The sequence below is a fragment of the Tursiops truncatus genome, chromosome X, assembly GCF_011762595.2.
Source record: "Tursiops truncatus isolate mTurTru1 chromosome X, mTurTru1.mat.Y, whole genome shotgun sequence".
NCBI lineage: Eukaryota > Metazoa > Chordata > Mammalia > Artiodactyla > Delphinidae > Tursiops > Tursiops truncatus.
The window spans coordinates 122,730,581-123,018,938 of record NC_047055.1 but is presented as its reverse complement, the minus strand read 5'-3'; the positions used below and the strand labels follow the sequence as shown (position 1 = coordinate 123,018,938).

Sequence of the window (288,358 nt, the reverse complement as noted above, 5' to 3'; positions counted from 1 at the left end):
GGGAGGGGTTGCGCCCCAGCGGCGCTGGGATGGAGACGTGAGAACGTGGAGAATCAGCACACCCACTCCGGGCGTTCCCAGCCTTGGCACTACTGACCTTTGGGGCCAGATGGTTCTTCATCGTGGGGTGCCCTGTGCCCTGCGGGATGCTTAGTGGCACCCCTGGGCTCCACGCACCAGACGCCAGTACCGCTCCCCGCCCCTTGCCTGTGACGATCAAAACTGTCTCCAGAAACATCTGCAGACATCCCGCCGGCCAGGGCCCTGGGGAGCTGGGGGGCAGTCAGTAGGGTTGAGAACCACTGATGTGGAGTTCAAGTTTAGTTCGTGAGCGAGAAAAGACTCGAGTGGATAAAAAGAAAGGAAGGAGATATTTGTATCTATTTCTACTTTGTAAAAATCTCAAACTCCATCCACCAGCATTAATACACTTCAGAACGCCACCCCCGTGGTATCTGCTGGATGAATTTTGTAGACAGGAAATGTGTGCCTTGTGTGTGTCCTTTCAACCAAGCTAAAGTTTCACAAGGACTCATTCTCTCTCAAAGTGGAAGAATTATTCTATTTTTGCAGGCCCACATCCCAGGCTGAGTTGGGCCACACACAGAGCCACAAGTGCCCGGGAAGATGTATTTATTATGCATGGGAGGTGGCACTGTTTGCCGAAGGGTGCAGCTGTTTATAACAGATGCTAGAGGAACAGAATCACGGTGGCAGCAGTGGTCTTACAGCCAACAGAGCAAGGAGGCATTTTCCAAAGTAATCATCGCCCACCTGCTGGTCTGTTTCTTCATTTATTTGCCCAGTAGCTCAGTTCTCACCGGTCTTGTTGGAAACGTGTGACATCCCGTGATCCAGATGCAGCCGAGAATGCTGTGCTCGACAAGACATTGTGAGCAGAGGCATTATGAAAACCAGAGTTTCCAGAAGCGTCACAGACTCTTTGAGAACCAGGCGTTCCCTGTTAGTACACGATGGCTTCAAGGGTCTTCGCACCGTACCCTTATCGTGCGCCCCGTGTGCCGTGGTGAGAAGGGCGCTTCCCCTCTGTGTATTCGTCCCCCAAACCCCTAACCCCACGGTCATGCTGACAGAAGCGTCTGGCAAACCCAGATGGAGGGCCATTCCACAGGTACCTGAGCAGTACCCTTCAGTGTTGTCAAGGTCATGAAAAACAAGGAAAGACAGAAACCTGCCACACATCAGAGGAGGCTGATGAGACACGGTGACGGAATGGAACCTGGAACGAGAAGAGGACATTAGTGGAGCAACTAGGAAATCCACATACAGTCTGGAGTGTAGCAAATAGTAGGTAAGTTCTTAGCTGTGACGGACGTCCCATGGTCACGTGAGATAACGTGAGGGAAACTGGCTGAGGGATACAGGAGAACTCACTCTATGACTAGAACCTCCCCAACTTTTCTGTATATCCAGGAATCCTCCCACCAATGCAGGATTGGTACAAAAGCATAGGACACAGGAGAGGAAACTGAGCAGGGTCAAGGGAGCTTCCAGCGTGCTCCCAAGGTAGAGGCAGCGAGATCACGTGGGCAGGTGTGAAACGGGCAGTGCAGGGAGCAGGGGCCGAGTGAAAGCGCGGACTGTGGCGGATAAGGAGCGGCGGGTGGCGGGGGGAGTGCAGAGACACAGACCCTGGATAAGCAGCACCGGGGCTGAAGCATGAACTGGAGGAGCGCAGGCTCTGTGAGCATAGGACTCGCCACACACAAGCTGTGCTGCGAGGGCTAGAACATTTGCACCCCTAATCTCATGTTCCTCTTGGGTACGACAGGTGTAAGGATGCGATTTCGGACCAGTTGGGGATTTAATAAAATAGTGTCATGTGTGTAGCGTATAGGATGCGTTTAGATGTAAGTTTCTTTCCCCTCCGAGGAGCCCCTGCTGCACCGGGAGTATTTGAATCCCTGAGTCATGCTCCGTAGGAATTGGGATGTGCGTGGAGAAAACGCGTGGACCTGGAGGCTGCACCCCCGTCCCTGCAGAAAGAAACTGATGGTGCATCATGCCCTGGGCAGTTCATTTCAACTCGGTCATTCCACCGTGGTGACTGTGGACGAACTTGGACTCCAGAGGGACGTGGGTGACGCACATGTGCGTGATGTCCCCAGTATAAAGTAACTGCTATGGTTTCAGCTTTGAAAAGTAGCAAAACCGTTTTGAAACATTTTCAGTGCCCGACCTCTTTCCCCACCTCCCTGGATTGCTTGGTTCTGATGTAAGAAGGAGTCTGACAGCTACAAAGTGACATTTCCAACAGAGAACAGAAAGCAAGGCAAGGTTTTTGTAAATTATTTAAACAGTGCAGTCGAGTCCAAGAGAAAAGTTGCTTTTTATGGCAAAGACTGATCCTTTCTAAACCTATTAGTAAGCTGAGTCTGCTTTGAGAGACTTTTCCTTGGAAATAGCCAGGATTGTGGCACTTATTAGGCTAAAAGGTATCCTGAGTTCACACTTCATCATGCTTGGGTGTTAGGGTCTGGAAGCAATCACGAATTGACCAGATTCCAACCCTGAGCTTGAAGTGTTCCGTTCTGCAGTGAAATTAGATCCGATTCTATGCATTTTTCTCTACGGATGAATAAACCATATTGTAAACACAGTAGGGTTTAAAAGTGTGTGTGTTTTCACCTTTGTTAAGCTTACTGTGTTAATAACAAGTAGGAAAAGTGGTAAAGGGAAGACAGTTTAGGAAGGAAGAGTTACACAACTTTGGTGTTAACACCTGGGTACATACGGTAGTTCTGCTTTCTGGTTGGTTATGTTTTTAGTAGTGTTTATTATAAATGCTTTCTGATAATAAAATGTTTTTTAACACACAGAAGAGTATAAAGAATGTTATAATGAATGGTTTTGCACTTAGTTCTAGTATTTTGCCTCGTTGGCTGTAGAAAGTATTATACAGACAGAATCATTGACCACATCCATTGCTTCCTATCCCCTTTCTCTCCTTCCCTTCCCACACGTAACTACTAACCCTTACTTGGTTTTTATGATCGTCGTGTGAGCTATTATACTTTGATCGTACGTGTGCATCTGTAAACAATACCTAGTACGGTTCAATGTGCTTAAGTTATGGAAATGGCATCCTAGTGTCTCTATTCTTTTGTACTTGCTTTTTTCACAAAATTGTGTGTGTGAGTTTCGGTCATGCTGTTAGATGAGGATATAAATTCATTAATTTTCAGTGCAGGATAGATTTTATTATGTGTATACTATAATATACGTAGGCATTATCCTATCAGCGAACATCTAAGTCGCTCGCAGTTTTTTCCCCTATTGCACACGACGCCGTAGTTTGCTTGTACAGTGTATGGAGTCCAAATCCGAGATTTTTGGATTGCAATCTGGGTGTCAAGATTTTCAAGAGTTCCCCAGGAGAACATACTGGGTAGCCGAGGTTCCTTGACCAGACCTCTCCTGGCCGACATGATCAGATTCAGTGGGTGAAGGATGACCAGGTTTTGCTCTTTGGGAAGAACGCTTTGGGAGAGTCTAACAGGCACCTGGGACTGACATAAACTCTTCCTCCAGAGAAACGCTTGTATTTGATGGGCAAGGAATGGGGCCCAAGCATGTTTGGTATAGCACGTTGTAGAGCAGTGATTCTGGCCTGCAGACAGGGTTGGGAGCTTGTGCTCCAGCGTATACACGTGGAGGTGGATTTCCCAGGCGGTCCAGGTGGTAGGATCCAGCGCATGACTGACTTGGCTCAGTGTTGCCAATTGCCCACCCAAGGAATTACATCAACACTGATGTTCCCCTGAACACACAGTAATATTCCACTCATGTGGGATGGACGTGCATGCCTTCGTGGGATTTTGTAGTTCTCTGACTCACAGTGAGGTCAAGCTCTTTCGGACATTGTCCATTTGGGTTTGCTCTTCAAAAACTGCATTCCGTATAATTTGCCCACTTTTAAATGTCTTGAGGATTTTTTAAATTACGCGTTTGTTGCTTTAAAAAATACATATCCAGATACAGTCCGTGTCAGTAAACTGAAGTTGCGTAAGCTGTGTTCTTGTCTGTGTCTTGATTTTTACCTCATTTGTGGTGTCTTTCCCTGTGCAAAATAAAAGGAAATAATGTCAAATTTTCAATATCTTTATGAGGTTTTAAAAAATGATTTACATAGTGCTGGTCTGAGGAATAGTGTAAAGCACACCTGTGCAAAACACACCCCTGTCGAGACACACAACCCCAGAAAGCCCCCTCGTGCACCTGCCCAGGTGGTCTCTTCCCAGTCCACCCAACCCTCCCCCCGAGCCTACCGTTCTCAATTCTTTCACGGTGGATGAGCTTCACCTGTTCTAAAACGTCCTGTAAACGTAATTTCACAGTGTTCTCATTGGCGTTCGGCTTCCTTCACTCGAGGGTAGTGTTCTCGAGATGCGTGCATGGTAGGGTGTGTATAGATAGCTCATTCCTTGTACTGCTGAGGGCGTTCCTTGCATAAATAGACAGTTCGTTGGTCTCTCCTCCTGTGGATGGACCTTAGATGCTCTCCAGCGTTGGGCTCTGAAGAATAAAGCTTGCGTGAGCAAGTCTTTGCGTGGACATACATTTTTATTTCTCTCGGGTGAGTACTCGGGAATGGAATTGCCGGATCATGGTGTATGTCTAACTATGAGAAACTGTTTTTGCGAGTATAGCACACCCTACACACCCCGTCAACGGTGTGAGAGTTCCGGTCGCTCCACAGTCTCGGCCGCATTGGGGCATTCCAGTCATTCCGGGGAGTGTTGAGTGGTCTCTCTCTGGGGTTTAAACTTGCCCTTCTCTGGTGAATAAGGATGGTAAGTACTTACTCTTGGCCTTGTCGGTATCTTTCTCTGTGGAGTGTCTGACCAAGCCCTTCATTCCTTTCCTTTTTCTTAAGATAAATGGATATTTTTAGATAGTATTGTAAGGCAAGGATTGACCACATGTCTGTATTGCGATTATTTTCTATTTGGTGTCTTCATTTTTCCTTTTCTTAAAGGTATCTTCTGATGAATAGAAGTTTGTTTTTTTAAATTTTGAAAAGCCTAACTTATTACCTTTTCCTTTATGATGAATGCATTCTGTGTCCTGTCTGAGAAGTCTTTGGCCACCTAGTATCACACAACATGCTTTTGTTTTATTCCAGAAGTATTTTATAACATCAGATTTTAGGTTTTGGTGTCTGATGCGTTCAGATTTACTGGTTTTCCATGTAGACGTCCAGTTGTTTCATAACCAGTTTGGGGAATTTATTATTGTTTTTAATTGGCCTACAATTGGTTCAGTTCAAACCCTGCCTCGTCTCCCACTTTCTGTGGGTGGCAGTCCCAACTCAGATCAAGTTTCAGAGCCTGTGCCGGGCACTTTGAGTCTGCCTGACGCATGCGTCCCTTAGAGGGTCGTCTGGGTTTCCAGAAGGGATTGATATCCTGGTTAAGGTCCCAGAGCCTTTGCTCTGGTTGGGTCTGCTCCGTGCATGCACAGTTCAGGAGTAAGATAAGACCGAGACTTCAGATGGCTCATACACAGAACAGGAGATGTCTTTCCCAGCTCTCCTCTCTGTGGAATTAGCCCCATATTGGGTCACCAGGGAAAATACAGGATGCCCAGTTCAGATACACAGTGAATAATGTTTTAGTATAGAACATGCACCATACTTATATCAAAGACGTATTGCTTATCCCAAATTTTATCTTTACTAGGAATCCTGTATTTTCATTTCGTTAAGTCTGCCAAGCATACCGCACGCTCTGTGGCTCCCAGACACCCCTGTACCTGATTCCTCTGGCCAGAAACAAAGACAGGTTTTTATCAGAGTTTTAGCCTCCCTGCCCCGCCAGCCCGTTAGGTGTGGTTCTGTGTGACTTGGGGCCGCCTTTGGAGTAAAACACAGAGAAATAAAAGAGAGGAAGTGGTAACCGGGGTTCGTCAACACTCCACAGGCCACAGGGGTTTCTTTTCCTTCTTTCTCTGGAGAAAAGAGATGGGCTGGGTCTCCCTTTGGGAGGGATCTGAGCTGTCTGCCCCGGGAGCTGCCGCCACAGCAGTGCAGCTGTCCGATGTGGGTCAGGCAGGAGAGAGAGGGGAAAATGCAGAGCGCAGAGGAGCGTGTGTCCCCTCCTTCCTCACTCTCGGCACACGGGAGCCCCTTCCTCTGGGTCTCCGGCTGGACACACGGGCTCCGTCCTGCAGTTACGGAGCTCACTGCTCGGTTCCGGACCCGTCAGCCTTCTGGTCTAAGGCAGAAAACCAAGAAGGAAAAAATGGGAAACTCAGTCCTGTTATGGGAACTTATTCAAGCTTTTATTTTAGTCCCTCATGTGTCTGTTTTTCACTTCTTAGCTCAAGTCATAGTTTGGGGGATTTTGTCCAGAGACGTCAGCTGTATTCAGTGGAAGGAGGAGGCTGTGATTAGCTGACTCCATCTTGGACTCCATTATTGTATTTTGAAAAATCTCTCCCTTCCTCCATAAAATTACTGATACTTTGGCCTGGTTTCCTTTCACAATGTGTACAGTGTGTGTGCGTCTCTTTCCAAACACCCACTTTTATTCCCTTGATCCATTTGTGTGTCCTTTTCCTACCGCCATGCAGACCTGGTCTCAGTCTTGACTACTCTGGCTTCAGAATAACTCTCGAAAGCAAGTAATGTGGGTCGTCCAGATTTGTTTCTCAAAGTTATTTTGGCTATTCTGGGTCCTTTGCAACTTTTTTGTAAATTTTGAGAATGGCTTGTCAGCAAAGCTTGCTGGAAATATAATTAGAACTGCCTTCCATCTATAGGTAATCTGGAGAGAATTGAGATGTTAACGATGTGGAGTCTTCTAATCCGTGAGCATGATTTATCTTTTCATTTATCTAAATCCGCTTTAATTCCCTCTCAGCAACGGTTTGTTATTTTCGGGTAGAGGCTTGGCTCCCCTTTTGAGTGTATCCCTATTATTCTATGTTTTAGGATGTTATCATGGATGGCATTTTGGTACTTACAATTCCATTTGTTACTATTGTATAAAAATAGAACTAACCTTTGTATATCGACCTTTGATTGTGTACCCACACTAAATTCACTAATTAGGATGAATAACTTTTATATACTTTAGCATTTTCTACATACAAAACCGTGTTTCTGCAGTGATAGAAGCTTACCTCTACCCTCTTAATATTCTTACCTTAAATAATACAGTTTATTGTATTACTGTACTCACTATGATCTCTAATATAATATCAAATAAAAATGAGAGTGAATATTTTTTCTTTTTTGATCCTTATCTTAGTGCACAGTTTTAGTGGAAAGTATTTGGTCTTTCACCATCAGACTCCCATAATCACATCTAGGTCTCGAACTTATCCAAAGCCATCTACTCAAGTTACCTTATTTTCTCTTTTAAATTATTAATACAACAGGCTGCGTTGGTTAGTTTTTAAAAATATTTATCTTATTTCTTTTAGGCTGCGTCAGGTCTTAGTTGCAGCATGTGGGATCTTCGATGAGGCATGTGGGATCTTTCATTGTGGCACGGGCTTCTCTCTAGCTGTGGCGTGCAGGTTTTCTCTCTCTAGTTGTGGTGCGCAGGCTCCAGGGCGCGTGGGCTCTGTAGTTTGCGGCATGCAGGCTCTCTCGTTGAGGCGCACGGGCTCAGTAGTTGTGGCGCAGGGCTTAGTTGCCCCCGAGGCATGTGGGATCTTAGTTCCCTGACCGCGGGTTGAACCTGCGTCCCATGCATTGGAAGGTGGATTCTTTACCATCGGACCACCAGGGAAGTCCCAACGTTGGTTGGTTTTTGTAAGGCTAATCCAGCCTTGCATTTATGGAAGATCTCACTTGGCCATAATATATTATCTTCTCTTCCTGATTATTGCTGGATTTGATTTTGCTAAGGACTGTTGTGTGTGTGTGTGTGTTTTTTTTTTTGTACACTATTCTTACCTGGTTTTGGTATTGGGCTTATTCTGGCTTTATTAAATTATATGTTTAGTGTCTTCTGTTCTTCCATTTTCTGAAGGAGTTTGTAAGTTTCATATTGTTCCTTCCTTTCATGTTTCTTAGAATTCATCAATAGATCTGTTTGGTATCAAATTTTGTTTGGAGGGAGGTTTTCTTTACAAATTCAATTTCAGGGCTGTTCTGATTTTGTTTCTGTTATGTCTCTTTCTGGCAAATTTTTTTAATGTTGATTTTATCGAGGTGTTTAAATTTATTGCCCTGAATTTTTTCACAGCATCTCCTTAACGTCATGTAATAAGTTCAGTGATGTCCCTTATTAATACTGGCGGTTGCTCCCTCTGTCCACCCCATTCTCCCTCCTTCACGTCTGCCCTACTCCCCATGCCACCCCCCATGTTGGATCAGGTTTGTGCATTCTATTCATCTTTTTCAATGTGCCACATTTTAGTTTCGTTAGTATTTGCTCTTATTTATTTTCTATTTCAGTGGTTCCAATGTTATCTTTGATTTTTTCTTCATTTTAACTTAATTTGGGTTTAATTTGCTATCCTTTTTCTAGCTTAAGTAGAAGGTCAGTTTGTTGATTTTATTTATTTATTTTTTAAATTTATTTATTTTATTTATTTTTGGCTTCATTGGGTCTTCGTTGCTGCACACGGGCCTTCTCTAGTTGCGGAGAGTTCGCGGTGTGCGGGCTTCTCATTGCGGTAGCTTGTCCTTGCAGAGCACGGGCTCGAGGCGTGCGGGCTTCAGTAGTTGTGGCACGTGGGCTCAGTAGTTGTGGCTCGCGGGCTCTAGAGCGCAGGCTCAGTAGTTGTGGCGCACGGGCTTAGTGGGATCTTCCTGGACCAGGGCTCGAGCCCTTGTCCCCTGCATTGGCAGGCGGATTCTCAACCACTGTGCTGCTAGGGAAGCCCAGATTGTTGATTTTAAACCTTTCTTCTTGTGTGAGTGTTTAGATCTATAAATTTTCCTACCAGCATGCTTTAGCTGCATCCCACAAAGTTTGACGTGCCGAGTTCTCTTTCTCGTTCAGTTTTCGATGTTTTCTAATTGCTGGTGTCATTGCTTTTTTTGTCCCATGGGCTCTTAGGAGCATGTTGCTGAATTTCCAAACATATTGGAATTTCTTAGACACTCTTGCTATTGATTTTTTTTTTTAACATCTTTCTTGGAGTATAATTGCTTTACAATGGTGTGTTAATTTCTGCTGTATAACAAAATGAATCAGCTGTATGTATACATATATCCCCATATCTCCTCCCTCTGGCATCTCCCTCCCACCCTCCATATCCCACGCCTCTAGGTGGTCACAAAGCACTGAGCTGATCTCCCTGTGCTATGAGCCTGCTTCCCGCTAGCTATCTGTTTTACGTTTGGTAGTGTATATATGTCCATGCCACTGTCTCACTTTGTCCCAGCTTACCCTTCCCCCTCTACGTGTCCTCAGGTCCATTCTCTATGTCTGCGTCTTTATTCCTGTCCTGCCCCTACGTTCTTCAGAACCTTTTTTTTTTTTCTTTTTTTAGATTCATATATATGTGTTAGCATACGGTATTTGTTTTTCTCTTTCTGACTTACTTCACTCTGTATGACAGACTCTAGGGCCATCCACCTCACTACAAATAACTCAATTTTGTTTCTTTTTATGGCTGAGTAATATTCCATTCTATATATGTGCCACATCTTCTTTACCCATTCATCTGTGGATGGGCACTTAGGTTGCTTCCATGTCCTGGCTATTGTAAATAGTGCTGCAATGAACATTGTGGTACATGACTCTTTTTGAATTATGGTTTTCACAGGGTATACGCCCAGTAGTGGGATTGCTGGGTCGTATGGTAGTTCTATTTTTAGTTTTTTAAGGAACCTCCATAGTGGCTGTATCAATTTACATTCCCACCAACAGTGCAAGAGGGTTCCCTTTTCTCCACACCCTCTCCAGCATTTATTACTTGTAGATTTTTTGATGATGGCCATTCTGACCAGTGTGAGGTGTTACCTCATTGTACTTTTGATTTGCATTTCTCTAATGATTAATGATGTTGAGCATCCTTTCATGTGTTTGTTGGCAATCTATATATCTTCTTTGGAGCAATGTCTATTTAGGTCTTCTGCCTATTTTTGGATTGGGTTGTTTGTTTTCTTGATATTGAGCTACATGAGCTGCTTGTATATTTTGGAGATTAACCCTTGGTCAGTTGCTTCATTTGCAAATATTTTCTCCCATTCTGAGGGTTGTCTTTTCATCTTGTTTATGGTTTCCTCTGGAGGAGTCAGGCTCCCTGACTTCAGACTATATTACAAAGCTTCAGTCATCAAGACAGTATAGTGCTGGCACAAAAACAGACATAGAGATCAATGGAACAGGATAGAAAGCCCAGAGATAAACCCACACACCTATGGTCACTTTATCTTTGATAAAGGCGGCAAGAATATACAATGGAGAAAAGACAGCCTCTTCCATAAGTGGTGCTGGGAAAATGGACAGACACATGTACAAGAATGAAATTAGAACAGTCCCTGACACCATCCACAAAAATACACTCAAAATGGATTAGAGACCTAAGTGGAAGGCCAGACACGATCAAACTCTTAGAGGAAAACATAGGCAGAACACTCTATGACATACATCACAGCAAGATCCTTTTTGACCCCCTCCTAGAGAAATGGAAAGAAAACCAAAAATCGACACATGGGACCTAATGACACTTTTGCTATTGATTTTTTATTTTTTTATCAATAAACATACTGTGTACATTTTCAGTCCCTTTAACTTTATGGAAACACTTTTATCATGACCCCCCACACACATCACCGGTCTCGATAAATGTTCCGCTTGTCCCTTGAGAAGAATGTGTATTCTGCTGCTGTCGGGTGGAGGGTTCCATAAATGTCAGTTAGGTTACGATGCCAAGAGTGCTGTTAAACTCTTCTGTGTCCGTAATGATTTCTTGTTTTTGTTTTTTTTTCCTGCTTACTTTTTCTAACAATTCCTGAGAGGAGATTTTTGACAGTTGTATATTTTCCCTTATATTACCTTCTGGCACAGTTTTTATAAACTAGAAATGATAAATTTGTAAATGAGAAATCTGCTGGCACGGCAACTCATTTCAGGTCAGCGGTGCCTCTCTTTGGTTCATTCTGTCAGTTTATATGCATCCTTGAAATGGTGCAGTTTCACTGTGATTGCCAAGGACTTGTGGTTTCTGTTGATCCTGCTTGGTATTTGATTGCACTTGTGATTGGAATACTGTTTCCTAATTTCTGTGAAGTTACCAGCTATTACTTTTTTTTTTTTTTTTTTTTTTTTTGGCTGTGTTGGGTCTTCGTTTCTGTGCGAGGGCTTTCTCTAGTTGTGGCGAGCGGGGGCCACTCTTCATCGCGGTGCGCGGGCCTCTCACTATCGCGGCCTCTCTTGTTGCGGAGCACAGGCTCCAGAAACGCAGGCTCAGTAGTTGTGGCTCACAGGCCCAGTTGCTCCGCGGCATGTGGGATCTTCCCAGACCAGGGCTCGAACTCGTGTCCCCTGCATCGGCAGGCAGACTCTCAACCGCTGCGCCACCAGGGAAGCCCCAGCTATTACTTTTTAAAATGTTTATATTCTTCTGGAACTTTAATTCCATATGTGTAGCAGCTTTTCAGCTTATTCCCCATATTGCTTAACTCCTTTTTCATATTTTTCTTCTGTCTCTGTGCTGACTCTGAGTAAATTTGTACACACCGCTTTCCTCATTACAAATTCTCTGTTTGGATTTGTCCAGTCTAGTATTTATCCTATTCCTTTAGTGTTTTTTTTTTCTTTTAAAATTTTCAAGAATGTCATTTTCATCTTCAATATTTCCAATTATCTCTTTCTTTTCATAAGTCCACCTTTATTCCATATCTTGCTTTTTTTTCCGATTTGTTTTTTTTTATAAGATTCACCTTCCATGTATCCTTTTGGGCATCCAGAATAGTTATTTTTAAATCATCACGTTTCTGTTTTTTACTGTCAAGTGGATTAAACTTATCTTACTACCTTTGGTTTCATTGGCTGTTTTCCGTAGTCTCATAATTCTCTGAATGTTTGTGAACTTGTATTTGCAAGTTTATTTAGAGAAGGAGTCTTTAGTCCAGGGGTCCATCGTGGTTGTTAATCTCTGTGCACAGTGACCCTGGGAACATGGCTGATCCTTGTATTGCTGAGTGAGGCAGTCACTCTGTCTCCTGGTTGGAAGTGTGTCCACTTCATCTGAGTACTGAAGCCATAGCTATCAGGCAGTGTAAGACAGCCACCACTTTGATCAGCTTCCTTTCCTGAGTCCTTAGTTTCATGCAGGTAAGCCTAGCTCCGGTGCCCCTCCTAGGTAAGGAAAATGCAAGTCTTGCTGTTTCAGTGGAGACCAACTCATGGGAAATCATGAGCCCCGTTGGCAGACCTCTGGCTTTATCCTACCGGTATTTAAATCTTCTCTTTTACTTTTTATTCGCATTGCTGCGTGTAATGCAGAGGAGTTTCAGGGCCCTGAGCTATCTGGATTGGAAATCAACTTTCTGTTTTGTTTTTAATCCGGTTAAAGGGCTTTCACGTGTCACTAGAAGGTATCACAGAGCAGCTCCAGCCCTTAGAAATCGTTTGCCTGCTCTTGAGATGAAGATGTCCTTAGCTCCATCACATTACTGCCCCCTCCCTGTAGGAAAGTGTGTCATGCTTCTGTCCCTTTCATCCCTGGTCCTGCTGAGTGGCTCTCCCCCAAGGACAAAGTGGCCTCGTGCATGGCAAGTACAAGCTGAAGTTTGCATTCCTGCTACCTTTGGGGAGAAGGGCGTGGCTAGACTAGCTGAACTATAAGCCCCCTCCAGCTGTAGGGGTCTATGACTCCGTTGACAGTCAATCTCCCCTCCATGGTGGTCGGACCCAGAAGGCGCAGGGGCTTCTTTGCATCGTTACCTTGAGCCTAACCTTTGCAGCCCTTCCGCTGAAAAGCATTCTTTGGTCTGGCCTGGCCACAGGAGTGGACTGAACGGCATTTCTCAAAAAGCCGTAACACGAGCACAGTTGCTCTTCACGTGAGAATAGGAACAGAAAGACGAGGTGTTGTGGAGAAAGCAACTTGGAGTTCTTACTGTGTGCTCTGTGGACAGATGTAAACAAAAAAAAGGATTCCCTGCCCTTAATTATTATGTCATGGTTAGTTGCTTACAGCCATAGCCACGAAGCTTGTTAGTTACATGAAATTGGACAGAGTAGTATATTTCTCTAAGGCCTCCGTGTCCTTTTCTGGGCAAATAATAATAATTAGCATCCACTGAGCTTCTCCTAAGTACTAGCCCCACATGAAGCATCACATTTAATCCTCACAGTTTCCCGGTAAGGCAGGCATGGTTGGTAATCCCTTTTACTAACTGCCCAGCACCACACAACAGGTAATGCAGTCCTGACATTTACAGAGCGTCTGCTCATTGCGTGTTGCTGGGCCGCCTTCTGTGCATAAATCAGGGGTAGTTGTTTCTCCCTTGGCTCAGAGGAGTGAGTGAGACTTGTGAAGGGTCTGGCCCGGAGCACACACTCAAAGATATTAGCCCGTCAGCACTGTGGAGACGACATCTCATAGGGTAATACCGGTTAAGAGACGTCCATCACTAGAGACTGTCGTACTGAGTGAAGTAAGTCAGACAGAGAAAGACGAATACCATATGATATCGCTCATATGTGGAATCTAAAGAAATGGTACAAAGGAACCTATTTACAAAACAGAGATCGAGTCACAGATGTAGAAAACAAACGTATGGTTACCAGGGGCGCAAGGGGAGGGATAAATCGGGAGATGGGGATTGGCATATACACACTGCTATATATAAAATAGGCAACTGAAAGGACCTACTGTATGTAAGCACAGGGAACTCTACTCAGTACTCTGTAATGACCTGTATGGGAATAGAATCTGAAAAAGAGTGGACACATGTACATGTATAACTGATTCACTTTGCTGTACACCTGAAACTAACACAACACTGTAAATCACCTGTACTCCAATAAAAATTAATTTCAAATTAAAAAAAGGATGTCCACTCAATTTTCCTGGGGTTTCTTTCTTCTTGTCATGCCCTGCTGTCCGTACACCATCTCTGTCCTCGATACAGCTCCGTGTGTCCTGTTTTCTTCCTCGTTTGTGGACATTTTGTCACACTAGCTAGTTGCTGACTGAAGGGCTGAGCTTAAAACCTTGAACTCTTCAGAGGAAATGTTTTCTGTGCACATCGGATGTTATGGTTTGCATCAAGGGCCATGATATGGCCCAGGCAGGGTTGAGACAATCTTCCGGCTCATGTCAGTGCAGGTCGGGACACCGCCTTACGAATGGGGAGGAAATGTATGACTCGTGTCTCACTGAGAACATGATGCTTGGGACACAGACTGGGGACACAGGGGAAGGGACCGTCATCGTGCTCCGTGCACACAGTGAGTAGCAGAGGTTGCTGTCATCACAGTGAGGTTGCTATCAAGCCATGCGTACTTGTGGGAGAGAAGCTATATGGCCAGAGCAAAGTCTCCAGCACCCTTTCCCCAAACTCAGTCACTGAGTTCCAGTGTCAGGAAGTCTGCCACATCCTCATAGCCCAGTACTGCTGTTTAATAATGTTTTCCTTTAAAATAACTCTTCCTGAAGTTTAAGTAACTGTATCTGAAAGATAGACTTTATATCACGACTCTAACATTAAGCCCATTATTATTTGTCATAAACAGAAGGTTTCATTTTAACAACTTGTCTGCAACCCACACTCACGTCAGGGACCAGACGTGTTTCCTTGGGAAACAGAAAGGAAAGAACCTTCCACGCCTGCTGACATCACTGCTTCCTTTACCTGACCAGAGGAAATCTGTCTCATCCCGGTGGTCCACTCAGAGCCACGTAAAAGAGGAAAGATGTGGAAAGAAAATCTGTAACCTGCACTTCTATGTAAGTCTGGAGATCTTTAGAATAATTACAGATGAGACCCAAAGATATTTTCAACAAGGAGGGACAGCTTGAACCGCAAAGCGAGAAAACCCTGATAAACCTCAGGGTCTTTTTAACACGAAACTACTTTTCTACTTTAGTAGGAAATGTTCAGAATAGAGTCTTCCCTGTGTACTTGAGCACAGTCTTTTCTCCCAATGTCATTGGTAGAAAATAACTGAAGCCATGAAGCACGTCCATGGAAACATCCCAAGGGGGTGTGAATGGATGAAAACAACCCAGTTTCCTTCCCTTGGACCCTAAAACCTTTCCCCTATTTTATTCCCTTCCTCTTTTTCCCTTTTCCCTCTTTTTGCTAACTTGCCCTCCTCTGAACCTTGAGAACCTGCAAGACTCACACGAACAGTTCTCAAGAGAACTGTTCTCACAGTTGCCTGGATGGGATTCCATCACAGACCCCTAGCATGGGGCATGAAAAACAGGCACATCTCCACACCTTCCGGCTGCATGGGTGGGGCCCCATGCTGGGATTAGTGCCCGAAGAAGCAGGGACACCAGCGACCTTGCTCTTTTTCCCCCAAGAGCATACACAAATAGGCCATGTGAGCACACAGCAAGATGGCGGCCACTACAAACCAAGAGAAGAGGCATCGCAGTGAGACTTACCTTGCTGGCACCTTGGTCTCCAACTTCCCAATCTCTACGACTCTGAGAAAATACAATTCTGTTGTTTTAGCCACCCAGTCTCTGGTGTTTTGTTATAGTAGCCCTAGCTGACTAATACATACTTTATTACAGTTTATAATCCCCACAGCAGGAAGTGGTAACCACGTCTCTGAATTTACTATCTTACTGCTGTTGTCATAACCTGCGTCCAAATATAATCAGACATGTGTATGGGTTTTTTACCCTTATAGATAAACTATTTAAGGGCAGGGACCATATCTTATGTCTAAGCATCTATCATTACGTCTTATTTAGGGTAGGTTGTCTATAAAGTATTTTTAGTTGCTGAAATTTACAACTAGCAATGATTTATTTTGGGGTGAAGTTTTCCCCACTTACTAAAATATTTTCATTCCTGACTGTATCCACTTGTAATCCAGGGGAGAAACAAAGTGAGGTAAAAGGCATCTCAGTGCAGATGTGAGGGAGAAAGAATGAAGAAGGGATGCATTTTCAAAAATCTGTGACTGAAGTAATAGAGTCATTCAGATATGCTTCTCTGTTCCAAAAGGCCAGCCTTCTCCCTCTCTTCAAAATACACTCTACGTGTACTTACCTCTACACTCTTGCCCACGTTATTTCCAGAGTTACGTTCTCTCTTCTACTCATTTTCCATTCAATTTCGTCATTTTAAGCCCAACTGAAGACCCAATTCCTGGGAGAAAATTTCTGAGCTCATTCTTTAGGCGATGGAGATTGTATTTTTTTTCTCTTTGAAACTGGAGTAGGCCATAGTAAACGAGGCTTAAATATGTCCTGAGATCCTTGTAGTGTTTCTCATGCTTAATAAGTTTTGTCTCTTCCACGAGTGCGTTGTTCAACTAAGAGCAGCACTTATGTCTTTCTCTGTCCTTGGACTCCCCATCAAACTAGGCAGCAAGCGTTGTATACAGTTTAGGGTCAATGTTTCACTGTCGCTATTTCATTCATTAATTTAAACTTGGGATAATTTGGCTCCTGGTTTTTAATCATATGTACCTTCCAAAGTTTTTATTAAATTATTTTGAAGTATTCTTGTTGTGGATTGGACGCCAGAAGTAACAGAAGATCTATTTTCCATTCTCTTAAATATTAACGCATGGCTCATGTCATATACAAGTCTTCGTTTGGCTCATGGATGGATTAATTGGGGCCTTGGATCTGGTTTTCTGCGATTTTCCTGGTTTTTCCTACTTTCCTCTCCTCATTCTGGCCTATTTCATGCCCCTTCCAGTTAACACCACTGAAAATCAGGAATTTCCAGCATAAGGCCGGACTCTGGTGTTGATGGGTCATCTCTGAATCAGTTGATAGCCAGGGAAGAAGATGGCTTTGGTCTCCAAGGTCTGGGGTACCTCAGGCAGTCACTGAGGGAGAGAGAGCAGGATTTGCCTGATTGGTGGTTGCTCTGGAAATCAAGACCCGCCCGCCCATGCTGGGGGGGATGCCATGGTGGGTAGGGTTGGGGGACTGGGGAGACTCACATAGTGCTGACCCAGCCCTGCAGCTACTTAGGGCATGAAGCATGATATTAGATCTGCCACATCTAAGAAGTCAGTCAGCAAACATAAAAAGCAACAACTCATCCATTTTAAACTCTTCAGTGCAGTCAGCGTGCACCTTTAATCTGCATAGAAATCTTAGGAAGACCTTGACATTCATCTGGTTTGGGCCTCTTATTATTTGTATTAAAATTACAAGTAGTATTTAAGAGAAATAAAGGTAAAAGTTTTTGTACAAAATAAAAATTCATTTTGTAGGATCTCGTTGGTCTCCGCCATTGGATTATTAGATATACTTCTTTTTAATTTTTTAATAAACTTATCGTAGTGCTTACTCTAGCGTTTATAATGCATCTTTAACACCTTCAAATAATAATCTACCCCTTTCCTTACTATGTAAGAAGCTCACAACAGTATACTGCCCACCCTGTCTTCTGTGCAATTTTTGTCACACATTTTCCTTCAACATATATATTCAACCCGTAATTTATTATTAAATTTTACTCTGAACTGTTAATTATCTTTAAAGAAATTTTAAAACAAGTAAGTGAAAGTCTGTTATATTTGCCCACAGGTTTAACATTCTGTCACGCTTTGTATAAATTCCATTTTCCGTCTGGTATCATTTCTGTTGCGCCTGAGGAATTTTGTTTACTGTGTCTTAAAATGCAGGTCTGCTGCAGACGCTGAGAAATTTTCACTGGGTGTAGAATTATAGACTGACGGGTGGTTGGCTGTTTTTGGTTTTTCCTTTTCAGCACTTTCTGGATGCCATTTCATTGTCTTCTGGTTAGTACAGCTTCCATGGGGGTAAGCGTGTATGTCTTAATTTACAGACAGAGAGAAAGACGACAGAGCAGTTAACACATTGACCCAAATTAATTTGTAAACCCTCACAATTGGAATCTCGGGCCCGCTAACTCCTGCACAACTTCCCATCAGTGAGAGAGCTCTGTGTTATTCTCCTGGGAGTTTGCACTCTGGATGTATTTTGGGGGGTCGCTGATGGTCGCTATGTACCTAAAGTGAACTTGACCAGCTTTGAAGAAGGAGAATGGTTAGGTACTTAACTGGCTAATTCATCACAGTAACCAAAGGGTTTCCCAAGTATAGGTGACCGTAAAGACGTCACTGCCTCCTTAAATTAGCTCTGTGTGCCCTTGGCGTTGGTCTGCCGGTAAGCACTGTCTGGGTCACACTGTTTCGATGGCCCTGGAAACCACAACTGTTTCTGGACATTTCTCCAGAACCCACTAGTCAAGAGTTTGACTCACTAATTTATTCTGTAGGAACACCTATCAGTTGGTGGAGGGATTGCCTAAGAATTCTTTTCCTTCATTTAACTGGGCAAACAACTAATTGGGCTAGAATGAGCTGATTTTTTTTTTCCACATCCTATGTACGCACTCTTAAAAACAACATTACATAGAATAGGTGTTATTTGTGTTGCCAAAATTGCAGTAAAGAGTTTCACATTTTAATGGCAGTTTTAACTTCTGGGCATCATGTTTAACGGGGGTGATCAGAGGCACTCATCAGAGGCTTTGTTTTGTGTCCACTAAGCATCAGGGAACTGGAGGAGGGGTGCTGACCTGTGTCGTTGTGCCCGTGAGGAGATATGCACGTGTTCTGGTGGTTTGGTTTAGTTTTTTAAAAGTAAAATGGTGCTGGCATTTAGGTTTATGTTTAAATTTTTATGCAATTTTTAAAGATTACTTTCCATTGACAGTGATTACAAGGTATTGGCTCTCTTGCCCGTGTTCTACTATACATCCTTGTAGCCTGTCTTATGCCCAATAGTGTACCACCCACTCCGTCACCCCAAACTACCCCTCCCGCACTCTCCCCACTGGTCACCACTAGTTTGTTCTCTGTATCTGTGAGTCTGCCTCTTTTTTGTTTTATTCACTAGTTTCTTGTATTTTTTTAGATTCCACATTTAAGTGATATACAGTATTTCTTTCTCTGTCTGACTTATTTCACTTAGCATAATGCCTTCCAAGTCCATCCATGTTGCCACAAATGGCAAAATTTCATTCTTTTTTTATGGCTGAGTAGTAGTCCCTTGTGAATATATACCACATCTTCTTTATCCGTTCATCGTCGATGGACATTTAGGTTGCTTCCATATCTTGGCAGTTGTAAATAATGCTATTTTACAGTGAACACTGACATTTTAGGTAAAATTTATTTGAACTCTCACAAATGAATTCCAGATTAAACAGAAAATTATTGTCTTGGTTTTACTGCTGTCGTCCTTGCCATGTTAAAAGCTTCCAAATTACCAAGGGTGAAAAACTATTAAAAAAAAAAATTAAACCCCAAAAGACATGGGATGGAAGAAAAACATAAAAAGTAGAAGCTGGTTGGTGCTGAAGCAATGACAGCATCCTTAGAAAACAGAAATGATGTATTTCTTCCAGGAAGAAAAAATGAGTTTGAAAACACCATTACTGCTTACAGTACCACTTACAATGCCAACTGCCCAGAAATGTATTACCTTGAAGGCAGAATGGAACACGGTTTGTTCCAAATAGACTTTGCGGTGAACTAAAAGGGCAGGTTACAAGGAAACTGCTGGTTAGTAACTGGTTGTAAACGGTCTGGGCTGCAGCCAGTACTGCAGCCCTGGGGGTGGGCAGGGACTTCAGATCTTCAGCTCTGGGCAGCCTCCCTGACAGTACAAAGTGAACACACAGCACAGTAGCTCTCTCCTCTCCCATAGCTTATAACCACCACCAACCTCTCAGCCAGTAGATATCACAGGCGTTAGAATTGCCGAAAGATAGCGCAGTATTCATTATTGTACTGAACTGATTTCAGAAAACAATGCATAAAATAATAAAAATGAAAGCAAAGCCTGGCAGGCTGAATTTACATGGAAAACTGTGTCTTAAAGCACCTGATAGGAAGTGACCGATTGCAGGCCGTTACTAAAAATAGCACAAAGACAGAAACGCACATACAGTTTGCTGCAATCATTCATTATTAATTTGATAACATTGGCGAGCATCCTCTCTGTGCCAGGCAATGATTAAGGCATGGATACATAAAGATAAAGAAGACACATTCCCTGCCTGGTGAGAGAACAAGACCATGCATGCAATGGTGCTCGTACAATATGGTCATTGATGTGGGTTCTCTAAGCATTATCTTCCAAGCATCTTAGCAGGTGATGTGTTAGAATAATCACCAGTAGGGAGATCAGGTTGACTATAACAGAATCAGTGACTCTCATTAGATAAGTTAAAAGAAAAATCTATGGGCTTCCCTGGTGGCACAGTGGTTGAGAGTCCGCCTGCCGATGCACGGGACATGGGTTCGTGCCCCGGTCCGGGAAGATCCCACATGCCGCGGAGCGGCTGGGCCCGTGAGCCATGGCCGCTGAGCCTGCGCGTCCGGAGCCTGTGCTCTGCAAGGGAGAGGCCACAACAGTGAGAGGCCCACGTACCGCAAAAATAAAATAAAATAAAATAAAAAATTATATCTTGGATGCTGGAATTATTTATTTGCAAACTATTTTAATTATCCTACGCTGGAAGCTGTGCCTGTAGTTTTGCAGGAAAGATTATAACTCATTAGTGTCCAGACTTGGAGACAAAGGGACATCTACAGTACATAAATATGTGAAAAAGTGACACCACAGAAAAGAGCACAGGTATTTTATTTTCAGAACAGTGGCCTTAATTTTACCAGTTTCTGGAAGCAGTGTCATAATTTCAAGCAAAAAAGAACACTTATGGAGTCCACATTTCACTTTTACACGATACTAACACAACGTTTCACAAGAGTTCATTTACTCATTTCTCTATCTCAAAATATGTTCATCTATGCCACTGTATATTACTATATAATTGATCTATTCATGTTATATTACATAAAAATAAGCTTTATTAAAAGATACTACTCAGAATTATTTCTCCTGCTTTTTTTTTAAACTTTTTATTTTATATTGGAGTATAGTTGATTAACAATGTGATAGTTTCAGGTGTACAGCAAAGTGATTCAGTTGTACATATACATGTATCTATTTTTCAAATTCTTTTCCCATCTAGCTTGTTACATAATATGGAGCAGAGTTCCCTGTGCTGTGTAATGCAAATGGTAGAATTTTAACACGGAGAATGGTCTTGGCCAGCAGTTCTCAAACTTCATTGTGTGTAAAGCTTCAGGGGTTGTGTTAAAATACAGATGCTGATTCAGCAGGACTGGGTTGGGGCCTGAGGTTCCGCATTTCTCAGTATCTCCCAGGAGATGTTGATATGCCGGTCCATGGGCCACACTTGGAGCAAGTGATCCAGAACACTAGGTCTGATCCATTTTGTTTAAACCATCTCTGCTGTTGGTCCTGGTGACTTGGAATATTCAGTCATATTTGCAACACACTTAGATAAGATCAGTGTCATGAGATCCACAGAATTACACGGGCTCTCATCCCAATTCCCATTTCCTTACACCAGTTTGTCTTGAAGGGATTTCTTTTTTTTTTTAATTATTTTTTGTTAAAAGAGTACTTTATTATTTATTTTTTGGCCGCGTCGGGTCTTAGTTGCGGTGCCCGGGATCTTCATTGTGGTGCGTGGGCTTCTCTTTAGTTGTGGCGTGTGGGTTTTCTCTCTCTAGTTGTGGCGAGCAGGCTTCGGGGCGCATGGGCTCCGTAGTTTGCAGCACGCGGGCTCTCTCATTGAGGCGCGTGAGCTCAGTAATTGTGGCCGGCGGGCTTAGTTGCCCCGTGGCATGTGGGATCTTAGTTCCCTGACCAGGGATCGAACCTGTGTCCCCTGCATTGGAAGGTGGAGTCTTTACCATTGGACCACCAGGGAAGTCCCTTGAAGGGATTTCTTAATTTGAGGGATCATTGGCAACTTGGAGTGGTTTCGCATGGTCTGTCATGATCTTTACGGCTGCCCTTACAAAGTGATCTCTCTAAATTAACCTTATTCCTGGAGACGGATTGGAACATTTTGTTATGTGTTCTCTTTTAGTGTAATAACGGTTGTAGGCTAATGGGGAAAGATGATGAGCACAGATTACCCTCATGGAGTCAAATTCAGACACAGTGATCATAGTGAATAACCTACCTCAGAGGCTTCTTTTTTCTAACAACGATAATGATAGCAATTATCATATTAACTGTAAGTTACTGAACGCTTTCTGTGTCTTATTTGATGTGTAATTACGTCAAATTCTAGCTTTGCTGTGATGATACTAAGTTCTGAGAGGTTAATTGGTCTGTTCTTCGTATCATTTATAGCAAGTTAAAGTGAAATCGGAGATTCAAGTGCCTACAGAGTGTTCCTTTTTTCTCTGTTTCGGGCTGCAGCTCAGCTCTCAAACCTCCGCTTTGCCCGTCTGAAGGCTGTCACTTCCTGGAAGTGATTATGCCGGTGTATTTTCTGTCTTCTCCTCTCCTTTCTCTCGGGGAAGTCTCAGTTTCCAGGAGCTTACCTGTTTTTCGTTTCCACTGAATTGTGAGTTCATCTGGGCCCTGGTACCTGCCCCCCCCCCCACAGTACCTCTCCTGTTCTGAAGCTCCCACTGTGTCACTGGGGTCCCCAGAGAATCACAAAACTCGTCTCCATCCCTCTTTCTTACCACCATCTCCTATGTATAATGTGTTTCCTTTTGCAGGAAGAGACTGCTTCCTGTCAGAGTTTCAGGTGAGGCGAGGATGCCTAAATGCATGTTGATGTCTCCTCTGCTTCCTGGTAAAGACGCACGCTGCCCTACCCCCAGGACAGTTACTGCAGATCTGGTTCTGCATCGTTTCCTCTCTGTTGGATTCCCATCTCCCTTGGCCTGGGGAGCTGCTTAGCTCTGTGTGCATTTCTCTCACTCCAGGGTTAAAGTGTTTTGAGTTCTCTGGTATTCACCTCTTGATATTGAAATGCACAATTTGGAATTACAAAAATAATTTCTCAAGCACCAATTTCTTGGAAGAAATGCTTTGCTTTCAAGACCCATATTTCTGCTACAAAGTAAAAGAGAATTCTACCTAGCTCTTCAAAGCCAGGAATTTAACTCTGATCTTTGTTTGTGCCCATCCTCTCCGGTGGCAATAACCTTCAGGCCAAAGGCTGGTTTTAATGGTGAAGATCTGCAGAAAATAAAAAAGCACCAAGAAGAAAACACGTACCTGATATCATTTCCAAAACATTCAAGCAGGGTACATTCATATGTTTGGAAATTACAGTACAAATCTGAACAAGGTGCTTTTGGAAAGTGATCATCCAGAAAATAATTAGGAAGCGGACACGTTTCTTTTTCACGTACACTTACACGAAGGAGGTTGAAACGAGAAGCTTCACTTCATGGAAACATTTAGATTTTTATAACTTTATCTGAAGCCAAAAAGAGAAGGGAGTTATCTGAGACGAAATGTCAGCAAAGTTTTACAGAAGTCCTGAATGAGGCCCCTGAAACACTTTGAAGGTGTTGATATGACAAATCAGAATTTTGTTTTCTGTTTGTTTTGTTTTTCTTTTCCATTCCCTTTCACTAAGATTTTCTTAATCTGGATATAACCTCCCAAATCTAGGATGAATCTCTCTTTTTTTCCCCTGTCTTTTTGAGTTGCTGCTGAAGGAAAGTTTCAATTTTCAAACACTAGAAAGTGTTTTCTAGATGTTCTTAAAATCCCCAAGCTAGGTAAACTGATGTAATTTATATTAACAGCATAAACATTGGCAATTAATGGTTTTTTTCCTCAAAGACTTTTTTTTTTAACCAAAGTTCTGAGTGATAGAGAACAGAGGGATTTTGCTAAAACGGAAAGGAAAATTATATGCCTGCTTGAATTCGTGCTGACCAGTTTGCAGCCTGTTTCACGTGAGGCCGGAGGGGCCAGGAGGAGCACTGGTGTGTCACCGAGTTGTTGTGGAGGAAGTGGGTGCCGTGTGACTTGTAACACCCCTAGAACATCTTGGTGAGCTATTGCCCACAGACGTCTGATAGAGCAGAGGGACCACGGGAACGCCCGCCTCTCATGAAACCTCTACACACGCATTTTTAACTTGCTCAAGATTTATGACTCCTGAATCCGAAGTCAGGAACACAAATCTTATTAGTCCTGTTACTTACGTAAGACGACACCAAACACTCCGCGTTGTAGGCAGGCAGCGAAGGCGGGGGCTTTGAGTGTTTAAAGTGCTTACCGTTGCGTTTGGGGGAGGTGTGGAAAATCACTTAGCAGCTCCCATTCTCCACTCCTCTCTGCTAGGAATGCTTCCTACGGAATCATGGGCAAAACGGAACCACAGATGAAACTTGCAGGCTTAGGGATACAATATCTCCACTTGGAATTCTCCAGTTCTTTACACGTCAAGGGATGTATACTTCTCATTAGAGGACTCACATTTCTGGTGTTACACAATGATGTATGTCTCCTCGTGGATTATTATCTTAAGAATAAAACACTCTCTGCTCTTCTCCCAAAATATATATGACTCAGTGAAGACTTCAGTATGCAGTTCTCCATTTCTCCGTCTCAGCATTATTCGTTTTTTTGTTTTTTTTTTTTAACATCTTTATTGGGGTATAATTGCTTTACAATGGTGTGTTAGTTTCTGCTTTATAACAAAGTGAATCAGTTATACATATACATATGTTCCCATGTGTCTTCCCTCTTGCGTCTCCCTCCCTCCCACCCTCCCTATCCCACCCCTCCAGGCTGTCACAAAGCACCGAGCCGATATCCCTGTGCCATGCGGCTGCTTCCCACTAGCTATCTACCTTACGTTTGTTAGTGTATATATGTCCACGCCTCTCTCTCGCCCTGTCACAGCTCACCCTTCCCCCTCCCCATAACCTCAAGTCCGTTCTCTAGTAGGTCTGCGTCTTTATTCCTGCCTTACCCCTAGGTTCTTCATGACATTTTTTTTTCTTAAATTCCATATATATGTGTTAGCATACAGTATTTGTCTTTTTCTTTCTGACTTACTTCACTCTGTATGACAGACTCTAGGTCTATCGTTATTCGTTTTTGAGATGAGAAAGTTTATGGTAATTTGGAGAGAGCCAGGATGCAAAGAGCATCATAGATGGTGCCTCAAGTTTTCAGAGAACATAATACACACTAGGTTAGCGGTGTCACTGTGGGACTTCATGGGAAACATAGTGCCTGCTAAATCCGTCTCCAGTGGGAATTCAGTATCTATGTGAAAGGTGCTTCTGACGTTCATGTCAATGGCGTAGCTTTCTGGGATAACAGATTTATTTGGAGAGCACATCACACGAATGAGGTACAGCCTCCGTGGGCAAATCAGGTTCACAACTAAAAAAAATCATGCCAAGACCTGTTACTTTTCAACATTTGGCCCTAATTCACAGAAAGGAGCAAGAATTTGGGGCAGGGATCTGGGAAGTAGGGCCAGGTGGGGAGATGACTTGTTTAGAAAGTAGAGTAGATGCATGGGCGGCTGGAGGGCTCAGAAGGGATGGGGCAGGGGACAGTGGGGTTGAGTCTCGTGTTGCAGCGACCATTCACGCCATCTTCATGTGAATAGCACACACTTCAGTGAGAGACATGTTTTATTTTCTAGGAACAAGCTTTTAGTTTTTTGTTGTTTTTTTTTTTTGTTTTTGTGGTACGCGGGCCTCTCACTGTCGTGGCCTCTCCCATTGCGGAGCACAGGATCCGGACGCGCAGGCTCAGCGGCCATGGCTCACGGGCCCAGCCGCTCCGCGGCACGTGGGATCCTCCTGGACCGGGGCACGAACCTGCGTCCCCTGCATCGGCAGGCAGACTCACAACCACCGCGCCACCAGGGAAGCCCCAAGCCTTTAGTTTTAGCCTGATGTTATTTGGGTACCAGAGACCACCAGTAACTTGCTAGTTGCAGGAAGAGTCATTTCCAACAGCATAGCAACTTTGACCACGTGGTGAATAGTTCCCCCCCCCTACACCAAGCGTCTTTCTGGAGGCTGCTCTTCTGTGAGAGCCACCGTCACGGAGGGCCCTTCCACGATGCTATTTTCAGTCTCGCGAAGGCTCAACAGTGCTGGGATTTCAAAAGCCCGAGATGCATAAGGCCATAGTGCTTTTAGCTTGAGCCCCTTGGCCCAATGCTTTCTGCTCACTTAGCATCTAAGGCTCAGGCGTCAGTGTAGAAAAGACCCTACGCGCCTTCCAGGGCACAGGGAGAAGAAACCATTCGAGACCAAGTCTCAGGGAGCAGGGCCATTGGTCAGTATCTAGTATTTTCATTGAGAACTACTTACAATATTCTTAAAACCCATTCAAAATAGAAATAAGACCCTCCCTGATCATTTCTTTTATTCAAACCTATTTTCTGCCCCTCATCCTTCTGCTGCCCCTGTGCCTTCCCCTCGCGGACAAGGGGACTGAGAGATGCATTTTCCCATATGGAGAAACACGATGGGCACCAAGGATTTCGGGCCTAAGTTCCTCACATACATGTCATGTGGATACACTTCTGAAAATCAGTAATGACATTGAACTCCATAAATGGTGTGAGCAAATTGTATACATTTAATTTAACTTGGATTCTGCCTCTGGAAGCTAAGTTTGAATTAAAATATAAATAACTGTACCTCTCTGGGAAGCCAGTAAGCTGTTTTTGAGGTAATTCTGACTGAATTTTGTGAGGAACTGACTCTGGAGAGAGATCTTGCTTTCTGGTCAATTTGCACTGTCGTATTAGGCTGATATGCAAAAGTCAGGTTCTGGGGAAGCGGAAAGGAAGCGTAAGGACTCATAGGAAACATTTAAGAGGAAGAGAGCAGAACACCTTGTAACATGAAGGGCAGTGGGACTTACCTTAACCGGAAACGTGCCTAATAATATTTAGGTTTCCAAGCTGTGTGGGATTATCCCATTGTCCCTGTGTAACGTCTGGGATGCCTGAATGTCTCAGGAGCAAGTGCAGAATCTCTGCAAAGGCCAATGCCAAATGTAAAAGCTGGAAACTGCCACGCTCTTCTAAATTCAGACTTCAATCATACACATTTTTTAATGTGCTTATTTATATATGGTGAGTTCTAATATATTGTGGTATATGCTTCCTTCTCCGGTTACTCCAAATTTTGCAGAAAATGTTCACGGAAGTAGCATTATCAAATTTATTTTTCATTTATCTCCATTTTCATCCCTATTTCTCTTTTATTTTAGTCACTTTTAATTTTGACATATTTTCAAGCATACAGAAAATGTCTAATTATAGAAAAATTGATAGTAAGCATTTACCCAGATTCAGGACACGTTAAAACTTTGCCACATTTACTTTGCTCTGTTCTCTCCCATAGAGTTACAAATTTTCCCTTGGCAACTCATAAGAAGTTTATGGTATTGATAAGAAATCCGTGAGATATTTTGAGACTACCTGTGTATCTTGTTGATCAAACTCACTTTGACGTCTTGCTGGCATTCATGCCAGTGTGATGACCGCAAAATGGTGATTTGCTAACTGCATTTTTTCAGCACTTATTAGTGGCGAAAGAAGGGCTCTCCTTTGTCCTCTGTGGTTTTATTCACCGTCAGTATGGACTTGTGGATAACACAGATGCAGCTGTTTTTAAGTGAGTCCTTTCAAACCGGCGTCTGTGCACTTTTGAGATGTTCACAGCATTTTGTGAGCACCTCCTTACGTAATATTATCACAGTTTCTTAAATGTCAAAATGGAGGTAAAAATAAATATAGAGTGACCGTCTCCACCTACTAATGTATTAAGAGAATTCATTGGCTTCCGTGATGATAAATACTTCTGTGTCCGGTTAATGCTTCCAAGTGTTGGTCGCGCCCAAAAGTGGTGCAGATAAAATCAAAGAATACGTAGGATCTACTTCAAGTTTTTACCCAAAGAGCTTTCAACAGGAGAGGTGTCCACAGTCTACTATGAATACAGAGATCATGCCTGCAACCAAACTCAGTAATTATGCTGTGCCAAAATATTTGGACTTAATGAGAGCTAATCTGGTGTAGATGGTGACAAAATAATTATTTTCATGAAAACCTAAGAGTGTTTTAATGTCATAATCTAGCCTTGGGTTGTTAATTTGAGCGACAGTCTTGTTTACTGTTACCAAACTCCTCTTGAGCACTGACCCCTCAGCTGCTTTTTTTTTTTTTTTGCGGTACGCGGGCCTCTCACCGCTGTGGCCTCTCCCGTTGCGGAGCACAGGCTCCGGACGCGCAGGCTCAGCGGCCATGGCTCACGGGCCCAGCCGCTCGGCGGCATGTGGGATCCTCCCGGACCGGGACACGAACCTGTGTCCCCTGCATCGGCAGGCGGACTCTCAACCACTGCGCCACCAGGGAAGCCCCCTCAGCTGCTTTTGAGTAGTTGCAGTGATGGAGGGCACCGTCTACATTTTAAGAGTGGTGGTTTGGCCAGTTTTACTAAGTGGCATTTCCTTCTAGTTATGAGCGAGGATCCTCCCTGGAATTCTCTCCCAGTTCTTCGTTTCCGTTTGAAGAGGCGTAACACACACAGTCCGTCTCCTTCCTCTTGAGGCAGCACCTCTTTAAATGTCTGAAGAGCACCCAGGCTCTTTAGGATCTTGGCTAAACATTCCCAGGTCCCTCCCATTTTCATTTTCAAAGGCCCGAGTTCACTCTTGATTTGCTCTGCTCTGCGTAGTCTGAACAGTCTATATCCCAAAAGGTACCAGTGCTGATGAATGATGGTGACTACCTGCGCTACAGTGGTTCGGTCTCTTTCAGAGGGAGTGTGGCTGTTGATTACTCCTGTCTGCCAGGATCACAGGGAGAGTGTGGTGTTCGTGTCCCACCCTGTATTGTGAATAGAGGCAACGGTTTGGAAACAGGAGATGTGCTCTAACCAGGCTAGCATACTTGACACTGAAATTAAATTACTCTTCTGCTGTACTGATGTTTCAAACCATTTAGATTTTATCACATTGCTAGCTTAGAACAAATTTGTAGTCAGCTGACACGTCAGGGCTTTTGTTTCCCTGTTGTGTGCTTTCTGGATTATGGTCTATTATATAATCTCATTATTGCCGGAAGGCTTAGGAAGTGTCCTGATTGGACAAACTGAAAATAGATATAATGAGGTGAAATTAAAGGAATTAATATCAGCTTTTTATTTAGCTTTAAAAAATTAGCATGCCAAACTTCAGAAGAGGTAAGAATTTACTTTACTTTTGTGTATATGAAAATTGTCTTGAGTGTGTCAGAACACGAGAAAAGTATGTCAAGATTTTCAAGGGAAAAGCTCTATTTACATGTTTAATCTTTACCGGCTGCTTACCTAGCTGAAAACATGAAACAATTCTACTACGCTAACATTTTTCATAAAGTCTCACTATCCTGGAACACATACATATTTATTTTTTGTTTCATGGGCTTCTCCATCCTATATTGTGAATGAAAATTTTTAGGGGAGAAATAATAAACTATGACAGTAAACATTCAACCTAATAGAAAAGATTGCTCAGGGGCTTATTCTTTGATTGAATAAATGCTTGCTTCAGATGTGATAGGTGTTAGAAAGCCTTTTAAAATTTTTCAGAAGGTACAGTAAGCTATATCCCTAGCCCTGTAGTCTAAAATGATAACTTTAGAAAACTGCAAAGCTGCCGAAAACTACATGGTAAAGGTAGATGTTACTGAAGGAAGAAAGCAAAAAAGCTTTGGTTTCTACCTGTGAAAACAGTTTCTCATTTCAACACATTGAGTCACTCGTGTTCTGTAAGGCACTCACTCAAGAGAACCCCACGGTAATAGTCCCAAGAATACCGTCTTCCTAAAGATAACTGTGTTAGGAAGTGCATACTTTTGACAGTTGGTCACTTTGATTTTTAATTTAAAATGTTCATCATGGTTTTAAAAACTGTAAAAATTCCGGTATTCTTTATAGGAAAGGCTCTAGAAGATAGTTTGTCCAGGTTGTGTTCGTTCTCTTTGATGAAGCAGCAGAAATGGGAATTCTACCCAAAAAGAAGGAACAGAGGCCCTGTCTCAGTGTCCCCCTGTCAACACGGAGGAGAACCTGATGACGAGGAACTCTCCCTCACAACTCCATACAATTCTGACAGAGGTAATCAGACCGTGCTACACAACAAGAACAAGAACAGTAATAAGAATAATGAGAGCTTCCGTTTGCATGGAGTTTTCCATTCGTGTAACAGACGAGAACACCGGCGTGAAGCTTTCTTACTCTGGGGCATTCATGCTGCGTCCAGACTAGACTGAGGGATGAGAAAACAGACTCAGTGTCTGGGAGACCTTAGAATTCTTCCTGACACCTGAGGAGGTGGTTGCCACCTCCCTTTTCCATCTGAAGAGTCAAGAAAGAGCCTGAGGGGCTTCCCTGGTGGCGCAGTGGTTAAGAATCCGCCTGCCAGTGCAGGGGACACAGGTTCGATCCCTGGTCCGGGAAGATCCCACATGCCGCGGACCAACTAAGCCCGTGCGCCACAACTACTGAGCCTGCGCTCTAGAGCCCGTGAGCCACAACTACTGAGCCCACGTGCCACAACTACTGAAGCCTGCGTGCCTAGAGCCCATGCTCCGCAGCAAGAGAAGCCACCGCAATGAGAAGCCCGCGCACCGCAACGAAGAGTAGCCCCCGCTCGCCGCAACTAGAGAAAGCCCGCACGCAGCAACGAAGACCCAACACAGACCCAAATAAATAAATAAATAAATAAATTATTTTTAAAAGGAGACTGAGGCTTAGCTATTCTCTTGCAAAAAACTCCTAGAGTTTGATTCCCCTCAGTGCTTTGAAGCAACATGAGGTTTATTTAAGACAGTGCAGTGCAGCAGCGAGACAAAAAAAGAAAAACAAACATAAGCTTTCTCACTAAATACTTGTCATGTGTTCAGCTGACGACGTAAATATCTATAGATATGTACAAATTTGGGGGACCACCATAGCCCTATACGTTTTTCATTTTACTCTCTTCAGAGTCAACCAACTAGAGATGTTCTCAATATTTGAAAGGAGGAATGATTGCTCTAAGCCTGTATTCCCATTGTACAGTGAATCTACCTCTATTAAAACACATACTCTATTTTCCCAGAATCATTTCTGCCTTCCTTATTAAATTAAGAGCTCTTTGGTGACTGGGAACATAAAAATAATATTTGTGGTGGGTTAAGATCCTTCTAAATGTCAGATCCTCCACACATATTATTTTAGTCTTACAAAAAATGCTCCATGATAAGTTTTATGATTTCAATTTGGTTAATGAGACAGCAGCCTCAAAAAGACCAGGTTATCTGATCAAGATCTTACCACAAATCCGTGGTCAGTTTTGGACTTGAAACCAGTCCTGCCAAAAATCACCACTGGAGACATTGCAAGAACCACCATAGATTACGTGTATTGATCGTAGTATTCCTAGGAACTGGCCTGTGCTTGATCTATAATTAAGGTAATTCCAACCAATATCTAGTAAATATCCACTTAGGTTTTTCCACATACCAAGAGATAGGACACAGGGCTTTCTATGTATTTACTTATAAATGATCTAGTCCGTGGGAAAGTACTGCTTTCAGAGATGCTGTTAGTGAACGCATTAGTTATCTATAGCTTGTAACAAGTTATCCCAAACTGTAATGGATAAAAAGAGAAAAATTTATTGCCTCACCCTTTCTGTGAGTCAGGAATTGTGTGGCTTACCTGGGTCCTCTGGCTTAGGGTTCCTGATGAGGTTGCAGTCACCTGGGACCTGAGACATCTCAAACCTAGACGCATCTTCTTTCAAGCTCACTCCTGTGTTTATGGGAAGGATGGCTGGATTCAGCCCCTTGTGTGCTTCTGGATAGAAATTCTCAGTTCCTTGGCATATGGGGTTCTCCAAAAGGCAGCTCACAAATCACTTCATGAAAACAAACAGGAGAGGTCCTTCCTTCAGAATAGAAGTCACAGTCGTTTGTGACTTAATCTCAAAAGTGTTATCCTAATACATGGCAGTATTCTGTTCCTTAGAAGCAAGGCACCACATTCAATGGGAGGGGGTTACCCAGGGCACGGAGGTAAGGAGGACAGGGATCATTGGGGGTCATCTCAGAAGGCTGCCTACACCAATGAACACAAAAAGGAAGGCTTGGAACATTCTGTCTAGAGCAGGACACTTACAATTCCCCATATAGGAAAGAGTGGGGTGAATTTTTTGAGATTGTAATTCCACCTGACACCCAATTGGCAATGTTAAAAGTTGTCTTTTAACCAGAATCATATCAATACCTTTAAATAATATTCAAGCATAATCATTGCAAGACCTTTCTTTTTAGACATTTACTATAAATGTAAATGTATATATATAATATATATATAATATATATATTTACTCTTGAGAGCCATGGGCATTTTGCAAATTAAGTAAGCACTATGATGTTTGCCTGTCACTACTGAGTTGTCAAACAGTGAAAGAGCTGGAGTTACCTCTTAACCTTCAACTCTGAAAGCGTTTTAAAAATGTGAGAAAAAGTGTGTGTGTGTGTGTGTGTGTGTGTGTGTGTGTGTGTGTGTGTGTATAGAATATAATATGAGAAAATGAGCTACCTAGTTTTATTTTTTAACAATGTAACACATTACAGACCTTATCTGCAACTATGTGAAGTCAACTTTTTATTTTGTTTTAAGTTTATTTTATTGAAGTGTAGTTGATTTGCAATGTTGTTAATTTCTGCTGTACAGCAAAGTGATTCAGTTATACATATGCAATATATAAATTCTTTTTCATATTCTTTTCCATTATGGTTTATAACAGGATATTGAATGTAGCTCGCTGTGCTATAGAGGAGGACTTTGTTGTTTATCCATTTTATATATAGTAGTTTGCATCTGCTAATCCCAAACTCCCAATCCAACCCTCCCCCTTACCCCTCCCCTTTGGCAGCCACAAGTCTGTGAAGAAGTCACTTTTCATGAGTGACAAAGCATATTAGACTAGAAAGTTTTAAAATATGTTCCCCTGAGGTTTGCAATAAGATCAGCCTGGAAACTGCACACTAATGAATGACAGAATCAAGGCTTGTAAAATCCATTTTAGAATATTCTGATTTTTAGTCATGTTACAAAGACAAGAACCTCATTATTTTTTATCGTTTATACTTCTGAACCACTAGTGTATACATTACTTTACTATACATTATTAAATTTCACTTTAAGTGGAAAATGTTAATATTTTAACTCAATAGTTCAAATGCTATTAATACTAATATATTTCTAAGGGAAAGCTTTTCAAGTTCAATTAGAATCTTCTTAACTTTTATTTCTGCCGTGTTTGGAAAGAATACTCTAGTGAGATAGATTATCCTAAAACTAAGATAATGAAAAACTAATTTATGTCTAACTTGAATACATTTTGGGATTTATTTGAATATGCATCTTTAATATGTGAGGAACTCGTGACAATTAAAACACAAATGTGAAATACAGCCATGTAGACTGGACTTGACCTGACCAGATTTTTCAGCCTTCTGGTCTACCCTTCTCAGCAAACCTCTCTGTACTTCACCCTTCTTTTTTTTTTTTTGGATGTTTCTTTTTTGAAAACTTTTTAAATATCATTGCTGTACAATATTATATGTTACAGGTGTACAATATAGTGATTCACCATTTTTAAAGATTATACTCCATTCATATTCATTATAGAATATTGATTATACTCCCTGTGTTGTACAATATATCCCTGTAGCTTATTTTATACATAATAGTTTGTACCTTGTAATCCCCTACCCATGTATTGCCCTTCTAACCTTCCCTGTCCCCACTGGCAACCACTAGTTCTCTCTGTATTTGTGAGTCCGCTTCTTTTTTTGTTATATTCACTAGTTTGTTGTATTTTTTAGATTCCACTTCTCAATGAGATCAGACAATATTTGTCTATCTCTGTCAGACTTGTTTCACCTAGAGTAATGCCCTCCAAGTCATCCATGTTGCTGCAAATGGCATTATTTCATTCGTTTTTATGACTGATATTCCATTCTATATGTGTACCACATCTTTATCCATTCCCCTGTCAATGGACATTTAGGTTGCTTCCATGTTCTGGTTATAGTAAATAGTGCTTCAGTGAATATTGGGGTACATGTATCTTTTCGAATTATGGTTTTCTCCAGATATATGCCCAGGAGTGGGATTGCTGGGTCATATGGTAGCTCTATTTTTAGTTTTTTAAGGAACCTCCACACTGTTTTCCATAGTGGCTGCACCACTTTACATTCCCACCAACAGTGTAGGAGGGCTCCCTTTTCCCCACACCCTCTCCAGCATTTGTTATTTGTGGTCTTTTTGATGATAGCCATTCTGATAGGTGTGAGGTGATATCTCATTGTGGTTCTTATTTGCATTTCCCTGATGATTAGTGACGTGGAGCATCGTCTTTTCATGTGCCTGTTGGCCATTTGCATTTACTCTTTGGAAAAATGTGTGTTCAGTTCTTATGCACATTGTTTAATCAGGTTGTTTGTGGTTTTTTTTTTTTTTTTTTGGATGTTGAGTTTTTTTGGATGTTGAGCTGTTTATATATGTTGGATATTAATCCCTTATCAATCATAGCATTTGCAAATATTTTCTCCCATTCATTAGGATATCTTTTCGTTTTCTTGCTGATTTCCTTTGCTATGCAAAAGCTTTTAAGTTTAATTAAGTCCCTTTTGTTATTTTTGCTTTTATTTCCTTTACTTCAAGAGAAGGATCCAAAAAAATATTGCTGTGATTTATGTCAAAGAGTGTTCTGCCTGTTTTCCTCTAAGAGTTTTATAATATCTGGTATTACATTTGGGTCTTTAATCCATTTTGATGGTTTTTTGTTTGTTTTGTTTTTTGTATATGGTATTGGAGAATGTTCTAATTTCATTCTTTTACATGTAGCTACCCAGTTTTCCCAGCACCACTTATTGAAGGGTCTGTCTTTTCTCCATTGTATATTCTTGCCTCCTTTGTTGTAGATTAATTGACCATAAGTCCTTGGGTTTATTTCTGGGCTCTCTATCCTGTTTTATTGATCTACGTGTCTGTTTTTGTGCCAATACCATACTGTTTTGATTACTTTTGATTACTGTAGCTTTGTAGTATAGTCTGAAGTTAGGGAGCATAATTCCTCCAGCTCTGTTCTTCTTTCTCAAGGTTGTTTTGGCTTTTTGGGGTCTTATGTGTTTCCATACAAAGTTTAAAATTATTTGTTCTAGTTCTATGAAAAATGTCATTGGTATTATGATAGGGACTGCACTGAATCTGTAGATTGCATTGGGTGGTATAGTCATGCTGGTACTAAAACCAAAGATATCACAAAAAAACAAAATGACAGGCCAGTATCACTGATGAACGTAGACACAAAAATCCTCAGCAAAATACTAGCAAGCCAAATCCAACAATATATTAAAAAGATCGTACACCATGATCAAGTGGGATTTATCCCAGGGATGCAAGGATTTTTCATTATCCACAAATCAACCAATGTGATACATCACATTAACAAATTGAAGAATAAAAACCGTATGATCATCTCAAAAGATGCAGAAAAAGCTTTATGATAAAATTCAACACGCTTTTATGATAAAAACTCTCTAGAAAGTGGGCATAGAGGGAACATACCTCAACATTATAAAGGCCATATATGACAATGAAACAGCCAACATCATACCCAATGGTGAAAATCTGTTTGCTTTAAGGTCAGGAACAAGTCAAGGATATCCATTCTTGCCACTTTTGTTCAACGTAGTTTTGGAAGTCCTAGCCACAGCAATCAGAGAAGAAAAAGAAATAAAAGGAATCCAAATTGGAAAGGAAGAAGTAAAATTGTCACTGTTTGCACATGACGTGGAAAATCCTAAAGACGCCACCAGAAAACTACTAGAGCTCATTAATGAATTTGGTAAAGTTGCAGGATACAAAATTAATATACAGAAATCTGTTGCATTTCTATACTCTAAGAACGAACTATCAGTAAGAGACAATAAAGAAACAATCTCATTTACTATGGCATCAAAAAGAACAAAATACCTAGGAATAAGCTTACCTAAGGAGGCAAAAGACCTGTACTTGGAAAACTATAAAACACTGATGAAGGAAACTGAACAGGACACAAACAGATGGAAAGATATACTGTGTTCTTGGATGGGAAGAATCAGTATTGTTAAAATGTCCCTACTCTTCCCTTCTTTGTTAGATTTCATCACCTCTGAAATGGTTACAAGGGTCTATGGCAGGAGGAATGCATTGGGCTCCTTCTATGTATTTTGTACTTCTCGATGTTCGCTTTCAGAAGGCAGGTATAAATGCACTAGCGTGTATGTGGAAACTTGAGTACTCTTTTTTCTTTAATTCATAAAGAGGAGTTGCCAACCAGTTATTTAAAATTCCATGAAGCTGTTGCTCTGTCTCTCCCCTACAGTTCGTTAACATCCAGTATAAACTAGCATTTAATACACATCATTGAAACTATCTTTGTGTATGTCTACACGTCCAACTGGATTCCTGGGAGAAGTAATTCAGCATCTTTGTGCCCCAGCACGTAATATAACGCCTGGCACTGACCAGATGCTCAAATGTCAGAAAACCATCACAAAACATGACAGCAACAGTTTCGAACTTGCAATATAGATATTTTCTGGTATTAGTATTAGTTTAGGGAGAGCCATCAGCAACTTAATATAGAAGCCTCGTCTTGACAAGCACGTTAATTAGATTTTGCCAGCTTTAAAAAGACAGAAAATACCACCATTTACCTCAAACGGCGAGGATACATATGAAAATAAGGAACCTGCAGAATCTCCAGGAGGGGGCCACCATGCTGAATAGGTATTCCACTGAGATCACCCGTAGCGGTCTCACTGAAGAACAGCGACCCAAAGAGAGCCAGAATTGTGGAGAAAATTAAGAGTTAAAGGCAGTTTCGACCAACCATTTCTTTGTTGCTTTCCTGACCTCAGAAGTTAATAGTTTTCACTACTTTTGCTTTCTCTTCTCTCTATTACATGTTCCGTATCTCCAACACAGTGGCTCTCTCCTTTTTGCCCAAGATTTCCAAACTACAGGTCAGGAGCTTAGGTGTGAGAAACGACCTAGGTGTGTGCGCTCAGTCGGGAGCTGTGGGTGACGGAGCATTCCTCACAGTGGTGTGTGTCGTGTGCAGGCACCAAGGGCTTGGGCCAGGTGATTATTCTGTTTGAACTGTTAACGATTTTAGCCAACTCGCTTTCAGGCAAGTTGTGACAACATGGCCGAACCATGGTTATGTCATCTGTGGTGGAGCCATTCCCATAATCATGCTGAGCGAAAACAATATCCGGACCCCCAGCGAAGAGCAGCAGACGTTTGAAAGCTCATGGTTGTGTAGGTGAGCTGGGCCGCTCTGCTTCAAGCAGGGGCTGCTGTTCCACTTAGGTGCCATGCGCCAACCGATTCCTTTCATCAGTGACTGCTTGGGACGTGATCTCCCAAAGGCAGATCACAGGAGCGCAGGCAACATGTAATGCTTCTTGAGGCTTCAACCCCAAGCTGGACCACTGTCATATCACTCACTTCCCGTTGGCCCATGTAAGTCCTCTCTCCAAACCCAGCATCAATGGGGCAGATGCTGGAGCTCACACTCCCGTGGAAAGGTGCGTAATTTTAGGACCAGGAGAGCTGGAAGAATGGAAACAGTGATTCAGTCTTCCCCTCGTGATTACTTAGCATCTTTCTCCATAAGCCTCTGGAGGTCCTGCGATGTATTCATCCATTGCTTTAGTCTCCCCAGCTGTAGTAAGAGCATATATTAAAAACAAAAACACTAACAGCAAGTTTGAGTTAAACTAGATTACGCTAGAGAAAAATCAAACATCGTTCTCTGGCTTTATTGAGAGTTTTTGTTACAAATAACGTAATGGTAGTTATAATAATTGCTTGTATCCACATAGACCCAGTGTGTGTGCGCTGAGAAACTTTACGTAACAAAGAATGTAACATTATCTGGACTGTTTAAAGACCAAGTGGTTTATTTCATCAACATAACCACAAACTGAGTAGGGAACTGTTCAGTGGAAGAGCAAAATGCTTTAACTATTGAAACATCATGTCCACGTGACCCCAAAGAGGAAGGCTAATTAATAATTCTGACTAGTTTTTCATGGAATGAGGTGAATCAGATGAATAACTTGGTCACAGTGCACACTTTGACATGCAGGTGAACTCATGGCCTCTGCAATCATGGTGATGAAGAACTCCAGAAAAATCTCCTGTACACCGGGTGACTGGATAAGCCTAAAAGAGGCTTCAGTGATTGAAAGTAGAAGTGCTCTTGGTATTGTTTTAAATACCCCTTGAGAAAGACCAGATAGTAGAATGGGGCTTTCATCTCAATTTGTATCCATTTCCTTTCTAAGCATTTAATCTCTGGTAGCAATTCATGCATTACAGGACTTAGGATCTGCACAAGGAGGTTATGCGGAGGAGACAGAGGGAAGGGAAGTTTGCCCGTCCTCTGTGAAACCGCCTCTGGCGCGTTACTGCCTGAGCCCCAAACCATTCAATAAAACTTTAAAAGGCTTACATTCCAGGAATCCCTCAATTTGTCAAGTTGTATCAGTTTGGATGCTACAGAGATAGGAAACATTGATGGACTTTTCCCAACTTCAGCTGCATCTAGTTTGAAATGATTACTGACGTGTAATTCAGCAGAAGGTATTAGATTTACTGGATTTTTTTTTTTCTTTTTTGGTTGGTTGGGTTGTCGGGGTTTTTTTCCTCAATCAAGCAGATGTGCATTGACCTAGGCTAAGTCGTACTGCACATCACGGTGTGTGCCAAACTTTTAATGCTATTTTTTTCCCCTCAAAGCCTCAAGTACTGATTTAGATTGTCCCAACTTGGATTTCCATTAAAAGAAGGTACTGAACTGAGATCACATCAGCTTCTAGCCAGGTCGAAATAATGCCCCAGTGGAAGGTGGGGGTAACTAACCCCGTCAGCCATTGCTTTGCGAAGCATTATCAGACCAAGAGGGACGCCACACGCAGCTGCTTACGTAACAGACGGAGAAAGTCCTTCTGCGCAGTGTGCCGCGCTTGATGTCATGGGACTTTATTCAAGAGAATAGGTTGTGATGTGACTTAGAGTACAAATGTGAACTTCTGTACTGTATGTATTACTCACCAAAGAGTGTGAGTAGATCATTCCAGATCTTTCTATTCTGGTCAAATTAAGTAATGGAATTACCTGTCCTTATTAGTATAGTGGGAGACAAAACGGTGCTTTATTTTCCAGTATGTGGGGTGTGTGTGTGTGTGTGTATGTATGTATGTGTGTGTGTGTGTCAGGAACAGATGTTGAGACAGTGATTTTGAATGTCAGAAATTTATTTAGGGTGTGGTGTTAAGAAAGATCAGTGAGAGAAGAGGGAAGTAAGGAAAGGAAGGAAGGTAAGAAAAGGTGGATTTTCCAGCAAGTTTCTAGTGTGGGCATCTGGAGCTTAATTCCCTTGAGGGCCTCTGGGGGGCGGTACAGAACACAAACCTCAGAGTTCTCACTCCCAAGGGAAGAGGGAGCTGAACGCTTAGGCAGCAACTCCCATCAGCCATTGGCTGGGGCCAGTGTAGGAGGCCTTAAGCCCTGGCGCTTCCGGCGTGCTGTGTGCTTTGCAGAGCAGGCTCCAGTGGCGACAGGCGACACAGGTGCTGGAAGACTGGTAGACGGACCAGAGCAGTGTTCATGAAAATCATAAGAGCTAAGGAACTAGGGGCAGGATATCTGCGTCTGTATCTGAATCTACATCTATAATTGCATCTATAGCTATACATTTATATCTGTGCATACAGGTATGTCTGCCTATGTTTATCCACATTCTGATTATGACTTGGTAAAAAAAAAATCCTAATAAAATATAAAATGTCCAGATTTTACAAAACACTTTCATACACAAAGCTAGATAGCAGTACAAATTGCACACACACACACACACACACACACCCGCAAACCTAGTCATTTGTAAATTGATTCATGTGTAAATTGGGGAAAAAAATGGGGGGGAGGTGTTGTATGAAACAACACCCAGATCAAAGGGAAAATCCTAACAGAACTGTCAATTATCTAGCAAGTAATGAAAAGGTTAATCCATCTGGCAAAGCCTGTGACAGACCCATTTATATCCACCTAAGCTTTCATTATTAAAATGAAAAAGATGCAATAGAAATGAACTACATCTTCAGTATAAGAAACTAGAAGACATAATTGGAAAAGCAAAATAAGACGTCTGGTTTCTGGTTCCTCAAGAAAGGAGGAAAATCAACAGCTCTTCTTAAATGCATGACAGAGAGGAGAACACGAACAAACCACTGCCCCCAAGATTGATGGATTGCTGGAGGCTCACGTGCACAGGTCTGAGAGTAAAAAGTCCAGGCGTGGGGGATTTCTGTGAGGTTACCACAAGGAGCTCGACTAGGTGCTTTATAGTAGATATCGGAGAATAACGGCCTCATGATTCCAGGAGGAGGAAGGGGAAAGGAACTCAGATACCAGGAATCAAGTGTGTATAACTGACATCTGTAGGCTGCTTTATGCAGCAGCAGAGTACACGTTCTTCTCAAGTTCACGTGCAACATAGACCCTATTCTGTTCCTAAGCACAAATTTACAAATTTAAAAGAGTAGAAATCATAGAATATCTGCTCTCAGGCCACAATAGAATTAAACTAGAAATCAGTAACAGAAAGATAACAGGAAAACAATCAAATATAAGGAGATTAAACAACACACTGCTAAATAATACATAGGTCAAAGAAGAAGTCTCAAGAACAGTTTTAAAATATTTTGGACTCAATGAAAATGAAAACCCAACTTGGCAAAATTTGTGGGAGGAAATGAAAGCAGTGCTTAGAGGGGGAAGTACAGCATTGAATGTATAACATTAGGAGAGAAGAAAGACCTAAACTCAATAATCTAACTTTTTTACCTTAGGAAACTAGAAAAAGAGGAACACATTAAGTCCAAAGTAAGCTGAAGAAAAGAAATAATAAGAATCAGAACAGAAATCAATGAAACTGAAAATAAAAAATCAATAGAGAAAATCAGTGAACTCAAACTGGGGTGTTTTTTTTTTTTTTGTAATATATCAGTAAAAGCAATCTAGCCAGGCTAAGACAGAGAGAGAGAAGATACAAATTAACACCAGAAATGAAAGAGAGACATCATATAGAGCCCATGGAAATTAAAAGGATAATAAAGGAATTCTATGAATGACTCTGCCCACACATTTGATAACCTAGATGAAATGGACCAGTTCCTTGAGAGACACAATCTTCCAAAATTCACACAAGAAGAAAGAGACGATCTGAACAGGCCTATCTCTTTTATATAAATTGAATCAATAATTAATAATCTTCCAAAACAGAAAGCACCAGGCCCACACAGGTTCACTGGTGAATTCTACCAAACACTGAAGGGAAAAATTCTACTAATTCTCTACAGTCTCCTTCAGAGGATAGCAGCAGAGAGAATACTTCCTCATTCATTCTATGAGAACCAAAGACATTTCAAGAAAACTGTAGACAGATCTCTCTCCCACGAACATAGATGCAAAATCATTAAGACAATGTTAGCAAATCAAATCTAAAAAAGTATACGAAGAATTATACACCACGACCAAGTGGGATTTATCCTGCATTGAATCCAATGCTGGTGCAACATTTAAAAATCAATTAATGTAATCCACGATATCAACAGGCTAAAAAGAAAAACCACGTAGTTATATCCATGGACGCACAAAAACCATTTAACAAAATCCAACACCTATTCATGATAAAAGCTCTCGGTAAACTAGCAATAGAGGTGAACTTCCTCAACTTGATTAAAAATATCCATAATAAAAGCAAAGTAAAAGAATAAAGATAAAACTGTGAATTACTAAAGTAGTATAAATCGTAGCGATCATAAACATGGCGTAAATACGTTGGATGCCATTTCTTTGAACTTAAATATTTTTTTTTTCAGAAAGTTAGATTAGGGAAAATTAGATGAAGCAAAAAATGAATGAGATTATGAATAAAAACAACGATGTAATCACATATCAAAGAGATGGGAAGAATTCTAAGGGCATATTGTGTATACCTCTATTGATATATACATGAGACTTCTGAAGAGAATGGTTGATTTCCTGAAGAAATATCCAAACTTTCTTCCCAAAGAGGCAGAAAACTGAATCCACAAATAATCAAGGAAGGTGCTGAAAACGTAATTGAAAGAGATGCAAGTTTCAAAAAATAATATACATCAGGCCCAGATGGTATCACAGCTGAAGTCTATTTGAGCTGTAAGGTAGAGATCACTTGTATGTAATGTAAACTTTTCTAGGCTATAGAAGAAAACTGGGAAACTGTCCAGTTCCATGATATTGGCATAATTTTAATGCTAAAACTTGCTAGGGTACAAAATAATTGGAAAAATTATAGAATGTATATGATTATCGTTTATGACCAGATGCAAAAATTATAGATTCTTACTCAGTAGAGTCTAAGGTATTCAAGAAGATGACTGTTATTTTCAGTCCAGGATGCAGTGATGGTTGAAGATCTTTTGTCCTAACAAACTAAAGGAGAAAACCATCTGTTCCTATTCATGGTGGGCCGTGATGAAAGGCATGTGATGAATTCAGCAGCTACTCCTAAGAAAAGTCTAAGATAGGACCAGAGGAAAGCAACCTAACCATGAAGAAGGCTGCTTACCACCAATGATCCTAAGAAAGAAAGAAGCAATGAGCTATTTCTTATTAAAATCAAGAAAAAAACCAAGGATGCATACCATCATTGCTCTCAGTCAGCAATTTTTGTCTACGTGATTATTTCTAAGGAAAGGTATAATGCATCTGCTAATCGTTTGGCATTGGACATGAGATAGTGTTTTGCTAAAACTTGATAATAAATATTTCCCTTTGGAGTTTCATGCTTTGTCCTCTCCATCCTGAACTGCAGAGTTTCTCTCAAATGTTAGCATTGTGGTACGTTTCAAGGAGGTGAATTTTTTTTTAAAACATCTTTATTAGAGTATAATTGCTTTACAATGGTGTGTCAGTTTCTGCTTTATAACAAAGTGAATCAGTTATACATATACATATGTCCCCATATCTCTTCCCTCTTGCGTCTCCCTCCCTCCCACCCTCCCTATCCCACCCCTCTAGGTGGTCACAAAGCACCGAGCTGATCTCCCTGTGCTATGCGGCTGCTTCCCACTAGCTATCTATTTTACATTTGGTAGCGTATATATTGTCCATGCCACTCTCTCACTTTGCCCCAGCTTACCCTTCCCCTGCCCGTGTCCTCAAGTCCATTCTCTAGTAGGTCTGCATCTTTATTCCCGTCTTGCCCCTAGGTTCTTCTGACCATTTTGTTGTTGTTGTTGTTTTTCTTTTAGATTCCATATATATGTGTTAGCATACGGTATTTGTTTTTCTCTTTCTGAGTTACTTCACTCTATATGACAGTCTCTAGGTCCATCCACCTCACTACAAATAACTCAGTTTCTTTTCTTCTTATGGCTGAGTAATATTCCATTGTATATATGTGCCACATCTTCTTTATCCATTCATCCGATGATGGACACTTAGGTTGCTTCCATCTCCAGGCTATTGTAAATAGAGCTGCAATGAACATTTTGGTACATGACTCTTTTTGAATTATGGTTTTCTCAGGGTATATGCCCAGTAGTGGGATTGCTTTGTCCTATGGTAGTTCTATTTGTAGTTTTTTAAGGAACCTCCCTAGTGTTCTCCATAGTGGCTGTGCCAATTCACATTCCCACCAGCAGTGCAAGAGTGTTCCCTTTTCTCCACACCCTCTCCAGCATTTATTGTTTCTAGATTTTTTGATGATGGCCATTCTGACTGATGATATCTCTTGTAGTTTTTATTTGCATTTATCTAATGATTAATGATGTCGAGCATCCTTTCATGTGTTTGTTGTAATCAAGGAGGTGAATATTATTCTCTTTTTCCTGGAAACTCCTTCATTGTGAATCCTTGATTTATTCCATTTCTTTCCGTGCACAAAAGGGTTTTCTTAAAATATCATTCTGGATTTTGTATACTAGAAAAGCCAGATGTTTCCAGCCCATTGTTGTACATATATAAAGAATACACACACAAACATTGAAGTTGTGATCAGGTATTTTAATAGCTTTAACTTGAACTAATATGCAATGAACAGATTAAAAAAAAATTTCAAACCACTGTTTTTACAAATAGACAATCATTCCTTCTGCCTGAAGTATTCCCTAGACATGATGTAACCCTAGGAAGCCCAGCTAGGTATACTGTCTGTATACCTAGCCACTGTATATATTCTGTGGCTGCAGAGAATGTCACAGTACTTGATGGTTTCACATGAAGAAGATTAGATTTGTAATGATGAAACGATCATGGTTCTATGCCAGACACTTAAGTACCACCTGCAGTGCTTGCTGAAAAAAAATTTTTTTTGGATTGCGTCGGTTCTTAGTTGCGGCACGCAGCATCTTTCCTTGCAGTGCACGGGCTTCTATCTAGTTGTGGTGGCAGGCTCCAGGGCACGGGGGCTCTGTAATTTGCAGCACGCGGGCTCTCTCGTTGAGGCACGCAGGCTTAGTTTCTCCCCAGCATGTGGGATCTTAGTTCCCCGACCAGGGATCGAACCGGCGTCCCCTGCATTGCAAGGCAGATTCTTTAGCACTGGACCACCAGGGAAGTCCCTGGAAATATAATTTTTAATGCAGTGTTTTAAAGGTGCATAGATGAAGCCTAAAAAGACTGCAAATACGACAAAGGCTGCAGAGCAAATACCAGTTCTCTGATAGATTTCAAGTGACACCTACGGAAATATGAATCAAAGCTTTATTAACGTTCGGCTGTCTTGGTAATGAGATTGTTGCTTAGGAAGGGAAGCTGACCGATTCTACCTTCAATCTTCCCCATCGTTGTTTCTCAAACAACTACTAAAATAGGGTAGAAATTTTAGACATCTTTTGGTAACTCAGTATATTTGTTTTCTCTAAAATTTACCCCATAATATTCCATATGCATATCGTGATTTCATTTATATGCTTTAAAGTAGATAATTAGCACAGTTTGAAAAGAAAAAGAATACAAATGTGAATTCAAACTCCTCAGTGACGCACAATGCTAAAATGCCTTTGTATGAAAAACAAGATGTGCACATGATTTCAGATATATAATCTATACACTTCGCACATAGAATGACACTTATAATTCTGTTTCTTAAAAAAAATTTTTTTAATGACCACCATTACAATATACGTTGAAACTTTACACACAAATGTGGCAAATCTTCACTTGATTAATTCTTTTGCCATGTTGTTATTTAGGATAGAAACCACACGATCTGTGTAACAGACATGTTCTTAGAGTCCAAGAATGCTTGGGGCATGCCAGCCAGTTTCTGCTGACATCTAGCATAGGCTCATGTCAACTTGCTAAACATCAGGATATTTTATAAGGCTCTGTTGCCTCAGAGCTCATATGCATTAACTAGTTTTATGTTCTAAATGTGAAAAATAAATGTGTTCAAGACACAGCAGACCTGAAAGTTATGCCTGCCAAAATTAGGATTTGAAAGACCCTCAAGGAAGATGTCTCACTCTGCCAGCAAGTGGCTAGAGGCTGCCTTTGACCTTTCCAGTTTCATTTACTTGGTGGATGTGAATTACTGGTCCACCAAGGATTTTAAGGCAAGATGAAATTTACTAAAGTGATCAAGGATGTCAGTGAGCCTGTATCCACAGAGCGCTGGGATGGCGATCGCGATCTTTGGGTGTTGCATAGCCCCATTGATAGAGGTTAAGTAAGATCGGTTGAATTGACGAGGACTGCTTAAATGGAACCACTGAAATAGCAGACGTCTTTCCAAGGCAGGGCTTACAGTCCGTCTCACATGACAGCCTCTCGGGTACGTCTCCCGGCAGGAGTTGTTTCCACGCCCCGGCCGTCACTGTGCCGTCTGATGCTGCCAGCTAACTGCAGAGCTCTATAGATGTTGTCCTATTGCAGAAGCTCCTGAGACCTGAGGGGCGAAATGAATGTGGGTTCTGTCTCCTGGCATCGGCAGGGATGCTGTTGTGAGAAATTCAACTGAATTTTGCGGGAGCCTAGAGTCAGTGGTCAGCATTCTTCTTTCACAAAAGCCAGGGGAAGAGCAATATTGTTTGAGGGGCCTTTTTAGCGCTATAAATTCACTTGGCACATAATTCCAGTCTTTGTGCTTCATTGGACAGTTTGCATCCGTCTCTATCATTGCCTAAAGAATAAAACAAATATAGTTAAATGGTAAAGCACTTTCAGGGAAAAGGTAACTAGAATTTATTCCCACTTAAGACAAATTGTTCTGCATATAACAACCATGTCCAAAGAAGTTATAAAACTGTCCTTGGGTTTACAATGTTTAAATGAAAAACATTGAGTCCTTCAATCAAACCAGATATCAACACTGTTTCTTGTTGTTGCTTTTCATGCTAAACAGTGGATGCAAGATAACTTACTGGGATATACAGATAACACTTGATGGAGAAAGGGCACATTTTTCCAAGAACCAGTATTTCCCCTCCCTCCTTTCTTATCCATTGTTGATCAAAACAGTCCACATCTAATTTTTTTAAAAACATACACTCTAGTTCTGCTACTCAGGGGAGTCGGTCTTTGTTGTTCAAAATCACCTCCCATTCGTTCTCCCTGTAGTGTGTGTCTCTTGATCTTTAGCTCAGAGACATCCTGTGTCCCCCTCCGAATGAGCAGGACTTTTGTTCTTGGCCTGTTCCTGGGTCACAGTGAGAATCGGAGTTCCCCCAACTGTTGCTTGACACACATGGTACCAATTCCACACTGAAGAGGGATTTGGAACACAGGGAGGAGAGGGCAGTGTTGGCTCCCCTTCTTACTTCTTTATTGGGTTTCCATAAATCATCACTAGGAAGTATTTATCTTTAGCAAGGACTCCATAGTAGTTCAGAATAGAAGTTTTAAAAAAAAGACGGAGGAGGAAACAGAGCTTTCGGAACGTACCAGTGCTTTTTACTACCATTAAGTGCGTTTGACTGTCGGATCGAGGACACACATACATGCCCACTAGCACCAACATAAGCACGAACCAGCTTGCATTCCCTGGGGCAGGTGCTGGTGGCCTCCATCTTGAAGGTTGGGATGCCCCGTAAGGATTATGTAAGAATTCAGGAGAAACTTTGTATCTCCCTGTGAGTCATTGATGTGTTTGACATTTATTCATTTATTCATTCATTACACAGACATTTCTTAAATGCTGATTTCCTTGGAGAAATGTCTGGAGGATTGTGTAACCAGAACATGGGCAGCCCTAGATAACTCTCACATCCTTATTGCAGAGTTGGTATAATCTGTGGAAATGGAAATGCCACTTTAAGGCATTTCCTTTCTTGGTACCCCAAGAAGTGTCTTTCCCCCCACAGGCCTGACCCATCTACAAAATAAACTGAAAAATACTAAAGAACTTTTTTTTGTTAATTCCCCCAGAGGTAATTCCACAGACAGTCCCACTATGGCTGTACTTCAGTGGTGGTTGTCTAATCTGGTGGTCCCAACATAGGGTGAAGTTTATAAGACAACTAGTTTGGATGTAGAAAGAAAGTACTATAACTTCCATTTATATTTATTTCTAGTTAAATAATTAAGAGGGTGATTAAGATGTATTGATTGCTTTTTTTTTTTGGTTCCACATATAAACGATATCATATGATGTCTGTCTTTCTCTCTCTGGCTTACTTCACTGAGTACGATCATCTGTAGGTCCATCCATGTTGCTGCGAATGGCATTATTTCATTCTTTTTTACGGATGAGTAGTATTCCATTGTGTGTGTGTGTGTGGGTGTGTGTGTGTGAGACATCTTCTTTATCCATCTGTCAGCCTGACAAAGGCTGCTTCCATGTCTTGGCTTTTGTAAATAGTGCTGCTATGAACATTAGGATGCATGTATCTTTTCAAATTATAGTTTTCTCTGGAAAACTAGAGTTTGCCCAGGAGTAGGATTGCAAGATCGGGATACAAGTGACCTTATTTACAAAATGTAAAGACTCACAGATATAGACAACAAACTTATAGTTACCAAAGGGAAAAATTGGGGTGGGGGGAGGGGAGAGGGATAACTTAGGAGGTTAAAATTAACATAGACACACTGCTTTATATAAAATAGATAAGCAACAAGGACCTACTGTATAGCACAGGGAACTCTATTTGATATTTTGTAATCACCTATAAGGGAAAAGAATCCGAAAAAGAACATAAATCTATCTGAATTACTGTGCTGTATACCTGAAACTAATGTGGTATTGCAAATCAACTAGACTTCAATTTAAAATATATATATATATATATATATCTCATGTATACAAATGTGTGGTATATATATTATATATATAAAGATGTATTGATTCATAACCGTCAGCTTGACATTGAGTCCTCACGTGGTTCCATGACAGATGGGATATGTCCTGTTCTGGGAGTGCGAGATGTCCTGAGGACAAATTGGGAGTTTGTGCAGCTTGTGGGAGCCCAGAGCTGGGCTTTTACTTAATCCCCAACTTATAGTGTCCTGTGCCTTATGTACGGTTAAGTAGATTTGTAGGTTATTTCATCCAGGTCTAACTAATCTAACCCCTACAAAATGGACTTGTAGCTTAACATTTTCCCATAAAAGAACTGTGGATTGAAAATACTTACCCATATCTCGAGTCCAAGAGAAGAAGGTAAGAGCACAGTTGACTCTTGTCCTGTTTAATCCTAGAAGAAGCTTTTCACTAGCCCCATAATGAGGTCAACACAACGAACATTGAATGAGATCAGACAAGCAGTAACTTGCCACATCTGAAGTAATCAAGAGCATCATTTAAGATGTGAATTTACAGGGGACTTCTCTGGTAACGCAGTGGTTAAGAATCCGCCTGCCAGTGCAGGGGACGTGGGTTTGAGCCCTGGTCCGGGAAGATCCCACATGCCGCGGAGCAACTAAGCCCGTGAGCCATGACTACTGAGCCTGCGCTCTAGAGCCTGCGAGCCACAACTACTGAGCCCACGTGCCAGAACTACTGAAGCCCACATGCCTAGAGCCCGTGCTCCGCAACAAAGAGAAGCCACCACAGTGAGAAGCCCGCGCACCACAACGAAGAGTAGCCCCTGCTCGCTGTAACTAGAGAAAGCCTTCGTGCGGCAATGAAGACCCAACACAGCCAAAAATAAATAAATAAAATAAATCTATTTTTTAAAAAAAGATGTGAATTTACATACACTGTTGATAGCTGTGAACTTCCCTGGAGTATGTATTATATCTGGATATCATTGCTAATTATATTATTAAGCCATTATAATTAGCAAAATAATTAAAAGTCAACCATCCTGGACGTTATTTATTTATTTTTTTTAAATGTTGAGCCTTCTTTTAATTAATTTATTTTTTTATTTTTGGCTGTGTTGGGTCTTCGTTTCCGTGCGAGGGCTTTCTCTAGTTGTGGCAAGCAGGGGCCACTCTTCATCGCGGTGCGCGGGCCTCTCACTGTTGCGGCCTCCGTCGTTGCGGAGCACAGGCTCCAGACGCGCAGGCTCAGTAGTTGCGGCTCACGGGCCCAGTTGCTCCACGGCATGTGGGATCCTCCCAGACCAGGGCTCGAACCCGTGTCCCCTGCACTAGCAGGCAGACTCCCAACCACTGCGCCACCAGGGAAGCCTGCCTGGACGTTATTAAAGCTAATGTATCTTTTCAAATTATAGTTTTTTATGATAATAAAAGTGAATATGCATTATTTATACATAAAATACATGGAAAAATATTTTTGCTTTATAATTTTATGTTTATACCATCCTTTTTATAATTCTGCTTTACAATGTAAATATTATATGAACACAATAATGCATGCATATTATTTGCAAAATAATAAGTACGAACAAATTGAAGATGAATGCTTAAAAACATTTACTAGTAGGTGTCAGCGAACAAAAAAGTGTTTGGAGCCCATGGCTGTGCTTGGGGAGAGGGAGTCTGGGAGAGTGAAGCCCCTCCTCCTTCCCTCCCCTCCCCCCCCGCCCCATGTTTTAGGCACCTTGGACTCTGTCGGTCCCTATTTGTGATGCTACTATAGTATGGTTCAGAAGAGGCCTCCTTGTGTTCTCTGAAAAATGCACTTGGTAAAAGAGAAGAAAAAATTTCCTATGGATGACTGAAAACAATTCTTAACATCCTGCTCCAAGATTTTCCAGAATCCCCCAAAGAATTTCCTCTAAAAATGCCCTATTTCAAAAGATGCAGACATAGAGAATGGACCTGAGGACACGGGGAGGGGGAAGGGTAAGCTGCGATGAAGTGAGAGAGTGGCATGGACATAGATACACTACCAAATGTAAGGTAGATAGCTAGCGGGAAGCAGCTGCATAGCACAGGGAGATCAGCTCGGTGCTTTGTGACCTCCTGGAAGGGTGGGATAGGGAGGGTGGGAGGGAGACGCAAGAGGGAGGGGATATGGGAATATATGTATACGTATAGCTGATTCACTTTGTTATACAGCAGAAACTAACACAACAGTGTAAAGCAATTATACTCCAGTAGAGATGTTAAAAAAAAATCAAGAAGTAAAATAAATAAATTTTAAAAAATAAATAAATAAATAAAAATGCCCTATTTCAGACTCTAGGCTTCTCCATGTCCGACAGGGAAACTATCTAAAGAGAGTTGCATTCACTTGTTAAATAAGTAGGGCTTAGCTGTTTAAGAATTTCACTCTCATCCATCCTGCCCCACCTGGGCAGTGACTGGAGTTTTCTGGAGGCTTGTTCACTCATGTGTCTGGTGGTTGAGGCAGGCTGGTCATGAAGACCACAGCAGATGGGCCTGTTCACGAAGCTGGGGCTTCCTCATGGCATGGCCGCTGGGTCCCAGGAGCAATACGAGAGACACAGAGAGAGAGAGAGAGAGAGAGAGAGAGAGAGAGAGAGAGAGAGAGTGTTACCTCCTACGACCTAGATTTAAAAGTCATGCAGCGTCACTTTCACCCCTATTGTGTTCATAAAAAATGCGTCACTAATGCTAGCCAGTCTTCAAGGGAAGAATTTTGATTCTTCAAATTCCATCCCTTGAAAAATGATTACGTAATTCGTGGCATTCAAATCTAGGAATTCTGATTAGAAGAAGATAGATTTATATGCCTTGGCATGGACAGTTCAACAAGATGCATTAATGGATGAGAAAGGCAAGTTGAAGAACAATGCATATAGTTGGAATTTATGTAAAAAGATTTTGCTCTGTAAAATCATAGGGGAAGGGGTGCAAGGATACACATGAAAATGTTAGCAATGTGTACCTCTGGGTCGCTGAGAACGTAGGGAGTAAGAAACAGGAACTCTCCGTATTTAATAGAGATGTGTGTGTCTCCCACCTGAATGTTTTAGTCTGAGAACGTATCCAGGTCCTGTGGAAGGTAGATTAATGCTGCCCCACAAGGGTCCACACTCTATTCCCTGGAATCTGTGATATATTACCGTATGGGGCAAGGGGGAGTTAAAGTTCCACATGGAATTAAGGTTGCTAACCAGCTGAGAACAGGGCAAGCTTCCTGGCTCATTTGGATGGATCCACAAGGATCCGTAAAGGTGGACGAGGAAGGCGGAAGAACACAGCGTGAGAAGGACTCCACCCACCGCGGCCGGCTTTGGAGGTGGGGCAAGGGGCCTCAGGCCGAGGAGCAAGGTGGCCCCTGGAAGATGGACGAGGCAAGAAAACAGGTCCCCAGGGCTGGCCTCACATCCTCAGGTTTTCTGGATCTGTCCAGTCAAGGACCTTGGCTGCATTTGAATAGAGTTTATGGCACGTCAAGCACCAAATGTTCTGCTGCAGCTAAAACACAGAGGGAAAGAGAGAGCAAATTAAAGTTTTCTTCTGCAATGCCGTTGTGCAGAAAAATCTGCAAGGTCACGCAGTGGTTGAGAGCACCGATGTTTAAGCAAGTTAATAAGGAGTGGCATACAAATTTCAAATGCAGTGACCAAGTGTAGACACTCACGGGGAGTCATAGACTCTGGCTTGCTTGACAAAGGGTGGCTTGGAGAGTTACTGGATCGGACTCCAAGCTCCATTTTCAGAGCTTCCCTGGTGGCCAGGAGCATTGCCGCTGTGGCATTGGCATGCGGCCCGTTGTCTGCATTGGCTCCCCAGTGGGCTGGAGCTTGTGACTGATTTCCTGATCAGATGTCCCACTTCCATTTCCCACCTCCCACCCACCATCAGCAGTTCATCACTGAGCAGGGCAGTCCGCTGTACGGGCCTCTCTGGGTCGACAAAGCTGTGCTTGTGGACGCGAATATGCTCTCCCCCTTTAAGCCAGCATTGACTGGAAGGCCCCCTCCTACCCCCAAAGCCCAGCCTTTGTTTCTGGGACTAAAGCTTCCTTGCCTTTTGATTCTGGACAGACATCAAGAAAACAGGCTCCAGCCAAGCCCTACATGCTCTGTAGGGGGGTGATGAGGATGGATCAAAAACTCCACAGCAAAAAGCAACCGTCAAAAATGACTTCTGAAGGCGGTAAAAAAAAAAAAAAAAAAAAAAAAAAAAAAATCATGCCCAAGGTTCATCTCTTGAAGACTTTTGGAGACTCCACAGAGCTCGCCGTGCATCTCCTTAAGAGGCAGGTTTCAGGCCCTCAGCCGTGCTGTCTGCTGTACAATGCGTGTTGATTTAAGCTGATCTCATGTAACGCAGCGGGGCTGCGGTTGGCCAGCTTGCGATGCCAAGCCCGTGGGCGGGATGGAGATGCTGCGCCCTGTGTGACTCCCGCCCCCTTCCCTCGGTGTTTTCTTTTGCTTTTTACAGGTGCTGGCTCGTCAGCAACTGGATAAATGCTGATGTTTGGGCTTCAGGGGTTCCTTGAGGAAGCTGGCACGTGGCCAAACGAGAGTCCGGCACCTGTAAGCTCACAGGGGTGAAGATGCCCAGGGGTTTTGTGCACGCCGTGTGGAGCGTTCGCGCCAGCACTTGGACCACAGCTGCAGGGCCAGCCTGTGCCTTTCCTGCCACGTGAAAAGAACTGGGCCTGAGCTCCGGTCTGGAACACCTCTGGGAGCCTCTGGGAGATCCCAAGGGACAGTCTTATAGATGGGGTTGGGGGCAGGCGGGTGACAATGCGTCAGCCTTGAACCAGAGTCAGACCCTGATGTTTTGGAGAAAGGAAGTGTGAGTGAATCTGATGATAAGGAAAGCACGGCAATGCTTTGCATCACTGTTCCTGCAAATATTGGGGCGTCTTTCAGCAACTCTTCCCTCTTGCATGACCACCTCTGGGAACGGAGGACTAGTAAATCCTTTCACTGTTAAATCTTAAACCATTGCATGCAATTATTTTGGAGGAAATTGTAATTATCCTCACATAGACAAACAGTGATACTGGGTCTTCCATCTACTGCTTAGTCAGTAAACGTGTTTTAAGGAAAATAATTACCCCATGATATATGTGTTTAACCTTTGATAGAGTTCATCCTATAATCACTTATTTATATACAAATATAGTAAAAAAAAAAAAAAAAAAAGTACTGGGAAACACCTGCTCCTGTAAATGCATCTTCAACTTGCAGTCTAAGGACTGGGCAGATATCGAGAGCTCAGAAACGTGGCATGAGCCAAGAGTACAGACCTCACCACCTGTTCTACATTCCAGACCATCCGGAACATTCAGTCACATGAAAGCTTCTTTTTCATTCTTTTCTTAAAGCCTCTAGGCAGACTTCCAAATTTACCATCTGACTGGCAAATCATTTGCCAACCCCAGGGTGAGTCATTGCAAACAAAACTGATGACTGTATAAATGCAGCACTGTGATTCAGATGGTCAACCAAGTCCTTAAAAGTATGTCTCCTTGGTTTCCCAAATTTACTCAGAAACAAACATGTAAGGACGATTTTCTGTGTAAAATAATAAAACAGTTGTGATTTCTCCCCTGCTATCTGGGTAAGGGAAGGAGAAGAGAAAAAAAGAAAAGATTTTGTAAAAGAACTTCACGGTTACCCACATTTATTAGTCTGCGTTCCAGTCGCCAAACCCAAGCCATACTGCAAGAAAATGACGCTGTGGGCACATCGGAAAAGACTTCAGTTCTGTCTGAGAGTTTGGACAACCCCGTAAGGCAGTGGTTCTCTGTCTGGATGCATGTTACAATCAATCCAGAAGCCCTAGGGACGTTCCACCATCAAGATTCGTGGGGAATCCGTGAGGGTAACTCCAAAACCAAAAACAAAACAGGATAAACAAACAAGCAAAAGCCCTCCTACCTAGCAAGTCACATATATACATAAAAAGATATATTTAGTATCATTTACATTTCATATATATCTACATATGTTACACATATATACATAGTATTTCATAAGCATCTATTTACACACACATAAGATCGCGTGCTTACTTATAAAGGATACACGGTATCTTTTGTAACTGGAGCTGATGGAAGACAGGCTGGCAGGCAGAGTTCAGTGGTTAACGGCTAGGATGCTGGCCTGACGTTTGTGGCCTGGGTTCGTCCTCACACTCTGGAACTCACCAGCTACCTGATCTGAGCAATTGACTTAAACAATTTATGTCTCATCCTTCTGAGCCTTCAGATGCTGTCTGCCTCCTGGATGGTAGAAATGAATGAGTTACTGCAAATGGCACCTTTAGCCAAGTGCTTTACAGTTCGTCCTCTCAGTGTTTGCTCTGGGGTTGATTGTATTAGCCGTTTCTCTCGTAAAATACAAAGGGTGTCTTACAATCAAACGATCAACCCAGTGCAATACCAGGCGTGTCCAATCAACAAAGGAATGAGGGATGGTTTCCATTATTGGTGATGAACCCAACTGCATGTGATGGGCTGTTGTTTGAGATGAGGCGAGAGATACCTGGGGTGAAAAGGTCATTCAGAGTCAGGTTTGGATCGCACACGACCTGGGGCTGTAAGTACACCGCCTGCTCCATTCTAATTGGCTCCCCAAGACTGCATTTAAACCACTTAAGCTGCCTCTGTGAAAGGTCTTCCACAGCAGCCGGGGAAGAAATGTAATTTCTACTAACACACACACTAGAATATCCAAAACTATATTTGACTACCCTGTGTTTCATCAATGTGTCCCACAATAAATTCTCCATTACAACCAAAAGACTGAATGGGAGACGTCTGTGTATAGGAATACCTACGTCCGTCTACACCTGTGTATATCTGCATGCATCCTCAGATCTGCAGCTCCATCTTTAGGTGTCATTTACTCAAGCATAAACTAGGGGAGGAAAACTTCGGTTCGCTCTGGTGTAATCAGAATGTGATGCTTTGGTATGATTTTGACTTCTTCAGCTCCACAAGCAGGATGTTTATGACATGTACTATTCAGCACTTCCTCAGGGTCAGGAGGACTTCTCACCATGGGCACATCTTAGTATTACCAAGGGACCCTTTAAAACAGCCCTGATGCCCACGCTTCAGTCCAGACCTGAAAGTGCCGGAGCACCCTGGTTAAAACTCCCCTGGGATCTAACAGGCAACTCGTTTTGAAAGCATCTGAGCCGGGGTGGGACTCGTGCTCACAACTGGAGGTGTTCGTTCAAAACTTACCTTGAGGTGTGATGTTCATCTGAAACCCAAATCTATTTCCGACTTTAGGCAAGGTCTGACTTTCTAAACGGGAATGAATTTCACTGTTCCTTTTTTTTTCCTCCCTAAAACCCACTTCTAGATCATAAATGTGCACCTACATTCCTCTCAATCCATGAAATGAGTTTTCATATCCGTGGATTTTACTTATACATAAATTTAGTTTCATTGGACAAGACAGATCTTTATAGATAGAACTGGTATGCATGCAGCTTTAGGAAAACAATTCGTTGCCTGAAATTCAAGACAGCATCAAACGCATATTGAGTTGATCATTTCGATAGCATTAAAGTTAAAATCACCCATGAAGCGAATAGCATTCAACCTGAGGGAAACTGCAAAAATATACAATACTTCTTTAAAATGAATTCCTTAAGTTATGGTATTTTCGATGTTCTTTTGCTTAAAAAACAATGGCAGGTACACATATAATAAAATCACATAGAACTAAATAAACACACACACGTGTGCATGTAACTCCAGCGACAGCTGAGTAAGTTCTCTGGACGGTGTTGGTGGCAGTCTCCCGGTTATGATACTGTACTGCAGTACAGTTTTGGAAGATCTTAACCATTGGGGGAAACCGGATGAAATTCTAGGGTCATCATTTCCCTTTACTTCTTTTTTGTTGTTGTTGAAGTGTAGTTGATTTGCAATATTGTGTTAGTTTCAGGTGTACATCAACATGCGTCAGTTATATATTTATATATAGCTTTTCAGGTTAATTTTCATTGCAGTTATTACAGGAAATTAAATACACTTCCCTGTGCTGTACAGTAATCCTTGCTGCTTATCTATTTTATGTACAGTAGTGTGTATCTGTTAATCCCATACTCCTCATTTATCCCCCTGTTCCCTTCCCCCTTTAGTAACCATAAGTTTATTTTCTGTGTCTGTGAGTCTGTTTCTGTTTTGTATATAGATTCATTTGTATTACTTTTTGGATTTCACATGTAAATGATATGATATAACATGTGTCTTTCTCTGTCTGACTGACTTCACTTAGTATGATCATCTCTAGGTCCATCCATGTTGCTGTAAGTGGCAATATTTCATTCTTGTTTACAGCTGAGTAATATTCCTCTGTGTGCATGTGTGCCCGCGTGCTCGTGTGTGTATGACACATTTTCTTAAATCTGTTGTCTGCTGATGGGCACTTGGGTTTTTCCGTGTCTTGGCTGTTGTAAATAGTGCTGCTATGAACATTGGGGTACATGTATCTTTTTGCACTTGATCTTAGCCAAAAGGCCGAGAAGCGATACATGTATCTTTTTGAAGTAGAGATTTTATTTTTTCCAGATAAATGCCCAGGAGTGGGATTGCTGGATCATATGGTAGCTCTATTTTTAGTTTTTTAAGGAACTCGATACTTTTCTCCATAGTGGCAGCACCAATTTACATTGCCACCAGCAGTGTAGAAGGGTTCCCTTTTTTCTACAACCTCTCCAGCGATTATTAACTGTAGACCTTTTGATGATGGCCATTCTGACCTGTATGAGGTGATACCTCATTGTAGCTTTTATTTGCATTTCTCTAATAATTAACGATGCTGAGTGTCTTTTCTTGTGCCTGTTGATTATCTGTATGTCTTCTTTGGAGGAATGTCTATTTAGGTCCTCTGCCCATTTTTTTTTAATTATAAATAATTTTATGCCGTCTTCCTTTTTTAACTGAAATTTAAGAGGTAGATGTTAACAACAAGCTTGATATTTTGGATTTCTAGGTTTTTTGTATTTTAATTAGTTAAAAAATTTTTCACTGTGTTGGGTCTTCGTTTCTTTGCAAGGGCATTCTCTAGTTGGCGGCAAGCGGGGCCACTCTTCATCGCAGTGCACGGGCCTCTCACTGTCGCAGCCTCTATTGCTGTTGAGCACAAGCTCCAGACACGCAGGCTCAGTAGTTGTGGCACACGGGCCTAGTTGCTCTGTGGCATGTGGGATCTTCCCAGACCAGGGCTTGAACCCGTGTCCCCTGCCTTGGCAGGCAGATTCTCAACCACTGCGCCACCAGGGAAGCCCCCTCTGCCCATTTTTTGATTGGGTTTTTTGGTTTTTTTGTCGTTGAGTTGTATAAGCTGTTTGTATATTTTGGCTATTAATCCCTTGTCAGTCACGTTATTTGCAAATATTTTCTCCCATTCATTAGGTTGTCTTCATTTTGTTGATAGTTTCCTTTGCTGTGTAAAAGCTTTTAAGTTTGATTAGGTCCCATTTGTTTATTTTTCTTTTATTTGTTTTGCCTTGGGAGACTGATCTAAGAAAATATTGCTATGATTTATGTCTGAGAATGTTTTGCCTATGTTGTCTTCTAGGAGTTTTATGGTGTCGTGTCTTACATTTAGGTTTTTAAGCCATTTTGAGTTTATTTTCGTGCATGGTGTGAGGGAGTATTCTAACTTCATTGATTTACATGCTGCTCTCCAACTTTCCCAATGCCACTCGCTCAAGAGATTGTCTTTTCTCCATTATATATTCTTGCCTCCTTTGTCGTAGGTTAATTTACTATAGGTGTGTGGTTTAATTTCTGGGCTCTCTATTCCGTTCCATTGATCTATATGTCTGGGGTTTTTTTTTGTTTTTTGCTAGTACCATACTGTTTTGATTATTGTAGCTTTGTAGGATAGTCTGAAGTCTGCAAGGGTTATGCCTCCAGCTTTGTTCTTTTTCCTCAGGATTGCTTTGGCAATTCTGGGTCTTTGGTGGGTCCATACAAATTTTAGGATTATTCTAGTTCTTTGAAAAAAATATGGGTATTTTAATAGGGATCACATTAAATCTATAGATTCCTTCGAGTAGTATGGCCATTTTTAAAATATTAATTCTTCCAATCCAAGAGCATGGGATATCTTTCCATTTCTTTGAATCATCTTCATTTTCCTTTATCAGTGTTTTATAGTTTTCAGCATATAGGTCTTTCACCTCTTTGATTAACTTTATTCCTAGGTATTTTTTTAATGAAATTTTAGACAGGATTGGCTTGTTGATTTTTTTTTTTTTTGAATTTCATTGTTAGTGTAAGATATACAACAGATTTCTATATGTTGATTTTCTATCTTACTATCTTGCTGACTTCATTTATTAGTTCTAATAGTTTTTGTATGGAGTCTTTGGGGTTCTCTATATAGATTATCATGTCATCTGCAAATAGTGACCATTTTACCTTTTTCTTTCCAATTTGGATACCTTTTATTTCTTTTTCTTGTCTAACTGCTGTGACTAGGATTTCCAATACTGTGTTCAGTAGAAGTGGCAAGAGTGGGTACCCTTGTCTTGTTCCTGAATTTAGTGGGACGCCTTTCAGCTTTTCATTGTTGAGAATTATGTTGGCTGTGGGTTTATCATAAATAGCTTTTATTATATTAAGATATGTTCCCTCTATACCCACTTTGATGAGAGTTTTTTTTTTAATCATGAACAATGAATTTTATCAAATGATTTTCTGTTGAAATGATCATGTGGTTTTTGTCTTTTCTTTTGTTAATGTGGTGTATCACATTGATTGATATGTGTATATTGAACCATTCTTGTGAACCTGGAATTCATCCAACTTGATCATGGTGTATGGTCCTTTTGATGTATTGTTGGATTTGGTTTGCTAATATTTTGTTAAGGATTTTTGTATCTATATTTATCAAAGATATTGGCCTGTACTTTTACTTTCTTGTAGTGTCTTTGTCTGGTTTTAGTATCAGGGTGATGGTGGCTTCATAGAAAGAATTTGGGTGTGTTCCCTCCTCTTCAATCTTTTGGAATAGTTTGAGAACAATAGGTATAAGTTTTTCTTTGTATGTTTGGTATAATTACCCAGTGAAGATGTCTAGTCCTGCACTTTTGTTTGCTGGGAGGTTTCTTTGTTTGTTTTGTTTTTGTTTTATAGATTCTATTTCACTTCTTGCGATCAGTCTATTACAGTTATGTATTTCTTTTTGACTCAGTTTTGGCAGGCTGTGTGTTTCCAGAAACTTGCCCATTTCTTCTAGGCTGTCCAGTTTGTTGGCATGTAACTATTGGCATGTAACTAACTACAGAAAACTATAGTTTTCTCTTATGATTTTTTGTATTTCTGCAGTACCAGTTGTTATTTCTCCTCTTTCATTTCTTATTTTGTTTATTTGGGTCCTCTCTCCTTTATTCGTCATGAGCCTGTCTAGAGTTTTGTCAGTTTTGTTTATCTTTTCAAAAAACCAGCTCTTGGTTTTATTGATCTTTTTGGTTTTGTGATCTCTGTTTATTTCCTGTCTGATTTTTATTATTTCCTTCCTTCTTCTGACTTTGGGTTTTGTTTGTTCTTTTTCTAATTCTTTGAAGTGGTAGGTTAGGTTGTTTGAGATTTTTCTTGTTTCTTGAGGAAGGCAGGTATTGCTAAGAACTTCCCTCTTAAAACTGCTTTTGCTGCATCCCATAAATTTTTGTAAAGTTGTATTTTCATTGTCATTTGTCTCAAGGTATTTTCTGATTTCCTCTTAAATTTGATCATTGACCCTTTTTTTCAGGTTGCAGGAAAATATCTTTATTTTTTAACTGACGATCTTTATTTTTAAATATTTTATTGTTAATTAAAAATTTTATATAATTTTTAAAGATTACACTCCATTTTCTGTCATTACAAAATATTGGCTATATTCTCCATGTTGTACAATACATCCTTGTCTTACACCCAATAATTTGTATATCCCAGTCTCCAACCCCTATATTGTCCTTCCACACACCCACTGGTAACCAGTAGTTTGTTCTCTATATCTATGAGTCTGCTTCTTTTTTGTTATATTCACTGGGTTGTCTTATTTTTTAGATTCCACACATAAGTTTTGCCATACAGTATTTGTCTTTCTCTGTCGGACTTATTTCACTTAGTATAATGCCCTCCAAGTCATCCATGTTGCTGCAAATGGCATGATTTCATTTTTTATGGCTGAGTAGTATTCCTCTGTGTGTATGTGTGTGTGTGTGTGTGTGTGTGTGTGTGTGTGTGTGTACACACATCTTCTTTATCCATTCCTCTGTTGATGGACACTTAGGTTGCTTCCATATATTGGCAGTTGTAAATAATGCTGCTGTGAACATTGGGGTGCATATATCTTTTTGAATTCGTGTTTTTTTTTTTTTTTTTTCTGGATATATACACAGGAGTGGAATTGCTGGGTCATATGGTAGTTCTATTTTTAGTTTTTTTGAGAAACCTCCATATGGTTTTCCACAGTGGCTGCACCAATTTACATTCCCACCAACAGTGCACAGGGGTTCCCTTTTCTCCACATCCTCACCAACATTTGTTATTTGTGTTCTTTTTGATGATAGCCATTCTGATAGGTATTCCATCCCCTCACTTTCAGTCTGTATATGTCTTTCACCCTAAAGTGTGTCTCTTGTAGGCAGCATATTGTAGGTTCTTGTTTTATTATCCAGTCTTCCACTCTGTGTCCTTTGATTGGAGCATTTTGTCCATTGATATTTAGAGTAGTTATTGATAGGTGTGTCCTTATTGCCATTTTAAACTTGGTTTCGCAGTTTGTTTTGTAGTTCTTCTCTGTTCATTTCTTCTTTTTTGTTTTTCCTTTTGTGATGTGATTTTTTTTTTTTTTTTTATAATGTGCTTGAGTTTCTTTCTTTTTGGCTTTGTGAATCTCTTCTATGTTTTTGATTTGTGGTTACCCTGGGTATGTTAACCCATAACTACACCTACTTGCTTTTGACTGATAGTAATATAAGTGCAAACACATTCTAAAAGATCTACATTTTTTTACTTCCCTCTCCTACATTTTGTGATTTTAATGTCCTATTTTACATCTTAATGTTGTTTATCCTTTTGCTGTTAATTGTAGTTATAATCACTTATACAGAATTGTTTTGATTCTTTTTTAATCTGTGTACCGGCTTACTTAGATGGTCTTCAATCCTTTCACGTATGTGCTTTTCCTATTGTGATTTTCCCTTTCCTATAGATCCTTGCTTCTTTTCTATGTAGAGAAAGCCTTTCCATTTGTCTTTTAGGATAGATTTAGTATTGCTGTATTCTTTCAGTTTTTGCTTCACTGAGAAATTCTTTCTCTCCTTCTGTTCTAAATGATAATCTTGCTGGCTGCAGTATCCTAGGTTGCAGGTTTTTCCCTTTCAGGACTTTGACTATATCTTGCCACTGCATTCTGGCCTGCAATGTTTCTGCAGAGAAATCAGCTGGTAGCCTTGTCGGGGTTCACTTGTAATTGACTATTTTTCTCGTGCTGCTTTTAGAATCCTCTCATTAAGTTTTGCCATTTTAATTATGGTATGTCTTGGTGTGGGTCTGTTTGGTTCATCTTGTTTGGGACCCTCTGTGCTTCCTGTACCTGGATATGTTTCCTTCTTTAGGTTTGGGATGTTTTCAGCCATAATTTCTTGACATACATTTTCGATCCTGTTTTCTCCCTCTGAGATCCCTGTTACGTGTAGGTTGGCATGCTTTATATTATCCAATAGATCTCGTTATGTTGCCTTCACTTTTTTCATTTGTCTTCTGTCTGCTCTTCTGATTGGGTGATTTCTCTTGTTCTGTCTTCCAGATCCCTTATTCATTCTTCTGCACTACTTAGTCCTCTCTTCATTGCTTCTAGGTCGCTTGTTATCTTGGCAATTGAGTTGTCTAACTTTGACTGGTTCTTCTTTATACTTTCTACTCCCTTGTCACAGTACTCTGCATTTCTGTGATCTTTCTTAATTCCTTTAGCATTTTTATGACCTCCTTTTTGAGCTCAGGGTCTAGTAGACTGGTGAGGTCTGTTTCGTTATGTGTTCTTTCAGGGGGTTTCTCTTGTTCTTTTAATTGGGTGTGTTTGTCTGCTTTTTCATTTTACTTTCTTCGTCTCTGTGAATTTAGGAGGAACAGTTATCTCCTGTGGTCCGAAGGGGTGTTTGTATGTGGGAGTGTTTCCATTTAAACTGTGAGTCCAGTATTTTTGGTGTGAGGACTTTTTTTGGTCTGGATGCCAGCCACATCTTTCTTCGGTGTGCTGGCCGTTATCCCCTTGACAGGGGGTGCAGTGGGCATTGTGACCAGAGCCTGCACTGGATGTTGGGCGGGGCCTCCTCTTTGCTCCACGGCTGTCACAGCCCTATCGGGGGAGGGTCTGCTCCCTAGGCGTTGGAGTAGAAGCCTTGAAGGTCAGGTTTGCTAAGGCTCCATTGCCCTTAAGTGTGTGCTCCGGCCCCAAGGACGTAAGGGGTGGGGCAATGAGGCCCGCGTAGTCACAGCACCCTACCCACTGTCTGTGCAGGCATCCGCGGTCCTGCCCCGAGGCAGGCCAAGGTCACGTCCCCTTGTCCGTTGTGTTTGTTGCAGACCTAGTGCGTGGCTGCAGTGTGGAGTTGGCTGGCGCTGGGGCGCAGTGGCTGCAGTTGAATTGTTGGTGCTGTCGCCCGGAGCCTGGGTCTCCCGGGAGCTGTCGGCCCCCGATCTGGCTGCAAACTGCAGTGGTGGGGGGGGGGTGTAGAACGGGACCATCACACTCCATGTGTCACAGCACAAGAGGGGGCCCAGTTCCTCCCTGTCACCGACAGCTACCTCGCTGAGCATGACATTTTCCGTAAGCGGCTGTTGTATGCAGACATGTTCTCCAATTTATATTGTTGTATGTAGACATGTTCTCCAATTTATAACAAAGTCACGTTCCTGAGACACACCTGCCTCAGACCCCGCCTTGGACAAGGGCAGCATCCCAGATGGGAGGACACTGGGGGGCCGGGGCCGGTGGGACCTCGGTGCTGAAGCCTCGGTGGTGACGGGGGCTCAGCCAGCTGGCACTGGGGCTCAGCGGCAGGAGGGGCACCACCTCCGACAGGATGCCCGGGAGGAGTGGGACTGAAACCCAGACACTCCCTAGTCAAGATCAAGACCAGGAACGTTCCGTCTGTGGCGTCACTTCTGCTTGCTTTTCATTTGAAAATCAGAGGGATAAGTTATCCTGCAAATAGGTTTCACTTACTACTAAAACTGAATATGATATATGCATGTGTTTGTGTTCGGAAATTAGGTGGTATTGCCGGTATTTGTTTCTATTGAAGTTAAGACTCGCATGACATAAACTGGGCCAGTTTAAGTGTATAATTCAGTGGCCTTTAGTTCACGTTCAAAGTGCGCAGCCATCCCCTCTATCCAGTTCCAAAGCAGTCTCACTAAGTCCAAAAGCAAATCCCGTCCCCCATGAAGTAGTCACTTCCCATCCCGTCCCCCCAGCCCCAGGCAACCGCCCATCTGTTTTCTGCCTCCATGGACTTTCCTGTTCTAGAAAGTTCATAAAAATGCAGTCACGCAATAGGGGACCGTTTGTGTCCAGATTCTTAGGTGTTGCTAATACTGTTTACAAAGTATCTATCACCATTGTTCGTTCTGGTGAGCGCCCAGTAATTTTCAGTCTCTGTGCATGTAACGGCTTCTGATTACAAAGAAAGAAAACAAACGATGACGTGATTTTTGTCAGGCAAATCCCATCACTTTGAAGTAGCGACTAGGAAAGACCAAAGGAAGGACAAGCGACTCGGAAGACCCTCAGCAGTGACCCCAGACGCACAGCTGAGAGGCTCACGCCCCAGGGCCGTGCCCCCGTCTCAGTGTGGGTCCCCCCCCCCGCCCGGCTTCTTCCCATCCCTCGGGGCTTAGCTGAACTGTGAACCCACAGTGCGTCCTGCCTGAAACTCCATCCTCAGCGCCCCACGGCTGCTCCCTAACCCGGCGCTGCGCGTCCTTTCCTCTCCCTGGGTGTTCACACGTACGACGTCCTTACTTATCGCCAGTCTCTTTCTCCTAGAGGAAGACCCCTGAAAACCTGGCACCTGCCATGCTTAGTCAGTATCCCACCTGGAGGGCAGGACCAGGCAACGGCAGAGACTAAGGACATTTCTGCTGAGTGAGTGTCTAATAAATAAACGAATAGGTGATTTTATGGAGAGAAAAATAATCCCGGCTTCCCGACGTTAACACCTTCCTAGTCGTGTCTTATGGGACAGCGTTCTTCTGAGTCCCCCGTGGAGATGCTGTGGGCACAGCGCCTGCCAGCGTGGCGGCCCCAGGAACCTCTCTAGACGCTGCATGGGGAGTGGAGACCGCAGCCGTCAGTGGCCTTTGGTGTTGAAAACAGCGGGGTGTGGGTGAAAGCTTATCTGCACTACACATACCTAGCCTTTCATGGGTGCATCCTGGGGGCGGGGAGCGATGTAAACTTGTAGACTAGTGATAGGAAGTATCACCAATCCATCAGGAGTCAGGGTTGTAAATGCGGTGAAAGAACTCTGAAGCCTGACCGTCCAAGGCCAGGACGCCTTCTTCAGGATGACGTGCTGCCCTGTTGCGCTTACCGGACCTCCAATTCCCTCCATGCTGACAGGAGAGTGAGGCTTTTTGAATCCCTCTGGGGTCGTAGGAAACTTGTTAATTTTTCTTTCTAAACGGAAAGAGAATGTGTGTGCGTGTGCGTGTGTGTTCAGGAAAGGAGTCTAGTCCACTGCGCGGGTTTAAAGATCCTTTATTATGGAATCAGTATGTACAAACTCTAACATGAAAATCATGAGTCACGGGGTATCAGCCTATTTACAGTGCTTTTTTGTTTTTTACAAGTTTTTTTACAAGATTACTTCTCCCTAAATAACATAATAGACACACACAGAAATCAAACATTTTTTATTACATACATAAATAAATATTGACTTTAAATGACCTCTCTAAGGGACATGATTTCTACCGGCCATTTGGATGAGAAGGTAGCCGTTGTATTATCTGCACACTATAATTAAGTCGAGAAAAAGTCGTAACAGCTTTACATACAGACCTCTGTTGATCACCCTGTGAATGGTATAACTTGCTAAAATGTTCAGTAGAGGTAAGAAGCTCAGTCTGGCCATGCAAAACCGTAGATAAGAGTCGCCATCTTTATGCATTTATATTTTAAATGAATCTTAAAGTACATGCAACAGATGTTTAGCCTTTGTGTTCTGGTCATGACGTCGAAGTTTGCCTAACAAGATTGAGATATTTGCAATCGTAGGAATGAGTAAACTTGAGGAACTCCACAGCACACGGTGTAAGAAAGGGCATTAAGTAGATAAGCCGTTATCACAAATGACACTGACCGATTCGATTCGTAGGACAAAATGAATATTTGTACTCACGTGATACAGACACAAGTCCAAATTCAGCCTTTTAATCGGATTTTTCAGTGTTGATAAAAGATACAATCAAGGGCTTTGAAGTCCAGTGTAATCACTTCCCAGCGGTTCCTACCCCTGCGAATTACTGGGTTCCTCATACAGGGCAAATTCTCATCTGTTCAGTAAACATTACGAAGCAGTGATTCTCAGCTGGGGGTGACCTTACCCCCCAGAGGGCGCGGGCCGTGACTAGAGAGCTTGTGGCTGTCACCCCCTGGGGGAGGTGCTCGTGACAACTGCTGGGTGGAGACCTGCGTTGAGCGCCCAGGGGTCGGGCCCCTCGAACAGGGAAACGTGCAGCCCCAAAACTCAACAGCGCTGCGGTGGAGAAACCCTGCTCTATAGATGGGGTATAGGTTCTTTCAGCTTTCTAGGACATAGATCTGTTTTTCAACTTTGAATTTTGTTTAGTAAACATTTAAGAAAATTACCTGTCATAAATACATCATATTAAAACACGAGATGACGTGAAGGGCACACATTCGTTTATAAAAATTGCTCCATAGAGGCCACTTAGAATAAGGGGTAGCACAGATAAATCCATCACTGAGGAGTGAATGTTCTAAGTAGAAAGAGCGCGTGTAGCCTCGATATACATGGAATTAGCCACCTGTCTTTGATGACGTCATGTTTGACGAGCTCAGTTTTTTAAAGAGTAAATACTATCAGTTAATATACTTTTTCTCACGTGAGAGAAATGCATCTAATTTCCATAAAACGTATCAGAGAGTCAGCCACTAAAACTGTGTTTTAAAATAAGAAACAGATCTTTTTAGCCCTTTATTAGGGCACTCAAATGTTAAAAATTCAAAAAGTAGTAATTATATTTTTGTTCATTTGACTATTATTGAAGATTACTGAAATTCGTAAAAGAAACTCAGGTTTCTCTCATTGCCTAATTAATAGAATTTTCTTCCAATAACACTAACAAAATTTAAATTATTGAATATTATAGCAGGATGAAATGCTCGTAAGAGCTGCTTCAGATTTTTTTAAGGAAGGTGTACGCTACAGAACCTTTATCTGAACTGAAAATATATTTGCTCAATGTCTCTTACCCAGACAAAAGAAACATAATTAAATTTTATAAAATTAAGCTTATTTAATAATTTAATAATATCGTGTATCTATGTATATACGCCTGCATTTTAAACTATACAACAGTACAGAAACTTGCTGGCACGAATACTTGGTGGATTTCTTCATGACAAATTAAGGTAAAAGATAACCTCGTAGCCAATCACGTGAAGTTTTCATTTTTGAAGTTTTAAGAATTTGAAATTCAGAGGCTGGGAATGGCACTAGAATAGCTCATAGTTTCGGAGAAGGTCTCTGTGTTTGCTCAAGCTCAAGGGCGTTTGAAATGAAGGCTGTTCCTGTTCTCTCCATTCAAAATTTGGAACTCTTGGAACCAGGTGATTTCAGGACAGCCTGTGCTAAAGTCCATCCCAGGCCACGTTAGGAGCCGCAGAAAAACAGCCGGAAGCGCCGTGAACTTCCGTTCTGAGATTTCCCACGGAGCCGCGTGTCCAAAGCTGCAGAACACTGCCTTATCGACTTTTAAACAATTTTAACGCACGGGAAGCAGTTTTCAGTATCCTCTTTCAGGGATCCATGCCTACAGACTGTGTTCCCTAAGGCTAGGCATCGATTTGGTAACAGACAGAGTCTGTCTGCGTTCTGCGTGGCTTCTGCTCTTAGAGTGGGAAACCTCACAAAAGCCAACACGTTCTCTCTCCTCTTCACCCCACCAGGTGCAGTCAGGGCGCCCGCAGGCTTTCAGGAAACGTAACAAAACGAGCAGTTCCAAGTCCCACCGTGAAAACCCAAGGAAAGTGTACTGAAAATTTCCTCGTTTTACTTGTGTAGGTCATGAAACGAGGAAGCCTATCCTTTAAAATGTTCAATTTTTTAAGTTGCTCTTTTCTCATAGTGTCAATACTGACGGGGAAAATAGATGACCCTAATGATCTGTAGGAGAACTGTGTCTTTATCCACCATTGCTGAGCTGGGAAAACAGTTTCTTCAGAGATGCGTCCTCAAGGTGTACGTGTGTGTACGTGTGAGTCTATGAGTGTGTGTATGTACGTGTGTTTGTGCCTGTGTGTATACGTATACACACGGAAGCACGCAGACGCACATACATACGTGCCTGTTTCAAAACATACATATGGGTATTCCCTCGAGGAAAAAACTATATTAAACTAAACATTTCTGGTTTAAGGCTGCCGCGACATACCCTGCAATACTGTGTACTGACAACGTGTTTGACTTGCGTTCGTGCTCTGAGGGCTTAGCGTGGAACCTGGGAAATTTTTCAAATAAGGTATAATAATACATCTGTAGGAGTAAAGGAAGGTTAGTCAAAGGCAAGTAGCTGTCCTTCTCCACCAACCAAAGCCCTTCCGCCTTTTCTACATCACGGACAGTATTCTACCACGTCAAGAGCTTGCTTTCGTTAAGAAAAGGCAAATCTCAGTGAAGATTTGAAAATATTCAATCGTTGGGATTCCTTCATTTCAAGCAAGAGGTTTTGCAAACTTTTAGATACATGAAAGCTGCAAAACAAAGCATGTCAGCAGCCGTTCCCCACATTAAGGAAAAGCATAAATAGCGTATCAGGGAAATCTCTCACAGTACAGGACGAAATGTTAAAGAGCATCCCCAGAAAAGACGTTTAGTTTCTCCAAGGCAGACTCTGGATAGCAGCGTAAGGCACTGACTCCTTTCTGCTGTGGATGTCTTCCCTAAACCCTCATTGACAGGCTGCGCTCTTCTTTGCCTTTGTAGAAAATGAAGCTTAGGTGCTGGAAGTGGGAACATTTTAAGTCTAAATTAATTGGCATATTTCAGGTCACAAGTTTTCAGCTAAAAAATCACGTGATAAAAAATCATCTTAAGAAGTATTTGAATAAATAGGGCCAAAAAACCGTATAGTCTTCAGTCGATTTTGCAAACCAAACCAATAATTTAATTTTAAAATGTTTATTGAGTAACGTGACGCTTACTAGGTGTGCGCTTAGCATGCTTATTACGTGTATGAACTGTGTATTTGTTACGCCGGTGTCTCTTGAGAATTCGCCGCTCTGAATTCAGGGAAGTCTCAGGTCTGCAGTAATTCACTTGAGATCATAGCTAAACCATGTATGGAAACAGATTTTGCAGTGAAACAGGCCTGGCCTTCGTGTTCTCTCCATTCTCACAGGAAACTGTGTCCACGTCCACCGTCTCACCACTTGTCCCTGGTGTCCAGGCGCGTCCGAGACAGACAGAAGCGTTTAGTGCAGTAAAGTTAGATGGGGCGGGAGGTCCTATGGGAAAGGCCTGGTGCCCCCGTAAGCGGGCGCGGCCGGTCCTCGAAGGTCTGCGAGCTTACACGCTCGCTCGGGGTTCAGACATCTCCGGGAACAGGTCAGTATCTTTCTGGAGGCTTGTAATGGTGTGAATGACGGTGTTTCAGGTGGGGTCCTAGGGAGACAGAACAGACACATCAGTCGGTCGTGGCGCTTTCCCCGGCTGGCTGAACGAACAGTAGGAACGCGCTGACTGCGGTGAACGCCTTGGCCCCAGGCCCGCGCTCCCTCCCGTCCAGGTCCCTCCTCTCCCGGCTCTGAACGTGCAGAGAGACAGACACTCACTCTCCCTCTCTTCTCTCTGCCTTCCCCCCGCGTTTTGGTTCCCTCCCTAACGCCAAAAAATCACAAGAGAAAGAAGACAAGCCCCTTTCTTTAGGCTCACAATTATATAAGCCAAAATCCTGTGCATTTCCTCAAGAAAGTTTAAAACTTAACCCATGCTCTCATTACACAGAATTTCAGTGGAGGCACATGGGGACTGCATTCACCCTTATAAGCGTAAGGGGCCATCGAGCTCTTCCACGTGATGGTTTTTTCCTTTAAATTCGAAGTGCAGAAAGCTATTGGGGGCAAATTTGATCCATCATTTTTTAAAAAACAAGTAAAACTAGAACGACTTCTCAGTTTTCTTAACACATAAACTTAAAAAGCCATGTCAAAGGTTTAAGCTAGAAAAGCAAAGTGCATAATTTAAAAACCAACAAGCGGCTCACTGTTTTGAAACAACACGTGACAGTTATTTTTAACGTAGCAGTAAGTCAAGTAGATTGATTTGGGTCATGTTATGAAGAAAATTCATGTAATAGATTATAGTAACAACATATGTAATAAGAAAGTAAGCTCCGTAGCCAAATACTATTTGCTATTTGGTCATATTTGAACATCTTAATTTAAAAAACAAAAATTCAGATTGATATGAGATGATAGACTTTTTTCCCTCCCATGTGTATCTGTGGTTAAAAGACAAGGAGAAAGCATGCATCATGTAGGGAAAAAAATGGAAGTATGGAAAAGGAAGTAACAGAAAGGAAGGCAGGGAGGGAGGGGGGAGGGAGGAGGGAGCAGGGCCAGGAAGCGTGTAAGGTGGGCTGCGGGCAGCAGGCGTGGCCGCCAGGAAAAGCACATACAAAGGCCTGGAAGAAGTTCAGGTTCAGAGAATTCCCTATCCGTAGGAATCTGCAGTGATCTGTTGATTTTCGTTTTTTCAGCAAGACTTTCTCTGTGTCCCCAAAGCTGGCGGGGGCCCCCGGCACTCACTGTGCACAGCCGAGGGTGGGAGGTCGGGGGTCCGGAAGGTCCTGATGGTGGCGGGTCCCTCCCCGCCCGCGGTCAGCACCTGCACCTCCAGACGGTAGAGGGTGGCCGGCCGCAGACCTGGCACCGTGAGCACGGAGCGATCCTGAGGGGGGACAGGAGAGGACGCGCCCGTTAGGCACCTCTTGACCACAAAGCCACACGACGGACTCTCTCATTCTCTGCCCATTTCCTCCCACCTGCACGCCCGCGATCACCGTGTAAACGCAGGTGCGGTTGCTTTGACACCCCAGCGTGGTCGGTCGAACGTCTGTCCCTGTTTGCTAGAGTCCTGCCCTGCCGGGCAGCCTCGGCGGTGAGAGCCCAGCTCTTGGCAGCCGGGGCCAGTCTCAGGGCTCACCCTGCGACCGCATTTTGTATTCCTCAACCCAAGACTTTCCCATGGTTTAAAGTTTTCATCTGCTCATCTTGTGGTGTGAATTCTTCATGATCCACATTTCCGTAAGCGAGCCAACTGTGTTCCTTAAGATGCAGTATCTATCTATCTATCTGTCAATGCCCATAGCCAACAGTGTTGATTTTTATGCCAACACATTTTTCTCAAAACTCAATAAAGCCTAATATATACACACATAGAAAAATTACTTTCCAATTCCATGGAATTTTTCCTTCCAGGATTTAAGGGGTTTTTTTGTTTGCTTTTTCTTCTTCTTTTTGGAGCAGGAGTTGGATATTCTAAGGGCATTTTTAGAGCTGGTAGAAGCCTGTACATGGGTTTTTTTTTCAAGCCAAGGAATTAGTGGCCTGGAAGACACGCCAGCTCATTACGGGCTCTGGCCAGATTTGAAGCGGGGAAACGGAGAGAAAGAAGAAGGTTCTCTTAGCTGTTTTTCCCCAAATTTAACCCTTCCAACAGGGCCTGTCCACTTGGGCCAGAGGGACACAGGCTTCACAAAGGAGAATAAAGTGGTTACACCGCGTGCATCCCGTGTCGACAGGAGACGTGGGTTGAAGAGGGGCTCTAGTAATCACAGTTCATCTAGACGACTGTTCACGGCAACACTTGTGTGGTGTCTTTCAGTACCTGCGAAATAATACGCTCGGGAGAAGACAACGCACACACGCGGCTCAACAACTGGCCCCAGCGTGATGGGACGTGGGCGCCGACAGTGAGTAACCCCCCTGCGGTGCGGGTACCGGCCCAAGGGCCCGGGAGGGAGGGGCACCCACCGCCGGGAGGATCTGGGACTGCAGGATGAGGCTGTTGGGAAGGCCGTTCTGCCTGCTCTCGGTCGTGACCTCGGCCCACGTCACGTGGAAGCCAGTCACAGGCCGCTGGACGGTGGCCTTGCTCAGCTGCCAGGAGAAGCGCCCCGTGACGTTCGTGTCCTGGACCACAAAGGAGGCCGACAGGTTCTCGGGTTTGGCTTGCACTTTGGAATGAACGGGACCTGGAGCAGCGGGAAGAAGAAGGCCGGGTCAGGGGATGCAGAGCGCGAGAGGGGCCCTAGGCGGCAGGTACGTCCCGTGGGGTTCGGCCGGCCGCCTCGGGAGCGCGGGGTCAGACAGTCGCCCCGGCGAGCTGTGCAGAGGCAGCCTCAGCCCTGCCCCTTCGTGCCACGTGCTTCTGCTCCCTTGGGCACTACGTGGAGAGTCCTGCTTTGGGGGTGGAAGACAGAGGAAGAATTTTGGAATCTGGCGGGACCTGGCCACTTAGAGAACAGGAGCGACTGCAGTGAGACGGGTGAATATTCAAGGTACTACAAGAGTCGTCGGAAGTTACTAGAAGGCGCCCAGGGGTCTGCATCTGAAAATAGCTGCCCCTGTTCTAGGAGAGGCTTGGGAAGGTAAAGACGGGGCGTTCGGAAAGCGTGTCGAGGTGACGCCCATGGCAGAGGGCCGGGATAAAAGTGAAATCATTTACATAAAGTGCGCCAAAGGACAAGCAGTACACAGACCCTCGGCTTCATTTCTAAAGGGCTGACATGCCAGCAAAGGCTGTCCACCAGAGCTGCTGCAATGAGGATGTAATGCGTGCCTTCATACGTATGTTACCTCCCAACTGGGCCGTCACGCTGCCGTTTAGAAAGGGGGATACTTTGGGTTTGTAGGCTCTTGTGAAATGCGGTCTGGAAATGTGTACAGAGTTGCCGACATCACAGCCGCAACCTTGGAAGTTTGCGTGAAACGTACCTGCGTCCCCGGGGCAGCTGACGTGCTTGTGGCTTTTGCCCTTCAGAGCAGAGCACGGTGGGGTCGTAAAGAAAACGGTTTCTGCTTTCAAGCGGCCCTTTGGCCGTGTGGGTTGGACGGTCACCTTGTATTTGCAGGAAAATGCCAGATCTTGAAGAATCATGTAATTTTCCTAGAGAGAGAGAGAGAGAATACACTAACAGTAAATCTCACGAGGGTACGAAATTGGCAGGAGAGGAAATCCTACCTCCACCAAGGCTGTCTCCCTATATATGGGACGTGTGCAACACGGCTTTCATAAAAAGTGCAAAGGAGACAGGGGCCCTGCTTTCATTTATTACAACTGTGAGAGGCTCCCATGGGGTGGGACACAGGCTCCAGAACCCGACAGGACGGCAGCGCTAGGTGGGAGGCAGCGCGGTGGGTGATGCTGTAGACAGACACCTAAGTTGTTAATACAAAAAAAGCTAACTCGGGCTTCTCTGAGACACAGGCGTGCTTTAGCTGTGAGTGTTTCCTTAAGGAAAGGAAGACATTCTTGCGCTGTGTATTGCCTCCCCTGCTGGGAGGGCTGTGATTGCCGCCGGCCGGAACTTTGCGATGAAACAGGATTACGAAAACCAGACTCAACTGCGGGCGGAGTGAGAGGCTGAGGGTATAACCTTACGCTAACGGGAGAGCTGACACTGACGGGCCTAACGAGCTTGTGCGAGGATTCTTCGCCTTTGGGTGTGGGGTGTGCGTGCCCGTTCTAGGGTGTAGTTGTCAGGGCTTCGTGTACATGTACGAGAGCTGCAGCAGGAGCATCTCTGGGACCCTTAAAGGCAGAACATCACAGGACGGGCCGTATCTTTCATTACCTGGACGAGTTGGTGGAAGTTAGGGATGCTGCAAAGGAGATGCTGAATGATAGTGTCGTATAGAAATTCCCTGGGGGAAATGAGGCCTTTTAGGTCATTGTGCCGAGTCAAAAATCCAGAAAACAATTCAGAGCTTTCGTGCAATTAAGATGAGACACCCAGAGGCTGGCAGCGTTTCCCCTGTGTCCTGGGAGCTCCCTGCAAGCTGTGTCCTGAATGTCTGCATCTCAGGGCCCGCCCTGTGCTGACCGATGACGTGTGAGGTGGTGAAGGGCCGAGAGATGAGTGAACAGGTGACCCTGTGTCTCCCGCTCCCACCTGGTCATGGGTCCCTTAGGGAGCCCCGTGAGGATGAGTTACCCACTGGACACACGGCCTGCACCTCTCTCTGTCCAGCTTTGTCCCCCGATCAGGTGAGTCTAGAAGCCGTTCAGAATCCGGCATTTCGGCCACCTCCTCACCTGGGTCACGCCCGAGGATGCCTCCACCCCGGCGGATTCGTTGTGGGCACAGACTTCCGGAAACCACTGCACATGATACCGACTGACACCGGGATCTGTAAGGTCAACACCCATCAGCAAAAGAGAACAGTCTGCAAGTCACAGTGCACGCAGCCCCAAGTCCTGAAAGCACGACAGACCAGGAAGGAAGGACAGAGTCCTGCAGGTGATCCAGAATTGCGTACACCAGCCAGAGGAGGTGGTCTCCCAAAATTCTGACTAGAGTCAGGGGGAAAAAGCAATAAGCCATCAAAGGAAAAGCGAATTGCAATACGAGAACCACACAGAAAAAAATAATTAGAAAAGTCATAGCAAAATGACTCCACAGAGGTCTTGAGAATAACCTCGCCATGGTGTCCACAGTCATAAATCCCCCAACGAAGGGTAGCACTCAGCAGCCGTTCTCCTATTTCCTAGGCTCTAACAGAGACTCATCTCAAGTCTCTGGATCCTACATTTTTCTGACGAGGCTGATGGAGAGGCTGTCAAGCCCAGGCAGGAACAAAAGCCTTTCCCTCAACTTGAAGACCTGGCCCTTCAGATGTGCTCCATCTCCAGCCTTGCTGTGACAGGGCCCCCTCATCAGAGGATACAGGGTGAACAGCCTCCCGGTGCCTTAACAGTAAGTGCATCCTTGCAGTGAGTGTGTGCGATCGCTACGGAAACGAGGCCTGCTCTCAAAGCCAGCCCAGCATACGGGCTCCTTAATCGTTTCCACTTCCAGCTGGAGCAGCGCGTTTTCTGCACGTGTCTTTACTTTGGCCGACCGAGTGGAAAAAAAGACAGCGTGATGAGAAGCCGGTCACTGAGTGTGGGAAAGGAGGTCTGGGCCATCCTGGGCTTAATAATCACCCCAGTGTGTCCCCGGGTGTGAAAGGCATCGCTTCCCTGGGTGATTAGCATCTCGTCCGAATGCTCACGCCAAGTGTTTGATGGAGGTTTTCCGAGGGGAAAACGCTTGGATGAAATCGGGTGGTTCTGGTGGGAACTTGCTCTGAGCACTTTGGAACGAGAAAAGAACTTTCAATCTGAGAAAATAAACAGCAAGTGGGCACCAATGGTGTTTAGCTAAAAGGGGAACCCTCTGACTAGAGGTTTTTAACTCTTTACATGGCAGACATCAAGGGCTTTTTTTTAAGAAAAGAATTGCACGTTATACATTAAGGCTGAAGTCAGTCATTGAGTGAATTCAAATCCTTTCTTTCAACAAGTGGTGCTGCTCTAGGCATCGTAGTGAAATAAATAACATCCCAGGAGCAGCTGCTCTCACACCTCTTAAATCCTAAGGGGGCTGGACAAGTAATAAGGTGCATAAGTCAGGTCTCAGGTCGGAGGGAGATGAGCCTGCAGCTGACCACGGAGGGCGAGAGAGGTACGGCGTCCCGACAGAGGGTTGCGACTGTCACTAAAACGCTGGCGCAGCTCACAGAGGAGCTGACCTCGCAGGGGAACCTGGAAGGAGGTTGGCACTGGGCCTGGTCGGTGTGGATAATGGGGGGCAGGGCACCGTCCCACACAACTGTCTGCCACGACGAAAGCTGCTGTATGTGGTGACCCCTCGTCACCACATTGCTGCTGCAGCTGAGGAATCAAATTCTTAAAGCACTGAAATCAATTTAAAATTCAGAGGCTCCACGGGGCTCGTGGCTCCCATATCGGACAGAGTAGCAAGTTCCAAAGTCGGGCACACGGCAGGGCTGACATTCCCTGGTCCGGAGCAGCCGGGGCTGGACTCCAGTTTGCTGCACTCCAGTGCTAGGACGTGTGATTGATACCCGTGGCTCCAGGTCTCCTAAGAACCCCACACACAGCTGACAGCATAACTGTGTTTCCCTAAGAGGACGCACCGAGCGACACGTCGGAGCCCTCAGCTCCGCCCTGCCCGAGTCCACGCCTACTCTGGATCTGCCACCTCCGGGAAGAATTTCACCCAAGCCCAAGGCTTTCCAAGACGGCTCTGCGTTTCTACCTTCAGCTGAGCTGTTCCCTGGAGGAGCTGGTGTTCCCAGCTTCCTGTCCCATGTAGATGCTTTTCAAACTCAGCGCTTCTAAAACCACACCCTTGATTCCTGCCCTCAATTGCCCTTGCGTTCAGCTTGCCTCTTATTTAATCACGCCTTTTTGTTTTCTGTATCTGTGACATCTTGCAGCCTTGCAGACCCTGCCGGGACCGCCCTCGCAGGGTGGCCGCTGCCCCGTGCAGACCAGCTGACCCAGAGCCCCTCCCCAGCACCTCCTCTGTGGGGCCCTCACACTCTGGGCCACCACCCTCGTCACCCCAGGGCCAGGTAGGTGGGGACAGCCCCTGAGCCAGAGCCAATCCTGACTAGCCAATCCTGAGACCATCTTGCCTTTCCTACTCGCCAGAGAAAAGGCTTCTGAGCACAGTTTCCTGCTTCCTGACCGACCCTGGTGCCTCCCCACATGGCCCGAGTGGTGTGAGGCTCCACCTCCTGGGAGCCGTGAGTAACAAACTACCTTCTCAGTGGCCGTTGTCTCCGTTGCCTTCACCAGACCCGAATAAAACCCACTCCTTTAAGACATGATTAAAATGAACAGGCTGCCTTTTAAGCAGTCCTTCATGGCACTTTTTCAGACACATACACAGCAGTCCGCACTCTTCCAAGCTTAATCAAAAACTGGCATGCGTTTCTCATGCAGGTCTACACAATCGGTTCTCGTTATTCACACAAGTGAGGGTTTAGAAAATCACCGTGAATGCAGAATTAGCAAATCCGGGATGGCTGTTTCTTGGAGAAATACAGTGTTAGTTTCCCCGTGAGCTTCTGGTCACCACATTTTTGCCAGCCAGTCAATACATAATCTTATTTAATGTGTGTTTTTCTTTTTTAAAAACTTATTTAATAAAGTCATAATTAACTGTAATATTTCTTTACTTAAAAAACTCTAGTTGAAATTATTTTCATGATCCTGGGTAGCAGGACAGTAAACTTCTTTTGCTTTCAGCCTCACAATAACGCCTCCACTGTACCTTTTTTTTAATCCATCACCATCTCAAAACCGACAAATTTAGACACTTTTTTTTACCTTTTCGGAACTTCATCACACACTACCAATGTGACTCGCACCTCCCAGGCAGCCTCATGTATCCATCAGCAAAGGCAGCACTCCACCACTATGCTCGGGGCCACTTCAACCAGGACAAATCTCCAACAAAAAGCAAGGAAATGCAACACAACAGACCAGAAACCCACGGCGCTAAACAGACCGGGCAAAGGATGTCGCCAGCGTGAGAGTGGAAACGAGAGGGCGGCGTCCCCTCAGCTTCAGGTGGGAACGTGTACGTGGGGCGACTCAAGTCCATCGCCACTCCCCGCACGAGCACCCCCACAAAGGACCACACAAGCGCCCCCCAGGACTGGTTAGGGGTTACAAATAAACCTTAGTGACTACACGAGTCTTCAAATACACACTCTGTGAGCATCCACTGTGTCTCCTTTCATTTTAAAATCAGTAGCATAAGGTAGCTTTTTTTTTTTTCTTTCGGTACGTGGGCCTCTCACTGTTGTGGCCTCTCCCATTGCGGAGCACAGGCTCAGCGGCCACGGCTCATGGGCCCAGCCGCTCCGCAGCATGTGGGATCCTCCCGGACTAGGGCACGAACCCGTGTCCCCTGCATCGGCAGGCGGACTCTCAACCACTGCACCACCAGGGAAGCCCCCTCCCTCTTCTTAAACCCCTTGCCCGCCTCGGCTTCTGTCTCAAATCTCCCCGTGTTCTCCAGCTCCTCTGGGCACTCACTTGCACCGTCCTCTGCTGCATCGCCCCTCTTTGTGCTGAAACTGGAGTTCCTTCACGCCCGGTCCTGGTCCCTCTTCTCTCTAGCGGATCCCACCCTTATTAAAGAACTTATTCTTAAAGTCTCTGTTATTCTGGTCCAAGTGCTACTTTACAACTGTACAGTGTTTTACCTACAATAGTTGCTTACAGACACCTGTTTGCAGTGACTTTGCTTAGTTGTAAATAATACTGTTAGCTTGTTTCCATAGAAATATTCCGGTGAATTACTAGTAAATAAGCAAGCCAGGGAGAAAAGTGCTTCTGACTAATCCTTATTTTGAATAAACAGTGACTAAAAAAATAATAGAAAAGATCAAAGAAACTAAAAAGCTGGTTCTTTGAAAAGATAAACAAAGTTGATAAACCTTTAGCCAGAGTCATCAAGAAGAAAAAGGGAGAAGGCTCAAATCAATAAAATTAGAAATGAAGAAGGAGAAGTTATAACCAACACCAGAGAAATAGAATCCTAAGAGACTACTACAAGCAACTGTATGCCAATAAAACAGACAACCTAGAAGAAATGGACAAACTCTTAGAGAGGTACAGTCTCCCAAGACTGAACCAGGAAGAAATAGGAAGTATGAACAGACCAATTACCAGTACTGAAATTGAAACTGTGATTAAAAAACTCCCAACGACCAGAGTCCAGGACCAGATGGCTTCACAGGCAAATTCTGTCAAACATTTAGAGAGGAGTTAATACCTGTGCTTCTGAAACCGTTCCAAAAAACTGCAGAGGAAGGAACACATCCGAATTAATTCTGTGAGGCCACCATCACCCTGATACCAAAACCGGCCAAAGATACCACAAAAAAAGAAAATTATAGGCCAGTACCTTTGATGAACATAGATGCAAAAATCCTCAACAAAATAGTAGCGAACCGAATCCAACAGTATATTAAATGGATCATACACCATGATCAAGTGGGATTTATCCCAGGGATGCAAGGATTTTTCAATATCCTCAAATCAATCAGTGTGATACACCATATTAACAAACTGAAGAGTAAAAACCATATGATCATCTCAATAGATGCAGAAAAAGCTTTTGATAAAATTCAACATCAATTTCTGATGAAAACTCTCCAGAAAGTGGGCACAGAGGGAACCTACCTCAACATAATGAAGACCATATATGACAAAACCACAGCTAACATCATACTCAACGGTGAAAAGCTGAAAGCATTTCCTGCAAGGTCAGGAACAAGACAAGGATGCCCACTCTTGCCACTTTTACTTAACATAGTTTTGGAAGTCCTAGCAACGGCAATCAGAGAAGAAAGGGAATCCAGATTGGAAAGGAAGATGTAAAACTGTCACTGCTTGCATATGACATGATACCATACATTAAGAAAGCCCTTAAGATACTACCAGAATACTACTAGAGCTCATCGGTGAATTCAGTAAAGTTGCAGGATACAAACTTAATATACAGAAATCTGTTGCATTTCTACACACTACAACAAACTATCAGAAAGAGAAATTAAGGAAACAATCCCATTTACCATTGCATCAAAAAGAATAAAATACCATTCATACTCTGGTTTCTCTTCAGATCATATAAATCTTTTGCCTTTTACTAAAGATTTCCATGGAGAGGGGGAAAGAAAAATAAGAATAAGATACCTAGGAATAAACCTACCTGAAGAGGCAAAAGACCTGTACTCCAAAAGCTATAGGATGCTGATGAAAGAAACTGAAGCTGACAGAGATGGACAGTTATACCATATTGTTGGACTGGAAGAATCAATATTGTTATAATAACCATACTACCCAAGGCAATCTACAGATTCAATGCAATCCCTATCAAATTACCAATGGCATTTTTCAAAGAACTAGACCAAAACATTTAAAAATGTCTGTGAAACACAAAAGACCTCAACATAGCCACAACAATCTTGAGAAAGAAGAACAGAGCTGGAGAAATCACAGCTCCCTGACTTCAGACTATACTACAAAGCTACAGTAAATACTAAGGTACTGGCAGAAAAACAGAAATATAGATCAATGGAACAGGATAGAAAGTCCAGAAATAAACCCACACACTTATGGTCAATTAATCTATGACAAAGGAGGCAAGAATATACACTGGAGAGAAGACAGTCTCTTCAATAAGTGGTGCTGGGAAAACTGACCAGCTACATGTAAAAGAAGGAGATTAGAACATTCTCTAACATGATACACAAAAATAAACTCAAAATGGCTTAAAGACTAAAATATAAGTCATGACACCATAAAACTCCTAGGATAGAGTATTGGCAAAATATTCCCTTACATAAATCATACAAACGTTTTCTTACGTCAGTCTCCCAAGGCAATAGAAATAAAAGCAAAAATAAACAAATGGGACCTATTCAAAATTACAAGCTTTTGCACAGAAAGGAAACCATAAACAAAATAAAAAGATACCCTATGCAATGGGAGAAAATATTTGCAAATGATGCAATCAACAAGGGTTTAATTTCCAAAATATACAAACAGCTCGTAGAGTTTAATAACAAGAAAACAATCCAATCCAAAAATGGGCAGAAGACCTAAATAGACATTTCTCCAAAGAAGACATACAGATGGTCAATAGGCACATGAAAAGATGCTCATTATCGCTAATTATTAGAGAGACGCAAATCAAAACTACAGTGAGGTACCACCTCACACCAGTCAGAATGGCGATCATTAAAAAGTCTACAAATAATAAATGCTGGAGAGGATGTGGAGAAAAGTGAATCCTCCTACACTGTTGGTGGGAATGTAAACTGGTGCAGCCACTATGGAGAACAGTATGGAGTTTCCTCAAAAAACTAAAAATAGCACTACCATAAGATCCAGCAATCCCAGTCCTGGGCATATATCCAGACAAAACTATAATTTAAAAAGATACATGCACCCCTGTGTTTGTAGCAGCACTACTTACACTAGCCAAGACATGGAAGCAACCTAAGTGTCCATCAACAGATGAATGGATAAAGAAGATGTGGTACAAATATACAATGGAATATTACTCAGCCATAAAAAGAACAAAATCATGCCATTTGCAGCAACATGGATGGACCTAGAGATGGTCATACTAAGTGAAGTAGGTCAGACAGAGAAAGACAAATATCATGATGTCACTTATATGTGAATGTAAAAAAAATTATAAAAATAAAATTACTTACAAAAAGAAACAGACTCACAGACTTAGAAAAGAAATTTATGATTACCAGAGGGCAAAGGGGGTGGGGGAGGGATAAATTAGGAGTTTGGGATTAGCAGATACAAATGACTGTATATAAAGTAGATAAACAACAACATCCTACTTTATAGCACAGGGAACTATATTCAATATATTCTAATAACCTATAATGGAAAAGGATGTGAAAAAGAATAGACATACATATATGTAATACTGAATCACTTTACTGTATACCTGAAACTAACACAACATTGTAAATCAACTAATACTTCAATAAAAAGTTCTTTGTTTTGGGGGAAGAAAGAGGGAAAGAAAAATGAAAGGACATTGATGCCCTACACTAGCTGCTTACAACAATAACCAAATCTGGGTAAAAGGTAGAGAAAGATGAAACAGTATAACTCCTAGGAGATAAGGAGAGTATCTTTGTGACCCTGGCATAAGCAAAGATTTCTTAAACAAAGAGCGGTAAGCCTCAAGGAAACAAAATGATGAACTGATAATCTCTAAAAGTAAGAACTATTAAGAATGTGAAAAAAATGAAAGTAGAAAATACTAAGATGAAACCAGCAGATGACTCATATACTCCACATATAAAGGACTCTTGCAGGACAGGCTGGCTAAACAGTTGAAAAGTGCTTTGAAAAACAGGAGCTCCATTGCCAGTAAACTTATGAAAAGGTGTTCAACGCCTGGATGACCAGAAGAATGCACATTCAAACGGCACTGAGCCATCACGTCACACGTACCAGAAAGGCTGGCTCAACTGAGAAAGACAGAACATGCCTCATGGGGGAAAGCATGTGGGGCAGTGGGGACCATCTTACCCTCCTGGTGGGAATGTGCATTGGTCCAGCCACTTTGGAAATTCTCAGCATCTTCTAAATGTCATCATCCTTATGACCTAAGAATCCCACCCTCTGTGGGGGAATAGGTACACATGTACATCAACAGACATGTATTCATAGGCTCTTCACAGCAGGGCCATTCTGAATAGCCCATCCCTGGAACAAACCAAATCTCCATCAACTGCTGTACCAGGGACAACTATGCAGTGATATAAATGGATGAATCACGGCTTCCTGCAACAGGATGGACGGGTTTCCCACATGCAGTGTTCACTGTGAGAAGACTGATGCAAACTGTATGATTCCATCTGTATACATTCAAATACACGTAAAACAAATCTTCAATTTTAGAAGCCAGGAAATGGTGGTCACTATTCTGTGCTTAAGATGTTTGCACCTCCCGTGTGTGTACATTTTCATTTCCTTACATGAGATGTGTACATTTTCAGTATTACATTAATATGTTGTTTTATTAATATGTCATATTGACATACAATTCTAATTTGAAATTGATAAATACAGTCATCCTTTGGTACCCACTGGAGAGTGGGGATTGGATCCACACCCTGGATACCAAATTCCAGGCTGCTCGAGTCCCACAGTTAGCCCTTCGTATCTGGGGGTTCTGCACGCTCGGATTCAACCAACTGCCAATCTTAAACATTGCACAAAATCCACAGTTGGTTGGATTCACAGATACAGAACCCACTGATGTGGAGGGCGTGACTGTACAACAGATCAAATAACCCACTGATGTGGAGGGCTTGACTGTACAATAGATCAAATAAATTTTATAATTTAATATTAACTTAAAACTATCATTAAATGTCATAATATGGATATATTAACATATAATTTTATAATTAATATTCAATAAATAAAATTTAAATTAACATATGATAGTATCGTAATAAAACATTAACATGATTGGTAATGTTATTTTAGCTAGAGAATGAATTTCAGCAGCTTGGAAGAAAATTCTGGAACAAGAAGAGCTCCAACACCAATATCCCCAATGGCTCGTGAGCCGATACTCTGAGTAAAATAGCATTTCAGAAAAATAAGAATTTTAAAAACTGAATTCTTGAAACAATCTATTGTTTTTTGCTTAAAATAGAGTTTATGTCTTAAAATGCACAGAAGTGATAAATATAAAAACGTATGTCAAGTAACTCTAAAAATACTATTCTAAGAGTACAGAAAACAAGGAAACAAAAGGAATTTATCCCAAAGATAAAGAGAAAAAAGAATCTATTCTAAGGGTGACTGTTCATTGCGGTATTGACTATAAGATGGAAATTCTGAAGGCAGCTAAATGTGTGACTATAGTGGAATCATTATGGCATAATATCTATCAAGGCAGCCATTTTAAAATGTTATTAAAAATACCAACAATACAGAATGCAAATTAGTATTTTATGAAAATGTGCTTTACAAACACACACATATACATATAAAACAACTGAGTGAGAAACAGGTACAGGAGATCGTCTGAAAGAAAATCCAGTAAAATGCTATTTCTATGAAATGATACTGAGAAGAGAATCGGCTCTTTTATTCTGTTTTCCAAATTATTTGCATTATACGTCTTCTAATTTAGAACAAGAATTTACAGTGCAAGATAATGACTGTCTCAAGTGTTTGGGACACAAGATCAACCTTCTTAGGAAAGACATGAAGACAGGTTAATATCCCTGAAATGATCAAATGTAAGCAGCAGATTTCAGTATGGGATACAGATTCCTGGGAATCAGAGGCAACCCGTTCAGACTTCAGAAGAGCAAGGCATTTAATAATAATTTTTTAAAAAGCATGTGTTTTGTTCAGCTACCGTTTCCTTAATATCAATAGTGTGGCTCGACGGTGACGTTTGCACAAGCACCCTTACATCACAGCGCTCTTCAATGCAAACAACAAATATAAAACTCTTAGAGGAAAACATAGGTAGAACACTCTCTGACATAAATCCCAGCAAAATCATTTTGATCCACCTCCTAGATTAATGAAAATAAAAACAAAAATAAACAAATGGGACCTAATTAAACTTAAATGCTTTTGCACAGTAAAGGAAACCATAAACAAAATGAAAAGACAACCTACGGAATGGAAGAAAATATTTGCAAACGATGTGACTGACGAGGCATTAATCTCTAAAATATACAGACAATTCACACAGCTCAATATCATGAAAACAAACAACCCAGTGAAAAAAATGGGCAGAAAACCTAAATAGACAGTTCTCCAAAGACATACAGATGGCCAAGAGGCACATGAAAAGATGCTCAACATTGCTAATTATCAGAGAAATGCAAATCAAAACTACAATGAGGTATCACCGCACCCCAGTCAGAATGGCCATCATCAAAAAGTCTACAAACAATAAATGCTGGAGAGGGTGTGGAGAAAAGGGAACACTCCTGCACTGCTGGTGGGAATGTAAATTGATACAGCCACTATGGAGAACAGTGTGGAGGTTCCTTAAAAAACTACAAATAGAACTACCATACGACCCAGCAATCCCACTCCTGGGCATATATCCTGAGAAAACCGTAATTCAAAAAGAGTCATGTACCACAATGTTCACTGCAGCTCTATTTACAATAGCCAGGACATGGAAGCAACCTAACTGTCCACCAACAGATGAATGGCTATAGAAGATGTGGTACATATATACAATGGAATATTACTCAGTGATAAAAAAGAATGAAATAATGCCATTTGCAGCAACGTGAATGGACCTGGAGATGATCATACTAAGTGAAGTCAGACAGAGAAAGACAAATATCATATGACATCACTTATGTGCAGAATCTTACAAAAAATGACACAAATGAACTTATTTACAAGGCAAAAACAGACTCACAGACTCAGAAAACAAACTTATGGTTACCAAAGGGGAAGGGTGGCCGGGAGGGATAAATTGGGAGATTGGGATTGACATATACACACTACTGTAAATAAAATCGATAACTAATAACGACCTACTGTGTAGCACAGGGAACTCTGCTCAGTATTCTGTAATAACCTAAATGGGAAAAGAATTTGAAAAAGAATACACGAGTGTATGTGTAAAACTGAATCACTTTGCTGTACACCTGAAACTAACAGAACACTGTTAATCAACTCGACTCCAATAGAAACTAAAACTTAGCAAGAACAACAACAAGTAAACAGAAGCATCTGCCCACCTTCGGTCTTCTTCCAGTACACCTTCACTTGCAGCTGGCTGTCTTGATAGAGCGGAGCTCCGATTTCCAGGAGGCGAGTGGGCCGTCGTCTTTGAAACCGAGGCTGTATTTGCATCACACTTTTTCTAGTTTTCCCAAGTTGTTCTTCTGCAACAAAGCCCAACATTCTGATTTACTTGTTAAAAATAAGTCTGTAACCTGATAGTAATCCCAGTGTATTTAATTTCACTCTGCTATTCATCCATATTTACTGCCTGATTTTTAAAGTAAAATGTAACGTGACTACACGTTCCTTCCAGCTCAAGTTGACGACACCTCCCCCTTCATCACACGCTGGAATGCATACCTAAAAGGAGACTGTATACATTACACGGGATCCCCCGAACTTAAAGTGGGAATCAACATACATTCACCAGCCCGGAAAGATGCTCTGATTTCAGTAACAGGTGGAAGTAGTATTTCTCACAATAGATAGACTTTTGTGCGGTTATGAAGTAAATGAAGTCGTATTAAAATACCATTTCATGAAAACAGTATAGGTAGCTTTTCACAGATACCAGCATGTTATGTTCCTCCATCTTTAGAGAGCCAGGTGAGAATTTATACGGCTTAGCAGGACGTGTACCCCAAATCCCTGCCCTCAGATCTCTCCTTTACCAGTTCACTTATTTTACAAGTTGTACGTTTAGAAATTCCGTCCTTGGAGACAAGACTTTTCTGCTTTCAGAATTCCAAGTAGCCCTTTGAGAGATAAAACAGCTTAAGCTGTATTGATTATAAAGCAGTCAGAAATGTGTTATCAAAACTTTTCCAATAGAGCTGTGAGGTCTGCATTCTTGAGAAGGTGGGAGGAAGAGGGAGAGATGAGGATGAATGCAGAGAAATGCTGACCTGCGGTGAATCAGGAGAAGGAAAGGAAAACTGAGGACCCAGAAGAAAAAGTACATCGACCGTGTACTTCTCCTTACCGGGTTGTGCCTGGCAAACCATCCATGCAATGGAGCTGATTAAAAGGAATGGGATAGTTACATTAGTTGGTACTTACATTTTAGTTTAAATAATTCAAATGAATGTTTGGATAACTCTGACATTTATTAGGTTAAGGATTCTGCACCCAATAGCACTGTGTGTATGAGGGGTTCCCCATACCACCGATTCTCAGACCCCAGCGGGGTGTCCTACAGTTCAACTCAGTTGTGACAGTTTCTACCTGCAGACAGCATCAGATCCCACAGGGTAAGGGCTCAGTGCTGCAAGACTGCGCCCCCCGCCCGCTTCAGATGCGAGTCACGAGTCCAGGTTGGCAGCAGTGCTTCTGATGACCTGCTGTAGATGGGGGGGTTCCAGAGACCCCTTCCTCAGATTCAAATAACTTGCAAGAGCAATTCACAGAACTCAGAGAAAAATTTTACTTGATAGATTACCCGTTTATAATAAAAGGATATAACTCAGCAACCTAAGTGTCCATCGACAGAGGAATGGATAAAGATGCAGTACATATATACAGTGGAATACTACTCAGCCATCAAAAAGAATGAAATAATGCCATTTACAGCCACATGGATGCCCCTAGAGATGATCATACTGAGTGAAGTAAGTCAGACGGAGAAAGATAAATATCATATGGTATCACTTAGATGTGGCATCTAAAATACGACAGAAATGAACTTATCTACAAAACAGAAACATACTCACAGACATAGAGAACAAACTTATGGTTACCACAGGGGAAAGGGGGGAAGCAGAAGGATAAATTAGGAGTTTGAGATTAACATATACACACTACTCTATATAGAAGAGATAACCAACAAGCACCTGCTGTATAGCAGAGGGAAATATACTCAATATTTTGTAATAACCTATAATGGAAAATAATCTGAACAAGAATAGGTGCATGTGTATAACTGAATCACTGTGCTGTATACCTGAAACTAACACAACACTGTAAATCAACTATACTTCAATTTAAAAAAAGAAACAACACAAAACCACAGACAACAGTAACAAAAAAGACTGTTCTAGGGATGAGGATCTATAACGTAGAAAAACTTGTATAGAAATGTTCACATCAGTATTGCTTGTCATGTAAGCCCATATTTAGCTCACGTAAACAAGAACATCTGTCTTCAAAGTTTATCACGCCTAAGCATAAAATTTGATTTGGATATATGAAAAGTGAGTGGGAAAAGAAGGATCTAAGTCAGGAAGAGGCAGATGGAAGCGATGCACACAGCAGGGTGTGGGGAAAGGGGGCGGAGCTTCCACGTCTGAGGGTCTAAGGGAGCCCCTCCCCCAGCACGCGTTCACCACCGCGGAAGCTCTCTGAACCCCGTCTTTCTGGATTTTTACAGAGGCGTCATCACACGGGCGTGCTGATTAAATTACTAGCCGCTGATGGCAAACCTCCGTCCTCAGCTCGCAGGTGGAGGTGGGCGTTCTGGGGGCCAGGAATGTGCCGAGACCGGACAGCAGGAGGCGCTGCTTCCCAGCCTGCAGACGCCAGCGCAGCGAGCCTGGAGCCCAGAGGAGGGCCTGGGACGCGGAGCCCTCAGAAGGCTCCGCCCCCAAACGCATCCCTTTCTTGACACCACCCGCGGTTAAAGACTCCTGCTGCTTACACCTAAAGCATGTTTCTTTTAAAGAATTAAAGGCTTCAGATTTTCACAAGCCCGTTTATGCTTCTAATTCCTTGAAGAACCTGTGATGGGAAGAAGTCGCCAGCAGACTACCAAGACAGTTCAGAAAACCGTGTTTAATCTCTCTGTAAATTGTCTTCCTGCTGTCTTTTATATGCCATGGAAACATTCATTTCTCATTACAGATGTAAGGACGTGTGAATATATATATATATACACACACACACATATATGTATATATCTCAAGATTGAATCTTTCCTGCTTTATTGAATATTTCCAGCACAGACACGCATGGACATGCCCCATCCCCCATGTAGGGACAGACGTGACAGTTCAGTCCTGGGAGGACGTCCTTGACTCGGAGTGTGTCCTCCACTTTCAGCAGGAAACAAAAATGGAATAAAATTCATTCCTTCACATTCTGAAGAGGTATGAGGTCTGATTTATTTATACTCTTTAATACTCCTGAAAGTTAAAAGAATTGAGTGACTGTGCTATTTCTCCAGATGTCAAAACTCTGATTACCTTTTCAGATTGAGAGATTCAGAGTATTTTCTCTCCACTCCATTTTTATTTTGGAGAGCTGGAAGCATATTCCAGTTGCATGAGGCAACTAGAAAAAACATTTGGAATCTGTCCACCCTGGAAATACTCCTCCTACCTCCAAAACAGCAAGTTACATTTCCATTAAAGATAGTATTATGTCTTTCCTCCTTCAAGGGACCCTTTTATAAAACTATGAACATTCAGGCTTTGCTTGCATCGAAATATTTATCATTAATACACCTGGCACCCCGCAGACCTGGAAAAATATAATTCAAAAAAGAATTTATATGCTGACATTTACTACACTCATTCCTATAAAATATAATTTCCCTTGTTTATACTATAAAGTTGTAGTTATTCCTTACTTCTAGTTGCTTCATGATGAAATATAGTGTTCTTGTAAAAGTCATATACTAGTGTTTACGAGATTATAGATCAACACTGGGTTATAAAGAACATCCTGACATGTATTCAGCTATATCCTGCCTCATCCTTTGTAAAACAGTCTCTTGTGTCGGCTACGCTGACACCCAAATAACATGTATTATGACAGGTACTTTGCACTATCGCTTCTTATTTTATTTTTCTGAATCCACAGGACAGGCATCAGTTAATCCTAGCATAAAGTGGCCTTTGGTAGGTTAACTGTCACGTCTCTTTATTGGTCAGGTAAAACGTTACCTCATTGTACAAGATGATTAGAAAGTGACCGTAACACTCGGCACCAGCGTCTTGCGGGAACAGGAGTTGGTTGCGTGCGCAGGTAAGAGCGGGAACAACTGACTGGTTTGCTTTCACAGGAGTTCCTGAAGCAGTGCTCCAGGCCACGCCTAGGCTTCTGGAGCACTTGGGCTCTGACGGCTGCCGTGGGCACACAGGCGGACAGTCCCTGTTCTCTGACCTAGATGAGACCTTAGTTGAGCGGATGTACTTTCCAAGGGATAGGTCTAGACCCCACAGACTGGAATCTGTCGTGTGCAAAAGGAAGGACGCTTCCACCGGAGATTCCAGAGGACAGGGGAAGACACTCAGGGGTGAAGGACAGATGTGTTTGTATCTGGGGGGATCTGAGTGGCTCACTGAGAGGGAAGAATTCAGTCTATGTGATGCCTAATGGCTTAAAGTGAGAGAGAAGGGTTTGTAATCATACCCGAGAGGAAGGGAGAGGGAGCTAATTAAAGAGGATCTCACCAGGTGTGTGTGGGGAGATGCCCCAGGAAGAAGGAGAAAGCCCTAGATGTGCTCTGGAGACCCAGAGTCTGTAACAGTTGTGTCTGTGGGCTGGACCATGAAGAGATTCTCGATGACATGACTTCAACAATGGCAAGCCAAGGCTGGGTTTTCCTCTCCTTGTTCTTGGTTGTGGGCAGAAACACATATTAAATTATGGGAGTTTGCAATCCCATACCAGTCTCCAATGGGGAAGGAATGTTGTTTACTGGAAAAGCCAGGAGACTAAAAGGCAAACTTATTTTACACAGTAGAGGAAATCCCCACCACCAATAGAAAAAAAAAAAAGTGGGTCTTAGGAGAAGCAGAGGTTTAAAGGGTTTTGGTTTGAGAAGACATTTGGGGAGGAAAACATGGGAAAGCAATAAAGGATGAGATCTGTGGAGACTTGCAAAGAGAAGATGTAGGTGACAGTCTTGAGAGTGGAACTCAGGAGAGTAACCTGTGATATGGTTAATATTTTCTAAAGAATATTTTGCCAGCTGTCTACAAAATGGATATTTAAGAAAGAGTGGAGACAAATATTAATTAGGAGATTACTTTATAAGAAAGGTGACAATGGGCTGAACAAGGGCAAGACTTGGACAGATCCCACACAGAATCTGAAATTAGAGTCAAAAGGACTTTCTAATGAACTGGATTTCTGAAGAGAAAGCAAAGCGAAGCATGACGAATGACCTCTATGGATGGCTTGAACAAAAGGGGGAACGGTGGGAACTTTGGGGGCAGGAGAGCCTGGGAGAGGAATGGGTGTGAGAGGGAAGTGAAGAGCTTGGTTTGGGGGTGTTGCATTCGAAGTACCTGTTGGCCATCCCAGGGGAGGTGCTGAGCACATACCTCTGCTTTCAGGGAGCATCAGCTGGGAGACACAGGGTGGCCTTCGCACGTGGACGGTTATGACACCCACGGGAGTCACTGACGTCTCCCAGGGAGGGAACTGACCCCCCCTCCACTCCCCACCCCCAAGCTGATTCTCTGCACAAATGATGCTCTCTTCCAACTCTGCGCTTGTGTGGGGTGACACGCTGTGTCCCACGGAGCACCCATTCTTCAGGACCCAGGAGGAGCACTGTGCTCTTGGTTCCCACCGCCATGTCTGTCCGTCTGCGCCATGCTTCCCTGCAGCTCTGTGTGCAACAGACTGGTCTCTGTGTAATCATGTTGACATGTTTCTCTCCCAAATTCAACAGTAGGCGCTTTGAAGGCAGAGATGGAAATGTGTCCAGTGCTGCAGTAATGTGTGTATGAGTGTGTCTGCACATGTATATGTACGCATGTGCGTATATACAGAACATATATACACATATAAATACATGGTACACATATACTATATAACGTACAGTCTATATAGTATATATCCTACAGTGTACGTATCTTTATACTATAATACAGTGTACAGTGGTATAAGGTAGTAATTATTCCCATCATTAGACACAGTTTGCTGAATGAATGGAGGACTGCATTAAAGAAATCAATGAATGGTGCAAATGTAAGTTGCAGCCACTATGGAAAACAGTATGGAGGTTCCTCGGAAAACTAAAACTAGAGTTGCCATGTTATCCAGCAATCCCACTCCTGGGCATATATCCAGACAGAACTATAATTCAAAAAGATACCTGCACCCCTATATTCACAGCAGCACTATTTACAATAGATAAGACATGGAAGCAACCTAAGTGTCCATCCACAGATGAATGGATAAAGAAGATGTGGTGCATATATACAGTGGAATACTACTCAGCCATAAAAAGGAATGAAATAATGCTACTTGCAGCAACATGGAGGGACCTAGAGATTATCATACTAAGTGAAGTCAGAAAGAGAAATACCAAGTGATATCACCTGTATGCAGAATCTAAAATATGACTCACATGAACCTATCTAGGAAACAAAAACAGACTCGCAGACATAGAGAATAGACTTGCGGTGGCCAAGGGGGAGCAGAGGTGGGGGAGGGGTGGATTGGGAGTTTGGGATTAGCAGATGCAACCTATTATATATAGGATGGATAGAAAACAAGGTCCTACCCTATAGTACAGGGAACTATATTCAGTATCCTGTGATAAACCATAATGGGAAAGGACATGAAAAAATAGATATGTATAACTGAGTCACTCTGCTGTGCACCAGAAATGAAACACAATATTGTAAACCAACTATACTTCAGTAGAATTAAAAAAGAAAGAAAAGAAAAGAAAAAGAAATTGAGAGGCATCTTCCCCCAACCCTCCCACCTCCCACCACCATTGAATTATAATCTCTGGGCATGGTGCCCTACCACTAGCATTTTTACAGACAACTCTCTAGTTGACCATAATGTGCAGCCAGGCTAAAGAAAAAATGACTTCGAGCAACTAAGCTATTGAGACCCTACACGTGTGGTATACATTGTCCAACGAACATAAGGATTTTCTGGCCCTGTTTCGTCACACCTGTGACACTAGTATTGACTTACGCCTCATTCTTCCTCTCAGCTGGAAGCTGTCTCTAACGCATGACATCTTGCCTTTAACATGCCACGTGCTCCATAAGTGCTGTCACAGATATTACTAAATCTGACTCTAAAATTACTCTTGAAACTGATTCATAATCATATAACGGACATATTGGGCCTATTTACAAAGTGTAAGATTGGACCTCCCTAAGAACAGTCAGGCTGAAATTAGGCACACAAATTAATGCTGTTAAAACTGAATTGTGTAACGCTGGTTTTAACCAACAAGGACCTACTGTATAGTGCAGGGAACTCTGCTCAGTAGTCTGTAATAACCTAAATGGGAAAAGAATTTGAAAAAGAATAGATACGGGTATATATATATATATATAACTGAATCACTTTGCTGTACACCTGAAACTAACACAACATTGTTAATCAACTATACTCCAATATAAAATAAAAATTTTAAAGATCAAAAAAAGGGCTTCCCTGGTGGCGCAGTGGTTGAGAGTCCACCTCCCAATGCAGGGGACACGGGTTCGTGCCCCGGTCCGGGAAGATCCCACATGCCACGGAGCGGCTGGGCCCGTGAGCCATGGCCGCTGAGCCTGCACGTCCGGAGCCTGTGCTCTGCAACGGGAGAGGCCACGACAGTGAGAGGCCCGCGTACCGCAAAAAAAAAAAAAAAAAAAGATCCAAAAAAGATACATGCGCCCCTATGTTCATAGCAGCACAGTCACAGCACAGCACAGCCAAGACATGGAAACAACCTAAATGCCCATCGACGGAGGAATGGATAAAAAGAAGACGTGGTACATATGTACAATGGAATGCTACTCAGCCATCAAAAAGAATGAAATCATGCCGTTTGCAGCAACATGGATGGACCTAGAGAGGATCATACTAAGCGAAGTCAGTCAGAAAGAGAAAGACAAATATCTTATGATATCACTTACATGTGGAACCTAAAATATGACACAGATGAACCTATCTATGAAACAGAAACAGACTCACGGACATAGAGAACACAGTTGTGGTTGCCAAGGGGGAGGGCATTGGGGGAGGGATGGAGTGGGAGTCTGGGGTTAGTAGATGCAAACTATTACATAGAGAATGGATAAACAACAAGGTCCTCCTGCAGAGCACAGGGCACTATATTCAATCTCCTGGGATAAACCATAATGGAAAAGAATATATATATATATATATGTGTGTGTGTGTGTGTATATGTGTGTGTGCATAACTGAGTCACTTTGCTGTACAGCAGAAATTAACACTAAATCAACTCTGCTTCAATAAAAAATATTGATAAAAAAATCAGTGAAGTTACTAAACACATAGAAATGTTTCCATGAGAATTTTTATGTAAAAGTTGTACTGTATGCAAACTTATACATAGAAACAGTAGACTTTTCAAATCCATTTCATCTCCAAGAGGACTACTTCTCAAATAGGTAGGAAGCTCTGTTTCTAGAACTATTTTGAAAGCATCATTTCAAATGGACCTGCTCGTTTGGATCCTATTGTTTCCCAGGTGGTAGAAGATAATTATGGGCAATCCCTGCGTCTGACAGTGCAGAGCCAGCCTTGCCTTTCCTAAATTCAACAAGCTTGTCACACCTTCCGTGTCTGACCAGGCCCCGTCCCGGGATGAAAGGCAGATCCCACGGGACCCTGCGAGCCTGGGGAAGCAGGACCCGCGGAGACCCCTGGCGGCCTCTCTTGGGCTCGCCTTCTATCTGCCTGTCCCCAGATCCCTGGCCAGGAGCTTCCCCACAGCTCTTCTCACCAGTCCCCACCTCTGAGCAAAGCCGGAAACTCCACGTAAGGCATTTTCCAGCTCAGAGGTGAGTGTCTCATAAGACTCTCCCCTTGCTTTGCTCAGTTCATGGCAAACGGACTAGTTTAGAACCACTGGCAACAAGGAAGCGGGTATGGGAATGATTTAGTCACTGCCCCCAGTGGAGAAGTAGGTAGCCTTTTGCAGTAATTGTGACCACTGTGTAAAACCAGGAGAAAAGAAAAAAGGGCATGTCGCATTTTTAGGAGGGAAGCAACAGTTTCTAACAGTTAACTGTGCAGACCCTCCTTAAAAACAAGTACACATACGCACAAGGACCCCAAATCATGGAAGTATAAACATTTGTTCGAGTGAGACACCCTTTCTTCTTAAACTTGCATTATAACGCCAAAATACTGCACCTAAAACTTAGGATAAAAATCCTAAGAAAAACTCAAAGGTAAAATTTGTACACATCCTAGTTCAAAGGACATATTTACGTGTAAGAAGACTCTCATGTAAAGACTGCAAATAGGAAAAAGGAACTCGAAGCACTTACTGCTGTGGACGGCGTGTGCGGACGTGAACTGGAGGGAGACCTTGGCGCTCTTGAGGCGCGTCTGGCCCCAGTAGGTGACAGCCTGCAGCTCTACTGTGTAGTCGCAGTCGGGCTGCAGTGGCTCCAGGGTCACAGAATTCTGAGACTGCAGGTGGAGGGAACACACACAGATTCTGTTACAAGCCGCCCTGCCTCTGAGCTTCCCTGCACAGCTGCTGTGTCCTTGTGAAGCACGCCAGCTCCTCTCTGATGTCTGCCCGGACTATCTAAGATCACAAATCCTTCTACATCTTTAGCATATGAAAATCCGCTTTTACCGTGGATCAAAATCAATGTCATACAAAAAGCACAAACACGTTGTTTTTGAAATTGTATTCCTAATCCCATTATTGGATGCTTTCCGGTAGCAGGAAAATGAATAATTCTGTCCCCTCACTCCTTACTAGATACCACCTTACAGAGAGAAGAAAGCTATAAAGATGAAGAATTCGCATTCCCTGTATTTCTCTGATTTTATCCTAAATCTTCTATGAGTAAATTTCCACCAAAAGTTGTAACGAAAAATCAACCTGACAAAATGCTTAAAGCACTTTTTTATGGCTTGCAGGTATAATAATAAAGCCCCTACAAGTGCTCGGAATTAAGAGAAATAAGGTTGTTGTCTTAGAATTCAAACATTCATCAAAATATAGTACATGTGATATCACATGGCCCTAAATGGTCTAACTGGTGGTATTAGCATCTATGAAGGGAAAAATGTGTCCATCACTAATGCGACACCAGACATCAGGCAGTCAGTAAGTAGCACGTGCCTTCCCACAAAGAGTAGGCCAGTTGCATGCGTGCATCGTGCTACAGGAAGGTATCCTCATCGGAAATTGTCAAATACGGAATCACATAAGCCCGTCCCTTGTTTAAATACCTCGATGACCTGTCGGAATTCTCCGCGCCATTTTGGGTCACGTGAGATCTCTTTTCAGGGAGAGAACGTGATTTCCATGGGCGTTTCAGAACTGTGAGCACAACGCTCCCTGTAAATTAGTAGTTTGGCACCTTTACATGATTCAGGCTTCTGAGGGATCAGTTATCAGAACGCGGCCACCTTCCAGCAGGGCGGCTCTGGACGGCTGAAAGGACTGCGCTTCCAGAAGTGGGGGCCGAGAGGCAGGCTCTGGGCCACGGTCCCTGTTCCCAGGTGAGGCTGGGCCGCCTCTCAGCCACACCCACCGTGGTACTAACCGTGCCTCTTCGTGCCCTTTCTGCCTTTTACCTACAGTATGTCTATGAACTACCAATTCCCAATTCTTTTTAGTTAGGGTTTCTTGTTATGTTCTGTGTCACTCTTCCTAAACTATTATCTTCAAACAAGGAAAATAGAATTCACTTTTGAAAGAGCATTTCCTTGAAAATCCCCACTCCTCTTAGTTTTCACGGATATCAGGATGGACTCTTAGGAAATGAAAAGACATTGATCCCCAAGAAGAAAATTTCACAATTTCTCGTGTTTTTCAACATGTTTCCAGTTCCTGATCGTAATTCTCAGTTGGTCAAATTTTAATACTGAGAACTTTAATGAGTCCCATGACCTACAGCTTGCCTCTCGTGGATCCAGAAAAACACGTCACTCGTAAGATAGTGACCTATGATTAAGGCTACTCTAGGCCTGTTAACAATTATAATTAAATTCACAGTTCTTTTTTTTTTTTTTTTTGCGGTGTGCGGGCTTTTCACTGTTGTGGCCTCTCCCGTTGCGGAGCACAGGCTCCGGACGCACAGGCTCAGCAGCCATGGCTCATGGGCCCAGCCGCTCCGCGGCATGTGGGATCTTCCCGGACCGGGGCACGAACCCGCGTCCCCTGCATCGGCAGGCGGACTCTCAACCACTGCGCCACCAGGGAAGCCCACGATGGAGACATTTTTGTTCCTCTGATTTCTGGTGTGGTACCAGCCATTTGGATCTGAGTAAGTCAACAGACTGAACTTAACTGTTGTCACCTAAAGTGTGCACGGCTGAACGGCTGGCCTGGTCCTCTGTTTTCTGAACTTCCTCGTTCAAAGGGGAGGGATGGGAACCTGTCCCTCATCCGTCCCTCTTGTGGCTCAGCAGAAGCCACTCTCAGACCAGGTGCCTGAGTTCAAACACCACTGCGAGGAGATGGGCCTCTTCCCCCTGGTTCTCACTCACCCCACCCGTGGTCTTTCTCCTCTTCTTCTTCGTTGGCACAAGTGACTTGCCGCTGACCGTCCAGCTCCAGAAGACTTTGTAGTGATGCACTGGGATGTCTGGTTCCTCGGGGAGATCCCAAACGATCGTCACAGTCACGCTTCCGTCACTGTTGATGGTGGAGTTTGCAAGCCGGAGGTTGGCTGGGGCCGGTGGTGCAGATGGATCTGAAATCCCAGGAGAAAGACACAAGGGCCCAGGATGACCACAAAAGCATCGCCTCTGTACATGTAATGACTACAGGGTCGATGCAGGAAGACTGCCCTTGATGTGGAGAATAGCTGAAGATAAGCACTAAGGTAGATCCCCTTCTTAAGCCTCAAACTGAAAAACAACCTATAGAACAGTAAGAGCAATGTGTTTGGGCCATATTTGTAATCTAGGCATTTCCATACCGCTACAACACAGCCAAATTTTCACTGTACCGAAATGGATAACGTTCTGTAAAACATGGTCAAATTCCATGTAGGTTGGTTGGCATTAAATAGGTCAGCAAGGTTGAAATGCCTTTGAAAATTCTGAAAAGAAAAGGCAGAAATCTAGGACCAGCTCATTCGAATAACTGTTTTCACCCGAGCGGTCCTGGAGCTTTAGATCCTTCAATCAAAAGTTAAGGGTGACGTGAAAACATCAGCAAAAACAAACCATTCGTTTTTTCGCCACATTACAAAGTGGATGACAGACGGGTAACATTTTTATAATTTCACCATTTCTAGTTTGTCGCATAAGCCAAAACCGTCTCAGCTGTCAGGAGAGAGATTAGGTTCTGGAATGATTTCTCTACAAACCTCCATTTGAAATCTATATACGAAGATGACTAAGTACGTGTAAAGCTGAGGGTCTTTCCTTCATTTTTTCGTCACAAATTGAGCCAGCCGCTCACCACAAATGATTTACAGATGGTTTTGTTTTAAGACGCCTGCCCGGAAAAATGCTGTCAATAATTCTAATTCTAATACCATCTGCATCAGAGGGGCAAAGAAGCTCTATCTAACTCCATATAAACAAAGACGACTGGCGGAAAATAGCCATGGTTTTACCCTTGGGATGGTTTGTGTTTCGGGGATGATGGAAGCATGAATTATTTTTTAGAAATCTGTTGCTTTTCTGTAAGGTAAGTTTTGGAGGTGTGGTGGGCTGTGTCATTTTTAAAAGCTCTGTAGTTGCTTTCCTAGGCTAATGGCTCATCCAATGCACATTACCTGACATGCCTGACCAAGGTGGTTCTCAAACGGTCACCGTGAGGAACCCTCTGGGAGCGCCCAAGACTTATACTGAGGTATGCTGATTCAGCGAGTGCAGGTGTGGCCCATGGATATATCCACGTTCAATATATGTTCACGTTTTATGTAAAATACACACTTGTATGTAACGCACACACGCGATTCTGAAGTAGATCAGAAGCTGGACAGTCCTGCACCTGGTGGCGGCCAGGCAAAGGTGTAAACAGCCCCTGGCTCCCGCGAGGAGGGAAGTGCTGGGTCCTGTTATCACGGGCTCAGGAAGCACGGCCCTCCTCGCTCTGCTGGTTCTGCGGAGCCCCTGGGAGCCCCACTCTGGTCATCCCCACAGGGGCGCGACACGCCTCACTGCTTTCACCCTGCATCGTGGTCTCCGCCTGCCTCCGCTCCCCACTGGCTGTCCCTCTGGTCCCTTGACCCTCCTCAGCCTCCCCCCTCCTGGCCTCCCCATCCCACCGCCGCTAAGCGGGGGAGCATCTGGCCTCTGAACTCGGGGGCCTCTTGGCATCTATACCCAATCTCTAGAGATCTCACCAGTCACAGCTTTAAAACCCCTGAACTTCGATTCAAGTACTCAAGGGTCTTTGCATCAGCTACACCTGGAGGTCTCAGAGGCAGCGTGAAAGGAATGTGCCCAAGACCGAAGTCCCCGCCCCTCCCAGCCCCTGCTGCCCCCCCCAGACGCCCCATCTCAGGAAACACAAATTCCTCCTTCCCGCTGCTCCTGCGCCAAACCTCGAGGTCGTACACCTCTTCTGCTTTCATTCCTTGGGCTAGCAGTACCTTCAGAAATCTATCTGGAATCTTACTGTTTCCACCAGCATAACACCGTGTGCCAAGCCTTTGTCTTTGCTCCCTGATGACGGCGAAGGCCTCCGAGCCTTTCCCAGTGCGGCAGCTGGTGGTTTTTACGACACAAGCTGAGGCTCTTCAGCTTGGAAGCTCTCGATGGCCTCCGGTCTCACTTAGAGTCAACGTGCTGGCAGCCTCCCCAAAGTCCTGTGCATTCTCACCACACATAACCTCCCAAACCTCCTTTCCTGTCCCCACCTGAGCCTGCTGCTCTGACCACACTGGTTCCCATCTGATTACGTGGAGATGAAAACCAAGAGCTACTGAAGCTTTTCCACCGGTTTAGCCTAAATGCCTCCCTCCCTCCCTCCCTGCCCCCGCCACCGAGAGTCTGTACCTACTGTAGGTTGACCAGATGTCACCCTACTCAAAACAGTTACATGTGCTTTCCTCCGCGCACCAGCAGAATTTCACCGTGATTTTCTCCTACTTTGGTATTCTCCAAGGCCCTTAAGATCAACCTCTGCAGCATGAGTCAGTCCTTAACCTACGACAGGTTACTGCAGACCTTTCTTACAGAAAGCTGGCTGGCAAGCTCAGCATGACTTCAGAGCAAGAGAAAAATGACAACGTGTAAAGGTGATTACAGCCATTCACGTTTTCAGTGATGCACCTGGATGTCTATATGCTGGAAATAAGTAGTTATGTGAATCTTCCAGAGAGTCTAGGTTCGCAGGACAAGCTCAAAGTCACCTCCTTTTCTAAAGAAATTCCAGGTTTAAGGAAGGCAACTGGTATTCAGTATTTCATCATTTCCCTAATCTACTTCATTCATGATATCATTTCTTACTGCCTTGGAAAAATTCCTCATACCTTAGATGTGATCATAATTCAGAAAAACATCATCTAGTTTATGAAACATGATAAAATATGAAACAACGTAATTTATGACAATGGCATGAGGAAGTAGTACTTTCAAATAAATGAATTAGTAATATTTGCTTCACATTTTCTTAAAAGTAAGGCCCATTTGAGTACTCACAATACCCAGGTGGCGTACTTCCATTACCAACGTGAGACACCCCCAATCTCTTTCTCCCCCCAAATAACTACTTCTTAAAATTTTAAAGCCAAAGGGGAATAGCAGAGGTTATTGCCCCAATTATCCTCTGTAAACGAGCTACTCATTTATCTGTCTAGTCACTGAAGACTTCAGATGAGAGAGTCTGTCCTGTTTGTCTAATCTGAAGGATTTCATTCAGTCCCAACAAATTCCCAGATTGCTGTCATTCACTGCCTTGTGAAATGGTTCCCTGCAGTGTGAAATCAAGTATATTCACTTTGTTGAAATATACAGAATCTTTTCTTTCAGTTTACATAATGTTTTAATTCTGTTAAAACATTGAAATGCAGTTGGAAGCTTGTGGTAAAAATTATATGCATATAGAAACTCCACATTATGATAAAGCTCTAAGGGATTTTATAATTTATTTATGAACTTTAAAAAAAAAAAAAAACTGGTAAGGATCTTAAGGGTTGGATAGGTAGAGTGACCTGCCCGAGGTCATTCACATAACTGGTGGCAGAGCCAGGTGTGAGAATGACAATGAGGGGAGAAAGAGGGGTTTCAGGCCACATCTCTACATCTGTTATCAACATCAACATCATCATCATCATCATCATCACGATGGGCCACTGTCTCTACAGAAAGTCAACATGTGAAGCCCTTTGCTGGGGAAAGTGCCCATTACAGTCTGGCACAGGGATTGAAAGCCTTTTTCTGTAAAGGGGCAGACAGTGAATATCAAGGCTTTGCAGACCAGACAGTCTCTGTTGCAACTAATCCACTCTGCTGTCGTAGCTTGAAAGGAGCTGCAGATAATATGGAAACAAATGAGCACGGCTCTGTGCTAGTGAAACGCTATCTGTAGAAACAGGCGGCAGGCCAAATATGGACCACAGGCCATGGACTGTCAACCCCGGAGCTAGAGTCTTTCCAAAGCAATGACACCATTTAGTCTCTTGGAACTGGACATAAGCACAGCTTATTTCCAATTTTATATGCATATGGTTGTGCTTTGTTTTTTTAATGTTGGCCTTTTGTTCTCATTTTGCAGATGAGGAAACTGAGGATCAGAGAGTTTAATTCACTAGTTCAAGAGTGTAGGGGGAGAAGGTCAGAGGCACATCACAAGACCAGAGCTCCCCTGACCCCTCCCTCTGAAGCTTAAGTGAGAGCATTTCTCTCCCATCTCACTTCTCTTTCTGCTTCATCCACTCCCTCTTTGCAACCTTCCCAATTATCTGCAGAAACACAACTCACAAAGCAGGCAGCAAGTACACTTTCAAAGATAAATGTAATAGGAAGCCCGTATTAGCTCCTTTTACAGTTTGCATGATTTCCAGGGCAAAGGTATCTTCGATGTTTAGCAGGAATAACCAACTTCAGCCTTGGAGAAAAAATAGTTCCTTTTATTAACGATCCTATGTAGTGCTTTTGGCAAAAGAAGATGGAAGCTTTGGGTTTCAGCGGATAGATTTACGGTTGCATCTCTGACCCTTCTGTGACAAAGTAACACGCACGGTGGAACAGCTTTACGCCCTACGATGGGTAAAGCGCCAAATGAAATCACTTGTCACCCCTGCAGAAAGGCAGGCTATTATCACACTGATGTGAACTCTCATGGGAAAGGAGCCCTTCCTGCCGTCCCAGGAGAAAGCCCATCACTTATTGTGAGGCAGATGCGCCTCCACGTGTCCAGACGATCCTGTTGGTTAAACACGGAGACCCAGCCGCGCGTTAGTGCAACAGCAGAGTGGGGTGCAAACGGCAGTAAAGAGAGAGACCTTTACATGGTCGTACTCAGTGAAGGAAGTCAGACAGAGGAAGGCAAGCATCATAGGATACCACTTGCACGTGGAATCGAAAATGTGGCACAAATGAGTCCATCGACAAAACAGAGACAGACTCACAGACAGAAAACAAACTTACGGGTACCAAAGGGGAAAGGCAGGGAGGGGTCAATCAGGAGTTTGGGACTAGCAGGGACACATACTATATATAAAATAAACAGCAGGACCTACTGTGCAGCACGGGGAGCTAAACTCAGTATCTTGTAATGACCTACAAGAGACAATAATCTGAAAACATATATACTTATACCTGAATCACTTTGCTGTACCCCTGAAACTAACACAATATTGTAAATCAACTCTACTTCCGTAAAAAGAGACCTTTATAAATACACAATCATGAAGAAATGTATATATACATAGACACAGAGAGAGGAACGAGATATGCTTTGAGAGCATGAATGTTAATTTTATTACTTATTTGAGTTCCTCAAACGATGTCCAGGGAACAGACTTCCCATTTGAAATGCATCAGAGCACTGCCTCTTAGGTGTGGGGCGGTGATCAAGGGCAGTTAGAGTTTTAAAGCAATGATATAACCAGTCACACGTTCTCCAGCTAATTCGTAGGTTAGTTCTGATGTTTAAACTGGTTTTTCTTTCCAGACACAGCGGCTGGAATAATTTTACTTCCCTCATTAACAAAAAAAAAGAAAAAGAAAAGAAAGACAGAAAAAAAGAAAAGAAAGACAGAAAAAAAAAGAAAAAGAAAAGAAAGACAGAAAGACAGGAAAGAAAGGAAGGAAGAAAGAAAGAGAAGGGAAGGGAAGGGAAGGGAAGGGAAGCAGGAAGCGAAGGGAAGGGAAAGGAAGGGAAAGGAAGGTAAGGGGGGGAAGTGAGGTGAGGGGAGGGGTAGGGGATGGGAAGGAGGAAGGGAAGGTAAGGGAAGGGAAAGGAATGGAAGGGAAAGGAAGGGAAAGGAAGGGAAAGGAAGGGAAGGGGGGGAAGGGAAGGGAGGGGGAGGGGAGGGGAAGGGAAAGGGAAAGGGGAAGGGAAGAGGAGGGAAGGGAAGGGAAGGGAAGGAGAAGAAAGAAATCCCCCTGCAGTATCTAGACACACAACAACTTAGGGGAGCTGCAGAAGCTGCACGGCAGGCAAATTTCCAGCTATTACATAGTTTCAGGACATGTGCTCAGCACAGTGTCGTCCAGTGGAAATGGCACACAGAGCAGCTGCATAGAAAGTCATGGGTCCCCGTGGAGCGACAGGGAACTTTATGACCACAGTGGAGTCTGTTCCCGCTTTCCTAACACTCCGTAATGTATGCGTGGAATAACATCCCGTGTGATGCTCGTGTGCTGTGAAAACAACGTCTGCTTTTCTTCTGCTTTTTAATGTATCCTGTACACATGGGGAAATAAGGGGGGAAAGATGGATGGAAAACTCTGAACTTGGAAGGAAGTGAATATAATAACTGTATTATGTACATTAGAAGACGTATTAGGTTAATGACAACGGAAGGTGGATTTTTTAATTTGTCTTTATAAGATCTCCTAAAAGCACATTAATTCAGCGTTAAATGGATACGGACTAACCTCAAACATCCAGACCAATGTCTGCGTGCTTTTGGCAACACGCAAGAAAATGAAGCTGGGCTTTGCTTAACATAATGCACAAAACCGTCCGTCTTCCTGCTTCCACTGCTGATGTCGACACACAGAAGTCTCTGTAGCCCTTTATTTCCCCAATCCAGTCAACTTGTAAGCAGTCACTTGCAACAGGAAGTGATACTAGTAACGTATATTTCCAATACCAAGCATGCAGTGTGTGCACATTTTTTGCCCTGTCCATAAATATCAACATGATCGAGAGAATGTTCAAGACCAGTGTATACCAAAGTATGTTATCTGCTGGCAAGAGCGTCACTCTAAATTGATGCCCGCCACTTTGGGGCGCTCTGTGGGTCAGCAGTCAGGGGCTGCTTCGTCAAAGAAGCGGACGACAGTGTGAAACGGATCTGATGTTGGGAAGGGCGATGGCAGATTTGGGAGGGAAGAAAGCAAGCCTGGAAAGGCCTGTCTGTCTCCACTTACTATTACATCTGTCCCACATTCGGGAACACGGGGGCTCCTTTCATGATCTCGCCAAATTGCGTCCATCAAACTATTCATATCTTTGTTTTAAACCATAATTCAAAACACATTAGACACGTCTGTAATGGGAATCTTGTAGATATTGAGTAAACCAAGAGGTAGACAGCAGACGCTCTCGGGGTGCCACCCCTGTCCCCTGTCCTGTGCTATTTCAGGGCACATCCGCTCAGCTTGTAAACGACCACACCTCTGTCTGCACCCAGAGCAGGCTCTGTGCGTGTGCAGGACACAGAGGCCCAGAAGCAGCCCGCCTGCAACGCCCCAGTTCCCCAGAGGGCGAAGGGCTGCCCACAGTGGCAACTAGCGTGAGAACGCGCCTTTGTGTTCCGCCTTCCCTTCCCAGTCACCTTCCCCTCTCACCCCCGCCCCTGCCCACCCGGTGTCCTGGATCCTTGCCTCTGTAAACTGCTTCCATGTGGAGCCTTAACTTGCATGGGCGTCTGGGGATCACGTCCCTGGCAGGTCATCTCCCGCATCAGGAGTCCCACGTGCAAACGCCCCTGTGATTCCACACATATCTACACCTGTCTCCCATTGCTTCCTAGGGTTCACTCCCCACGCCACGGGATGGAAAAGTTTCCAAGACCCTAGGGTCTGGCAGGCTTGGTGCCCAGAAAAGCGAGCGCTTCATCCTAGGAGTAGCCTAGGAAGGCAATTCACCATGTGGAAGGGTTACCATTTCCATTTTCTCCATTAAGAGACAAAAAGTAGAAAGGGACATTATACATTAGTCTATTAAATTATCTGTAATTTTAGTTTTTAAGGTTGTAGCCAACTTTCCTTCTCAAGTACCAGGGAGAAAGACAGTATAGAGCATTTAAATAAGTAAATACAGAAAAATCACCTCAACCTTGGGGAGGGGCGTTGGCAGGGGTTAGCAATAAAAATATCCAGAAACGGTATTCACCTGGAAAGAAAAAGCCTGAAACTGACTTACCAATTTATGAACAACTCAGAATTTTCTTATAGAAAATAGGTATTCTAAGGGGTTAGGATTAAGTTATAGGGAGATATAAGAGTTAAAGGGAGGGCTTCCCTGGTGGCGCAGTGGTTGAGAGTCCGCCTGCCGATGCAGGGGACACGGGTTCATGACCCGGTCCAGGAAGGTCCCACATGCCGCGGAGCGGCTGGGCCCGTGAGCCATGGCCGCCGAGCCTGCGCGTCCGGAGCCTGTGCTCCGCAACGGGAGAGGCCACAGTGGTGAGAGGCCCGCGTACCACCAAAAAAATAAAAAAAAAAAAAAGAGTTACAGGGAAATTAACTGAGTAACCAATCTATTCGGGCAAACCACAGACTAGTAATTTTGTATTTGAAAGTAACCCTAAAGAAGAGAAAGACAGGAATTTTGACTTTTCTGTGAGAATCAGGATGAATACCAGGCAGCAGGCCTAACTAAACTAAATGACGCCCACTTTACCAAGTTTTTTTATCGTCCTATTTAATTTTGCTTTTATTTTCAGAGGTGTTCATGGAAGATGGAAAAGATCCTTGCCCCTTCCCTTGAGCCAGCCTTAAATGATCAAGTCTGGTCCCATATGCAAGTTCACATGCACTAGAAAATGGCCTACCCTTTGCACAGACAACTATTTTGGAAGCACTATTTCTTTCTTAAAGTAATTTTAAACCACTAGAAGACGTACAACTGGTACAGTGCCAGTTGGTTCTGGAGCAGGGCGGGCATAAGTGGGCTTTTAATTAAATGAAAATGCACCGCTTTTGGAAGCGCTGCAGTGACCGTTAAAATGTGGTGCTATTTGCTTTTACAAACCACACCGCACATGCATCCTTCCATACGTCTCAAGGCAAGGCGCATTCCGGACTTCAGTCCTTGTGCTCTGCAAACCAAACGCGTGTGTGTGCTGGTCATCACAGATCCTCTGGTGGTCTCCGGGAAGATGCATCACAGAACGGGGCTCGGGGCGAGGGGATGACAGACCTGCCTGACGGCTGAAGACATTGCCAGAACGGTCCACCTCGTCTCTCCCCATCTTACTCCACTGCATTTACAAATATACAAAAGTGCTTGCTGGGGGAAGAAAATGTAACAGTCTTACTGAACTAGAATTTATATACCATACAGTTCACTCAAGCGTGCAAGCAGTGATTTCTAGTGTTTCCTACGGGTGTGACCACCACCACTACCCATTTTAGAAGGATTCCTCTACCCCGTTAAGATCCTCCGTGCCCTGTCGGGAAAATTTTAAGGTAGAAACAAAGTTATTTTTGTGTCTTCAGCTGCTCCTTTGATTACTCGTGTTTCCATCACGTCCAGGGTCCTTCACCGGGGTACGTCCACCCCTCAGAAAAGCCCCGTGTGCAGGAAAGGCCCTAAAACACAGCAGTCGTACTGGCTGGGCAACGATTACTCTTCTGGAAATATGTGCCTCCCCAAAGGAAGAAAAGAGTCTTCCCCTGAAACACCCTCTTGTCTCAGTCATCTCTGTTTTAGTCACACCAATCGCCCAGCAGTTCCTGACCAAAGACCCTGGAGTCATTTCCTACAGGCCACGGGTAAGTCCCCAAAGCCTGTCAGAGTCACCTTTCCACATGAGCTCCCCGGACAGCTGACTTCTGCCTCTGTCCACGTTACTGTCGCCTTTCATTACTGCTGCTGCGTCACTGGTTTGCTGTGCTTTTTAGATCCACGTATAAACGGCAACGTAGAGCGCTCGTCTTCCTCTGTCGGGCTCTCCTCACTCAGCGCAGGGCCCTCTGAGCGGGAACACTGCACTGGCGCTCCGTGCCGTGACCCTGGACACCCAGCGCGCCCAGCCCCTCCTTCCTTCCAGTCTGCACCCTTCTCTGCTCCACCCTCAGGCTCCACCCCCTGGAACCGGAAGGCTCTTCCTTCGGACGGTGCAAGGCCAGCCCTTCACTCCTTTATACAGCATCTCTTCTGTGGCCGCCCTCCCTGAAATAGGAGAAAACAAAAGCACCCCCTTCCCCACAGCTCCCGTGTCTGTTCTTCATTTTTCGCACTGTCAGTTATCACTCTCTACCCTAGTATATGAGAGTGTTTTACGTATTAATCTTGTTTACTGTTTCCTCTCACCCCCAATGAGAGTGAATCCGTGTGTGTGTGTGTGTGTTTTCCACAACGGCAGACATTTTTGTCTTTTACTTGTTACCTCAGTGCCTAGCACAGTGCCTGACACAGAGCAGGTGCTCAACAGACATGTGTTGAATAAAAAAAGGGAATGAAACGTGAGTGATAAAACGAGACCCCAAAACACTTTATTTCTACCCTAAAATTCTCCCAGTAAGCCAGGGAGGCTCCTGGAGGATTCTAAAACTGTATAAAGGACACTTGCACGACTTTATGGTAAATAGTAAAAATCACTGGCTAACACACTTAAGATGAGTGAATTTTATGGTATGTAAATTATATTTCAATAAGGCTGTTAAAAATTATTTTCCCAGTAAGACACAGTTCTACGCTTCGTGAGAACTGACTAAGGTGAGGGAAGACAGGGTACCACCTTGTAAACGGTGATGTATCCTTAGCCACATCCTGGAGAAAATGCTTTCAACTGTTTCGTGGGTCTATTATATTCCCATCATTCTGTGGCGCATCTTCAGTGGAAACAGTAGAATCTTCCATAAATTCTAGGCATAATAGTTTTGGTTTCAGAAGTGCAAGAACTGAAGTCTGGAATGCTGAATGTTGGGCATATTTGTAAAACCAAGAAATAGAACAATTTAATGGTGACTGCAAGGTTTCCCCCAAATGGTGCACTTCCCTTCAACAAAAGCCTGTTTAAATGTGAGGGATGCTGCTCTAATTCTAGACATACACGGTCCTCAGACATGTAGGAAGGGCTGGGACAGCACGGCCTTGTTCCTTCCCCGGAATGGTTGGCAGCCACTGGGCCGGCCCCGGGGACTGTCACAGGGCCTCTGCCCAGACCCCGTCTGACTCTGAAAGGGATTCCACCTCTGTCTGCAGAGGCTGGGAGCTGCTCTGCCTCATGTCTGGACATGCAGCCACGATCTGAGAGCGCCAGACCCCAATCCTGCCGGCAAGGGAGGAGATGGGAACGCACTGTGACCACAGCACGCCTGGACCGCATTTGAACTGCCAAGGTCAACGTGAACGCTTCTCGAGCCCTGTACCGAGCCCTGCCTCTGAACCCACTGTTAATTATTTATTCCCACGGCCTCTCTCAGTCCTCGGACCACTTGGAGACAGTCCTCAGACAAGGAAGGTCTGACGTCTGTATTTCTTATTTCATTTTTGGACCTGCTCAGTGTATCTGCCTCGGGGTTGGCGGGGGTGTGTGCGCTGCACCTTTCTTTTCTTAAAAGGACTTTTTAAAAGAAAAGACTTAAAAATCTACAACATACGCCGTAACAGAATTCAAATACTAAGTTGATCTGCTTGCAAGGTTCCCACTTGAGAACACTTGATTGTGTTCCCACTTGATTGTGCAGAGAAAGGTGCGGCAATATTATCTGGTGAGAAACGGACAGACTAACGGAAGCATACATTTTACCCAAAAAGGAACGGAAACTGCAATTTATAGCAGCCGGTTCAAACCTTCCCGTTTTGAAAGACATGACTGATGTTACCAGTCTCACATTCTTCATTAATATCATAATGTATTCTCAAAATAAACTTAAACGAGCTCCCTAAGAGGATAACTGCTGGTTAGTAAGGGAATCAGTGGACGAACCTCTATCCATGAAACTGGCCCTCGCTATTAGCCAGGCAGATGTATCATTAATTCAGAGCGCACACAGCCATCTCAACACGACTGGAGAAATAAACACGGAGCTATTATTAATACCCAGTCAAATGATGTCCTCCCACTATCACAGACTAGACTAACCACACATGTAATATAGTTAGTATTCATCGGATCCCACAGAGGTTTTAAAATAGCACTGAAGTAGGAACTGAACAAAATGATAGCCATGATAAAGTGACTCGGGAGGGATTTAAATTCTGCCTCTTATGAAACAAAAGAGATTAATTCACACTCAGTATAGCAACGGTTTCAAGAAACCTGCATAGTCTGATGTAGCAGAAAGTAAACCTTTCTCTCCAAAAATTAATTGAATGGTGCTTGACTCAGAATATATTGAGAGAGCCAACGGAAGTTGATCATGGAAAACCATGACTTCAGAGTTGAGAAAACCCCATCACATTATCTTCTGCAGTCTCTCAGAGGTAAAAGCCCAGGGATGGTCCTAATCACAAATTCGCCGGCACCTTCAGACCCATCTGGTCCCGTTTGCTAAGCACAGCACAGCCACCTGTTGGCCAACCACACGTAAGAACCTGGAGATGAGGTGGATGCGCCCCCATGGCGAGTTGGACATAGAGGGACAGGCAAGCGATACTGACCTTTGGAGGAGCGGAAGTGTTTGCTGGGGGCAGTGAAGCCTCGGGTCCCGTGCACGTTCACGGCTGCCACGCGGAACTGGTACCACCTGCTGGGCCGTATGTCGGTCAGTTGGACCCGCTCATCCGTGGTCTGAGGGGAAAGTCACAGAGCACAGAGATCCCCTTTATCCTGACGTGCCCGTCAGGTCTGTTTTAGAAACACACGCACTTAACAGCCCATGCAACACAGCCTCGCCGTGCCCTGCCCTCCTGGATGAGAGCAACCCGTCCTGCTCCGGTAGGGGAGGGGCTGTCGGGGACCAAGGAATTCCTAGGGAAGGTTCCAACTGCTTGATTCCATTCATAGGTATTTCACCTCGAAGAGTCAAAGCTCTCTGGAAGTCAAAATCTCGTGACAAATGCTTGGGCTGTTTTAAAATCTGGTGACTAAATACAGCATTGGAGAGATTTCATCAATAAATTATACTTACGAATGAATAAATACATGAAGGAATCATTACAGTATAGAGAAAATGAAATCGACTTTAGTTTATAGAAGGGAAATGCCTCCTACTTGCTCGCCAAATATAATTTTGGAAGTATGGACGTGAACCCACACGCTTAAATTCTGGAAGTACATTGCAACCCAAGACTTTTTTGTTTAATTTGAGTAAATCATGTAAGATCTGCAAAGAGTCGTGTTCCTGAAGGGTGAGGGATGTTTCGTCCAAGAAAAGGTCCAGAGAAGAAAACTGGACAATGGGACAGCTCCACAGGTCTTGCTGTCCCTACAGCTACGTCCCAAGATATCAAACAACTTGAGCATCTTCCCACTGCCCTCCCCTTCATCAAACTCAGGGCAATAGGCCTGCTTCCAGCAACGTCCTAGGGTAGACGTGAAACCTTGGCCTTGACTCCGAGGGATAGACGCCCGAGTTCTACGCCTCACGTGTGCCAAGTGCTGAGCTCAGCTTGGCGCTCGGTGGATAAAACTGGAAAACAGAACTGAACTGAAACCCTCCTAAAGCTGAGTTTATAATAACTTACTGAAAAGGATCGTCATGTGTATTTTAACATTCAAAAGAAGCTAAGCATTTCCGAGATCAAAGGAAGAAGATGACTTCAAGTGTGGCTTTCTACCTCGTTTGGCAGAATTTGAGATAACATTTTCACTGACTTGTTTGTCTAGTTTTAGCTTTCAATTTAAGGAACTAAAGCCAGCATGCTAGCCACAGCATTCAGCAGACAGAGAAAGGAAGCATTACATGTGGTATTAACTAGTGAAAATAGTAATAATAACAGAAATGATAGTGCACGGTCTTTCCTCTCTCCGAATAAGAGGATATGAAAGAGAAGCGCTTATCATCAGTTACTTTCATAAATCTTCAAATTTATAATTTGGAAATATTTGGAAATTGCATAATTTGGAAAAGTTACAAATGATACTGTAGCAATTGTTTAAGGGAGAATGCCGTGTAAACCAAATATAATTTCAGGCTGTATTCTGAACATCTTTATGTTTTGTTAAAACACAATTTTTTAACAAAATAGGTGTGGAATAGACTTGCTAAATTTATCTGACCATTTTTCTTCCCCCCTAATTTAAGATGTTTCTCTTAACATCACATTTCTCATTGATTTGGGTGGTATTTAAATTATTTTAGTGTCTATCCTTTCTGAGATGCTACTGTTGCGAAAGGGACCAAATTCTTCTCCTAAACACCTGAATGCTGACATTTATTTTATATTTACTGAAAAAAAATCATGGGAATCTTGTCCTTGGAGGAAAAAATGACCTGATCAACTTCAGGACAGAATTTCCCCCTATAGACCTACATGTAGAGAAGGCATTTCAGTTGCTGAAAAGCATGAAGCAGTTGTGTATTGAGAATTTATTCTTTCCTCCATCCGTGGAGTCTGCCTGCAGCTGGTACTCCATTTAACAGCTCTTAAAAAGAAAGAAAATATTTTGCTTTTCACATCCACAAGACAGAGGAGGTAAAGCACTGGGAAGATAAACTCCATCCAGGTGGCCTCCCAGTTGGTAAGCTGACCAAGAAGAAGAAAGCACTTAGGGGAGATTGATGAGCTGCTGGCCGCTTCCCACTAAGTAGTTGTGTGATATGAATCTTCCTCCCGCCACGAGAGTCCCATGCGGAATAAAGGCTTAAATGTAGGAGAAATAGAGGAGAAGGCCTTGAGATGATCAACTAGCACATTGGCGAGTCCTACGGGTGTTGCATTTCCCTCACTCTAGTCGGTTTTAAGTTTATCTCAAGGAAGCGTACTTCTCGGAATAAATGTGAACACTCATTAGAAAACCGTCTCCCTTCCACGTGCGCTGTGAACACATGAAGCCAAGTTTCTCGTGGTACCCGGTTACGCCTACAGAGCCCATCCCGTCTTCCGCCCACATGCAGAGCACGTCCACCTTGTGTTACGTGATTTCGGCGCTCGGGTTGTTTTGACCGCGGCACAGCAAGCTCAGTTTCTCTCTGTAGGCGAAGGAGACACCGCCTCAAGGGGGAGACACTGCCTATGAAGCACTAACCTGGGCTACCGTCTGCCAATGGGTGGCGTCGTCTTCACTAGGATGGATTCCATAATTCCATCTTCTCTGTACCACGTAGATCACAGGCTCAATTGAAATATTGAATTTTGAGGACCATTTAATCTCCAGCTGCCCGGACTGCAGTTCTGTGAATCGTAACTCCTTCCTGGGCTTCAGGGGGACACCTGAAACAGAACCGCGCCAGTTAAAACAGCCCGTGTGTGACTCGGAGTGCGGTGAAAGCTGAGAAAGAAAATCTACGGAAGAGACAAATCTCATCTCGTGACAACGGATCCTCTATTTCCTTTCTTAAAAGCAGCTCCTCCCTATCAGGGGTTCACATTTGAAATCTCCTGACACGAAGTTCAGTTTCGCTCTCCCAGTTTTTTAGAGGGTCTAAACGGATTCCTGATTCTGAAAAAGGTCACCTCTAGAGCAATGACTTTATGCGTGTTCTTCCAAGTAAATCCTGTTACCAAGCTGCACCACTGGAGGCTAACCCGGAATCCACACGGGGCGACAGTCAGGAGGAGGCTTGAGCCCTCTTTCCCACGTAACACGCTCCGTCTCTGCAGACAGATCCCAGGGTCCTTAAAGCACGGTTCTCAAGTTTGCTCTCCTCTCTATCTGAGCGAGTTTTCCTCTTAAGGAAAACATCATAAAGCCCAATCGTCTCACGTGGTCCAATCTTACAAGAATGGTTTCCGAAGCATGAGTCTTGTGGATTCCCCAACTGACTGCTGGACCTCTGCCCTACTGACTTACCGTCTAAAATTGGAAAAAGATGAATTGATAATGTTTGGTTTGGGCATGAGTGAGTGCCTGGCTTCAGAAGTCCCTCACAGGTGCCTCACTGGAAAGTAGTTCATCATTTTGATTCCTTTCTTCCCCCTACAGTGCATGCAAGTTGCCTGGTAACTGAAAGATTTAAGAACCACGGTTCGAAATAGCAGCTGTCATGGAAAGGGAGTTTTAAAACCAATTTCTAATACTAACAGGACATATGAAATTAGGTAGAGTCTATGGCATCATGATGTTCAATGCCATCCAAACCCAGAACACCAGCTGCATTAAAATCATTCTCTGCTGAGAACGAGTATTTGCCTAAAGCACTGACAGCTAAGCATTGGAAATGGTTAGCTCAGAACCCTGCCTTCATTTTTCCGTTTCTTGAGTTTAAACTGAGAAAACTAGAAAATGCGCAAATACAAAACATAAGCTCTGATGCATGTTAGTGATGCGGCCGAATTCAACTCATTTCATTCTGATCTTAATCCAAGCCCAATCTTGTGCTGGGAACTTTTAAAGGCATTAAACACTGAGGTGGACAGAGCTGGATAATTTTAAAATGGCATACGTATATCTGCTCAAAAGCTCACTGACCCTTAAAAACTATTTTCTAGGGCTTCCCTGGTGGCACAGAGGTTAAGAATCCGCCAGCCAATGCAGGGGACACGGGTTCGAGCCCTGGTCCGGGAAGATCCCACATGCCACGGAGCAACTAAGCCCGTGCGCCACAACTACTGAGCCTGCGCTCTAGAGCCCGCGAGCCACAACTACTGAAGCCCACGCGCCTAGAGCCCGTGCTCCACAGCAAGAGAAGCCAGTGCAATGAGAAGCTTGCGCACCGCAACGAAGAGTAGCCCCCGCTCGCCGCAACCAGAGAAAGCCCGCATGCAGCGACGAAGACCCAATTCGGCCAAAAATAAATAAAATAAAAATAAAATAAATAAAATTTTTAAAAACCCAAAAAACTATTTTCTAAACAACCACAGTCACCGCCCCTATTGCATTCTCCATGTTGATTTGCCGGCGGGTTGTATCTGTACGTTGCCCTTCACTTTACCATAAAGTTGTCTCATGGGATCCTTGCTGTGGCCTCATCCACTGGGTGAAGGGTGAAGCAGCTACATTCTGAGCCCCAGGGAACTGAGTCTGAGGAAGATTAAATAAATTGCCTGGAGCCATGACCCATCTCCGGTTTCTCCCTGAATTTTCTGCCACATTTTGGATTAGGAAAAGCCACTTAGAAAGGTAGAGAAACAAAGGGGTTTCCGTAGCTCTGCAAGTCCCTCGGACATTCTGATTCTAACGTCCTTGAAGTTCCTGGTTGCTGTGGGACTCTTCCGTCTTTGCTCCTGCTGTGCCCCCGCAAGAGCCTTTTTCAAGCTCATCTCAGAAACTTCTCGGTGCATAACCTTACACTGACGCTTCCATGCCCAGAATGCTTCTGCAGAGCGAGTGCTTCTCACATCTACCCCCAGTCCCTCTCTGGGCTGCATGGCCTCATCCACCTGCATAAGTCCCCTCTCAAATGCGTGTCCCCAGATGCGCCCCTCCTCCTGAGACGCGGGTCCTCGTGACATCTCTAGGCTGTTGGACATCGAAGGGTTCCCAGAACCTTTTGTCTTGTGCTTGCACCTACCAACATCCTGTGGCTTTACTGCAGAGTATAATTTCAGGAACCCCTCAGTCATCCTGTCTCCATGGTGACCACCTGTTTTAGGCACTTTCCTCTCCTGTCTGGACCATCACCATAGCCTCTAGCCCATCTCCCTGCAAGCCAATCTCTTTTCTCTAATTCCCTCTTCACCGTATTTGTGGTTATTTTCTTCAAGTGGAGGAGAGAGGCTCTCCTTCTCCTTCTCAGAGCGTTCAAGCGCATCTGTTTGCTACAGAAGGGAGGGAAACGTCTCTGCATCTCACTCGAGGCATCCATCTTCACCACCACCTACCAGTTATCTTTCAGTTGATCTCGTGGTACATTTTACGTGTCTGTCGCACACCTGCCTTTACACCCACAAACACACTGCCAGGCACTCCCTACTACCACGGCCTGTTCATGGTGTCTTCTTCACTCTGAAGAAGTGAAGAAGACCCTCTTTCCTTCTATTTTCGGACCACAGACCCTGGAATACTTCCAGGCTCAGTCCAAATGCCACCCTTCGGAGCCACTTTCCCTAAGGCTCCCAATTGGAAAGAAAGGCTCCATTCTTCTGCTAGCTCTTCAGCATTTAACCTGTCACTGTCGAAATGCAGTTAACTGCCTCCCTCCACAGCCAGCTCGTGTAATGATGTCTGCCTTCGCCACAAAGCTAAAACCCCAGAGGTCAAGAACCACATCTCCTCAATTTCCACGTCACCATGTCCTCGTAGAGGGCGCTCTGCAAGAGCGAATGGCCCGGAACTGTTCGTTGAAGAAACAGCCCAACCCGCTCTTATTCTTCTCTCAAGAATACACCTGGGGACGTAAGAGGACTCGGAACATTTACACACGTCTTTGGGACAATGGTAAACCCCTCTCTGCTAGAGCGTCACGGAGGGGAAGGAGAAGACTTATCGCAGGCGTTCGGTGCCACCTTCTCTGGCGTGTGTATCCTTTCAAGGAGCTCACATCTCCTTTTCTGTCAAGGTCCTATGGCTCAAACATTCCTTTACTTACTACTTAAAGAGACGATGGCTGGCTAGTTCCTGAACCTCACAGAGCACTTTCGCTGAGAGCACGTTCTTGGCTCTCCACGTATAATCCTCTAGCGTAAACGCAGCTACAGTAAATCCTCGAGTCGCTGAAGCACCCTGAACTCGTCGGCAGCAGAGCTGCCGCTGCTGAGTTGCATCCGCACCCCCGTGCTCTGAGGCTTCAGTCTTGAATATCATTCAACTACCAAGAGCCTTCATGGCACACGATGACTGTCAGGGCACTGTCAGTTCAAATTCCTTCATCTGAGAATCTCTTTAATTATGATGTGCAATGGTCTTGCAATTTGCATTTTAAGAAACGGTCCATCTGGTTTGCATTAGGGTCAGCTGGCTCCCCTGATTGGGAGTCACTGCATAATTGTGTGCAGATGGGGCTCAGGCCTGGACCCTCAGCCCTCACGTCAGTCCTTTCATAGTCCTTGCGAGCTCACCCAGCATCCCGGCTGCATAACCAGATGCAGAGGATGGATCTGTCCTCAGTGTGGTTTTTATTATGTAAATGACTAGGATCTTTCTTTTTTAGTATTTTTGAACGTATTAGTCATCTGAAATCTAAACTATTCTGTTAAAAACTTCAAAAATGCTATCATATAACATCCCACAATATATGACAATACCGGTGCATTTTTTTTTCTTTAAAACATAACAAGTATTTTGGTGAAATCAAAGGAACAGAAACCCAGTGCTTCAAAAAAGGTTGAAACTATGCTGACAGAAAACTCAATAAAGACAGACCATCAGCAGTTGCAAATCATCACAAGATCTGACTGTTCATATAAATATACCTGTCACAAGTCTAGGTACGAAAATGCAGCAAGATATTGTGTTCCGGGCTTTCCTGGTGGCACGGTGATTAAGAATCCGACTGCCAATGCAAGGGACACGGGTGCAAGCCCTGGTCTGGGAACATCCCACATGCCGCGGAGCAGCTAAGCCCGTGAGCCGCGACTACTGAAGTCCAAGCACCACAACCACTGAAGCCCGCATGCCTAGAGCCTGTGCTCCGCAACGAGAAGCCACCGCAATGAGAAGCCCATGCACTGCAACGAAGAGTAGCCCCCACTCGCCACAACTAGAGAAAGCCCACGCACAGCAACAAAGGCCCAACGCAGCCAAAAATAAATTAAATTAAATTAAATTAAAATTAAAAAGATATTGTGGGGCTGCTTTCCTGGGGGCGCAGTGGTTAAGAATCCACCTGCCAATGCAGGGGACATGGGTTCGAGCCCTGGTCTAGGAAGATCCCACATGCCGCGGAGCAACTAAGCCCGTGCGCCACAACTACTGAGTCTGTGCTCCAGAGCCTGTGAGCCACAACTACTGAGCCCGCTTGCCACAACTACTGAAGCCCGCACGCACTGGAGCCCGTGCTCCGCAACAAGAGAAGCCACCGCAATGAGAAGCCTGTGCACCGCAACGAAGACTAGCCCCTGCTCGCCGCAACTAGAGAAAGCCCGCGCACAGCAATAAAGACCCAACGCAGCCAAAAATAAATAAAATAAATTTTTTTAAAAAAAGATATTGTGTTCCAGGGATAATATCTCTCCTAAGGACAACTGTACTCAAGGAATTTGTGCTTACATCACATTAAGGCACTCAGTCACTATATTCAAAGTGTGAAAAGTTAATTTGTGAAAAGCGGCCCATCTCCAAAATCCTGAGGTTGATGTATTTCAAATACTAAGAGATTCATGGAAATAGTAAGTCAACTCCATCATCACATCAGATCTTTCTGGGAAGAAACAAACTGATCTAGGATTAATTCCTGGTTAGCACCTGGTAAAGAAAAATGACTGCTGTCTCACAGCCACCTGCCTAACTGAAGGCCACAAACTACTCTGAATGTTTACATTTGGAAAAGAAGTTCAGCTCTTCTCTTTCCCTCCCCAAACCAAATGTCCCAGTTGGGAGTGAGGAGAGGCAGTAAGATACTAAAGCATCACCTCTAGACAGAGGACAGTCCAACTAGGCTGTAAACCAGACCTAAAATAGGGGAGGATCAAAGGAAAACCAGTGCCCCAACGAACCGGAGCTTGTGTTTCACCCATAGAAGACCAGCTTGGGAATTTCCCACAGTCTCACGAAGGTGTGCGTGTCACAGACTAGCACCTTCGGGCCTGGTTTACCCACGGTAACATGGTCAAGTCTTCCAGGGGGCTGCTTCTAATAGTTTTACTTGAAGGGTGAAGGAAAAGCTCTCTTTTGTTTTCCTTTGTTTCAAACCCTAACACCAGTCTGTAAAGTTAACTCAGGCATCAGGCAAGGACACTTCTCACAGCATAATCCAAATTAGATGCGCAAATGTAACACGGGACATTCTGTTATCATTTTTTTCAAAACACACAGTGTTTTGAAAAACTCAAGTTTCCAGCATATATAAAGCCTCCTAAGGTATGAAATCAGCCTACACCCCATCTTCCTTTCTACAAAAGTGGACCAGACAGAAAGGATATAAGTGTTTCCATGTATTTAAAAAATTTTTCATTAACTCAATAAGCGATAAAAGGAAAAACAGGACAGCGGATGGCACATAGCAATTTATGGCAAAAGCTAAGAAAGTGATTGGTCCACTTCAGTGAGTGTGTGCGTATGACCACCTTGACGAGGAACTGCTGGGCCGGGTGGAGGTTGGTGTCCTTTGATTTTGCACCCCGGTGCTCACCCAGTACAGGGCGTAAGCAATGTCAGGCACTGCCCATAACTCCTAACACATAGTCAGTAATTACTAACTGAGCTGAAATGTGTCAGTACTTGGAGATCCAGGTGACATCAGTCCCTTTTAAACTCAAAATGGGGAAGACATTAAGAAAATGCCCTCTGGGATTTCCTATGAGAGGACACTTCAACAAGTAAATAATGAATGAATGAAACGGACGTGAGGAACTTACAGGTTTGCCCAACAGAACCTCGTGGTTCTTCACGAGGTATACTTTGTATCTAATTTAAATATTACAACTCCACAAACTAGTTGGAAATAAAGTTCAAACAAAAAAAGCTCCATGTTATTGATGAGCCTAAAAACTACTGATAAATCAGTGGTTGTATTAGATTTAATCTATTTGATCTTGATCTGTCTTTTACTTGAGCTATAATAATGCAGGGGTGCCCAAAGAGGGCTTGAAGTTTAGGGTCCTATTACAGTAGCTGGAGAGAGTGAAAATAAAAATGACAGGAGAGCTGGCCCAGGTGGGAACAGGCATTAGACGCCTCGCTGCTGCCAACCCCTGGATCCCCTCGGAGGCGGCCTGCGACCTCAGCCTCAGCACTTGTGAACTGACAGCGGGACTGGTCCAGCTCAACCAGCGGTGGAGCTCCCTCTTCCTAAGGAAAACGCCTGCACAGACCCGGCGCGAGCAGAGACAGGCAGGCAAGCTCGTTTCCCACCGGCTGTTTTGGGGCAGTAAGGGTGCACTTATGAAGGTGAGAAGGACAGTGACAGCTGGGCCTCCAAAGGTTGTCAGGCTGATTTGCATGCATGTTGATGGCTGGATACATGCTTTTCTCCTCACAAGGCCAAGCGCTGGGTCAGGAAGGACCCTTTCTCAGAGAGGCTGGGACCATCAGCACCAGAAGCCTCTTTTTTTCTTTTTTGCGGTACGCGGGCCTCTCACTGTTGTGGCCTCTCCCGTTGCGGAGCGCAGGCTCTGGACGCGCAGGCTCAGCGGCCGTGGCTCATGGGCCCAGCCGCTCCGCGGCACGTGGGATCTTCCCGGTCGCATCCCCTGCATCGGCAGGCGGACTCTCAAGCACTGCGCCACCAGGGAAGCCCAGAACCCTCTTTTGATGACTGTCAGATGCTCCCAGGACATGGAAGCCAGCCTTCATTCAGAGAGCAAGGAAAAAATCTCTATGTAGTGTGTGTGTATATATATATTTTTTTTTTTTTTCAAAATAATACTATTTTATCCTTGTGCTCATTATGCAAAAGTCACTGCCAGGTCAACAGAGTCTTTTTATTCTATTTGCGGTTAGCCCTCCATGAATTGCCTCTGTCCACAAACACCCAGGTCAAGACTTACTTGTAGTAGAAAGGCGACTTCGGCACTTGAGAAAAGCCCACCGTATTACGTTTAAATTGCAGCTATCTTTTAATCATTAATCATTTATGCTGGCCCTTTACAGACTATTTCCCGTATTCTCGGTGAACCAGGCATACTTGAAATTCACACGGACTCTTCACTGCTTTCACGTGAAAAGCACATTTTAATTTATATTGACTCCTTTAACCGCCTCACTTTGAAAACAAAAAGGGTTTTACAAATGGGTTTTCAACCATCATTCTAAAAGCATCCTATTTTTATGGTAAATGCTGGTATAGCAAATGTTCTATAATAACAGGTTTCATAATAGTAGACTTTTAAAAAATTAAATGGTGTTAGATTGGGCAGAGGTGATTTTATGTAGTTTATAACAAAAGGCATGGAAACAATAAAACTTTAAATCCATTAAGGAAACATCAGTCTGTTAAGAAAGGGAAAGCAGCAATTATTTTGAATCTGAGACAGTATTTGTGCCAGGTTTCCAAGGATCTTAGGGGAAAAAAAATGGAAAACTGCATGGATTCCACAGATTTCAGGTAAGAGTATTTCCAAGTGGCAGCTGGAGGAAGATGGCGCAGGTATGTGTCTTCTGGGAGACCTGAATTGTGATAAGCCTAAGAACAGACTTCTGAAAATAGTCAACAAGCCCCTAATGCAGAACCGGCATTGCAACAACATACACTTGATGCGTGAGAGGGAAAGTGCGAGAGAGCAAGAGAGATCTCTTTCTACTTATAATGAATAATGCCTAGTGACCGATTCTCTTTTTCTCTTCAAATGAGACCCAAAAAAGTAACGAACTGTTATGTCTCCCATAGTATGCTTTCTGGCATGCCAAACTATACATGATACAACAGCATGGGTTTAACATACAAGAACTTCGTCACACTCACAGAAAGAGGCATGTAACAGCATAGAGGAGTTAAGTGCTCTAGAAGATGCCTGTGGATGTAAACCGTTACATCGGCTAAATTGTTTGGTAACTTGCATCCCTATCTTTTGGAAGAGGGCAATTCCTCCATCTGGGAACTGAAGATACCAATCAAAATATTGAAAGTTCCCTGCAAGCACACTTCTGTTCTTGGATCGTGCCAACAGAAACCCACAACACTCATGCGTCTATTATGCGTTTTTCAGCTGGGCCCCATCGCCAGCCTGTTTTCCAAGGATGTGAATACGGTTACTCCAAGGTAGCGAGCGGAGCTCCGTTCATTTACTCATGTTGGAGAAAAACACACAAAAAGTTCCTGAGTTGATGGTGGCCTTCCGACATGTCAACTTCTAAACGAACTCATGTGATATAGCTATTATTTTGTAATAACTTTAAATGGAGTGTAATCTATAAAAATACGGAGCCACGATATTGTACACCTGAAACTAATACTGTAAGTCAACCATACTTCAATAAAAAAATAAGAAGAATTCCCATGAAGGATTTACTCCACCCCAGTAGGAGTTCACTGGGGCTGATTTCTATGGTCCAGTAAGTATTTTCAGATGTTTGTATGTGGCACAAGGTACATTTTCATACAGTTCTCGCTTTCCTTCCAAGTCACATCTTTGACATCCTTCCTCACACGCACACAACCCCCCCGTGACCCTGGAGGTCCCCTCGCCTACTCCGCTCTGCTCCTTACCTTTGTACAGAGTCTTGGGCACCTGGCAGGTGTGTCCACATCCATTGGAACAACACTTCTTAACCCCAGAGCATTCACTGTCCACTTCACAGCTTTCGACACAGGCGGCGGCAAAGCCACTGGCCTTCTCGGGAGCTGGGCAATCCCCCTGCTTTACCGACAGGATGTACTTGAGGAACTCACAGCTGGTCAGGCATTCATAGTTCTTCTTGGGGAACAGAGGCTGGGAGAGAATAGAAAAAAAAATTCTCCCATTAAAGACACATGGAGTCTGATTTCCAAGGCGTCAGAAAGGCAGGTCAAAATTCTTACTCCATCAAAGTCTCCCCTGAATTGTTCACAAAGTAAATGTACTTGCTTTCTTTCCCCCTAAAGAAGTGATCTTTTATGCTAATTTTTTAAAGGACTACGACCCATGACTTAGAACTTTATTTTACATGCAACAGATACACGTCAATTACACATACGCGCATTCACAGATTATTGTTACATTCTAAGTTCTGATATTGTAAATTTAATGTACATCGAGACATCAATACTCTGACAATTAAATACCAGGGAAAAATTTCACACTCTTAATTACCAAAGGTGGAAAACTAGAAACACTAGCTAGGAAAAGTATCATTTCAAGGTTTGAATTAGAATTGTAGATGAGAATAACATTGATTGTTAATAATCATATATAGGGCTTCCCTGGTGGTGCAGTGGTTAGGAATCCGCCTGTCAATGCGGGGGACACGGGTTCGAGCCCTGGTCCGGGAAGATCCCACATGACACGGAGCACCTAAACCTCTGCACCACTACTGAGCCTGCGCTCTAGAGCCCACAAGCCACAACTGCTGAAGCCCACGTGCCACAACTACTGAAGCCCGTGCGCCTAGAGCCCGTGCTCCACAACAAGAGAAGCCACGGCAACAAGCAGCCTGCACACCGCGACGAAGACCCAACACAGCCAAAAAAAATTAATTCATTTTTTTTAAAAAAACAAAGTTAAAAAGAATTTTTTTTAATTAATGATACATAAAATTTGAAAATAACATGAACTGACTGGATCAAAACTGTGTCTCAATTCAAGAACTTTCCAGGTAAAACAGAAGAAAGGTCATGCTTTCAATACTGAAGTACCACAAGTCTGTAGCTAGTTAATTTAAATTAAAAAAAAAAACTTTATAAACATTTAAAGCATCATCAGTTCTTAAGGCTCTTCTGTCTTATGCACTTTCACAGCTCATTTTTCTGTTAGCTACTAGATGTTTTACTTCATTAGTTTTTTTTTTCTTTAAGGATACTGAGTTGGTATGGTGTGGGGTTTTTTAATATAAATTTATTTATTTTATTTATTTTTGGCTGTTCATTGCTGCGTGTGGGCTTTCTCTAGTTGTGGGAGAGCGGGGGCTACTCTTCGTTGCAGTGCGTGGGCTTCTCGTTGCAGTGGCTTCTCTCGTGGTGGAGCACGGGCTGTAGGCACGTGGACTTCCATAGTTGTAGCACATGGGCTCAGTAGTTGTGGCTCACGGGCTTAGTTGCTCCATGGCATGTGGGATCTTCCCAGACCAGGGCTCGAACAAGTGTCCCCTGCATTGGCAGGCGGATTCTCAACCACTGCGCCACCAAGGAAGCCCTTCATTGGTTTTTGAAGTTCTCAATTCAGGTCCAAATCTAAGTTAGGAATCAAAGAAGCATGTGAAAGGATCAGGAACAATTATAGAGCTTTGGCCAGCTTTCCTCTTTCAACAAAATGTATACATTACATGCACTGACGAAAACAGTTAAGTTACTAAAGTCATTGGCCCCTGCCACACCGGCTGAGATTTGCAAGTAGACATAATTTTATTAAATCTGGCAAGTGTTTACTGCTTGCTAAGTTAGCAATCACAGGGACTTAGTTTGCGCTATGCATAATCAAATCAGCTCACGGCAAACATCCTCACACATGAAAACGGAGTATAACTTGGGAGTCAGATAACGAAGTAAGGGCTGTCTGTTCATATGACTCTAATCATCTTCATGCCAACTGCCACGCCCTTGAACTGGGAGGGACAGGAAAGCAGGAGCTGCTATCTCCTCCCCTTACTGATTTACTCACCGAGCTCATTACTCACTGGGCCAGAATTAAAAACAAGTAAACAAAAACACTGGCGGAGACAGATCTGCAACATTTGCTCCCACTGAGTGTAAAAGAAGAATGATCATAATTAGCACAATCCTTTGGATCTTCCAGTTGAGGTAGGGTTGTTCTCTACAATTCTTTTCCGTTTTGCTATGGATTCAAAAATGTGATTTTTTTTGTTGTGGGGGGGTGGGTATTTTGAGGTCCATGGAAACAAATCAGGAATCAAAGAAAGTTCCTCTCTGCACTGGAGCTTTCTAGACGGGTCCCCGAGCTTGCAGTGTTCCAGATGACATACTGAATATTCTATTAGATTGTGTACACGGAGAACTAGGCAGGGCTGTACCAAGTTAGCTCCCAACAGCTACTCAGCAGGACTGGACTCATGGATGTATCTTTTCTTTTCCCACTGCTACACATTTCCTGTTTAACATTTCCAAATTCTTCTGTTATTCTGATCATAACGTTACAAGAGCCAAAGACAGAGAGGCGGCTTTGCTTCTCCTACAGCGTGACCATCCACAAGTCTCCAATATGCCCCCACCAGGCCCAGCACTGAAATCTGCAGGGAGGGCAGTGGGCCCCCTTGGAATTTATAAGAAAGAAAGAGTCTTCAGTCCTTGAACGTAAATGAAGATCATCTCACAAATACGTGAATTGGTACAGTAATCTCACAGAGGCGTTCTCCTTCACTCTTCTATTTGTTCAGCTCTACTGAAGGCAAATTTTGATGTTCTCTATCAATTATCTTAGATAATCCTCTTGGATTAGGTTGAAAAATATTAATGGTCTGAATATAAATTAGAGAACATATGGTATCTGTACACAAGGTCTCTCCCCATGTCTTTAATCATTGCTTAATGAGAATTTACCACTGAATGGAATAAGGACAAAAATGCTCACAGGTGAGAGAAAACGATGTGTGAACATTAGGACTCTAGATATAAAGAAAATGTGTAAATTGGTCCCCTGATCACCAGTTGGAAATCCTGTGAGCAAAAGATCATTTGGGTGCAGGAAAAGAAACTTCTCACCTTTAAGCGTGTCATATTTCTTGTGCCATGACAACTTAATCACTCGTAGACTCGTCAGGAGGGATGTGAACATTTTAGCAAAGGTGCGGGTTACCCAAATCACAAGGAGTGTCATGCCCCTCAACTTCACAGAAATGAAAACATGCATGGCAACGACAGATGCACCTACTGAATGCTGCATTTCTTGTTTATACAACTGCATCCAGTCTGTTAAGGCAAATTATGAATTGTAAAACTATGTAACTACAATTCCTTTATAAAACTACTCGTATGAATAATTTCACACAAATAACCATTTCTCCAGGTCACTGGCTTGAGTTTAAAATTTGGAGAAAACGTAGTTACTATGCTGATTAATTTTGTTTGTTTTTTGTTTTTTTCTGCCCTGTCCATATACAAAAATAAGAGTGGAATAGTCTTCAAAGATCATGTATTTTTCTAGAGTAGTTAGGGCCTAAAGGATGTCATTATGCGTCCAAAGACGGGCTCAAAAAAGCAAAGAGGTGAAGGAAAATGCCCTTGGGTGCATTGCATTAAGGGGAAACTCCCCCATATTTTAATTAACATTCTACACAATACTAATAAATTCTTATAAATCTCTCCTACATGCCATCTCTTAGCCCGAAACTCAAATGTGTTTTCAGTGCCTCACCTAGGCAACACACTACGCTCACCTTTCTTGTGGCAAATGGTAAAATCGAAATGAAATACTAACAATAGTAACTAACTGTTCTTGGATGCTTTTAAAAAAGATACTCTTATCTTCATTTTGTTTGGTGTAAAATGCAAGGTACTTCACAATAAAATAATCTGTGCGGCAATCATGGGATGATGAACACAAACACATCAAATTCAGTAACATATACTAATACGTTAGAAATCCTATAAATATGAAGCCTCAGATACGGAGAAAACTCTGCATTTGGTGTCTGGTTCAATTCACCAGAACTGCACATGTGCCCAATCTCAACACAGAGCCTTGGCAAAGAGCCAGGGCCTGGGGGCTCTCTCCTGGCTCCAGCCAACACGCAGGCGTGCAACCTTCAGTGTGGACCCCTGAAAGGAGCTCTCCACCTTCATCACCACCATCCCCGCCACCCTCACCAGGGACGACCCGAGGAACCAGCCGTGGCAGGTCATCGCTAACAGCTGCTGAGGGTCTCCCACCCCGTCACCTCTACCAGCTGCTTCCCTAGCTCACCCCACATACTCCTCCCCAGGCCCTACAGCCAGGATTATTTCCATTTCACAAATGAGCAGACAGAAGCTCGGGGAGGTCGTAATTTATCCAAAACCACAAACGAGTAAGAGTGTGGGCCAATGTTTATCTAAGGGCTGCCCTGTATCTCAGGGTAAAGTTAGAAGATGGCTAAGCCAATGGCTTTCAACTTGCTTCCCTACTAGGATAACCTGGGGACTTCTAGCACTCCAGAAACATCCAGGACTAGAGCAGAGGGGAAAAATGCACGCGGGCGCACAAACACACACACTTACATACCTGCATATATGTAAACCATATATACATATAAATCAAAAGGGCAGTTATACTCCACGAATACTGATACGAATGGGCAACGCTGAGATAGAGCTTGCACTACTGAACTCCGAGGATAGAGGTATAATTTTTCAGCCATTCAGGTAGAAAAGGCAAGTTCACTATGATGGAGAAAATAAGGTTTCTCCCAGGTTAATGTGTCTCTATAAAATTTAATGTGTGACGGCAATACGGCAATGGCTATATAATACTAAAGAATATATATATATATATAAAATCAGCTAAGTTGTTATTCAAATAAACACGTGACAGAAATATTCTCAAAGACATAAAGACTCAGAGAATATAACACGCATGAGCCTTTCTTGCAAAACTATGCAATGGTAAAATTCAGCTGTTCCACAAGTTCACAGAAATGAAGAGTAGACGGGCTAGCACAGCACCCCCTGAAAAAAATATAAAGTGTATACTTATATATTATGCGAGAAAAAAAGTGTGTGCAAACCCATTTGGACATCAGGTATAACAGTAGGCAGAGCCTGCCGTGAATAATCTCAAAGAAAATGGTATCTTTTAAAAGACATTGAGACATGATCTAATTTAGAAAGCCAAAAATAAAGAAATTAGCATAAAAGAATTACTAATCATTTTGTCATCCACATAAATATAAAACTAAATTTGAAAAAAGTAGGAGTTACAGTTTAAAAAGATAATATGATATAATAAAATTAAAAGAATATGTCTTAAAAAACCGGTAGGTTAGAAGGAATGGAGCAAGAAATCCTGAACTTAATTTTAGGATATCCGTATTCAGGGCTATGACGTACTGCATGCAGCAAAACGAGCAGAAGGGAAAGGCCTATGGGGAGAAGTCCAGAGGAAACCAGGTGCAAACTTTCCCAGTGGGGTCACACAGGACGCATTAAATTCCTCCAGCCACGAGTTGTAACAACACGTGTGAAATGCTGTCAACCAGCGAAGTCCAGGGGAGACATGAAGCCCAGAGCTTTTCTGGGGGGCTGGTCACATAGGCACCTCCTGCGTAGCATGTACCAAACCCAGACTCCCAGAAGGAAACAGGTGTCAACAGTTTAGGAACAGTGCTATTGGTCTGTACTTTTCTTTTTGTGTGACATCCTTGTCTGGTTTTGGTATCAGGGTGATGGTGGCCTTGCAGAATGAGTTTGGGAGTGTTCCTCCCTCTGCTATATTTTGGAAGAGTTTGAGAAGGATGGGTGTTAGCTCTTCTCTAAATGTTTGATGGAATTTGCCTGTGAAGCCATCTGGTCCTGGGCTTTTGTTTGTTGGAAGATTTTTAATCACAGTTTCCATTTCAGTGCTTGTGATTCGCCTGTTTATATTTTCTATTTCTTCCTGGTTCAGTCTCGGGAGGTTGTGCTTTTCTAAGAATTTGTCCATTTCTTCCAGGTTGTCCATTTTATTGGCATAGAGTTGCCTGTAGTAATCTGTCATGATCCTTTGTATTTCTGCAGCATCAGTTGTTCCTTTTCCTTCTTCATTTCTAATTCTACTGATTTAAGTCTTCTCCCTTTTTTTCTTGATACAGACCAATATCACTGATGAACACAGATGCAAAAATCCTCAACAAAATACGAGTAAACAGAATCCAAGAACACATTAAAAGGATCATACACATACACATACACATACTCAAGTGGGGTTTATCCCAGGAATGCAAGGCTTCTTCAATATATGCAAATCAACCAATGTGATAAACCATATGAACAAATTGAAGGAGAAAAACCATAAGATCATCTCAATAGATGCAGAAAAAGCTTTTGACAGAATTCAACACCCATTTACGACAAAAGCTCTCCAGAAAGTAGGCATAGAGGGAACTTACCTCAACATAATAAAGGCCATATATGACAAGCCCACAGCCAGCATCATCCTCAATGGTGAAAAACTGAAAGCATTTCCACTAAGATCAGGAATAAGACAAGGTTACCCACTCTCACCGCTCTTATTCAACATAGTTTTGGAAGTTTTAGCCACAGCAATCAGAGAAGAAAAGGAAATAAAAGGAATCCAAATCAGAAAAGAAGAAGTCAAACTGTCACCGTTTGCAGATGACATGATGCTATACACAGAGAATCCTAAAGATGCCACCAGAAAACTACTAGAGCAATCAATGCATTTGGTAAAGGAGCAGGATACAAAGTTAATGCACAGAAATCTCTGGCATTACTATACACTAATGATGAAAAATCTGAAAGAGAAATTAAGGAAACACTCCCATTTACCACTACAAAAAAAAAGAATAAAATACCTAGGAATAAACCTACCTAAGAGGGCAAAAGACCTGTATGCAGAAAACTATAAGACACTGATGAAAGAAATTAAACATGATACAAACAGATGGAGAGATATACCATGTTCTTGGATTAGAAGAATCAACACTGTGAAAATGACTATACTACCCAATGCAATCTACAGATTCAATGCAATCCCTAGCAAATGGCACTTTTCACAGAACTAGAACAAAAAATTTCACAATTTGTATGGAAACACAAAAGACCTCTCGAATAGCCAAAGCAATCTTGAGAAAGAAAAACAGAGCTGGAGGAATCAGGCTCCCGGACTTCAGACTATACTACAAAGCTACAGTAATCAAGACAGTATGGTACTGGCACAAAAACAGAAGTATACATCAATGCAACAGGATAGAGAGCCAAGAGATAAACCCACACACTTATGGTCACCTTATCTTTGATAAAGGAGGCAAGAATATACAATGGATAAAAGACAGCCTCTTCAATAAGTGGTGCTGGGAAAACTGGACAGCTACATGTAAAAGAATGAAATTAGAACACTCCCTAACACCATACACAAAAATAAACTCAAAATGGATTAAAGACCTAAATGTAAGGCCAGACACTATACAACTCTTAGAGGAAAACATAGGCAGAACACTCTATGACATAAATCACAGCAAGATCCTTTTTGACCCACCTCCTAGAGTAATGGAAATAAAAACAAAAATAAACAAATGGGACCTAGTGAAACTTCAAAGCTTTTGCACAGCAAAGGAAACCATAAACAAGACGAAAAGACAACCCTCAGAATGGGAGAAAATATTTGCAAATGAAGCAACTGACAAAGGATTAATCTCCAAAATATACAGGCAGCTCATGCAGCTCAATATCAAAAAAAAGAAAACAACCCAATCAACAAATGGGCAGAAGACCTAAGTAGACATTTCTCCAAAGCAGATACACAGAGTGCCAACAAACACATGAAAGGATGCTCAACATTATTAAACATTAGAGAAATGCAAATCAAAACTACAATGAGGTATCACCTCACACCGGTCAGAATGGCCATCATCAAAAAGTCTACAGACCAGAAATGCTGGAGAGGGTGTGGAGAAAAGGGAACCCTCTTGCACTGTTGGTGGGAATGTAAATTGATACAGCCACTATGGAGAACAGTATGGAGGTTCCTTAAAAAACTACAAATAGAACTACCATATGACCCAGCAATCCCACTACTGGGCATATACCCTGAGAAAACCATAATTCAAAAAGAGTCATGTACCACAATGTTCACTGCAGCTCTATTTACAATAGCCAGGACATGGAAGCAACCTAAGTGTCTATCGACAGATGAATGGATAAAGAAGATGTGGCACATATATACAATGTAATATTACTCAGCCATAAAAGGAAACAAAATTGAGTTATTTGTAGTGAGGTGGATGGACCTAGAGTCTGTCATAGAGAGTGAAATAAGTCAGAAAGAGAAAAACAAATACTGTATGCTAACACATATATATGGAATATAAAAAAAATGGTTCTGAAGAACGTAGGGGCAGGACAGGAATAAAGATGCAGACGTAGAGAATGGACTTGAGGATATGGGGAGGGGGAAGGGTAAGCTGTGACAAAGTGAGAGAGTATCATGGACATATATACACTACCAAATGTAAAATGGACAGCTAGTGGGAAGCAGCCGCATAGCACAGGGAGATCAGCTCGGTGCTTTGTGACCACCTAGAGGGGTGGGAGAGGGAGGGTGGGAGGGAGGGAGACGCAAGAGGGAGGGGATATGGAGATATATATATATGTATAGCTGATTCACTTTGTTATACAGCAGAAACTAACACACCATTGTAAAGCAATTATATTCCAATAAAGATGTTAAAAAATAAATAAATAAATAAAATACAGGGAAGAGAAAAAAATAGTTTAGAACAGTGAGCCCCCTCCTCTCAGTTAGGGATTGGTGGGAAAATCTCCCCCAGCCCAAGTTTCCAGAAGCCAGCCAAGGGTCAACCTTTTAGGCAGGAATTTCTAAGGACAGGTTTGCTATGATAACTCCTCTGCACAGGTAACCATGGCTATTTCCAGATGGTAGACTTTGGAGTAAAGGTTAAGTTTTAGTCTCCTGTGCAGCTTGTTATATAAATATTTCAATGGGCATATATAATTTCTATAAAAAATAAAGACATTATACTGTTTAAAAAAACAACCCAAACTACCAGATGTATCTTTCAAGGAAGGCATCTAAATGCTAAGTATGCATGAAATAGGAAAAGGCATCCTCAGTTCACATGTTTCTAATTTATGCTTGGAAATGAAATTATAATTTGCTTGGAAACTCAGTTACACATCCTAATTTATTAAATGTGATTACAGTTAATTTGGTTCCCAGGCAAACTGTAGACCTTGGCCATGAATACTGTAAAATGAGGAGAAAATCAGAAACATGTATTCGAAAATAGTCACTTTCCTATGAGTACACGTCCCTTTTGCTAAATTAGAGTCATCTTTACATATGTTTATCTCGGCTTCCTCTTCCTTGGCTTTTCTATTTATTTTGAAGGCAATTGTGACACACGGTATGAGGTTATCAAAGGTCAAATTCTCCACTGGGAGCATCACTCCAGAATCATGCTGGAAGATCTCTGGAAGATCTCCAGGAACAAAAATAATTCCAAAACTTCAAAATTTTCTAGAGAATCAGGGACAGTTAGGACACTTGGTAGACCACCATTTCCCTCTCTCCCCCTCGTCCTGCATTTTGTTACTAGGAGCTACCAGGCATGTCTGTGAAGCCCCACGAAGCCTTTATATACTGACTCAGAAGCCAAACTGGCATTCTAGGTACTAGGAAGCTACTGATGAACAGAAGAAGAGCAGGACAGTTACGCCGCACCATGCTTCCAGTTTATGTCTCTACTAACAAACAGGTGACATCATTAAGCAGTTTCATTTGTATTCAAACAGAGGTAGACACAGGAGGTAACGCAGGTACACACACGTGAGGTCAAAAGAGGATGAGACAAGGAGAAAGCTTTTACGATAGGCGGTCAACACTTAGCATGAGTTAACTGGGTAAGCGTGGTGTGGAAGGGCAGAGGGCTATTCTAGAAGGAAAGAATGACAAACACGAGGGCAGAAGCAAATACAGGGTACTCCATTCACGGCACGGCAACTACATCAGTAAGGCAGGAGCTGCATGCAGTGGTGACAACATCAGTGCCGCAAGTCTTGGTTTCTCCAAATGTACGAGGGGAATAATGATAATACTTACTGTGAACTATTACCCTAAGCGCTGACGTATATTGAACACTTGGCACAGGTTCTGCCACATAATCATGCTGAAATTAGTGCTAGCCCCGAAAAGAAGTATTACAGTTTTAAAACATCATTCTAGAAATTCTAGAAAAACGAAAAAACAATGAGAAACACAAGAGGTTAATTACAGATTACCTAAAATACTCGTATGAAAAATTTCTTTTGAGGAGGAATAAATTGTCAAGTTGTTAAATGTACAGATTTACTCTGATTTTTTCTAACGATTCCATCTCAGAGAATTTTGCAAATCCTGTCCCATCCAAGTTACAAGCAAAATCATACTTCAGAAAAGAGATACACTTTCACAGTCTTAGAAATTATAAAAGGTCTGTACCCCCAATTCCAACGTCATCGGGGGGGGCATTCCCCGCACAAACACCAAGCAATTCTCAGACCCTCGCGGGGTGTTTACACAACTCAACTCAATCGTGACACTATCTTCCTGGAGACGGCATCAGACCCCACAGGTCGCGGGCTCAGTCCTACAGGACGACATCCCCTACTGCCTCTGCACAGGCCAGTTCCAAGTTCAGACTGTCGCCTGTGCTTCTGACCAAAGGGCTACAGATTGGAGGTTCCGACAAGCCCCATTCAGGTTCAATTAGTTTGCCAGAGTGCCTCAGAGAAATCAGAGAAACATTTCACCTACTGTATGACCAGTTTCTTACAAAAGGACGTAAGGCGGGAACGGCCAAACGGAAGCCGTGCACAGGGCACGGTACGGGGAAAGGACACAAGATACTCTTCCCAAATCTCCGCATGTTCACCAACCAGGAAGCTCTCTGAACCCGGTCCTCTGGGGGTTTGATGGAGGCCTCATTACTCGGGCATGACTGATCAGCTCATGGGCCGCTGAGGACTGAAGTCAATCTCCGGCTCTTCCCCCCTTCCCTTAAGTCAGAGGGTGGGAGGAAAGTTCCAACCCCTAACTACAGGGTTGCTCCCCTGGCAACCAGCCCCCTGTGAGCAGGGGCTTGGCCAAGGTCATCTCATTAAAGTAACAAGGCACCTTGTGAGAGCTCTCACCACTTAGGACATTCCCGAGGACCTCTGTGCCAAGAAGGGGGTCGAAGACCAAATGCATATATTTCTTCTTATAAATCGCAGGACCCCAGAAATCTTCCTTGAAATTTCTCTTCCTTTGTTTATACACTACTATATGGATAGCATACTTTTAGACTGATGGTACCATCGCAAAGTGAACTAGAAATTACTGTGAATAGAATGTTATTTCCTCATTATAATGTGCAAGGGAAAGTACAAATACCATAGGTTAGCAAAAGGGGTCTCAGCAGAAGTGACTTTTGCCCCACAGAGAGTATGGTAAGGCAAGGCCCGGAGACATCTTTTGGTCCTTACAACCGGGAGGGGAGTGCTCCTGGCATCTAGCGAGTGGGCAGAGCTCAGGGATGCCGCTACAGACCCCACAGTGCACAGGACAGCCTCATGGCAAAGAAGTATTTAACCAAAAACGTCAAGAGTGTCGGACTTCAAAGACTCCGGATGAGAGCAATATATTGATTCATTAGACGGAAAAGCACAAATGTGGAAGGGAGATAAGCTTCCATCACTCTCTGGAGAAGCCCAGAAGCCTCTAGGAGACAGACATTGAAACAACAAAACCACGATGTCATAAGCACTGTCACAGACACGTACAAACCCCGCGAGAACAACAGGTAGCGCATAGTCAAAACACGTCTCGACAGTGTCCAGCAGTGTGTCATGCGACAGGGACAAGGAGAAGGCAGTCACGGCTCTGCTGCCACTCTGCCCGCCTCTCAGGAGCGCTAAAACGTAAATAACCGTATCAGTTACTAAACACAGGAGAGACACGAGCTCACGTGAAGTTGTCAAAGGAGGCGCTCAGAAGATGTGACAGCTGTCTTAAATGAAGAAAGGCAGGAGTGAAGAGGACCGTCTGAATGTCACTGTCTTTTCAGCCATGAAGAACCAACTGTGCAAAACCAGAGTAGTCAGGGCACAGTCTGGAGAGCTTCAATTCATTTGGTTTATTTGCCCAAAACCCTCTACGTATGCCTGTTGAGGAACGTGGGGACTGACCTTCTGGAAACAACCATAAAACTGGACAGAATACACGGAACAGCAGACAATGGCCGACAGCTAGCACGGGGCTGTACGCCCTGAGACAGCACACAAATGAGGTGAGCCCGGAGACGGCCAACGATGCATGGCTGCGGGTAAGTTCAAGTCCACAGTGCGAGGAGGGGTGACCCAAAGGTCGTCCTGCAGCTCTTCTGAGTCGAGGAGAAAGAGATCAAAGTTTGAGGAGGCTGAAACGAGTAGGTCTTGTGGGCAGAAAACCAGGAAGGATGGAACTAGGCAAAGAGAAACCCAGAGAGCTGTGAGGGACCCCTCAAGTTTTGGGCTGAATACTGCTTTCTTTTAACATTCTTTTTTTTTTTTTCATCTTCTTTTCCATTATGGTTTATCCCAGGACACTGAACAGAGTTCCCTGTGCTCTACAGTAGGACCTTGTTGTTTATCCATCCTACATGTAAACGCTCACATCTGCTAACCCCAAACTCCCACTCCACCCCTCTCCCAACCCCCTCCCCCTTGGCAACCACAAGTCTGTTCTCTGTGCCCATTAAGTCTGTTTCTTGAACATGCGTGAGGTGAAAGCACACGAGACCGGGGAAGGAACAGACAGAAAGCACTAGAGCAAGCAATTCCTGGAGTTCTAAGCAGGCTACTACCTCACATTCTAACCGTCAGAGCAGAAAGGATACACGATACACAGGGCATCGGATAGAGTCCTCAGAAAAATATCACTATAGTAATGGGGACAAATTAGCCCTAGACTAAAGGCTGCTCTGAATCTGCCCTCAGAAAGTTTAAACGCAAGTCTCTACAAAAGCAAACTGATCGCAAGTAACTACATGCCAGAACGATCGAATGCTTTTTACAAAATACAGCAAAATTCAGAACACGAAAATCTGACATCCAATCAAAAATCATCAGGCATGCTGGACTTCCCTGGTGGCTCCGTGGTTAAGAATCCGCCTGCCAAGGCAGGGGACACGGATTCGAGCCCTGGTCCGGGAAGATCCCACATGCCGCGGAGCAACTAAGCCCATGCACCATGACCACTGAAGCCGCGTGCCACAATTACTGAAGCCCACGTGCCTAGAGCCCGTGGTCCGTAATAAGAGAAGCCACGGCAATGAGAAGCCCGCGCACAGCAACGAAGAGTAGCCCCTGCTTGCCGCAACTACAGAAAGCTTGTGCGTAGCAATGAAGACCCAAGGCAGCCAAAAATTATTTTTAAAAAAGTACTTAAAAAAAAATCATCAGGCATGCAGAGAAGCAGGAAACTATGACACACAAGCAAAAGGGAAACAGAGAATCTAGAGAAACAGAGCCAGAAACAACACAGGTGATGTAATTAGCAGGAAAGGACAGTTATCGATAAAAGGTTATTATAAATATGCTCTATATGCCCAGGAATGTAGAAGAAAACACGGACACAGAGAGGAGAGGAAAAGAAGATGCAGGAACGACCTGCATGGAACTTCCAGAAGTAAAAATGAAGGAACAAAAACATGACAGAGAGGATTGAAAAAGTGTCAGACACTGTAGAAGAAAAGACCACTTGATGGGAACCTGAAGACACAATGATAAAAACTATCAAAATGAAGCAGGCATTGGGGGAAAAAAATGAGCAAAAAACATGATCAGAGACTGACTGACCAGGAGACCATATAAAGTCTGTCATGTGTATTTAGGGCCCCAGAAGACAGGACACAGAGGATGGGGCAGAAAAAAAATTGGCCCATGTGTTTAAAATTTGATTAAAATTATAAGCCCACAATTAGAAGAAACTTAGTGACCCCCAACAGAAGACACATAAAGGCCACCCCATCAAGGTATCCATAATCATATTAAAACTGGACACAGAAAGAAACACTTAAAAGCAGACAGAGATATAAACAGATTCTTTATAAACAGCTGGAAAAAAAAGAATGTCGGAGATTTTTCAGAAAATATACAAGACCAAAGAAAATGAAAAGATTTTTAAACAACTCATTTTTAAAAAATTGCTAACTGGAAATTCTGTACCCAGTGAAATACCTTCCGTCTGGGGACAGAGACAAACCGACAATTATAATTCTGCGTTTTGAATGATAAAAGTGTGAGGGTTTGATTTCTTTATTTATGTATGTATGGCTGCGTTGGGTCTTTGTTGCTGTGCGCAGGCTTTCTCTAGTTGCAGCGAGCGGGGGCTACTCTTCGTTGCGGTGCGTGGGCTTCTCACTGCCATGGCTTCTCTTGTTGCGGAGCATGGGCTCTAGGCACGTGGACTCAGTAGTTGTGGCACGTGGACTCAGTAGCTGTGGCTCGTGGGCTTAGTCGCTCCACGGCATGTGGGATCTGCCTAAGCACTGCACCACCAGGGAAGCCCTTCCACTTTTAAAAAACCATTTTCATCTGTTTATTTTCAATCATTATCAGCCACTGCACATTTTCTCTCTATAGAATACCACAGAAGAAATCACAAGACTTCATCAGTAGGCACCTCAAAGTGACAGCTTATAGGGAACCCCACTATCAAAGAAGGGGAATCCACACACTAGTCCTTCACCCAGCAGCATCTGCACTGCTGGGGAAACGGAGACTCTCGTGCCGAGAGCCCATGCCTGCTAAGACAGAATCTGCACTTTAGCAAGATTCCAGGTGACGTGTGTGAAGGACCAGGCCTGGGAAGCGCTGCTCTGGCCCCGGGGAGCTGCAGCTGGCATCTGCAGAAGCTGAGTCTCTCCATCGCTGCACTGAAACTTGATTCAAGCCTAGTTTCTGACTCCAGAAATCTGGGCTTTTCCCCCAACGAATCTCCCACTTTACACTCCCGATGACGATCATTTCCCCTCGGCTTATAAATGTATTCAAAGTCTTCTCAAGGTAAAAACACAAAAACCATTTCCCCCAAATCAAAGCCCCTGACCCAGCCACTTGTCTCTCCTCTTTCCCACCCAGGTGGTCTTAGGAAGGAACTTCAACTTGTGGACAGAGTTGTGTGCATCTGTTGTACATTTCCTCCTGTACATTTACTATTCGAGTGGGACCTTTTAAGGCTGTCTTCTACTGACCTGTCATAGAATTCCAAAGTGGCGACCTGGCCCTCCGCCATCATAATAAAAAGAGCTACTATTTATCCAGTGTCTGTTATGTTCAGACACTGTTTAAGTGCTTTACATGCATCTTCGATTTTTTACTTAAATTAGATCCTTTTGTAATTTCTATGATATTCCCCTAACTCCTTGTGTAGCTACCTGGCTAGTCCCTCTTTTGAGACAGGATAGGTCTTTAAATCATTCAAAAGAGCCTCCGGTCTCAGCCTCTTATAAATTTTCAAAACTCATCAATTCTCCTCAATAGAGTCTCATGGTATACTCCCCAGCAACACATAAAAATTCAATGAAAATTGAGCCTCACTGTTTAAAAAAATGAAAAGAAAAAAAAGGCTGCATTCCATGGAGAACACGTTCCACCCAATGAATAATTTACTGAACGACCATAAAACGTCATTCAATATTCTTGATATCCTCATTTTCCAGGACTGTGAAATTTGATTTAATGAGGACAGCTTCCTTTATAAGATGATGGTAAAGGGAATCTCATAACGATTATAAAAATCTTCAGCATTCCTTGAAACGTTTCGATCCCATTACTCCCACCCTCACTAAGTGGAAAAGAAAACTTGGACCAAATCTGCACCTTGACCAAGGACCGCAACCCAGACTATATCATTAATACTTTTCTTTACTATAAAAATATAAAAGGTAAATGTTTATCATTTGTAAAAAATAAAAGTTTACTCATTACAGTGATAAAAGCTAACGCTTTTGGGAAAATGTGCTACGTGCTGGTCTCCCCAGGCTCCATCCCGCTCAGCTAACCACCCCATTTCACGGAGAAAAGTGAAGCGTTGAGAGGGACACTTCCACGAATCCCCTTTCACACCCGCCTATACACCGGAAGCCGGCCCGTGTGCTCTCATGCGCTACCTCGTCCTGCGACAAGGAGGCACGGTCCTTTACTGCCACGTCAAGCCTTCCTCACATGGTGCAGTGGACACCACTGCCGTTTCAGGTCACGTGCTTCTGCAGTTCTCCCCTCTCCTCCAGCATCACACACCCTCTCTCTTCAGGACAGTTCCCATCCGCTTAGACTACGGGATGATTTCTTCACTCCAAACGTGATGTAATGTGGGGTTACCCTGCTCAGCCCTTCACCCACAACCTTCCACAGCGATCCGTGCTCTCTGAAATGTTCTCATACCCCCTCCTCTCTCCGTCTCTCCCTACCACTCCTCTGGAACACATCAATCAGGCTTTCTCTGCAGCCACCCGCTAACTCTGCTCTTGTTAAGGTTGACCGTGACCTGTGCATCACGGTATCCAGTGACCAATTTTCAGACCTCCACCATCCTGCAGATGCAACTGATCACCTCTTCCTTCTTGAGAAGCTGTTGCCATGTGTCCTTTAGAACTCCACCCTCGCGTGGACCTTCTCCCATCTTAACAGCCCCCGCTGAGTCCACCAGCAGGACTGATTTAGGACATAACCCATGAAGCTCTTGTCCCTCTACCACTTCATCCAGCTTCATGACTTTAAATACCATCTATCCACCATGACATTTGTATGTCCAGCCTGACCTCTCAACTCCAGACTCATGTATCTATGTGCCCATGACACATCTCGAGAGGAGGTCTAATTTACGTCTCAGACACAGCATGCTCGACACCAAGCCTCTGGCCATCCTTTCTCCACCCCCCCCGCCCACAAAACCTGTGCCTCTCACATACCCCACTTGTCAGTATCCGCTCAAGGTCATGCCCGCTCCCTCCCCCAGCTGTTCATGACAAAGACCCCGCCATCACCATCAACGCTTCATTCCCCCGATTCGTCCCAAGCAACTTGTCATCAGATTCTGTCAGCTCTACCTTCAGAATATGTGCTGCCCACTTCTGCCCACCTCCACCACTGCCACCCCGGACTAACCCACCAACATCTCTCTTCTGCTCAAGCACTCATCCTGTACAAGTAAGAAGAACCTGTGCTTCTTACCCACCAGTCATACACCTCAAGAGCCATCCTGGTGCCCCCCCCCCAAATATGAACAACTCCCCTAAAGGGAGGACTCAGGAGCCGTACTATAATATAACTTTCTCAGGGAAGATATTCCAACAGAGCAAACCTTTTGAATAAAAATTGAGTCCCTCTTGTATACTGGACCTTAATTTAATGGACTCCGAACGATTCACTAGTTGACTCTTCAAAAGACTAGAGGTGACTGTATCATGAACCCCATGGTGTGGCACCCAAAGCCCGCTTTATTCTATTACGTTCTGGTATATCCCCACCCCCCAGGAAAGAAAAGACGTGACTACGTTCAAAAAACAGCACCAAGGTCCATCTCCACTTGTCCCTTCACGAGGATACTGTCATCAGGTCAGCTGTCGTTCTGGTCCACTGAAGCAAAAGACTTGTATTCACTTCTACGTGCTCGTCCTTCCCCCGGCACGCAAACATCGGGGGCAGGTTACATCCTTCTCCTGTTTAGCTCTCATCAGCTTCTTTCAGTACCTTTAACTCCTGCAGAGACATTCCCAGACAGGTGACGGCTCTGCCTGAGCTCCTGAAGCGATGCGTTTACTTAATACCCGAGATTTGAAGACGTAACACTGGGTTGTGGAGCAGCGGAGGCAGGACAAGTTTTGACAGCAAGAAGGGCAGTGTGATACATCTGACACCTTAGTTTCGAGGTGTCTTTCCGGTCACGTTGGAACATCCCACGGCCAAAGAGACCCTGTAGTAAGTAGTAAGGAGCCGTGTTCTTCCTTCAATGCCTTGAAGTACCTTTAACTAACTATGATTCTGCATCATCAAAGCTTCCTTCTCATTGGAGAGTAAGCCTGTTCACACACAAATGGTTGGACCAACAATTTTACAAAAGAGATAGGCTCATTCATGGAGCAGGGGTAGACAGAGGTGTCTGGGATGGAGGACAGTGGGAAAGAAACGTTAACTAGAAGGCACACCCGCTCGATTTTAGATCTTACTCCTCTGCCTCTGAACCATGTCGTCTTGGGCCAATAAAACATTTTCTCCTTGTGTGCTGATTTCATTGCCCATAAAGTTCGCCTAGTAAAATTCAGACCTAACTTCTAAGAATTGCTATGAAATCAAATGGAGTCATATGGGAAAATATTTTGAAAATCAAAAAGCACAAAGAAATGAATCAATAATGCCATCTGTGGCAGAGTGAAAACCTCTTTTTTATTCCTAATTTCATCCTGACCAGGACTGGATCGATGAGAATCCAGGCTGATCGAATGACAAGCTCAGTATCAACAATAGATGCTTCCCTCACTGACTGACCCCTGACGCAGGTGAGGTCTCAGCTTTCCATGACCCTTAGTGCACATTTCATACGGCCAAGGTTGACATCTCAGCTGACATCCTGCTAGGGTGGGGATATTATGAAGTCAAACACATCAGAATTAAAGATGGGAGGTGTTTCATCAGCAAGAAGCCCATTCATAAACGAAGACGTATCAGGTGTCATCAAAACTAAGACAACAGGGGCCTTCTCGGATGGCGCAGTGGTTAAGAATCCGCCTGCCAGTGCAGGGGACACAGGTTCGAGCCCTGGTCCAGGAAGATTCCACCTGCCGCGGAGCAACTAAGCCCGTGTGCCACAACTACTGAGCCTGTGCTCTAGAGCTCATGAGCCACAACTACTGAGCCTACGTTCTAGAGCCTGTGAGCCACAATTACTGAAGCCCGTGCGCCTAGAGCCTGTGCTCCACAACAAGAGAAGCCACTGCAATGAGAAGCCCGCGCACCGCAACAAACAGTAGCCCCCGCTCGCTGCAACTAGAGAAAGCCCACACACAGCAACGAAGACCCAACACAGACAAAAATAAATAAATAAATTTATCTTTTAAAAAAAGAACAAAACTAAGACAACAACAGCTGTAACACACGTGACTATTTTATATACCGTTAACAAGGAAAAAGGACATGTTCATTTATAATTCAAGATTACATCAGTTGTAAGAAAAACACATTTAAACACGGGAAAACATGCATTTTATGACTAGCACGAAAAACTGTAATAGTTTATCATGTTTCTTAAGGTTTTATAAAAGTAAGAGGAAGGGGCTAATGGCTAGTTAATAAACTAAAGCAATGAAGCACAATCTATCTATGTCTCTATCACGGAAAATAACACGTTTCATAAAAGGCCACATGAGAAATCATCCCTTGTGAATCAGAGAAATCATCCCTTATGATTCAGATCTAGGCTTGAGAGACACCCATAGCCTTGGGCTGTCATTTATCCCAAACATTAAAAGGTGAACAGAGTGTCCTAATACTCTGTGTACCAGAACTGCCTCTTTTTTCTGTAAGCTACATCAGGATCCCAAAGGGTTCTTGAGACAAGATGTGTATCTTAATTTGCCCCCAAAGATTCATACTGGAGACTTTCCCAATGAATGCTGATGGTGACTTTTGTCAGAGTTCATACGTTATCCAAAGGCAGAAAACATATTCTGGAGTGAACCCCTATGACGAGTTAATAAATGTGAAAAATTAAAAGATTCCTGTTCTAATATACTTCACTATGTCATTAAAAAAAATAACATTGTTAACTCTGCCATCAGCCTGAAAAAGTAGCAAAAGTAGAACTGTATAGATAGTCATATGAGAAGTTAAAGAGATCAATACATGAGGAGGCCACGAATGGATTCTAGGTATGTTATTATTAACATGCCCCTGAAAATCCTTTCCACATAGCAGAACTTCATGACTAAAATTACCAAGAAAATCCTTTCTGTCTAGAAATTGGTGCTGGTAATACAGACTAAGAAATCATGACAGTCTGAATGGTTAGGTAGGTTGTGTGATATCATCGTGACTGTGGTTCTTCTTAGAGCAGGAGTTGGAACACGCTTTCTGTAAAGGGCCAGACTTCCTGTAAAGTTTCCACTTTGTGGACCATATGATATATCACGACTACCCAACTCTGCTGTTGTAACACAAGAGCAGCCGTACATGATATATTAAAAAAAAAAACTGGTTTGGCCAAGTTCCAATAAAACTTTACTTACAAAAACAAGAGGCAGACCAGGTTTGCTGTGTGGGGTGTTGTTTGCAAGCTCATGCCTTAGAAGATAAAGCTCAGACCATCTTGCAAATATATACATGGGGCCAAATATATCTAACAGTCTAGTTGTTTCTGTTGGAGCAGAATAAAACCTGGAGTCCTTCTGGGTCCGAACTCTTACCAAGGGAAAGCTTAGCTTCCTGACAACATGGAACTTGTACGCATCCTTAATACATAATGTGGTAACCAGGGGCATGGACGGGTCTGTCTCGATGAATGACTAGCCTGAAAAATACTGAAACAGGGATGAGTCCTTTCAGGATTCAGTCTGTTTAAGCATAATAGTCAGACATTTACTGCAAAATAAAACAGAAGCAAAAAAACGCAGAGCGAGATAAGAACAATCGAAGCAGCTAAAATCGCACATTAAGGCTTTGAGTTATTGGACCAGCGGGCTGAGGTCTCTCCACAAAGTCCCTCACATTAACTGGCGTCTGTTTTCCCCACCTTTCAAGTTCCAATTAACCTTTCTGCCAACAGCAGATCGCAATTTGTACACACGAGTCCCATTTTAATAAACCAACGTGGTTCAGATGTCCTCACGGTTATTTCAGAGAGAACGGCAATTACAGAAGCCCACTATCACATCTGGAATTTCAGAGAGAAAGGTTTCAAATATATCTCCCTTCTCAGGGATCAGATGTAAAACTATCAACACAGAGTCAGCGATATTAAGGGATCATGTGTTTACCAAGCGAAGAGCAGGGCACATCTTGTTCCTCTAGATCCTACAGCAGCATATATATGTACAGTTTGTGTACAGAACAGAATACAAAGTAAAGTAGGAGTGCACTTTATAGAATGTAGGAGACACACGGATGGCCTTACTGCCCTTGTCTTTGCACAGATTCATCAGTTTTGTTTATTGCTTGTTTGTTTCCATTTCTGATCAAACTTCCCTGTTCTATGTCTCAAGGGACCTGAATCCCTCCACAGCCTAGAATGAGCCCCACCGAGTCATGACCTGCACTGGTGTAATGCCTCCGTGTGTGTGTGTGTGTGTGTATGTCTGCTTCTAACCAATAGAATATGGCCAAGGTGAAGAACTGTCACTCCTGAGATTACGTTGTGTTATATAAAATTCCGTCTCAGCAGACTGGAAATCAGGATTCTGGCCTTAAAGAAGTACATAGCTGTTTTGTGACCTGCCAATGAAGGGGGCCACATGGGGAGGGACCACGGGCAACTTCTAGGAGCTAAGAGTGTACTCCAGCCAAGAGTCATCAAGGAAACAGGACCGCAGTCCTACAACTGCAAGGAAGTGAATTCTGCTGACAATTGCAATGAGCTTACAAGCAGATTCTCCTACAGTCGAGCCCCCAGATGAGAATGCAGCCCGGCCAACACCTTGATTACAGACTTGACAGATGCTGGGCAGAGAATGCAGTTAAGCTGTGCCCAAACTCCTGACCCAAAGAAACTGTGTGCTGTGTTCAGCCACTAAGTTTGGGGGTCATTTTTTATGCAGGAAGAGGTAAGTAATATAAAGAAACATTCATGTGAACAGCAGGTAAGCATGTTTCCTGGGAAAGTTTGGATTGGATCCCTAAAGAAGCCTGAAGATATTCTGGAAAACCTGAAGTGTAATATGTCAGCTCCCTTGAGGGAGGGCAGAAGCCATGATTTATGCTCCTCTGCGTCATCTCCAACGTCCAGAAAAGGACAAGATACAAAAAGACATAGGAGAGCTCTTCTATCTGATTTGACACTAAATCACTAGCTTAGCTGTGTGTGTCAGTAGCAGAGCAATTGGCTATGTAACTTCAAATACCTGCCAGTCCTACGTATTATCGCATTTTGAAGTTCACGACTACAAAGTGCTTCCAAAGACTTCACTTATGGTCAAATCCTCAGCCCCCAGGTACTTCTGGCAACAGATGTCATTATGTAAGAGTTTGCAAATCACCCATATTCCAGCCAGCCACAAAATGCTGAGTAGAAGCTTTTGGAGCAAAATAAAACTGAGATTAGGAAGATCACGTATTGATTACGTTAGCAGTTGAGAAACACTTCCATTCTAGCTTTCCAAAACAACACTAAACACTTTTCTAAAATAATCCTGTAACACAGTGAGCCCCAGTAACCGTCCAAGGGGAATCCAGCCACAGCAGCACATGGACATGGGGAGAGGGGTCAGAGATGGAGCTGAGAGGCAGTCTTGCCACCTGCAGTGGGGGAGCCATGTGACTTGATAATTTCCAGCTTCCCAGGCTTCCACGCTTCCACACACAGCTCTGTGGACTTACAGTGTGCCCTGCTTATCTCCATGCTTGTCGGGAAGGTCAGACGGTATCAGGACTGAGGATGTATTTCACGCACCTTAAAACTGATGGAGCTGGGGCTTCCTTGGTGGCTCAGTGGTTAAGAATCTGCCTGCCAATGCAGGGGACACAGGTTCGATCCCTGGTCCAGGAGGATTCCACATGCTGTGGATCAACTAAGCCCGTGCGCCACAACTACTGAGCCCACGAGCCACAACTACTGAGCCCATGCACCTAGAGCCCGTGCTTCACCACAAGAGGAGCCACGGCAGTGAGAAGCCCGCGCACCGCAACGAAGAGCAGCCCCTGCTCGCCGCAACTAGAGAAAGCCCGCGCACAGCAACAAAGACCCAACGCGGCCAAAAATAAATTAAAAACAAACAAACAAACAAAAAACTGATGGCGCTGTTATGACCCCAGGCCCACAGGCATGTTTGCAGAACGGAATCTGTGTGCCCTCCAAGGTGAAACGCAGGCAACAGGACCCCCTTGGCAACTCCCGCACGGGGGCGGGACCAGACCACCGTGTCTGTTTGGAGAAGCTCGGAAGTGCCCTACCAGCTCCCCATTCCACTCAAAGAAGCCCTGCAGCGCCCTTTCCCTCTGATGCCGCACGGGCATGTCTGCTGGCGTTCCCTCGCCACCACCCTCCACGGTGTTGCTTTGGTCCCCAGAGTGGACTCTTCCAACTCTTGTGCTCACGGCCCTTGCGGGCTTTCCGACCGCTCTTACTCTGAGCGGCCACCGTGCCGTCAGCCTGGCTGCTTCAAGGCAGGTCCCTGGGTCCCTGGTTTGCCCCGGAAGAGACAGTGGAGCAAAGCAGCCCTGCCCCTCTTCAGCACAACTGATGATTTTAGACAGTGGTGGTCTGGGACAGCAACGCTCTATCATCTACCTGAGAGCACGGGGAAAGTAAGGTGCCTTCCATACGGGAAAACGTGGGCAAGCCTCAGCCCAGAGTATGGGCTGCCCAGAGGGTGAACAGCCAGGGGAAAATCTCTGAGAAACCCCACCACTAATAAAAGGGCGGCTTCCTCCAAAAGCATGAGAATCATCATGCCGAGAATCGCCCACAGAAGAGCCATAATGTGAGGTGGGAGGAGGGCAACGGCTGGAACCCTTCTTCATTGGTGCTAAAAAAACGTTTTACTGTCTGATTAATAATGGAAGCAGCGGGTGGCTAGGTTTTAAGAAGTCTCGAGAATTTTTTTTGTGAATTTACACACACATGCACACACACACACACCTGAAGGAAAGTGAACTTCCCCAGCCCCAGAACATGATGCCCTCCCATGCCAAGGACCCACTGGCACGTGGTCAGCCTGCAATTGCGTCCCGAGTGTCCGTGGCTGTGTACGGGGCCTCTTACCTCACAGAAGCTCTGGCACTGCTGCTTCCGCAGGTCCCAGGACACCTTGCAGGGCTCCAGGCACTAGGAGAGATGAACAGTGAAAACCAATCAGTAAACACGGGAAAAAAACAAAGCCCAAAAGGAAAGAACCCGCCTGTGCACACTCCTGACTTCTCAGGGCCTACTTTCCCTAGTGACTTTAGGAAATCCAATTAATCAGCAGCTCATCGTAACTGTGGGTATCCTAGGAATCCGAGACAAGAGCATCATGACCGAGCAGGGACAGAAAGACATACGTTTCCACACAATCGAAAAAGGAAAGCTGCAGAGTCTGGAGGCGACATGCAGGAGAAGCAGGTGTATTCCCTGTCAGGCACAGCAGTTTGGATATTTAGTTTTATTCAGTAAAAAATAGTTTCTAAAGGTGGTTGTTACAGATGAATTTTTTCCTCATCAACCTTAATGATAACTTGCTTTTAAATTGACAACATAGGGTTTTTTTGAATATTCTTCTGTAAGTGACTGAAGTATTGCATTAAATATATGTATATGCATATATATATATATATATCACACCCATTATTGTTAACTTATGTGTTTATCTCAGTGAATCCAGCGGCATTCACATTTACCCAGTTTAATTACTCTATTAAAATGTATGGAGTAAGCCTGAGTATGAGACTCTCCCATAAGAGCTTCAGAATACAGTTTGAATACATATATGTAATTTACATATAGGATTTAATAAATCAAAGGTAATAGCCAGGATCCACTGCTCAGTAACAACTGTAATAATAAATAATATATTATTGAATGAACAAAGTATATATACGTGTAAATGTAGGTTTTATATACATACTACTATATATAACGTATAATTATAACACTTAAGATATAGTACTATATATACTATCTATATAATATATCGTAATAAATAAGAGATAACAGCCAGGCCTCATGATTGAAATTAAAATCTTACATTCATATGAATGGATATTTGATTCTCCAAATTATATTTTAATGCAAATTTTAATTACTACAAATTAATCATCTCGTAGAGTTAAATGACAGTTATCTAAATACTGGCATACCCTGGTTCCCATAAGCTCGTGATTATTCTATGTATCTGACTTTCATTATTGATAAATTTTCCAGTTGATATCAAAATTCTCAGTTAAATTTCAGACATATATAATGTAGAATTCAGAACATACACCTGTACTATATTTTCACTTTACTTTCTAGCAACCTCCCTGTTGTAAAATAAAGATACAGTTTAAAGATGAACTGGAAGACTCTATGGTGAAATTTACTTTGCAAATGTCCACTGCTATTTTTTTCAATCAAAAATGCATATATGAAAACAAACTACTGACTGTATCAACTGTCAGTCTGTCACAGCACTGCTCTCAAAGTGCGATAAATGACCAGTAATATGAGCATCACCTTGGAGTTCATGGGAAAGGCACCAGGTGTACAGAGTCTAGCGAGTTCTCCTGAAAATCTTGGTGCTTACGCTAAACTTTAAAAAGAACTGCCTTACTGTGGTAAACATTTCCCAATATATGTGTGTATCAAACCATCACACTGTACACTTTAAACTTACACAACGTTATATATGTTACTTATATCTCAATAAAGCTGGGGGAGAAAAAGAACTGCTGTAGAATTTGATGAAAACAGGGTCTGTAATGGCTCTTTCTTGGTTCATGTAAGTATCATTTAAGAATCAGTCTACTGCTTGTGAGAATATTCTAGATTTTATATCCTTTAATGTTGCATATGAACAATTCATTTTTAGTTATTTTAATTAAAAAAACTTGAGCTCGTCAATGATGCTTTTCCAAGACCTATATAAGCTTGTCCCAAGTCTATTAGTGTTCACCTCTTCCAAGCATGTTCTAAAACAAATGTACAAATTTTCACCAATATAACGATTCTAAAAGAATACCATTTTTCTAATAGCAATGAAATAGTTTAAATAGTTCATGAGCTCCCTAAAGAGTGAGTTTTGTTTCCTAAAGGTACAGCCAATGCCTTACCCCACAGAGTTATCCTTATTTGTTGCAAGACATTGGCTCCCAGCCTAAAAACTTTACTGGTCATTTAATAAATACGCTTACACCTAACTCCTTCTCAAGACTACTTGAAATGAATAAGTGGCACTCTTTAAAATACTTTGCAATTTTTTCATTTGAAGAAGTGGCCTACAACGGAGCAGGACCGCACCACAAGACCTGGGGAGTTTTCACGGACAGAGGCTCAGCTACTTACAAGTTAAGTATCTGTCATTTCACTCGGGAAACATCCAACAAGCATTTATTCCATATAAAAACTGTTCAGTGCCATGTGGCTAAAAATGTCTCAGAATAATTATGTGATTCTTGCTTTCTGTCATTGCTGAACATGTAAACTGTGAAAGCAAGATATTACATGTATACAGTTGCATTTTCATAACTAGAGACATGCATGAGTGCATTAAAAAAGTCAGTCCTTTGTGATGTCCATGATTGCAAATAACCATATTCCTGACAACTTGTGGAATAAATGCCTGATAAAAACTAGATATCATTTACAAAAGTGGGCACAGTTCTGAAATGCTAACAGCAGCAATACGTAATGCACTTGTCTTCTTGTTAATCCAGAATCGCCATCTGTCAAGTCTAGCATTGGTATATACGATTCATTTAAAGTTCTATTTTAATTGCACGCTTGCCTCATTTCTAGTCACCACTAATCAGTAGCAGCTGAAGATACATCTCAAAATGCTACTAATGACAGCCAACATTTTCTTTTAGTAATCCTTGGTGAAAACTACCTGACCAGAACAGCCTAGATGTAAACATTTATGTAAATCTTGGCAGGATAAATTTTCCACAGCTCTATTTCTTTACGGTGCTACTGGCCAGGTAAAATGATTTCAACAAAAGCCAAAGAGGAAAAAAATGACAGCCATTTCTCTCGCACTTTGAACAAGAAGAAAACACTTTCTATTTCTCCAAGTAATAATAATAATAAAGTACTGCCAAAAAAAGGTAGTCGTAAAACTCGCTTCCATGTGTGAAGGGAGTAGAAGAGAAGTAATACTACAAGCAACAACTGCAACTCTAAGGGCCGTGATCACATACTGCGTCAAACTACAAAAACAAACAAACAAAAACAGTAATCAAAGTTAGTATTTTAGCAAGTGGTTTAGCCTTTCAAGTTTTAGGCTGATCAACTGTTTGAAATCATTTCCTCCTAGGCTACTGCTTCCCAATGAAGAAAAACTTCACATTTCAGAGAAACTTAAAAAAAAAAAAAAAAGGTTGAGCCAGCTAATCACATTGATCATCATTTGGAATGTAGCTATCAATTTTTTTTTACTTAATCTAGAAAGAGACATTCACAATATCACTTGCTCAGATGATAATTGTATATTAAATTTATATTTTTTAAATGTTCAGTAATAGAGATTGGTTCAAGATGGTGGAGTAAAAGGACAAGTACTCCCTCCCTCTTGCAAGAGCAACAGAAACACAACTAACTGCTGAATAATCATCGACAGGAAGACACTAGAACTCACCAAAAAAGATACCCCACATCCAAAGACAAAGGAGAAGCTGCAGTGAAACAGTAGGAGGGGCGCAATCACAATAAAATCAAATCCCGTAACCGCTGGGTGAGTGACTCACAGACTGGAGAATAATTATACCACAGAAGTCCACCACCGGAGTGAAGTTCTAAGCTACATGTCAGGCTTCCCAACCTGGGGGTCAGGAAATGGGAGGAGGACTTCCCAGAGAATCAGACTTTGAAGGCTACTGGGATCTGACTGCAGGACTTTAAAGGTCTGGGGGAAACGGAGACACTCTTGGAGGTCACACACAAAGTAGTGTGCACATCGGGACCCAGGGGAAGGAGCAGTGACCCCACAGGAGACTGAACCAGACCTACCTGCTAGTGTTGGAGTGTCTGTTGCAGAGGCAGGGGGTGGCTGTGTCTCATCATGAGGACAAGGACACTGGCAGCAGAAGTTCTGGGAAGTACTCCTTGGTGTGAGCCCTCCTAGAGTCCTTCATTAGCCCCACCAAAGAGCCCAGGTAGGCTCCAGAGTTGGGTCACCTCAGGCCAAACAACCAACAGGGAGGGAACCCAGCCCCACCCATCAGCAGACAAGCGGATTAAAGTTTTACTGAGCTCTGCCCACCAGAGCAACAGCCAGCTCTACCCACCACCAGTCTCTCCCATCCGGAAACTTCCACAGGCCTCTTAGATAGCCTCATCCACCAGATGGCAGACAGCAGAAGCAAGAAGAACGATAATCCTGCAGCCTGTGGAACAAAAACCACATCCACAGAAGGAGAGACAAGATGAAAAGGCAGAGGGCTCTGTACCAGATGAAGGAACAAGATAAAACCCCAGAAAAACAACTAAATGAAGTGGAGATAGGCAACCTTCCAGAAAAAGAATTCAGAATAATGACAGTGAAGATGATCCGGGACCTCAGAAAAAGAATGGAGGCAAAGATTGAGAAGATGCAAGAAATGTTTCACAAAGACCTAGAAGAATTAAAGAACAAACACCTAGAAGAATTAAAGAACAAACACCTAAAAGAATTAAAGAACAAACAAACAGAGATGAACAATACAATAACTGAAATGAAAAACACACTAGAAGGAATCAATAGTAGAATAACTTAGGCAGAAGAACGGATAAGTGACCTGGAAGACAGAATGGTGAAATTCACTGCCATGGAACAGAATAAAGAAAAAAGAATGAAAAGAAATGAAGAGAGGCTAAAAGACCTCTGGGACAACATTAAACGCACCAACATTCACATTATAGGGGTCCCAGAAGGAGAAGAGAGAGAGAAAGGACCCGAGAAAATATTTGAAGAGATTATAGTCAAAAACTTCCCTAACATGGGAAATGAAATAGCCACCCAAGTCCAGGACGTGCAGAGAGTCCCAGGCAGGATAAACCCAAGGAGAAACATGCCGAGACACATAGTAATCAAATTGGCAGAAATTAAAGACAAAGAAAAATTATTAAAAACAACAAGGGAAAAACAACAAATAACATACAAGGGAACTCCCATAAGGTTAACAGCTGATTTCTCAGCAGAAACTCTACAAGCCAGAAGAGACTGACATGATATATTTAAAGTGATGAAAGGGAAGAACCTACAACCAAGATTACTCTACCAGGCAAGGATCTCATTCAGATTCCATGGAGAAATCAAGAACTCTACACACAAGGAAAAGCTAAGAGAATTCAGGACCACCAAACAAGCTCTACAACAAATGCTACAGAAACTCCTCTAAGTAGGAAACACAAGACAAGAAAAGGACCTACAAAAACAAACCCAAAACAATTAACAAAATGGTAATAGGAAGATACATATGGATAATTACCTTAAATGTGAATGGTTTAAATGCTCCAACCAAAAGACACAGGCTCACTGAATGGATACAAAAACAAGACCCATATATATGCTATCTACAAGAGACCCACTTCAGACCTAGGGACACATACAGACTGAAAGTGAGGGGACGGAAAAAGATATTCCATGCAAATGGAAATCAAAAGAAACCTGGAGTAGCAATACTCACATCAGATAAAATAAACTTTAAAATAAAGAATGTTATAAGAGACAAGAAAGGATACTACATAATGATCAAGGGATCAATCCAAGAAGAAGATATAACAATTACAAATATATATGCACCCAACATAGCAGCACCTCAATACATAAGGCAAATGCTAACAGCTATAAAAGAGGAAACTGACAGGAACACAATAATAGTGGGGGACTTTAACACCTCACTTGTTAAATGGACAGATCATACAGACAGAAAATTCATAAGGAGACACGAGCTTTAAATGACACAATAGACAAGACAGATTTAATTGATATTTATAGGACATTCCATCCAAAAACAGCAGATTACACTTTTGTGTCAAGTGAACACGGAACATTCTCCAGGATAGATCACATCTTCGGTCACTAATCAAGCCTTGGTAAATTTAAGAAAACTGAAATTGTATCAAGCATCTTTTCCGACCACAATGCTGTGAGATTAGAAATAAATTACATGGGAAAAAATGTAAAAAACACAAACACAAACACATGGAGGCTAAACAATACATTACTAAATAACCAAGATATCAATGAAGAAATAAAAGAGGAAATCAAAAAATACCTAGAGACAAATGACAATGAAAACACAACATCCAAAACCTATGGGATGCAGCAAAAGCAATTCTAAGAGGGAAGTTTATAGCAATACAATCCTACCTCAAAAAACAACAAAACTCTCAAACAATCTAACTTTACCCCTAAGGGAGCTACAGGAAGAAGAACAAACAAAACCCAAAGTTAATAGAAGGGAAGGAATCATAAAGTTCAGAGCAGAAGTAAATGAAATAGAAACAAAGAAAACAATAGCAAAGGTCAATAAAACTAAAAGCTGGTTCTTTGAGAAGATAAACAAAATTGATAAACCTTTAGCCAGACTCATCAAAAAAAGAGGAAGAGGACTCAAATAAAATTAGAAATGAAAAAGGAGAAGTTACAACAGACACCGCAGAAATACAAAGCATCACAGTAGACTAACAAAAGCAACTCTGCCAATAAAATGGACAACCTGGAAAAAATGGACAAATTTTTAGAAAGGTATAACCTTCGAAGACTGTACCAGGAAGAAAAAGAAAACATGAACAGACAAATCACAAGTAAAGAAATTGAAACTGTGATTAAAAATCTTCCAACAAACAAAAGTCCAGGACCAGATGGCTTCACAGGTGAATTCTATCAAACATTTAGAGAAGACCTAACACTTCTCAAACTCTTCCAAAAATTTTCAGAGGAAGGAACACTCTCATACTCATTCTATGAGACCACCATCACCCTGATACCAAAACCAGACAAAGAAACTACAAAAAAGAAAATTACAGACTAATATCACTGATGAATATAGATGCAAAAATCCTCAACAAAATACTAGCAAACACAATCCAGCAACACATTAAAAGGATCATACACCATGATCAAGTGGGGTTTATCCCAGGGATGCAAGGATTCTTCAGTATATGCAAATCAATCAATGTGATACACCATATTAACAATTGAAGAATAAAAACCATATGATCATCTCAATAGATGCAGAAAAAGCTTTTCACAAAATTCAACACCATTTATGATAAAAACTCTCCAGAAAGTAGGCATAGAGGGAACCTACCTCAACATAATACAGGCCCATATATGACAAACCCACAGCAAACATCATTCTCAATGGTGAAAAACTGAAAGCATTTCCTCTAAGATCAGGAACAAGACAAGGATGTCCACTCTCACCACTCTTACTCAACATAGTTTTGGAAGGCCTAGCCACGGCAATCAGAGAAGAAAAAGAAATAAAAGGAATACAAATTAGAAAATAAGAAGTAAAACGGCCACTGTTTGCATATGACATGATACTATACATAGAGAATCCTAAAGATGCCACCAGAAAACTACTAGAGCTAATCAATGAATTTGGTAAAGCTGCAGGATACAAAATTAATGCACAGTAATCTCTTGCATTCCTGTACACTAAGAGCAAAAGATAAGAAAGAGAAATTAAGGAAACAATCCCATTCACCATTGCAACAAAAAGAATAAAATACCTAGGAATAAACCTACCTAAGGAGGTAAAAGACCTGTACTCAGAAAACTTTAAGACACTGATGAAAAGAAATCAAAGATGACACAAACAGATGGAGAGATATACCATGTTTTCGGATTGGAAGAATCAATATTGTGAAAATGACTATACTACCGAAAGCAATCTAGAGATTCAGGGCAATCCCTATAAAATTACCAATGGCGTTTTTTACAGAACTAGAACAAAAAAATCTTAAAATCTGTATGGAGACACAAAAGACCCGAAGAGCCAAAGCAATCTTGAGGGAAAATAATGGAGCTGGAGGAATCAGACTCCCTGACTTCAGAATATACTACAAAGCTACAGTAATCAAGAGAGTATGGTACTGGCACAAAAACAGAAATATAGATCAATGGAACAGGATAGAAAGCCCAGAGATAAACCCATGCACTTATAGTCAACTAATCTATGACAAAGGAGGCAAGGCTACACAATGGAGAAAAGACGGCCTCTTCAATAAGCGGTGCTGGGAAAACTGGACAGTTAACATGTAAAAGAAAGAAATTAGGACACTCCCTAACACCATACACAAAAATAAACTCACAATGGACTAAAGACCTAAATGTAAGACCGGACACTATAAAACTCTTAGAGGAAAACACAGGAAGAACACTCTTTGACATAAATCACAGCAAGATCTTTTTTGACCCACCTCCTAAAGTAATGGAAATAAAAACAAAATAAACAGTGGGACCTAATGAAATTTCAAAGCTTTTGCACAGCAAAGGAAACTATAAACAAGACGAAAAGACAACCCTCAGAATGGGAGAAAATATTTGCAAACAAATCAACGGAGAAAGGATTAATCTCCAAAATATATATAAACAACTCATGCAGCTCAATATTAAAAAAACAAACAACCCAATCCAAAAATGGGTAGAAGACCTAAATAGACATTTCTCCAAAGAAGACATACAGATGGCCAAGAAACACATGAAAAGCTGCTCAACATCACTAATTATTAGAGAAACGCAAATCAAAAGTACAATCAGGAATCACCTCACACCGGTTAGAATGGGCATCATCAGAAAAGCTATGAACAACAAATGCTGGAGTGGGTGTGGAGAAAAGGGAACCCTCTTGCACTGTTGGTGGGAATGTAAATTGATACAGCCACTGTGGAGAACAGTATGGAGGTTCCTTAAACAACTAAAATAGAATTACCATATAACCCAGCAATCCCACTACTGGGCATATACCCAGAGAAAACCATAATTCAAAAAGACACATGCGCCCCAACGTTCATTGCAGCACTATTTACAATAGCCAGGTCATGGAAGCAACCTAAATGCCCATCGACAGACGAATGGATAAAGAAGATGTGGTACATATACACAATGGAATATTACTCAGCCATAAAAAGGAACGAAATTGGGTCATTTGTAGAGACGTGGTTCGACCCAGAGACTGTCATACAGAGTGAAGTAAGTCAGAAAGAGAAAAACAAATATCATATATTAATGTATATATGTGGCATCTACAAAAATGGTACAGATGAACTGGTTTGCAAGGCAGAAATAGTGACACAGATGTAGAGAACAAATGTATGGACACCAAGGGGGGAAAGCGGTGGGGGTTGGTGCTGGTGGTGGGATCCATTGGGAGATTGGGATTGACATGTGTACACTAATACATATAAGATAGATAACTAATAAGAACCAGCTGTGTAAGAAAAATAAATAAAATAAATTCAAAAAAAATTCAAAATAAATTCAAAAAAATAAATTCAAAAAAAATCAAAATAAATCTGATTAAAAAATGTCCAGACCTATATGCTGAAAACCCAAAATACTTCTAGGTGAACTTAAAAAAGAAATAAAGTGAGAGATATGTTGTGTTTAAAATAAATAAATAAAAAATAAAATGTACTGTAATATAAAACAGGTTCCTACAGCATTCCACTCGTGGCACAGTGAGCAATGAGACTTTGTGACATTTACTATGTTTAACGTTCATACAACATTCCACTCGTGGCATAGTGAGCAATGAGACTTTGTGACATTTACTACGTTGACTACAATATTCCTATCATTTGGTTGCAGCTCAATAAACACCTGCTGAATAAATCTATTGATAAATTGAAATGTTTTCCTAACCAGTACTTAGGACTGGGATACCCAAGTACTTCCAGAGACGAAGCAAATAATAAGGAAGAGTGAAGGGGGTAAATTTTGGATAACTGGGGTGACCAAAAGAATGGGAAACTGGAGAGGTCAGCCAATATCCAGGGAACAACTGCTCTTTACTGCCTTCTGGTTGTCTTCCAGAATCGCCTGACACTCAAACTTTACAGAGAAGCCAATGATGCAGAATTTATATAAACCCTTCCAACTTTTAAATATATTGTACAGGTCTTTTTTTATTGTGATTAATTTATATCATAATATACTAGAGAGAATCCCCTGGTGGTCCAGTGGTTAGGACTCCACACCTCCACTGCAGGGAGCCCAGGCTTGATCCTGTAAGCCGCGTGACGTGGCTAAAAAAAAAAGATAGTAGGTAAATTTTTTAAATTGCTCTAAGTAAGTGGTTCTGAAATGGGAGTGATTTTGTATTCCCAGGGGACATTTGGCAATATGTGTGGAATCATTTTGTTATGATTAAGGGGAGAGGTACTGGCTTCTTGGGGGTGAGGCCAGGGCTGCTGCTTAAACATCCTCCAGATAGCACTCACATGATAAAAAATGATCTGACTCCAGATGTTAACAGTGCCAAGGTGGAGAATTTTTGAACAACATGCAAAGGAACCACAGTAACAGAGCTGGTCCTGAGAAACAACTTCCCCAGGATGGAGGAGTAAATGCTACTCAGGACGATGACCTGCAATCATGGAACAATGCTATACATTTTGGCCACATTCATCCTTCTAAAACACGGTTTTGAAGATGTGAGGTCACTGATACAATTAGTCAATAATTATCGAATTTAACCTAAAGTACATGGTTTTATATTCGAAACGTCTGGTCAACCAGCAAATCCTGTCCAACCAGCTCCTTCAACCTCCTGTGAATTGCTTCCAGCGAAGCTGGTTGCTTTTCTGTTCCCCCAAAACAAGATCCTTTCTAATTCCACTCTGTTATGATATGTCTTCCTTACAGACAAGCTATTCCGTCCTTCTCCACTCAGATCAGTAGCTGCTTGAAACCATCTATTTTTGGCCATTGCTGTCCCCACAGCGCACACTGATTTGCCCTCTCTGCAACCATGTAGCATTTAGAGTTCCCCCCAAGAATTCTCACATTTTTGACTGATTTGTGGAGCCTATGACTTGCATTAAAGTTACACTGCCTCCAGATCCTCCTGAGGAGGGAATATGTCTGCTAACCCTTTTATAATCCCTCACAAGGCATATGGAACTGAGCATGCAAACAAGAGAACAGATTATAAAAAACAAGCCATGTGCACCATGGAATGGAAAGCCTTGGTTTGAGCCCTAACTTGGCCATGTGTCTACATCTACAAGTGAGAAAATCACATTAACTATGTAGCCTCAGCTCGATCATTCAAATATGAGAACGCAGTCATTCATATTAACCTATTATTGAATGTGAGAGAATCTTTACAGATTTATGGAGCACGTTTAAAATGATTTGTTCCCTGAAGCCTCATAACAACAAAACTACGGAAGTGTGTAAAATTAGGTACTATTATTCTCACATTTTAGAGAGAGGAAATTGCAGTTTAGAGAGGCTGAGGAAACAAAGCAAGCGACTGTCGGGGAGGCTATGGGAATTGGAATTTGGAGCCACGCGTTGGCACACTCCAAGGAATGTTATTTCCATTATAAAGCACTGCCCCATTTACGCCACATGCTACAAGAGCTTACAGAGATGAGATATGTGACAGGGATTTGGAAACTGAAGAGCGGTCTGCAGATCTATGAGATTACTAAATTACTATGACCCCAAGGAGGATTCAGCTCCAGAAGGCCCTAGGTGCTACAAATGCCAAGGTATTTATGTATCCCACAGACAAAGAGATCGCGCTCTTCCGAGCCAAAGTACCGACAAAGAGGAAAATTATCGATATTGCTTTGGTGAACTACCATCTGGACAGTTTAGCACAAAGTTCCACACCTTACACTTAACCCAAAACTTTCACGCCAAAGTACAGAAAAGGAAATTATATTACCTAAGTGGCGATCGCAAAAAATTCCGAGGCAAAGAAGTTTCCTATAAAATTCAAATGTTCACACATGCCCAATCCTCACGGAAACAGAACCCATCATTACATTATGCTAAATAGACAGAAGCCACGTTAAAACACAGCAGCCAGCGTTCCATACTTTCCAACCTGTTCAAATGAACTTCTGCTAAACCAATGAGTGTGGATTCGTATTTCCTGTGTGCTAAGCACTCGTCGACTCACCAAGGTGGGGGAAATCTGGTCGAAATTTGTTCCGCCTTGAGGTTGTCTATAATCTCCATGGGAGAAAAGCAGGCAAATAAATCAGTCTACAGCAACAAAGTATAAAATAAGTGATAGAAGAATAAAGTCCTATAAGAAAGCGAAGAAGTGGTATGTTGTTCCACATGGGATAACCAGAGAGGGTCTCACAGAACTGAGGGCTCATGGATTAGCTTAGAAGAATGAGGAGGACCTGATCAATGGTAAACAGATTTGGGGCCTGGACAATGTCGCAGATATGTGGAGTGTGAGAGCTAAACAAGAAAACGCAATAAAACACAAGGCTGGGAAGATGGCCCTTGGAATTCAATGAGAGCCACTGACAGTCTTAGAAAGGAGTTGCTCGCCCCATCTGTGCTTAAAATGACTTGAGTGTTAGAATAGGAGATGGATCACGGAGGCAAAACACGCAGCAAATGAAACCAGAGCAAAAGCTTTTACAATTTCTTCCAAACCTTCTCTCCAGCACTTCTAGCGCCAATACGCCATTTGGATGGAAGAGGACATTGGGTGAAAGGAAAAGAAATATCAACAACCTATGAAAGGCAATGTGGGAGAAGTGAGAATGGGAAAGGCACCCAACTTTCTAAGCCCAATCGGAAAGGAGCCGACTGTGTCAGTATGACGGAGGGTGCAGGCGAAACAAACACGGGGCAAGAGGTGGAATGAAGCGTTTAACAGGATGAGTTTGAGCTGTCAAATGGATATACAGGGAAGGATGCCCACCAAGCTATTGGAATTATGGACACACAGTTCTGGAGAAAGGGTGAAGCTAATCACGAGCATTTACAGGTTTCTTTTCTCTTTCTTTCTACATCATTCATTCCTTTCATAAACATGTGCTGAACTCCATCACCACAGCGTCATGCTAAGTGATGGGTCTGTTAAACTTATGAATTACACACACACACACCTGCCTTCAAGTTCTTCACAGTCTAGAAAGGTAAACAAGGCATGTTCACTTTTCAGCGAAAGTCCAAGATACATGTCAAGAGGAAGCAGAGAAAATATGAAGTTGGCATGTAAAGTATTTGGGGAGCTGGGATATATGAGAGCTAGAATGGCAACACTGAGGCAATCTCACAGTTCAGCAAAATGTTTTTGTGTGACCTATCTTGCCCCCTCTTCTGTATTTGTGCCCGGGGAGACTGAAAAAGAAGGGAATGGAACATATTGGTAGGCAGAAAAAAAGGATCAGGTGGAGGGGGTCTGACTGAAGACGTAGGAGAAAGGGGAAATAATCAATAGATCCAGGTCCCAGAGGATGTGCCGGGGTTACAACATGGAAACACAGAATTTTAGAAAGGCAAGCATCTTTGATGGCATCTAACCCTACATCTTCCAGATTTGGGAACTAAAACATCTTTACAGGAGCAATGGCTGAGTAGCAGGATTCAAGTCCAGGGCTCCATTTGTGATTGGACACAGACCATTCAATTCACTGTTGAGCTTAGAGGATGTAAGAACCTGGAGGCAGAGACACACAACAATGGTCATGAGAAGCACATTCTGTCCATAGTTTTCCAGTGTGGTGAGAAAGTGCTGATGGCTAGATGTGTGTGCCCTTCTAGGGGCAATTCTGGTGACTGAACTTGAGAGGTCCTGAGTTGATAGACAACACAGGTGAGGGACACAGAAACTGACGATTCCAGCCAGGTCTGAGGTTTCTGATAGATGAAAGAGTAACATGTGCCCAAGAGGATTCTTGCAGAATAAAAACTTTAATGACCACATTTTTAAATGCCCGTATGTAGTAGGTACTCAGTGAATGAGATTCCCTTCCACTTCTAGAAGACCAATAAGGAGAATTAATTTTAGTTCTTTCATATTTCCCTGATATCTACCTTTGTTTCTTTTAATTAAAGAAGAAAATAAATCTTCTTTTAATTCTAGTCTCTCAAGCATGTTCCAATAATTGTTTCAAAAGTGCCAATTTTTTGCCCAAATTCCAACAGCTATGGATGGGTGGGGTGGCACGTTCTTGCGTATGTGGCCGGAAGGTGGAATCAGAAGGAAAATTCTGAGACTAGAGCACCGTATGTTTTATAGGACATATGGTATGCTCTCACACAAAAAAATTTTCTGTTGACTAAAAAAAAGTTAAATAGTGATTTATATATATTTTTTGCGGTACGCGGGTCTCTCACCGCTGTGGCCTCTCCCGTTGCGGAGCACAGGCTCCGGAAGTGCAGGCCCAGCGGCCACGGCTCACGGGCCCAGCCGCTCCATGGCTTGCGGGATCCTCCCGGACCGGGGCACGAACCCGCGTCCCCTGCATCGGCAGGCGGACCCCCAACCACTGCGCCACCAGGGAAGCCCAGTGATTTATATTTAATTTTTGTCTAGATGGTTGCCTGGACGTAAAGAATAAATTTGGGGTTCCGCAAAAAAAAAAAATCCACTTTTCATTTCATACAGGTATACACTCATAGCATATAATAATGCCAGCAGCAGAAGTTTCCAAAGACCTCTTCTGTTTTCTGAATTAATGGCAGCAAGTTTCTCTAGGAAACTGTAGATCTGTTTTTTAGATGGAAGTGGTTTTTCCCCAATATATTTCCTGAAATATGTGCAAATATGTGTCAAAAAGTGTACCGTGTCTTGCCAAAATAATGAAATCTTTTGGCAGTCAGCCCACGGAAGTACAGTTGAACGATGAGCAGAGCCTAAACCCGAGAGGAATCGGCGTGCCAGCCCAGCACAGGGATGTCACACCTCAGACATCTCACATCACAAGTCGACTTTCTCTCAAACACTCAAAGGGTATTTACTCTCCTGCCACGATGCTTATCAAGGAATCTGGGCCTCATTTGATCACAACTACTGTTCACAATAAAGGGAATTCTAACATCAAGAGCTCTTTTAATTTCAGCGAAAGTAGGTAGAAACAAACAAAAAACAATTAAAATGGAAAAAAGAAACAAATTGAGGTAGTAGTTATTAGAAAACCATCCTGTCACTGTCATTCTTTCTCATACCGTTATTCCCATCATTCAGTCTCTTGAAATAGATCCGTCAGGGGATTCTGTTTCATTAAAGACCAAACAGACTTTCTTAGCAACCAGATTTTCCACCTGATCATCTGCTATGGCATTTTGGCATAGTACTGAAGTTCCAAATAATAGCCCACGGTTACGTCTCAAATTAAAAAGATACTATGTATACCTGTATACATACCTGTAACTTATATAATATTGTGCATCAAACATAGTTCCATTAAAACTTTTTGTAATAAAAAGTTTTTAAAAATGAAGGTAAAAAATGTTAATAATGAAAAGAAAGTGACAACTTTACCGTGGAGAAACCTGGAGATGATACCTTAACTAAGTGATGAAGGATACATCTCCAGGAACAGGGAAACCCGCCTGGTGTGCCCCTGATGTGATACACTAGTAAAAACAAAGCACCACCATCACGGAGGCAGTGTCCTGCCCAAAGGGCACAACCTGAATCGAACCGTGAGGACATATCGGACAAATCCAGAATGAGGTGTCTTGTACGAAGCAACAAGCCTCTGGTCTTAAAAAATACCAACATCGGGAACTTGCTGGCGAGACGACGGAATAGAAGGACGCGAGCTCACCCCTTCTTAGGAAAACACCAAAATCAGAAAAACAAAGACAAACAAACAAAACCACTGGAACCTACCAAAAAAGACCCTACATCCAAAGACAGAGAAGCCACGACGAGACGATTCCTTTCTAAGAACTGGTCTCTCATCTTTGTATCTGTGTGGTCAGTATTGGCAGGACTTTGAATTTACCCACATTAAAATTCATATTATTAGTTTCAAAAAAAAACAATACCAATATCATGAGAGGCAAAGAAGGGCTGAGGATTGCTTCCAGACGAAAGGAGAGTAAAGACATGTGACAATTAAACGCAAAGCATGCTGATGGGCTGGATCCTGAATCTGAGAAAACAACGCCAGACAGGACAGTATTCACACAATTCGTGAAATTGAAAATTCAGACCAAAGGTGAGACCTTAAGATTACATCAATGTGAAATTCTCTGAATTTGATTATTCCACGGCAGTTATGCAAGAGATGCACGCTGAAACATTTAGGCGTAAAGAGTCATGATGTCTGCAACTTACTTTTAAACGGTTGGGAAAAAAAATAACAATGGTAAATGCACACCTACACCTATATCGATCCATCTAGAGAGAGAGAACGTGATAAAGCAAATAAAACTTAACTGGTCAATCTAGATTGGGGTCAGAAACTAGAAACCAGGGACCAAATCTGACCCACCATCTGTTTTTGTAAATAAAATTTATTGGAACACAGACACACCCATTCATTTATGTATTGTCACTGGTTGCTTTTGTGCTACAGTAGCCGAGGTGAATAGTTGCAACAGTTTGCATGGCCAAGAAAGGCAAAAATATTTACGTCTTTGTCAGAATGTTTGCTGTACCCTGATCTAGATGAAAGATATATGGAAGTTCTCTGTCCTATTCTCGTAACTTTTCTGAAGTGTTCTAAGTGAAGTTAAAAATGAATAGATCAAAACAACAAGGTCCTACTGTAGAGCACAGGCAACTATATTCAATATCCTGAGATAAACCACAATGGAAAAGAAGATAAAAAAGAATGTATATATGTGTATGACTGAGTCACTTTGCTGTAGAGCAGAAATTAACACAACGTTGTAAATCAACTATACTTCAAATTTTAAAAAGTGAACACATCAAGTAATCTTAAAATTACTCAAAATCACCAATTTTCTTCAGCAGGCATCACTGAAATCTATTATGGACATAGACCTATGGGCAAAAGGTGATTTTAAAATTAGTAAAGCAGTTATAAACAAGTTGTGGGAAGAAATGGAGACTTGGAGACAAAGGCTTGAGACCCAAAACCTCCTAGTGACTGAGGGGCCCGTCTTCCCACAGAACGGTTAACAAAAACCGACTAGGCTCTGCAAAGTTGTATCTAACAGGTTCTATAAACAGGTGGCTTAAGGACAGCCTCAGGAACCCTGATGGCGCTGAGACTGGAGCAGCCCCGTCATCCTGGAGTCCCAAGGTAATTCCACGGGGCGGGGGGGGGGGGGTGCGACGACCCCAATCATCCCAACCCCTTGTCTCGGTTTCTGATTATAAACACAGGAAATGAGTTCACTCAGCCCTGCGGTCCAATTTGCCTCTGAAAATGTCCCTCCCTCCTTTGTACTAAAGGAACCATTCTTACAACATCAAAGCAAAACGTTTCTCACAATGCAAGTAGGAAATGAGTATAACCTACTTATTTTGCCGTTGCAAACCATTCAATGAGACGTCCTGCATAATTATCAGCTTCCAGTAGTGTTTGCACATGCTGCCTAAATTCATACCTAAATTCTAAAATCAGCAGAATCGGCCCACCCCTATTACACATGTCACGAGGAAAAACCGACCCTGGTGTTTGGCCAAGGCAGGGATGTAACAGAAGGGTGTGTTCCATTTCCTCATCCTAACTCGAACATTTCCCTAAAGACACTTGAGAATGGGCCCTCAGTGGGATATGGACTGCAGAAGCAGACAGCCCAACCAAATGAGGTACACGACAAGACAGCCTTTCCTCTGGGAAAATTAAAAATGTATATTTCATCAGGGCGCTCAGCAAATCAGCAATGGCTGGAGAATATTATCTCTACGTCACTTCAAAGCCAGATATCTCCCTCTCTCTCTCACGCATGCACGCACGCACACGCACGCACACACACCCCGTTTTTCATTATAGTTTGATTACAGGCATCTGTGTCCTTTGCAAGCTATCAAATCAACGACTCATCTTTCTCCAATATTGACCCCCAGGTAATCAGAATAAGTTGGGAAGCCTGTCTCCACCATAAGTCAGACTTTAGAGACTGAATTAAGAACCGTCTTGTGCTTTCATTTGGTCAGATGCTGCACAGCTCAAGAGGAGTCCCTGGTCAGAGCGTCCTGCGGGTTTAACCAGCCAGGTCCCGCTCCCTCGTGAAAGCCAGAATGTAATCTGCACAGCATGCTTCTGCCAGCATGAGGCCCAGGTTAAGGAACCGCTCCCGACATGCCACACAGTGAATGGAGATTACGAACTCCCTGCCTTCATGCTACATTGAAAAGCTTAGGCAAGTCTAGCGTTGATCCTCATCTCTGTATATATTTTCTTCTACACATCTTCTTAACAATACACAATTCCTAAGAAATCATGTAATCGGTGGTGTCAGAGAACCGTGTCAATCGTATCCCCAAGCTGGGTGGCCTGCTGTCCTTTTGCCCTGAGCTACCGGCCTTATGAAATCTCGCCTACGTCACAGGAATAATTGAGTTTTCAATTTGGCCCCATATTAAAGCTCACGGAGGTACTTTTGAACTTGTTTATAATACGTGCTCTGGGTTAATAAGATTATTTGTATCAGCAATATATAAGAATGGCTTAGGCAGATGTACACCGTGGCTAATTATTTCCAAGAAGTCGAGTCTATTTGTCTGAGAGGTGAGTGATTGTAGCAGCTACTCAGCGAGGACCCAGGGATGAAGCAAGTCCTTTACAGTTAGACAAATCATCAGGAGTGTCAACGCTAATCCTTTTCAGATAGAAGCAGCTTGTTAAACTGACAGCTTAATATGTATCTGTGTGGTTCGGCTGTCTGACACGTCAAGCTCCAGGAAGGCACGGCGTGCTCCTGAAAGGATGAGGGGGGGGCGCTGAATCTCATAAGGACTTTCATGCTTCCTGTCTCCCGAGCCAGATCAAATCAGCCCGGCTTTGTTGACAGTAAAGGGCCTCTAGCACATTAGGGCATCCCTGAACAAACCCATTCAAGTGGGCCTTATGCGGTAGGTCTGCTCAAAATTAACAAGTGAGTCGTAATATTCGTAACTTTGCGGAAGCTGAAAACACTGGGAGGAGGATATACGTTAGTTATGGGTGGGAGACCCTATTTCTATAGACCCTGTTTGCCCTTTAAACCAAACTCGGAACTTGCACAGTCTCACGTGCATATTTAATTTTGTTCTCCCTTTAAAGAGTGACCTTGAGGTTCTTGTGTCCAGTGGAATCCATTATAAAGTAGCAATTAAACCTACTGGTGAGCCCAGTCAAAACCAGCAGCAAGAGCAAACTTAGTAACTCTGGACCAGAATGAGGATTTGTTTAATGATTCAGATTTTGCACAAGGTCTAGAATAGACTTCTTTACACTGTGGGCAACGCAGATGTGGGTTTCTTTGCTAATTTCCCCGTGTACCTCTTTTGACCTGAAACACACAATGAAGGACCCAACCAAAGAAGTCCCCTCTTGCTGTTTTGCATGTCCCAACTCAGCTAATTCAACCCCGTTTGATGAACTCTATGCTGACGCTCTCGACCACCTTACCCGCGCATTCATCAGTGGCTCTGCTGGACCAAAAAGGGCAGAAAAAGAAGGCATTTGCAGCATCCTGACCAGGGCTACCCAACGTAAGACCGCAGTGGGAATGCTCTATGTATGCATGGTCCAATATGGGGGCCATCAGCCACAGGAGGCAATTGAGAGCCTGAAATGTGGCCAGTGTAAATGAAAAAGTAAACACTTAATTTTAAATCATTTAAATTTGCAGAGCCATATGTGGCTAGTGGCAACCACCCTGGAGAGTGTTAAAAGAAAGTACAAGGGCGCACATTCAATACCCACTATACATACTCCTTCTAGTGGGAAAGCAAATAAAAACTACATTTCCCAGATGACTGTATCACTAAGATTCGGAATGCAATTTGGCCATGGTAATGAATGCTCCAGGGCAAACTTTGAAGGCGAAAGCGAAGCAGAAGGTATTTTCTTGCTCGTCCCCTCTTCACTCTTTCAGAACACTGTGGATGTGTGCAGGTTTTCTTCTGTCTGAAGAGACTTCCCTGGGGGAGACTCCGAGCCCTGAGGTCACTGTCCTAGAGAGACCTCAGCACGAGCAAGGGGGTCGGCTCTGTACCGTTCTGGAGTCACCTCTGGAGGGTTAGTGCAGAGCCCGTTCCCTCAACACTTCCAATCATTTTAGAAGCACATAGTTCCCTGTATTCAATTCCTTCTAGTTTATGTACCTAGAGTGGTTTGTTTTCTTCACTGACACCGGCTGACGCAAGCAACTAGGAAGACGGATGTGCATTCAGATTTAACCCCTATGCCATCAAAAACGCAAAGGATGTACCCATGGCTTCTCCCTTTGTCTACTGCGTCACCCACGTTAGTTTATAAACTCTGCCTTCACTTTGTTACCTCCCTACCCCCTGCAAACGTATCTGCTGAGCCACATCTGCGGGTCCGACGCCCTGAGAGACACGGGAAGTTCGTGGGCACATAAGACAGACGGTCTGCCTGCTTCAATCTTAAGTGGGATGGAGGGCAAAATTAATCAAGCCGGTGCAACACGTGGGATCAATACCATGGAAGAGGGATGGAGGGAAGCACAGGCGGGGACAACCTAACCCTAGCACAGAGCTGACCAGAGCTCTCTGCAGGAAGGGATGTCTAGGCTGTAAAAAGAATAATGAGTAGGAAGAATGCATAGCAAAAGCAAGTGGGATCTTCTTGTCAAAGTTGACCTTCAGAAGCATGAAACTAAAACTGTAAATTTCAGCGATGGAGATCCACTCCAACAGTTTCTGCCGGGTTGTGAGATGGGAAACATACATGATTTACAGCACCCAGGCTACTCAGAGTAAACTTTAGCTGCTGGGCAAATGGAAGCTGAGATCTCAGCAGTCCTTAGAGTAATTGCTGAATGTGTTTCCAAAAGCATAGCAGACATGATGTCAAAGTGTAGGACAGAGGAAAGAAAATGACTCTTATTAAAGAAATTTATGTTCTCTTTATCAGAGACAAATGATCTAGCTTCCGTTTCTCCAAATATCCAGCACCGTTTATAGAACCAATTCTTCAATTACCTAATAAATACAGCATGGAGAGAGCTGCCTTATGAAATGGTAAAATTCCTAAGTAAGATTCCATGCACTTGAAAACAGCGTATATTAGGACACTCCTATATTACAACAGACACATGTGGTATTTATGACCTAGCTGGTATACTAAGACGGCTTTCTTCCATTTTAGGGGAGCTTAAAAATAGTCTCACCCACACAGGAGATTGTTTTGGAAATTTTAGATAAGGTGTACAAACGCCATCAATCTGAGTTGGCATCTCAGTATAACTGAGGACCACTAAATTTGGTAGGTTAACTGGCCAAGGACACGCAAGAGGAAAAGTAAAGGGTATTTCTTCCACAGGTTCTATTATTTTCTGCCCAGTTCATTCGGTGTGTTGTGCACTTGTTACTTCCTGAGAGGGACCTAAAACACCTTGAATCTGCAGAATAGCGTAGAAGTGCAGTGAGCCGAGACACTGCTAACTGGTGGTGATGCAGCCACGTCACGGACGGCCAGCCGCTCCGCTTTACTCCTCGCGGCACCTAACGCACCTTTACACCGAGGAATGCTTTTCTCCCACTTCTTTAACACGCTCGCAACGTCTCTATGTGTTGATACAAAACATTAGAAACGTGTACCCCGTTATTAACTTGAAGTAGGAAATGCGACTGACTCGTACACAGACTTCATTGCAAAGAGCGTTCCAGCGCCTGCAGGAAATAAGAGTTTGCTGAACACTTTGCGAGACTCCAGGCTTGTCCGATAAGGTAGGTCCTTCCCATGAAGTGAGGAGTTTCTCCCTCTTCTAGCTTTCAGTTTTTGGACACGAAGCTGCCCTTGCTGTTTGTTAAGGAGGAGAAGCCAGGGGCCTTCCTGTGCAGAGAAGACTCCAGTCTTCCACTCCAGCCTTCCCCCCCCACCCCCCGCCCAGAGTGACCCAGTGACAACAAAATGCTCTTGGGCCGGGTGGACGGCTCCTCAGGAGTCTCACAGACCACCTAGCAATCAAAGAAGGGGGGGCAGAGGCCGCCTTTGTGTGGGGGTATTTTGTCCATCCTCCCCCCCACCCCGCCTCCCGGACACCCTCACCACTGCCCCGCATGGCTAGGCAACCAGAGGCAAGGGCTTTTCACTCCGAATTTCACGGCCTGATAAAATGCAGGGGCTGTTTCCCGGGGGACCTGAAAGCCCTCCTTTGTGCGCCGTGGAGGGTCAGGTTAAGTCCCGCGTTTTGGCATCAGGCATCCGTTTGTCTTCAGCGAGGTCTCCTAATGGGAGGAGGGGGGAGGGAGGGGGGGAAGGGAACCCGCTGCAGAAAGGGGGTTTCGTCTTCGCAGGGGCAAATCCCCGCCTGCCACTCGACAGAAATCAGGCACATGTAAATCGGCCGCCCACCGCACTGAGAGCCCTACCGAATCAATGCGATTAAGCCGTGAGACACGGAGCCTTCTCTGTCTTGCAGACTCGGCTCTCACGTGTTGCTTGCTCTAAAGAGGAAAAAAAAAGCAAAGCATAGCCTTTTGCTCACACTTTTTTAAATTAGCAAAAAAAAAAAACCTGCAAAAAATAGTACTGGAAATATTGAAGATCTGTTTCTTGGGCTATTTTTTCTTCTGCTTGCAATAACATCATACGTAGGGCTTTGAAATTAATTCTTCTCGATTCAGGAACCCTGTTGGACTGTTGAGAGATATTTGCTCTTCGAGGCTGATAAAGAGCTCATTCTATCTAAAGACAGCCTCTATGAGAAACGCTTTACAGGACACGATTCATATCGATTATTTCTATAAGTTACAGCTACAATTTCCACTCCGGAAAGAAACCAATGGGTAGAGATGGCCCCACCACTGACTATGACCCAAGTCAGTAGTTAAAAAACAGAGTTTTCTAACGTCGTTATAATCAACAGAGCAATGCTTTCTCATTGTAACAGGACTATACTTCCTTCTCCGATGTTCTTTAAGACTATACTTCAATAGCTCAGCTTATATGAAGAAAAACAAACATTTTTAAAGTATGAGGAAACTATTGGAAATAAGTGGGTTAGTCAGACATATGGAATGCCCAAAGAGTAAGGCATTTTACAGGGGAGAAAGCAATAAAATATATTTTATGACTCTGAAGAGTCATAAACATAACCAGGTACACACATACACAGAGAGCAAAGAAATAAAAGCAACACATTGCCAACTATCTAATTCATCGTTGCTAAACGAGAGAATAATCGATAATCAGATGTGTGGAAAGAGAAAAAGAGAGGCTTCAGGACAGTGGTCAGTGAAATAAAATAGTGATCCTTATATGTAACTTCTCATTAAACTATTATTTCTTGTGATCCTTTTTCCCCACTGTCACTTAGGCAGATGCAATTATTCCCACCAATCTTCTTAAAAGAAAGACAGTATCACTGGAAAATCAATCCATCTCCTTAACAACTGTCATCCTTCTTTGATCCATTAGAATATTATAAAGAGAAAGTACAAGACCTGAAAATCAGAAGACTGAAAAGCAAATAACACACACAGTCATACACACACCAATACACATGCTATTTTATTGGAAATCATCATGGATTTCTTAAAGCCCACAAGGAATCACCTCAAATACCAAGTGTAGACCCCAGTTACGCCCGTGTGCTCGAGGGAATGTCACTCCGAGGGAATGTGGGTGTGTGCACGCACCCTCCTTGTCTTTTCTCAACAGTACTAAGCAAATTTCCCCACAAGCTGATTTAAGGTTAGTGTTTAGAGTTCCAGAAAGGCATCCACTCTGGTTTTGTTTTGTGTTGTTATTGTTTTAATGTCAGGCGTGAGTTTTATTATGTCAGGAACTTACAATGGGGACAAACAATGAAAAGAGTTTATCTTAATACTGAAACAGACAACTCTAGAATAAAGTTAATCCAAAAATTTCAGGATAAAATATGTCCAATAGGTTTAATAATTCCATCCGTGCCACCCCAAATTTGTACACAAATGTTCCTAACAGCACTCCTCATGACAGTCAAAAAGTGGAAACAACCCTAATGTACATTAACTGATGAATGAATAAACAAAATGAAAATGTACAATGGAATATTATGTAGCAATGAAAAGGAATGAAACACTGATGTGATACATGCTACAGCATAAACGAACCTTAAAAACATGATACTTGGTGAGAGAAGCCAGAGAGAGAACACTAGGTAGCATACGATTCCATTTATATGAAATGACCAGAAGGACCCAATCTACACAGGGACAGAAAATAGATGAGTGGTTCTCTGCGACTGGGGAAATGAGAGGGAAATGGGAGTGACGCTAATGCCTACGGTGTTTTCTGAGGATGGTGTTGAACATATCCTGTAATGGTGCTGACGGCTGCACAACTCTGTGAGTACACGAAAAACCAATGCGTTATTTAAACAGGTAAACAGTTTGGCGTGTGAATTATATCTCAATAATGTTACTAGTTTGGCGTGTGAATTATATCTCAATAATGTTACTAGTTTGGCGTGTGAATTATATCTCAATAATGTTACTATTTTTTAGAATTATGTTTATAAATCCACCGATATATAATTTTACTGAACGGTAATTGAAAATGAAAGTCACGTAGGTTAAAAATGTAGTGATCTCTGTCCCATTTTGAATAGATTCACGTTGTCAGACGCATCCATCCCATTCAGTGGGCGGAGCACACAGATCAGAGTGTGAGCTGGGTCCCCTCCCCAGCACCTCACCACGACTGGGATTCGGTCTGAAGGAGCACCCAGGAAGATGTGTCCACAGGGGCTCCAGGTGACGCTTACGCAGGCTGAACTTGAGGACCACCATCCAAATGGCAGCAATTACTTCAAATCACTCTGAGACCGGAAGAAGGCCTGGCCACATTGAAGAACAGGACTCTTTCTGAAGAACTTTAAATGTTTCTACTTGCATGTTAATTTTGGAATAATTATTTTCCACACAACATATTTAACCACCCACATGCAATAAATCTAGAAGATGCTAGAAAACAATGACATTATCTTAAGTTTTATAGGGCAGTCAAAACACTTTTTTTCTATGTGTCTGTCACCTGGGGAAAAAAAAGACCTCTTGAAAATGAAATGACCTCTTGAAAAATAAATTCTAGACATACCAGTGCAAGAACTGGCACTCCTTTATGGATTCCTGACATTGCATACGTTATCCAGCAAAGGTCTTTATAATAAAAAAAACTAGGAGGTGTGTTTGCAACTTGTAATCATTGGACTCTCTTCTAATCAATGTAGCAAAATGACGTATCATCCTGAGATACTGGCGACTACAATTCTAAGCTAAAATCCCTCCACTGCACTCACGAATCGGGCCCTCCCATCCTCAGTTATATTAGTGTTCTGTTCTGCTTCTTTTGAAGATCTAGGGTGAAAGGAATGGCTGATGTGGTGTGCCTTTTGGCCTCAACACGGTATTGGATGGGCTTCCCGTATGTAATTTTGAAGTGACATGCTTTTACCATAAAAGCACCCAATTTCAAATGCACGCTCCTCAACATGCAATTCAAGGCTCCTTGGGGGAGAAGTGCAACGAGGCAGAGGTACCCTGGCGCTGTGTGCAACCTCCCATCGACGGAGGGAGGTCAACGTGTCCAGCTGTCCAGCAGGAGAAGAAACGTCCACGCCCGCCAGACCCAGAAGGGTGACCCAAAGGGCTCTCTGCAGACGCTGGCAAGGCACGAACTGACTGAGATTTCCACCTGCTGGCCTCCCCGAAGGAAGACTTCTTGTGCGGACCCTCAGATTCTACATTCAATAACCCTGCCGACCTAATGCAGCGGTAGATGTAGACCAGTGCACTTTGTGTTTCTACTACTGCTTCCTCTCTTATTACATCTCTCCACTCACCTTTAATGCGCTATCGTTACGCTCTTTTGTTTTTTTCAAGTTATTTTGGAATTCATCCTATCTTTCTCTCCTCAGAGAAGAAACATGAACTCAAACATTGCCTGGAAGTTGGGTCTACCTGATGTAGTTTCGTATGTCTTTTCTTCTTACACAAAAAGATCTGGGGAGGGAGGGTGGCTATATACAGATATACAGATTCCCTCTGATTCTGGAAAAAGCCTGTTTTAAAATACCCCATAATTTACTTTTTCAAAAGAGGCAAGAATATCCTTAGCTGTATCTAGGCATTTAGCCTTATGGGAGTCTTTACCTGGGGGAGAAGAGCCGTAGCATGAAGTATGTCTATCATAGACTCTACTCTTCAAAATGGTAACAAAGAGCAAAGGAAAAGCTGCACAGTTCAAGAACAAGAGTAATAAATGCGGGACCATCAAGGAAGACGTGTTCAGGCAGGTGAAGTTCGAATTCTGTGGGCCTAATGATTTTGGAAACTGCCACCAGGATACTGAAGGGCTTTAAGAATGGCTACAATGAAATGACATCACATGTCTCCGCATGAACATAAACGTACAACATAACACCCATCTTGCATCCTTACTTGGCTATGATAACAGCTTTATATCTGTTGTAGATTGCAAGTATTAGTAAAGGCTATCCCTCCTCACCGCCCCCCCCACACAAAAAGGGAAAGTCGTGAAGACAGAATCCTATTTTAAGAGAATACGTCAAGCGGCATTTGGCGGCTACTAATGAAACCGAGGATGAGGGCTTGACCCCCAAGTGGCACCATTTGTCACATGCAAAGCAAACTCTCTTCTACCTTCTGAGCAGGCGTCTGCTAAGTAATGTACTGTTCACCTTGTGGAAACAGGCAGGGCTTCTCATCCTTAGCATGCTGGACGCTTGGGACCTTATATCCTTGCCGGGGGCGGCTGAGCCGTGTGCATTGTAGGATGTTAGCAACATCCTTGACCTCTACCCACTAAAGGCCGGCAGCACCTCCAGCCCCACGTAGGAAAACCCAAATACTCAAAATACTGCCGAGTCTCCAACAGAGAACCAATGGGATGCGGTAAGAGCATATGAATAAATAAGTTTAGAGCCATCAGCACCAAGGGGAAAACCATTCAGAGCACGCCCTACTGATTCTGAACAGGAACGCTCACCTCCACACAATATAATCCAGATCGTTAAAGCCAGTGGGTTCGAATAGAAGTAATTCACTGTAACAATTCAAAGGGTAAAAGAAAAGAACAAGGAAAATGAAGAACAATTATAACTAACACTTGAAAATAACTTTAGAGTTTAAAAGTATTTCCGCAGATCAACATTGTTTTGAATAATATTTCTGGGGTACTTTGGACTATTTATGTAAAGAAGTCAAGTCTGTTAGCTTTTCAGTGAACAGAATGTTTCTAGCTAGAGGCTCTTTTAGAGATACTTTCCCTCTTAGCTGTAAGCAGTAAGCAAAGAGAGTTACTATGTTCAACCCTGAGAATAGACCTAAGATTTCCAGGAAGATGAGGGACAGAGAGAAAAAGTGAATCGTTACATTATTGAAATTCCCTCATTATACTCTCTTCAGCCAAACCAGCACCTTAAACTCACACATTTTAATTGTACCCCATTTAGTCACTCTGCTCTGTTCCACTCAGCCGCCTACTTGAGGGCAACAAACATCATCAAAACTTCCCATTTCCACTAAGCATTCAAGACCTGGCGAAGTTCATTAAACTGTAATGATGTTATAAATTGTTAGATGAGTCAATTAAAATCATGCTTCTCTTGGGCTTCCCTGGTGGCACAGTAGTTGACAGTCCGCCTGCCGATGCAGGGGACACGGGTTCGTGCCCCGGTCCGGGAAGATCCCACATGCCGCGGAGCGGCTGGGCCCGTGAGCCATGGCCACTGAGCCTGCGCGTCCGGAGCCTGTGCTCCGCAACGGGAGAGGCCACAGCAGTGAGAGGCCCGCGTACCGCAAAAAAAATAAAAATAAAAAAAATAAATAATAATAATAATGCTTCTCAGGTTAATCTTCATAGTGTAAAATAATTTATATGTTTCTTATAAAGTGGACCAATACGATATATTAAAACCGAATCATTATATAAAGATAATTTCATTGCAAAGGGAACAAATTTAATGAGGTCAAGTAAATGCTAAAAGAAAGCACCAATAAGCATTCACACTCAGTTACTATTGGCCATAATTCTGGAGCCTAAAAGAAGCAAAGGGATTCAAAAGCGGGCCCATTTTTTCTCATTTTGTTATACCTAATCCAGGTTGAAGAACAACAATTCTTTAACACATGTTAACTTTATACCCTTTATACTTTCAGTATATATTGTCACTTCATAAAATTAAAGAAGCACAGAAATTTGTTACTCATATTAAGCAACAATACTGTATTTAAAATGCTCCTATTAGTCTCTAAGAGAACCAGTTACTAAACTGTCAGTTTTAACACACATGCTTATTTACTTATTAATTTACTTTCCAGATAGGTTACTAAATAGCCAATGTTAACACATACGCTCATTTAATTAAATTTTTAAAAATTAATAGCCCGTTTTAATATATACTTATAGACATATGGACATATGGTATTCTAAAGGACGCTACACAGAACCAGGTGCACTCTAGATGTTTAATGAATAAACACTGAACCCATGACTGAACATTGCCTTAAATCTCCTTTCTTTAATATAAAGAACCAAGCAGGGAATGGCAGTGTGCCAAGCCAGCAATTCCTTTCTCACCAGACCGTCCATTAAAGTAGTTCCAATAGAGAAAGGTTTAAGGATGTGAAAATCCACTAGAAAAACGCTACACTGCTCTAGCCTACGTCTCTCCCAGGAATGACACCTGAATTCCCTGAGTACCCCAGGTATCTCTAAAGGGGTTCATCCTTAACTCCAAGACACCTCATGAAATGCAAAATCAAAACGATCCCAATATCTCTGATGGTAAGAGGTATACAGGGATGGAATTGTTGAGACCAGACGTGAGATGGAGAAAACAAAATATAAGACTCCACAAATCCTGAGACTTATCCAGAAGCGTCTAAAGGGTGTGCCACTCTTCTGCTGAGAACTTTATGGCCCAGGGAGTTGACATATGTGACTAACATCGTCTCATGACAAAACCAGGACTTGAAGACCCATCTCCTCACCTCCCCGCCAGCCCCCCATCATGCCCCCAGCACTCACTCACCCAGTGGTCACAGCATCTTCCTGAGCCACGGAGAACGGCTACCACCACATCCTTCACTATATTTTCTGCCATAGCCCCATCACCGTCTTTTCTTATGCTCACGAGGACGAGATTTTTGTCTCTGTCCTCAGGGATACTCTGCATGGGCAGGAGGTACACTCCACGAATGAAGACAGCAATCAAATTCCAGCGCCCCCAATCTCCACAGGACCAAGTCCTATAATTTAAAATTTCTCACGAACAGGAACTGTCATCTCACGTTTCACCAGCACCAAGTGGAGCTCCCACAAGTACCAGCTACTTCCGAGGTACACCTTCCGGGGGCAGCAGGTGGCCGAGCCCTCCCTGCCTGGGTGCTGAAGTGAATTTCACAGGATGTTCCCCAAGTTGAAAGCTCATGGTTCCTCACTCCATATGAGCCCCCTCCAAGGCGCTGGAAGAAGTCTTTGCTATGTGTCCACATATAAAATCTGCAAAATTAACATATCTTCATTCGTTTTTCTTAACTATGTAAGCTTCCATTCCACACACCTCCACTGTGTGATGGGGACATGCTTCATTTTTGGCAAAGGGTTGGCTGGTATTAGTTTGATCTGCTGCCCATGATAGCTGCCTGGGGGACCTGCCACCTTGCCCTTGTGGGGACTGCAGTGTTTTCCAGAGTTCTCCAGGGTCTCTCCTGGGTGTGAAATTGTTGCCTCAGAATATGCCTAAGACCCTGTCTGATGATGCACTTTCCATCTGCCCTTTGCGAGAACATCCCCAAGGGTTCCTGGACCATCAGGAAAAGGCATGTGGGAATCAGAGTGTCAAGTCAGTGCTACTTGTAAAAAGAGAACAGCACTGTTACAATTCAGAGAGAACCAGAAGATGGGGTAAACAGAACGACTGTGGGAATTACCAAAAAGGAGACAGCCAACAAGAGAGGATGGAAGATACCCTCCTATGAGATACAGTCTGAAAAAGAGGTGCAGGCTGATGATGAGGACTGTCACCCTCACAGGAGGCTGTCCTTTTAACCACACTGCCGAATCCAAGTAACAGGAGAGGTGTAGACCCGGGGTGGGGGGGGGGGGATCCAATTTGTAGTCACAGAGGGAGGACTGAGTGGAAACTATGTGAAAAGGAGTCAAGGCTTAACAGAACTAGTTTATCAATGAGAGACATTTCAAAGCCTTAAAAGGAAAATTACTAATGACCATTGCTAATTAACCATTCCACAGATTCTCATGCAAATGTCCTCTGGGTGGCTTTGATCCACACTGACACCTGAAAGAAAGCACACAGCGTCTCCAGACTGGACAGATGATTGGGAAGAAATGGCCTGGCCGGGACACAGAGCCCTGTGCCGCATACCCTGGAAACACCGGGGCTGCTGGCTCGGGGCGGCCAGGCACGCAGGTCCCTCCCAGCCTACCGGAGGGACTCAGAGATGCTCCAAGGTGGCCCGCCACCTCTCAAACCGCAAAACACGCGGCCTGCTCAAAAGCAGGTGGCCTTCTCATGCCCTCTGTCTTCAAGCCAATGCAAATCGCCTCCCAGAGCCCTCCAATACTACCCTTTGCGTGAAAAGGAGCACAGAATACGTTAAGGCCTTGAACAACAGGGGAGAAAATGTTAAATAAAATTAGCCAGAGATTAGCAAAGTCACGGAACTGTAGGGGGAAGAGAAGATGACTCGGGAGGGATTAAAGAGAAAACCTTTCTCAGAACGATATTCTCATCTAATAGGTGACCAAGTGTCATCACTTTTATGTGATTTAGAACAGGAGTGTCTGAGGGATGGGCCTCTGATTTGTGGAATACTAAAGCGGTGCACTAGAAACGATTTAAAATGATGTTAAATCAACAAACAATTTCCCCAATTGAGATTTCTGCACTGGCTTCCACAAGGTCACACGATAAAACACTTCAGAGTGGAAAACGGCACATACAAAACGCGACAGATTGCTGCCACGTTTTTACCTATGTGAAATCAACTCCTGTCAAACCAGTAGTTTAGCTGAAATTGCATTTACGGTCCTAAAGCTCCCATCGTAATTAGTGAGCAAAGGGATCAGAGGTCCTGGGTCAGGTTGAAACTTCCCCGGGGGACACTTCAGACAGCAGCCACAGAGAATGCGGAGGTCACCAGCAACGACTAGGGGTACATTGAGGCCTTGGGTTTTGTTCTTAGGAATAATTTTAAATGATATACATATTCATAAAAATAGAAAAATGACCTAAATTGGAAGCTAATGAGAAGAAATGAGGTCATGAAGTGGAATCAATAATCTGATACCAAATGACATCCTCCAAAGGCCTTAACACTCACTGAACAGAGGCCACAAATACTGGGCTCAGCTTTCGATGACCCAACAGGGAAAGGAGACCTTGACCAGTCCACATATGCATGGTTCACATATGGTTCACATATGTAGAAGGCAGAAGTAAGGAAGTAGGCTGCGGGAACAATTACTGCCGATACAAATACTAAGAAGGTTCTGCTGAGGTTCAGGAATAGCGCCTTCTGGTAACAGAACATATGCCAGAACATATGCCACTAGGAGCGACGCTGGGGGTGTCCTAGAGCCCTTGCTCACAGCCTGTGTCACCGCAGGGTAGCATCTCTCCAGAGCAAAGTCAGGATCCTCCATTCCACAGGGTCCGGCCAACTGTGTGAGCACAGCCAGTCCTCTGTCCGAGTGAACGAAGCCCGTCTTCATTCCATTGACTTCATATCACTCACCCTAACATTTGTTGCTTTCATGCTCACTTTTGTCACGTGCTCACCTCTTCACTGGACGTGTTCTGGGTTTGGTGATTTTGAGGAACAGAGAAGAAGCAAAGCTCGTCGTACAGCTGTGCCTGAACAAACCTATGTGAACCCACCATCCCTTGGCTGGGCTGCTCTCCCGGGTGGAAAGGAAGTGCCCAGATGGTGAATGCGTGGTGTCCACCCCAGCAGGGGAAGTCGCCCCTCCATCCCTGGAGTCGTCCTGGACATCTCGTTCTCTCATCTCCCAACTGCAATCCATCCACCATCTCGGGTCTTGGCGGCTCCACCTTCAAAATCCTTCCCCAACACCTACGCTCTCTCTCACTTCCTCCAGATGTGCAGATACGAAAGGCCTTTAGCAGGAACCTTCTGCACAATAAACACACCTTCCCCAAACTCCACCTTCCCCTAATCTGCCTTCAGTTTTCTCCCTTGCTCTCCTTGCCAACCACAGTATTTAGATTTGCTTCTTGTGTTTCTTGTTTCTCTTCTGCACTAGAAGGTCCCCCATGAGGACGTGGAACGTGTCCACCCTTTCATTCTAGAATCACTAGAGTCCCTCACAGTCTTTGGCACTCAATAAACATTCCATGTACGAGTGAAGAATAAACCAGACTGACACGCAGCTCCAGATACGAAGCAACGTCTTTGTTTTCCAGCTGAACTGCAGTGAGTACCAAGCATGGTGCCAGGCACTGAGGATTCAGTGGTGACGAAAACAGACATGGCTGTAGCTTCCAGGGAACTTCTCAGCTAAACCCCTTGGCACTGGCCCTGAGTGGGATGAAATTAATGGCTCTGCATTTCAGCTTCAGCCTCAGACACTGTCCCTGCTCTAACTTCCAAGGCCAAGCCGTCCAGCCCCAGAGCTGACACCTCTTTTGCCAGCCATGCCCCCTTGAAACTGGACCTGGTGTTTTCTCCCCATCGGTCTGCATCAGGAGGGCAGAGTCTATTGGTACAGGACGTCAGTATTAGCATTTGGATATTTACGAAGAGCATTCAATAAAATTGAATACAAACCCCCTGCCCCCCCAAAAAAGAAACCTGTGCTCTGCTAGTAGGAAATATAACACCATAAAAGAAACAATAAACTGTGGTCTTGGTGAAGGTCTGTCTCTACTCCATCTGCCCAAGAGCAACAAAATATATTTCTGGTCTTTTGCTAAAAATTCACCGTGCTGTGGCCTAAAAAAAAAAGTCTGGGGCTTCCCTGGTGGCACAGTGGTTAAGAGTCCACCTGCCAATGCAGGGGACACGGTTCGAGCCCGGTCCGGGAAGATCCCACATGCCGCGAAGCAACTAGGCCCATGTGCCACAACTACTGAGCCTGCGTTCTAGAGCCCGCAAGCTACAACTACTGAGCCCACGTGCCACAACTACTGAGGCTGTGCTCTAGAGCCCACGAGCCACAACTACTGAGCCCACATGCCATGAATACTGAACCCGGCACGCCTAGAGCCCGTGCTCAGCAACGAGAAGCCACTGCAATGAGGAACCCGCGCACCACAACCAAGAGTGGCCCCTGCTCACCCCAGCCAGAGAAAGCCCTGCTCAGCAGTGAAGACCCAACGCGGTGAAAAATTAATTAATTAATTAATTTTAAAAAGTCCATGTTCAGCAAACAAGATTTTACATTCCTTGATTCTTGCTTTTTATATCCATTTAATTCATCCAATATAGGAACTGTAGCAGATTTTTAAGAACTGAACATAAAGAGCCTTTAACTTACGTCCAACAGCAAAACTTAGCCCAGGGCCTGCTCTGGGATCTCTGTCCCATGGCTACAGTGCTCACTACATGGTGCTGACATGATCTACCTCTCTGTTTACCTCCCTAGAATCGTCGATAAGCTCCTTAAATCAGGGGCTGTGTGTGTCATCCAGGGTTTGGCCAGCTAAGGCCAAACCAGCCTGACTCCTGTTTCTGTACAGCCCACAATCTAACCATGATTTTTAAATTTTTAAATGGTGGAAACAAATCAAAAGAAGAATAAGAGTTTCATAGTATGTGACAATTACATGAAAATCAAATGTCAATGTCCAAAACCAAGGTCTGGTTGGCACACACGCCCATTCACTGATCTACTTGTCCACAGCTGCTTCCAGGCAGGCAGGGTTGAGCAACTGGAACAGGGCACTCAGCCCCACAAAGCCCCACAGCCTTGTTATCTGGCCCTTTAAAGAAAACTTGCCAAGGCCTGTTCTATCAATAGTTTATCAGTCCTCCCCACAGTACAGCAGGGCCCTGGAACAACAGAGGGGCCTCCGCACACCTGTATCAAATTCAAATCAGCAGAATTCTGACCTTTGGAAAGAATCTGAGACCTCAAAATTGTCTTCTTTTATCTCGTAAAGTACCTTCAATAGCATCAGCAGGTACTCTGGCGGGTACAAAGCAAGCTTATCGCTTGTAGGAAGCTCCCCAGCCAGGATGAAGGAGAGAAGGTGGTTTTATCCGAGGCGGCAGCTCAGTCCAGCAACACCAGCGGAGTCAGAACTGGAAAGCAGGCCCCTCGCTCCCCAGAATCTGAGACCCAAGGCTCCTGCCTTAGGTTCCCCCAGTTCACGCTGAGGGAGCTGCGTGGTAAGGAAGGTGGCCTCCCTCAGAGAGGTGCAGCCTTGGTCCTCTAGCTCCCGGGAGGTGACCCGTCCTCTAAACCCCTGGAATTTCCTGAGTGGTGGGAGTCCCATTCTTATTCATGGAGAGTTTAACTGATGAGATGACTGACTGGTGGCGGGCCGCCTGGTACACGCCCAACCTCCGGGGAGGTCAGCGGGGCACCTGGAGATGGAGGTACGTGGGCAGTGACTCAATCAACCATGCCCACTGCTGAAGCCCTGAGAAAACACTCTGGGCACCGAAGCGCAGGTGAGCTTCAGGCTTGGCCATGTTCGGTGCGTACGTAGTGCCACACGGGGACGCCGGGAGGGAAATGCTGTTTGGAACCCTCCCAGACGCTGCCCTGTGCGTCTCTTCCTCTGACTGGTTCACAATTGCATCCTCTCCCTGGAATAAACATGAACCATCGAATTCTGCACCTTTTCAGTGAATTTTCCAACCTAAGGGTGGTCTGCAGAACCTTTGAACTTATTGTCGGTGTCAGACGAGCAGGACATACGTGACAGTCAGGAGGACTGTGTCTGTCACCTCCCGGTCTGGAGAAGTCCTGGTCAGCGCGCTCCTAGGACGGCGGTGGGGGGGGGGGCAGGGGAGCGAGGCAGGTGAGGGCGGGACCCAGAATGCACTCACGCAGAGCTTCTGCTCTGAGCACCTGGGGCTCTGCGGCCCTGGGGACCACTGCGGGCTGTTCTCCCACCCCAGTGACAGGGAAGCCCAGGTACTTATCGTCCACCACCTCCCGGCATCAGGGCTTGGGGGCTGCTCTCAGGGCGGCAACTCCCAGCCCTCCCGGCCGTCCCTCAGGTGGCTGAGGGCAGGGTCCCCCCTGTGTCCAGGCTCCCAGGCAGAGTGACATACACATGCGCAAGCAGCCGTGGGTGTGAGGGGATCAGCCAGCGCCACAGAGGGGACACAGGAGACCCCATCTGCATCTGGCCTGGTCGGCTCTATTTCCTCCAGTGAGCCTGGTGCACCTGGCTTTCTTGTAGCCGCGGTTCACCTCCCAGGAACACAGACACGCCCGCCACCTCCCACCCTCCCAGTTGGCCGGCTCATCCTCCAGAGTCAGCTCAGCTCCTGTCGTCCCAGGGCCTGGGGGCCTTGTCTTATTTGCCCTATCCACTCACAGCACTTCTCAAGTTCTGTTACCATTTCCTCTTTATCGTCTGTTTTCCCCCCATAAGATTTGACTTGTCCGCTTTATCCCCAGAGACTAAGATATTTAGTCATTGTTCAGTGAATATCTGTTGATATTATGAATGAAGGACTTTATTCTGGGAATAATGGTATGAACTGATTTAAAACTTGGTCTCAGGAGCACTGTCATTTTAGAAGGGATCCCAAGAAACTCTAGTGGAAGAACTGCAGGCAGGATGCAATCTCCTTGAAGGAGGGCAGTTTGGAAAATATCTTCACAGGCCCTCAGCTTACACGCCCTGGATGTCCACCTCTTCTGCTCTTGATTTGCAGGTAAAAGGCACGCACCAGAACACCGTGGAAAACAAGGAGGTATGTCTACCTTAACCCACAGCATGTCACAATCTTGTTGCATATACACACTGTGCTTCACACTTCGGATGCATGGACACGCTAGAGGAGATGGGGAGCCCTGTCCACAGGATGGGGAGCCCTGTCCACAGTAGGGCCTCACTGTACATTTAGCAAAACAGAAAGAACTTCAACGGCCCAGACAGTGATGCATGCCGGGGCAGACCAGGAAGGTGAACAGCAGGCAGAGGAGACAAGAGGAATCCAGCAGTACCTACTAAAGGCAGCCCTCAATAATACGCTAAAGGTTGCAGCAAGAGACGGATCAACCAGGTAAGAAAGTGTAAGGATCTAGGTAGATGTATCGTTTGCTAGGGCTCTCATGATACAGTACCAGAGACCGGGGGCTTAACCACAGAAATTCACTGCCTCACAGTTCCAGAGGCTGGAAGTTTGACATCAAGGTGTCACCAGGGTGGGATTCTCCCGAGGCCTCTCTCCCGGGCATGCAGACGGCCGTCTTCTCCCTGTGTCCTCAGGTGGTTGTCCCTCTCTGTGTCTGTGCCCTGATCACCTCTTCCCATAAGGTCACCAGTCCTACTGGACTAGGACCCACCCTAATGACCTCACTCTACCTCAGTTCCCTCTCTAAAGGCTCCACCTCCAAATACTCACATTCTGAGGCTCTGGGGCTCAGGGCTTCAACATATAAAGTGGGAGAGAGGAGACACGGTTCAGCCCAGAATGGTAGACTTGTGGGAATTCTACTGCTTGTTTGATTTCTATAAAGGATTGGCTCTGACCACAATTCAAAAAGCTGATGCTAACCAAGAGTGCCTGCTGCCACAGTAAAAATAATAAAGAGCGCCGCTCCTGGGCTCCCGGTGTGGCCAGCGGTCCCGATGGTGTGGGACTGTCCCATCACACACACGACTGGCATTCATCACCATTAGCAGTTCTCCTCCCAGAGCTCGAGAGGCAGCACGTCCACGCCTCAGCCGGCCCTTCTGCAGTGCTCAGGCTCTGGTTTTCTTTCACAAGGTAAATAAAAATTCACGAGTCCACACCGAGAACACAAACACAAATACGAAAAGTAAATTCTTCCTTAAAACGGGATGCAAATTAATAAACGCAGGAGGAAAGAGGAACCCGGTGGTTCCCAGAGCTGTCCCAGACAGAGCTGTGCTTGAGACGTGAGCTAGTCCCAGCCCAGGCGCCAGAATCACCAGCAAAAAGGTTCCACTGGTACCAAAGGGCTTCCCAGTCCTAGAAAAAAATACAGGAAGCAAATGCTCAGATGTGAGTAGTGGAACCAGGGGCGACGTTTGTTCCTCCCCATTCGCATTCTCTACGTGTTTTTGAAGGGGTGTATGTTGCCTTCAACATGGAAGCAGCATTTTTATACTAGGCGCTCACTAAGACAACTGTTGAAGTCTAAAATATCAAATTTTTTCCTTCTTAAAACTACTCGATAAGGATGTAGATGCTTCAGGTGCTGACATGTTGGGGATCCAGATGATGTAAACATTTTAAAAAATTCTCCTCTTGGATAAGTGACTATTGAGAAATAAAGCGGTCACTTAATTTGACCTTCAAAATATTATAGCAGGTAACTGTGGCAGTATTTACCATGCTCACTCTGGCGAAATGAACAACTTTTTTTTTTTTTTTTTTGCGGTACGCGGGTCTCTCACTGTTGTGGTCTCTCCCGTTGCGGAGCACAGGCTCCGGACGCGCAGGCTCAGCGGCCATGGCTCACGGGCCCAGCCGCTCCGCGGCATGTGGGATCCTCCCGGACCGGGGCACGAGCCCGTGTCCCCTGCATCGGCAGGCGGACTCCCAACCACTGCGCCACCAGGGAAGCCCGTGAACAACTTTTGATGATATTCTTTGAAATTAAAAATACTGACATTTCTTCAGTCTAACTCATAAACACTCCACAAAGAAAAGAAAAGAAAAAGAAGAGGGAAGGGAAAGGAAGGGGTCTCATATCTCCAGCTTATTGTGTAATCTCTGTCACACATGCACCAGTATGAAGAATCTCCTCGTTCACACTTCACAACTTTGAAAGATTAACATGCTGATACAGGGAATCGAAGGCAACAGGAAACAGTGCTCAGTGTTCACTACTAACAATTCAGGGATCCCCAAACCAGTAATAGGTTATCTTTTCCTATATCATAGGTGTTGTAACAAGAAATTAAATAATGTTGCTACTGTGAGCTGAAGGGAAGTTTACACACACACAAAATGGAGTCAGAAAATTTGCAAAATTGTGATGTTTTTAAGTTTTAACTTTTAACGTGTTGACGCATCATTATAGCTGGTTACAGAGGAACTTAATTTAGAATTCAGGAGTGCATGGGCTGGTGTCTATGACATGGTGAGAACCTCGAGAGGAAATGCTCTACATCCTGCAGTGGCCGAGAAGTAAAAACAGACAAACTGGTTTTGTACTAAATGAAATGGTGGCATCTGTCCAAAACGTGGAGATTTACATCGCTTGTGATAAGTGCCCTTTAATTCCATATTTCCTCCCAGCCTCCAGACGTCTTGATAACTGGAAAATTCGACTCTCCTTATGAGCCCTGGGATGAGGGCCAGGGATGCCCAAGAGCTGACAGCATCACCCACGCCAGCAATCCACCCTCCTGCTACCCACCCCGAACAAGCACATCAAGTGCCCACGGCGGAACCACCTGGGAGAAAACACATCCCGCTCCAGGCCAATCAGACTCGTGAAGAGAACGGAAACCCCAGCCATCACCCACAGCCTTGGGCTGAATAGTACAAAACTGTATGGGAATTATAAACTCTGTCCATATTCTTTCACCCAGCCCTACCCCATCGGATGCTCAGAGTTGCTGACACTTTTCTTCAAAATTCTAAGACATAGCTAAGAAAATTCAAGTCTAAAATGAAGAGAAAAATGAGTTTACATTTGCTTTTTATAAGAGATTCAAGCCTTCCTGATATTGCACAAATGAAATTCTTCCCTAATTTCATGCAAGTTTTAGAACTTAATCTTAGAGGTCAAACCCAGGAGAGTATCTCATGAAAACCCTTCAGTTCTCAAGCAGAAGATCCGAGTTCCAGAGAATAAACACTACCGTGGGACCTGGCTTACCCAGCAGGCAGGGGACCCAGGGGATCATGGGTCACTGTCATTGTCCACCTAACTCCACTGTGAAGTTTATCTGATATCACACATCATCAGGGAGATGGAGGGTTTCTTTTGGGGAGGGGGGAGCAATTTAAGGAATTTAGTTGCCAAAGACCAGAAAGGACCACTGTCTTTCAGGTAGGCTCTCCCCCAAATCCCGCCTGGGTCAGGAGGGCGAGACTGCAGCTGTGCAGAAGCAGCAGCGGGTGGAAGCTCAGAGCATGGACTGTGGAGCCAGGTGTCCCGGGTTCAAACCTGTCTCCTCCAGATGCTCCACGTGTAGAATCAGGGAAGGAAGAGAAGCTACTTCATGGGCCTGCAATGGGTTCCGCGTCAGTTAATACCTGCAAAGTGCTTCCAACTGCCTGGAGCACATAAGGTCCATTCAATTACAACAGCAGCTATGAAAACCTCTATGTCCACAGCAGCGGGGTCAGTATTACAGTATAAACCAAAGTGCGTGGAGCCAGTTTCCAAAACAACGCTGACCCAGGAAAGCCAGGTCAACTTTGTGGGAGCCGTAACCTTCCCCTGTCCTACCCGTAACCCAATGGCTGGAATCAACAACTATGGTCCGAAAGCTTTGGGTTGAGTAGGAGGGTCTCAGCATCAAAGGTGTAACAGCAAATCCTTTCCTTGTGGCCGCAATGCAAACTAACAGAAAAGCGAAGTGAGAGTAAAACTCCAAAGCCTCTTAAGAAGACAGTTAAAGGTCGGTGGTCCCAGGAGAGGACGGAGGGAGGGAGGCATGAACAGGTGGAACACAGGGGACTTTCAGGGCAGTGAGACTACTCCGCATGATACTGAAATTGTGCATACATGGCATTACATGTTTGTCAAAACCCACAGAATGCACACCATTAATGAAACGGAGCAGGACCCTATGGTCCTTCCCCCCAATGTCCTCCCCCTGCCTTCTTCCTGTGAAAAAACTTTAGCCAAAGAATAAGTTTAAGGAGAGAAGTAAGAAAACGCAGAAGCAAAGGAAAACAGTCAAAGGAGACCAAGTAACAATAGTTTAGTCATTAGGCAAAGTCAAGGACCTTTAGTTCCTCCTCAGGGGCTAGAGATCATATTCTGAGCCGTATCTTGTGAGCTGTCTTGTAAATACTGAAACCCCCAGCAGGTGGAAGAAGTGAACTCCATGATGACCAGACTGTAGCCACGACATATAAGCTGCCACAATTCCGAGAACTGGCCTAAGGAAATGGGAACAAACCGACCTTGGAACTGAAGACTAACTGTACCTAAAACAGTCAAGATGACGCTGGTCAGACCAACGACCAATTTCAAGATGACGGCCAGAGCTGACTGTGCTGTTTCTACATGCAGTCCCTTCCCTCCGCCTATAAAAGCTCTTGCCCACTGACTGTCAGTGTTGGCGGTGTGGGGAGAGTCAGCCTTTGGACAGGCGTCCACTCTCCCACCCCGGTTGCCGGCCTCCAAAATAAAGTAAGCTTTCCTTTCCACCAACCTGGCCTCTTTATTGGCTTTTGAGGGGTGAGCAGTCGGACCCCACTCTTGGTTACATTAAGTGTGAACCCTGGAACTTCCGTGGTGGTGCAGGGGGTGAGACTCTGGGCTCCCGATGCAGGGGGCCTGGGCTCGATCCCTGCGTAGGGAACTAGATCCCGCACGCCACAACTAGGAGTCCACATGCCGCAACTAAGAGCCTGCGAGCCGCAACTAAAGATCCCACGTGCCACAACTAAGACCCGGTGCAGCCAAAATAAATAAATAAATAAATATTTTTAAAAAAAGTGAACCCTAATGTAACATATGGACTTTACTTAATAATAATATATCAATACTGGCTCATCGATTGTGACAAAGGTACCACACTAAAGCAAGATGCTAATGGTAGGGAAAACCATGCAGAGGGAAAGGAATATATGGGAACTCCATGTATTTTCCACTCAATTTTTGGGTGGAAGTGCTAAAAAAAAAAAACCCAATGGAAGTCTATTCATTAAAAAGTCCACGATCTCTTAATGTTCTCAGACATAAGGCAAACATGCAAACATTCCATCAAAGACGATATCTCTAGTAAAAAATCTATCACACAAGTACCAAAACTCTGTTGAAATTAATGCCACTCCAAGTAGGTGGAAGGACTGAGTTGACATGTTAGATTAAAAAAAAAACCCAATTTAGAACTCTACGTAGAAATTTAAGAAAAAACACAAGAAACTATTGTTTGGATTATTTTACCAGCATCTATAAATGGTAAAAATGCTAGCTTGCACATATCATTAAGTATCTTTCATCAACATGCACGTGACATGAAGGTAGTATGTCAAATAGGAAATCAATGAAAGAAGAGAGTAAACACCGCCATTTTTTGTGGATTCAGAAATGCCCTCTAAAATAGGTATCGCAACTATGTCATTACTTCCATTAAAAGTAGGATATTCACCCTGTCTGTACATTGTGGAGTGACACTGCCTGTGAAATGGATCCGCTTCAGCAGTGGTCCACCGGCCACCCGCATTCGGGGGTGCCCTTCCTTCTCCCCGTGCGTTTATAAAGCATCTATCAGCACAGCACCCGTGACGAGCCAGAAAACTTACATAAACTCAGATTTCCCTATGTGGTTGAAACTACGTGAACCTGCAAGGTAAAACTTAACTTCCATTATTCTCATTTTGGGGAAGAAAAAGGCAAGGAGGTGAAGGTACCGGGTGTGGCCACACAGCAGGTGCGAGAGGAGGGGGACGTAGACTTCACGCTGGCCCGGCCTCTGGTCCCGCCCATCGATGAACCACCCTAACTGTCCGCCAAGGTTGAGTCCCCGCCCATCCTCACCAACATACTGGGCTTATTAAACTACCACGGAGGGAAGCAGTGACAAACACTCCCCACGGGCACAGAGAGTGGAATTACCCAAGGGTCTCTCCTAGGAAGCTGTAAACGTCATACACCACTGACAACTCAACTTCACGTCTCTCGTCCCCACTGCTCCTGAGCCAGAGACCTGAGAGACGTCCGTCTAAGAGCTGCCTTTCCTTATCTCACAGGCTCCAATGTATCATGTTCGAAAGGAAGTTTCAACACGGCCCTCCCCTCCCCAAGAGGAAGAGCCCAGCCCCTCCTCCAGTCTCTGCCATCTCAGTAACTGGCCCACGCTTCTCCCCAGTTTCCCAATAAACCCGGGCATCTCTCTCCCTCAGACGTCATATCCAAGCCTGGCCAATTCTGAGTGGAAGCTCCCGACATCCATCCTCTTCACCCTGCCTGCACCACAGTCTCTCTTTTCTGCCTGAATCAGTTCATGTGCTTCAGAACAGGTCCCCAATTCCCTGTCTCTGTCTTAAGAAGCTCCCCCAAATATACCTTGTATCTCATCACACACACCCCCCAAGTTATGACTCCTCATTGGCTTCTATCTTTGAACTTTCAGACAGGATATAAAATACTTGATCCTCCAAAGCCCTGTAGGGCGCAGGCCCCGACCTTCTTCTCCAGGACTCCTGTGGCCATGTAACAGTTTCTTAAACTCCCCCAAAGACAGTGAGTTCTTTCCTGCCCCAGTGCCTTGGTACGTGCCATTGACTCTGCCTGCTCTTCCAAATTTCCAAGAAATTTCATCATCAGAGAACTTTTTCAATATGTCCCGTCTCCTATCTTTCTTATCTTAGTACCCTATTTTCTCCAAAACCCTTGATAAAATGTCTATCCGGTTTTGAAATGGCTGCTTTCCTCACTTCCTTCTTTGCTAATAATACCGATGTTACTCCATAAACGCAGAGTCCGCACCTATATGCGGAGCACCCTGCAGGGAAAAGGCTTATTAGCAAACTATTATGTGCTAAAATGGGTGTTTTTTAAATGAATGGATGAATGAATACATGAATGAATGAATACATGAATGAATTATTTTAAAGTAAACATGAGAAATACGTTAGGTATCAGAATTCATTCATTCATTTAGTAAATATTTACCGTCCTCCCCCTCATTCTGTCGTAGGAAGGGGAAAAGCCCTTTGCATAATATTTGATATCTGTCATTCATTACATGATATCAAGGTACCTGTCGTGGAGGACAGAACCTCACTTCCAGAAGAGAGAGGTTAAATACTAGCTTCTTACTAATATTTCCATTTTTCATCGGAGGCATTTATAAAAGGTCAAATCATTCACTTTAGGGAAAGATGTTTTCATCTCTATGAAGGGAAATGGCTTAGTTTAAATATTTAACATTCAAATATATTTTTTTCCAGAAAAGGGGGTCAAGGCATGTACAAATCAGATAAGATGATGTTTGTAGAAAGGTGCAAATTACATTTCCCTTCTGGTTGTTACCGGAGGGTACAGTGCTCCATTACTCTTCTGAATAGTAATTTTCTGCTGGTTTCGAAAGAGAAAAAAAGAACATGGTTGTGAAGCCTCTGTGCTAAGCCAGGATGTAACCTGATCAAATGCCCAGACGCATCGGTAGTCACGCGTGTTCCTCTGACTTAGGAAATGCCTCGGCATGCTTATAAAAACCGACCTTCTCTCAAATAAAGCACCAGTTATACATGCTGTATATGACGGTGGCACATATCATATGTACCTGTACTATGTGTGTACAGAAGACCATTCAAAACATCCAATGATCGAAACCAATTTTCTGGACTGGATCAAAAAAATCACTTCCCCAGAGAAATCAGACCCCACACACACACACACACAGCCCTGTGTGTACCACACGGCTCCCCTGACATTAAAGAGAATTAAAACTTGGACCCACCCCGTCATGCCAAGGAGCGTTTAAAACCTACTTTTACAGCAGGAAAGCGTCAGGTTCTCGGTGGTGGCTGCGTGAGCACTGCCTGAGGGGATCAGTGTACATGGAATCGATCTGCTGCTCAGGCCCTAACCTGTGCATATAAACACCAAATCTACAAGCCCAGGTCCCATGAACGGCCTGTTTAGGCTTGGCCGGAAGCAGTGGGAACGACCCACGCCAGAGCGTTCCCCGTCAAGTGACGGGGGTCAGTTTCTAATCTCCGCCAGGGCCGGGGGTGCCCTTGCTCCCAGCATGTGAGCCATTCGTTGCTAACCAGCTTTGCTGCAGCTAAGCAGCTGGGATCACTGGGCACAGGGGCTGATCTCTTGTCCCCTGGATGAGAATTCAGAGCCAGACACCCTCGCCCTTAACCGGCCCGTGACAGGGCTAACCAATCTGTTAATTCATCAGCTTGGGGTCTTCCCCTTGAACACCAGTCATATCCTGATTGTAACAGGAAAACCCATCGCCCAGAGGGTGGCTGATCTCACAGAGCAGGAGAGCACGATGGACCTCAACAGGATGAGGCTTCTTCCAGGAAGCGAAAGGACATTTTCTTAATTGTTCCAGGGGACATAAAAACAAATAAAATCATAGAACCAACAAAGAAGTTAGAACTTTATCTCGGTAGCACGTAACTAAATAAATATTACTTAAAATGGAGTATCGATGCAGTATTCAACTTTATTATGCACGTTACGGAATAAGACAGCTATTTTTTTTACACCGAACTCATCTGTTACTTTAGATGTCCTTTAACATAAAAATATGAAGGTGATGTAACATGATTTTCAGGTAAAACCCATATTTAAAAATTGTTACTGTGCCACCCACATCCGTTCACCTTTCGGCATTAGTATGGTAAACGCTACTTAATGCTTCGTGCACGACTGACTACCTACCGCTGATCTAATGTATTTTTAAAACTGGCGAGTCACACTGCATCTGGCTCTTTTCTCTGTTCATCGATGCCCCCAGGAATGACTTTTTTGTGTTCTTTCTCGGAAACTGACAAGAGATTTCACAGGACAGGACGGTGCTTCAGAAACATTCAGAACCATGGAACTTGGCAGTCGTACGCGTTTCTGCTCACCAATCTCCATGGAAAAGGAAAGTCTCTGTCTGACAGAGCTGGGGAGTTTTTCCAAACGCTGTCAAAAACCCTGCAGCCTGCAGACACATCAGCCCTCTGCATCCAGGGTGGCATGGGCAGTGATGTCACCTTAAAGGTGGGCCTGAGGGTCTCCCCTACAGCACACACACCAACTCCTACCTCCAGACGGTCTAACTCCATGTCCGTGTTCTGCGAGTGTCAAGAAATGGACAGTGAACTCTGTTCTGCCTGGAAACGTCAGGTAAAGTTAACTCAAGTTTTTGAAATGATTGTGTTGGGTCCTTTCCCCAAATCACCACAGAGACGATGCTTAATTCAGTGTCCAGGTTGGGTGCAGTCAACATTTAAGTGAGATTGAAGGGCCAAAGGTGCACATGCTTGGAGAACGCGACCAGCAAGGGCAAAGGGAAAGTGGAGTAGACTGTGATGACCTTGACGCTGCAGGCAGGCCGGCCTCAGCAAGGGGCCACCCCCACCACCCAAAGCTCTGCACTGCAAGGGTGCGTATTGTCTCTCTCTGCCCAAGGTGTCAACCAGCCTGTCACCGCGTTCCAAATGCCAATAGTAAAGGAAACTTCACAAGCTCCCGAGAAGGGCCACAGAAACCAAATGTAAGGACCTTTTGGCTTATTTCTTGACTTCCCACCAAGAAACTCATGGTCTGGATTTATTTATTTTTTTTTAACGTGGGAAGACTCTACAAAGCCCCTTCACTTTTATGTGATAGAAAAGGGAGGAGCAGAATCCACGTGCGTATCTGATGCAAAAGCACAGAAAGCATTTCCTCAAGGTCTCGGCTAATTTTGGTTTCAAAAATACTACTCTTGTTTATTCTTTTCAGTAATGAAAAAAATGCCCGCTTTGTCTGTTTGGTTGTTTGTGTTAACATTTCTGTGATCCCCTTAAGTCAGAGTTATAAAATCAACAAGCCTCACAAAGAAAGTAACACATGTTACTAACTGAGGGATGGGATTGCTTTACCTACTTTCTAAGGTCTTAAAGATATAGACGACTCAAATGACCAGCATAAAACTCTAGGCCTGAGGAGTTCCTAATAAAATGCATGTGCCTCGTCCATGTGAAATGCGTAATTCACACACAGAAATCCCTGAATTGCCTCTAAAACGTGGGTGATCCCAGGAGCAACAGAGGAATCCCAAACAGATTTTCTCAGGCAAACTGTGGTATCTGTGCATTTGACCTCCCGACTTGGCCGTCTCTGCCCCGTCTCCGTGCAATCAGCTCTGGGTAACATGATAGCAAGCTCCCACTTCCTCAGCCCCTTTCTGATTGCAGAGTTATTCTTACCAAATACGATCTGAAAGGCGTATGTGGGCCATGGAAGGAAGTCTAGACATTGAGTCTTCCACGCATGGACTACCACACATCCTATACAAGAAAGGAATGTCTCAAGACCCCAAAGCTGCGAATTCAGCACCTCAACTAGCACACATTTCCTTTCAGAAGTTGGCACCCCTGAACTGGCACAAAACTTAACAGAGAGAATCTCCCAAGTATGTTGTAACATAATGTATTCCATATTTTCCTAGGCATCGTTTTTGGGCCAAAACATGTGGTAACACATAGATACGTAAACTGATCATAGGCTGGCCTCAGCCTTCAGAGCAGAGGAGCAGGATCTCAAAGGATCTCCTCAAAGAAAGGCAAGGTAACCACGCCACCAGAAATCCTGTCCTCTCTGGCGGTATTCAGAGAGAGTCCACCCAGACGCCAGGCAAAGTCTCGAGAAATTAATGACAAAGGCAGTCTCTATCTGAACGTGGAGCTGAAAACAGCCATGCATGGGTCTTAACGTTTGGGAGAAGGCAATCATCAAGATATCCAAATGTAAGAAGCCCATGTCTTGGGTCTCTAAAATTAAGCGTATCTACATCAACAATTTTGTTTAGAAATGGTTAAGAGGAGTTTCCCCTTGGGTGTCCTAGTTTATATTTCTTGCTGTTTTGACTGATTTGTTTTTCATTTAACTCAAATGGCAAACCAGCCGAAGTTGGGAATTGGGTTCCCTTATGTACGGTTTGATATCATATACTTCGATTTCCTCTCCAAAATCGCTCATTTTGTTGAAATAGCATAACTATAACTGTTTTTCCTTTGGAAAGAAACTAAGACAACTAAGGCACATGCATATGTTATCTTTATTTGCATAAGCGAATCTGGGGAAAATCTTTCCAAATATGAAAAATAAAATGACTTGATACTTTTTGTAAAATGTTGTGTCATTCGTCCATAAGTTCCACTGAACTTAGGAGGTGGGGGGTGGGGTATGTCTTCTCTTCTTAAATTGAGATGTTCCAGTAAAAATGTATTTACGAAAACATGGTCTATAAATTCAGGAAGATCCATAACTGTCTCATAAATGTTCAGTGAGGGGAAAAGAACGACATTTTCTTTACAACTTTCTTTCTCTTCCAAGACTGACCATGGAAAATTGAGATGCAAAAATGATTGGGGTTTTGAGAGCTGGCCTATTTCTAAACATTATACATTGACTAGTGCAGTCTTTAAAAACTTTCTCAAAGGACACATCAGTGACAAAGTGGAAAGGGCACCGGCTCCCAAACCAGAAGACCTGCGCTCCACCCCTGTGACGTGGGCATGACTAAACCAGTTTTCTGTTTAAAATATATTAGTTATGGCATTAGTATGAAGACAGTCAAATAAATCGCTCTCTCATTTTTATAAATCTGTAAAATGGAAAGCTTATCTTCTGTTTTAGACTTCTGCAAAAATTAAATGAGGCAGTTGATGGTAACGTAATGGTCAGTCACGGATTTCTACACAAGAGGACGAGTACTAACGTTACTAACAGGGTGACTTCAGTGAGAGTCGTAATCTCCAACACTTAAGACAGAGACTGGAAAAGGAACACAGAAACTGCACTACCTTGTCCAGAGAACTCTATTTTATAAGTATATTACTTCCCTGCCCTGTCTCTTCCTCACCTCAGTTTTATTCACATCTTCCCTCTCACCTTAGATGGTGCTGCCCAGTAGGACCGTCCGCAGCGAGGGCTGCAAATGTTCTCTACCTGGGCTGCCCCACACTGCAGCCTCTAGCGGTAAGTGGACACCAAGCCCTTGCAGTGCGGCTAATGTGGAGTTTCTCTACCTGAGCGCCACTGACATTTTGGGTCAAACACTTCTCTGTGGTGGGATCTGTCCCGGGCACTGTAGGATGTCTAGAGCAGCAACCCTGGGCTCCACCCGCCAGACGCCAGCAGCACCTCCTCCTGCTAGCTGTGACAACCGAGGATGTCCCCAGACACTGCCAAATGTCCCCTGGGGGCAGCACAGTTATCTCTGGTTGAGAACCATGGGGCTCCTGGAACTGAATTTTTAATTGCACTCAATTTAAATTAATTTAAATAGCAAATGTGTCAAGCAGCTACTATTTTGGAGGGCACTGTCTTAAAACTCCTGAAATTAGTGTAAAAAGCTAGACTGGGCCTCCCTGGTGGCGCCGTGGTTAAGAATCCGCCTGCCAGTGCAGGGGACACGGGTTCGAGCCCTGGTCCGGGAAGATTCCACGTGCCGCGGAGCAACTAAACCCGTGCGCTGCAATTACTGAGCCCACGAGCCACAACTACTGAGCCCACGTGCCACAACTACTGAAGCCCGCACGCCTAGAGCCCGAGCTCCGCAACAAGAGAAGCCACCGCAATGAGAAGCCCGCGCACCGCAACGAAGAGTAGCCCCCGCTCGCTGCAACTAGAGAAAGCCCGCACGCAGCAACGAAGACCCAACACAGCCAAAAATAAATAAATAAATAAAATTTATTTTTTAAAAAAAGCTAGACTGACAGTCAACAAATATGATGGGACATTCAGATTTTTTTTTCCTGAAAGGGCTAAGGATTAAAACAATGTCAGCTTTCACTTTATTTGCATAATAATTATTTATTTGCTGTCTTCACCTCAGAGCAGTGACAGCAATCCTAACCCAGCAATGTGTAAAAAGGTACAAAAGTAATAGGGAAAGATTTTTAAAAAAACCACAAGTTTTTTTGGTTTTTTTTTTAATCCATACCTGCCACCCAGGGAGGGAATAATGAGATGAACAGAGATCCATCAGTAGCAGAGGCCGAAACCAAAGAGGGAGTTAACAGCCGTGACCACCCCAAGCTGTGCCTGCTGGCTCTCTGTCCCCTCTCTGTGAACACCTCCACCACGCGGGACCAGGTGCGACTGCTCTGGGGCAGCAGGAGTGACCTGACCCGGCGAGCTGTCCCTCAGCCCGCTGCGGTCACCTCATTTCCGTCACTGGACCCTGGGCTGATGCCGGGGCCTTTCAAGTGGGGTTACACAGTTTCATAGGCTACGTGGGAAGTTCAGTGACGAAGGAGGAGGGAAGACAGTCCCCCAGGGACATGAGATAACTGTGTCAGGTCAGAGAATCCATAAACAACCACGGGCCCCAGAATGAGTCCAAGTTCAAAGGGAGGGGCGCATACAGCAATCCGCCTCTCTGGAATGTCAAAGGCAATTGAACAGCAAGAGCCCGGAGGCTGAAACGTCTCGCTTCCCAGTTCTACATCCCAAGAAATATACGGGTACTTCTGGAAAGAAACAATATTCAGTGTGGTGAAATACACTAACGTTTTATATTTCCTCCCAAATACTTGGAGGGGGAATCTACTCAACGTTTCTGATGCCAGGAACAGTTAAAGTACAAAGAAAGAACACGGGCTGTAGAGACAAACAGTCCTGCCATGTAGCCCACAACTGGCCAATGTCGGGAACCTTGGACAACTCGTTATTCCAAGCAAAGCCCAGCTTTCTGAACTGTAAAGCGAGAAAAATAATAGCCCCTTCCTGGGGTCACTGCAAAAACTGAAAAGAGCAACTTTCAGAATGTGCCAACCCGTACATTTCACCCATTTCACGTGCTCTAACTTTCAATTTCCCTTTACCGAGGGTATTTCGGTGCCAGTGGTGCTAGAAGATACAGAGAAGAAGAAAGACTGCCCTGCCCAGCAAGGAGCTCACGGAGCCCCAGAGGCTGTCAGCACTGTCTCTCCGCTCCAGGGACGCCCATCTAAGGAGACAGGCACATAAACACGGCAGTAGATGAAAGAGGTCCACAGAGGGAACACACCACTTACTGTGGGAGCAACCCGGACGCCACGGCTCATATAATCTGGAGAGGAAATGCCCCCTAAGTGAACAGCTACCAAAAGAGAGCAAAATAAACAACGCTCTCTAATTGTAAAACAAAAGGGGTCGAGCATCTGTTAGTTTCAAGAACTCTTCCAAAGGACAAACAGTTCAAAACCATTGATTCATGAGTACTTATTCAACTCAATGATGACTCACCCTGTCCCACCAACCTTTGTTTCGACAATGTAGCATTAAAAATAACAGTAATGATCAAGGAAGTCACAACTTGGCTTTAAGAGACGTGCATGATGTAAGTGAAAGGAGCCGGACACGAAATGACAAACACTGCACGATTCCACTTACATGAGGCTCTTAGAAGGAGCCACGTTCACAGAGGCAGAAAGTAGGAGGGTGGGTGCCGGGAGCTGGGGAGGGAGAAACGGGGAGTCAGGTGTTTAGTGAGTACAAATTTTGGGTTTGGGATGATGGAAAAGTTCTCGAGATGTGGACAGTACTGATGGTGGCCCAACAATGGGAATGTGCTTAACGCCACTTAAAAGTGATTACCATGGTAACATTTTAATCTTATGTGTATCTTCTCCCAATAAAAAAAAAATATGAACAGCCTGGTTATGCAGTACTCCTAGCTATGAGGCAGACACATGCACGCGCACACACACACACCCTGCACCTATGGGCCCCCTGGCATTGAGATGGGAGAGAACGTCAGAGAAACCTCTTGGCTACCCCTCACAGCAAACTCCACTCACAGGAAACAAACAGTCCTGAAAGTCTGCCCTGTGGCACGCATCTCTACTGTGGCTGAACTGCAGAATCAGTGCTAAGGAGAAAATATTAACTGACACTCCTCGCTGCGGGTACGATGCTTAAAGTGCCCCTGTCTCCTGCCGGGTGCCCACGTCCCGTGGTGTAACATGACCCATTTGTCTTGCAGCCACATCAAAGAAGCTTTTCTGGTTGACGACCAAGCAGACTGCTGCCAAGGAGAAAAACACTTCAACAATTCGTAGTTTAGGCACATATCCCTTTTTTTACATAATGACAATAAAAGTTCCTGGGACTCAACTTGTCTGGATTAAGTTTAGTTTGTGGTGAAATAAAATAAATTCATGCCTTGGGAAACATTTCCATTAGGAGAAGAAAGGAAGGAAGAAAGGAAGGAAGGGAGGGAGGGAGGGAGGGAGGGAGGAAAACGGAAGGGAAGGGAAGGGAAGGGAAGGAAAAGGAAACCCAGTTACACGTAGTAAAATGGAAAGTTCACTCAACTACATGTCATAACCTTTGCAGCGAATAAGCACTGTTATTCTGGACATGACGCCACCCCTGAAGGGCTGCAGTATTTCCAGTTAATTGGTTAGACCCCTGCTACTCAAAATGTGGTCCATGGACCAGCAGCGCCAGCAGCACCTGAGAGCTTGCTGGAAATGCAGACCCCTGTGCCCCACCGGACCCGCTGAATCTGAATCTACCTGTGAACAACATCTCCGAGTGATGCGCGCTCAAGCTTGAGGAATCTGGTCTACGTAGCAGGCCCCCAAACGGGGTCTTGGCACACTGGTGCCCTGCACTATGTTGTGTGACACGGCACTAGTAATGTGTGGTCTGTAATAGCAAAAACAGTTAAAAACGTCAAATAAATACATGTGGGCAAATCCATGATTTTTCATCTAAAATGAGAATCTTAGCTGTTTGCATCTCTATAAGGTTCCTTGACTGGGAACCAGAGTGGGGAGAAGAGAAAAGACACAGCCAAAGCCGGACCCGAAGGTCTGCACCCCGGGATCACAAAGCACTATTAAGACATCAAGATGTTACGCAGAATAACGTGTAAAGTAATTCAAAATTTCAGCTGATAGAAGAATTATGTGTAGCAGAGTATTATGCATATAGTGCGTATTAAACAAACACTGCCTGAAATCTCACACATTAAAGAAATCATACCATTTCAACCAGGTGAGTCGCATGAACCAGTCCCGTCTCACAGGAGTTTCATGCCCACGTTAGGGCAAGAGAACACTGCTTCCAACACAGCTAAATAAACAGTGGCTTAGGTGGGATATTTTAGTAGGAGTGAGTTAAATTATCTCCAGTTACTGTCATTATTTGCAGACCTGCAACAATGTTTAATGATTAAAACCAATAATTCATCATTCTGAGCGATCTTCCCAGTAAGGCAGATTGTACGCTGATCCCAAATGTTTTCTGCCCCACCTAGAGGTGGAGGGTCCATGGCTACATACACTTCTCTGTCCGTGGGTGCTGTGTCTTGCTTGGCCAATGGGCTGTGAGGAGTGCCAAGTACCACATCGGAGCAGAACTTTTAAGAGCCATCCCGAGATTCTGCCATTTTTCTTTACCCCCTGCCTCAAAACTAGCATACGTGTCAAGTTTAGCCAAGAGACCAAGCTGGGGAACCTAAGAGGGTAGGGGAAAGTGTTTTCCCTCTACGCTAGTCTAGGAAACCCGCAATTATAGAGCAGGCAATGAAAATCAGTATTCACACAAACTAGTAACATGTGAGGAGGAATATTAATTGATGCATATTCAAGAAAATACAGCTGAATCTATTGTTTGAGAGACCGTCCTGCCTCTCAAAACGCTGATTTCCGTTTTTATTCTCTTTTCCTTATGGCCACGCTATCAAAAGGAGGAGGCACTATAACATGAAATAAATCTCTCTTTCCTCAACTCACATGCAGTCAGGCTCCTGCCGTCCAGGCTCTCCTACCCTCTCCTTCAAAGTCACCAAGGCCACTGGGGTACATTCCACTGTCCTCACACCCTATTGGCCACAAGACACGGAGAAGGCTATTCACTACACCGTATCCTGCACAACCAAGAAAGTTAATATTTTCCCTTCTCTTTTCAGAAAGATGCTTGGAAAAGCAAATGGTATTAATTTCTGTGAAGACTTTTGCAGACTGTAAATTTTAACCAAGCGAGAAGATATTAACAACAGGACTGAAGACCAAGCCAAAGTTGCTGTCAACACATTTCGGAAGAATCTAGAGTAATAAAAATGTCAAATTACCACTAACGTACATTTAGGACGTGAAAGAATTATACTGATCAGAAGGTAATTCTGAGAACAGAAAACTGAAGAATTCTGATCAGATGACGAAATGTATATCCAACCCACACCCCATCCCCTCGTCCTGCTTATCCCTCCACAAGCTGGACCAGGCACACAGATATAATGTAATTAAAGCTGGACCAATATAAAGCGAGTGAAGAAGGATAAACTAACTATAATAAAGAGGTGTGAGGAGAACGAGGTTCCCAGCCTCGAGAATCTTGGGTTCCACGCGCAAACACATAGAAGCAAAAACCTCCAAGACAATGAACGTGAACGCAGCATCGTGTCAGCGCACAGGAGGGACTGAGTCATCGGTCCCTGAGCTGAGGAACTATAAAGGTCAGGAAAGGCTGCACAAAAGAAAGGAATTAAATCTGGCCATTGGAGGAAAAGGAGAATTTCACAGCAAAAACATCAGGAACGGGCACATCCGGTTTTCGGGTCCACGTGTAAGGAACATGGAAGTTGCCACTCCATCTTCACAACAAAGAAAAAGCTGAACAGACTGAAAAATCAACAACTGCTCTTGGACCCATAAGGCAAGGGAGGACACAGAACAAACCAGTGCTCCGAAGACTGGAGAGCCACACAGGCGGATACAGGCAGTCACAGCTCCCAGGGCAGAGATCCACAGGTGGAAGCCACCGTGGGAACCAGTGCTGGGGTAGGGAACCTCAAATCTAACTGACCAACTGCTGGAGGCCCCAGGTGACAAGTCTGAGGGTTACAACTCCACAGGGACCCCAAAAGGAACCCTTCTGAAATATGCTGGAGCAGTGTGTTCTTCCCAAGACGGCCAGCTTCAGGGAAACTAGTTCACCAGACCTTAACTGGCCAGGGTATTATCAGAGCCTGCCTGACCTGGGGACAAGGGATACCCAACACCAGCTGGCTTCAGCCATTCTGTCCCACCTAAGGGAGGAGAAAAAACTTCAGAAACACGTGTGAAGGTCACAGTCCAGAGGCACAGGCTCACTAAAAGACTGACATCTAATGATAAGACTAAGGATGCTTCCCCTCCCCCACATACCTCACCACCACGTAACTAAAGGCCTATTTAACAGCCATTCCTTTTACCTGGTAGATCACATCCAGCTTTCAAGAGATAATTATAAGCCACATCAAAAGGCAAAAAACACAATTTGAGGAGAAAAAGCGAGCATCAGAAGCAGACATGGCAGGGATGTTAGAAATATCAGACCAGAAATTTAAAACAACTATGACTAATATGCTAAGGACGCTAATGGATAAAGGAGACAGTATGCCAGGACAGATGGGCAACGTAAGCAGAGAGGTGGAAATCCTAAGAAAGAACCAAAAAGAACTGCTAGCTGTCAAAAACTGTAACAGAAATGAAGAATGCCTTTGATGGAATTAGGAGTAGATAAGTGCACAGCTCAGGAAAAAAATCATCAGACACCAAATTTCAGACCCACAGGCTCAATAAACAAGGAAATAAATGCCAAAAACCTGCACCTCAGCATATCACTTTCAAATTACAGAAAATCAAAGATAAAAAAAAAAGAAAGCCTGAAAAAAGCCAAAGGAGAAAAATATACTTTACCTATAGAGGAACAGAGGATTGCATCCAACTTTTCCTCAGAAACCATGCAAGCAAGGAGAGTGGACAGAAATATTTAAAATGTTGAGATGAAAAAAAAACCCACCAACTAGAATTCTTTAACCTGTAAAATTATCCTTCAAAAGTGAAAGAGATATAAAGACTCTCTGACAAACCAAAACTGAGAAAATTTTTTGCCGGTACACCTGCCTTGCATGAAATGTTAAGTTCTTTAGAGAAAAAAATAACATCACTCAGATCTACCTAAAGCAAGAAAGAATATTAAAGAAGGAATAAGTGAAGATAAAATTTTAAATTTTATTTATCTTATTCTTAATTGATAAGTTTGTTCAAAACAATAATAGCATCAAGTTATTCACTTGTGTGTGCTTACATATACATTATGCATTATAAATATATATTTATATGTGCATTTTTATTTTATAATGTATACATTTATATAACATATAAAATATATATGTATATAAAATGTATATATTTATACCTAAATATATTTATATATTATGTAAACATATTTATATAATTGTAGATATATATATTTCTATATACTTATATATAAGTAAAATGAATGACAGCAAAAGATAGTGGGGCCAAGAGAAAGGAATTAGGATTAGTTTGTTATTGTGAAGTACTCACACAACCAGTGAAGAAGTATGGGACTATTTGAGAGTGGACTTGGATTCGTTGTAAATGTATACTGTAAACTCTAACACAACTACTAAATAAAGTAGAAAAAAAAAGTATAACTAATATGCTAAAAAAGGAGAGAAACCAGAATCATAAAATGCTTTAGCCAGACTCATCAAGAAAACAAGGGAGAGGGCCCAAATCGATAAAATCAGAAATGAAAAAGAAGTTACAACTGACATCTCAAAAACACAAGGGATCACCAGGCTAGTATGAGCAACTCTATGCCAATAAAATGGATAAGCTAGAAGAAATGGACAAAATTCTTAGAAAGGTACAATCTCCCAAGACTAAACCAGGAAGAAATAGAAAATATGAACAGACCAATTACCAGTACTGAAATTCAATCAGTAATTTAAAGACTCCCAACAAAAAAAAAAGTCCAGGACCACATGCCTTCACAGGCAAATTCTACCAAACATTTAGAAGAGAGGTAACAACAGTACTTCTCAAAGAATTCCAAAAAATTGCAGAGGGAGGAATGTTTCTGAACTCACTTTATGAGGCCACTATCACTCTGATACCACAACCAGAAAAAGATACCACAAAAAGAAAACTACAGGCCAATATCACTGATGAGCATAGATGCAAAATTCCTCAACAAAATACTTGTAAATTGAATCCAACAATACATTAAAAGGATCATACACCTTGATCAAGTGGGATTTATCCCAGGGATGCAAGGATTTTTCAATATCCACAAATTAATCAATCTGATACACTACATTAACCAATTGAAGAATAAAAATCATATGATTATCTCAATAGATGCAGAAAAAGCATTTGATAAAATTCCCCATTCATTTATGATAAAAACTCTCCAGAAAGTGGGCACAGAGGGAACACACCTCAACATAATAAAGGCCATATATGACAAACCCACAGTTAACATCATACTCAATACTGAAAAACTGAAAGAATTCCTCTAAGATCAGGAACAAGACAAGGATGCCCACTCTCAGCACTTTTATTCAACATAGATTTGAAAGTCTTAGTCACAGCAATCAGAGAAGAAAAAGAAATAAAAGGAATCCAAACTGGAAAGAAAGAAATAAAACTGTCACAGTTTGCAGATGACATGATACTTTACATAGAAAATCCTAAAGACGCCACCAGAAAACTACTAGAGCTCATCAATGAATTTGGTAAAGCTGCAGGATACAAAATTAATATACAGAAATCTGTTGCATTTCTGAACATTAACAATGAACTATCAGAAAGAGAAATTAAGGAAACAATCCCACTTACCATTGCATCAAAAAGAATAAAGTACCTAGGAATAACCCTACCTAAGGAGGCAAAAGACCTATACTCCAAAAACTATAATTGACACAAACAAATGGAAAGATACACCATGTTCTTGGATTGGAAGAACCAATATTATTTAAATGACCATACTACCCAAGGCAATCTACAGATTCAGTGCAATTCCTATCAAATCACCAATGGCATTTTTCACAGAACGAGAACAAAATATTTGAAATTTGTGTGAAAACATAAAAGACCCCGAAGAGCCAAAATAATCTTGAGAAAGAAGAATCAAGCTGGAGGAATCACACTCCCTGACTTCAGAATATACTACAAAGCTACAGTCATCAAAACAGTACGGTACTGGCACAAAAACAGACGCATAGATCAATGGAACAGGATAGACAGCTCAGAAATAAACCCACGCATCTGTGGTCAATTAATCTATGACAAAGGAGGCAAGAATATACAACAGAGAAAAGACAGTCTCTTCGATAAGTGGTGCTGGGAAAACTGGACAGCTACATGTAAAAGAATGAAATTAGAATGTTCTCTAACACCATATACAAAAATAAACTCAAAATGGATTAAAGGCCTAAATGTAAGATTGGATATTATAAAACTCCTAGAGGAAAACATAGGCAGAACACTCTTTGACATGAATCACAGCAATATTTTTTTGGATCCTTCTCCTAGAGCAATGGAAAGAAAGCAAAAATAAACAAGTGAGACCTAATGAAACTTAAAAGCTTTTGCCCAGCAAAGGAAACTATAAACAAAATGAAAAGACAACCCACAGAATGGGAGAAAATATTTGCAAACCATGTGACAGACAAGGGCTTAATTTCCAAAATATACAAACAGCTTACACAGCTCAATTAAAAAAAAAAAAAAAAACCCAATCAAAAAATGGGCAGAAGACTTAAATAGACATTTCTCCAAAGAAGACATACACATGGCCAACAGGCACATGAAAAGATGCTCAACATCCCTAATTATTAAAGAAATGCAAATCAAAACCACAATTAGGTACCACCTCACACTGGTCAGAATGGCTATCATCAAAAAATCTACAAACACCAAATGCTGGAGAGGGCGTGGGGAAAAAGGAACCCTCCTACACTGTTGGTGGGAATGTAAATTGATACAGCCACTATGGAGAACAGTATGGAAGTCCCTCAAAAAACTAAAAACAGAATTACCATATGACCCAGCGATCCCACTCCTGGGCATATACCTGGAAAAAAACATAATTCGAAAAGATACATGCACCCCAATGTTCATTTCAGCACTATTCACAATAGCCAGGACATGGAAGCAACCTAAGTGCCCACTGACAGATAAATGGATAAAGAAGATGTGGTATATATACACAGTGGAATATCAGTCATAAAAGAAAAACGAAATAATGCTTTGCAGCAACATGGATGGACCTAGAGATTATCATACTAAGTGAAGTCAGAGTATACAAATATCAAGATACCACTTAACTGTAGAATCTAAAAAAAAAATACAAATTTACAAAACAGAAATAAACTCACAGACATAGAAAACAAACTTATGGTTACCAAAGGGGAAGGGGTGGGAAGGATAAATTAGGAGTTTGGGATTAAGAGATACATGCTAGTACATGTAAAACAGGTAAACAACAAGGACCTAAGTATAGCACAGGGAGCTATATTCAATATCTGGTAATAACCTACAACAGAAAAAATCTGAAAAAGAATATCTGTATCTATCTACAAAACTGAACGACTTTGCTATACACCTGAATCACTGTGAATCATCTAGACTTCAATTTTAAAAAAACACAAAAAGTAGGAACAAAGAACAACAGCAACAAACAAAATAGTATCAAATGATAGATATTAACCCAACTAAATCAATAATCACTTTGAATGTCAATAGTCTAAATGTACCAATTAAAAGACATTGATCGTCAGAATGAATCAAAAAACCAGACCCAACTATACGTTGTCTATAAGAAGTGTGCCTTAAATATACAGTCACATATAGATTAAACGTATGCTAATACTAATCATAAGAAAGCATGAGTAGCTATATTAATTTCAGACAGAGCAGACTTCAAAGTAAAGAAAATTATCAGGGATAAAAAAAGAACATTACATGTTGACAAAGGGATCAATTCTCCAAGAAGACATAACGGTTCTTAACAAACTCCATGAGACAAGCCCAAATAGAACCACAAGGAGAAACAGGTGCAATCACTATCATAGCTGGAGACTTCAACACCCCTCTCTCAGCCATGTACAGATCCAGCAGGCAGAAGATCAGTGAAGATATGGCTGAACTCAACAGGACCAACAGTCAACTGTATATCATTGACATCTATAGACTACTTCATCCAACAACAGCAGAATACACATTTTTCTCAAGCTCACATGGAATACTCATGAAGACAGGCCACATTCTGGGCCATAAAATACACTATAACAAATTTAAAAGAAGAGATATCATACAATGTCTGCTCCCAGATCACAATGGAATGAAAACTGGAAATTAATAACAGAAAGATCACTGGAAAACCCCCAAACACATGGAGATTAAACAACACATTTCTAAATAACACATGGGTCAAAGAAGAAATCTCAAAAGTAATTCAAAATTATTTTCAACTAAATGAACATAAAAACACAGCTTTTCAAAACCTGTGGCATGTAGGGGAATCAGTACTTAAAGAAAAACATATAGCATTGACTGTTATATTAGAAAAGAAAGATCTGAAATCAATACTCTAAGTTTCCGATTTACAAAACTAGAAAAGAAAGAACAAATTAAATCCAAAGTGAGGAGAAGAAAAAAGAATCAGAACAGAAATAAATGAAATTAAAAACAGGAAATCCATAAAGAAAATCAACAAAACCAAAAGCTGTTTCTTTAAAAAGATCAATAAAATCATTAAGCCTCCAGTCAGGCTAACAAAGAAGATGAGAGAGGACACAAATTACTAATATCAGAAATGAAAGAGGGGACATCACTGTGGATCACATGGAAATTTAGAGTATAATAAAGGAATACTATGAACAACTCTATGCCCCAAAATTCAATAACCTAGATGAAATCGACTAATTCCTTAAAAGATACAACCTGCCAAAACTCACACATGAAGCAATGATCTGAATATGCTTATATCTATGTTAAGACATTGAAGCAATAATTAATAACCTTTACAAACAGAAAGCACCAGGCCCACACGGGATCACTGGTGAATTCTACCAAACATTTAAGGAAGGAATTATACTAATTCTCTACAGTCTCTTTCAGAGGACAGCAGCAGAGGGATTAATTCCTCACTCATTCTATGAGGCCAACGTGACCCTAATACCCACACCAGACAAAGACATTACAAGAAAGCCGTAGAAAATTATCTCTCATGAACACAGATGCAGAAATCCTCAAGAAAATATTAGCAAACCGAATCCAAAACTGTATAAAAAGAATTCACAACATTTGACCAACAGGGATTTATCCCAGCATTGAATGCAATGCTGGTTCAACATTCAAACATCAATTAATGTAATCCATAACGATAAGACGCTAAAAGAGAAAAGTCACATGATTATATTAATAGATGCAGGAAAACCATTTAACAAAATCTGACGCTCATTCATGATAAAGACTTTCAGTAAATTAGGAATAGAGGGAAACTTTCTCAACTTGATACAGACTATCTACAAAAGTACCTACAGCTATCATCAGACTTAATGGTGAGAAACTTGCAGCTACCCTGGACCAGCAACGCCAGAATCCACTGGAAGTCTCTTAGAAACACAGAATCTCAAACCCCAACCCAGACCTACTGAATCAGGGTCTTTGGAGGTGGGGCCCAGGAATCTGTACTCGAGTAAGCTCACCAGGAGACGCTTAAGCATGCTAATGTTTGAGAAGCATTGCTCTAAGAAGTTGGGAGGCATAAAATAGTAGAAAGACGGAGAAAATAGAGGCCATGAGACAAGTATATTTCAAGGACAATACATCTGTGAGTTACAGCAGAGAGGAGGGCAAATTAGCTTGAGGCATGAAACTGGAGAACTTTGCGGAAGGATGGGTATAAAGGTAAAGGAGAGGCTGGCACCAAGGAGAATTGTGAGTTTTTAGGTTGAGTGATGGAGTGAATATCCATGTTTTTAATTACTATAGAGAATCCAGGGTGAGAGACAGGTTTGGAGAAGGCAAAGAGGCAACTCGGTCCAGGTCACAGAGCTTGTAAGTCACACCCTCAGCCCTGGAGCCCAAAGACCAGACTCTCCGCGTGACGCTCACCACCTCTCATGCAAAGGGCAGAAGAAATGTGTCTCAATGAGGACACAGCAACTTAAAGGGTTTTTAAAGGACCGTAAATCAGAAATGATCGGTATGGAGCTGAATCCACATCTCAGGATAGAAATAATGGCAGTGGTCTGTGCACGTATAGACGGAGGAATATCGGGGAGAATGAGGCAGGTAAAGAAGGGACATTTCATTGGCCAAAAACGAAGTTCTCATTCTGCCTTCCAAAAGAGAGCAAATGCCACTGTCCCATTTCCATTAGATTTCAGTGATTCAGAAAGACAGCCTTCACCTCTATACATTAAGCGTCTTAAGGCTTGATTTATGTTACTATAAATGCATTGTTGATACTACCTTAGGTCCAAGGAGAATGCAGGCGACCTAGCTTTGCGTTCGTCCTGAGCAAGACACAACCTCTCAGCAGAATGACAGCTACTGTGATGACACGGGGACTGTAGCACGGTGGCTCACAGAGGCCTGCAGATGTGACTCTCCCAAAGTAGGTTATTTTTTTCCTCCCCAATACTGTCCCCTGACTGAGCAGAAAATGATTTAGAAGTCATCTAGAAAAGCCTCCGAGCGTTTGTAATTCAACGTTCCATCAGAGTTCACTTCTCCTTATAATATTCTCCATTACCAGTTGGAAAACAAAAGTTCTAAGGAGTTTCATTGTCTTTTTGTCTCCAAACGACAAAGAAACGAAATAAACACACACAGGATGCAAACAACAAAAGCGGAGGATGGCTGCAGAAAGGAGCCGCATTCCAGAGTTTTAAAACACAGCACATCAACATGTTTGCTGCAAATGTGCCCTAGGTCCTGAAATTAGGCTTCCTGGTGATCGGAACACTTTTCGATGCAACTTCATGCAATACTTTGGGGATGGCCAAGATTTACAGTTGATTAGCCCGCATAGTTCAGTTCCTTTCTCAAAAGCTTCTAGGAAGGGATTATTTCTGCGCCCAGAGAGCCCCAGAGAATAGGGAGGGCGGCTCGCGGCCATAATGTGAATTCCCCGGACTCGGTACACTGTGCTCATTGAAGCAGATAAAGCAAAGTTAAAGAAGCATTTAGTTCTTCAGAATGCCAGCCTTAATAAGTATCTTTTTGTGGAAGGATTTAGGAGGAGGGGAGGGTTTACCCTTAGTGCAGGCATTATTTCCTCACACAAAAAGGGAAAATGTGCATACAGTTGGATGTAAAAAGCCAAAAACGCACATGCCCCCCTCGCTCCCCAAGGAAAAGATGCGGAACACACACTCCCAAACGCCAGCGCACGAATCTTCACAGCTTAATAGTCCCGAAGCCATTATGCAGCTTCTCTTGGGAAAGGCGGCTCATTCATCTGCAACCGCCCAAGTTCAACCTTGCAGCTGTGAGAACCCAGAGGCGCCCAGCCCTCCAGAGCCCCACCTTCATCAGCAGATGGACTCCAAAAGAGCTGCATCCCGTCCGGAGGAAGAGCGGGCAGCTCCCCGGCCCCTCTCCACAAAGCTGCCACCAAGGCACGTGAGAAACGTCTACGAAAGGCTGGACCGGCCACATCTGCAGGCGGCCGAACACCCGGTGACCTCCGCTTGCACAGCGCAAGGCCCGGCCTGGCCCAGGCAGCTTCCACAGTTCTCATTCCCTATGCGGAATCTGACGCAGCATCAGTCACTTGTAATTACTTAAAATGCCCGGTGTTTAATAAGGCAATGCCACGTGATCCCAGTTTTCTGACCACCAGCACACGTCTCCCCTTCAGCTCTGCCTTACCGCGACCTGTCTTCCAACACGAATATACATCAGCATCCATGTGAACTGAGCTACTGGCGTGAGGAAAAGCACATGGAGATGCACACGCTGTAGCCCGAGTGGGATTTCTGCTGTAGCTAAAGATGGTGAAATGCCCAGTTCATCCACTTCTATTACTCTATGCCTGAAATTTTCAAGAGGAACTCCCATAACCTAAGGCAGATTGGGAAGGTTCTTCCTAGACATCAACATTTGCTACTCTAATAGATACTATAATAGAGAGAAAGAAGGAAAGAAGGAAAGAAAAGAGGAAGGGAGGGAGGGAGGGAGGGCCACCTTTACAAAGTGCACACTTTAAGTCGCTGCCTCCCCCATGCGAATGGAAAATGAACTCACCCACATTGGTAGCTCTGCTCTGAAAAGACCCAGTTGAGAGAAGTTCTTTCTTTATTGTGTGGTTTTAAAGACTATTCTTTGACCTCTGCTATTTATGACTTAAGATCTGTGAAGACAGGGCCAAACCCCTTTGGCTCGAAAAGGCGCTCACAAACAAAAGCTTTTCACCTTTGTTCCACTTACCTCATTCCCCCTCAGAACACGTCCATACGCACCCCCCGGTTTCACAACTGAAACTGCATTTTCTTCTCTCTTTTGCCCAGTCACAGCCATTACCTAACTGACAAGTGGCCACCTTCGCTCCTTTCCAAGGAATGAAGCCCTCGTTGTCAGCACCGGCTGAAAGAGCTCTGCTAGGAATATAGATGTCTTGTCATCTCACCTCAGTGAACCATGAAACTGTGGATAAAATGGTTCAGGAAACTAAACCACGTACCAGGCAAGTGTCAGCCACAATGGGGCATTTCTCTAGTTATTTGGTATTTTAGGGATTTATGGATTCGTCTATTGCCTTTCTCACTCCTAAAAGGATTCAAGATAATTTACAAAGATCCACAGGATACAGCTAGAAAACAAATCTCACGTGTGTGTGATAAAAACAAGATAAAGGAGAAGAAACACTGGAGTCAGGGATAAAGCTAGTTCCCACACACACGGGATAAATTTCAGTAACCTTGTTAAAGGAGGTGATTTTATTTACCATTCAGCTTTCTAACAGTCAGTTCTAAGGGCAAAACACAGTGTCCACAGGCTAAAATATCTACCAGTTTCTAAGGGACGCATAATTAGTACTGATAAAGTGGACATGATGAATGCTTTCCCAAGTCTTCTCCTAAAGATGGCATGGAATAACAGACCACTGTCCTTGACGAGTTCCTCAGAGTGGCCTCAGTGACTGGGTTTGTGAGACAGTTTCTGAGAATATTACACGTGCTGCATTGCAGCAACATGGGATTCAGTAAATGTCATTTGTCAAAGGACCATTTTGAGATTGTGAAAGGACATAGTCAGTCCTGTCACGGAAGCATGGACTGTACAGCATCTGGAAACTATATATCTATCAGGCATGTATAAATACTGTTTCTCTCTGGTGCCTTTTGGTACTGCAAGGATCCCAAAGGTTTGATATTCTAGTTCTAGTACCAGGAGAGCAGCGGCTTGTTGATACGTCACTGTCATTTCACAGCCAGCAGAACTGCTGTTAGCTCTGACATCCACAGCAAAAATTACAGGTCCTAATGAGGATGACTGTTTGAATAAAAACGTCATCCTAACTCTGCCTAGACACTCATCAAAGAAGATGAAGGGAGTACTTGATAAAGATCCTCCTTAGGAAAAATTTTCTCTTCCAACCCAGAAGAAAGCAAAAGGTACAAACTCAATGGTCGATCCCATGCACAGCTATGGTAATTTTAGGCTGAAAAAGAGTTTAGAACAAATGCCCAGCTTAGCCATTAAACATACACACACACACACACACACACACACACACACACACACACACACACACACACACACACACACACACACACACTCTCTTCATATAACCAAGCAGCACCCTATGGTACCTTCCCAGGACAGACCATCCCCCCATGTCCTCTGCATTCCTCTCGTTTGTAGAAAAACTTTAGCCTCCTAGGCTTTCCCTGAGTTCCAAAAAACAAATTTAATCTGAGAAGTGAAAAATGCAGAAACAAAGGAAAACAGTCAGGCAAGACAAAATAATAGTTTAGCCATTAAACAAAAGCAAGGACGTTTGTTTCCTTCTCAAGGGCTATAGATAATATTCTGAGCCATGTCCTTGGGCTGTTTTGGAGATACTGAAACCCCCACCAGGTGGAAGAAGTTAACTTCATGTTGATCACAAGCACGTAGACCCCAGACCAGCTGGAACCAGAAGGTTGATGACGTTGACTCCCAAAATACCACCAGGTCACCTCACCACCAACCAATCAAAATTACGTCCACAAGCTGATGGTACACCTGCAGCCCTTCTCCTCACCGAGCCATTAAAAACATTTCCCTGAAAGCCATCAGGGAGTTTGGGTCTTTTGAGCACGAGCCGCCCATACTCCTTTCTTGGCCTTGCAATCAACACTACACTTCCCTTCACCACAACCCAGTGTCAGTAGATTGGGTTTACTGCACGGGCAATCAGACCCAAGTCTGGTTCAGTAACAACATCACCCAAAGAACATCATACTTTGAGCAATGAATCTTACAGAAAGTCCTATGACCCCAAAGATTAGAAAACAAATATACGAAGGTAATTGAATGTGATTATTTATAGGATGAAGGAAGTTCTTCTACATCAAATAGATCAAAAGTGAGAAATCTTGAGAAAGGAAAATTAATTTTTCAAATAATTAGCCTATATTCCTTCTTTAGGCAAATTAGGCACAAGAGCAGCTCCTAGTAAAGAGAGTGTCAGCTAGTAAAAACAGAGTTGAAATTAATACCTAGATTTATTTCCCTATAACAACTGCTCTTTTACAAACATCGAGCAATAGTGTTTCCAAGACAGACCATGTACCAACACATATTAGGCTTCTAAGAGGAACTCCTGTGTATGATTAGGTAGAACAACTTGACCCCCATGTCAAGGACTACCTACAGGATGGGGTCACAATCATGAACACAGAAAAGCAAATGCTGACCCCCCACCCCTAAATTCCAGTGAGAGTTTTCACCTCAGGGGAGACTACTTCTTGGAGAAGGCAGGGCAACTCAGCACAATGACGTATTCAGTGCCCACAAATTCTGCCCTCCCCAGCTTACTGAAGTCCAAGTCTATCTTCTTTCTAAAACATAACCATGCCCATCCTTCAATCGACACTGGTCCTCTTTGCCAGTTGCCAGCTCAAACCCAGCATCTTCAAGCAATCGGAGCTCATCCCGGCTCCTCTGTGTGCCTTCTGATGAATACAACTTCAAAACGTTTGTCAGACCATTATCACCATGTGACGCATCCTGATGTATATGTGTTTCATATGTTCAAAATGCATTCCCTTTCTAAAGCCAGCTTTCAGGGAACCCTTCCTCAGTCATGAACCAAATAAGAGATTTCGTTTGCATCTTCTTTCATCAGATGGAAGGAGAAATTGCTAGGAAGAGCTGAGGAAGGGGTGAGGATAAAGACTTACATAGAGGTGCTTCTTCCCCTCCACATGTCTTTGCTTTGAAGTTTACAGCAGGTGGAAGTCTTTCACATCCATAAAAACCGATATGGAAAATCAGAAACACGCTGGGCTATTAACATGTCACATGTTGGATTTAAATCCAAAAAAGAACCTGTTCTTTTCCTTAAATATTGATGGTGCTATGAGCCTGGCCAAGTTTCGCAAGTTACTGCAGCACACAGGCTAGTTTCCAGGCTAAAAAACACCCTGGAATGTTCCAGCTACTGATGGCTAATGATCGCCCCAAAGCACACTAATATGTTTGATAAAAGTTCCCAGCGTGGGGGCAGAAAACACTTACCATAAGAATGACGGTGTGAGGGAAAGCAAGTCAGTGACACCAGCTCGGGCTGCCTTCCATGCTGAAGGCTCCAATTAGGGCTGTGAGCTTGCATTCCAGGAGGCGGTGACAGATGGCAAATCTCTCATTGTTAAAATCATCAACTCACCGATCCACCTGCCTGAGCCCTAGCAGGGACGCTGCTGGGAGCCTTCGCTGATTCTCAGAAACCTCAGCACCCACCACTCCAGAACGGAAGTTCTGAAACTAGGGACTCATTTAGCTCCCCCATTTGTACGCTCTTTTTGTTTTTATCTGTTGTTCCCCATTCTCTCACTTTGTTCTTTCTTTTTTTCTCCATTTCTGCCTTCCCCTCAGAGATGATACCGACTTGAATGTTCCCCTACAGTGACACTGGATGGAGTACTTGAGAATGTAGTTACACATGGACCCCTCACTCAAGGCTGCTGAGGATGTGACTTTCCAGCTGCATGGAGACCCGGAAATCCAAGAGCTCAGGTGTCCCGGAGAACAGACTTCATCTCTTGGTTAGCACAGAAGCACATCATGGTCTTTGGGGTACTTAAAATTATGCCATTTACTGGCATGATGTTATAGGATAGTCTAACAAATGTGCATTTGACAATTTTTATTCATCATGCTAGTACTATAATGCATGTACAGACTGGTATTTCAAAAGAACAGTAGCCAAACTTTCACACGCCTCACCATTTCTTTTCATATGCATTCCATACACATTTTCATTCCACTGGTTTAAGGAAATACAATATTTCTCTCTTCCTAGATTATCACATCCCATTTACTTAGAAATAACATCATGATCATTACTTATGGACATAATAACATTGGTATCCAAAATAAAGGGAATTAATTTGAACACTGGAGAAGTCTTCTACTCCTCCAGTGGCACAGTCCTACAACTTCTCTTGACAATCAATGTCAATGGTGGCTTTGCCTATGGAATAACTGGTACCTCCCAAAAGATATCAATATGTTGGACAAGAGACGCTCAGTATACGTCAACTTTGTCCTTGAAGTCGATTACACAAAGTCAGGGAAAACTGTATGAATGTCAGTAAGTATTACAATAGGCTTTAAATGTTTGAAAGGATATAAAACAACTGAACTTTCGAACTGTTGTACACTAGAATATTACAAAAAATTAACTGTTCAACTTTGGTTCTTTGCGTGTTTGGACATAGCGCATTTCCATGGGTGCCTGAGTTTTCATTTTCCTCCTTAAGATGTATTTTCCTGGGGCTCTATGGATTTAAAGTCATTACCACGTAAATCACAGAAGGCATCTAACACAACCCAAAAACCTTCAACAGTCACATTCAGTCACGTTTCTGGGGTTTGACCTTTATCCGATAAGTTTCAGAGATGTCAAATGAAACTGCCCAGATGTTCATACAAGCAAAACCAATCTTCCTCACCTCGAAATCTGGCTCTGAAAAAACCTGCAAAATCACTAAGAATCTGGAGTTAGAGCCCTTATAAGAACCGAACTCCCACTGAGATCAAAGCAACACGCCACCGCACCAAGATTGAGCCCTAAATTACTGCTTTTCAACTCAAATCCTCACAACCAAATGGGAAACAAAAGTCGGGTGAGTGAGTTATAACACCCAAAAGGAGAAGGATGAGCATGCCTGCTCCCAGACAGGGGTGCGTGTCAACAAGAACGTCATTCTTGGATGCAATGCTTAGAAAGGTAACTGAGCAGCATAAGGTCAAAGGATGCTTATTTTATAAAGTAAATGCATGACTCGCATGCAAATATAAAATGAACAAGTGTCCACGATTTAACTCATGAAATACTGCAAGAACCAGTAGTATGTTACTGGTTCAAAGGAGAAATCCAGGAAATATAAATATATTCACACAAAAACAAATGCTAGAATGGATATACAACTAGATGCAAAATGGTCTATTGATGGGGGAAGCATCAACGCACTACACTGCACACAACCATTTGCATTTCCGTGGACAAGAATCACCTGCATTATTACCAGCTTTCTACGTTTACAGAGTAACAAAATAGCTCAAAGACGATGAGCAACGCAGATAACCTGCAAGGGTGCAAGAGGGGACATCCAGCCATATTTTGCCCATCTTGAAGCGCTCCACAATTTTTACTGGCTCTAATAATTGCGTTTTAACACTGAATTTTCAAAAATTAATTGTGATTTGATGTTTTCTTACTGTTGTTTACCATTCATTCATTCAACGAATCCTCTCAAGCTGACCAAAAATGTTCCACACAGGAGGCTAGAAACTGTCCATTTTTTAGTTTGAATACACCAAGATATGTCTTTGTACTGAGAGACAAATGCAACTGTACTGTTTTGTTTTTGACTGATTTTGCATATGTGAATGCAATGGCAAACTCTGGCAAATGGGCAAGTCCAGCCGGGCACTTGTTTGTGTACAGCCAGCAGGCAAAGAATGGTTCTTACATTTTTTAATGGTTGGGAAAGATAATAAAATTTCATGACATGAACATCACATGAAATTCAGATTCCAGTGTCCACACATAAAGCTTTATTGGAACACAGCCACTGTCCTTTGTTTAGGGACTATCTATCACTGATTTCAGGCTACAGTGGCCACATGAGTAGTTGCCACAGAGACTTTATGGGCTACAAAGATGGAAATATTTACTATCTGGCCTTTAACAGAAATTGTATATGACGTGGACTTCCCTGGTGGTGCAGTGGTTAAGAATCCGCCTGCCAATGCAGGGGACATGGGTTTGAGCCCTGGTCCGGAAGATCTCACATGCCGCGGAGCAACTAAGTCCATGCGCCACAACTACTGAGCCTGTGCTCTAGAGCCCGCGAGCCACAACTACTGAGCCTGCGTGCCTAGAGCCCGTGCTCCACAACAAGAGAAGCCACCACAATGAGAAGCCCGCGCACTGCAACGAAGAGTAGTCCCCGCTCGCCGCAACTAGAGAAAGCCCGTGCACAGCAACGAAGACCCAACGCAGCCAAAAATAAATAAATAAATAAAAATAAAGAAATTGTATATGATGAGCATTAGAATTCCTAACATATAATGAGCCCCTGAAAAGGTGCTTGGCGCATACCACATGCTTGGTAAATTATATGTTTATTTTCCTTCATATAATAAAGTAAAACTGCTGAGAATAGGAGTGTGTTCTTCAATTCCTTTATAACTCGCAAAATGCACAGACCAGGGTTCTTCAACCTCCCTCGGCACCACTGAGCTTGGAGCTTCTTCACTGTGAGGGCGTCCTGTAGTTTGTCAGCATTCCTGACCTCCACCCACTAGATGCCAGTAGTGACGACCAAAAACGTCTCCCGCCATTGCCAAATGTCCCCTTGGGAGCAGAATCGCTCCAGCTTGAGAACCACTGGCCTCAAACCATGCAGGACAGTAAGTCACTGCTCTACATCATCTAGGAGCTAAATGATGCCAAAGACCCCTGACTTCATAGTACTGGCTTCATTATAGGAGGAAGATTTTCCTAATTAATAATAAATAATCATGCTAAGTTACATGGATACAAAATGGATTATAACCTTTTTCCTGAAGGTAATACAGTAATGACGTACTTTGGGGGAGGAAGAAAATGTACTGTATGGACTTCATTCATGGATTCATTCACAAATATTTGGTGAGCAACTACTCTGTGCCAAACTCCATTCTAGGCTTGAAAATACCACAATGAACAAAGACAACTCAGTCGATGCCCCTCGGAGCTTACTTTCTGGTGAAGAAGACAGACTCTCAGAGATAAAGGAACAACTGTATAATGTCGTGCGGGTATAATAAGGCCGAGGAAGTGTGTAAATGGGTGGGAGGTGACCTGGGAGGGCAAGGCTGAGAAGGTGGCATTTGTGCTGAGACGTGAATGGGGTGCGGTGAGCTGGGTGACTGCGGAAGGAGCCTTCTGGTGGAGGGAAAAGCAGGCTTGATGGGGGTAAAGCAGAGGAGAAAGTTGGAGAGAGAGCACAGGCAGACAAGACAGGGCCGATGTTTTAGACTGAGTGAGGTAGGAAGATATTAAAAGGTGTGAGGCAGACAGCAGCAAGATTCAGCTGATATGTTTAAAGGGTCTTTCCAGCAGCCACGTGGGTCGAGTAGAAGCTGGGAGACCCAAGAGGATGCTCCTGGATGGGTCCAGGCAAGAGATGATGGCAGGATGGACAAGGCAGGCAGTTAGATGGGAAGAAGAACTCACCTTCTGGAGGGATCCTGAAGGTGATGGGCTTTGCAAACACAACGAGAACTAATTAGAAAGTGTGTACTTTCTGTAAAATATTATGTAAACTTTATCTTTTAATATATATTCAGAAAGTTATATCATCAGCATTATTTCTTGATTTGATGAGGTGTTTTTACTCTTCTGTCCGAATATTTGCTCAAAACGGTTTTTCAAGTTGTTGCTCTCTATACAACACAGCCTAGGAGATGGCATTCCAAACTTTAGTTTACCTCTACTGATTTGCTGAGTGATTCCAGGACATTATGCAATACATACGTGCCTGAATCTCCCCATGGGTAAAATGGAGTTACCACCGCTCACCCTTCACCTCATTAACCTAAAAAGCAAAGGAAAAGCCTACACGATGCTTCATGAATCTCAGAAGAAGTGCAAACTGTAATTATCTGCAAATGTATCCCATGGTGATAATATCCAAAAGACATAAACTTTGATTAACATGTAAGATTCATCCCCAAGTATTCAGACTAAAGACAACCCTTAAATTTATGTTGGCTTTGTAATATATTTCAAAGTTTCCGTTGAAGTTATCTATGACTTACTGATTCATTTCTGCTTTCAGGCAAAAGGAATTGATTTCTTTTCTTGTCAAGTTCAGTCTCTCAGGTCAGCCTTGATCATTCAATTACAAAACATGGTTTAACAATCTGTATTCCCTAGGGCTGCAATGTTCTTTAATTAGGATATTTTAAAAGCAGTTTAAATGAACGTGTCCCATTCAAATTTCAAGTGTAAAAAAAAATGAATTTCTTGATGGCATAAGGAGAAAAGAGGTGCTTGTGAGAAATAATACTGATACAACAAATTATCATTCAAGTAATACCCAACTAACAAAACTGGACAAAAACACTACTTATGAAATTTAGTCAGCCTCATAGCCATACATTCATACACACACACACACACATATATATCCTCTCCTGCAGTGATGACATAAACAAATTACCCAAAACACCAATTGAAGAACAATGAATATAATAGATAACCAGAAAATATCTTATCAGAGCAAATATGTATGATATTATATAAAAAGAGTTAAAGGATCATAAACCAGACATTTCATTTCTGCCCAGGATCCAGAGAGTCAGAACTAAGCAAAGTTTGTTTTCACCAAATAATTTCACATTCACATAAATAATTCTGTTCTGTTTTTAATAACGCTCATGCGGATTAAATGACACAACGCATGCATGAATGTCAGAATGTATCATTATAGTGAAGTTTTAGGTTTAGGAACATTATTCTACAACCGTTTACTTTGAGATAATTTGTTTGAAAGACCTTTCAAACTAATAATGTGCTTCATAAATATGCTGTTTCATATTATTGTGTATTGCTCAGATGAAATTTTGGTTGTAAAATCAAGGAATGCTTCAATTTTCGGTCTAATAGTCGTAACCATGAAAGAAATCTCATCAAACGCTATTACAATCCCAAAGTGCTGCAGTATTGATAGCAAGGTTAAACTTTATTCACTTATATAATCTGAATAAAACCGACTTTGAGACTGGAGCTGAAGCACATACATACATATATACTCTCTCTATAAACATATAAATATATTTAAAGATGGTGATGTTTGGGGACTGAGGTAAGAAATCTATGCTATGAAACCTATGAATGAGTATAATGGTAACTTGAGAGCATGTGTGTGCAACAAGAAGTACTCAAAGATAGAAAAGAGACTGCTTCAAGAATCCGATTAGCGAATGAGCAATTCCCACACACAAACACAATAAACGCATACAAAACAACTTAGGTGTAAGGAGAACGCATGAAATCTTCTCGTGTAATCAGAAGATGTTTTCTCCTTAAAAATACTTTTGATTGAAATAATTAGAGAATAAAGAGAGAAATAAGGTAGTATCAGTAATGTCGATATATGTATCTTGATTGCAGTGGTGGCCACACTAACTAAATCCACACATGTGATAAAATCTCACAGAACTATATACATATGTTGTACCAAGGCGATTTTCTGCTTGTGCTATTGTTCTGCATATACGTAAAGGGTAACCGCTGGTGGGAAATGAGTGAAGAGTACATGTGATCTCTCTGTACTAGCTCGGCAACGTCCTGTGGCTCTAACAGTTGTTACAAAATGAAACGTTCTTTAAAATACTGACACAGTTGTAGGGAACGTACCTTAGAACACTGCTTGTGATTCTGGCACCAAACCAGGGAACCGTTGTTCTGCGAAAAGAAAAAGAAATATTGACTCATTAAATGATTTTCTATTTGAGGGACTTCCCTAGCAGTCCAGTGGTTAAGACGCTGTGCTTCCACTGCAGGGGGCACAGGTTCGATCCCTGGGTCGGGGAACTAAGATCCCACATGCCGCGTGGCTTGGCCAAAAAAAAAAAAAAAAAAAAAAATTAAAAAAAAAAATTTTCTATTTGAAATCTACATACACCTGTGTGTATTAATATAATATTAAAATACTTGCATTAATGAAAGACCAATTTTGCCACCCTGGTATATGTCCCTCTTCCTAAAACAGGATATCATTTTTTGCCCTTGACTTTATGATACAAACACATATAAAATAATGAAGATTTCAAGGTGTTTCAAAAGGAAAAGTGTCTAAGCCGTCTCTCGGGTGTGCTGAGCAACAGAATACAGACCAACAGGAAAATGACCGCTAGACGGTTCTTCCATAGTAAGTAGCTGTGGTAAATTTACAAGTTGGCATCCTGGAGGCTTTCAATTTTAACCAATTCAGTAATAAGTGTTTGAGCCTGGACGTCAAATCCCATGGGAAAAACCTCCTCTTTCCCTTTAACTGGTATGTGTGACTCTGGACAAGGGAATTACTATGTCTGTCCCTCAGTCTGTATCTATCTGTAAAGCATAAGGACAATATCTCCTGCGTGAGGTCAGTGGGATAACTAAGTGAGACACAATCCACTTTGCACAGCTTGACAGTTACTCAACATGTACCAAATACTAGGACTAGGATTTATTTGTTTATTAAAATTTATTTTATTGAACTATAGTTGATTTACAATGTGTTAATTTCTGCTGTCCAGCAAAGTGATTCAGTTATATAAATATATACATTCTTTTTCATATTCTTTTCCAGTACGGTTTATCACAGGATATTGAATATAGTTCCCTGTGCTCTACAGTAAGACCCTGTTGTTTATCCATTCTCTATATACAATAGTTTGCATCTCCTAACCCCAAACTCCCAATCCTTCCCGTCCCCAACACCCCTCCCCCTTGGCAACGACAAGTATGTTCTCTATGTCTGTGAGTCTGTTTCTGTCTTGTAGATAAGTTCATTTGTGTCACATTTTAGATTCTACATATAAGTGATATCCTGTGGTATTTGCCTTTGACTTACTTCACTTAGTATGACAATCTCTAGGTCCACCCACGTTGCTGCAAATGGCATTGTTTCCTTCTTTTTTATGGCCGAGTAGTATTCCATTGTATACATGTACCACATCTTCCTTATCCATTCATCTGTTGATGGACACTTAGGTTGCTTCCATGTCTTGGCTATTGTAAATAGTGCTGCTATGAAGATAGGGGTGCATGTATCTTTTTGAATATAGCTTTGTAGGACTACGATTTATTATCCCTAGTATTTGAATTTCTGCTTGAAACTTGTCATTCCACATGACTAAAATTTTGGTGATGGTTGGACTGTGATATTTACATCAGATTGTTCTAGGCTGGCGTGGTTGAAACAGATAACAGAAACAGTCATCCCAAAATTAAGATGCTGTGGCCTCCGGTTCTTTGAAGTTCAAGGTTGGGTATGAGATAAAGTAGTCCATTTCCTACGTATGAATGCCTAAGCTTTTAAGAACATCGGTATGAATAGAAGAGTATCACCTTTGTTTGCAGTTAAAAGAACACTGAACCAATAATATATCTTTTGAAAAATACTCTTATTACACGTTTATTGATATATAATTCACAAACACAAAAGTTACTTATATAACTCAGTGGTTTTCAGAAGAAAGGTTGTGCGACCATCACCACTAATTTCTGAACTTTCTCATCACCCCTGACAGAAAGCAGTACCCATTAGCAGTCCTTCCACCCAGGTCCTGGCCACCACGAACGTACTTTCTTTCTCTATAAATTTACCTACTCTGGACACTTGTTATAAACGGAATCATACAATATGTAGTCTTCTGTGTCCGACTTCTTTCATTTCATCATGTTTTACATTGTGGTAAATGATATACTATTTTTGCTTCATCCACATTGTCATATATGTCAATACTTCATTCTTTTTCGTTGTCACGTTCCATTGTATGGGTATTTGCTCTTCCAGTCACAGTAATGTATCTTAATAATACAGGATTCCCCAAACCACTGGGTAGATCTCAACTGTTTAGGATTAGAAATTTTCCTCTCCTATCTAAAACTCACTCAGCTGTAGATCTCAGTCCCACAGTAAGGCTTTAGCTATGAAATCTCTGCACCATACGGCCCCAACTTTCCCCTTTACAGTCTTAACTCCCCCAAACTGCTGAACATCTCTGTCATTTTAGATAATCTGGTATCAACCTACTCATCCCCTTATTAAGGTCCACACATCTTCAGGGGGCCCTCATCTCTCTCTACATATCAATGTTCATCAGTCCGACAAACAAGGGCTGAAGCTGGAGCAGTATATGAACAGCCTGGGCTGAGGTTAAGTATGATCTTTGGCAGGGTTGACATCAGAGAAATAATTAGATTGGGCAGAGGCCAAAGCTGGACCAACAGTGGACATGCTTTAATTACTGGAAATGACGTGTTAGTAAAAAGGGTGCAAGAAAGAGGGCATTATGGGCAAATTGGTGTTTCAGAAAAGGAGCCCTTGGCCTGGTGACAAACTCAAAGTTCACAGTGGGGGCTAGGCAGACTGAGCTGTCGGTCATAAACAGGGTGACAACTGCAACAAAAAGCAGGGGCCAAACGTTGAGGAGTATATTTTCACAGGAAAGCTGACAACAGGGTCCCGGGCAGCTTTGGAGAACGTCACCCTCATTGTCTTTTCCCAGAAGGCTCTTTGGTCCATGCGGGGTTGGGTCCCGCTGGGACTTCCGAGGACCACGTCTGTCAGAGAACATCCTGGCCCCAACTTGAGTGCTCTGTGCTCACAGCCCAGAGGTGGGAACCAGTGGGGTTCCTTCTAAAGAGACTCAGGGCTGAAGTGAATGGACGCCAATCTAAGAGACTAGGTCAGGGCCAGATCCTGACAAGCTCCTGCACCAGGTCTGAGGACCTTCTGCCTCCTCGTGTCAGGTCAGAGGGTCCGGCCCCTTGCTCTGGGAACCTTGACCTCGGACCAGCTTCCACCTCCTTCCCCTCCAGGTCTGCCTTTTCCTGGACAGATGGGCAGGACCTCTGGATGCCTGCCTCTGCTGCCTGTGCCGCACAGCTCTTGAGAGATGTATCACACCCTCTCCTGCTGTAGCATCTGTTTTCTTTGATCTAAGCCTTGGCTCCTCAACTAGAGTGTGTGGTCCAGCAGACCGGCCTTCCTGTTTGCTCTCTGCTTCAAAGTTTCACAGTAGCAACTGGACCAGCTCCTCCTGATTCTCACAGAGGTGGCTTCCATCAAAGGCCATGCAAAGGTGACTGGGCCTGCAAAAGCAGGCGTGGCAACTACTGCTTGCCCCCCATTAGTGGCTGACAAAATGTTACCCGTGGGGTAATATGCCACTGACCTGATTATTACCTATAACTATTACCATGATGACATGACTGGCCACATCTATATAGCAGGCACTCGCTCTGGTGTTGGACATATTCAGCCCCCCATAACCATCCCGTATACGACACAAGTTTCATTTACCCATTTTCTACTTAAGAAAGTGGGAGTCAAAGACGGCAACTAAAGTACGGACATCCTGAAGCCAGTGGTTAAACTCAACCGTGAGTACCCCAGTGAGGAAAGCTGAGTGAGACACAGGGTGAGATTTACAGTGGGCTGTGAAGGAATCTCCAGGTTTATAATCTCGGAAGGAGAGCAGAATTGGTCCAGACAGTCCTGAACGCCGTAAGCTCAGGGAACGACAGATCGGATGGATGGGCTGGAACAGACAATAGGAGAGGAGGTTGGCTGAGTAGGTAGAAAGCAGATTACAGTGGATTTTGACTTATTGGAAATAAAATATTTTATTTAGTAAATGTCAGGGGGTTTAAAAAAGAAAATAGAGGATTCGATCTGTGAGACGCTCTGTTCATGGCACACCTTGGTTAGAATCCTTTTGCTCCCTTTGTAGATGAAATGGTCCAACCTCAACAATAAAAGAATCCGGCAAAGACTGTCTTCAGCCGCCCAGCAAACGCAAACTCTGCGCCCCCTCCCATGCTGAAACACAGTGTTCCCTGTCCTATTGGCTCGAATACCCCAATAGCCACAAAGCCCATCTGTTGTCTACATTTTATTGGGAGTTAATATCAATGTATCTCCTCGACCACAGCATTTTCATTTTAAGCACAATTTCCCATTAATCATCAAATGAAAAGCTGTCATTAGAAAGAAATATTCGGGGCAACAGCGAGCAGGCATGAAAGATTATTGTGATTATAATCATTTCTTTTTTCATTACTGAAGATAGTATGTCACAGTTTGCTTGGGAAGATTAAAAAGGTAATCCATGCAAAGTATTTAGCAAAATATTTGGCACAGAGTTAGATATAGAAAAAAAATTTTTTTTAAGGCCATTGTGATTATTGACGTTACTTCCTTTGTTTGCCATTATGTTTGTTCTGAGGAGTGCAGGAGTAATCCTGGACTTCCAGTCTCCCAGCTCCTGTGTGTAACACTCATCCTAGGCTAACCGGTTCCATCTTATTAGTGAGGCTTGGGGGGTGCAAGGGGGGCGGGGGGAATTATCATGGATTTTTCCCTGGGTGGTAGCAATTTTCCCATGTTTGCCAATGTGATGAGACGGCAATTGCTCTAACTGCCTTTAATTGGCCATTTGTATTTCCTTTACGGTGAACTGTCTATGCGTTTTACCATTTCTATTTTGGATGGTTTACCCTTTTCTTAGCAACTGCAGCAGCTATTAGTACCAATTAGACTTAATAATAACTTGTCTGTAATAGGTGTAAAATGTTTCCAGTGCATCACTTGTCTTTTGAATTTATTCATGGAGTTTTCTCTCTGCAGAAATTTTCTACACACACACACATTTCCACCCTATTTCCTTTTTGGGTTTTGGGTTTCCTATTGTTCTTAAAACAACCCCCCCCCCATGTCAAGGTATTGCAGCTGCCCTATGCCTTTGCCTTTACCAATCACCATCGGCCATACATACAATTTATCTCTACAAAGAACTTCTACGAACCCTGCCTAATGGCATCAAGGATGTCTATAAGCCCCTGAGTAACTGCAGCCACTGTGTTTGGGCCAGGTGTGCACGTACACTGCACCATCCACCTACGCTGCTTACCTGCTCTTACCTCTCTTTGAGCAGGAAAGCAATGGAAAAAGACAAGAATCCGGTACATTTCAACATGCCACCTCCGGGAAGTTTTTAGTTGCATTACAATAGCCTTCACCACTAAAGCCAATTGACAACAACAACAAAAAAGTCTCGCTCTGGCTAAAAGCCAGCAAAATAAAGAGACAAAGTACATTAGGCATGAAAGACATTTGCCTCTAGAATCATCATTGTAACCTCCAGGTAGGATCAGACAGCGGGACTTTTGTAATTATCTCAAGATTATATCCTGTATTTTATTGGTTTAACTAGATCAAACATGAATGCCACTCAACCCAACTTTCAAAGAGTCTATATAAAGTTCAATCAACTGCACCCAGACACTATTTCAATGATATTTTCAAAGTCCCTCCATTTCTAGCCTTTTGATTTTTTCCTTTAAGAAAAATAATTCTTCAAAAGCTTCAAGTAAACACTTCACTCAAAGACAGCCCTCAAGGGAAGGATAAAGAGAGATGAAAACTAGTTATCTAGATACAACCATCTGCAAAGAAAGCAGAGAATTAGGACAGATCCCACTTGTTTTTTTAGCATAAGCAGGGGACGGTGTGGAAGAGCCCCAAGGCCTGAGCAGTGGGCAGTTTCGGAAACTCAGCCCTGAGCGACTGCCCAACAGCAGGACAGAACATTTGAGTTGAAACCGTTCCAGAAAACCCACAATAGACCTAAACTTTACAAATCAACCCTATGAAACCACAAGGAACTAGCTGTGACTCCATCGATGATTTTCATTTCATGTTAAATGTAAAGTTTCTAAAATGAAGGCATAGATTAAAATTTAGCAGCTCATTTTCATCCAGAATATTTTCCTATTACTTTGGAATTAAGAAATAAAATAGTTGATTTCGTTTATTGTTATAAGGATATTCCTTTCTATTGTCGATACACTCACAAAGTTTCTCAGGTGTTCCACAGCAGCTAAAAGAGGGGTCCAGGACACTTAAATTGAGACTCAGCATTTCCATGGCTCAAAATATTTTTTAAAATGAATCTTTGCTAGTGGTCATCACAACGATACATTCATTCAGAATATTTCTCAGGAAACTTAAATGCATATTGCTAAGCGAAAGAAGTCAGTCTGAAAAGGCTACAGTATTGTATGATTCCAACTCTATGCCATTCTGGAAAAGGCAAAACTATGGAGACAGTGAACGGATCAGTGGTTGTCAGAGGCTGAGGGGAGGGAGGGATGAACAGACAGAGCACAGAGGAGTTTTAGGGCACTGAACCCACTCTGTATGATACTGTAATGGTGGATACATTATACATTTGTCCAAACCCATAAAATGTACAAGAGCGAACCCTGATGTAAACTACGGACTTGGGGTGATGATGACATGTGGATGAAGGGTCGTCAAGGTAGCAAATGTACCACTGTGGGGGAGGGTGATAACAGGAGAGGCTGTGCACGTATAGGGCCAGAGGGTATATAGGAACTCTTTGTGTTTTCTGCTCAATTTTGCTGTGAACCTAAAACAGCTCTAAAGCAAAGTCTACTTAAAAGGTAAAAAAAGCTATGTGTTTACATCTGTTGTTTAGAGTAGGAGTTCTTTCACATGTTATGGACCATCCTCAGTAAATAAACAGCCTTTTCATTAACCAGTCCCCCTAAAAAATTGCCCTCTGAATTCTACCAATCTCTCAGAGTGAACTGAATTCTACAGGAAAACAGTATCTGACCGTACAAATACACCTCTCCAGACACCCAGCCCTCCCCTCTGGCCCCCACCACCGGAATGCAGGGCCCGGTCACGTGCTTTGCTTCACTTCTTCACACCTGGCAAGCTTGTCCAGGAACGAGAACCTCTGTAAGTGCTGTCCTCCCACCCAGAACTTGTCCCTCCCCAAGTCGACTCCCATGCACCCTTCAGGTCACTGCAAGGGCCACTTCTTTCAGGAAGGCTTCCCTGACTACAACAGCTCCCCTTGTTGCACATGCTCTGCGCCTCCCTGTACTTCTCTTCCGACGCATTCTACACAGTTGCCAAGTATAAACATATTCGTGTTCTCTTTCCTTAGTGATCATCACGACCACTCCCCACCTCGGCCCCGCCCATGACCTCCTTAAAGACAGAATGTGTCTATATCTCCCCCTCACCACTGGCTCCCTCCTGATCTTAATGAATATTGACTGAATAAATACATGAATGGAATAGGGAGTCATACAAATAAATTTAAACTTAATCATTAGATCATGAGGAACTGAAAAGAAGGAAATAAACAGATGGAGCTGAACAAATTTTTCATCTTCTCTGGGTGGAGCTTTTAGGAAATGGCCTCATTATTTTGTTTCCTGTAGAGTGTCCAAGAGATTGGGCCTGAGAATATGAAAATCTGAACAAAAACTTGTATTCAGAAGCAAGTACAAATTACTTAAGAAACAGTCATGCTAATTATCTTTTTATAGATGTAAATAAAGTCATCTAAAGAAACATTTATAGAACAGCAAGGGCTCGACGATGCCATATGGGAAAACATTACTTTCATTAACACTTTACTATGAATTTTAATAAGGAATATGCTTACAAATTCTGTCTGTGGGAGAACACTAAATGAGGACGCAACTTTTACTACTTACTGTCTCTGACAGAATGCTGGGACCCACCACAGAATCGGAGATGCTAGCTTCTGTTAGCACACCTCAGGCAGTAGTCTTCCAACTGTAATCTCCTCCAAGAGGAAGTGCTAGGTCTGAATTCATTCTTGCCACAGCTATGATTTTGGGTATGTATTCACTGAACCATGTTTGGTCATAAAATTTATATTTTCAGGAGAAAATTCTGGTAAATTGTGCATTCTCCACAAAATCACATAAAGCCCTGGAAGATTTCAAGACTGAATAAATGACTTGTGCCGAAAGAAATCCAACCTTACGTAGGTTTAGAGGGAGCATGAAATGTAATAACTAAAATTTAGTAAATGACTTGTATTACAAAGTAAGGGAAGCACGAGCAATAGAGTACCTATATAAATTAAACAATGCCAGCACTGTTCCTGGGAAACCGAGAAAAAGAAACGTCGGTATAAACTTCATTCTCTTCCCAGCTCCTCCTTCACAGCAGGGACAAGAAACGGTGTCGATGAAGATGAATGCAGATTATGAAGGCAGGCGTATGCTCAGACATCACTCTCAAGTGTTTACTTCACTGGTAAATTGTGTGGATTCTCCCAATTCCAGGAACCTCTCCCCAGTCGCCATACCTGCTTGTCTGGAAAGTAAACGCCTATGGAATAAAGGGCCCAGGCTGGCAGGGCAGAGGTACAAGGGTTCAGCAGGTAGGAATGACCATCTGCTTCGAAGTGCTGGAAGGGTTATCTCCAAGGTGGGTGGCTTGTGTCGGCCACACCCACTTCTGTTTCCAACCCTTACTTTGAAGGGTCCCTGACTTTAGTGTTGATCATTTGTTTGGGTCTCAGTGATGGTGAGAAAGACAAGACTGGGAAGAAGAGAAGGAGCCGTAGGGAAGGAAGTGGATGAAATAGGCAAGAAAGATAGAAAAGGTCCCAAAAGTCTGGGTTAAGTGGCATATTAAGTCCTTGGGCATAAACACGAGATGCTAAAACCTCTCTAAAATTTAATATAAAAGCACATTTTGCTTTTGTCATCAAGAGGCGAAGGCAAATCTTCTGCATTCTTTAAGATGATTATAACCCAGCCACACTAAAGCCATTGGCATGAGGACTGCCTCTCAGCGGCCCCTTTGGTGGGTGCCTGAATGAAGAGGCGGTACTTTCTGACACTAGGAGGCTAGGCTCAGTTATGTAGCTTCAGCTCGCTCTCCATGGCAACCACCGGGCCGGCCCGCCCAACTTTGGATATGCGGTCCCCACTAAAATCTGAGTATCCCAGCTACATCTGCAGTCCACAGGAATTAGAGACAAAGCACAGAAAGAAAGTTTGGTTCACACGAGGAGGCAATGAGCTCTGGAAACATGATTAATAACCAGGGTCCACTTGTTTGGACCTAGAACATACCCTTTCAACAACCTTAGGAAAAGTCCCAAGATAACACACCATGAAGACATAAAATCTGATTGTTTCTGAAGTCGGGGTGCTTCTTACTCCCAACTGCCATGAATGTGCACCATCATTGCTGGCCAGGTGGCAGTCATGACATAGAGGTCAACACTTTACACATGTGAACTTGGTGTCACAGTTGTGCACGCTATCACCATTTACACTGAGTTGTGTACCTTGTTGGTTCTATACATGTTGGGTTTAATTACTACTTAAAGTGTGATCTGAAAGATCAGAAAGAGAAATTAAAGAAACAATCCCATTTACCATCGCATCAAAAAGAATAAAATACCTAGGAATAAACCTACCTAAGGAGGCAAAAGACCTGTACTCAGAAAACTATAAGATACTGATGAAACAAAGCTGACACAAACAGATGAAGAGATATACCATGTTCTTGGATTGGAAGAATCAATACTGTCAAAAGGACTATACCACACAAAGCAATCTACAGATTCAATGCAATACCTATTGAATTACCAAAGGCATTTTTCACAGAATTAGAACAAAAAATTGTACAATTTGTATGGAAACACAAAAGGCCCTGAATAGCCATAGAAATCTTGAGAAAGAAAAACAGAGCTGGAGGAATCAGGCTCTCTCACTTCAGACTATACTACAAAGCTACAGTGATCAAGACAGTATGGTACTGGCACAAAAACAGAAATATAGATCAATGGAACAGGATAGAAAGCCCAGAGATAAACCCATGCACATATGGTCACTTTATTTTTGATAAAGGAGGCAAGAATATACAATGGAGAAAAGACAGCCTCTTCAATAAGTGGTGCTGGGAAAACTGGACAGCTACATGAAAAAGAATGAAATTAGAACATTCTCTAACACCATACACAAAAATAAACTCAAAATGGATTAAAGACCTAAATGTAAGACCAGATACTATAAAACTCTTAGAGGAAAACATAGGTACAACACTCCTGACATAAATTGCATCAAGATCTGTTTTGATCCTCCTCCTAGAGTAATGGAAATAAAAACAAAAATAAACAAATGGGACCTCATTAAACTTAAAAGCTTTTGCACAGCAAAGAACCATAAACAAAATGAAAAGACAACCTCCAAAATGGGAGAAAATATTTGCAAATGAAGCAACTAACAAGGGACTAATCTCCAAAATACACAAACAGCTCATGCAGCTCAATATCAGTAAAACAAATAACCCAATCCAAAAATGGGCAGAAGACCTAAACAGACATTTCTCCAAAGAAGACATACAGATGGCTAAAAAGCACGTGAAAATATGCTCATCGTCACAAGTTATTAGAGAAATGCAAATCAAAACTACAGTGAGGTATCACCTCATACCAGTCATCAAAAAATCTACAAATAGTAAATGCTGGAGAGGGTGTGGAGAAAGGGGAACCCTTCTACACTGTTGGCGGGAATGTAAATTGGTGCAGCCACTAAGGAGAAGAGTATGAAGGTTCCTTAAAAACCTAAAAATAGAGCTACCATAAGATCCAGCAGTCCCACTCCTGGGCATATATCCAGAGAAAACCATAAGATGCATGCACCCCAATGTTCACTGCAGCACTATTTACAACAGCCAAGACATGGAAGCAACCTAAATGTCCATCGACAGATGAATGGATAAAGAAGATGTGGTACATGTGTACAATGGAATATTACTCAGCCATAACAAAGAACTAAACAATGCCATTTGCAGTGACATGGATGGACCGAGAGATTGTCATACTGAGTGAAGTCCGACAGAGAAAGACAAATTACCATATGATATCGCTTATACATGGAATCTAAAATAATGGTACAAATGAACTTATTTACAAAACAGAAATAGAGTCACAGATGTAGAAAACAAACTTATGGTTACCAAGGTGGAAAGAAGGGGAGAGGGATAAATTGGGAGATTAGGATTGACATATACACACAGCTATATGTAAAATAGGTAACTACTAAGAACCTACCGTATAGCACAGGGAACTCTACTCAATACTCTGTAATGATCTATATGGGAAAAGAATCTAAAAAAGAGTGGATATATGCATATGTATAACTGATTCACTTTGCTGTACAGCAGAAACTAACACAACATCGTAAATCAACTATGCTCCAATAAAAATTAATTTTAAAAAATGTGATTAAAATAATTAGACTAAGATTTGACATCGAAAGGAAAAATTATTCTGTGCTCAGAAATGCAAAGACTAAAGAGGTGCAGCAAATATTCATTGGTGGAAAGACTGAACTTGCACATTTTCATATTTTCTTGTAACTAATAACTAATACTTTATAGGATTTAAGGAAGGAGTATGTCACAGGTAGATGAATCTGTGCTACACGTTCTTACTAATATATGAACAAAAGGATTCACAATCTCATGCAAAAATGCAAATGAAGGCGGAAGAAATCTCCAAATCTCCTGGACCAGATGAAAGCTGTTAACAAAGCAACAAGATATTAGCGAGACCCAATGATGCTTCATAAATGACCATCATTAAACCATCTGTCATTATTCACAATCACTTTTTTAAAATCTTCGGGTTATGTAAAAATGGCTGTTCTGCCCACGGCTTCGTAGATCCCGTGAAATCTTGTATACAGATGTATGTCAGCTCTTCACAAATCCCTTTCTCCTCCATACTGACATATCTTCATAGTTACTCTTCTGGGGACTATTCCCCCTTTCCCTAATCTGCAGCCAGGAAATAAGTAGTGAGTGATTTATTAAACTGGTAACTATTTTCTAGAAAGTCGGCCTGTGATGATAAGGAGCAGGGGATGGTCAGCGGATGTAGGAAGGTCTGCCCATACCACAAACACCGAAGGTAAACCCAACGTCAGCTCCTACGATGTCTACATGCGATGTGAGTACAGAATTTGTCTTGACGGGAAGTTGGGAGGAAGGGGCTTCCCGAGCCCTTCGTTCTTCCCAGTGAGACCAGAACTGAGGAAACTTCCCACAAGAAGTGAGTGTAACGGGGGAGGGAATTTAAGGAGAGAAGTGAAAAGCGCACTAGTTGCTGAAGGAAGACGAGAGTTGAAGTTGACCCGAGGCACACTCGGAGGATGGATGGACAGTTCAGACGTTTACCTGCGGCTGAGACGGTGGATTTACAGTCACACCGCTCCCTACAGGTGTGTGATCTTCCTGGCAGTACCCAACACTGAGCTGACATCCAAGCAGGCAGCTACTGGAGCCTGGCAGATTTCGAGTTAGAATTTTATAGCTAGAGAGTAGCCAAAGGGCAAGAAAACGAAACTACTGGGGGAAAAAAAAAGATTAAAATGATGCATCACGGGTCCTAGGCAGGACTCAGCAGGAAGTGACAAGAAGGGTCAATGTAACAGTACTTGCAAACTTGCCTGGTTCCAGAATCACCTGGGAAATGTGTTAAACACAAAGGTTCTCAGGGACTGACTCGGCAGACCTAGACGCGACCCTGGAACCTGTAGCTTAACAGATGCCCCGAACGTTCCTTACAATGTGGCACGTGTAGTAAACACTAGGCCAATAGGCTATCTCAACTTTGAGGGATTCCGGAATGAAGGTCTTGTGCTGAACGAGACAGAGCGCTTGTGCAAAGGAAATGAAAGCACTAAAATGGTAGGTGCTTGTGCTCAGCATGGAAAAGTGGAGTTTAAAAAGCGTAAGACAGAAGCGTTCTGGTGGGTGAGAGCGCCAAGGTGTGCCAATGGTTGGAACTGTGGGAGAATTCTGTTCTACAAAATAAGAGTAATTGTCTGTGGGAAATACTGCCATGGACCACCCAGATGGCCCCACATCCCAACCACGTGACTGAAATGAACACGTTCCTGGCTCCTGAGAGTGTTGAGAGCTGGCAGCTCACGGCTAAACGCCCTCTCTCCCCGCCCAGAAGTGGTACTTGGTTGAAGAGAGCCGAGCCGAGGCCACGTTCCTTCAGGGAGAAGCCCGTATCCAATGCCTGGTTGATGCTGGGGAACAAAGGACCAACCTCGTCCCATTCGGGGTAACTTTCAAGGCACCCTATGCTCCAGGGCGTGCGACGGGACCCGCGGTGGCTGCAGTTGCTCCGGCCCGCAGCCCGCCTCCGCCTCCCGCTCCAGGCTCCGTCCACTTCCCCTGCAGGGCTGATCCTAAGAACACCACCCAGGAAGGTTCTGAGCTCAGATCTCAAAACCCCAGAATATGCTGCACGCATAACACCACCCGAGGAAAGTATGCATCTTGCCGTAGACATCGAGTGTGAGGGAATGCGCTTTCTCCAATGGAAGGGCTTCTGGGAGAAGCTAAGTCTCAACAAAGGCAAGCAGATATGAGGCGTATTTCTCGAAAAAGATGAGGGGGGTGAAGAAAGGAACCCCATGGTGGGAAGGTGTTAAGAGCAGCACGGAAGTGTAGCCCCTCCAGCGCAGCAGAGGGAAGTGCGTTTATAGGAAAAGGCTGGTAGGGGGTCAGCATTACAGCCCAAGGACACATCTCTTCATTGCAAGTCCCAACAAGATGCTCCTCGATCCACCAGGCTAGCTTAGGAGCCACCACAATTCCACTGCAGGTTAACACATCTTTCCTGAAACTAAGAGAATTGTGGTCTCTTGAGCACGTTCACCGAAGAACATATTGTTTTTCCAATACGTTTCCACTTTTTATAGGCAGCTGTGTTAATCTGCCCTTTTGAAAGCAACTTTCGTGTGAGGCTGTGTACCAAACAACTGAAAGGAACAGTGGAAATATTGTTTAAAAGACACATCAAAGTTCCTGTGAAGAGTTCAAACCATTAGCAAAGGAGGAAAAAATGCAAGAGCAACGTGGAACAGCAATTTAAAAACGTAACTTTACGCAACTCTTCATTACATCTCTTACTATCATTCTCTGGAAAGACAGGGATGAGGTACATATTTACAACTCACTAAAGTATACTTAGGCAACGCTAAATGACTAGGAATATTTAGGAGTCTTCTTAGGCCTTTTCTTTCCTTAATTGTTGTTGCTGTTGTTGCTGTTGTGTTTTTATCGTGGGATGTTTTAGACGTGAACAAAACAGAAAATTAGGAGAAATATTAACAGAATCTAAAGGGATGTAGTCAGCTACTAAAACAATGACTTCACAAGATCTCTGAGCTACAGAGGGATTCAATCTTGTCCTACCTGGGAAGGGTAGTATACAAAAGCTGCTCTTATTCATAAGCAATTGAAAACCAATTTATTATAGCAAAACTTATTGAGGGCTCTCCACCGTTCATCACATGAGCCATGTGGGATCCCAGAGCTCTCTGAGACCTCCTTCAACATTACTAACAGTCATGTTCTGTGCAAAGCATTTGCATCAGTGGGCATTTCTGTCAATCCCTCTCTGTGAAAGTATAAGATCTATTCGACGAGGACCAAGCCTGCTGTCTACGTACAACCAGGACGAGGAAAGGGACCCAAAACATGATTGCAAACACGCACTCAAAATGTTTGTGAACTGTAGAATTCTGACTCAGACGCTACCCTATAATTACAAAACAGAGAAGACCTTTGAGGGTCATTTAATCCATCTTCTTGCTGAAAACAAGACACGTGTCAGTCGTTAATGGCATGCCACTGTCTTACGATACAAGGAACTTTCCAAAGGAAAGAGGTTACAGTGTCCCAGTAACATGTTACCCTGTCTCATCGACTCTTCCGTCCCTGAATTCCTATCTAAACCTCTCAAAACCATTAAAGAGCAAAGGGGTAAGAAGTATTAACTATCAGACCTTCTGCCTGCCAATATTTTATCCTCTAATTAACTTAACACCTCTAATAACTCTCCAAAACACTTACAACACCTACAAAGAAAGGCCAAAGCCACATGAGAAAGACGCAACACAGGGTCCATTCAGTCTGAGTCCTGAGAGGGAAGGCCACAGAGATGTTCCTCAACCCCATGAAACTCAACGGCGGGACCAAGATAATGATGCAGACAGCCCGCATCTTGGAAGTGAACGTGAAATGGGGAACTTTTTGAGAAATGCCCACCAGTGCCTGAGGAGAAGGGAAAGTGCAGAATGGGTGGGGAGGGAGGATGTAAGTGTCCAGTGATGGCACTAAACCTCGGAATGACCATGCCTAGGACTGTCTCGCCACTTGGGTCACTCATTATCACAGATTTGAGTAACACGTGACAGCCATCAGCAATACTGGCAACACCAGGATCTGAGGAAAATTCTAGATCATGAGAATTGGGAGAGTTAAGGGAGATTCAAGACCAATGCCCTCTCTTTAGAGACGCAGATAGTGGAGTCCAGGAAGTCTAAAAATACGTAACACATTGCTGATTCAAACCAAAATATTTTAGTACAAAGCACACCTCATGTGGAGTCAGAAGACCCTGCTGAGCATCCCAGGTCACTTCTCCATCGTAAACTGTGAGCTCTCGGAAAAATTAATTTCTTCTTTACTAAAATGCGAAGAAGAGTGTTTTTAGAAAGATCGTCACAGAGATGTTTACGAAGACCCCTGGGATCATTTAAAGTCAAGACGACTGTCTAGCTGGCAAGATGCAAATCCATTGACAGGAGCGCTTTTCGCACGAGGAGCGACTCTTAATAACTTAGAAGAAGTTCACAGAGGGTTCTGGAGTCCTGCCTGGCTCACGGGATTGATTAATTGTGGAGAAGTCAGAATTCTAAGAGCGTTCAATAAGTTTTGATTTAATGATAAAGAAAATGACTTTCAACTGTTTAGGAATAAGGTCAGTCGTGAACTTCTATATCATTTGGTTGCTTGGAATCTTCGCAAACGCACGAGGTCCATGCAAAGCATAGATCAGACCAGTACTTCAACGCAGAGCTGCACTAAATTAAAGTCATAACTCATAACCCCATTTGGGGGAACATTAAAAATCTAATAACAACAAATACTATTTCTTTGGGGGTCCTGGACCCAATTCCAACATGTGTGTTGCGAGGGGGAGGGTGGTTTCTCCCACTAAGCAATTCTTGCACATCAACAGGGTGATTCAATTCGGACACTATCTACCCTGACACAGCGCCAGATGCCATGGGATAAGGGCTCAGTCCCACTAGACTGCCCCCCGCCTTCAGATGCCAACAGCAAGCCCAGGCTATCACCTGAGCTTCTGACCAACAAACTACAGACTGGCGGTTCCAACAATCCCTCCTTGGCTTTAAACGCCAGTTGCAAGTCCAAGTTGTTACCTGTACTTGGGACCAACTGGCTATAAACAGTGGTTCCCATGACCCCTTCTTGGGTTTAATCTGCTAGCGCGGCCCACAGAATCCACAGAACATTTTACTGCCTAGATGACTGGCTTATTATAAAAGGACGTAACTCAGGAACAGCCAGATGGAAATGAAGCACAGGGCACGGCATGGGGAAGGGGCACGGAGCTTCCGTGCTCTCTCCAACCTCAACCCCCTCCCAGCACCTCCACGTGGGCACCGACCCCAAACCTCTCTGAACCCCATCCTTTTGAGTTCTTACAGAAGGCTTATTATTATTACATAGGTGTGATTAAATCCTGGGCCACTGGTGACTGATCCAACCTCCAGCCCACCTCCCCTCCCAGGATGTCTGAAGGGGGCGGCAACCAACCCCCTTCTTTAGATTACCCAGGAGCTTTTCAAAAGTCACCCCGTTCTCATTAACGTAACAAAAGATACCTTCATCGCTCTTATTACAGGAAATTGCAAGGATTTTAAGAGTTGTGAGTCAGGAACCAATGGGTGAAGACCAACTACATAATATGAGAAATACTCTGGTCGCCTGAACAACCAAATATATATTCTTATAAATCACAGTATCACGCTATTCCTAATAGTATTTAAAACTCAAAATGAAACACAGTGACAAGAAGCTTCCTAGTGCTGCTGTAATAAAGTACCACAAACTAGATGGTTTAAACAACAGGAACACATTATCTCACACCTCTGGAGGCTAGAGGTCTGAGATCAAAGTGTCAGCAGAGCCAAACCCTCTCCGAAGGCCCTAGGGGAGAATCTGGTCCATGCCCTTCTCTTAACTTTTAGCCGTTCCTTGCTTTATGGTCAAACTGAGTCCCCCTAAAACCGAGTTCCCCTGCCAGGTATAAAATTAACCTCTCTATCCAAAACTTTATTCCCTATCTTGTCCTGTCCCTGTTCCCATCAGGGCCGAGGAGTAGCAAAGAAAAGGGGGGACTGAAACTGAGCAGGACCCTGCAGGGTCCTCCCTGGTACAAAAGCCCCTCCGTGTACCCTGTTTCTTGTTTACAGAAAAAGGCTTTAGTCTTCTAGGCCTTCCCTAAGTCCTAAAGAGCAGACTTAAGTAGTTACTAATTAGGGAAGTGAGGGAATGCAGAAACATAGGAAAAGCAGTTAAGCAAAAAAAGTAATGATAGCTTAAACAATAGTTCAGCATAAAACAGTCTGAGTTGCTCCCCAAGGAACATACATAACCATCTGCACACATCTTTGAGCTGTTCTTCAGAAACTAAGGCTCCCACCGGGTGGAAGATGGTGATTACATACAGAGCACAAGACCCAGTCTGGTGGGAACCAGAGGTGGATGATTAAGATTCCTGTTACCTCACCACCAGCCAATCAGAAGAAAGTCATGTACCCTGCAACCCTCACCCCAAATGATGCCTTTAAACCGCCCCCCCCCCCGAAAGCCACCAGGGAGTATGGGTCCTTTAAGCGTTAGCTGCCCGTTCTTGCAAATCCAATCGTCACACAGTTTTCTACCTGTGTCCTCACATCTATGCGTGTCTGTGTCCAAATCTGCCCTTTTTATAAGGACACCAGTCATATGGAATTAGGGGCTAATCCTACTCAAGTATGACCTCATCTTAACCAATTCTATCTCCAACAACTCTATTTCCACGTAAGCTCATTTTCTGAGGTACTGGGGGTGAGGACATCAGCATATGGATTTGGGGGGTGGGGGACACAGTTCATCCCATAACAGTGACTAAAACGAAATCAAAGCCATGGAAGGAATGCTATGTTGTTTCAACCAAACCCCAACCTCCACCCCAACTGAGAATCTGCCTTAATATTTTCATGCAGTTTTTTCACTTGCTTCAAAAAATCACTGTCGGGGTTTATTCCCTCACTTTGACCTCCCTGCCACCTCCCGGCATCGGTCAGAGCGCAGTGTCTCTGTACGTCCCATCTTCTCTCCATCTCGCCGCCAACGATGACCGGTCCCTCGTGTTTTACATAAAGTACTTAAGGCGTACGCTTGCATCATAAGGAGACAACTGTTAACCATAGAGTAGACTCTTTAGGATCAAGCCGTCCAGTCTGGGGTGAAAACAGCCCTCTTAAATAAGCAACCACACAGTCACAAGGAGATGATGTGGGCATGCCCCGCATCTGCCCTCCCCCAAGGGGAACCAGTCCGTTCTATGGTGCTCTTTCTACCCTGTCCAGACCCCCCAACGTCATGTTCTCGAATTCATTTCATAACAAACCTTGCCTGAGAATGACTTTTGCTCTCTGAGGTCTCTGTTAAGGCGTCTTCCCCCTATACCTAGATCTCCTGAACACATATGGTCAGAGGAAGCAGTGATGGGTTTCTTCCCCCATCAACAGATTGGAGCCGTGACCCATGTTTCAAAAGAGATGACGGCCAGCGGAGACTCCGACCCTCTCCCTAGACAAGTGACTGTTTTGAAACTGTGCCCTCAGTGACATTCCTGCTGAGGAAGCCACCACCGACTCCTACTTAATCAGCTAAATCTTAATAAATGTTATGTAACTTGGAACGAAGGAGGAGGGTTGGTCAGAAGAGGAATGTTGCGGTCAGGGGGCAGAGAACGTAAAGTTTCCATGCTAGAACGTGGCACAACTTACCAAGCAGAAAAGGACCCTAGAGAGAAGCCCCAGAGCATAAATAACCCTACATCAGTGGTTCTCAAAGTGCGGTCCCGGGACCAGCAGTGTCCGCCTTAGCTGGAGGCTGGTCAGACATGCACGTCTCGAGTCTGACCCGAGACCCACAGAATCAAAAGCTCTGAGGGTGGGGTGCAGCGAGCTGTGTTTTAACAAGGCTACCCACTGATTCTGAGGCTTGCTGAAGCTAGAGAACCTGGCTGCAGAGGGAGGAGGACTGCTGGTCGTACTTTGCTACACAGGACTTCATGGAATCCCACTCCAAGTGTTGCTTCCTTCTCTCTCTCCACGTTACCACGTAGAGTACTGAGTACTTCATCCAGCTCTTCAGGTATCTCATAGCATCCTGGGTACTGAGACATACAATCCTCTTTATCAAGTAATAAATTGATCTTTGGATGTCTGTGTGTGTGTGTGTGTGTGTCTGTGTGTGTGTCTGTGTGTGCGTGCGTGTGTGTGTGCGCGCGCGCGCGCCTGATTTTCCACCAACTCCAAGTCCGTTTCTGCTTCTGAGCCTGAGGGCCGACACTACCTCGGGGAGCACGAATCACCCAGGGCAATGATCCCCAGCAGGTCCAGGCCACGCTGGCCTCCACTGTGTCTCAGCCTCACCTCAGTCTCTGGGTATCTTCATAAAATAAACAACTCGAGGAAGATGCTATGCACTGACTGGGACAACGGTGAGGAGGAAAATCACAGCAGTCTTTAAAGACACTCTCAAGTCCCCTATTATTTTTCAAAATAGATGCTTGGCAGCTGTGAAACTTGACAGGGATGATCTGTGCTTCATAATAAGCAGTTCCCGAGAGACTCATTATGGCCTGGTTTCTGGTGTGTTGACCAGCAGAGGCTAAGGATTAATTTTAAATTATCGAGCTAATTACTCAGAAGCATTAATAGTAACCAGAGACAATGTGTTGCCAGATAACATGAACTGGATACATGAACTGGATTCTATTGCTATTATCACTACAACCACTTAAAAAATGTTACTTGAAAAAACACACAATGCCCCATAAATGAAAACTATTTGCATTCCTACACAAGAGTTTAGTAACGCGTTTTGGAACACACTCAATAAATCCTAGAAGGACTTATTTTAATACTAAAGCAAAGTCTACCACCTTGATACACACATATTGGCTGGAAGGCTCAGGATGTAGTTTAGTTGACTTTCATTTGTAGTGGAGAAAACATAAGCAGGAAAAAAGAATTACTAGAGATACATGGTTTTCCCATTCTAATCGCCTTTACTAAGTCAGATTTTTGTCACATGGTTTTCTTGTGATATATGCTTCTTCATTGTGCTAATTTATGCTATTCACTAGAGAGTACAGAATAATTAATCAAACTAATACAGAACACCTCATAGTACATTATCCCCTGACTTATATGATATTCTAGCCCATTCATCATGATTCCGGGTTATTTTAATATGAACTTCAAAAAAAATAGCATGTTTTAATGAGAGATCACTTGAGAAAACATGATGAATTAAATGGGATACAAGAGAAAGCTCGATAACCCCAAGAAAAGACCTCGCTTTGCAAAAATAAAAAGTCAATTTCAAGAAAAATATGTTATCTGCAGAATTATAAGCACCCAGCATCTGGGAAGCCAGCTATGTTTTCCTAATAGAATAGATGACCTAGAATTCAACGGCCTTTTCTACTTACACAATACCTATCCTGGATTTCAAATTTCAATTTAAAAATCTACTTAAGCTATTCCCATGCATCATACGGGAAGAGAAAATCTTTAAGTGACAAGAGCATATAAGAGATCTGAATTTCATTCACTACCTAGAACTAAGAACTTTCGAAGAAACTTCAAAGGGTTTTTTAAATTAAAAACTTAAATTTTAAAACATTTATTTTAAAAAAGTTTTTATTTTTTAGAGCAGTTTAGGTTCATAGCAAAACTAAAAGGCACAGAGATTCCCATCCACCCCCTGTTCCCCCATACACATAGCCTCCCCCATTATCAACATCCCAATCAGTGGCACATTTGTTACAACTGATGAAGCTACACTGAAACATCATTATCACCCAGAATCTATAGTTTACATTAGAGTTCACCCTTGGCTGTATATTCTATGGGTCTGGACAAATGTATAATGACATATCCGTAACTATAGTATCATACCTTGTGCCATCCCTCATTCTGGCCTCTGTATGAAGTAGCCTCAGGCAGAGGCCTCAGGGCCAGTCTAGCAGGACATTAGAGTGGAGAACAGCCACCCAGGGATGCAGGGTTCCCAGTCATGTGCTGTGAAGATGTCTTTCTTTCTGACCCTCCACTGCCCTGTGGGCAGTGTGTTCCCCTGCACCTGTCTCAGGCCCCTCAGCAGGTGATGGGCTCTCTGAAGCTGGTGGTCTCACCCCCAGTCATGTCCCCCTGGGTCCTCCCCACTCCATCCTCTGGCTGCCTGGCTCAGTGGGCGTGAGCTGATCGCCCTCACTGGCCTCCTGCAGATGAGCCAGGGGAAACCAAGACCCAGGTCCCCGGAGGGCTCCCATGCCCCCTGCTCGCCCCCCAGACCCTGCCTCTGACCACCCAGGTGCCAGTGGTGGCCAGAGCTGTTCTCACTGGGTGGACCCATCTCTCCCACGGGCCCCAGACCACCAAGGTCCATAGCCCCCCTGGGGGCAGAGTGGGCCCCCTACTTCCCCAGGCAGGTTCTGTTGACAAGAAAACAATGTTGGTTCCCCAACAACAAAAAAAAATCCTGAAAAAATCCTCTGTGCCCCACCTATTCATTCCTACCCAGCCCCCAGCCCCAACCCCTGGCAACCACTGATCTTTTCACTGTCTCCATAGTTTTGCTTTTCAGAATGGCATACGGTTGGAATCATACAGTGTGCAGCCTCTTCAGATGGGCCTCTTTCACACAGTGGTATGCACTTCAGGTTCCTCCGTGTCTTTTCACGGCTCGATAGCTCATTTCTGTTCAGTGCTGAGCAGTATTCCATAATCCGGACGTACCTCCGTTTACTCAGCCATTCACTTACTGAGCGACATCTTGGCTGCTTCCAAGTTCTGGCCATGATGGATGAAGCTGCTCTACACATCTAAGTGCGAGTTTCATCGTCTACATAAGTTTTCGTCTCATCTGAAGAAACACCATGGGGTAAGGGTACGTTTCGTTTTGTAAGAAACTGCTCACCTCCCGAAGTGAGTGTCCCATTCTGCGCTCCCAGCAGCAAGGAAGGAGAGTTCCCGTGGCTGCCCATCCCCGGCATCATCTGGTGCTGTCAGTGTCGTGGATTACGGCCATTCTAATGGGTATGTGGTGCTATCTTGTTGTTTTAATTTGCATTTCCCTGATGACATGTGATGTGGGGCATCTTTTCATATGCTATTTGCCATCTATATATTTTCTTTGGTGTGGTGTCAGTTGAGGTCTTTGGCCCACTTTAAAGTCAGGTTGTTGAAATTCCCTTTTACTGCTCTTAGACCAGCCTGTGAAGGATCGAGGGGTGCACGCTGCTCCATTTTCTGTCCCAGCATCTTCAGCACAGCACTCACTCTGTGCCTCGCTCACCTGAACCACAGCAGCCAATACTTCTGGAGACCTAAGTACACGTGAGCTTCTGCTCCGAGTGAACTGTGTGGCGTATCATAGCACGATCCAGGGAAGCCGTGTTACCATCGCCACCACTTTCTAGGCGAGGCACTTGAGGTAAAGAGCACGTAAGCGGTCCGCAAGAACGCTCAGACACAAGTTTCTTAAAAGGAAAAGACAGTGTACTTGCAAAGAAGTTCCGAGGGAATCAGACTTTCGGACCAGCTCACCGAATTTTAAAAACATAACAGGTATTTAAAGGAAAAGATGCAATGTGACCAACTTTACACATTAGACTGGGCATGGCTGGAAAGCCCCGATTTTCGTAGAGGCTACCACATCCCCAGATGCCATGACATGTCTTCAGAATCATCACTGCTAAAGACAGAGATACTGTTGTTTTCATTCAGGAGAATGTTTGCTATAGAATGGAAGACAAGCATTTTTTCCGAAATAAGTGCCTTATTCTTTCCTAGATTCTCAAACGGAGACATAAACGAGCACCTTTCCAAACTCCCATGTTATAAGTGAAAAAGAACATTGTTACTGCAATCGATGTATGGACTCATGTCTCTGAGTTTATTCTTTCAAAGAGGGTAACTGAATCTGTAATAAGAGAGTCATACGTACACGTATACATTTAGATGTGGATACACATATCTGAATACAGACATTGAACTAGAGACACATCAACCGAGACAGACGTCAAGTAAAAAGAGAGAGAACTAGACCAGTGGCTTTCAACAAGGGTGATTTTGTCCTATGGCACATATTGTAATGTCTGGAGATATTTTTTTTGGCATGACTGGGGGTAGGAGGGATGCTACTGGTACCTAGTGGGTAAAGACCAGGGATGCTGCTAAACATCCCACAATGCACAGCACAGACCCCAGAACAAAGGATAATCTGGCCCCAAAGGTCAGTGGTGCCAAGGCTGAGAAACCATGAACTAGACACTCTTGAATCATACACATACAGACATATATACGGAAGAAAACATTTTGGCCCTAACTTCATATGGCTGTTCAAAAAAGAAGAAACTTCCTCCTTTTTTGTCAAAATTGTGGAGCAATAAATGCGACTAGAGTATGCCAATCTTGCCCAATAAAAAACAGGTTTAAAGTATTATACAAGTCCATGGCCCCTGTATAACAGAAACATCAAAATACAAATGGATGTCTGTTCTCATGGAGTCTCACCTCTAAATAGGTTTTTCTCTGGTGATACTTAACAAGTGAATATATCCTGTCCAGAAGCGTTTTTTTTATTTCTTTGCAGCTGTGAGGACATTATCTCATAATTCCGGATACAAAAATGTGGAAACAACAAAAGATGTTCCGTACTTTCTTTCAGATTCTGGCCCAATGGGAAAATAACTTCCCAGATGTAGGCCATTTCTGGAATGATCAGCAAATGGGTTTGGCTGTGCTGCTTTCAAAATGGTACAGCCAAGTGTCAAAATAAAGGAAGGAGAGGGAGAGAGGAGGGGGCGACAGAAAGGGAGCGAAAGTGCATTTCTAGTCAAAGATGCGCCAGGGATATTTGCCAAACCTCTACCGAGGGCCTACCTATGTCTAAAAGAGGAAGAAAGGAACTGGGGTACATAGTTTAGGTTTTAAAGGCAAAGTTCTAGTTCTGAATGGCTATAACAGCCCAAAACGTGAACGAGCAAATGAGAAGCCAAGAAAGTCTTCAACCAATGACTATCTTTAATCGTGGACAGCATCTTGGATGATTTCTCTGCACTTCCTTGCCACAGAAGAAATGCAAAGGAATCGCAGTTACCAAAATGTTTTAACGGCGGCCGGTCTCCTACCTTCTGCTCATCGTTCCTGAAAGTAGTAACTTCTGCATAAGCTTGGCATCCTTATCGCTAACACGCTTCCACTCCAGACAGCAAGCTCCAAGGTATGCTGTGTTGCAGCTCGTAACTTTACCTACATTTGAATCATCCATATGGCACGACTGCTGGGCAAGAATGGGCCACCCTGATGCCTCGGGGGTCTTCTGATCCTTGTTTCACACGAGGTTTCTCCTCCATGGTGAGCAAAACCCTCTTTGTGGGGGAATGGCCATCAAGGGAAGGACAGACATCAGTAAGCAGGGGCAAAAATAACTAGCCTGCCATGATGGACAGGCATGGAAATCTGAGTATCTCAACAGAATTGTTTGTACAGAGATTGCTCAGGGAGCAGTGTCATATTTTCAAATGCTTTGATGATGATGGTGATGGTGGTGATGCTGATAATGATGATAATCATGATGATGACGATGATGATGATGATGGCGATAGTGGTGATGGTGATGGTGATGATGATAATGGTGATGGTGATGATGATAATGGTGATGGTGATGATGATAATGGTGATGGTGATGATGATGATGATGGTGATGACAATGATGGTGGTGATAGTGGTGATGATGATGGTGATGATGATAATGGTGATGGTGATGGTGGTGGTGATGATGGTGATGATGACGGTGAAGATAATGGTGATGGTGGTGATGATGGTGGTGGTGGTGATGGTGATGATGGTGGTGATGATAATGGTGATGATGATGATAATGGTGATGATGATGGTGATGGTGGTGGTGATGATGGTTATGATAATGATGATGGTGATGATGGTGGTGGTGGTAGTGGTGGTGGTGATGATGATGGTGATGGTGGTGGTGATGGTGATGGTGATGGTAGTGATGGTAATAATGATGATGATGGTGATGATGGTGGTGGTGGTGGTGATGATTCCCTCATGATTGGAAATGGTCTTGGTATTTGCATTCTGAACGGGTCTGCTCATCCGTTGGAAAGCAAACTAATGATCCTGAGATGCCAGGATCCTCGCCATATTTGGGTTGCTATAACAGCACTTGGAAACCTGTCCAGCGGCTGGGGTGACATAGCACTACAAGACGTGCATCCTCTTCAAAATCTCTCTCACTATTGCAAGCCTTTGTCAATTTTGTTTCCAGTCCACAAAGTATAACAAACAGTATAAATTTCAAGAGTGCTACTCATTCCAGTAGTGTAGGCATTTAAAGACAGGAATAGAGGCATTTATTTACGTCTAGAAAATGCTGTCTCTCTCAATTACGCATTATCAGAGAATTAAACAAGAGTTGATAAACGTACATCAGATGAACCACTTATATGAACTCAATTGAGACACAATGAGTAACAGGTAAAATCACCTTTAACCTGAAAGCGTTATATTTGTTTTCATTTAGAATTTCTCAACTGTTTCAGTCTTTCTTTTAGAGAAGCTGTCAGTAATCTCCCAAGAATGTGATCCACCTGGTTTGTCCTCAGACAAGACCATCATTTGCATTGGAGGGAGACAGGAAGAACAAAAACACTGTGATGCGTTTCACACATAAGAATTATTAATGCGTTAGAATATTAAAGTGGGTTTAAAAAGGTGTAAACTACAAACAGAATGTGGAGAAAAGAGCTCTAAGTCGCTTAAGTGAATGAATTCCCATCATTTTTCTTGTCCCCAGCACCCGCAGGATTAACGACATTTTCGTAAGGTGATGGATTACTGTGCAAAATTAATGTTTGTTTCATTAAAAGGACCCTCTGTCTTGTGTTTTCACTTACAGACTTATAAAATTGTCACTTCTTTGGATATAACCAGAAATTAGCTATGAAATTTAAAAAGTCATCCATGATAATTAGATACTGAATTGAGGGGAAACATCCATTTTTGTTCTCTGAAGGTTATTTGAGATCCTATGCACGCCAGTAAGAACCCGCACTTCCCTAAAATGAAGATGGCGGTCACCAGACATTACTCGACTGTTTTCAGTGGTGATGGCATATCTGCCTTATCTTTCGAAGTAGGAAGGTAATATGAAATACAAAATTATATATTTTGAGGTCACTCTAACAGAATGTTATTTTCTCAAGTTGGCAGGGTATTAATCACTTGGAGACCGAAAAGCTTATTAAATGACGAACGTTATAATTTAAAACAAAAGGATAAATAGTATGTGAATTAAGAGCTTTTCTTCCCTCTTGAAGAGCCATTGTTTCTCAGATTCCCCTGAGGATAGATTTTTGCCCTCTGGGGGATTAAAGAACCCCAATTCATCACCATTTTCTTCTCATGTGCAGCCTTGAGAATTTTCTAAATTTTCTCAGAATTCCTTATTGTCCAACTTTTATATCTTACAGAGATGATGGAAAGAATGACAAAATGTAAACACACACACACACACACACACACACACACACACACACACACACACACACTCTCCCAAAACCAAAACAAGCAAACTTATAAGACACACTGAGTTCTTAAAAGTAGCAGTCACATACCTACAAGCCATGAACACCACTTGCAAATATTCCAAATGTGTCCCTCCACTGTACAAAGCAGCAATGGTAGCCAAGAATGAAGGTCAAGGGTGAAGCCCTGAGACCTCTGTCATTCCCAGACAACAAACTCACCCTCCATGGCGTCAAGGAGCTCAGCTGTTCGTGAAACATTCCCGCAAGGATCACAATACTACTCTGCTATGTTGCTAGACGAGTGGGATTTTGGGTGGACCTAAACAAAATCTACTTATAAGGGAAAAAAAATCTTCATCTAAGAAATTATGATAATGTGTTAAACAATTCTCTATAAAGATTTAAAAGATGATTCATGATTATAACACTCTCTTCACTTTAACAACTCTTTGCGACTATTTGTGTAAATGTCTGCCTCTCTCTCTCTCTCTCTGAAAATAATTCTTTTGTGGGCAGGAAGCACGTGTCACTTATGCTGGGTCCCCAGCATCTAAGCTACCTGAAAATCAACTGTGTGTGACAGATCCCTATTGGTTGGAGGAAGGACTGGGATAGACAGATGCACAGTGGATGTCGTTGATGGACTGGTATTTTTAATGGTTTTTTTCTATCACACCAGCAACCTTTCAATCGTCCACAACTGTGCCACTTCGTGGTGCAGTGGTACCTCCAAGAGGCAAGGAGAGACTGAGAAATGGAGGTCCGTTTCCCCCCAAAACTCCATGATTGTCGATGATATTACAGCTGATACTTTCACCCTGTCTTCTCTCACTGTCAACATGCTGAGAAGCAGATCATTTAGTATAAATATTTGGGAACATGACAATTAGGGCTTGAGTTTCTGCTACGAAGACTTGGTTATCTCACTTCCCAATAGCTCACAACCTTCAGTTGTCTTATCTGTAAACATAAAATAACACTCCTGACCTCAAAGAGTTGCTGTGAAGGTCAAATAGGTATTTTATGTGAAACTACTCTCTCAGCACCAAGATAGAAAAAAATGCGATGAATGCTCAATACCTTCTAACCTGTGGCTCAGTGATTCAGGAGAGTTTCTTACTTAGGATCCAGCCCCACCACTCGGAACTGCGGTCCTTCCGTAAGCCAAAGCATGACGGCAGGGAGATGGGAGAGGCAGCCCCCTTCTCTCCTTTTTATGCTCATCGGGGGCTCTTTCTTAGGGGTGCTGGTGAGGATCTCCACAGAGATCAACTCAGTAACGTGAGGGCAGCTGGTAGCGTGGCCTGATGTCCAACCAGATCAGCAAGAAGCAGGAAGACACCTCTAAGTGGGATGACCTGCTCTCAACCCGTCCTGCAGAACAGAGCACTCGAGCTTTGTCACAGCTCTTACCAACAAGTTCCCAAGGCCTGGCTGCCGGCTGGGCGGGCTGACGCTGCATCCCGTCCATTAGGAGCCACCGCGAGCCCCCGAGAGACAGACCAAACTCCTGCAAGACTGCATTTACTCACGTTGGCTGTTCTACGGTTGGAAGAGCCCAGCTTTCGAGGCTCAGCTCAAGTGTCCTCTCCCCAGCACACGTCCCCTACAGCAACAGGCCTGAGATCTCACACAGGTAACCCCCCGAGCCCTCCCTGTGGACGGCAGTGGTCTGTTTACAGGGCTTAGCGCCTCCCAGACTACAAACCCCTCAAGATTAGGGATTCTGCCAGCTCATCTCTGAAACTGCAGCAATCCATCGATGTTAGCTGAAATAAGCAGAAGCGATTAAAGGGACGGTTTTTGCGGGTTTGTTTCTTAAGGGAGAAACAGACCCAGCATCTACCGTCTGAGATTTACACTAAAATGAGCCATAAACACTGCTTCCATCAATCTTTCCTTACTTATCGGCTATCAGGGGTAACCACTTTCATCCAACCTTCTCCATCACCATCAGGGAAAATGCCTCCGCTCGCTATCTTGAAACCATGTGCATAATCTTTTAAAGATATGGAGGGGACTCTAGGTCCTGGGGGACGTGGCAGCCTGGTCACTTGCTGAGTAAACGCAAAGGTGGTTAATATCTGAACTAACTGGTCCCCTCTGCCTTCCTCTTAGACCTGCCAGGGGTACTGAGGTTAATGACGTCCCCTCACCCCACCTACTGTCCACCTACCAGACAACTGTTGCAAGCTGCCTTTAACAGCGCCGTCCTCCCTTGAGATCTGTGGGGGATTGGTTCCAGGACCCCTGTGGACACCAAATCCGCGGATGCTCAAGTCCGTTATGTAATACGGACAGCTGGTCCGTATTATAATAAGCGTATAGCCGGTCCTCTGTATCCACGGGTTCCTCACTGGCAGATTCAACCAACTGCGGCTAGGCAGAACCAGAGCACACGGAGCGCCGACTATATACATTTTTTCACAGAGGCAATGAAGGCGCATGAGGTGCTTATGTCTTAGGATCAAGATTTGAGGCTCTTTACTGAAATCATCAGGAGAGATAAACTAAATTCAAATAACAGAAAACGTACCGACTCAACGTGCTTCCTCGTCTAGAAGGATTCTTTTTTTAATTTGTATAAACTCTTTTTTTTTTTTAAAGGGAATGGTGGATTACAAAACAGAAACAGACTCACAGACTTAGAAAACAAACTTTTGGTTACCAAAGGGGAAAGGAGGGGGAGGGATAAATTAGGAGTTGGGGATTAACATGTACACACTACCATACAGTATATGAAATACATCATCACCAAGGACCTGCTGTAGAGCACAGGGAACTCTACTCAATGTTCTGTAATAACCTATATGGAAAAAGAATCGGAAAAAGAATGGATATATGTATAACTGATTCACTTTGCTGTACGCCTGAAACTACACAACACTGTATATCAACTATACTCCAGTGTAAAATAAAAATTAAAACAATAAATAATAAGAAGCCCAGCAAAGGAGGTAGTGGGGAAAGTCTGAGCTGAGAGTTGTGAACGCTGGGTTATACCTTTACTTCTACTATCTATCATGTGTATGTGCTTGAATGAATCATTCCTATAAGCATCGAGCTATCTAATCTGCAAAACAAAAGGGTTGAATTCGATGACATATCTGAAGGTAGGTGTCTGAGGTTGGGCTTCCTGGAAGCTGAGGCTGAAAGGGGGCTTTCTGTGAATGTGATGTATCAGGGGGGAAGCTCTCAGTGGAAGGGGAGGGAAGGATGCAGGAGGACCTGAGTAGGGATGTGGTCTCGGCTAGAGACCTGATAAGCCTGGCCCTGTGCAATGCTTTGGAGCATAAATTGTACCAGAGTTGATCCCAGCAGAGGGATGGCCTCCTGTATCCCCCAGCGGTGAGCCAATGGCCATGACCTGCCCTCATCAGGGAAGGAGGGTACACTGCCCTGCTGGCAAGATGGTGCCCAGGGGCTAAAGGTTAGTCTCTCAGGGGGAGCAGCTGTAAGCTATTAGCTGCCGAGCCAGGAGCCAGGGGCTGGCGGGGTGAGCGACAGAAAGTCACCAGCAGCGTCTCCCGAGAAGGAATAGGTGTCTATGACCCATTTCCAATATTCAGAGACTCCGAAACAAATTACACATTCTCCTAAGATAGGTGGTACAAAAATAACTAAAATGTCAAGAATGTCAGTTTTATCAGTCTACTGTGGTAATGTGGGCGACCTCACGCTGATCTGAAGTTTGAAGGAGTTATGGATATCTTTGATTAATGTGAAGAGGAAAAAGTAGGTCATACTTAATAAAGGCCATATGTTGATAGACAACATACTTTCAAAATATGGAGTGCAGGGTGAGTGGAAATGTTGAAAGGTGGCTGGCTTCAGCACTCGAAAGGACTTGGAGCTCAGACACTGCACCAACAGTATGAGTTATGGGGTAATTTGACAAAGCATTCCAACAGGGCGTTTGCTATTTTCACCAGTACTGTTGCGCATATGAAAAATGCCTCTCAATAATACAGATACGCTTCACTGATTATTGTCCCAAGCCCAACCCTCAAAACCGTGTAAGAATCAGATTTCCGGAAGGCAATAGCAACTCACATGGAGAACTTCTCCATGTGTAGGAACTTCTCCATTTCTGCACGAATACAATCAATGCCCACTGACACTTTGATACGTTTCTTTACGTAGCCTGCAAGTTTTATGCCCATTTGCCGTAACATACCCAGGTAGGTTATACAGTGAAATCTGATGAATCTGTTTCATAAAAACATTAAAAAATTATAAGTTAGGAGGTTATTAGGGTGGGAATGCTTAAACCAACAACATTAACTTTTAAATGTAGGTCTCTAAACATACATACATGTATGTATTTTATTAATATAATATATTGAAATATATATAAATATATACTATACTCAATACATATAGATATATAAATATATTTCTCCGCTAACAGTACAGTGCACAAAGAAATAAATAAGTTGGCATTTTCTAATGTGTTTTCTTCATGTTCTGTAATAGTCACAATAAGATACACTTGTGAATCACGGTTCAAGGAGAAATGCTGTATTAAAAACATGAAAATTTGCCATGAATAACCTAATGTTTAGTTTGGGTCAAATTCAGAAATTCTTAGAAACACAGCCAGAGATCCAGTGACCCAGACCAGGAAATACAAAGGTCAAACTTGAGGATGGCCTCTCTTCCCAGAGACTTTCTAGCGTATAACTTCAACCTCACGGCAGGCCAAAGGGACACACCACAGCTGAGTATATTCACCAAAGAATCGCTCCTCCAAAAATCTGCGAGCCTGGGGCAGAGTCGTGGCTGCTGAAGGTTTTTGATGCGCTAATTGTTTGTTTACTTTCTCTGAGAGGAGAGGCTAGTCCTCTAAGCAGAAGGAGCTAATCGCCAGCTTAGTTCTCTCTTTTGCCAAAACAAACAGCTTCCAATTACTGCTAGAAAAAAGCCTCTGATCTCTAATCAGCTACCTAAACGAGTCTATCAGCAGTAGTTTGGAGAGTGAATAATGTCCCATTAAGCTGGAATCTCTTAACGCTAATAAAATTCTAGAGCCCTAGGACCAAGGCTGCCAGCAACCTGCTACTTATCTTCCAACAAGATTCCACCCACTTTTCCCCTCCGGTCCCAAAATCTGGCAAAGAAATAGATGCACTCTTCCTATTTTATTACACGTGGGCTACTCTTTTTCCTCAAGCCCAATTCTACTGAGCCTCCTTTGAGAAGACTCAGGCAGAGAAAGAGCAGGTTGCAGGTCTGCTAATATTTAGTGGAAGGACTCTATCTGCAAGGCTCTGAGACTCAGATCCATGACTGCCATGATGAGCAGAACCTAGCGAGACAGGCAGGGTCTCCGCCCTGAATGTCCCAACAAGCACAGAAGAGGAGGCCACTCTCAACTTAAATGAGAGTCACCCAAAAAGAGACAGCTAATTTCAGGCACATTTTCACTGTTTTCCCTCTTCTTTAATCTTCTAGGGAGGTTGAGAAAACAAGTGCACGGCAGGTTATTCCCAAGTGAGCACGTCAGCATTGTACCCTTGAACACGATGGACAGACTATGAAGAACCACCAGGACAAGGGGGCTTAACCTACCCTCTTCCAAGGGTTAAAAAACCCAAACCGGGGCCAGCTTCAGGGACAAGTGACCAGTGCACGTGGCCCTCGCTCAGAAGGGGCCCTGCCGAGATCGCCATGCTGAAATCTTATCTTCGAGTTTGCGTTTCGTGTGTGCAGTCTGAGGGGATATGGGAGCATGTTCTAGCCTCCGGCATGCATGATGCCGCCTCTCCCCACCCCTCTCCTCCCCAGGGAAGATCCTCGGCGGCCCACTCCCTGGCCCACTGGCACCCCAACCCTCCCAGCCTCCCCCACCTCACCCCCAAATCACTGTCACCCTCTCTCCTCTGCAGGGGCCTGAGAATGGGCACGAGGAGGGTCAGGGTGGCGCGTGCATGCGTTGATGTGTCCCAGAATTTAGTGGTGGCTGTCCCCGGCCCAGGCTGGGATCATCATACTGTGTTTGGTGCATGGCCAGCCACAGCCCAAGACTCCACGGGAACAAGACTCCACGGGAACAAGCCTATTGCCCGTCCCTAATGCAGGTAGCTAATTGCATCTGGCAAGCAGATCTAAGCACACCTGGGGGCTGACCATCTGCTATGGGTTGAGCGTCGGAGGGGGAGAGCCCTGGTTCAGCTTCCTGAGGATGCGGCTAGAACAAAGTGCAGCGCGCTGGTCCAGCAGCTGGTAGAACAGGGCACTGGGCAAGGGCCGTGCCTGAGCAAGCGTATGCGCTCGCCAGCCCCCGGGTGCCCGTGACGGTCTACACATGTCCTGCGAGATCCCCTTGTGGGGCACCCGTTGGGCACACCCTACACAGGGCACTTTGGGGGTCCTCATGTCCTCCTTCCCACCTTCCTGAGTCTGGTCCCCACTTTTTCCTCCAGGGATGAACCAGGACATCAAAACTGTGTACTGCTGGTGATTTTCCACATACAAGTGAAATGCTCTGATGTTTGCGTGTAACACTGACAGTGCACAAGAGAAAGATGACAGTGAGCTCCACGCGAATGACTTCATGTTTAAATTACGCTTTACCGAGAACAGCACTGGATAGCAAATTCCAAAAGAGAAGGGTCACAGAAGAAAGAACAAGTTTTATATTTTACTTCCATCGACAACACTTCTCGCTCTCTGAATAATGGACGACATGTTTCCATTTGGCGCTGCGGCCTAAGAAATAGGCAGCCAGTTCTGAAGTTAAACCACTAACCAATAAAATCCTAAAAATAAGAACAAATCCCAAACCTGTAGCTGTCCTTGCTGGGAACCCAGGTCCCCCATCTATTAGCGTCTCAGCATCTCCGGTCCTCATCAGCTCTTAGGAGGACACCAACGGTACCTTCTTTGTATGACGGTTGTGGGGATGAAATGAGACAGACTTGTAAGACCCCCAGAACGGTGACCCCTTTATCACCATCGCTTTCATTATTCCCAACAGGTTTTATGATCTCCACCTGGCTGGGCAGGTGTCCTACTGGACACACGAGAGGCTGGAAGTTCAGGAAGGTGATCTTCCCCAAGCTACGTATCTGTCAAGTGGCTAAGCCTGACGCAGAGCGCCATCTGCCCAGCTCCAGAGCCCGCCTCCCTGCTCCTTACCCCACAGCTCTGACCTCAGCTGCATTCACTGAGGAAAGGCCCTTCCCAACCGCCTCCGTTGCCAGGCTTTTAGCCACGTGCACGCATGATACGTGTGAACTTGAAATGGCAACGTGCCAAATGCCCTGCGCAGGGCATCGTGGAGCCGGGTACTGACAACCTGTGAGGTGCTACCTGTTACTGCTTTTCACAAATGAGAGGCAGCCCTCAGTGGTGAAATCAATGATTCAGTTCAGAATCCATCTCCCTTGCAGTATGAAATCCTAAGCTCCTTCAGGTCGGGGACCGTGGGCAGATCGTTCAGGATACGGACACTCCTGTATCCCCATCACCACACCCACTTCCAAGCATCAGTATTGAGTCCCCCGTGCCATCAGGCAAGGTTGACAGCCACATGACTGACAAGTGAAGCCGATCTAGCCCCACCCACGTGGAGGCACGCGTGCGCTCCATCCACCTCCAGCCTCGAGCTGCAAGGCTGGGAGGCACTGGCGAGTGTGCAGAACCGGGGCGGAGACGTTTGGACCCCAGCCTTCTCTGCAGGCCTGCTACCCCAGGTCACTGGCCCTGGCAGCTCCTTTAAAGGAGGCCGGGAACTGTGCAGGAGAAGTTGGGAACCCGCACCTGCTCCAGAAACAGCCTTCTGCTCCGGTTTACTTGCACAGGTGGGTGGGGTGACCCTGACAGAAGGGGCTCTTCCGAACCCTTCCGCCAGCCCAGCTTCTCCCGCCCATTAATAAATCCCACGTGCAGCGTAATGAGTTGCCCCCAGGCTGATCCCTCCGCATCCTTCCAATTATTTAAAAAGGGGGAGGGGCAGGGAAGCTTGCAGCTTTCTAAGGAGTGTGTGCTTCTGTCTTCTCAAATCTTAAGAACGCTTAATCCCTGCAATTTAGATAAATCAGATAGGCATTACCAGGTTAGGGTTAAACCTCCAAGAATGGCTTTGCAATTGATTGCAAAAACAGCAGTTATTAAGTCCTGAGTAATTTGCGGCTTATTTCACCAGCTAATTAAAATGTAATCAGGATTGTCTGGCAATGTGTATTCTGTCAGCAGTTTTTCTTCCGAAGAGAAATCATGCCAAGAGACCACAAGAAAAGCCTTTCACGGGAATTGGCTCGATCTAAACTGCTTCTTTAGCCGCTGAAACTGTAAAACAAATAAATTACAGCAACTGACAATTCAATTTAAAAAAAGAAAGAAGAAAGAAAGGAAGGAAAGAAGAAAAAGAAAAGATACTCTTTCTCCCTGGGAACAGGCTGCCGGTTCGTTTTGTTTTCTGTTGTCGTCTACACAAGAGTGTGGCGTCTCCTCGGGAGAGTGGCTGCGAGCGCAGGGCCGGCGGTTTGGAAACCAGGGAGCTGGGGAGGGGCCCTCTCCAGGATGTCCGCGTAATTTCAGCGCACGAGACCACACTCCCTTTTCCCTTTCCCTGAAGACCCACGAGGACAGCAGAGCGCGCCGAGTTCTCTGACACCCACCGGATGTCGCTTCTTTGAGAACACAGAGAAACACGCACTCAGGCGCATGCAAACTTCGCCAGCTGGTTCACTCTCTGAAGATCCCAACTTTTAGTTCTCCTTGTGCCACTCGGCGCGAGGTTTCATGAGTTCTCACGCCAGAATGAACATCGCTTCAGACTTCGGAGATTCGTCCCCAACTCCACGGTCATTACGATGGCCTCCTGTCGCAGCTCAGTTCCCAGGGCCTCTGGGAAGGCCCATGTATCCCGCCCGAGTGGAAGAGACGCCCAGTTTATTTCTCAAGGGCAGAGGGCTCGGCTTAGAACCCCACCCAGGAGCCCCGGTCTCCTTCTGGCCTCCGCAGTTTTCCCTGCGGCGAGAAGCTGGGACTTTGGAGCAGGTGAGCAACTAAGGATAGAGACGAAAAGGCGAGGGCGAGAACCAGGGCAGACAAGAGGAATTCGGTTATCTGCGTGAATGGTTTCAGAGTGCGCGCACTCGGGTCAGCTGGGGAAGGCAGCTGTGGGGCGCGCCTCGGTCGGGGCCGGGAGCGGTTCCCGTGCGCCCACCCTCGGCCAGTGTCCCTGAGCAAGTCCCGCGGGGGTCCTCCCCTCTGTGGCGCCCTCCAACACCCCCCCCCCCCCGCCCGAGGATCCCGGCCATCCACAGCACCAAGCGTGCCGTTCTCTGAACCTTCTACACACCCAACACCCACACTCCCACAAGCTCTCCTACCCTCAAGCCGACAGAACCTACGAGGACTGGGGGAGATACTGACCCCCGGGAGCCCGCTCAGAGCATCCAAACACGGCGCCTCCAAGTCCCGTATCCCCTGCATCCCTTCCCTTACTCTCCACGCCATTCGTTGGCGAGACCTGGAAGTTCTGGGGCTCCGAACTGGGGCGCGCACAGCTACCATCACCACCGCCTCCCCGGGCCCCAACACAAACGCGCTGGAACGCACGACTTGGCCCAAGTGCCCCGCCCGGGGCTCGAAGGGTGGGCCGCGAGCTCTCGGCCCGCCGAGGGCGAAAGCAAAGCTCGAAAGAGACAAAAGTGTCCTCCCGCGGGCACCTGCGGGGCCAGGGCTCGTCGCGCGGGTCCCCGGGCGCAGCGGTGCGCGCCTCCCGGCCTCGCTCTCTGTGCCCGCCGCGCCGAGGGCCCGGAGCGCCCCGGAGTTTGCGGGACTCGCCACCAGCCCGCAGTCCCGCGCGGAAGTCCCGGGCAACTAACAAACCCACACTCCCACCCTTGGAAGCCACACAACTGCTCTCCCTTCCCAGAGAAACCGCCTTTCGTTTCCCCCTCGGAAGAAGGGAGTTAGGTAAAGATGCCGCAGGCTTCTTTTTCCTTTCGGGAGCAGGGACGGTGCTGGAAAAGAGGGTTCGCGCACCCAGACTGTAAAATCCACGCGGAGGGAAAGACGGATCTGCCGGCTGAGCTGGGCGAGAAGTTTGGGCGGCGAGGCTGGGAGGCGCGCGCCCCGTGCGCACCCGCCGCGGCCCGCAGCGCCGGGGAGGACCCGGGCGGGCGGCGGTTCATACCTGGAAGTGCTGGAAGAAGGCGGAGATGCGCGTGATCTGCAGGCTGAGGCACCTGGAGGCGCAGCGGGCGCGCTGGACGCTCCCGGCCGACAGCGACTCGTCCAGCCGCCGGGCGGCCGTCGCGCCGGAGCCGGCCGCCAGGCATCCCCCGGAGGCCGCCAGCCAGAGGCAGAGGGTCAGGGGCGCCCCGGGCACCATGGCTGCGGGTTGGGGGCGCGGGCGCCGGGCGCTGGCCGAGGCTCCCAGCTCCGCGCCGGGGCCGCACTGCCGGGAACCTCGCGGCCGCCGCAACTCCGCTGGAAAGTTCAATCATTCAACTCCGGCCCCGCGCCCTCCCTGCCAAGGCCCTCCCCGCTCTGCCTCCAGGGGTGGGGTGAGGGTGACAGGCGGCCGCGCCATTGGCTGGAAGGGAAGTGAGTGACGGGGGGCGGGCGGAGGGCCGTGGGCAGGTCTGAGGGGCAGCGAGCCGGGAGCTCCAGCGCAGGGGGATGCCGGCCGAGCGCCGCCGTGCGCCCCTCTCCAGGTGGTCCGCTCCCACGCAGGTTCCCCCACGGTCCGCTTGCGCTCCTTCCAGCCCCCCCTCCCCCACGCCATCCAGTGAACGTCAGGTGCGAGCAAGCCCGGGCCTGGATGTGAGGCGCTGTCTCGGGCAGCAGGGCCTCGGCACCCATAAGGGCATGGGAACAGGCTAAGGAAGGGCGGAGCGCCCCTAAGCTGTGGGCTTTCTCCCCGGTTCCTACCCCGGGCTCAGCTCCGCTCATGCTTTCGCTTATCTGAATGTCCCTTTTCCCGAGGAGTGGGAAAGAGCTAAGTGACAGGACTGTGGTGGGTGTAATAAGGCGAGACAGAGGCCAGGCAGGGACGTTTGACTGACACGTCCCTCATCCTCCCTCCCTCGTTCCTTCTTTCTTTCCTTCATTCCCTTCCTCTCTTCCTCCCTTCCTTCCTACTTCCCTCTCTTTTTCCTCCCTCCATTCAGACCTTCCTCCAATCCTTTCCTTCCCTCCTTCCTGTTGTCCCGTGGAAACCGATCTGAGCTGGCAGCTCATAGACCACCCCCCAGTTTCCTCAGGTGTGTGTTGTTCTCGTAAGCACTACCCGCCCCCTGGTTTCCGCAGGTGTGTGTTGTTCCAGTAAGCACTACCCGCCCCCTGGTTTCCTCAGGTGTGTGTTGTTCTAGTAAGCACTACCCGCCCAGCCTGAGTGACTTATTGAAGACAAACCTTTCCTACACTCTTCTCCTTGTCTTTGGCCCAAGTCTTTTGATTTGGCCTTTTCAGCAGCAAAATTGCTGCCCCGTCCCCTCTTGTACTCTCTTCCAATGCTCTTTCACCACACGCGTTCTCCATCCCCAGCTAGGGCCCCACCAGAGGAAGAGACGCAGCAGCATCTATGCTACACCACCCCTAACAAAGCTCTGTACTGCCCTGAGCTCCACTGGGAAGCGACTGTGCTCCAGCCCCCTGCCGGTAGGAGAGCCTACAGAGGGCTGGGATGTGAGGAAGGCTGTGCTCCAAACTTGCGGATACTTATGTAACGCAACAGAGTCCAAAAGACTCACGCACACTCGTTCGGATGCGGGGCAACTGACGGATACTCCCGTGAACTGGCACTGCCACGTTCTCGTACAGAATTGCACTCGCACATTCCAAGACGCGGTATCTCCCTAAATGCACCACTAAGCGTAGCTAGAGCGTCTAGATGCACACAACCTGCTCAAAGATACCGCGCAAAGCTGGGGTCTTCTTCCCACAGAGCCCGTGGCTTTTCCCAACCTCCAATCCTGTCCCCCTAAAATTCTGCAGATTTTCCACTCTGAGATTTTGAGATCTTCCTGTTCAACGGTAACAACCACCATCTGCAGTTACCCTATTAGACCCATGTTTCCTTTACATCAGCTTACATATATATTTCTTCATAGAGTTTACATCAGCAAGGCCAATAAAATTAATTGCTTAGCGTGTTTGCCAATGAGTTGTAAAAACCAGCGTTGTTTTGTTCAAAAGGTTCTGTAGGCAGAGCTGGCCTGGCGGGTGTGTGACCTTGGAAGGATCCATACCCTGTTTAATGCTCTTGCGTCACAACGCTGATGTTAATTTTCAACACCATCGCCCGAATTTGCATCTCGCCCTAGGTCCCACGAATTACATAGCCGGCGGCACCTGTAGCTTTTAGCGTGACGATGCTGCACGTGAGCCGGAAACATAAAAAATGTAGACATGGGCTCACGTGAACTCATAAGTTTGTTTCAAAGATGCTCAGAACTGTGGATGGAAATCTTTTTAAAGAATGTTAAACATACTCAGTATTGACTAAGAGCAAAGAAGCTAACCGTGGTGACCCCAAGCAGGAAGGCGCACTGAGCCTCAAGTCAACCAACGGAGGAGAGACAGCTAAACACAGGGACTGTCTTCTGAATGTTATGGCTTTCATTCAGGAATGACTAAAAACACTTCCAAGAGCTGCAGTGCCTCCTTCCCACAGGGTCTGAGTTTTGAAGTTAAGCAAATACCTGGTCTTGATGAAGGTAAGGGTATTATGATGCCTATATTTTCTGATGGTATCTTTCATTTATAACTCTGCACGTTATATCATGAAGTTTATATTCTAGAAGGTGAAATCACAGGGACAAGCGTGCTGGGCTTTTACAGCAGCTTCTCAGTGTTCAAAGGCATCGCTGCATTTTTTTAAAAAGCGACGTGTGTTCTGCTTATAGGGGTTACATAACATTCATTTCCATGAATAAATGCATTTTATGATAAACCACAAAAGAACATCTAGTGAGCTGCACAAAAAGCTTAGGATTAAACATACAGGCCTGCTTTATTATGCATATGTTAAAATAATACTTGCGGTTATATTGCTTTCTTCTTTTAGAATTATCACAGACATCTTCTGTGATTATGCTGGCTTTTTTTCATGTTATTTATTTTAATTGCAGTTTAAAGTAACTTTGAAAAGGGAAGCATTTTGGTAAAGTCAGAAGAACAGTCAAAATCTGCTCTTGCATTCTGCTCACATATGCGCAGCTATTACGCAGCTCACCCTTTGAACTGGCACAGAGACTCCCTCACTTTTGACATGACTGGGTAAGCCATACCCTACGTTCCTGAAGACCAACCACATGAGAGGGGAACCAGAAGTACGTAGGGAAGGAATGACAGGTAAATGGGTGGGTGGGACTCGTCCAGGTGCCTTAGTAAGAAAGTTAGTATGTCTTTCCTCAAAGCCACGTTCGACCTCACGGTCTGAATTTGGAGAGGAAATGAACCTCATATTGACTTCAGTGGGACTTAAACAGACAAAACACCCATCTATTAAAGAGAGTAGAAAAGGGCCTTAATTGACTCTTGTCTCTACATATATGAACACAGTTGGACCAGGACGTGTGGTCCGTCTCAGTCAGGTTACAGAAGAAACACAAAACCAGGCCCCCATTCCCAGTTTCCAAAAAGTTAGCTATGCTCTTCCTTGCAATTGATTTAGGTTATTGGCTTCTTCTCCTTTTTATACTTTTTTCTTTTTTCTTTCTTAAGCAGAGAGTAAGAGGCCCCTGAGAGGTTTGTTAAAGGTGCACTCCAAGACTCCACGTGCAGAGATTCTAAGTAAGCACATCTGAGGGGAGGCAGCCCTGGAATCTCAGCTTCGAAACAACACCTCCTGATCCCAGAGCACGTGAGCCACGGACAGGTTTGAGAGAGAACTGATTCAGAGAACATGTGCCCCATTTAAAATGAGTGGGAGCTTTGACTTCAGTAGCATCTATGACTTCATTTTGTTTAAAGTACCTTTTTTAGGTGTGTGTGTTGACATAGATTGCACACACCTATCTACTTCTTAATAATCATATTGCTACATTTTTTCCAAAACGTTTACCCAAGACACTCTTAGACTCATTTTTGGGGGCCGGCGGCTTGTCTCTTTAAAGGCTTTTCAGCTGCATTCGATAAGGATAAACTGTGAAGGAAGCAAACACAATCTTTCTCTGACATTCCCCTCTTGGAAAAGCACATTGAGAGCTTACTCGAAAACTGGAGAAGGCCAATACTTCAGTTCGATGGCATTGATGAGTTTTAAACCTAGTGTGGTCCGTGGTCACTGGTTATGGGTTATAGGGGACAGTGACGTGAGGGCAGGGAACTCGCATATGGTGCCCAGTTTCCTTTTACTTGCTTTCACTGGATGATGCAATAACATGCATCTTCTCTCAGAAACTGCAGTTAACATCCAGAGAAATTAAAATTAATTTTTAAAAATTAACATTTTGAGAAAAACCAAAAAGCGAGCCATGCTAGAGCCTTGGCCTGTACTCACCTCTACACCTGCCTGCGGAGTTGTCAGAATTTGGTAGCCAGACTCTTCCAGATCTCTTCCTCAACTTGGCTTTCCCCCTCCTCCAGACTTAACCCTCGTCTGCTCAGCTTTGAACTGCGTGATCCAGGGAACACAGAGAGAGCTCTTAAAAAAAGGAAAAAAAAACAAAGTGAAATGGGGAGCTCAGATGCAGTTAAGAACTGCATGTCTAAATATCAGATTTGCATCCTTTGTAATATGATTTCAGGTAAGGATGGGGTGAACCTCTATGGCGCTGTACCAATCTGTTCCCTGATGGCAAATGTAATCACTTACAAATGAAAATTATAGCTTTTTGCATTGGGTCACTGAATATACACTCAGCTTTTTGGAGAAGGACGTGCATATCCATTTGCAATTATCTGCTTGCTTTTTTCGTCTTGCAATGTAAATATCCTATTTGGAGATCATTTTAGTTTACAAGACATTCCTCTTCAGCAACATTATAAAAATTCAGTATACACAGGTTTAAAGGTATTATTTTTAATTACCTCGATGTTTACTAAGATATTACTAAGAAGTATCAGAAGTGTGTTTGGATTACTTTTGTGTGCTGAAGAATATTTTAATGAAAAATTTAAACTTTTTTCTGCAAAATATACAAAGAATTGTCAAATATCACAATTTCAAGCTACTACCACGCTTCAAGAATTTGTCTCCTTGCCCTTTTTCCCTTCCCTCCCCCAAAGTCACCATCAATCCATCAATTAGTGTTAAATTTGTTTGGTACCTGTTCTGCAGTCATGCTAAGAGCCTGTTCTAGATTAAGTCATCACTAAAGTTTTATTCTGTCCCTGCAATAATTACTAAAATTTAAATACTAAAAAAATGTATAGGAGCGTGTGCACGTTTATGTTTCAGGGACCAATTGTATGGTGACGGTGATGTTCAACTGTAAATGCATTACCCTCTCAGCCCCAGGAAATTTTAACTGTAGCTTATTTGAGGGCTTTTGTTGATTTTAGTGTCTTATTGAGCATAACAGCTGCTGCCCATGCAAGGAACACTGGGTTTTTAAAACCCAGTGGTTTCAAAGAATGCTCAATGTCAGTAGAATTGAACACTTGTCCCAAAGACCAGGCAATTAACTAATTTTACACAAATTTTAATGTTAGCAACACTACAGTGAGCAACCAGAAAGAGTGAGGGTTCTCACATTTGATTTTATATATAAGCTGTAGATACTGAAAAACATATAAATAGCTGGAAAAGAAATACTACGTAACGGCCAAGTGGTGGACACTAAAATATAAAAAGTAACTTGTGTATTTCAGGTTCTTGACATGACCAAAATATTACCACTTTGCCCCCAAACATACATTTTGAGAAGCATAAGCAAGTTACAAGAAATGTAAATTATATAATTTTATCCCAAATCTTAAATGAGATAACTTTAACTAAAAACCTCATTTCTCACTTCTGAAGGGCCTGCTTTTCATGGGAAATGAATGATAAATGGTGCAGTAAAATTCATATTTAAAATTTTGTAAAAATGAGACTTTTTTTGCTTTTTAAAATGAAGCTCAAATAATCATACTTTTATTCTGAGTTTCATTCCTAAACATGAAAAGAAGCCTACACAGGTGCTCCTCAGAAAACTGAAGCTCTATTCTGTGGAGAGACTGAAGTGGGGTTGTTCTTCTTTGATGTTGTTCAGCCCATGGAAATTTCCACTGAGCCAAGTAAATACCATAGATTCGGAGAACTTTCTGAAAAGGAAAAAGGCAACTTTTAGCAGGAAACAGCGCCACATGCTGGCCATCTACATAAAACATGACGGCAGTCGACAGAATCCTCTGTTTGATAACCTCATTTGAGGACGTCAACTTTAAGGCATCAATCTGACTGGGATAATCATGCAACGTTCTCAGTGAATAGCAACTAGACTAATTCCACGGTGGACTTCAACACAGGAAAGCTTTCCTCCTTAACTACAGTCACGCTGAACTAAACTAGGGAAACGAGCACAGCTGTCTTCAAGTGAATTTTTTTCCCAGCTTTGAAGCACTTCTCAAGCTATTCACTACAGAACTCAATGACAAAGGCAGCCTGTGCGTGAATTCTATTTGAAGTAGCTCCTTTTCCACACACCTTTGCAGCTCATGCATTGCTTGCTTGTTAAGATTTCCTAGAATATGAGACTTAGGTGAATAAAACTCAACACCAGGGGAAACTAAAGCAAATAAAGTTGACAGCCTTTATCTTCAGTGTTAGCAGAACAGAAAGAAGACCCAGAAACTGCCTTTCATCGCTCACTGGCCACCTTACACAAGATGGACCAAGAGTCAAGAGATGAAGATAAACATATTGAAGAATTTGAGGGAAGCACTGTGATACCCTGGGACCGAGGGAAATAGATTGATGAATGTAACTAAGGTCGGAATTAATATTCTTCTCTTCTGGATCTGCAGGGGCTAAAAAAAAAAAAGTGTCCCCTAGCACCAAAACAAAACAAAACACAAAAACGTTTCGGTTTACTTCCAGGATGTTCTACAGTGGCTAACAGGAACCAGCTGGACGATATTCTGCCCTTGATTGCCTTTGGGTGCTTCCAGGAATCCGAAATCAAAGGTCGTTCCCTTCCCTCCTCTCTCCATACAGTTGCTTCTCCTGCCCACCCCTCTTCACAGGCTCACACTCCCTCTCACACAAAAGGTTGACTTCGAGCTCCAGACGAGGAATGCCAAGGCTACTTTGCTCTGTGTGCTCCGTTTTCTTAGCAATCTGTGCTTCTCTGGGACACAGAGGGACAAGAACTGGATATCAAAGATGGTACACGGGGTTCCCCTAGTGTTTAAGCGGGATTCCTAGTGGGAACATTTTTCTTACAGTCCTGGATGTTGCATCATGTAGAGAAGGTCCTTGGTGACCATGCAACAACTTCTCAGCTCAAAAAGAACTTTCAATGCGTTTCTTTTTCTTCTCGTGCAAATAATTAGTAGCTACCCTTTTGGATGGTCACAGACCACAGTCATCCCGGAGAAATTTATGTTCGACATAATGATATTCGTACTGTTTTTCATATGTGAGGACCGTGCTAGGGCAAGTGTTCAGTTGAGAGAACATAGCAGCAGACGTGTTCCTGGGTCACTAATACATAGTAAGAGGAGTTGAGAGGAGTCTGGGATCACTGAGATCTGGCTGACTCTGTCACATTAGCAGGATCTCACTAAGTGAATTACTGCCTCCTGGCATTACGAACAATGAAAGAAATGAAAGTGATCTAAGCCCCTTCCTGTTTTCAGAGAATTAGGTGCACATGTTCAATGTTAATCAATGTTAATTTAATACCAAAGACTTTTGACCCTAGATAGAGATTTTTCCCTCCCTGCCAAATAATTAACTGAAATTATAGCTGTAACTGTAAAAATTATACAGTTATGACTTCATACTTGCCTCTTCAGATGCTAAGGGACTGTGAGAAATGATGTAGTTTGAAGACTAGAAGAGGTGAAAAATACCAGTTCGGAATCAACCTGGTGTTAAAATCTCAACAGGGGCAACGAGGGATGTGCTACCTAGGCAAATTCCTTCCCTTCCCTGCGTTCCCGTATCTTCCCATTGCAAAACAGATATCGCAACAGAAACCACCTCCCAGGATTATTCTGAATACTTCGGAAAGACCTTCAGTTAATAATAAGTGCCCAAACTAGGCAAGGTACATATAGCATTCACAGTATTAACCAATGGATTTATAACGTATGTTTTGTTTTTGTTTTTAACTACTCCTTTAGTATAAATTTTATACCAGGGTTTCCAACCTCAGCGCTATTGACATTTGGGGATAATTTGCCGCGGGGAGCTTCCTCTACCATGGGAAGCTGATCTGGCTTCCACCCACTAGATGTCAGTAGCATCCACACCCCATCCCCACACAATCGTATCTAACAAAATTGTCTCCCGACAGCACCGTGCGTCCCCTCCATGACTCCCAGCCGAGAACCACTGTGTTAGAGCAATACATCTTTAGTTTGGAGGAGTCAGTTCCCACTAATGGAAAGGTAAAGAAGATTTTCAAATGACTTCTGAAAGGAACATGAGCTTCTGAATATGAAAACGAAGTCCACTTTCTAAAAGGATTTCTCAAAACAGCTTATTTGACAATATATAGATGATGACAGACTAAAGAGAAAAGCAAATACCCAGGTACAACGACCATCTGCCTCTCCAGAGTGACCAAGACGAGCGGTCAAACCTCCGATGTTATATCCAAAAGGAACTCGCACAGCAGAGGTGAACACCAGAGCCGTTTTTCTACACCTGCTCAGACACTCTACCTGATCTTAAACACACCTCTTTAGGTGCCTGCTGCATAAAACTTGATCGTTGGGGAGTTAAATGATACATTTTTTCCTCAGTTAACTCTACTTTTTCGTCATCTTTATGGAGGTAAATCTACTAAAAACAGAATTAACTTATATAAAATACAATTTGTACATTTTAAATGAGCAATTTGATTGTTAAGACGTAATTTGAATTAAAAAAGGATGCAGTTGTGTGACCACCAATATGACTGTGATATAGAATATTCCCAGCACCACGAATAGTTCTCTTAGGCCCTGTTGTATCCATTTCCTGCCCTCACTCCCAGTCTCTGGCAACCAGTGATCTGATTTCTGTCCTTCCATTTTTCTCTTTTCCAGAACGTCATATAAACGACAGTATGAAGTGTTGTTTCTTTCTTTTTTTCACGGAGCATGTTGTTTCTGAATTCAACATGTTTGATGCAGGAAGTTTATTCCTGTAACTATGTGAGGTTCTGAAAGTATGAGGTGGGGATTCCGGAACCACATAAGAATTATCTGAAATTACTGAGACCTGAAACAAATGGAAATTCATCAGGCCACACCCTTCTCTCTGCTTCCCAGCATGCAATTTGGCTGATTTAATGCAGCAACCCTGGTTACAGCTGCCTGCAGGGGGCGGCAAAGGGCTGGGATGCAGCACCAACATTTGCCCCCAGAGTCAGAGATGTGGAACGGCGGCCGGAAGCTCAGTCCCAGGCGAGAGAGCTTCCACCTCAAAGCTTCAGCTAAACCTGAATTAGGCCCGGGAAGTAAGGAAGTCCTCAAACCATCATCTGACATGAAAGAACAAATCAGAGGTTAGATCAAAGGTAAATCCAGGATTATAGAGAAGCATTTCTTAAATAAAACACACAATGCATTCACTTTTTTAAAAAAAAGATATATTCAGTTATATTAAAAATTAAGACATCGTGTTCATCAAAAACATCTTAAAGAAAGAAAAGAGACTCATTACAAAGTGGAAGAAAAATATTTTCACCACTGACAAAATATTAGAGTGAAGACCAGGGAGTGAATTCCTACAAATCAATAAAAATAGCATAAACAGACCAAAAGAAAACTAAGCAACAGTTATGAACAAGCACAGGCAGACGAGGAAACACGTTTCTAAAAGGCAGATGAAGGGATGTTTGGCATCACTGATGATCAGGAAAAAAATAATCTAAAATAAGACCAGAGCACATGTGACTTTACACCCTTTCTCTCAGCTACAACTGAAAGTCTGTCCATGCTACCTCTCAGAGAGTACGGGGCTCCACGGAAGCTTTTATTCATTGCTGGTGGGGCTGTAAACTGATGCAATGAGTCGGGAAAAGGGCCAGACATCACCTGTAAACAACCAAACCACTCACACAGCTGCTGATCCCTCAATTACACTCCTGGGCAACCCAAGAGAAGCTGTTGCATGTGTATTGCAAAAACCACAGGCAAGCAAGTTTTATAATAGCACAGCTCAAATCAGCAAGACCTTGAAACCAACAAAATGTCTATCAGTGGAAGAGCAGATGCATACACATTAGGAAGTCGTATACAGCTATCAAAATAAATTAATTACTGAGATGTACATGTTAAAGATCAACCTTAAAAACTGAAAACAACTTGGCAGCGAAAGGAACTGCCAAGAGATTAGTGTGGCAAGATATCCTTTTCATAAAGTTAAAGATGAGTAGAATAAAATAATTAGTAAGCATACATATGCAATAAATGTACATTAAAAAGGAAGAAAAAGGGATAGTTGACCTAGATTGCAGGGTTATAGTGAAGAAAGCAAGAGGGTTGCTTGATTGTAAAAGACCTGGCTTGTGTTGTTGGTAATGGGATTTTCTCGTGTCCATTACACTCTTAACAATATCTAATTAAACAGCTAGTTGAATACGTAAAAGGTACCATATCTGGAAAATGGTGAAAATGTCTGGACCACGAATTATAATTCATCCAACTCCATGTTCCTGAAATTTAATTTAAAACTATAATGGGGGAACTTCCCTGGTGGCGCAGTGGTTGAGAATCTGCCTGCCGATGCAGGGGACACAGGTCCGAGCTCTGATCCGGGAAGATCCCACATGCTGCAGAGCAACTAAGCCCATGTGCCACAGCTACTGAGCCTGTGCTCTAGAGCTTGCGAGCCACAACTACTGAGCCCACGTGCCACAGCTACTGAAGCCTGCGTGCCTAGAGCCTGTGCTCCACAGCAAGAGAAGCCACTACAGTGAGAAGCCCGCGCACCGCAACGAAGAGTAGCCCCCCGCTTGCACGCACAGCAATGAAAATCCAATGCAGCCATAAATAAATAAATAAATAAATAAATATATATATATATATAAAATGAAGTAAAATTCACAGTACCAGATACTACATGTTTATTTAAGCAGCAATTCAAGGCCCAGGTCTTCTAGAGCAATATTAAATGTATTCTTGTTGAAAGAATGAGTCAAAAAGCAATTCTTTTTTTTCTGAGTACAAAGCCAGAGAAGAATAAGTCTTAGTAGTCGAAAGTTATTCTTGGGAATAATAAGGAACAAAAAGGTAGTGTTCAAATGACTGAAGAACGTTGACCTTGAGAATGCAATAGCTCCAGACTTTTTAGAACTGTTTCGTGTCCCTAGGAAGACAATATGTGACTGTGAGAAAAATGAGAAGGTAAAAAGTGCAAACAGGGAACTGACTCACTGGGAGACTATGAGAACTGCAGGGCTTAAACAACCACCGCCCATGGCATGGTCTCCTGTGCACCTCCTGCCTGCCCACTGATAGGGGACGCCTTGTTTCTCACCTCTTCACTCTCCTAACAGAAAATTGTAAGGCTCATCATCATACAGATGATACTCGAAACCACGGGCTGAATGAGGTCACATGGGGACCAAGTATGGATATATGTAAAAGGGAAGAGCTACAAGGATTAAAGACCATCACAAGACAGGAAAATACTTCCTACTATAATAAAGGCTTCCCTAGACTCATGGATTGGTGATGTCTGGAAAACCCAGACCTGTCATCTGGGGAAGGTCTCAAGTAATGTAATATTAGGAAAAGATATGTTCCGAATTGTATCTATATCAGATGTAACCTAACCTAACCTAAATCCTTCTATCAGCCATTTGAGGGTTTTCTGTTACTATGATATTACTGAATTGTTTTCTCCATGTTTGTTAGACTTATCTTTTGGATTACTTGAGTGAGTTTTAGGAAAGACTCTCTTCAAACATGATCTTTTTCATGTTAGTGGGAAACCATTTATTAATATGATAAAGGAACTGTGATGGTTAATTTCACGTGTCGATTTGACTAGGCTAAGCGATGCCCGGATGGCTGGCAAAATGTTATTTCTGGGTGTGTCTGAGAGGGTGTCTTTGGAAGATATTAGCGTATGAATCAGTAGACTGAATAAAGGTGGCCCTCACCGATGCAGGTGGCCACCATCCAATCCACTGAGGGCCTGATCAGAACAAAAGGGCAGGGGAAGGGCATTTTCTCTCTCTCTGCTTCTTCTGCTTCTGCTCACACACAGTCACATTCCTGGTTCTTGGGCTTTCAGATTCAAACCAGGACCTACGCCATCTGCCCCAGAATTCTCAGGTCTTGGTACTGAGACCTAATTGCACCACTGAGCTTCCTGGTTTTCCAGATAGCAGATGACAGATGGTGGGACTTCTTGGACTCCATAACCACATGAGCCAATTCCTATAATAAATCTCTATCTCTTCTATCTATCTATCTATCTATCCATCTACCTATCTATCTATCTGCCTAGCTAGCTATCTCTATCTATCTAGCATATTTGTCTATCTATCTATCTACAGTATCATCTAGTTATCTGTTATCCATGTATCTAATCTATTTATCTATCATCTGTTTGTCTATCTGTTTATCTACCTACCTACCTATCTTCTATCAGTTCTGTTTCTCTGGAGAATCCTAATACATGAAAGTCTGCTTCTATTTCTAACCTCATAAGTAACTCTGGAAAAGTCTTGGGCATTGAAGAGAAAGGAAAACAAAAACACAACACTTGCACACTAGCATAAACTTAGTTAAAAGGAAAGTATATAAACGAATAATCCAACCCAAAACTAAAATGTTTAAATCCAAACCACAATTATTCTAAAAGTTATTTTAAAGTCATCAATCCATAGGTATTTTATGTTCCAGTTTTTATTTATAGAGAAATTATAATGGTCTTATATTTGGACTTGCAGCCTAGCACACTAATAGCATAAAATACTTTATAACTTTTATTATTATTACCATTATTTTGCATCTCCAATAAGTCACTGAAATGTTCACTAAAAAAAAAAGGACTTAGAAGTTAAGCATTGCTACCAACATGTCAAGACAAAGAAGTAAATATTTTTATCCTATTCCAGATCTATCTTTACAAGACAGGAAACATTTTTAATGCACATTTTTCCATATCTAAGTGAAAGAAAATCCTTTTACAAAACATAAGCAAGCACGTAGGAAGCCATGGAGTAATGGTAGCTATTATATTCTCATTTAAGCTGGAGAGTTGTATCATTTTATTTGTAGATATTTTAAACACAGATAAGGTAAATCAACTCTGGTGGTTTTAATTTCCTGCGTTGCATCATTTAAATCCGTGTCGCTCAATGCTTGTGACCACGAGTGATTTAAAAATGCAGATGCGCAACTCAAGGGCCCAACTCAAGGCATCTTCATTTAATGGTCTGGGGTGGCTTAGGTATCAGTAATTTTTAAAGCATTTAGGTGATTTTGATGTCACCAGAGTTGAGAATCAACGAGAATTTCTGTCCCTGAATTCAAATGATAGATTTGAGAAAAATTATGAGAATTGGATGAAAATGGTAGGAAACTCATGATTTCTCAACATCAGCACCATTAACATTTTGAACAGGATCCTTCTTTGTTGCGACGTCTGTCCTGTGCACTGTAGGACGGTGAGTGGCATCTCTGGCCTCCACCCACTGGATGCCGGTAGCACCCTCTCCCCAGTGTGACAACCGAAGATGTCTCCAGACGCTGCCACGTGCCCCTGGGGGACAATCTTTGCTACCTTTCCTAGGTTGAGAACCACCAATGTGACTAATTCCTACATCGAGGATATCCAAGCAGTACTTCTAGGAAAAACGAAACAAATAAACAAATGTGTCCTTCAATTAAAACAAAAATGTATAACCATGCCAAAAAAAAAACCAAAGGAGACACAATATTTCAAAATGAAGTTCTGCGTGTTTTGAATTAGAAGTGAACCATATAAAAGCTTTCCGTTTCTTGTATTGTTTCATTTCTGGATTCCCTCCCCTACCCCGCCTTCACTCCACTGCCTCTTCAAGTTGCCTCAGTGGAACTTCTTGTGAAGATAAGAGCCTCTCCCCCTCTCTCTCCCTCTCCGTAACTACTGGAAGGTTGTAACTAGCTCCCCCTTCCACAGCCTCACTTCCAGCTAAGGGCTCCACAGCTCCACCCCCACAGGCTGCACCTGACTGGCCTCTTCCCCTGAATCGGCGACCAGAAGTAGCCCCCGGGAGGGAAGACCATGCATTCACCTGCTCTCCCTCTCCCTTCTTCCGCCTGGCAGGAGAGGGGTACAGTTAAATCAGTTTCTGTTTCTCATTTGCTCTCCTCCCTCCGCCTCATGATTTTCACATGATTAGTTTTCTATTTTACTTGTCCAGCAACAAGTTAAAGAATATCCATTCATTCAGTGACTCTCTGAGCCTCTCACTATGTCTCAAGCACTGTTCCAGACACTGTGTCGCAATCATAGACAAAATAAAGTCTCCACCCTCTGGAGGTTACTTATTCATAGGTGGAGATGTTTACATCACTCTAGACAATGATATTCAGTCCTACAGTTTGCATTTCCTTATTGCATGAGCTTCTCTTTCCAACAAATAGTCAACCAATGAACTTTGCTAGTTCCAAAGAATGCTAAGAATGAGGTTTTTTTAAATGTTGAACTTGCCTACCCAGCTACTTGACACTGTGTTGAGTAAGTTCAAAAGCAATGACCGCTTTGACAGCAAGCAGGGGAGGGCACCTTGAGGAGCCCGGATGGGGGGCTGCAGGGCCAAGGTCACCCATCACCAGGTAGCACTGGGGACCACCTGGGTGGTGTAGCTTTACTGCAGAGAAGGGGCCCTGCTTGGAGCCACGGGGTTGAATCACGGCTGTCAAGTCTGGAGTGTCTAAGTGGCAAACCCCTGAGGATTCGTAAAATAAAACAGGGTTCATCACGTCGACTGCTGCTCAGAGCTGTGAGAATGGCCTTGCGTGCTGTCCACCTCTGGACCTGCCTCGCTGGTGCTCAGAGTGGACAGCCGCTGCAGCCCGGTGGACACTGCTGCGTTTCATCTCAGCCAAGCCGTTGGTGAACCAGACCCCGGCACTTAGGGGAAACTCTGGGAACCAAGGGCTTTGCTTCAGGTGATGAGAGTGAGGGCGAGAGGTTCCCGCCAAGGGGTAGCAGCCCCTGTGGGAAGCCGAGGTGCCTCCCCGAATGCCCCGTTCACACTGGGCAAGCGAGGCGGCTTGCTGGGCCCTTGCCACGTCCTTAGTCACTGAGTCAGAGGTGACCCACCCTGAAACGGGGCTATCAGGTGGGAGACTCACAAAACCTCTGAGCATCCCGTGTTCAGCGCTGACAGGAGCCCAGCAGCACGCTGACAGCCGCTCCTCAAAGGGGAGAGCTGGCGACTTCTCCCACCGTTAGTGTCATCTGCTGGGCACGGAGAACCAGCGTGTGTAGCACCAATAGTTCACAAAACCCAGCAGAAGTGAACGATGGCCATGACAATGTTCAGGTGAAGATGACCGTCTCCCACCTGCCGTCTGGCCACCGGTGACCGTGAGACGCTGTGATTGTGCTGGGAGCCCCACCTCAATTTCAGAGAGGTTAATACGTGTAAAAATAGATGTTCTTGAATCTGTGAACTAGGGGGCAGAATCCTGCTCATAGCTTGGTTGTGAGGCTGAAATGCACTAATCTTTGTTCCGTGCACACAAGCATGGGACGTCATAGGACACACTCGGCGTCATTCTCATTTAAGCCATGCACTGCTTTCTTCTCTGGGCCAGCTGAATTTGTCTGCACCCTGGTACCTTCCACGAAGACAGAAGAGAATATAAGAAAGGAACCCACATTTGTCCTATGATGTTAAAATCCTTTATAGGATGAAAAATGGAATGAATATCTCTGTAAAATAAAGCTATAAAAATGAGTTACGAGGGTAATTCTGTTCAAAAACCTTACCCCGATGCCGTGATGTCTAATATGGTCCTCGAACACACCTCAACTCTACTTGTAGTCAGTAGGACTACAACTGCCACCCTGGTTACGACGCGGCTGCGTTTTCTCTCTCTATTCTAAATGTGTGTGGCCATTATTTATTTCCAATCTCACAAGATTTCTAGAAGGTAGTTTAAAAGCAATTACGGACCCATCATCCCAGACTTTGCAATTACACTGACTGACTGTATTGATTTTTATTTTTCATGGTAAATGACTAGTCTAGTAACTGTGAAATTTAAGTGAAAAAGAAATTGTTGGTTCAAAAGAATGTAATGAAACTTGGGACATAAAGATGCTGGTAGATGATTATTAGCTGGGTTTCCAAGCCTAGCATGAACATTAAGTTGATCTACGAGGAATGAATAAAAGAACATGTGTGGCGCTTTTTATGATGCTATTATAATGTCGATGCTTATAGCTGGATTTATATCTACTTATGAAGCACTGGTAAATGGCTTAAAACATTTTGAGTTTTGTGAGTGTCACCTATCTCACTACATTAAAAATCTCTGCCCTTATAGAGCTATTCACTATTTCTGTCACTGTATATTGGTAGGACATTTTAACAAAAATTTAGAAAATGTGGTTTTCCTGCTCTACATCTTGTATTCCCTAAGAATAACCAATAAGTTGAATATCTCTTCTAAATATATACTTAGAGTTTATGTGCTTTATTTGCATAATATTCATAAATAGTCAAATTAAGAGGTCACTGGAACTTTATGAAAATATTAGAAAACAGTAAAGTATTCATTGGAGGTTTCACAAATCTTAGCATTTTCTAGTGGGTTCAGCGCCTTCTATTTGACTTGATATGTGTTAAGAAAGAAATCCTACCCAAAGCAATCTACAGATTCAATGCAATCCCTATCAAATTACCAATAGCATTTTTCACAGAATTAGAACAAAAACTTTTATAATTTGTATGGAAACACAAAAAACCCCAAATAGCCAAAGCAATCTTGAGAAAGAAAATCAGAGCTGGAGGAATCAGGCTCAGACTATACTACAAAGCTACAGTCATCAAAACAGTATGGCACTGGCACAAAAACAGAAATATAGATCAATGGAACAGGATAGAAAGTCCAGAGATAAACCCATGCACCTATGGTCACCTAATCTATGACAAAGGAGGCAAGAATATACAATGGAGAAAAGACAGTCTCTTTAATAAGTGATGCTTGGAAAACTACATGTAAACTACATGACAGCTACATGTAAAAGAATGAAATAGAACATTCTCTAACATCATACACAAAAATAAAGTCAAAATGGATTAAAGACTTAAATGTAAGACTGGATACTATTAAACTCCTAGAGGAAAGCATAGGCAGGACACTCTCTGACATAAATCGCGTCAAGATCTTTTTTGATCCACCTCCTAGAGTAATGAAAATAAAAACAAAAATAAACAAATGGGACCTCATTAAACGCTTTTGTACAGCAAAGGAAAGCATAAACAAAATGAAAAGACAACCAACAGAATGGGAGAAAATACCTGCAAACAAAGCAACCAACAAGGGATTAATCTCCAAAATATACAAACAGTTCATGCAGCTCAATATCCAAAAAACGACCCAATCAAAAAATAGGCAGAAGATCTAAACAGACATTTCTCCAAAGCATACAGACAGCCAAAAAGCACGTGAAAAGATGCTCAATATCCCTAATTATTAGAGAAATGCAAATCAAAACTACAGTTAGGTACCACCTCACACTGGTCAGAATGGCTATCGTCAAAAAATCTACAAACAATAAATGCTGGAGAGGGTGCGGAGAAAAGGGAACCCTCCTGCACTGTTGGTGGGAATGTAAATTGGTACAGCCACTATGGAGAACGGTATGGAGATTCCTTAAAAAACTAAAAATAGAGCTACCATATGACCCAGCAATCCCACTCCTGGGCATATATCCGGAGAAAACCATAATTCAGAAAGATACATGTACTATGATGTTCATTGCAGCACTATTTACAATAACCAGGACATGGAAGCAACCTAAATGTCCATCGACAGAGGAATGGATAAAGAAGATGTGGTACATATATACAATGGAATGTTACTCCGCTATAAAAAAGAATGAAATAATACCATTTGCAGTGACATGGATGGACCTAGAGATTGTCATACTGAGTGAAGTAAGTCAGACAAAGACAAATATCATATGATATCACTTATATGTGGCATCTAAAAAAATGGTACAAATGAACCTATTTACAAAACAGAAATAGAGTCACAGATGTAGAAAACAAACTTATGGTTACCAAGCAAGAAGTGGGGGAGGGATAAACTGGGAGATTGGGATTGACATATACACACTACTATATATAAAACAGATAACTGATAAGGACCTGCTGTATAGCACAGGGAACTCTACTCAGTACTCTGTAATGACCTATATGGGAATATAATCTAAAAAAGGGTGGATATATGTATGTGTATAACTGATTCACTTTGCTGTGCAGAAACTAACAAAACATTGTAAATCAACTCTACTCCCTTAAAAATTAATTAAAACAATAAGAAAGAAATCCTAAGTTGTTTCAATGTCTGGTACTTTGGTACTTTAGCGTTATTGTTTAATATTAACTAGGCTGCAAAGGAAATATTATTTGAGTATTCAGATGAGGAAATGAAGGTTCACAGAAGTTAAGCCCAATCCCAGTGGGTAAGTGTGGAACTGTTATCCAAACCCAGGTCCAGGTATTCCAAATTCCACGTGTTTTGCATTAGACCATCCCTCCAGACACCGAAACTGCAGAAAAGGATTTAGTAGAAGGAAGAAAGTAATTGGGAGGCAGAATAAATGCACCCATGGCTTCATCTGCAATAACCTGAAGTTAAAGGCTAGCATTAAAATCTTACACAGAAGTGAAAGATTTGTACGTAAACACCAAAAAGAATGATATTATTTCAGTGAACTGCTAAAAAGACTCATTGTAGTTCAGAGATTAAGTGAACCTACAGGTCAGAAGTTGGGGATGGTGGTGGCGGGTACTGAACGGCTCAAAATGTCCAGAAGCATGGGTCCCTGGACACACGGACGGCCAGAGTACATGGCCACAATCTCTTACACGGAGCAGAGGTCAGGGAATTTTACGGGTGGTCCAAGATTCTAAAACAAGGCCAGCTAGTTAGAGCCCAGGAGCCAAATACTGCTTGCCTTCTGTTTCTATAAATAAAGTTTTATTGGAACAAAAAATGAGCCACTTCCACTCATTTGCATACCATCTATGGCTGCTTTCACACTACACGGACCGAGGTGAGTAGTTGTAACAGAATGATAGCCTCCCTCCCTCCCTCCCTCCCTCTCTTTCTTTCTCTCTCTCTCTCTCTCTCTCTCTCTCTCTCTCTCGTTCTTTCGTTCTTTCTTTCTTTGTGATTCTGGAACATTTCTGGCCTGCTTTCTTTTGAGGTCTCTGTCCTTGCAGTGTCCTCTGCCTGAAATACACCAGGGGAAAGAATTTCACATAAGCGACACTTGCCTCTGTCCAGTTTTTGCTCAGAGGCAAGCTTGTCAGGTCAGCACACCCTGCCCTTCACGTCTAAGGCTGGGAACTGCCTCCACCCCAGTCCTCTTGACCCCCTTCCTCTGCTGAACTTGTTTTCCCCTGTGACACTCACCACCCTTTTAAAGTCTAAACAATGCAGCATAAAATTATCATTATGTAAACTATAATAATGTGCAATGTAATTACGAATGATATAAAATGCTATTGTTTATCATGTCTCCCTACAAGGTAAGCTTCAATAAGGCTCACATCTTTGTCAATTTGCTCCCGTTTCTTGTACCTGTCTGTGTGGGCTGCTATATAAACATACCCTAGCCTGGGAGGCGTAAACAACAAGCATTTGTCTCTCACAGTCTGGAGACTAGAAGTCCAAGATCAAGCGCAGGCAGATTCAGTGTCTGGTGAGGGCCCACGTCTTGGTTCATGGCCAGCTGCGTTCTCAGTATAACTTCACGTGGCGGAGGGGTGCGGGAGCTCTCTGGGTCTCTTTCACGAGGGAGCTAATCCATTCATGGGGGCTCCGCCCTATGACCTCATCACTCCCAAAGGCTCCACCTCCTAATGCCACCACATTGGGCAATAGCATTGCAACAGAGGCATTTGGCAGCGGGAGGGGACACAAACATTCTGTGTATTGCACTGTCGTCCCCTCCTGGTACTGGGGCTGGTCACCCCAGGCTGGTCCCCAGGCTCTCCAAGGAGCAGGCTTCCAGCTGGGACTGCCCAATGGGCGGTGCGTCTGGGCTGCTGTGTCTTTTAACAGATCCCAGCGCCTCCAGTTTCCAGCAGGCGGTGCTGGCCCTGGGTTTGGAAATCATTGCTTCCGTCCTGCATTCCATCCCGAGGGGGCTTACTGTTTTTGGAGGTTGTGCTCTGCTCTGCCTTCCCAGCCCAGGTTGGCTGTTTAGTTCTTCCATCCCCTGCCATCACCTTCCTGAATTAAGCGCCCTCCGTTTTAAATACTCAGAGTAGTGTCCGATTTCCTGGTAGACCTTGAAATACACATTTATCTTTCTTGTGTTTAACGCCTTCTTGGAAGTCAGGTAGGAGAAAGTGAAGCAAGGCAGTGGCCAGTGACACACTCATGACTCACCACGGACTAAAACCAAGTGACTTAGCCTCTCAGTGGGTTTAGCAGATAAGCTCTGGTTTAATGTTTCCTCCACTACCACAGAGAGATGCTCTATAAATCACCATTGTAGACAAGAGCTACAATCCGAGGTACAGCAGAATCACAGTCATATATGGCCAAGGCATTCATCACGAGGCCTTAATTACATGAAGAGACGCATTAAATGTATCTCCGCTGCGCTTTCCACATTACAGTGTAAGATAGCACAAGAATTCTGACAACCCGTGAGCGTCTGAATGAAGAAAAATCCCTCGAGTCTGCAGCAGGAAATTGCTGAGGGCAAACGTTTGTACGGATGCATGGGAATCACGAGAGGAAGGCCTTTCTGGTGGACCTCGGGGCACCTGGCAGGCCAAACCCCCAGTAACCACAGCTGTGGTCATTGCCTTCTCCTCAGTCTCTGGACATCTTGGAACAGGCCACAGTGATTGACTGATATTCAGGACGGAGAGAGAAATACTGAGAACTCAGACCTGTATGGGGGAGGTCATCCCCATGGGCTTCCACACACGTTTCAGGGCAATGACGTGTCATGGACAAATACTGAAACAGATGCAGGACGCAGAACAGGAGATTTGGTGGAGGGGGAGGACAGAAGACAGAGGAATTATTTTACCCTGTCGTCCAGGGTGTTATCGCCAGGCCAAAAAGATAAGGAAGATTCACTGAGTTCCGGTCCCAGTTTCGCCAGCACATGGCCCCGCACAATCTTAAACACCCCCGTAGCCAAGCCTGGCTCCAGACATTCCTTGGAGAGTTACTACTGCAAAGCTTCTGATAGATTCGAGGGGACCGGGCTGTGGACCGTGGAGGCACAGATGCCCCCCTGCCGACACTGAGCAATTCTCTGTAGGAAACGCCTCCGCTGTGGTGTCCTGGCACCTCGTGTGTGCTCCACAGGCCGCCCGTGCAAAGGCCGACCACACCCCGACCCACGTCTTGGTGGAAGACCCTGCAATTCCTTTGGGAGCTGATGGAGTGAAGCCTGGGGAGGAGCTGCTATGAGGCACGTTCCCAGCCCGTCCCCCCACCGAGGGTCACTGCTGTATGTCCCTAGTTCCAGCCACCCACAGCTCAAGGCCTCTGCCATCTGCGTGCTTGAGTTCTTTGCTGTCGTGTGAGACCAGAGTCCTGGGGAGCCAATGCCATGCTGACCTTGCTCCCTGCCTGCATCCATCCGGGCTCCTTGTGTCCCCACTGGCCACGTCCATGGAGGAGTGGCCAGCCCGACCGGCAGACAGCAGACAGCAGACGCTGCAGGCTGTGCTTAGCGATGGCAGGACCACATGGTGGTTTCATCTGGGCTTGCACCCTCTGTTAATGGACTCCGGTGCCCCGTGCTGGGGTCCCAATGCTCCGTAGCACAGGCTGTCGTGGCTTGCCACAATTATGTAGGATGTCCTCTCAGTGACACAGCCACAAGTACCTCGTGCTGTTTCTCGATGGTTTGCAAACTGTTCCCACGGGTCTGCAGGTCAGGATTCTCCTTGTGCAGCCCCAGAACTTGTATGCACCATTCACTAGGCAATTATGGGGTAAACAGTGGATGCCGCGAGATCCTCGTATGGCCCCAAGTGTATGAGGTGACTCTACTAACTGTCCTCAATTATATCAAATTCAAAGATAGCTCCTTAAGAGCAAAGAGTGAGTTCATGAAATCTAGAGACCAAGAATACGTTGTATTCCGTCCTAGAGTGCATAATGTACACATGTACTGAATAGAAACTTCTCCTCGACTCCAAGTATGTATAAAGCCCTCTGAACAGCCCCAGAAGCAGGAACAGCGTCAGGGAGAGTATTTGGATCGAGCTGCAGAGTATCTTACTTTTGCCACGTAAGCCCTTTTCTTACGATAGCTTTACAGTAAATAAATACAAGTGTTAGCTTTTTCCGCGGTCACTGACATGTGTTTTCAATCATGGCTCTCGTTAGTTTTGAATTCTATAAGAACTCAAATTCATTTTTAATTATAACATGGCTGTCCTCTGGCTAAGTACAACCCAGATGTGATATATTTGGAATGAAAAGCAGATTTCTCCACCATAGCCTAAATGTGCTCCTATCATAAAACATATCTGATCCCGAATGTCTCGGGTGCTTCAGTGACTGACTGTAGCCGGGCTTTGCACGCTCTGCCAAAGCGAAGACAAGAAGCACAAGTACGGGTGCCACCCGGTGTCCCCACAGAACAAGGGGGACCCGCCTCCGTCTCCAGGGACATCTTCTCCAGTCACGCTATGTCAAGGAGGTTTAGTGCAAGCGCGGTCTGAATTTCCTGGTTCCTCTTTTCAGAATCCCAAGTTCCGCAAGGAAGATAGAAAGAGAGAGAAGGAAAGAAAGGAAGGAAGGGAGAGAGGAAGGGAACGCATACTTTGATCCAATCCGTTAACGGCATGATAGTCAGAAAAGAATAGAAACTAAGATTTCCTGTAGAACCAAACGAGGCTATGAGTAAAATGGCGTTTTCACCTTTTGACTTTAGGATTTTCCTTTAAGCCACAGACGCACCAGGGCATGTTTCTGTGCAGTCAACATTTAGGGGTTATTCAGATAGAGAGTGAGGGCCATGAGATCAATGTGAGATTTAAAGACGGTGCCTCATAGGGAGGGTGGGAGGGAGACGCAAGAGGGAGGGAATATGGGGATATAGGTATACGTATAGCTGATTCACTTTGTTATACAGCAGAAACTAACACACCGTTGTAAAGCAATTATACTCCAATAAAGATGTTAAAAAATAAATAAGGACAGTGTCTCGTCAGTTCTTTGTACTCAGAACATGAGCGTAAGAGTACCTCCAGTTGCTGCGCCTTCCTTGCCCTCAGGAAAGGCCTGCTTGTGTCTGTGAGCTGCGACACAGAAACGGAATCCCCAAGTTCAAGGGAGCCTTAAATAGCAACCAGTCCCCAATCCACAGAGACAGAAGAAGACTAGTGGCTGCCGATCGCTGGGACGAGGCGTGAAGGAGGATGAGCTGCTAGTGGCTGTGGGATTTCTTTCCGGGGTGTTGAAAATACTCTGGAATTAGACAGTGGTGGTGGTCGTACCCCTTTGCCGATACACAAAAAACCACCAAAATGTATGCTTCGCAATGGTGATGTTACGGTATGTAAACTATGTCTCAACTAAAGCAAACAAATAACACTTAGCAGTATGCGAAGGTCTTTGCGCACGCACGCACAGCACACACATGCACGCGCGCACACACACAGATACACGCGCACCCACCCACCCACACACACACACACACACACACACACACTGCATGGGGCATACTTATACTTAAAAGGTCTTGTTATCCGAAATTCACATTTAATTGGGTTCCCTGCATTTTGGAGGCAGACTTTTCCCTTTAGAATTGTTTTTGGTTAACAACTGCGGGGAAAGTAGAGAGTTTCCATACGCATAGATCCCTCCCCAACACATGCACAGCTCCCTCTATCAAAATCCCACACCAGATGGTGCACTTGTCACCAGCAGTGAACCAACACCGACACATCATCATCCCCCAAAGTCCACAGTTTACACGAGGGTTCACTCTGGGTGTTGTGTTCTGTGGGTTTGGACAAGTGTACAGTGACATGTACCCACCATTACAGTACCATATAAAGTAGTCTCACTGCCCTAAAATTCCACTGTGCTCTGCCTGTTCATTCCTCTGCACACTTAACCCCCGGCAACCACTGATCTTTTTACTGTCTCCATAGTTTTGCCTTTTTGAGAATGTTACAGAGTTGGAATCACGTAGTATACAACTTTCTCAGATTGCCTTCTTTCACGTAGCCATATACATTTTAGGTTCTTCCACATCTTTTCACGGCACCATAGCTCATTTCTGGTCATTGCTGAATAATGTTCCATTGTCTGGAGGGACCACAGTTTGCTTATCCATTGACCCACTGAAGGACAACTTGCTTGCTTCCAAGTTCTGGCTATGATGAGTAAAGCTGCTTACACATTTGCATGAAGGTTTTCAAGTGAACAGAACTTGGCAATTCATTTAGGTAAATCCCAAGGTGTACAACTGCTGGATCGTATGGGAAGACTTCGTTTAGTTTTGCTACATCCGGCAACCCTCTGCTCAGGGAACTTGCACAGAACAAGGACAGATTTCAATGAGAAAAGGCAATAAGGGACATCTTATCTTTATTCACTCCCTCATTACCTCACTCATGTGTTTCTATTTATTGAACAAAACTATGTACTGGACCCTGGGAATGCAAACAACACATGTCATGGAAGGAACAAATACTGTAAAACACAGCAACGCAGTGTAACAAGGGCATTAGTAAAGGTTTCCAACATGCAAACTGTAGAACAAAGAAAAAAAGATGGAGAAGTTTCCCCCAGGTAGGCTGCAAGGGAGGCTCAGAAAATGTCCCCCAGAAAAAGAAAGTCTTCCCCTTGAAGGATGCAGATAATCTGTGCTGGGGTATTGATGAGAGACAGGTGCAGGAAAGGATGACCTCGACAGAGGTGCAAAGGTAGGAACTAGCAGTGACATACATTTATTCAGTAATATTTAATACTCTTCTAGTATGCTGGGCCTGCGGACACAGCTCTCACAAAACAGGCAGCCTCGACAAGTATCCACTACAGGAGAACAAGGAACACAGGACAGCGCGGCTCAGAAATGGCAGCCTTTCCCATGGTTGGGAAAAGAGGTGCCTTGAAAAAGTGCTCCCTTTTCCGGGGCATTTCTCCCCTTCCATTACTGGGGAATTCCCCCTCCTACCCTAAAAAGGAAACACCAGTACCCACTTCCCCGTCAGTTTCCCAAATACGAAGACTAACGTAAATGTGTATAAATAGTGGTTACCGTCTCTCAGAATTTCAAGACTTGGTTCAGGGATTTTTCCTCCCTAACTATCGACATCTCCTAAGTCCAGTGAACCTTCCGAAATTTACTTACTATTGTCCTCTGTGAGATTTTTGTATCTCGTGTCCAAGGTGCTTGTGAGACATTTCTTTATAGGCATTTCAAGATTTACAGGTGCATTTGATCAAATAGCTGGAAAGATGGAGATGTTTTTCATTGTGTAATTTATTCCATATGTGCCCAACAGCCAAGCATTTGGCAAGAGACCAACAGAGATGATTCAGAAAGCCTGAATAGCTCAGGCAGGAAGTAAGTAGCGGACAGATAAAGGAAAATGGCAACTTTATGCTTTGATGGCAACATAAACTAGAAGGGACACTTGTCAGTTCAACAGGGATCGATTTTCTTCACTCTCAACCCCGAGAACAAATCTTCTCTTTCGAAAAGGTAGGAGCGTCCGGTCTGGTAATTTATTTGTTTATGTATAACTAGCCCATTTCGAGAATCTCTATAAGACATCTTTCTCTGGCACATATTTTATCTTGTTCCTGGGTGGAAGATAATAATAACCAAGGGACCTGTTGAATAAGGCACACTTGGAGGCCAGGTAAGGAGATGTGATTTAATGTGCATTAACAGACGTCCGGGCAAGTGTTGGCTGAGCACTGAGACAGGGGAGCAGACGGCTGGGCGACCTTTGCTCCTTAAAGAGACGTGGACTATCTAAACTGTCGGATTTTGTCCCACTTGATATTTTCAAATGATGTAATTCAAAAGAGATTTAACTCGTTAACTAGTGAAAAGCTAAAGACAGAGGGTTTCTGGTTAATTCATAGAAAATGGGAAGTCTGAATAAATTTCAAGACAACGTTTTAACTAGGTGAAGTTAATTCTAATATGTATGTAAACACAGAGAATGGAGAATTAACGTTTGTTCAACATCATCCAATTTACTCCTTCAATGATCAATCATTCATTCAGCAAATGTTTATCGAGCACCTCTATATGCCCGGGAGTATGCCAGGTTCCAGGAATAAAACTATGAATGCAATAAAACTTGTGGGTACCAGTTAAGTAACTAACAGTCATAATATGTGGTTTGAGAGCTACGGAACCACTACAGAGAGCAGAGGAGGAAAATCACAATTTCGTTTGAGAACCAACAGATGATGCATTCTAGAAAAGGTGAAGTGTAAAGTGATTTTTGACCCAAGTCTTGAATGAATCAGGAGATGAAAGAAAGCGTGGTATAGACAGAGAATAGACCAGTTATGATGATTAAACATCAAGTACATCCATCTTTACCAAATACTCACAATTCATTCCCAGGCAAAATATTGACACGTAGCTCTCTATCCTGTTTTCACATTTGTAAAATAGAGATACTAATAATACCTAATTTACAGGTTAGTAAAAGGATCAATTTGAGATGATAAGCCTGAACCGCTTAGCGCATGGCCATGAAAGACGGATCCTGTGGAACATTCCAGTTAGTCAGGTTACCGCCCCTTCCTCCACCACCAATGGTGGGTGAATGGTTTTCTGTTCTCTCTTCCTCTCCCCGAAGAAGGACGCAAGTAACTTCGTAAACAGCACAGAGCAGGAGATGAAAGTTCTGTTCTTGTTGTCCACGTGAAGCAATCCAACGCTATGTGCAATGGCTCCCTACACTGTGTTCTATGTCATACCTCGATTTTTCTCTTCTAGGATTCCTTGTTTTAGTATCGTTTTTTCCATTGTCTTTTATTGGCAAAAGGTTTCACGGGAGGCAGCACTGTGGTCTGGTCCCCTCCCTAAAATGTTGATTGATGCTGCGATTCCGATTTCTCTTGAAGTATTTCCAGTTCCCAAGTAGTTCACATTTTCTGGTATTTTGTCATTGATTTATCATTTTATGGGATTACAAGTAACAAAGGTGGACTATATACAATTGCTAGGTTTGGGCAATTTTTTTTTTTTTTGTGGTACGCGGGCCTCTCACTGTTGTGGCCTCTCCCGCTGCGGAGCACAGGCTCCGGATGCGCAGGCTCAGCGGCCATTCCTCACGGGCCCAGCCGCTCCGCGGCACGTGGGATCTTCCCGGACCGGGGCACGAACCCGCATCCCCTGCATTGGCAGGCGGACTCCCAACCACTGCGCCACCAGGGAAGCCCGGTTTTGGCAATTTTTACTCCTGGCACCTGTGCATGACTTCACTTCTGGGTTCATTCTAGGTTCAAGGGAAGCTGCTGGACCTTTGAGCTGTAGAAAGAAAGTAAGGGCAAGTCCGTGTTCATCTGCTTCAGGGATGTGGGACACGCCCACTGCCCACTGGAGGCCCCTCTGGTGCACTGGCAGATTGAAAGCTGCTTCGCGTGCTTACTCATTCTCCTAGTCCCTGAGTCTCACAGATGGTGCCTACTTTGTAATAGTGCTTAAGTAAGTGAATAAATATTTATTCTTACTTTCCTGTAAAGGAGCATGACTAATTTTATAACATCTTAATCAAAACAGAAACCAAAAACAAAGGATCTTTTAAAAACTGTCATCATTTTTGGACATTTAATCTATTCCACTAGTCCTCTGATCACAGAGTGAAGGTATTCCAACTGCCCCCTGTTATCAGTGAAGTAGTTTGTTGCAATTTTAGCTTATCACATAGCACAGCACAAAGGTAAAATTATCTTAGGCATAAGTTGCAAGTAAAAAAAAAAAAACCACCAACACTGAAAAAATATGAAAGTATGATTACATTCCTCCAAGTAGCGAAAAACACTGAGAAACTACCTCATGGTCCAACAAAACCATCAGACTTGAAAAGCCGGAAACTGGAAACGCAATATTAACTGTGGCATTGCTTAAACTAATTCCTCTTCTTGACCAATTGTTCTTAGCGCAGACACAAGCTACCAAAGCTAGCAAGGGTGAAACACCTAACAGCGCTTCAGTGGAGCTGTAAGGAGAGAGAAAGACATGAGCTTTACGTAGACATCATCAGACACATTTTTTACCTTTACTGGTGATGGAGTGGTAGGAGAAATTGAGGTTTTCCAAACGCCCTCGATATGTCTTTCCCCACACTATTCACGCATCTGTGAAAAAATCTGCAATACCTCAAAACATTGGAAGCAGAGTGAAGACTGACATGAAGAAGGCGATTGACTTTAACAGGATCACTAGCTGTACATGATTATGCATTATTAGGTGTGACTGGGGACTCTCCGACAAAGTAAACACCGATTGCTGAATTACACGATTCTTCAAAAAACTCGTGGAATTAAGTAGTACTGACCTTGCTTCTCAGTTCTCATTTCTCTTTAAACTTCCGTTAGATCCTCTGTTGTAAAATTCTTTCAGAGAAACTTAAAATATTATTTTCTTTACCTTCAAATGGAAATTCATGATTTTTTTTCATTTTTTTATTGAGATGTAACGTACATACCATAAAACCCACCATTCTAAAGTGCACAATTCAGGGATTTTACTATATTCACAGGTTGTGTAGCCATCACTTCCCTTGAACTCCAGAATATCGTCATGACTCCAAAAAGGAAGCCCATACCAGTTAGCAGTTACTCCCTATTTCCCCCTCCTGTCGACCCCTGGCAACCACAAATCTACTTTCTGTCTCTATGGATTTGCCAATTCCGGATATATAATATAAACTGAGTGATACAATAGGTGGCCTTTCACGGCTGCTTCTTTCACTTAGCATCTTGTTTTCTAGGGTCATTCATGTCGCAGCGCGAATCGGTGTTCCATTCCTTTATTATGGCTGAATACTATTCCATTGTAGTAGCCCACATCCTGCTTTTCTGCTCATCAGTTGATGGGCACTTGGGTCGTTTCCACATTTTCTCTTGCATGAATATGCTGCTACAGACATTCATATTCAAGTCTCCTGGGGAACATATGCTTTCAGTTCTCTTGGGTATCTATCTAGGAGTGAAATTTCTGAGTCACGTGGAAATTCTATGTTTAACTTTCTGAGAAACTGCCAGTGTTTTGCAGAGTGACGGCTCCACTTCACATTCCTGCCAGCAGCGTTTGAGGCGTCTCAACCCCCCACATCATCACCAACACCTGTTACTTGTTACACTTCGAAATTCAGCACTGAGGAGAAATGACGAATATTCCATAGATAGACAGGAGTGACTGTGAGAAAAATAACCTAATGTTTGATTTTCACATTATAAGTGGGAAGAAACTGAAGAGTGTGGCAATTCAGGAAGGGCAAATCTCCTTAATTAATCAGAAGAAAAATATAACATTAATATTTGTTAGCAGTAATTGGTTATTATATAACTACATTTCAATTCATCCTTTTACAACCATGATCAGAGGAAAATGAAACAAATTTTAAGACAAGCTTCAGAATGAAATCTTAATGGCATCATCTATAAAATGAAGTAATAGTAAAATCTGTATAAAAACATACCTGTTTCAAAATATAATGCAAAACATTCATGTTCAAAAACATCAATGGACCAAACATTAATGTTCAAAAACATAGGCCTTTTGTCCCATCAGCCCATGTTTGTGTGTCTAGAGTGACTGCACTGTATTTTAGCTTAGCTTACCAAGGTGTACGGCATCACCACTACATCACAGGCAGAAGAAGGAGTAAGAGGCAGGGAAGAGGGGGGACTGCGGGGAATGCAGGCAGTTCCCGCAGATGGAGTACAAGAGTCAATGAGACGCAGGATGGGGGATGGACCTGGAGGTCTGCGTACGCAGGGCCAGACATGAGGGACGTGATGGTGGAGCAGAAGAGTCTCACACAGCAGACCTGAGAGGGCCCTCCGAGGAAATCCCACTTGCAAGGTCAGCCCTTGGCTGGTAGCTGGGAACGTGGAGCTCAGAAATGTTGTTGCCATTCCTGATAAGAATGTCTCACTGCTCTAAATTGTTTGTACAAACGATGTGGTTTATGATAAACACCTGCTCCCCTGACAATCTGGAATTTTGGTACGAGCTACGCAGGGGGTGCCTACGTGCCCAGCCCCAATTAAAACCCTGGGTGATGATTCTTTAATGAGCTTCCCTGGTAGAAGACATTTCACACATGTTGTCACAAATAAATAATGCACTCTCTCTCTCCCTCTCTCTCTCTCTCTCTCTCTCCCTCTCTCTCTCTCTCTCTCACACACACACACACACACACACACACACACACCAAATAAGCAAACAAAAACTCAACCCCTTTCATTTATGAAGGACTGAGGCAGTTGCATCTTTAGAAGTGATGGAGAATCACTACTGAATTCTGAATTAATCAAAAGCTTAAAATACAGTTTAAATAGGTGAGAAAAAAGACATCTAGTCTACCTGATGACAAGGAAGAAGTTTTAAAACTACAGTATGGTCCAAAACCCTCGAACAATCAAAATACTTGTCCCTTACAGCATAGACAGTTTTTTTTTAATCTGAATTTCATTTCACATGTAAGGAATACTTCCAAAAACCCCAATCATAAAGAAAGTGGCAACTTCAGCAGCCAGCAGGTTAAAATTAAGAACTGTTTTTAACCTAGTCTATTGACCTTAGCATAAGCTGATTACCTTGATACTAGGAAACCAAAGCTCAGTGCATTGAGAGAATGACTTGTGAGAACAAAAATCACCACCTTATTATTCACTGACATTAAAAAATAATGTTCTCTTGTTTTCTCCATTACTCTTCCAAATTGGGGGATAATTTTTAGGCAGTAGGGATTACTCGTTCCTTTGTTTGATTTAATTATACAGGAAAATTAATGTTATGTTGTCTTCTGGCCGAAGGGAAAAGATGACCTTCACCAAAACTGTAAATGTCAACTTCTCGCAAGACCAAAGCGTCCCTGAAAGCCTCTTAATTACTTTTGACATTAGCCTTCAGACCAGCAGTGACAATCTCTCTTATTTTAGGAAAAAAATTTTAAGAACAAAAATAAATCCATTTCCCACCCCACCCCCATTTTACCATATTACTAACATACTGAATTTTTTTGTTTAAAATCAGTTTTAAATATTTTCCCTCCTCTGTACATAGGTAGTGGCCCCACAAACGCTTTCTAAATGAAGAGAGAATATATTTTAAATTTTATTTTTTAAAAGATACATGATACCCATATTAACAAATTGAAGGAGAAAAACCATATGATCATCTCAATAGATGCAGTAAAAGCTTTGGACAAAATTCAACACCCATTTATGATAAAAAACCTCCAGAAAGTAGGCAGAGAGGAAACTTACCTCAACATAATAAAGGCCATATATGACAAACCCACAGCCAACATCATTCTCAGTGGTGAAAAAGTGGAACCATTTCCACTAAGATCAGGAACAAGACAAGGTTGCCCACTCTCAACCCTATTATTCAACATAGTTTTGGAAGTTTTAGCCACGGCAATCAGAGAAGAAAAAGAAATAAAAGGAATCCAAGAAAAGGAGAAGTAAAACTGTGACTGTTTGCAGATGCCATGATACTATACATAGAGAATCCTAAAGATGCTACCAGAAAACTATTAGAGCTACTCAATGAATTTGGTAAAGTAGCAGGATACAAAATTAATGCACAGAAATCTCTGGCATTCCTATACACTAATGATGAAAAATCTGAAAGTGAAATAAAGAAAACACTCCCATTTACCATTGCAGCAAAACGAATAAAATATCTAGGAATAAACCTACCTACGGAGACAAAAGACCTGTATGCAGAAAACTGTAAGACGCTGATGAAAGAAATTAAAGATGATACAGATGGAGAGATATACCATGTTCTTGGATTGGAAGAATCAACATTGTGAAAATGACAGTACTACCCAAAGCAATCAACAGATTCAATGCAATCCCTATCAAACTACCAATGGCATTTTTCACGGAACTAGAATAAAAAACTGCACAATTTGTATGGAAACACAAAACCCCGAATAGCCAAAGCAATCTTCAGAAAGAAAAACCGACCTGGAGGAATCAGGCTCCCTGACTTCAGACTATACTACAAAGCTACAGTAATCAAGACAGTATGGTACTGGCACAAAAACAGAAATATCGGTCAATGGAACAGAATAAAAAGCCCAGAGATAAACCCACGCACATACGGTCACCTTATCTTTGACAAAGGAGGCAAGAATATACCATGGAGAAAAGACAGCCTCTTCAATAGGTGGTGCTGGGACAACTGGACAGCTACATGTAAAAGAATGAAATTAGAACACTCCCTAACACCGTACACAAAAATAAACTCAAAATGGATTAAAGACCTAAATGTAAGGCCAGACACTATAAAACTCTTAGAGGAAAACATAGGCAGAACATTCTATGACATAAATCACGGCAACATCCTTTTTGACCCACCTCCTAGAAAAATGGAAATAAAACCAAAAATAAACAAATGGGGCCTAATGACACTTAAAAGCTTTTGCACAGCAAAGGAAACCATAAACAAGACGAAAAGACAACCCTCAGAATGGGAGAAAATATTTGCAAATGAAGCAACTGACAAAGGATTAATCTCCAAAATTTACAAGCAGCTCATGCAGCTCAATATCAAAAAAAACAAACAACCCAATCCAAAAATGGGCAGAAGACCTAAATAGACATTTCCCCAAAGAAGATATACAGATTGCCAACAAACACATGAAAGGATGCTCAACATCATTAAATATTAGAGAAATGCAACTCAAAATCGCAATGAGGTGTCACCTCACACTGGTCAGAATGGCCATCATCAAAAAATCTACAAACAATAAATGCTGGAGACGGTGTGGAGAAAAGGGAACCCTCTTGCACTGTTGGTGGGTATGTAAACTGATACAGCCACTATGGAAAACAGTACGGAGGTCCCTTAAAAAACTAAAAATAGAATTACCATATGACCCAGCAATCCCACTACTGGGCACATACCCTGAGAAAACCATAATTCAAAAAGAGTCATGTACTACAATGTTCATTGCAGGTCTATTTACAATAGGCAGGACATGGAAGCAACCTAAGTGTCCATCGACAGATGAATGGATAAAGAAGATGTGGCACATATATACAATGGAATATTCCTCAGCCATAAAAAGAAATGAAATTGAGATATTTGTAGTGAGGTGGATGGACCTAGAGTCTGTCATACAGAGTGAAGTAAGTCAGAAAGAGAAAAACAAATACCGTATGCTAACACATATATGTGGAATCTAAAAAAAAAAAAATGGTTCTGAAGAACCTAGGGGCAAGAGATGGGAATAAAGACACAGACCTACTAGAGAATGGACTTGAGGACACGGGGAGGGGGAAGGGTAAGCTGGGACGAAGTGAGAGAGTGGCATGGACATATATACACTACCAAACGTAACATAGATAGCTAG

At 43.4% G+C, this 288,358-nt stretch overlaps 1 protein-coding gene and 1 pseudogene across 1 annotated transcript; one reads left to right on the top strand and one right to left on the bottom strand.

Moving 5' to 3' along the window:
- Window positions 1-65,147: 65,147 nt before the first annotated feature.
- Window positions 65,148-254,932, bottom strand: ANOS1 (anosmin 1). The gene is made up of 14 exons (XM_019944764.3): window positions 254,653-254,932; window positions 217,543-217,590; window positions 144,568-144,630; window positions 120,504-120,726; window positions 111,347-111,531; window positions 108,817-108,946; window positions 96,393-96,598; window positions 94,208-94,352; window positions 85,019-85,165; window positions 73,971-74,065; window positions 72,650-72,821; window positions 71,687-71,907; window positions 70,460-70,601; window positions 65,148-69,314 (listed from the first exon to the last, which is right to left on the bottom strand). The coding sequence occupies exons 1-14, from the start codon at window positions 254,848-254,850 to the stop codon at window positions 69,259-69,261; spliced, it is 2,031 nt and encodes a 676-aa protein (XP_019800323.2). The 5' UTR covers window positions 254,851-254,932; the 3' UTR covers window positions 65,148-69,258.
- LOC117310481 (U5 spliceosomal RNA) lies at window positions 79,346-79,437 on the top strand (annotated as a pseudogene).
- Window positions 254,933-288,358: the final 33,426 nt, after the last annotated feature.

Excerpts from the sequence above, each read along its gene's own strand:
- ANOS1 (XM_019944764.3), bottom strand. The coding sequence starts at position 254,850 with ATGGTGCCCGGGGCGCCCCTGACCCTCTGCCTCTGGCTGGCGGCCTCC. Across the intron at positions 85,166-94,207 it reads CGCACACGCCGTCCACAGCA|AAGAACAACTTGGGAAAACT; the intron begins GTAAGTGCTTCG and ends GCTTTGTTGCAG. Across the intron at positions 70,602-71,686 it reads AGTCCCAGATCCTCCCGGCG|GATCGCTCCGTGCTCACGGT; the intron begins GTGGGTGCCCCT and ends GTCCCCCCTCAG.